Source organism: Erinaceus europaeus, chromosome 3 (genome assembly GCF_950295315.1).
Source record: "Erinaceus europaeus chromosome 3, mEriEur2.1, whole genome shotgun sequence".
Taxonomy (NCBI): Eukaryota; Metazoa; Chordata; class Mammalia; order Eulipotyphla; family Erinaceidae; genus Erinaceus; species Erinaceus europaeus.
The window spans coordinates 81,343,689-81,603,084 of record NC_080164.1 but is presented as its reverse complement, the minus strand read 5'-3'; the positions used below and the strand labels follow the sequence as shown (position 1 = coordinate 81,603,084).

General features: G+C 42.0%; 2 protein-coding genes and 2 non-coding genes across 15 annotated transcripts in view; 2 read left to right on the top strand and 2 right to left on the bottom strand.

Annotated features, from left to right (window-relative positions):
- Window positions 1–23,870: 23,870 nt before the first annotated feature.
- LIMS1 (LIM zinc finger domain containing 1) lies at window positions 23,871–189,322 on the top strand. Of its 7 annotated transcripts, XM_060187601.1 has the most exons (11): window positions 23,871–24,065; window positions 31,403–31,470; window positions 145,888–146,047; window positions 166,427–166,493; window positions 167,633–167,753; window positions 169,627–169,776; window positions 173,628–173,778; window positions 174,686–174,778; window positions 175,548–175,596; window positions 180,522–180,597; window positions 186,609–189,322. In XM_060187601.1, exons 3-11 carry the CDS (start codon window positions 145,892–145,894, stop codon window positions 186,721–186,723), a joined length of 978 nt encoding a protein of 325 aa, XP_060043584.1. In that variant the 5' UTR covers window positions 23,871–24,065; window positions 31,403–31,470; window positions 145,888–145,891; the 3' UTR covers window positions 186,724–189,322. The 7 variants fall into 7 exon arrangements, with proteins under 7 accessions (XP_060043584.1, XP_060043581.1, XP_060043583.1 ...); XM_060187598.1 differs by lacking the exon at window positions 31,403–31,470 and having other exon boundaries at window positions 23,899–24,065; XM_060187599.1 differs by lacking the exons at window positions 23,871–24,065; window positions 31,403–31,470 and adding an exon at window positions 81,922–82,118.
- A 5,225-nt stretch (window positions 189,323–194,547) lies between these two features.
- The window catches only part of LOC103126234 (ranBP2-like and GRIP domain-containing protein 3), an 81,829-nt gene continuing 16,980 nt past the window's right edge, over window positions 194,548–259,396 (top strand). Inside the window, exons 1-24 of one of the 6 annotated variants that reach the window (XM_060187597.1) lie at window positions 194,549–194,741; window positions 209,667–209,734; window positions 212,179–212,290; window positions 212,798–212,950; window positions 216,286–216,516; window positions 216,964–217,109; window positions 223,693–223,885; window positions 225,488–225,575; window positions 228,815–229,024; window positions 231,730–231,911; window positions 232,001–232,176; window positions 234,171–234,294; window positions 236,023–236,184; window positions 236,540–236,677; window positions 236,756–236,902; window positions 239,082–239,258; window positions 239,346–239,429; window positions 242,110–242,245; window positions 246,767–246,861; window positions 247,706–252,470; window positions 253,039–253,116; window positions 255,420–255,590; window positions 256,981–257,073; window positions 257,581–257,759. In XM_060187597.1, the coding sequence (XP_060043580.1) occupies window positions 194,670–194,741; window positions 209,667–209,734; window positions 212,179–212,290; window positions 212,798–212,950; window positions 216,286–216,516; window positions 216,964–217,109; window positions 223,693–223,885; window positions 225,488–225,575; window positions 228,815–229,024; window positions 231,730–231,911; window positions 232,001–232,176; window positions 234,171–234,294; window positions 236,023–236,184; window positions 236,540–236,677; window positions 236,756–236,902; window positions 239,082–239,258; window positions 239,346–239,429; window positions 242,110–242,245; window positions 246,767–246,861; window positions 247,706–252,470; window positions 253,039–253,116; window positions 255,420–255,590; window positions 256,981–257,073; window positions 257,581–257,759 (7,980 nt within the window). In that variant the 5' untranslated portion in view covers window positions 194,549–194,669. Of the gene's footprint in view, window positions 194,742–209,666; window positions 209,735–212,178; window positions 212,291–212,797; window positions 212,951–216,285; window positions 216,517–216,963; window positions 217,110–223,692; window positions 223,886–225,487; window positions 225,576–228,814; window positions 229,025–231,729; window positions 231,912–232,000; window positions 232,177–234,170; window positions 234,295–236,022; window positions 236,185–236,539; window positions 236,678–236,755; window positions 236,903–239,081; window positions 239,259–239,345; window positions 239,430–242,109; window positions 242,246–246,766; window positions 246,862–247,705; window positions 252,471–253,038; window positions 253,117–255,419; window positions 255,591–256,980; window positions 257,074–257,580; window positions 257,760–259,396 lie in introns of those variants that run through there. The other 5 variants (XM_016194307.2, XM_007537116.3, XM_060187595.1 and 2 more) reach the window with 5 other exon arrangements.
- Window positions 209,414–209,518, bottom strand: LOC132537863 (U6 spliceosomal RNA). The gene has a single exon (XR_009549286.1). It is a non-coding gene; the product is annotated as a U6 spliceosomal RNA (small nuclear RNA).
- On the bottom strand, window positions 211,041–211,188 carry LOC132537928 (small nucleolar RNA SNORA57). Its single transcript, XR_009549334.1, has one exon. It is a non-coding gene; the product is annotated as a small nucleolar RNA SNORA57 (small nucleolar RNA).

Here is a 259,396-nt window from a genome sequence, read left to right as displayed (position 1 = left end):
TGCACTATAATGTGTACACTTAACCAGGAGCACCACCGCCTGACCCCATAAATAAAAATTTAAAAACTTAACAGATACAGGAGCCAGGTTCAAGCCCCCACTCTCCACCTACAGGAACAAAGTATCAGGAGCAATGAAACAGTGTTGCTGATGTCTCTCTATACCCCTTCTCTAAATTTCTCTCCTATCTAATTAAAAGTGTGAAAATGACCTCCAAGAGCAGTGGATTCTTAGTACTGGCACTACTCAGTGATAACCATAGAGGTAGGAGAATATATATATGCTGAGCAATCTCTGATAAAATTAAAAAATAAAATATTTTAATTTTTTTAAATATTTATTGGATAGAGACAGTCAGAAATTGAGAGAAAGGGAAAAAAAAAAAAAGGAGAGAAACACCTGCAGATCTGCTTCACCACTTGCAAAGCTTTCCACTGCAGGTGGGGACCATGGGCCTAAACCCAGGTCCTTGTGCATTATAGCATGTGCACTCAATCAGGTGTGCTACCACCAGGCCCCAAGAAATATGAAGAGTTGATTTGGGGTTAGGGAAATAGTATAATCAATACGCAAAAAAGACTTTAATGCTTGAGGCACCAATATTCAGTCCCCAGCACTAACATAAACCAGAACTGAGCAGTGCTGTGGTCAAAAAGGAAAAAAAAAGTTGCTTCAACTCCTAAATTTCAATTCAATTTCAAAAAGTGGATACATCAGAAGGAGGGGAGAAAACTACTTAAAAACTACTTTCAGGGGAAATCATACATTCACTAGTTAGGTCTAGTGCAGCAGGTTAAGCACACATGGCTTGAAGCACAAGGACCTGGGTTTGAGCCCCTGGCTCCCCACCTGCAGGGGGGGTCACTTCACAAGCAGTAAAGCAGATCTGCAGATGTCTATCTTTCTCTCCCCCTGTCTTCCATTCCTCTCGATTTCTCTGTCTTATCTCTGTCTTATCCATCAATGACAGTAATAACAATAATAATAACAATAACAAGGGCAACAAAAGGGGGAAAATAGCCTCCAGGACCAGTGGATTCGTAGTGCAGGCACCAAGCCCCAGCAATAACCCTGGAGGCAAAAAAATATATATATATCCCTACTTTTAAAGGGGGGTTAAATGAAACCATTCTACACTGCAGAAATATAAGCTGATTCAACCTCTGTAGAAAAGTCTAGAGATTCCTCAGAACAGTAGAAATAGACCTATCTGGCAATTCCTCTCCTAGGGATATATTCAAAGAGACTTCTGTACACCTATATTCATAGCAGTACTGTTGGTGGCAATGATGGATGACTGGCCAAGAAAGCTGTGGTACTTGTACAGAATGGAATACTATTCAGCTGGAAAAATTCATGAAGTCTCCTTTGCCTCATCTTGTATGGGACTTGACGGAATCGTAAGAGACAAGCGAGAAAGATAAATACTGGATGATCTTACTCATTGGTGGGAGTTTAAAAAAAGCGGGGTGGGGGGAGTCGGGCGGTAGCGCAGCGGGTTAAGCACACGCGAAGCTCAAGGACCAGCATAAGGATCCCATTTCAAGCCCCCGGCTCCCCACCTGCAGGGGAGTCACTTCACAGGTGGTGAAGCAGGTCTGCAGGTGTCTTTCTCTCCCCCTCTCTGTCTTCCCCTCCTCTCTCCATTTCTCTCTGTCCCAACAATAACAACAACAACAAAAAAGGGCAACAAAAGGGGAAATAAATACAAAAAATTTAAATTAAAAAAAGGAAGGAAAGGGCAAAACACAATGTGAAACTTGGATTGGCTGTGATGTATTGCACCTAAGCAAAAGACGGGAAGGAGAAGATGGGCTGAGAGTCCCATCCACAGTGTGGAGAAGGACTTCTTTTGGTATGCAGACACCTATCACAAAGAGATGAGAAATCATCCTTGTGTCAACTGAACAGTACATCATTTCCCTAATAAAATGAGCTGGGAAATAAAAAAAAAAAGTGGTGGGTGGAGGGTTATGCAAAATATTTGCACACCTGAGCCATCATGGATCCCAGTCTTAAGCCCCAACAGTACCATAAGCCAGAGTTTAGCAATGTTCTGGTAAAAAGTGACTAAATAGATGTTTAAAAAGAAGGAAGAATTAGTTACTGAGTAGGAGCTGCCGCTCACATTTTTTTTTTTAAATATATAAAAGGAAACAACATAAGACAAAAAAAAGGGGTCCAACAGGGTTAGACGGGGCACATGCTGCCAAGCGCAAGGACCGGATAAGGATCCGGGTTCGAGCCCCCGGCTCCCCACCTGCAGGGGAGTCGCTTCACAGTCAGTTAAGCAGGTCTGCAAGTGTCTATCTTTCTCTCCCCCTCTGTCTTCCCCTCCTCTCTCCATTTCTCTCTGTCCTATCCAACAACGACATCAATAACAACAACAATAACTACAACAAGAGCAATAAAAGGGAAAATAAAATTTAAAAAAGGGGAGGGCACAACTCCACACAATTCCCACCACTAGAACTCCATATTCCATCCCCTCCCCTGATAGCTTCCTTATTCTTTATCCTTCTGGGAGTATGGACCCAGTGTCATTATGGGGTGCAGAAGGTGGGAGGTCTGGCTTCTGTAATTGCTTCCCCGCTGAATATGGGCGTTGACAGATGGATCCATACTCCCAGCCTATCTCTTTCCCAAGTGGGGCACCACACTTTCTTTTTCCTCCACCTACTCTGCTCTATCCCCAGAGCCTCACAATTAGGCCCATTACCCTGACCAGAAGAAACCTCCATCTGTCTGTCTATATCTCTCTTTTGTTTTCCTTATTATTATTATTATTATTTACATTTTTCAGATGTCTTTATTGGGAAAAATCCAACTTTCTTTTTAGTTGGGGGGATTAATGGTTTATAGTAAGCAATAAATACAAGTGTTCATACATTTGTAAAATTCCTCAGTTCTCTGCAAAACACCTTAACCCCCAGCTTAGGTAGGTCCTCCACCATTGTGTGCCAGGACCTGAAAGCCCCCACCATCCAATCCCAGACCCTTTACTTGGCTGCAATACACCAACCTCTTACTTTTTTGAAATGCAGCTGTCTTGAATAGTCTAATGTCTTCATTCTTTTTATTTCAGCTAGGAAGTAGAGAAACCGGGGTCGGGCAGTAGCACGGCGGGCTAAGCACACATGGTGCGAAGCGCAAGGACTGGTGCAAGGATCTCAGTTCGAGCCCCCAGTTCCCCACCACAGGGATTCGTTTCACAAGTGGTGAAGTAGGTCTGCCGGTTTCTCTCCCCATCTCTGTCTTCCCCTCCCCTCTCAGTTTCTCTCTATCCGATTCAAAAAAATGAAAAAATAGCCACAGGAGTAGTGGATTGGTAGTGTAGGCACTGAGCCACAGCGATAACCCTGGAGGCAAAAAAAAAAAGTAGAAACCATAGCACTGCACCACTATCCATGACTTCCCACCCCACCCCATGCTGTCCATGGTGCTCACTGTGGTGCCTGGGCTCAAACCCAAGTTCTCATTCATGATTGATAGCATGTGTGTTCAACCAGGTGAGCTATCTCCTAGCTCCCCAAAGATAATTTTCTTGACGATTTTGACAATGCCAGATGAAATACTAATGGACACTGAACTACAGAAATTCCCTGTTACAAACACCTGTTTAATGCTATCATCCAAAAATAAGTAACCTGTCCACCAACAAAAAACTGAAATGTCTCTTTAAGTCCTGATTCTTTTTTTAAAGATGTTATTCAATTTTTGAGAGAAATTGGGGAGAGAGTGAGAGAGACAGAGAGAGTCAAGCAGTAGTGCACCAGGTTAAGCGCACATAGTACTAAACACAAGGACCTGCGCAAGGATCCGGGTTTGAGCCTCCACTCCCCACCTGCAGGGGGGTAGCTTCACAAGTGGCAAGACAGGTCTACAGGTGTTTCTCTGTCTCCCTCTCTATCTCCACCTTCTTCCTCTTTTTTTTAATTTTTTTAAATATTTATTTATTCTCTTTTGTTGCCCTTGTTATTTTTTTATTGTTGTAGTTGTTATTGATGTTATTGATGTCCTTGTTGGATAGGACAGAGAGAAATGGAGAGGGGAGGGGAAGACAGAGAGGGGGAAAGACACCTGCAAATCTGCTTCACTGCCTGTGAAATGACTCCCCTGCAAGTGAGGAGCTAGGGGCTCGAACTGGGATTCTCACACCGGTCCTTGCACTTTGTGCCACTGTGGTTAACCCACTGCGCTACTGCCCGACTCCCTCCATCTCCTTTCTCAACTTCTTTCTGTCCTATCCAATAAAATGAGAAAAAATGGCCACCAGGATCAGTGGATTTATAGTGCCATCACCAAGCCCCAACAATAACTCTGGAGGCAAAAAAAAAAAAAGTAAAATAGAAAGAGAGAGCACCAGACTGTATTCTGGTACATACACTGCTTAGTCTTGACCTAGCGATCCTGTGCTTTAGAGAACCACCTCCTAGATCACCAATTATCTGATACTTAAATAAGAAACAGCTTAGGATAATCAAATACCTGAAGTAAATGCTAAAAGAAAAGAAGATCCAAGAATATGTTCCCCAACTCCAAAAGTAAACTTTAATAGTTCCAGAGACTGGGGAAATAGCTCAATTGGTAGAGTGTTGGGCCTCCATGTCTGAGGTTCCTGGCTTCCTGGTTTGATCCCTGGTAGAGTACAGGTAGAATATAGGCCTCAAGTCCCTAGCTGCTGGGGTGAACAGGGCAGGGAGGGAGAAGCATCTGGGGAGCAATGTTGCTAGACCTCTCCTTCTCCTTTTTCTTCTATTTCTTTCTCTCTTTCCCCCTCTTTATCTCACCATCTATCAATAAAGGGGGGAAAAGAAAAAAAAAGAGGGAGGGAGAAAAGGAAAGAAGGAAAACAAGAGGGAGGAATCACACTCACAAAGAGCAATTTTAGCTAATTTACATTATTTGTTTTAGTACAGTTTAGGATTACACTAAGGAAGAATTTCCAAAGAATGAAATACTGGGAGTCGAGCGGTAGTGCAGCGGGTTAAGCGCACATGGCGTGAAGCACAAGAACCAGCGTAAGGATCCTGGTTCGAGCCCCCGGGTCCCCACCTGCAGGGGAGTCACTTCACAGGCAGTGAAGCAGGTCTGCAGGTGTCAATCATTCTCTCCCCCTCTCAGTCTTCCCCTCCTGTCTCTATTTGTCTCTGTTCTAACAAAAGATGACATCAATAACAACAATAATAACTACAACACCAATAAAAAAAAAGAATAAAATACTTTTTTTGGGTAAATATTGCATGGGTCTGTGGTTATCTAAATAGAACCATGTGTCCTGGGGGATGGGCAGTAGTGCAGTGGGTTAAGCACACGTGGCGTGAAGCATAAGAACCAGCGTAAGGATCCTGGTTCGAGCCCCCTGCTCCCCACCTTCAGGGGGGTCGCTTCACAAGCAGTGAAGCAGGTCTGCAGGTGTCTATCTTTCTCTTCCTGCTGGGAAATTGTGCAGACGCAGTCACATCTGCCATGTTGTCCCCTCAGGCTATTGTTAGTTCCCAGCATTCTCGGAGCACCTGTTCCATCATGTTGTGCCCTCAGGGGACTGTCTATTTCCCCGCCATAGTTGAAGTGCTTTGGTTACTCCTCCCCCTTCCCATTCTCACGAGAGTTATTATCCTATCCTGGAGTACTATGGTTACTCCTCCCCCTTCCCATTGTCACAAAAGCTACTCCTATAAAAGCCCTTCTCCTCCCCAATAAAGAAATAAAAAAAAATAATAATAATTTAAAAAAGCCCTTCTCCTTCCGCACCTCTCTCTTGCCAGGCGCTTCACTTCGGTGTTTAGACACAGGAAAGGTTACTGTATGAGGCGGCCATTTTCGCTACTTCCACGTGGCCCAACCTGCTTCTCTCGCACCCAACTCTGAGGTGCCAGCGCAAATAAAAATTTGTGTTTCCTCTTCGCTCCGGATCTGATCTCCTCTCTCTCTTCTCCGAGGTGCAGCCCGACATCTCCCCACCTCTGTCTTCCCCTCCTTTCTCCATTTCTCTCTGTCCCATCTGGCAACAACAACATCAATAAAAACAACAATAATAATAAACACAACAATGATAAAAACAACAAGGGCAACAATAAAGGAAAATAAATAAATAAAATATTTTTTAAAAAGAGAACTATATGTCCATCTTCCTCATACACTATGAATAGCAAATCTCTATATTCTGTGGTAAGATGTGTTCCTAGTATAAACCAGACACCCATAGTGTGGGCTGGACACTGGCCAACATTAAATGATATGATTCATTCTGTGTTTCTCACTGAGATTATCTGGTTGGCCTTGTGCTTGTCTCCTGGGGCTTGTAAAATATGCAGTTAACTTAATTTCATGACTGCATTCGTTCTGCTTCCTTTCCTGGAAAAGAAGAAATCATTTATAAAGCTCAGCTTTCAAGCCTCTTGACAGAAAAGAACTCCTTTGTTCCAGAACCGCTCTGTCCACTATGGAAGCCACTAAGGCACATGTAGATACTGAAAGGTTGAAATGTAGTTATTGCTAATTGCTATAGATGTAAGTATAAACGCAAGCCAGATTTCAAAGTCATATGAAAAAAAGAACATTATGTTCAACAATTTGTTTGGCTTTGTATGTTAACTCTCTTTTCAGCCACCAGGTTCCAGATGCCATCAGGATGCCGGCCAGGCTTCCCTGGACAGATGACCCCACCAATGTGTTCTGGAGCTCTGCTTCCCCAGAGACCCACCCTACTAGAGAAAAAGAGAGGCAGGCTAAGAGTATGGATCAACCAGTCAATGCCCTTGTTCAGCGTGGAAGAAATTTTAGAAGCCAGGCCTTCCACCTTCTGCATCCCACAATGACCTTGGGTCCATACTCCCAGAGGGATAAAGAATAGGAAAGCTATCAGGGGAGGGGTTGGGATACGGAGATCTGGTGGTGGGAATTGTGTGGAGTTGTACCCCTCTTATCCTACGGTTTTGTTAATGTCTCCTTTTTTAAATTAATTAATTAATTAAAAAGAAAAAGAAAAAAAGAACATTAAAATGCTTATGGTGAGATGCTAAGATTTTAACAATCCAAACATACAGGTTTAAATAAAATATATTGCTGATACAATATTTTTTAAATATTTAGTTATTTTCCCTTTTGTTGCCCTTGTTGTTTTTCACTGTTGTTGTAGTTATTATTGTTGTTATTGATGTTGTCATTGTTAGAGAGGACAGAGAAAAATGGAGAGAGGAGGAGAAGACAGAGAGGGGGAGAAAAAGAGACACCTGCAGACCTGCTTCACTGCCTGTGAAGCGACTCCCATGCAGGTGGGGAGCCGGGGGCTACAACCAGGGCCCTTACTCTGGTCCTTGCGCTTGGCACCATGTGCACGTAACCCACTGTGCTACTGCCCGACTCCCAATATATATATTTTTAACTACAGCACTGTTCAGCTCTGGATTATGGTTGTGTGGGGGACTGAACCTGAGACTTTGGAGCTTCAGACATGACAGCTTCTGCATCACCATTATCCTCTTTACCCCCACCCAATAAAAAATATTCCTAAAATTAATCCACTTATAGTGTTGGGAGATAGTGCAGTGGTTACAGTGCTGGACTAGCAAACATGAGATCCTGAGTTCAGCTCTCAGCATTGCATGTGCCAGAGTGATGCTCTGGTCCTCTCCCTTCTCCATCTTTCTCCCTTATTGATAAACATTAAAACAAAGTAATAAATATTCAATAAAATAAAAAGTTTATTAAAATTTATTTTATCACTATTATTAAATTTTTTTTAAGCAAAGTACTGCTCAGCTCTGGCTTTATGGTGGTTCAGAGAAAGAGAAAAGGGAAAATGGCCTCCAAGATCCCAGACACTGAGTCCCAGCAATAACCCTTCTGAGAGGAAAAGAAAAAAAACAGTGGAAGCAAATGCCTGCAGAAAGACAGATGCAAACAGATGCCAATCATCAAAGAGGACAGCAGGAAGATGAAGCAGAAGGAGACATTCCCCCAGAAAAAAGAAACAGCAAAAAGAAAGCAAATGAAGATAACATAATAAGAGTTATGGGATAACATCAGAAAGAACATTTGCAATATGTGGGCAAAGGAAGAAGAGAGAGAAAAAGGACAGAATAAATATTTGAAGGTATTTTAGCTGAGGGCCCCCTCCCCCCAAATTAAGTCCTCCAGAACCAGGAATCTCAAATACCTGCACAAAAATATTATTGCAAAGCTAAGTCCACCAGGGTGCACAGTAGTCAAAATGACAAAGAGAGGATTCTGGAGGTTTCTAGAGGAAAGCCAAGAGTTACCCATAAAGGAAATCCCATAAAACTATTAGCTGATTTCGCTACAGAAACTCTAAAGATGGGAGGAGAGCAGTGGTGCACCAGGTTAAGCAGACATAGTATGAAGCACAAGGATCCGCACAAGTATGCAGGTTTGAGCCCCTGGCTCCCCACCTGCAGGGAGTCGCTTCACAATCGGTGAAACAGGTCTACAGGTGTCTATCTTTCTCTACTCCTCTCTGTCTTCTCTTCCTCTCTCCATTTCTTTCTGTTCTATCCAAGAAAAAAAAAAATGGCCACTAGGAGCAGTGGATTTGTAGTGTTGGCACTGAGCCCCAGCAACAACCCTGGAGGCAAAAAAAGAAAGAAAGAAAGGAAGGAAGGAAGGAAGGAAGGAAGGAAGGAAGGAAGGAAAGAAGGAAGAAAGAAAAAAAGAAAGAAAGAAAGAAAGAAAGAAAGAAAGAAAGGAAAAAGAGAAAGAAAGATACTCTAAGGGGCCAGACAGTGGCACACCTGGTTGAATGCAAAGCCCCTGGTCCCCACCTGCAAGGGGAAAGCTTCACGAGTGGTGGAGCAGGGCTGCAGGTGTCTCTCTGTCTCTCCCTCTTTCCATCTCCACCTCCCCTCTCAATTTCTGGCTGTCTCTATCCAATAAATAAATAAAGATAAAAAGTTTAAAAATCAAATGCAAAAAAAAAAGAAAGAAAGAAACTCTAGAGGACTTCCGGAGGCGGAGCTACGAGCAGCAGATCACTTTCTCTCCTCTCCTCTCCCGGATCAACTAGGAATACCAAAGGAGACCACCCGGACCGAAACAAGACAGGACTAGAATGACCACAGAAACCCAGTAAATCACCCGTGAGTACAAACACGCGTGGCTGGTGACAGAGAGGAGAGAGGGGCCTAAGGAGAGATTAAGTGACTGCTAACAGTTCGACAGTTTGTCAGTGGAGACACCACCTCCAGTCTGCTCCACCAACAAGGGGACAGCTGAAGGGAGGAAAGGACTCCCCAGAGACTCACCAAGTACAACTCTGAGTCTCCATTGCTACTACCCTCAGAATCTGGAGCAGCAACAGGGAGGGACACCAGGGCACAGAGATCTAACCGGGAAACTCAGGAGAAGACCTATACCTCGGTGGCATAGCTGAGGGCTGTGAAAGTCTCTTTGCATAACCACTGGATTATCTCTGCCACACCCTGCTTTATCTCTTGGTCAGGAGTCATTGATTAAGCCAAAAAGCCTATTGATAGTTTAAAAGCCCTCAGGCTACCATAGCCTACAGGGGAAAAAAAAAAGGCTTTTACACCACTGAACTCCAACTCAGGGATTGAAAAAACTGTTAACTTATATGAAATGGTTAAAACAACAAGAAAAAATAATGGAGACTCGAACCAGGACAAGAGTCCAGCTAAAAGTCCTCCAGAGGGCGAAGCACAAAACAACGAATTCAACATCCAAACATTAGCTAAGGAAATAATAACAGGAGTGAGTAAAGAATTTGAAAAAATTGTAATCAGAACTGCAGGAACAACAAATGAGAATATGGAAGAAAATTCTAATAATCGCATGGTTATTAGAGAGCTGAAAGCTGAAATTGCTGAGCTAAGAAGGCAACTAGCTGAACAAGCTAAAACAGTATCAGAGCAGGGCAACAAAATAGATGAACTCCAGAAAGCAGTAGAGGGCAGAGAGAATAGAATCAATGAGGCTGAAGACAGAATTAGCAAGATTGAGGATGAATTAGAGACAACTAAAAAAGAAGTAAGAGATCTCAAAAAGAGATTAAGAGATGCTGAAAACAACAACAGAGTCCTATGGGATGACTTCAAAAGAAACAATATATGCATTATTGGTTTACCAGAGGAAGAAAGAGAAGGGGAGGAAGAAAGCGTTCTCCAGGCCATAATAGCTGAAAATTTCTCTAGTCTAGACAACACCAAAGACATAAAGATTCAAGAAGCCCAGAGGGTCCCAAACAGAATTAACCCAGACCTAAAGACACCAAGACATGTCATACTTAGATTGGAAAGGAATAAGGATAAAGAAAGGATCCTCAAGGCTGCAAGAGAAAAACAAAGAGTCACCTACAAAGGAAAACCCATAAGATTAGCAGCGGACTTCTCCATACAAACACTACAGGCCAGAAGAGAATGGCAAGATATCTATCGAGTGCTCAATGAGAAAGGCTTTCAGCCAAGAATACTATATCCTGCTAGATTGTCATTCAGACTAGATGGAAGCATCAAAACCTTCTCAGACAAGCAACAGTTGAAGGAAGCAACCATCACCAAGCCTGCCTTGAAAGAAGTTCTGAAAGGTTTCCTATAAACAACCAGACCACCACAAATAGAACATATATCAAAACACTCTAAAACTCTACAAGAATGGCGTTAAAATATCTTCAATCTTTGATATCAATAAATGTGAATGGCCTGAATTCACCTATTAAAAGACACAGAGTAGGAAGATGGATCAGAAAACACAACCCAACAATATGTTGTCTACAGGAAACTCACCTAACTCAACAAGACAAACACAGACTTAAAGTGAAAGGATGGAAAACTATCATTCAAGCCAATGGCCCACAAAAAAGGGCAGGAACAGCTATTCTCATATCTGACATGATAGACTTTAAAATAGATAAGATTAAAAAAGATAGGAATGGACACTACTTAATGCTCAGAGGATCAGTCAATCAAGAGGACTTAACAATTATTAATATCTATGCACCCAATGAGAAACCATCTAAATATATCAAACTTCTACTGAAAGAGCTACAGCAATATATTAACAGTAACACAATCATAGTAGGGGACTTCAACACCCCACTATCTCAACTTGACAGATCATCCAGGCAGAAAATCAGTAAAGACATAAGGGAGCTAAATGAAGAGATAGATAAACTAGAACTATTGGATATTTTCAGAGTCATTCATCCCAAGAAACTGGAATACACATTTTACTCAAATCCACATGGATCATTCTCAAGGATAGACCATATGTTAGGCCACAAAGACAGCATCAGCCTATTCAAGAGCACTGAAATCATCCCAAGCATCTTCTCAGACCACAGTGGAATTAAACTAACACTTAACAATCAACAAAAGATTAGTAACAGTGCCAAAATGTGGAAGCTCAACAGTACACTTCTTAACAACTTCTGGGTCAAAGAGGAAATCAAGGAAGAAATCAAAATGTTTCGAGAGTTCAATGAAAATGAAGACACAAGCTATCAAAATATTTGGGACACAGCTAAAGCAGTCCTAAGAGGGAAGTTCATAGCTATACAAGCACACATTAGGAAACAAGAAAAGGCACAAATAAACAGCCTGATTGCACATCTTAAAGACCTAGAAGAAGAACAACAAAGGAACCCTAAAGCAACCAGAAGGACAGAAATTACTAAAGTTAGGGCAGAAATAAATAACATTGAGAATAGGAAAACCATACAAAAGATCAATGAAAGTAAATGTTGGTTCTTCGAAAGAGTAAACAAAATCGACAAACCTTTAGCCAGACTCACAAAACAAAAAAGGGAGAAGACCCAAATAAATCGGATAGTAAATGAAAGAGGAGATATCACAACAGACACCACAGAAATTCAACATATCATGCGAGGCTTCTATGAACAACTATATGCCACCAAGTTAGAGAACCTGGAAGAAATGAATGATTTCCTAGATACCTACCAACTTCCAAAACTAAGTAAAGAGGAAGTGGATAACATGAACAGGCCCATCACAGCTAATGAAATTGAAACAGTTATCAAAAATCTTCCCAAAAATAAAAGTCCTGGACCAGATGGTTTTACAAATGAATTCTACAAAACTTTCAAAGAAGAACTAATACCTCTACTTTTAAAAGTCTTCCAGAAGATTGAAGACACTGGAATACTCCCTGCCAGCTTCTATGAAGCCAACATCACCCTGATACCAAAAGCAGACAGGGACACAACCAAAAAAGAAAACTACAGACCAATATCTCTGATGAACATAGATGCGAAAATATTGAACAAAATTCTAGCCAACCGGATACAGCAGTATATCAAAAAGATTGTTCATCATGACCAAGTGGGGTTTATCCCAGGTATGCAAGGTTGGTTTAATATACGTAAATCAATCAATGTGATCCACCACATCAACAAAAGCAAGACCAAAAACCACATGGTCATATCAATAGATGCAGAGAAAGCCTTTGACAAAATACAACATCCCTTTATGATCAAAACACTACAAAAAATGGGAATAGATGGAAAATTCCTGAAGATAGTGGAGTCTATATATAGCAAACCTACAGCCAACATCATACTCAATGGTGAAAAACTGGAAGCATTTCCCCTCAGATCAGGTACTAGACAGGGATGCCCACTATCACCATTACTATTCAACGTAGTGTTGGAAGTTCTTGCCATAGCAATCACGCAGGAGCAAGGAATTAAAGGAATACAGATTGGAAGAGAAGAAGTCAAACTCTCCTTATTTGCAGATGACATGATAGTATACATGGAAAAACCTAAGGAATCTAGCAAGAAGCTTTTGGAAATCATCAGGCAATACAGTAATGTATCAGGTTATAAAATTAACATTCAAAAGTCAGTGGCATTCCTCTATGCAAACACTAAGTTAGAAGAAATTGAAATCCAGAAATCAGTTCCTTTTTCTATAGCAACAAAAACAATAAAATATCTAGGAATAAACCTAACCAAAGAAATGAAAGACTTGTATACTGAAAATTATGAGTCACTACTCAAAGAAATTGAAAAAGACACAAAGAAGTGGAAAGATATTCCATGCTCATGGGTTGGAAGAATTAACATCATCAAAATGAATATATTACCCAGAGCCATCTACAAATTTAATGCTATCCCCATCAAGATCCCAAGCACATTTTTTAGGAGAATAGAACAAATGCTACAAATGTTTATCTGGAACCAGAAAAGACCTAGAATTGCCAAAACAATCTTGAGAAAAAAGAACAGAACTGGAGGCATCACACTGCCAGATCTCAAACTATATTATAGGGCCACTGTCATCAAAACTGCTTGGTACTGGAACATGAACAGACACACTGACCAGTGGAATAGAATTGAGAGCCCAGAAATGAGGCCCCACACCTATGGACATCTAATCTTTGACAAAGGGGCCCAGACTATTACATGGGGAAAGCAGAGTCTCTTCAACAAATGGTGTTGGAAACAATGGGTTGAAACATGCAGAAGAATGAAGCTGAATCACTGTATTTCACCAAATACAAAAGTAAATTCCAAGTGGATCAAGGACTTGGATGTTAGACCAGAAACTATCAGATACTTAGAGGAAAATATTGAAAGAACTTTTTTCCGCATAAATTTTAAAGACATTTTCAATGAAACGAATCCAATTACAAGGAAGATTGCCACACCTGTCTGGCCAGATAGGCAGGCCACGACCACGGTGTGACAAAACAGTGCGGGTGACCTGGTTAGGGAACCGGACAGGGGCCTTACAAGCTCCTGTACGGAAGACCGTACCCAAGATAGGTGGTGGACAGAAGCCTGGATATTTGTGTGGACGGATCCCTGGGTCTCCCGGTTGGCGGAAAGGCCTTGGAGGGCTAGGTGGACTTGGTTTCGCTTCTGAAAGCTTACTGTTGTTGTTTATCATGCTTTATGCAGGCCACCCAGGGAATGTCCAGGAGACTCCGGAGACGCTTACAGTGCAACCCCCCAAGTCTAGTCTGGACATTCCAGATGGGACCCCACTGGATGAAAAGCCCCTTACAACAGTAAATCCCAGCACTTCAAGCCCCAATGACTTGGCTATCCAGGTTGAGCAAGGACTGAGCACTATTCTCAGAAATACTACATTCAATCATACAGACAATGGTCCTTTAGCTTTCCCAGGAAACATGTTACATAGCAACCCTGAAATGCACCTGCATATTGTCTTAGGTAGATTACAGGAAAGTGAGCTTGGCATAAGGATCAGAACAAGGCGCCGTGTTCCCACTAGTGCCCCCCCTATTCTGGGTATTAAGGTCCGGTGCTTGGAAGGAGAAAGAATAGCCTTTTGGATAAATGAGAGCAGTGAAAGCATTTAGTTCTTACTGATAAATTGACTTTTGTCTGAAACCAAAGGGATGTGGTTAATAACCCATGAAAGAACAGTATGGCTGTGCTTTCGTTTTGATGGTAGTTGTATGCCTTCAGTTCCTCCTGTCTGTGTTACTTATAAAAAATGTACCCTGCGTACTTTGTGGTCAACTGACTTGGCCAGCTTTTGATTTATGCTTCTTTGTTATGCTATTATAAAAAGAATCTCTATATCAGTAAAAGATTGCAGCAGCATTGAAACTCATGTGTCTCAGTGTTGTCTGTCGCGCCGAATCCACCTCCCACCTATAAGTCTCATTCTCCCTGGATCGGCCTGCTGAGCCCCCAGTTGGGTGGTCGGCGGCAGAAGATGAAGGCAAGTATAAACCTATGGGACTACATCAAATTAAAAAGCTTCTTCACAGCAAAAGAAACCACTACCCAAATCAAGAGACCCCTCACAGAATGGGAGAAGATCTTTACATGCCATACATCAGATAAGAGTTTAATAACCAACATATATAAAGAGCTTACCAGACTCAACAACAAGACAACAAATAACCCCATGCAAAAATGGGGGGAGGAATTGGACAGAATATTCACCACAGAAGAGATCCAAAAGGCCGAGAAACACATGAAAAAATGCTCCAAGTCTGATTGTCAGAGAAATGCAAATCAAGACAACAATGAGATATCACTTCACTCCTGTGAAAATGTCACACATCAGAAAAGGGAACAGCAGCAAATGCTGGAGAGGGTGTGGGGTCAAAGGAACCCTCTTGCACTGCTGGTGGGAATGTCAATTGGTCCAACCTCTGTGGAGAACAGTCTGGAGAACTCTCAAAAGGCTAGAAATGGGCCTACCCTATGACCCTGCAATTCCCCTCCTGGGGATATATCCTAAGGAGCCCAACACATCCATCCAAAAAGATCTGTGTACACATATGTTCTTGGCAGCACAATTTGTAATAGCCAAAACCTGGAAGCAACCCAGGTGTCCAACAACAGATGAGTGGCTGAGCAAGTTGTGGTATATATACACAATGGAATACTACTCAGCTGTAAAAAATGGTGACTTCACCGTTTTCAGCCGATCTTGGATGGACCTTGAAAAAATCATGTTGAGTGAAATAAGTCAGAAACAGAAGGATGAATATGGGATGATCTCACTCTCAGGCTGAAGTTGAAAAACAAAATTAGAAAAGAAAACACAAGTTGAACCTGAAATGGAATTGGAGTATTACACCAAAGTAAAAGACTCTGGGGTGGGTGGGTGGGTGGGGAGAATACAGGTCCATGAAAAATGATGAATGAAATTGTGGGGGTTGTATTGCTAAATGGGAATCTGGGGAATGTTATGCATGTAAAAAAAAAAAAAAAGAAGTAGAAACGCAAAGCAGAAATTGACTGAGTTTGGAGTATGGCACCAAAGTAAGAAAGCAGAAGTATACTAGAGTTTGCAGTGAGTACCTCCCTAATACTTCCTCTCCACTTTTCCAAGCTTTGGGTCCATGATTGCTCAACAATTTGTTTGGCTTTGTATGTTAACTCTCTTTTTAGTCACCAGGTTCCAGGTGTCATCAGGATGCCGGCCAGACTTCCCTGGATTGAAGACACCACCAATGTGTCCTGGAGCTCAGCTTCCCCAGAGACCCATCCTACTAGGGAAAGAGACAGGCAGACTGGGAGTATGGACCGACCAGTCAACGCCCATGTTCAGCGAGGAAGCAATTACAGAAGCCAGACCTTCTACCTTCTGCAACCCTCAATGACCCTGGGTCCATGCTCCCAGAGGGATAGAGAATGGGAAAGCTATCAGGGGAGGGGGTGGGATATGGAGATTGGGTGGTGGGAATTGTGTGGAGTTGTACCCCTCCTACCCTATGGTTTTGTTAATTAATCCTTTCTTAAATAAAAAATAAATAAATAAAAAAAAAAAGAAAGAAAGAAACTCTAAAGATTAGGACGAATTGGCAGAATATATCCAAAGTTCTGAGTGGAAAAAACCTCCACCCAAGAATGCTTTATCCTGCTAGGTTATGAATAAGATCTGAAAGAGTAGCAAAGAGGTTTTTTTAAAAATACTTATTTATTTATTCTCTTTTGTTGCCCTTTTTTTTTTTTTAACTTTTGTAGCTATTGATGTCGTCTGTAGGTATTGATGTCGTTTATTTGACGATGTAGCTATTTGATGTTGCAGCTTAGCTACTGATGTTGTAGCTATCGATGTTGTTAGATAGGACAGAAAGACATGGAGAAAGGAGGGGAATACAGAGAGGGGGAGAGAAAGAGAGACACCTGCAGACCTGCTTCACTGCTTATGACTTCCCTGCAGGTTGGGAGTCAAGGACTCAAACCAGTATCTTACACTTTTCCTTGCATTTTGCGCCACATGCACTTAACCTGATGTGCTACTGCCCGACTCCCCAGCAAAGAGTTTTCAAGTAAGCAGTAGTTAAGGGGATTTGCTCTATTTAAACCAGTCGTAGAAGTAGTCAAGGAATATAAATAATAAATCTATATAATGACTGCACATGTGGATGGGGAAGTAAACAAAAGAAGGAAAACAAGCAAAATCCAATGAGAACTATGGACTCATAATGTGTAATTGAGGTTAACAAAAGGAACTGGAAGGGGGCTCTTCAAAAGGGGTGGTGATCCACTGGATGTAGGTGGAGTGATATTAGTGCATCTTGAAGAGATGAGAAACTGTATTTCTTTCTGTATGTCTTTTTTAAAATATTTATTTATTCTCTTTTGTTGTCCTGTATGTCTTATATTTTTATTAGTGATTTAATATTGATTTACAAAATTGTGAGATAATAGTGGTATAATTCCATATAGTTAGCACCCCCAGAGTTCTGTGTCCCATCCCCTCCATTGGAAACTTCCTTATTCTTTTGTTTTTGTTTGTTTATTGGCTAGAGACAGCCAGAAAGCAAGAGGGAAGGGATGATAGGGAGGGAGAGAGACAGAAGACACCTATAGCCCTGATTCACCATTCACAAAACTTTCCCCCTGCAGGGGAAAAGGCTCGAACCCAGGTCCTTGTGTGTTGTAACATGTGCATTCAACCAGGTGCACTACCACCTGGCCCTCAAAACTTCTCTATTCTTTATCCCTCTGGGAGTATGAACCAAAGTTCTTTTTGGGTGCATTTATAGTAGCTGGAGAAATGACCTAACCAGTAGAGTTTTGAGATGAACTTTGCCTGAAGTTGCTAGTTCCACCCCTAACACTGAATGTGCAAGAGTGATGCTCTAGTTTCTCTCGCTCTCTCTCCCCTCCTCTCTCCAATATATATATATATATATATATATATATGTTGGGTAGTATGCCAGCTCCCCCCGGCTTCTGTATGGGATTGGTTTGATCCCACTGGAAGCTGCGGCCTATTTACATAAATCACTAACTATGCACCACCCTCCCTCCAGGGCATTGGTGGTTCAGTGGTAGAATTCTCACCTGCTCTGCCCCCTCTCCTTGTCACACCCTGATTTTCACCAGTCACTTTTCTCTCCACCCTCTCTACGTCACATCCTGTTCACACCCTACTTGGAAAGTATATATAAGGATAGGATTGTTTGTTTTAGGTTAGTTTTAGTTTTAGCTTAGCTTGGCTTAGATTGCCCTGCGTCCTGCATGAGTAAAGAGATACTGCGTACAACCCAGCCATGTAAAAAATGGCGACTGTAAAAAATGGTGACTAATTCCTAGCACTGCAAAAACGGTATCATCTGTTTTCCATCTACACCATGCCTCGGCCTCACGTGAGCTTAATGTGCAGCTTGGCGATACGAGAATCCGGCATGAAGCCCATCCAGTCTATCTTGGCGTTACTCTCGATCGCACTCTGTCATTTCACGAACATCTCATAAAAACTGCAGCAAAGGTGGGCGCGAGGAATAACATCATTGCAAGACTGGCCAGCTCTTCATGGGGCGTGAGCGCTTCCACACTACGATCATCATCTCTGGCATTATGCTATTCCACTGCAGAATACTGTGCCCCAGTATGGTTCCGTAGCCCCCATGTCCACTTGGTCGATTCCAAATTATATTCCTCCATGAGGATAATTTCTGGAACCATCCGTTCCACCCCGGTTCCATGGCTGCCAGTTCTTAGCAACATCGCCCCGCCAGATATTCGTCGGGATGCGGCATCATCTAAGTTCATTTCCCATGTCTACGCTAGACCGGACCTGCCAATATACGCGGATATCTTCGCCCACCCTGTTCAACGCTTGATGTCTCGTCACCCAATCTGGTCCCCTACGCCTACACTGAACTTCTCTGTTCCAGTCTCTTGGAAACAGAGCTGGCAGTCAGCTGAGGTAAAGAACAAACACCTCATCACAGACCCCTGCAAGCGTCAACCCGGCTTTGACCTAGCACGTTATGATTGGGCCCTCCTCAATCGCTATCGAACAGGCCATGGCCAGTGCTCCGCTATGTTCCATCGCTGGGGAGCCAGAGACGACCCGAACTGCCCCTGCGGCTACAGACAGACTATGACCCACATAGTCAACCACTGCCACCTCTCCAGATTCAAAGGAGGTCTCGAAAATTTACATCAGGCTCAACCTGATGCTGTTGACTGGCTACGGAAGAAGGGCAAACGCTACAAGAAGAGGAACCCAGCCATGAGTCCCTGGTCGTCTGTCTCCGCCCGCGAAGCCAGCCCGACATAATGGCGCCTGAACAGGGACTGACATATATGTAAAAAAATAAATGTTAAAAATTAAATCATTTAGGGATGGCTCTTGGATAGTGTACTGCTTTGCCATGTGTGACACAGGTTCAAGGCTGGCCCCTTGCCAGTCCCTGTTCAGGCGCTAGATGCAGGTGGCAGGTGTCTATCTTTCTCTCTTCCTCTGTCTTCCCCTCCCTTCTCAATTTCTCCCTATCTTAACCAAAAAAAATTGAAAAAGTGACCACAGGAGCAGTGGATTAGGAGCACAGGCACTGATAACCCGGGGGGGGGGGGGAGAAATTTTTAAAAAAGAAGTAGGTTGTCAAATTTTTGTTGAAGGATAAACCTCATTTAATATTGTTATTTTTAAAATATATATATATATATATATCTTATTTGTTTTATTTGAATGAGAGAGAGAGAGAATGACAGAGAGTGGCTAGAGCACTACTCAGCTATGGCTTATGGGGTGTGTGTGAAAGCTGGGACTTTGGAGCTCTTAGGTATGAAAGTCTTTGTGCATAATTACTATGCTATCTCCCTGACCCAAATTTCTTGAAGGTGTTGTTATAACATTTACTTGACAGAGGAGGAAGATGAGGTAGAGAGGTTTACATCACTTCAAAGATAACTGAGAGGGCTTGAACCCAGGTGTGCTTGACTCCAGAGATTTCACTATTTTTTTTTTCTACCAGGGTTATTGCTGGGGCTCAGTGCCAGCACTACAAATCCACTGCTCCTGGAGGCTATTTTTCCCATTTTGTTGCCCTTATTGTGGTTGTTATTGTTCTTATAACTGTTGTTGTTGGACAGGACAGAGAGAAATCAAGAGAGGAGGGGAAGACAGAGAGGAAAAGAGAAAGGACCTTCAGATCTATGGCTCTAAGAGTCTGGGCTCAATCCCTGGCCCCACCATATGCCAGAGCTGACTAGTGCTCTGAAAAAAATAATAATAACAATATAAAATAGCGTGTGAGACCTTTGTTTTCAACCTGAGAAAACCCATAGAAACATAAGAAATAAGAAATTCAAATTTTAGGAGGTTGGGCAGTAGTGAAATGGGCTAAGCGCATGCGGCGCAAAGCGCAAGGGCCGGCGTTAAGGATACCAGTTTGAGGCCCCAGCTCCTCACCTGCATGGAAGTCGCTTCACAGGCTGTGAAGCAGGTCTGCAGATGTCTATCTTTCTTTCCCCCTCTGTCTTCCCCTCCTCTCTCCATTTCTCTGTGTTCTATCCAACAACGAATGACATCAACAACAACAATAATAACCACAACAAGGCTACAACAACAAGGGCAACAAAAGGGGGAAAAATGGCCTCCAGGAGCAGTGGATTGGTGCAGGCACTGAGCCCCAGCAATAACCCTAGAGGCAAAAAAAAAAAATTGAAATTTTAAAAGTCAAGACCAATAGACAGGTATCTTTTCCTCACAATTTTTGCATAGACATTGGTCAACTATAAAAGCAGGCTCTCCCAAATATCACATTCCAAAGATGAGTTAACTGTGACAACAATGCACTTCTACTTCAAAGTGAACAATCATAAACTAAGAAGTAGCCATAGTCTTCTAGTCACCTGTCCAGAAATAACAAGATAAACTGTTCACAGACTTAAGCATGTCAGAAACAAATTGCTGTAGAAGGGGGGGGGGAAGTAACCTGCTAAATAAAACAAAACACAAAACCCTGGACAGTCAAGAAAGCTCATTTGGATATTGTGCTGCTTTGTCACATGCTCGACCCATGTTTGATCCTGACTCCCACCACACTAAGGGAAGTTTTGGTGCTGTGGTATCTTTCTGACTCTCTTAAGTCTAATTTCAGTCATATTATTTTTTTTCCAGAGCACTGCTCAGCTCTGTCAGTCATATTCTTTAGATTACAAATAATTCTTTTGTTATCTTTAAATATTGACATGCTTTTTATGTACACATATCTGTAAGATAAATTCCAAAGATTGATCTGCTGGGTCAAAGAGGAAGAGAATCTAACATTAGGTTTGATAATACCCACTTCTTCTTCTAGCGTTTGCCCTTCTTCCGTAGCCAGTCAACAGCATCAGGTTGAGCCTGATGTAAATTTTCGAGACCTCCTTTGAATCTGGAGAGGTGGCAGTCGTTGACTATGTGGGTCATAGTCTGTCTGTAGCCGCAGGGGCAGTTTGGGTCATCTCTGGCTCCCCATCGATGGAACATAGCAGCGCACCGGCCATGGCCTGTTCGATAGCGATTGAGGAGAGCCCAATCATAACGTGCTAGGTCAAAGCCGGGTTGACGCTTGCAGGGGTCTGTGATGAGGTGTTTGTTCTTTACCTCAGCTGACTGCCAGCTCTGTTTCCAAGAGACTGGAACAGAGAAGTTCAGTGTAGGTGTAGGGGACCAGATTGGGTGACGAGACATCAAGCGTTGAACAGGGTGGGCGAAGATATCCGCGTATATTGGCAGGTCCGGTCTAGCGTAGACGTGGGAAGTGAATTTAGATGATGCCGCATCCCGACGAATATCTGGCGGGGCGATGTTGCTAAGAACTGGCAGCCATGGAACCGGGGTGGAACGGATGGTTCCAGAAATTATCCTCATGGAGGAATATAATTTGGAATCGACCAAGTGGACATGGGGGCTACGGAACCATACTGGGGCACAGTATTCTGCAGTGGAATAGCATAATGCCAGAGATGATGATCGTAGTGTGGAAACGCTCGCGCCCCATGAGGAGCTGGCCAGTCTTGCAATGATGTTATTCCTCGCGCCCACCTTTGCTGCAGTTTTTATGAGATTTTCATGAAATGACAGAGTGCGATTGAGAGTAACGCCAAGATAGACTGGCTGGGCTTCATGCCGGATTCTCGTATCGCCAAGCTGCACATTAAGCTCACGTGAGGCCGAGGCATGGTGTAGATGGAAAACAGATGATACCGTTTTTGCAGTGCTAGGAATTAGTTGCCATTTTTTACAGTAATCAGACATGTCTTTCGTGAGTGTTTCCTCGAGGATGTCGAACTTTGATGCCTGAGTTGCACAGCAGATGTCATCGGCGTAGATGAACTTCCTTGAAGAAGTTTCTGGGAGGTCATTGATGTAAATATTAAATAGCAAAAATCCAAAAATCTCTCCCTTTACACTGTCTGAACTGGAAGACGCTTTGAAGAGGGTTAAACCGGGAACAGCTGCTGGCTATGATAACATCACCCCAGAACTCATTCTTAACCTGGGCCCTGCGGCAAAGAAGTGGCTCACTTCATTCCTGTCCCACATCTTGGAATCTGAGTCTATGCCCAAAGTTTGGCGTCGTGCGAAGATTATAGCGGTTTTGAAACCAAAGAAAGACCCAACACTGGCCGCCAGCTATAGACCAATTTCTCTCCTCTCCATGTGTTACAAACTCCTTGAGAGGCTGCTTCTGTCACGTATTTCTCATCTTACAGAGAAATTCCTATCACCCGCCCAAGCTGGTTTCCGCCCAGGAAGATCTACCTGCGAACAAGCCCTGGCCCTCTCAACTTACATTGAAAATGGATTCCAGAAGAATTTAAAGACGGGTGCTGTCTTTGTTGATCTCACAGCAGCCTATGACACGGTCTGGCACTGTGGTCTCCTGGTCAAGATCTCAAGATGCCTGCCTCCATGGGTGGCCAACACTATATGGTTTCTTCTCCAAAACAGAAGATTCCGGGTACATCTGGGTGACAAGTCTAGCAGATGGAGACTTGTCTCAAGTGGCCTCCCCCAGGGCTCTGTTCTGGCTCCTACGCTATTTAATAATATCCACTTAACCCTACAGAATCCTGTGGCCTTATTCTGTTACCAACAGTGTATCAAAGTAACACTTTCCTTGTGTCTTCATCAAACAAAATATTGGCACACTTTCATTTTTTTTTTCTTAACTGTTCATTTCTGGTTTATAGTGGTGCATTGGGGGTGGGCAGTGATGCACATGGTACAGTGTGCAAGGATCCCGGTTCAAGTCCCTGCTGCCCACCTGCAAGGGGGACGCTTCAGGAGTGGTGGAGCAGGCTTGCACGTATCTCTCTGTATCTCCCTCTTATACCCCTGTTCTCTCTCAGTGTCTCTATCTTCTCAAAATACATAAATACAAAGAAAATCAGGCACACTGGAAGAACTCACTTATGTCTAGGCTTCCTCTCCAGTATTACTAGATGAGTTTTGGCAGAGGGAACAGGTTAAGAGAACTGAAAGGAAACGAAAATGTTAGGCAGGTAAATGTTCCTGATTCACAGTTCCCTAGCACAATGGCCCTGCCATCATGCACCTTTAGGTGAACAAGCCTTGCAGTGGCCAATGTACAGGATGCTTTTCAGCAGACCTGGGCTCGCGGTCCCCAAGTGCAGGGTCTCAGAGGCGTTTCAACAGGAGAACCCGCGGGCTCCCGCTGTTTGTGGCACCAAACTCTGACCTCCAGGCGGGACAGCCCAGACAGTCTAAGGAGAGAGGCCAGGAACCAAAACCCAGAGGACCTGGATGGGCCAGGGCCCAGGGAGGGTCTTGGAGGCGGGGTCAAGGGGGTTGAGGTCCAAGGATAGAAGCCGTGGGCGGTGCCCAGGAAGTAGACTGGGGGCGTGGCATAGACTTGCCCGCGGACGTGGTACTTCTGAGTTAAGGGAGTGGGCGTGGCCAAGACGGAGGCTGGGGGAGTGGCCATAGACTGAGAGCGAACCTGGTTCATCGGAGTTAAGAAAGTGGGCGGGGCCATAATGGAGGCGGGGGGCGTGACCTCTAGACCGCGGACGTGGACCATAGAGTTAAAGTTGTGGGCGGGGTCAGTACCGCGACTTGGAGGCGGGGCCATAGACTGAGAACGGACGTGGTTCGTCTGGCTTAGGGAAGTGGGCGGGGCCAGGACGGAGGCTGGGGGCGCAGAGCGCGCCCCCGTGCGGCCCGCCCGGGCCTCCCCGCCCCCGCTTGGCCTCCCCGCCCCGGCCCGCCTCCTCTTCCTGCTCGCGGGCCTCTAGCAGCGGTGGGGCCGGAGCTGCACGCGTGGGGAGCGGAGAAGAGCCAACGCACGGCGGAGATGCTGGGCGTGGCGGCAGGGATGACCAACAGGTAGGCCAGCCCGTTCCCGGCCCCCACCTCGGCGGCGGGCCGCCCCCCGCGTCTCACCCGGGCCCGGCCTTCCTCCCCGCACCGGCCGGCCGCCGATCTGGGCGGCGGCGCTTCGGCCCTGCAGCCGCCGGGCGCCCTGGGGCTCCCGATCGGATCCCTGCCGGGGCTCCTAGGCCCGCGCCCCAGGCCTCCGGCTCACACTGCCCCGCCACCCTCCGGCGGCCGGCCGTGGCTGCGGGTCCGAGCTGCGCTGCCGTGTCCGCGAGCGGCGGGCGGCCCGGGGCACCCATGGGCGCAGCTCCCCGGCCCCAGTCCTGGGAGTCACCCAGCGGCACACGCGCCCCGCGCTCACCCAGCTGGGCCTCTGCACCCACTTGCAGAGAGAAGAACTTTTGTTACATGGTGATGCCCGTGCTGCCGGCCGCACAGCGAGAGTGAAGCCTCCTGTGAAATAGCTGTGAACTTACAAAAAAGAGAAAGCCACAGTGTGTTAATGTCCACGAAGCCACAAATCACGTCCTTTTACCTGTTGGGTATCTGACCTTGGACGAGGAGGAGGGTTTCCTTGTTTTGCTTCTAGTTTATTGCGATTGATTTTGTTTGGGATACATGAAGCAAACAAAAAGAGCTGGAATCTGGCTGAGTAGTTTAATCAATTTTGCACTGCCCAGGAACTAGGAAAGTGCTTCTTTCTTGGGGGGGGGGGTTTGGATGTGGAATCTTCAATCTTAATGAGTCTTACACTCAAGCTGGACTAGACCCGCTGTTTGAACGGGCTTAGTACCCGTTGTTAGCCTCGCATTTGCCGTTTGGAAAATATTGGTTGACTAAGTTGAGCAGATCTGCCAAATGTCGCCACATTCTCATTTTACCGTATTGCTAAATCCCATTGACTGATGTCACCGTTGATTTCACTGGAAAAGTCTTTTAAGTTCTGAGAGGCTGTCTAGATCAAGGTGTCTTGGGTATTGGGTTTCCCAGGATTCTAATTCTCAGTGGAAAGCTTGATTTTTAGTATCATCAGAAGGCTCCTGTTCATTATTTCCATCAAAGTAACAGATTTACTTTGTTCGGTTTCAGTAAGTGCCAAATAGCAAGCTTAAAAACCATACTGCGTCAGTTATTCTTTAAAGTTAAAAAAATATTAATTTAGTTGTTTTTGCCACCGGGCTTCGGGGCTTTGACAACTCCACTGCTCCAAAGGAACTCCCCCCCTTCTACCTAGAGGGAGAGAGATAGAAGGAGAGAAACTGAAGCACCACTTACCATTTGTGAAGCTTCCTCAGTGCAGGCACTCCTATGTGATGACCAGGGAACTCTGGTCCTCATTATGGTAACTATACACTCTACCAGGTGAGCCACCTGCTATTCTCCTAATTCAGCTGTTCCCCCAGGCACACATGTGCTCCTCCTCCAGATGGCCATCTTACTGTGGAATGCAGTAGAAATGCATTATGCATGCCTCCCATTCCATCACAAGAGACAAAAAAGTTCAAGGGGCAAGGCTTAGTAACACTGATATTTCGTTCTCCAAGGACACTTTTTTTTTTTTTAATTGTGGAGTGGGGACCAGGAGATAACTCACCTGGCAGAGTGTATATGCAAGGACTTGTGGCAGCACTGTGATGGCACCAGGGGAAACAATGTTGGAGTGGGGCTGTGCTGTCTCTCTTCCTGTCTCTGTCTCTCTCTACCTGACAAAAAGAAATAAAAAAGTTAACGTGTGTGTGTGTGTGTGTGTGTGTGTGTGTGTCGGGTAGAAAGCATAATGGTTATGCAAAGAGACTCTCAAGACTAAGGCTCTGAAGTCTTAGGTTCAGTCCCCCCACACTACCGTAAACCAAAGCTGATAAGTGCTTTGGATGGGAAAAAAGTTAGTGTGTGTGTGTGTGTGTGTGAGGGATAGGGTAGGTTGGGGGAGGGGGGCAACAGATAAGGCCCAGATGCCATATATATATACACACACGTGTATATATATACATAGATACATGTATATACACATACGTATATGTATATGTATGTGTGTATACATAGAAATAAATAGATTTTATTAATGCAGTAGTAACTTATATAGAGTTATATAGTAAGTTATAATAGAGGGGAGAAATTTATATAAAAATAAGAAGAGGGAGAGAAAGAGATTAAGCAAGAGCATCACTCTAGCATATGACATGATGGGAATCGAACTCTGCTTCCAAGTCCAGTACCTTCACCTCCTGGGACCATATATATATATATATGTATATATGTATATATTGTGTGTGTGTGTTAGATCACCCAGTAGAATGAGTGCCTTACTTACAGAGATCCTATTTTTGAGCCAGGGCATCATATCAGGACACCATGGTTGGCACCAGAGGAGCTCCAGGAATGGGGGCGTGATGGCATAGTATTGCTTTTCTCTCTCTTTTTTCTCTCTCTCTATCTCTCCCCTTTCTCCATTTATGTGTTTATTTAAGGTGTATTTATTAATGAGAAAAAGAGAGGGGGCCAGGTGGTGGCACATGTGGTTGAGCATACATGTTACAGTGTGCAAGGACTCAGGTTCAAGCCCCTGGTCCCCACCTGCAGGAGCAAAGCTTTGCGAGTGGTAAAGTAGGTCTGCAGGTGTCTCTCTGTCTCTCCTCCTCTCTATTTCTCCTATCCTCAATTTTTGGCTGTCTTTATCCAATAGATAGATAGATAGATAGATAGATACTAAAGAGAGATAGAGAGAACAAGAACTAAAGTATCATTCTGGCAGGTGTGGTGCCAGTGGTCTAACTTGGGACCTCATGCTTGAGAGTCCAGTGCTTTATCCACTGTACCACCCCCCAGACCACTAAAAGACTGATAGCTCATATCTAATGGTGAAGTCTCATGAGTGATGGAGCAGAGCTGTGGTGTCTCTTATCTTACTGTCTCTCACCCACTCTATCCCTAGCCCTTTCTTTCTAGAAAGGAAGAGAGAAAGGAAGAAAGGAAGGGAATGCAGGGAGATAGCATAGTGGTCATACAAAATACTTGTTTCTAAGGCTCTGAGATTCCAGGTTCAATCGTAGCACCACCATAGTCAGAATTGAGTAGTGCTCTGGTAAGGAAGGAAAGAAGGAAGGAAGGAAGGAAGTTTGGCTGCTGGAGAGGCTGCTGAGTGGTGTTTCTATGCCAGAGATTGAACTAAGGACCTCAGTGGTTCTCCACTGAGCCACCCTCTATCTATAACATTTTCCTCTGAAGACTCCTGATCTAGTGTCTGTCTTGTGTCCCCGTGGCTCCCCTTCTATCAACATTCCCTTTCTTTTTAAGTGTCAGGAATAAGTAGGTTCATGTTGTATAAGCATGTTCACCATCCATCCATCAATAGAGAAAGGAAGCACCTCCTCTACCCTCCCTATTAAGCAGCTTCCAGCTCCTGTACTACCCTCAGCCCCTGGTGACTTCGGTTTTTTGCCTCAGATTTTCCCGGTGCAGGTACCTCATGCACTGAGGTAACAGGAGTGTTTTTTTGCATGTGTATTACAACTGACTCATTTCACCTAGCATAATAATATCATCAAGGTTCATCTAATATTGTAGCATGTTAGAGTAGCCTTCCTTTTTAAGATTAAATAATATTCCATTGTCTTTGTAAGCTGTTCTCTAACTAAATTGGGAGTTGGGAGATGACCCACTTGGTAGAGTGTACAGTTTACCAGGTGCAAGTCCCTACCTGGATTTGAGTCCCTGGCAACACACAGAAGAGGACTGTGAAAAAAAGGAAGTTTCAGTAGCTGTGGACTGGTGCTCTGGTGTCTCTCCTCTCTCTCTCCGTTCACCTTCTCTGATAGTCAAAGAGGAAAAAGTCTGCTGGGAGCAGTGGAAGCATGCAGGTATCAAAAGCCCCTGTAGCAAAAAGCTGTAGTTTTTTTTTTCCTAATGTAGTTTATTTCTGGGAGAGAGAGGGAAAGACCAGAGGGCTGCTCAGCTCTGGCCTGTGCACTAATGGAGAATGAACCTGGCTATCTTCCCAGCCCACTCTTCTTCTTTTTATAATTATTTATTTGTTATTGGATAGAGAGAGAAAGTGAGAGAGAGAGAGAGACAGAGAAAATTTGAGAGAGGAGGAAGATAAGAGAGACAGAATCACAACTATAGCCCTCTTCACTGCTTTTCCCCCTGCAGGTGGGGACCAGGGGTTTTAACCTGAGGCCCTGCTCACGGTAATATGTATGCTTAATCAGATGCGCCACCACATGCCCCCCCCCCCATTTTTTATTAAGATTTATTTTGTTATACAAGTGAGGAAGAAAGGCCAAACACAATACTCTGACTATTTGGTGTTGGGGAAGCAAGCTTGAGACCTCATGCTTCTAAGTCTGGAAGTCTATCCTTCCACCAGGCCACTCATTTGTTTTAATTATCCATTTATTCTTTGCTAGACATTTGGGTTGCTTCATGTTTTAGCTGCTGTAAATAATACTGCTATGAATATAGGCACACATTTCTGTTTTAAATATTTATTTATGATTGAGAAAACTAGAGCATCACTGTAGCACATGCACTACTGGGGAATGAACTCAGGACCTCATGCTTGAGAGTCCAATGTTTTGTCCACTGTGTCAGCTCCTGGGCCACCAGGAGCATGTATTTTTAACTGAAAAATTTTTTTTTTCCTGTTATTGGGGGATTAATGTTTTACATTTGACAGTGAATACAATAGTTTGCACATGCATAACATTTCTCAGTTTTCCACATAACAGTGCAATCCCCACTAGGTCCTCTATTATCCTTTTCCAGGACCTGTACTCTTCCCCCCACCCCCACCCCAAACTCTTTTACTTTGATGCAATACACCAAATCCAGTTCAGGTTCTACTTGTGTTTTCTCTTCTGATCTTGTTTTTCAACTTCTGCCTGTGAGATCATCCCATATTCATCCTCTGTTTCTGACTTATTTCACTTAACATGATTTCTTCAAACCTCATCCAAGATGGGCTGAAAATGGTGAAATCACAATTTTTAATAGCTGAGTAGTATTCCATTGAGTATATATACCATAACTTGCTCAGCCACTCATCTGTTGTTGGACATCTGGGTTTCTTCCAGGTTTTGGCTATTACAAATTGTGCTATTTGAACATAGGTGTATACAAATCTTTTGGATGGGTATAACTGAAATTTTTATTGAAGTAATTTAGATTCACATGCAGTTGTAAAAAAAATAAAAATAAAAAAGAAGAGGTGGCCAGGCAGTGGCACACCTAGTTGAGCACACAAGTTACCATGATCAAGGACCCAAGTTCAAAATACCATTCCCCAGGTGCTGGGAGAAAGCTCCATAAGCAGTGAAGTAGTGCTGCAGGCATATCTTTCCCTGCCTTCCCTTACCATCTTGATTTCTGTCTCTATCCAATAAAATAATAAAAATTCTGGAGCTCTGCTTCCCCAGAACCCCACCCAACTAGGGAAAGAGAGAGACAGGCTAGGAGTATGGATTGACCTTTCAACACCCATGTTCAGCAGGGAAGCAATTATAGAAGCCAGACCTTTCAACTTCTGCACCCCATAATGATCCTGGGTCCATGCTCTCAGAGGGGTAAAGAATAGGAAAGCTATCAGGGAAGGGGATGGGATAAGGAGTTCTGGTGGTGGGAATTGTGTGGAGTTGTACCCCTCTTATCCTATGGTTTTTGTCCATGTTTCCTTTTTATAAATAAAAATTAAAAAAAAGGAAAATAAACACGTCACCATGTCACTTATAATCCCTAAACCAAGAAGCAAGGTTTTTTTCAAAATGTTTCTTTGTGTTTTTAAGAGCTGTCTTTAAGACACTTACAATATGCTTGTCTTTCAATTAATAAATATGAATAGTTTTCCAATGTCAATATTATTTTCATCATTATTTTAAGTAAATAAATGTGAAAAATAATGAAATTAAAAATAATGATATAGGGTGGTCTATTGTATCTCTTCTCCGGTTCACCCACACTTGTACACTGCGGTTACGATTTTAGCTGTCATTCTGTTTGCACATGCACTTAAATGCTGTGTGTAGTTTCATGTGTCTACCACCACAGTCAAGACAGCCCACCTGAATGTGTCCTTGCTTTGTCATGGGCACAACCCATGACCTAGGTTTGAGCCGGGCCTCTACTTCATTGAAGGAAACTTTGTTGATATGGTCCCCCTCTCTCTGTCTTAATGTTTAAAAAAAGTCAACATAGAGTGGTAAGCCCTAGTGAAGATACAAATAAATAACCAACACTTGAAGAATGGGTGTGGAAAAAATAATGTACTGCACATCAGAGCACCGCTGACTCCAGAGCAGTGCTGAGATGAAGAAGGAAAATATTGTGGCAGTAATTGTCTTCTTCCACCTTCAGCTCTCTGCCTCTTTGCATGACAATGCATACCAAGCACTTCACTGTTGAGAAAGCTAGTGACAATTCGGCAGTAGAGAAAGTAGTTCAGTTCTGACTGCTCTGTGTATTCTAGACCTAGAGAAGACTATAAGACTTGGTTGTCTTGGGGCCGGGTGGTGGCGCACCTGGTTGAGTGCACATGTTACAGTGAACAAGGACCCAGGTTTGAGCACCCAGTCCCCACCTACAGGGGGAAAGCTTTACAAGTTGTGAAGCAGGGCCACAGGTGTCTGTGTCTCTCCGTCTTTCTCCCTCTCTGTCTCCCCTTCTCAATTTCTGGCTGTTTCTATCCAAAAAAATAAAGATTAAAACAATTTTTTTTTTTAAAAAGACTTGCTTGTTTTGTTGTTTTGCTTTAACTTTTAGTTTAATTTTAACCAGGGCACTGCTCAATTCTGGCTTATGGTGGTGTTGGGTATTGAACTAGAGACTTCAGAGCTTCAGGCATGAAAGTCTTCTTTGTATAACCATTACACTATTACTCTGGCCTTGTTTTGATTTATTTTATTTTATTTATTTATTCTCTTTTGTTGTCCTTGTTTTTTTTATTGTTGTAGTTATTATTGTTGTTATTATTGATGTCCTCATTGTTGAATAGGACAGAGAGAAATGGAGAGAGGAGAGGAAGACAGAGGGGGAGAGAAAGACAGATACCTGCAAACCTGCTTCACCGCCTGTGAAGCGACTCCCCTGCAGGTGGGGAGCCGGGGGACTTTTTTTTTTTTTTAATTTATTAAGGAGAGAGAGGAAGAAGGGAGAGGAGAGAACTAGAACAGCACTCTGGCACATGCACCTCATGCCTGATCGTCCCAATGCTTTATTCAATGCACCTACTTTTTCCTACGCCCTATCTTAATGTTTCTCATCACCCCCATCTCTTTCCTTTGGGGTGGACCCTGGATTCCTCTCCTTTACAGCCGACTGTTTGTACAGTTGATGAGCTTTCTTTCTTCCTACAGAGGCCTTCTTGCTTCTCCACTGGATCAGAGACATTCGACAGTGACAGTGAGGAGAGCAGAGCTTTACTGTGAGTCTCTGTTTTCAATAATGTGCTTGTTCTGCAGTTAGTCATTTAAACAGACCTCATCCCAGATCATGTTCTTAGCTAGGGTTGCACTTAAATAAGAGGAATAACAACATCTCTGACCATCCATCAATTTAATATTCTTTGTAATTAGGCTTTGACTCTGGTTTCCCACCCACAGGAATACCGTCCACATTACACACTGGGCTGTTGCTACATTGTCTTCCAGATACTTTAGTAGCAAGAATGGCTGCCACATAGCATGCTTTCTCCCATCCAGTAGTGGGGTTTTAGCTCTCCTGACAGCTGTCATGTCACGTCACCTCTAGTTTTTGGATTATAGCAGGCATTTCCAAGATGAAACTCATTGGGGGAGAGTGAGTGGGCATTTTCCTTCACCTTTTTTTTTTTTAAAGACTTATTTATATGTTAATGGGTAGGGGAGGGAAGGAGAGTGGGCATGTGCACACCAGTGCATCACTCTGGCGCATGTAGTGCTGGGGATTGAATTTAGGACAACGTTCTTGAGAGCCTAACACTCTAGCTACGGCATGACCTCCTGGACCACTCCTGTATCTCTAACCCCCCCCCCACCCTCCCCCGTTTAGAATTTATTTTAGAGCTGGATGGTTCCATTATGACATTAAGTAAAGGGTTAAAAAAAAAACTATAGATTGGGACTGGTCCCCACCTCCTGGGAGGAAGCTTCATGAGCAGTAAAACAGTGCTGTAGGTGTCTCTCTGTGTCTATCTTCCCCTTCCCTTTTGATTTCTCCATATATATATATATATATATATATATATATATATATATATATATATATATACACACACACATATATATACACTGGGAGCCGTGGATTCATTATATAGGCACCAAGGCCCAGGGATAACCCTGGTGGCAATTGAAAACAAAGCAACTATAGATTAGTAGTGTTTTCTCCTTGAGGTGGGAAGGAAGTTGCTAAGAGTTGGATTTGAATGCTGACAGAAGGGCTTGTGGATGAGAGATGCCAGGCTTGGAGATGACACATCTGGGTATGGGGTTTTAACTACCATGTCTGAAGTCTGGGTAAGTGTGGTGAAAAATGTTTCTGTACCATATTTTCTTTGTGCAAACTGTAATCACAGTCATATTGTCTGCAGTTACTTTTTTTTTTTTTAATTTTTCTTAGGACAGAGAAATTGAAAGAGGACTGGGAGATGGGGGGGGGAGATAGACACCTGCAGCCTTGTTTCACCACTTGTGAAGTGGACCCCCTGCAGGTGGGGAGTGGGGGCTTGGACCCAGGTCCTTGTGGTTGGTAATATGTGTACTTAGCCAGGTGTGCCACTGCCTGACTTTTTTTTTTTAAAGAAGGTTGGCTAATGGGGGTCGGGCAGTAGTGCAGTGGGTTAAGCACATGTGGTGCAAAGCGCAAGGACTGGAGTAAGGATCCTGGTTCAAGCCCCGGCTTTCCACCTGCAGGGGAGTCAATTCACAGGTGGTGAAACAGGTCTGCAGGTGTCTATCTTTCTCTCCCCTTCTCTGTCTTCCCCTCCTCTCTCCATTTCTCTCTGTCCTATCCAACAACAACGGCATCAGTAACAATGATAATAATAACCACAACAATGGTAAAAACAACCAGGGTAACAAAAGGGAAAAAATGGCCTCCAGGAGCAGTGGATTCGTGGTGCAGGCACTGAGCCCCAGTAATAACCCTGGAGGCAAAAAAAGGAGAAGAAGGTTGGCTTATGAAGGAGGAGGAAGACTAAAGAGCGAGTGAGAACCAGAGCCTCACTGTAGCACATGCAATGCCAGAACGTAGAACCTTATGCTTGAGAGGCCATGCTTTATCCACTGCAGTACTCTCGGGCTGCTGCAATTACTTTATTATTATTATTTTTTTAATTTTTAAAAATTGTGGTAACAGGAAGGAAAGGAAATCAGGTATACTGGTTTGATCTATAATGAATAGGACTAGAGTTTTAGTGGTGAATTTAACATAATAGCTATACTTGTACCACTCTGGGCCAACTTTTTCAGACGGGCAGGGGGAGAGAAAGAGATAGCAATATTAGGCTACTTCAGTGCAATGTGGTTGAGCCCATACCCAGGTCACTATGCTTGGTAAAGCAGATGCACTACCTGGGTGAACTATGCTTGTTGACTTTTAAAATGTGCACACCTGAAATTTATGTAATATTATAATTTACTGCTCTTTTAATTAAAAAAAAATGTGGCACACATATATGGGTGGTTAATGTATGACAGAGGAGCCCAGTCCATACAGGGGAGCAAGGAAAGTCTCTTCCAAATGGTTTCGGGACAACTGGACAGTCCACATGCAAAAGATCGAACCAGAACTCTCTCAAACCAAACACAGTAAAGAAGTAAAAATGCCCTGGGAGTCGGGTGGTACCGCAGCGGGTTAAGCGCATGTGGCACGTAGTACAAGGACTGCAGTAAGGGTCTAGGTTCGAGCCCCAGCTTCCCACCTGCAAGCAGGTCTTTCTCTCCCCCTCTCTGTCTTCCCCTCCTCTCTCCATTTCTCTCTGTCCTACCCAACGACAACATCAATAATAACAACAACGACAATAAAAACAAGGGTAACAAAAGGGAAAATAAATAAATATTGAAAAAAATTTTTTTAAAAAGTTAAAAAAAAAAAAAAGAAGCAAAAATGCCCTGAAGACTTGTATGTAAGATCTGAAACCATAACATATTTAAGGGAGGCAGGTTACACACTTTGAGGCCTTGACCATACAGGTATCTACTGGGATTTGCTTCCATTGGCAAGAGAAAAACAGAAACACATAAACAAGCAACTGGGACTACAGAAAACTGAAAAACTTTTGTAAACTGAAAGGAATGATAAGTAAAATGAAGTATCATCCTACTGACTGGGAGAAAATACACAATGTACATGTGACCAGAGATTGATACCCAAAATACATAGAGAACACGTACAGCTCAACAACCAAGAAATCAGTGCCATTTTATAAAAGGGGGGGGGGTGCTGGTGCTAGCGCAGTGGTTTAAGCACACATGATGCAAAGCGCACCGACTGGTGTAAGGATCTCGTGGTTACAGCCTCTGGCTTCCAACCTGCAGGGGGTTCACTTCACAGGTGGTGAAAGCAGGTCTGCAGGTGTCTATTCTCTCCCCTTTTCTGTCTTCCCCTCCTCTCTTGATTTCTCTCTGTCCTATCCAACAATAGCATAATAACAACTATAAAACAAGGGCAATAAAAGGGAAAAAAATAGCCTCCAGGAGCAGTGGATTTGTAGTGCAGGCACCGAGCCACAGTGATTAAAAAAAAAAAAAAAAAGGTGGGTGGTGGCTCCAGGAGTTGGCTCCAGGAATAAGACATTGAGTGCTTAAACATGAGGTCCTGACTTCAATCCCTGACATCACATGTAATTCTCTGACTCTTTTTTTCTCCTCCTCTCCTCTCCCCTCCCCTCCCCTCCCCTCCCCTCTCCTCCCCTCCCCTCTCCCCTTCTCTTCAATAAACATTAAAATAAATCCCTTTTAAAAAATGGGCAGAAGATCTGAATAGACACTTCTTCACAGACAACACACTGATGAACAGCATAACCTCAGAAAAAAGAAAGTACAGTATCATTTATGAGTGAAAGGTAAATCAAAATGACAGTGAGAGTTATCAGGGTAATGGAATAAGTACCCTTAGAGACTTACCTCCAGACTGGCTGATCACCTCAAAACTCAGGACAGGTCCCAAGGCCCGACCACCTGAGAGAGCCATAAACTGCCACATGCCAGCAGATGTTCATCTGTGTTGATTGCTGACACGTTTTCTGATAGATTTGAGACACCACCCCCCCCACCCCCCCACCCCCGCCAACTGTGCTGGAGATTTCTGAATGAGTCATTGAATTTCACACCTGAGTTGTTCTGGACATCATTCTCTTTCAGTGGGAGTCTGTGCAATGTGTCTGTCCTTGGGGATGTGGTATTCCTAGGCTGTGTGCTAGTGATTGTAATTCTTCCTCTCCAGGGACATGGGCTTTCTTTCTTTACATTATTTTATTATTATTATTTTTAAAGATTTTATTTATTTATGAATGGGAAAGAAAGGAGGAGAGAAAGAACCAGACATCACTTTGGTACATGTGCTGCCAGTGATTGAACTTGAGCTCTCATGCTTGAGAGTCCAGTGCCTTATCCACTGCACCACCTCCCAGGCCACACTGGACAAGGGCTTTCCACTCACGCATGTCCACCCTCTTCACATGACACAGTCAGAATCTTTTCTGTGAACTTACCTTTCTAGTGATGCATCTATTAAGTGATAGCACTCACTGTTTCAGCAGACTGCAAGGTATTTCTTCATCTGGAATGTCATAATTGTTCTGTTTTTGTATATTTCTTATAGAAACCCCATGGTACTAAGATAGGGGGAGAGGGAGCATGGACACTGGCTGGACAATGACCACCTGTGTCACAGTTGGTCATTCTTTCTTCCTCTTCAATGCAGTAGAATGAACAGATCTTTTTAATATGCAGATCACAGGGCAGGTGCCCCTGAGATTTCAAAAGGTGAATGAAACATGATCCCTGCTATTTATTTTTTTAAATTATTTTTTAAAATTTATTTGTAAAATGGAAATATTGACAAGACCATAGGATAAGAGGGGTACAAGTCTACATGATTCCCACTACCAGAACTCTGCATCACATCCCCTCCTTGGAAAACTTTGCTATTCCTTATTCCTCTGGGAGTATGGACCCAGGATCATTATGGGGTGCAGAAGGTGGAAGGTCTTCTCCTGGTATTTATTCTTTGAGATTTATCTACTTATTGTATGTGAGAGAGAGCAAGACACGTACTACTTTTCCCACTAAACCACCTCCCTAAGCTTATGTCCCCGTGTGTATTTATTTATTTATTTATTTGAGAAGTGGAGAGAAAGAACCAGAACATCCTATTGGCACATAAGATACCAGGGATTGAAATCATGATTTCATGCTTGAGAGTTCAACTCTTTATCCACTGTGCCACCTCCTGGGCCTCCCGTGTCCCCGTTCTTAAGAACCTTTCAATTTAACTGTTCTGTCATTGCTGTGGGCTCCAGATTTTCCAGAAACATTATTTTGGTCATACTACCAGTCTTTTCAGAATAGTAAGATTCGTACTTCTTTTTTTTTTTTTTTTAAGATAAATTTTCTCTTAAAAAAAAATATTGGATAGAGACAGAAATTGAAAGGGAAGGAGGAGATAGAGGTGGACAGAGACAGAGAGATACCCACAGTACTGCTTCACTGCTCATGAAGCTTTCTCCCCTATAGGTGGGGGCTGGGAGCTTGAACCGAGTCGCTGGGCATGATAATGTTTGCATTTAACCAGGTGTGCCACTGCCAGCCCCTAGTAAGAAAACTTCTTATTGCTTGTCAGACAAGGCCCAAACTCCAGACCCCAGAAGTTAAGGCTGTTTGTGATCTGACTGGGTCACACACTGTCTTCTTAATCTTCGTTTTCCTAAACTAACCCATTTACCACTTTCTGAAAATACATGGTGCTTTCCCACCATTGTGCCTTTGCCCTTTGGCTAGAAAATCTTTTTTTTTTTCTTCTTCTTCTTCAAGCAGTTTAGGGGAAATTGCCTCTGCTCCATGAAATAATGAATTCCTAGAATATAAATTAAGCCCTTTTGTGTGCGAGGGATTTAGGGATTCAGCGCTGGTATCTGTTTTCCCAGAGCATTTTGACTTTTTTGTTGGTAATTTATAAACTTTTATTTTGCCTTAGTTTTTTTTTTTTTTCATATCTGTTTAATCTTTTTGCCAGTCTATTGGGCTGAAGGATGTCTTAATCAGACTTTTCTGAAGAAAAGCCAGCTGGACTTGAATACTCTATTTCTTCTTTTCAGCCTTCACTGGTTAGTGAATTGGAAAGTTCAGAGCTGGTTCTGCTTATTGCCTGTGCCATTGTTTGAATAAACTGAGAGGAAGACAAAATAGCCTTCACATTTGGTTTAGCTCAACTGCTATGTATTACTCACCAGTAGCAAGACCCAGTGTCCACAAAAAATTTGGAAGAAATTCAAGTAGTGTTTAGTCATCTCTGTTCACTGCACTCTTGAAAATTTTCTTAGTAACAAACATCTGATGTTTTATAACTGTCTTTAATTGCATACACTGACACAAGTGCTTTATTTTTCTAGCTGTGGGGCCTTGGGCATGTGTGATTTCACCATTACCAGATTGCATTTTCATTGGAGAAACAGACAGAGAGGGAAAGACAACACAACACTGGAGCTTCCTTCATCCAGTGCATTAGCACCTCCTTAAAAAAAAAAAAAAAAAAACAAAGGGAGTCGGGCAGTAGCGCAGCAGGTTAAGCACACGTGGCACAAAGCTCAAGGACTGGCGTTAGGATCCCTGTTCGAGCTCCTGGCTCCCCACCTACAGGGGAGTTGCTTCACAGGCGGTGAAGCAGGTCTGCAGGTGTCTGTCTTTCTCTCCCCCTCTCTGTCTTCCCCATCTCTTTACATTACTCTCTGTCCTAATATCGGCGACATCAATAACAACACCAATAATAGCTACACAAAATAAAAAACAAGGGCAACAAAAAGGAAAATAAATAACTATTAAAAATTTAAAAACAAAAATCAGCTCAGCTCAGCTCTGGCTGATGGCAGTGCAGGGAATTGAACCTGGCTGGTACCTTGGAGTCTCAGGCATGAGTCTCTGCAGAACCATTATGTTATCTCCCCTGCCCCATAACACCTCTCTTGAACTAAGGCTGTGTACATGGCTGAGCTATTTCTCCAGCCGAGCACAAGGTGCTCAACAGCTGCAGAACACATTTTGCCTTCATTTTAAGAGGCCAGACGCTTTCCTCCCATTTTTACCTGTTATGCCACTCCACAAAATAGGATTTTCATGCCTGTTTTGTAGACAAGGAATCTGAACTTCAGAGATGAAGAACTCACTGTGTGTCAGTCGGTAACAAAGCTGGGGTGCCTCCTGGCATACCCTGCATAACCCCCTCAGTTCATGCCATTATTTAGGAAAAAGCGGGAGAAGCTGCCCAGTTCTTTTGCTACCTTTCAAAACTCTCTACATACCCAGCCGACTTAGCCAGTCTGATTGCTCACCTTGTTAATTTTCTTTATGTATTTGTTCATTTCTTAGATGGAGACAGAGAGGCAGAGAGAACAAGTTGAAAGAGACCACAACAAGGAAGCTTCCTTCAGTGCAGTGGGGGCCAGGCTTGAATCCAAAGCAGCGCACTATCCAGGGGAGCCCTCCTCACTCACTGTGTGAATACTGCCCTTTCTGAACTTGGTTTTTTCTTTTGAGGGGTAGAGTGTCCCAAGTCTTACTCTTTTTTTTTTTTTTTTTAAATGTTACTATATTCTTTATTTATTGGATAGACAGCCAGAAATAGAGAGGGGAGGGAGAGGTAGAGAGGGAAAGAAACAAGAGAGAAATCTGCAGCCCTGTTTCACCACTAATGAAGCTTTCCCCCTGCAGATGGGGACTAGGGGGGCTGAACCCAGGGCCCTGCACACTGTAACATGTGAATAAATTCTTCTAAAATAAGGCTAGCACAATAGCTCACTTAGGTAGTGTGGTGCCTTGCTATGTGTGTGACCCAGGTTCATGTCCAGCCCCACCACAGTGAAGGAAGCTTTGGTCCTGTGTCTTTCCCTCTCTGTCCCTGTCGCTTTCTTTTTATCTGACTGTGTCTGATAGTCATCCTGCAGCAGTGAAACCCTGGTGACAACCACACACAGACATACACACACACCCAACGACATGTTAAACATAAAACAGTTTCTTCAACCAAAAAAAAAAAAACCAACCACAGAATTTTATGGGAAAAGTTGGAAGGGATATCTGTATGTTAAAAGAATGAAACTAAGACTTATCAAACTATGAAACTAAGACTTATCAAACTATGAAATATGTGAGCTTTATTTGGATCTCAATACAAGGGGAAAAATCATAAAATGAGTGAGACAAATAAGAAACTGAAACTGACTAGGTAGTTGTTATCAAGGAATTGTTGGTGATCTTGTTCAAAGGTGATATTATGTTGTCATGTTGTAAAGGTTTCTTCAAAAGAGTCGTTACCATTTAGGGGTACTTATTAAGGTCTCTGTGATAAGACAGAGGGAAGACAGGAGTGAAAGAAGATTGGCTCTCACCCAGTGGCCTGTGGTGGAGGACAATGACAAGTAGATGGAGGAGAGTGTGGTGTGCTGGCATCTATCTTATGGAAATAAGAAACTGTATCTGTTAATAGCAATAGTGTCATAAATCATCATGTCCCCAATAAATTTACACTGGAAAAAAAAAATGCCCTGGTCAAAAATTTGCCAGCAATGTGTTTGTGTGTGTGTGTGTGTGTGTATACACATTTAAAAAAATATTTATTCCCTTTTGTTGCCCTTGTTCTATTATTGTAGTTATTGTTGTTGTTGGATAGGACAGAGAGAAATGGAGAGAGGAGGGGAAGACAGAGAGGGGGAGAGAAAGACACCTGCAGACCTGCTTTACTGCCTGTGAAGCGACTCCCCTGCAGGTGGGGAGCAAGGGGCTCGAACCAGGATCCATATGCCGGTCCTTGCGCTTTGCGCCACCTGCGCTTAGTGCGCTGTGCTACCGCCTGACACCCCCACTTTTTATATTTAACCAAAGCACTGCTCAGCTCTGGCTTACGGTGGTGCTGGGGATTTGTGGCTCCAAAGTCTCAGGTATGATGAGTGTCTCATTGCATAATCATTATGCTATCTGCTAAATAGTTACAGCACATGGTGATAAACTGTTCTTGTAATGTGTTCTCCATAATCCTCTATTATAGTACCTGGAGTACTTCTCTGCAATAAAAAATATATATTTTGTCTTTTGGAACAAACGAATGGAACTGGGGTTATATGATTAGTGAAACAAGAGGTGAAAGAAAAAAAAAAAAGAAAAAAAAAGAGGTGAAAGAAAACTACCAGATGGTTTCACTTATTACCTAGAGACCTGAAACACATGAACTTGCAGAAGAAGGAGGACGAGGAGGAAGAGGAGGAGGCTTAAACTGTCTCTAAGATGTGAGAATAATGGTGGTTATCATTGGGAAGGTGAGGGCATGGAACTTTGGTGGTACGTGCAGTGTAGAACCCAGTAATCCTACAATCTTGTAAGTCACGATTAGTCACAAATAAAAATTGCCTAAAATAAATAAATAATTTCCTCCATGGTATGGCTAGCAAAATAGCTCACTTGGATAGCGTGCTGCTCTGCCATGTGGATGGTCCAGGTGCAAGCCAGGCTCCTACCACATTGAAGGAAACTTCAGTGCTGTGGTGTCTTTCACTCCCTTTCTCTCTGCCCCTGTCTTTAACATGATGATCATGATAATGACCATTCTCCATTATAAAGAAATTTTTTAAAAATATTAATTTTATTTATTTATTCCCTTTTGTTGCCCTTGTTGTTTTATTGTTGTAGTTATTATTGTTGTTGTCGTTGTTGGATAGGACAGAGAGAAATGGAGAGAGGAGGGGAAGACAGAGAGGAGGAGAGAAAGATAGACACCTGCAGACCTGCTTCACCGCCTGTGAAGCAACTCCCCTGCAGGTGGGGAGCCGGGGTTTGAACGGGGATCCTTATGCCGGTCCTTGTGCTTTGCGCCACCTGCGCTTAACCCGCTGCACTACAGCCCGACTCCCCATTATAAAGAATTTTAAGTACAGACTTTGTGACATTGTTCCTGACCCCAGAATACAGCATGAAGCTAAATATGGAACGAGACTAAACACCCTGCACTTTTAGCTGGAACTTTATTACCCTTCAATGGTCTAAAGCCCAGATAGCACCTGGGCTGAACCACCCCTCCAACATCCTGTTAACAAGACCTCTGATTAGCAAGGTCATGACCACGACAGCTTGACTTCCTAAGAGCTTAATAGGCTGACTGGTTTTCACATCTTAAATAAGTGACAATAGAGCTATAGGATCATTTACTTGCACAAATAATTACAGTGCAGTGTGTGGTCTCTCTTTAATTATAACAACATGTTTTCAGTCTATACTCATGGTCTAAGGCATTAGACAGTATGTACAACAAATGTATTTGGAATTGGAAAACATGTCCCCAAATGCAGTCTTCTTGTTTGTTTACTATTTATGAAAACAGCGAGAGATGCAGAGTATCACTTTGGCACATTTGATGCTGGGGCTCAAACTCCAGATTTCATGCTTGAGAGCCCAACTCTTTTTAAAAATTTTAAAATATTTATTCCCTTTTGTTGCCTTTGTTTTTTTTTATTGTTGTAGTTATTGTTGTTGTTATTGATGTCGTTGTTGGACAGGACAGAGAGAAATGGAGAGGGGAGGGGAAGACAGAGGGGGAGAGAAAGAGAGACACCTGCAGACCTGCTTCACCGCTTGTGAAGTGACTCCCCTGCAGGTGGGGAGCCAGGGGCTCGAACCTGCGCTTAACCCGCTGCGCTACTGCCAGACTCCCTCTTTTTAAATTTTTAAATATATTTATTTCTTATTGCATAGAGACGGAGAGAAATTGAGAGGGGAGGGGGGGAAATAGGGAGATAGACACCTGAAGCCCTACTTCACTTGTGAAGCTTCCCCTCTGCAGGTGGGGACCTGGGACTTGAACCTGGGTCCTTGTGTACTATAATGTGAGCACTTAACCAGGTTCGCCACCTGACCCCGAGAGAGCCCAACTCTTTACCCACTAGGCCACCTCCCGCTTTATAGCAATTTTATATATGCAAGCACAGCTAAGAGTTCAAAATGAAAACAGAAGATAGTGTTACACACAGGTACACACACATTGAACTGAAGTAAATTTAATATGATCTGACATGTCCTCTAACTCAAGAAGAAAACAATCTGGTTAAGCCATCTTCAAGACACAAATCAGATAAAAAGAAAGCGACAGGGACAGAGAGGGAAAGACACAGCACCAAAGCTTCCTTCACTGTGGTGGGGCTGGACATGAACCTGGGCCACACACATGGCAAAGTAGCACACTACCCAGGTGAGCTGTTCTGCAGACAGAAGTTGGGTTATTTAAAGAATTAACTGCAGTCTGGGTTTTGAACATTGCTTCACAGTCAAGTTTAGCATCTTCTCTTGTTCTTGTTGCCTATACGTGTGTCTTAGGACCACTTGACACTCAAAATGGCTGAAGACCCTGAAGAATTTGTTGATGTTTGATACGTGTTGAGTTTAAAAAAAAAAAGTTTGGATGTTAACATAAATAACATTTTATAATTATTCATTCCCCAGAACGAGAAGAGTGGCTTAAAACTTTTTTTTTTTCAGCTTTTTCTCTCTTTTTTGTCATCTTCAGGGATTTATTGCTTTGGGGTGACTTTTTTAGACAGAAAGAGTGAGACAAAGAGAAGGAAAATCACCACAGCACCAGTTTCCTTCAGTGTAGTGGGAGCTGGACTCAGTGTAGCACTCGTTAGTGTCCTCCTTGAAGAAAGAAATATGGAATACTATTAAGAACATCAGGCCAGAGACCAGCAAAATAACTCACTTGGATAATGTGCTGCTTTGCCTTATGTTTTACCCAGGTTTGAGCCAGCTTACCACAGTGAAGGAAGCTTCAGTGCTGTGGTCAATTTCACTCTGTCTCTCTACTCTCTGTTTATATAATAAATAAGTAAATAAACAAGTGGAAAGAAGAAAGAATCTCATATGAAATAAATAAGTAGTATCAGGACTTAGTGGTGGTGCACCTGGTAGAGTGCATGTTACTGTGCATTTAGGACCTGAGTTTACTCTCCCAACCCTCCCCCTCATCTCTTTCTGTCTTTCACCTCTACCGAAAGAAAGAAAGAAAGAAAGAAAGAAAGAAAGAAAGAAAGAAAGAAAGAGCGAGCTACTGGCTGCCTAGAACAGTGGACTTGTGGTACAGGCACTGAATCCCAGTGATAACCCTGGCGATAAAAAATTGTCAATCTAAAGAATAGGAAAGTGGGGCCAGGTGGTGGTGCACCTGGTTGGGCACACATGTTACAGTGTGCAAGGACCCAGGTTCGAGCCCCTGGTTCCCACCTGCAGGGGGAAAACTTCATGAGTGGTGAAGCAGGGCTGCAGGTGTCTCTCTCCTCTGTCTCCCCCTTCTCTCTCAATTTCTGGCTGCCTCTATCCAATAATAATAATAAAAAAAAATAGGAAAGCTTTCAAGGGATGGGATGGGATATGGAGTTCTGGTGGTGGGAATTATGTGACATTATACCCCTCTTATCCTATGGTCTTGTCAATATTTCCATTTTATAAATAAAAAAAATTACCAACCATCTGACAGTGATTTTAAAGCAGTTATAAGAGTTCTTCAGGGAATAGTTGTGACCATGCTTAAAAAACTCAAGAAATAGAAAAGCCACAGCAAATGCAAATTCTGCAGCTGGAAAAAAAAACCCCAAAAACAAAGTCACCAAATTTAGTTTAGGAATGAGCTCAATATCAGGTAGGTTCAACCGGAGGGAACTAAGGAAGAAATCAGTGAAACATGACAAGAAATAATAGAAATGATTGAATGTAGACAACAGAAAGAAAATAAAATGGAGCAAAAAAAAAAAACCCAAAAAACAAAAAACCAGCAACAGCCAGGCCATGGCACACCTGGTTAAGCACACACATTACAGTGCACAAGGACCCAGGTTCAAGCCCCTGGCTCCACCTGCAGGAGGAAAGCTTCACGAGTGGTGAAGCAGGGATGCAGGTATCTCTCTGTCTCTCCGCCTCTATATCTCCCCCCCCCAATTTCTCTCTGTCTCTATCCAGTTAAAAAAAAAAACACGCCCCCCAGGGACCTGTTGAACTTTATCAAAGAATCTTTGTGTCATCATTTTCTCAGACAGTGTTTTTATCCAATTTCATGCTAGCTATCTAACTCAAACAAAGATTACCATAATTGTGGGCCCCTAGAAACATGCCTAAAATGAATTTCCTAGCTTTCTTCCACCCAAAGATCCCTTATCTTATCTACTCTGTTCCTACTTTTTGGTTCCTGTTCATTAACTATTTTGTCTCACTTTATGTCCTGCCACCTTCCAGACACCAAGTTGCAAATGCTACCATGATTTCGCCCTGACTTCTCTGGGCAGATGACCTCACCAATGTGTCTTGGAACCTCAACTCTTTAGAGCCCTACCCCATTAGGGAAAGATAGAAATAGGCTAGGGCTATGGATCAATCTACCAACATTCATGTCCAGCAGAGAAGCAATTACAGAATTCAGGCCTTTCACCTTCTGCACCCCCAAAACAACTTTGATCCATACTCTCGGTGGGGGAGAAGTGATAGGAGAAAGAGGATAAGAGGGCTCCGAATTCCAACTCTATTAGGACCTGCAGAGAGAGGAGAAAGGGAGAGACATTTGGATGTAGTAATAGGGTTATGTGTGGCTTGGAGGGGAAGAGAGGACTGAACCTGGAAGGAAAATGGGCAGTTATATACAAATATAGACAGATAGTTGTAGAGATGACAGTTAACCCATGTCTGCAGCCTTGGGAGAACTGAGGTGGATTGCAATGGAAGGACTTGGGACTCAGAACTCTGGTGGCAGGGATGGTGTGTTATTATACCCCAGTTGACATGTAATTTTGTAAATCAATATTAAATCTCTAATTAAAAAAAAAGAATCATTGGAACCCCAGAAAGAGAGGAGAGAGAGTGGAGTACAAATGTCCTAGAGAATGTGTATGACTTTAATATCTCACAATTGGTAAGAACCACAAACCTGCAGATTCAGGAAGTTTTCCAAACCCTAAACAGGATAAACCCAAAGAAATCTATTCTTGAAAAGTAACACCTACGTATATGGGCACAAGTTAAACTACCACAGACTTTTCATCAGAAACTATGGAGGCAGTAACTAGAGTCCAGAGAGAAAAAAGTGTCAGTGTAAAATACAAATGCTTTGAAAGTTTCAGGAAGTGAGGGGACTTAGTACACTGAGATGAAGAAAAGCAAGGACATTTGTCACTATAGGATTGACCACCTTTGACAGTTGATAACTGTCATAACATTATGTATTGTTTTGTCTAGTACTGGGCTTGAGATGTGTATACAGAAATATACATGATTTCAGCTCTGTGTGCCTAAGGACCACTCCTAATCCCATGTGAATGGAGTCCCCACATTCCGTGACATAGACTGTTGTTTTTTTCTTTATTAGTGATTTCTTACTGGTTTATAGAATTACACGATAACAGGGGTACAATTTTACATCATTCCCACCACTAGCGTGGTTCTCCCAAGGTCACAGATATGGGTTGACTATTATTTCTATGTCTGCCTGCCTGCCTGCCTGTCTGTCTGTCTGTCTGTCTGTCTATCTATCTATCTATCTATCTATCTATCTATCTTTTTGCCCATTTTTTCTATGGCCCTGCCTTCTCTTCCTTTCTTTTTTTTTTTTTTTTTAAATTTCTTTATTGGGGGATTAATGTTTACATCCGACAGTAAATACAATAGTTTGTACATGCATAACATTTCTCTGTTTTCCACAAAACAATACAACCCCTACTAGGTTCTTTCTCTTCCTTTCTAAGTTACATCTACACCTATTACTACTTCCAAATGTCTTTCCTTTTTTTCTCTTCTCTGTCTGTGGACCACTGCTTCTTTTATTAGGCTGTGTTCCTATTCAGCTCTTGTCTTATGAGCCCACCTAGTTAGGGAGATGTTTACTGCTTCCAGGAAGTACAGTGGAGTGTGCTTAGCATCTTGTCTGAATATAATTCCACAGCTTTCCCACTACCAGAGTTCTGTGTCCCCATTGTCTCCACTGGAAACTGCAGTAGCTCTCCCAATATCATAAGTGTGTGTTGGCTATTATATATATACTTTCTTTCACATATACATTATTTTATTTTATTTTATTTTATTTTATTTTATTTTATTTTATTTTATTTTATTTTATTTACCAGAGCACTGCTCAGCTGTGGTTTATGGTAGTACAGGGGATTGAACCTGGGACTTCGGAGCAAGAGAGTCTCTTTACATAATCATTATGCTATCTACCCCCGCCCCTATACCCATTTTAATTTCTATAGTTCTGCCTTCTTTTCCAAGTCACATCTACACCTATTACTACTCTTTCCCTTTTTTTTTTCTCTTCTGTCTCAGGGTCTAGATGGAATTCAGAGCCCTCTGGTCATCTTCCCCTAACATTTCTCCCCCTCTGGAAGTATGGACCAAAGATCTTTATGGGGTGCAGGAGGTGGGAGTTCTGCCTTCTGTAATTGCTTTGCCACTGGACATGGGCATTGGCAGGTGGATCCATACCCCCAGCCTGTTTCTGTCTTTCCCTAGTAGGGTAGGGCTCTAGAAAGATGAGATTCCAGGACACATCGGTGAGGTTGTCTGCCCAGGCAAGTTAGGTTGGCATTATGGTAGCATCTGCAACTTGGTGTCTGAAAGGTAGTAAGATATAAAGCTGAGCAGCATCTTTTTTGCCAGTGGTATATAAGTAGGACCTTGTTAAATATTATGTAGCTTGATTTTTTTTTCAATGAAAGATATTTTAGAAACCTGTTAATGGGAGCTCAGCAAAATACTCATCCAGATTTGAGCCCAACCCCTACCATAGGGAGGAAGCTTCAGTGCTGTGGTTTTTCTCTCTCTGCCTCTCGCTTGCTTGCTCTTTCCATTTGTAAAAGACCTAAGAATGCCTTAAAAACAAACAAACAACAACCTCTTGAACTCATACTATGCTGCTTGTGGGAGTGCAAGTTGGTAAAATTATTTTGGAGAATAGTAAGGAGAATCCTTAAACAAATACAAATGGAAATTACCTTATGATCCTGCAATTCCATTCCTAGGCATTTACCCAAAAGATAGAATAACACTGATTCGAAGGGATATATGTACCCCCCCCCCCATGTTCATAGCAGCTTTATTCACAACAGCAAAAACCTGGAAACAACCAAAATGCCCTGAGACAAGTGACTGGATAAACAAGTTATGGGACATATATTCAATGGAGAATTACTCAGCAATAAGATGATAGTGTGTTCTTTGAGATAAAGTGGATGGAGTTGGAGAAGATTATGTTTAGTGAAGCAAGTAAAGAAGCAAAGGTCAACTACAGAATGGTTTCACTCACATGGAGAATATAGAGAATTGAACATCAGAATGTGGGGGAAAAAGTCAACCTCTAAGACTCTGGGAAAATTATAATGGTTATCTTCAGGGGTGGGGGTGAGGACACATAATTTTGGTGATGGGAGTGGTGAGGGGAAAAAAAAGGAGATATAGTGCTATTATCCACAATATTCTTCAGTATTGTATTTTAGCAGGGATTTTTTGAAACATAAAAACTGTAAGTAAAAGATACATTTGAAATAATACAAAAAATAAAAAACCTTCTTAATGGGAAAAATAAGCTGTTCATGAAGTCTTGGAAAGCATCTTCAAATCACATGTGTGTTAATGTTGTCTGACTTTCTAATTGAAAACAAAATATCCTTCAGTGTGTTGCATTTAAATTACAGCTTCCTCATTTTTAGTAGTTGCCGCGCTTGTCTGTAGTCATGTCTGTGTGACTTAGGTAATTCTGGTTTCATTCAGTGGTAAGAAAGGATGATGAACCTCACTGGGTAAACTTGTGTTTTGAAATTAAATATAACAGGGGCTGGGTGGTGGTGCACCTGGTTGAGAACACATGTAGCAGTGTGCAAGGACCTGGGTTCAAGCCCCTGGTCCCTGCCTGCAAGGGGGAAAGCTTTGTGAATGGTGTAGCAGGGCTGCAGGTGTCTCTCTGTCTCTCTCCCTCTCTATCACCCCCTTCCCTCTTGATTTCTGGCTGTCTCTATCAAATAAATAAAGACAATAAAAAGTTTTAAAAAAGAAATAAAATGTAACATGGATTTGAAAGTCAAGGGTTTTTCTCCACCTTTGGATTACAAAGTAGCAGGGAGACTGACTTTGGCACAGACCAGCCTTCTGCCACATTTCCTCTCAGTGCTTGCTGAGAAGTTGGACAAGGTATGTGGGAGGTTAGTGGGCAGCCAGGTGGGGCTTCATTGGAAACTACCCGTGTTCTACCCCTTAGCACCAAAGGCAAGTATTGTGAGAGGTAGAATTGAATGTTGGAGATGCCTGACTTTTTTTTTCCAGTTCTTCGGTGACTCATTGTGAATAGATTGCCTGCTTTGTAAATTTAAGGTGCTGGGTTTGATCCTGGTTCTGTCCCCAGCACTGCATATGCTCATTCTCTGTATCTTCCTCTCTCTCTCATTAAATCGATAATCTTTGAATTAAAGTTACATTTAAAAAATATATATTTATTTATTCCCTTTTTTTTGTTGTTGCCCTTGTTGGTTTTTTATTGTTGTCATTGTTGGATAGGACAGAGAGAAATGGAAAGAGGAGAAGAGGAAAACAGAGAGGGGGAGAAAAAGATAGACAACTGCAGACCTGCTTCACCTCCTGTGAAGCGACTCTTCTGCTGGTGGGGAGGCGGGGGCTAGAACCGGGATTCTTAAGCCAGTCCTTGCGCTTCGTGCCACCTGCGCTTAACCTGCTGCACTACCACCCGACTCCCTAAAGTTACATTTTTTACTTTCTTTTTATTTATTCCTTTTTTATTGCCCTTGTTTTCCCACTGTTGTAGTTATTATTGTTGTTGATGTCGTCATTGTTGGATAGGACAGAGAGAAATGGAGATAGGAGGGGAAAACAGAGGGGGGAGAGAAAGACACCTGCAGACCTGCTTCACCACCTGTGAAGTGATTCCCCTGCAGGTGGGGAGTTGGGGGCTCGAACTGGGATTCTTAACGCATAGTGTGAAACGCAAGGACCACGTAAGGATCCTAGTTCTAACCCCAGCTCTCCACCTGCAGGGGGGTCATTTTGCAAGCCATGAAGCAGATAAAGCCCTCGGCTCCCCACCTACAGGGGAGTCGCTTCACAGGTGATGCGGTGAAGCAGGTCTGCAGGTGTCTATCTTTCTCTCCCACTCTCTATCTTTCCCTCTCCTCTCAGTTTCTCTCTTTCTTATCCAACAACAGCAGCAATAACAACAATGGAAAAGATGGCCGACAAGAGCAGTGGATTCGTAGTGCTGGCACTGTGCTCCAATGTTAACCCTGGAGACAATAAACACAACTTTGGAGACGCTGCTTCTTGATGCAAATTTAAAACAAGGTTTATTACATGACTGTACAGTAGTACAGAATGATAAATTTTAGGTACAGCAAAATAAGCATTTATTGCCAGGGTTAAGACTAAGCCAGGCCCATGAATCCAAAAGTTAATTACCAGACTTCAGCCAAATGTGTACACGTCCTGGGAGGAGCAGCCATGGTGGACCCTGGGGGAGCCGAGCAGACATGGAGAGCACAGGAAGAGAAGGAGCCTTGGGAAAAGGGAGACTTTGGCAGGCTGGAAGTTAAGTTGGTTTAGGTAAGTCCATCAGCCTGACCCTGACGTTAGCCATGTGCTAATTATGTTCTCACAGTCAGCCTCAGCTGTGTGCTAATCAAGTCTCAAAATCCTATTCACGAGCTGTGCCACAACAGTAAAGCAGCACACTATCCAAGTGAGCTGTTTTTTAAAAATTTAATTTAATTTGCCAGCCCGAAAGTCTTGGTTTTGTTAAGAATATGGTGGGGGCCAGGCAGTGGCACACCTGGCTAAACACACACAATACAGTGTGCAAGGATCCGGGTTCAAGCTCCTGGTCCCCACCTGTGGGGGGAAAAGCTTCACAAGTGGTGAGGCAGGTCTGCAGGTGTCTCTGTCACCCTGTCTCCTCCTTCCCTCTCAATTTCTCTGTCTCTATCCAATAATAAATAAATAAATAAATAAATAAATAATAAAAAAATGTAGGGGGTTGGGTGGTAGGGGAGTGGGTTAAGCGCACGTGGTGCAAAGTGCAAGGACTGGAGGAAAGATCCCAGTTCGAGCCCCCAGCTCCCCACCTACAGGGGAGTCCGTTCACAGGCGGTGAAGCAGGTCTGCAGGTGTCTGTCTTTCTCTCCCCCTCTCTGTCTTCCCCTCCTCTCTCTATTTTCTCTGTTCTATCCAACAACGAACGACATCAACAGTAACAATAATGACCACAACAAGGCTACAACAACAAGGGCAACAAAAGGGGGAAAAGAATAAAAAGGGGGGGGATGGCCTCCAGGAACAGTGGATTCATGGTGCAGGCACTGAGCCCCAGCAATAACCCTGGAGGCAAAAAAAAAAAATGAGGAAATTTCAGCATAGCTTAGCTTGCTGACTGCTGGCTCCATGTGGCTGCATCCCCCTGGAGAGGTAGTTCTATTAGTGCTGGGGTCTCTCAGGGGCAGATGTAGAAAGATACAACAAATAAAGGCACCTTTGACATTTTGGTTTATACCTTCTTTCTAGCTGAGGTTTATACTTCACATGTTCTAGATGCTAAACCATAAGAGCACAGCTTAAAATCAAGCCTGATATATCTTCATATGAGTTGAATGCCTCTTTCAGCTATTAGAATGGAAAGATTTTTTTAGATTATTTATTTATTTATTTGAGACAGAAAAGTTGTGAGTGAAGGGAGTTGGCGTTACTCTCGATCGCACTCTGTCATTTCACAAACATCTCATAAAAACTGCAGCAAAGGTGGGCGCGAGGAATAACATCATTGCAAGACTGGCCAGCTCCTCATGGGGCGCGAGCGCTTCCACACTACGATCATCATCTCTGGCATTATTCTATTCCACTGCAGAATACTGTGCCCCAGTATGGTTCCGTAGCCCCCATGTCCACTTGGTCGATTCCAAATTACATTCCTCCATGAGGATAATTTCTGGAACCATCCGTTCCACCCCGGTTCCATGGCTGCCAGTCCTTAGCAACATCGCCCCGCCAGATATTCCTCGGGATGTGGCATCATCTAAGTTCATTTCCCACGTCTACGCTAGACCGGACCTGCCAATATACACGGATATCTTCGCCCACCCTGTCCAACGCTTGACGTTTCGTCACCCAATCTGGTCCCCTACACCTACACTGAACTTCTCTGTTCCAGTCTCTTGGAAACAGAGCTGGCAGTCAGCGGAGGTAAAGAACAAACTCCTCATCACAGACCCCTGCAAGTGTCAACCCGGCTTTGACCTAGCACGTTATGATTGGGCCCTCCTCAATCGCTATCGAACAGGCCATGGCTGGTGCGCCGCTATGTTCCATCGCTGGGGAGCCAGAGACGACCCGAATTGCCCCTGCAGCTACAGACAGACTATGACCCACATAGTCAACGACTGCCACCTCTCCAGATTCAAAGGAGGTCTCGAAACTTTACATCAGGCTCAACCTGATGCTGTTGACTGGCTATGGAAGAAGGGCAAACGCTAGAAGAAGAAGAAGCGAAGGGAGAGATAGAGATGCCTGCAGCACTGCCTCACTACTCCTGAAGCTTTCCTCCTGCAGGTGGGGACCAGGAACTCCATCCTGGGTCCTAGAGCATTGTAGCATTTAAGTTTTACCAGATGCACCACCGATCTGGACCCTAGAATGTAACATTTTTTAACAAAGCAACTCATTCACTGTTCTTGATTTTTCTTATTTATAGAATGCCTGTGAAAACGTTAGCCAAATTAGCATGTTTTAAGGTCACTGCCCACATTAGAATACACTGAGTGCCTCGGAATTCAGTGGATTGCTATCAGAATAGTCCTTTCTTTGGAAAACAATGTAGATCTTGTAAAACTGAAGCATGATTTAGGGAATATAAAGTAGTGCTCAGTAGAGTCTTAAGATGGAACAATCAGTCCAGCAAAAGAGCAATCCATCTTTTGTTTCAAGGAGTGTGGGTCGTGATATTTTTTTAAATATCCACGCATCCTTTGTAAACATGGCTGGAGGTGAGTTTCCTCTTTTTTACAATAAGTTCAAGAAAATGAGAGCTTTAAGCCCAACCCCGTGATATCTGGAAAGTTATAAAGGCTTTTAGTCCATTTTAGGTGATGGGATATATTTACCTGACTGAAGATAACGATGAGAGAAATGTGCCAAAGTTTTAGCAAGATGTATGTAAAGGACACTGGACTGTCTGTTTTATAAGATACTCCAGGGCTAATAACCTTGACGAAGGTAAAAGACTATTATTATTACTATTACTATTTTGCCTCCAAGGCTATACCCCAGCACCGTGCCTGCACTATGAATCCACTGCTACTGGAAGCCATTTTTCCACTATTGTTGTTAATGTTGTTGTTGTTGGATAGGACAGAGAGAAATTGGGAGAGGAGGGGAAGACAGAGGGGAGGAGAGAAAGAAAGACACCTGCAGACCTGCTTCAAGCTTGTGAAATGATTGCCTTCAGGTAGGGAGCCCAGTTGGGATCTAGTTGGGATCCTTGCGCTGGTTCTTGTGCTTTACACCATGTGCTCTTTACCTGGTGCACTACTGCCTGGCCCCCGACTAATAAAGATTTATTTATTCATTAATGAGAGTGAGATGGGGGGATAGGGGGTTGGCATTCAGGGAGAGAGCACCAGAGCATCGCTCTGGCACAGCAGTGCTGGAAACTGAACTCCAGACGTTGTACTTGAGAGTACAACACTTTATCCACTACACTACCTCCCAGACTGAAGGAAGACTAGTCTCTGATACTTAATGGTGTTACTGGACTTAATGCTTTTTAAAAATCTAATATTAAAACTAATATCAGGAAATGAGAGCATCTTTTGCCTTTGGGGCTTTTGCCAGATTTGTACAAAGCATAACACATCTGTAAGTATTTATAATTGGTTGTCGGAAAAATCATCATACATTTTTGCATAGAAAGACAGCTGTACATGTCATTACTTTTCCAACAACCCCTTAGGATGTTTAGCCAGGAGTGCTTGTATATCGCATAGTTATACGAAAAGTACTTCATTTTTTCTTTGTTTTAAGACCTGGGTTTTCCATTACTTGTCAGGTATTTTCCCTTAGGGAGTGTTGCTGATGATTGCAGAGGACACTGGTGAAGTGTTTAGGACCATGCTGAATTTTAATGCATAGCTCTCTATGGAATTTGACAAGAGGGAAATGTCCCTGTGACCCTTCAAAATTTCAGAGGTTTACTTTTTCCCACAGGGGTCAACTTGGGGACCGTGTGAACAGACTTTAGAAGAGTTTTTCTGAGCTGGAGCCCTTTTGATTTCTGAAATAAAGAGACACCCACATCTCCTTCTGATAGTGTTTGGTCATTTAGAATATTTATTTCTCTGAAGGAAGTGGTGGTGGTAGGCTCTGGAATGTGAAGGCTGCAGTGAGCAAGGGTGGTCAGGAGGGCAGTGGGGATTCCCAGGGCTTGGGAACTGTTTGGAAGCACTTCCTTTTTGCTCAGCCAGGGCTAGTCTTCCTTTCCAGAGGAAGCATTTGTGCTTTGTGCCTGGCCAGTGATATCTGGAAAGTTATGTGAGTTCTTAGAGTGTTACAGGAGTCTGAGTATATTTACTGAGGAGAGGAGTGAAAAATGTGTTAAAATTGTCGAAAGACAATTGTAGGAAAGATGGGCTGCATATGTGACAAAGCAGAGCACAGTCTGAGTAAGCTACTTCACCAGCCCAGGTGATGTGTTTTACAGGATGGTCCAGGGCTATCATAAAATAACGTGGAAATAGGTGAAAGACTAATGTATTTTTACTTATTTTTATTTTGTTTTGTTTTTTTGTTTACCAGATCAGCTTTGGCTTATCATGAATTGGACCTGGGACTTCAGAGCCTCAGGAATGAGAGTCTCTCTGCATAACCATTATGCTGTCTACCCCCACAAGACTAATGTATTTTTTTTTCTTTTTGTCTCAGGGTTATTACTGGGGCTCAGTGAATCCACTGCTCCTGGAGTCTATTTTTTCCCTTTTGCTGCCCTTGTTGTTTGTCATTGTTGTTGTTATTGCTGTTACTTTTGTTGGATAGGACAGAGAAAAATGGAGAGAGGAGGAGAAGACAGAGACGGGGAGAGAGAGACAGCTGCAGGCCTGTTTCACTACTTGTAAAGCAACCCCCCCTGCAGGTGGGGAGCAGGGGGCTCGAAGTAGAGAACTCAACATCAGACTGGTGATACTAGGGGTCACATGGAATGATTGCTAGGCATTTAAAATGAAAATCATAAGGTTGGAGTTTTTAGCTTCCTTTTGATATAGAGGTTAAGTTCTCTTTATTTTATTTTTTTATATTTTATTTATTTTTATTGTTATTAACGCCATTGTTGTTGGATAGGACAGAGAGAAATGGAGAGAGGAAGGTTCTCTTTATTTTATTTATTCATTTATTGGATAGAAATAGAGAAAAATTGGGGCCAGGCAGTGGTGCACTGGGTTAAGCGCACATAGTACGAAGGGTAAGGACCTGCACAAGGATCCCAGTTCAAGCCCCCGGCTCCCCACTTGCAGGGGGGCTGCTTCACTGTATGTAATTGTAATAATACCATACAAGTATAGTATTTCAGGCCAGGAAGATAGCTCACTTGGATAGTGTGCAGCTTTGCCATGTGTGTAGTTCAGGTTTGAGACCTGCCCCCACTGCACTGGAAGAAGTTTTGGTTCTGCGGTGTCTCGCCCTGCCTCCCCCTTCTCTTTCCCTGCCTTACTATCTCTAAAAGACTGTTTTAGGTCCAGGAGGTGGCATAGTGAATAAAGCATTAGACTCTCAAGCATGAGGTCCTGAGTTTATTCCCTGGCAGCACATGTACCAGAGTGATAGCTGGTTCTTTCTCTCCTCCTATCTTTCTCATTAATAAATAAATAAATGAATATTTTTAAAAGACTGTGTTTAAGTATAGTATTTCTTTTCTAAGTAATTAGCACAGGAAGAGTTATTTGACAGGGGAGGAAGAAATCTTTTATTTTTATTTTTTTACTTTTATATTCATTTATTTATTTTCCCTTTTTGTCGCTCTTTTTTTATTGTTGTTGTCATTGATGTCGTCATTGTTGGATAGGACAGAGAGAAATGGAGAGAGGAGGGGAAGACAGAGAGGAGGAGAGAAAGATAGACACCTGCAGACCTGCTTCACCGCCTGTGAGGCGACTCCCCTGCAGGTAGGGAGCCAGGGGCTCAAACCAGGATCCTTACACCAGTCCTTGTGCTTTGTGCCACGTGCGCTTAACCTGCTGCGCTACCATCCGACTCCCTGGAAGAAATCTTTTAAATCAGACATTACACTTGGGGCAGGGGGTGAAGGATTTCAGTTTTCCTTACGACCATCTAATTGCAATGCTATTCTCGAAATTCTAGGTTAGAGTGCATTGGGTAAAGTTGACAGAGTGATCCTGAAGTTTCTTTGGAGGAAGAGTCAAGAATAACAAAAAACTAGCTCTTGAAAGGAAGTATGATAGTCAAAGAAGACAGTAGTCTTGCCAACTATTTCAACATGTAGGTAAAAGTAATACATGTAACCTGGGGTAGGATTCATTGTGTCAGTATAGCAGAACAGCTAGCCAAAGAGAGAATTTGTGGTAGGAGCTATATGAATGACATGGTTTCACAGTGGGGCAGAGGAACATTATTCCATTAACGTTCCACAAATTACGCAATCTTCTGTTAGAGGAAAAAGCAATCTGCAGCTTTATATTTCATCAGGAAAAATTACAGAAGGGTGTAATAATAGTTTGCAAAGCCAAATCAGAAAAACACCCTTAGAATACAATGAAAATGTGTTTTTAATGAAACTTTTAGAAAGAGAAATTTTTTTTTTCTCCTCCAGGGTTATCGCTGGGGTTTGGTGCCTGCACTACAAATCCACTGCTCCTGGAGGCCATTTTTGTTGCCCTTGTTGTTATTATTATTGTTATTGTTGTCATTGCTGTTGTTGTTGTATAGAGAAATCAAGAGAGATGGGGAAGACAGAAAGGGAGAGAGAAAGATAAACACCTGCAGACCTGCTTAACCACTTGTGAAGCAACCCCCCTGAAGGTGGGGAGCCTGGGGCTCAAATCAGGATCCTTACACAGGTCCTTGAACTTTGCGCCATTTGTGTCATCTGCACGTAACCCTCTGCATTACCACCAGGCCCCCTGAGATATGTTTTGTTTTTTTTTAAGTTTATGAGCTGTAAGAACACACTCCAAAAGGAAAATATAGTAGAATACAAAGAAATTAAATTAGATTCAAAACACAAGGCAGCTTGGAAAAAAATAATTGGATTTGCAGTCATGCTACAGAGTGTTAAAGTGAGCTGATCAGAATATAGAAATTCTGGTACATGTGCAGGGGGTGGAGGGATATGAATTGAGAAAATAAAGTAAGCGAGAGAGGAGGGAGAGGGGTGGGAAGGGAGGGAGAAGAGCGTGGGATGTGGCTAGAGCATTGAATTTGGAAGCATGAATCTGAAGTTTGATCCCCAGCACTACATACGCCATAGTGATGCTCTGGTTCTTTCTTCCTATCCTCTCTCATGTTATTAAAAAATTACATTAAAAGGGGGGTTAGATGTTAGTGCACCCGGTTGAGTGGACACATTACAATGTGCAAGTACCCAGGTTTCAGCTCTCAGCTTCCACCTACAGGAGGAAGCTTCATGAGAAGCAAAGCAGTGCTGCAGGTGTCTCTTTGTCCTTCTCTGTCTTCCCCTTCTTTCTCAATTTCTCTTTGTCTAAATAAATATATATATATGTATTTATATATATATGAATAAATATCCTAAATAAATAAACATAAAAATGTTTAAAAAATGAGAAAACAGAATTAATGTACAAAATTATAAAAACATAATTAAGGACCCAGAGGTTAGTGATTCAGGAATGTACGTAAAATGGATGTCATCAGTTGTATACAATATTGGCAGACCTTGTTAGAAATCTGGTTATCATATATTGTTGGTATGGAGATACATTGATAAAGTTTGATGGTAAATTAATTTGGCAGTACGCCTCAACTCAGTAATTAACAGTTTTCACTTCTGTAAATCAAACCCAAGAAGGCAGTTCTAAATGTGAAGAGAGGTTCATGTGAAAAGGTCTTGGCATCACTATTTATACTAGTGGAAAGTTCAAAACTATATAAATAAACAATAATAGAGGACCAATTAAAATAGTTGAAATTACAGTAGGTATTTAAGATGATTGATATTAAAGTTTTATAACATCGAGATCACGATTTCTAGCTAATTTTTAAAAATCATGGGCTTCTGGAGATGGTTCAGCTGGTAGAGCACACATTTCACCAAGGTGTGAGGACCTGAGTTGAATTCACCCAGCACCATATGGGAGCACCCTGCAGAGGGGAACCTTCATGAGCACTGAAATGATGGTGTTGTCACATTCTCTCTCTCTCTCCCTCCCTCCCCTCTCTCTCCTTTTCTGTTTCTCTCTGTCTCTGAGAAAGAAAGAGTCTGTGAGAGCTGCTGGGGAATTTACAGGTGTGAAGCCCCAACAAAGCCCTGATGGAGAAAACAGTTGCAATCTGTGAAACTGAAATGTGGTTTGGTTACAGCTTTCTACTTTCCAAACACAGAATGATTAGGAAAATAAAAAGTACTTAAAAACTTAATTGAGATATAATTTACATCCCATAAAACTCATCCACTGTAGGGGCCAGGAGATGGTGCACCTGGCTAAGCGCACTCATTACAGTGTGCAAAGGACCCAGGTTTGAGCCCCCGGTTCCCAAGTGGTGAAGCAAGTAGTGAAGCAGTGTTGCAGGTGTCTCTCTGTCTCTGTCCCTCTCTGTCACCCTCTTTTCTCTTGATTTCTGGCTGTCTCTAGCCAATAAATAAATAAAAAAAAAAAAAGCCAACCTCATCCACTGTAAGTATGCAAGGTTTGCTTATATTTATAGTGTTCAGGCATCACTACATTCCTTTTGAGAACATTTCTATCAACCCCAAAGATCTTTCACTCGTGCTCTCACCCCACCCCATCCAAAAAATTGTCTTTTTTCCCCTTAAGATTTGTTTATTTATTTTTAAGAAAGGGACACACACCAGGATACTGCTTAGCTTTGGCATATAGTAGGATTGAACCTAGGCCTTAGTTTATTTTTTATTTGTTTTTGAAAATATATTATTATTTTATTTTTTAAAAAAATATTTATTTATTGCCTTTTGTTGCCCTTGTTTTATTGTTATAACTATTGATGTCATTGTTGTTGGTTAGGACAGAGAGAACTGGAGAGAGGAGGGGAAGACAGAGATGGGGAGAGAAAGATAGACACCTGCAGACCTGCTTCACCACCTGTGAAGTGACTCCCCTGCAGGTGGGGAGCTGGGGGCTCAAACCGGGATCCTTACTCCGGTCCTTGCGCTTTGCACCACATGGGTTTAACCTGCTGCGCTACCACCCAATTCGCTAAAAATATATTTATTAAGGAGAGAGAGAAGAGAACACACCAGAGTGCTAGCCCCATTCAGTGTGTCACCTCCAGAGCTACTGATTGCTTCTCTGTATAAATCTGCCTTTTTTGGACTTTTAACACTCACGGAATTTGGATGATGTAACCTCTAACCTTTGTCTTCTTTGAACATAGCATGCTTGTGAAATTGAGGAGGGAAAGCTCATTCTCCCTCCAGTACTCTCTCCTCACTCAACATTCCTGCCTCTGGCAGTCTGTCCTGCCCTTTAGCTCATTTGAGACACTGTCTTGCTGAAGGTAGTGTCAGTTCTCCCAGGCTAAGGATTCAACCTCCATCAGATGCAAATCACCAGCAGTGGCCACTCAGATGACCTGTACTTCTGTCTGACTTCTGTCCCTCTTCTTTTCTTTCTTTTTGATAGAGGGAGGAAAGGAGAGAGGACTACTACTCCACTACTGAAGCTTCCCCCCAGCAGGGAAGGCTTGAATCTGGATCCTTGTACTTGCATGTGTTCTACTGCATGAACCACCATCCAGCTCACCACCTCTCTCAGAGTTAATTCTTTGACAGCATAACCTACAGAGGCAAGGAAAATTATAGTTTGCCAGTTTACTGTATGATAACAGTTATGGTAAGGAATACAGGTGAAGTGCCCTGTGGAGCAAAGTCTGGGGAGACCCCATGCTCAAGAGCAGGAGCTTCTGTTCTGGTGGAGTCGGGGTTGTGTCTCTTCCCTGGTGTGGATGTGTTCTACAGCCTGGAAGGTCTCCAGACTTTGGGGATTTTTTTTTTTTTTTGAGGCTCCATGTACGCATTTTCATTCCCTCTTTCTAGAAATATGGACTGGGGCTCAAAACCTCAGCTTTCTAATGGTGATTTGGTCTTCCTAGTCACAGCTCCTACCCAGAAAATTCCAAGGGATTTAGGGAGCTCAAGAACCTTTGTCTCAGGAGCTAGGGTCAAAACCAAATATACACACATGCATATGTATATGTTTTTTTTTCTTTTGGAGAGAGGGAGGGAAGGAGGAAGAGACACCAAAGCACTGCCCCACCATTCATGGGGTTCCCATGATGCTGTCCTTGGTGAGCCCATGTTGTGCTTGGTATCAGACCCAGGGCCTGAGGCGTGAAAAGACACGCTTTGCAGTCACTGAGCCATACCCAGGCCTGTCACTGGCTTCTTGATTACAGCTATTTTAGTTGATGTGAAATTCTAACCTATACCTGTTTCCAGTGTTTCCCTGTTTTGTTTCGTTTTTTAATTTTGGCATGTCACACAGGAAATTTATTATTTTAACCATGTTTAAGTGCACAGTTCCGTGGCGTTAAATCCATTCATAATGTCTTGCAACCATTACCATCATCTATCCCCAGAACTCTTATCATCTTGTGAAATGGAAACTCTTGCAACCACTAGACACTAACTCCTCATCCTCTTCTCCCCCCCACCGATGTCTGCATTCTCTGTAACTATAGACACTCCAACTACTTCTCATACTGACATCACACTGTATTTGTGTTTTTTTGTGGTTGGCTGATTTCCCTTATCAAGAGTTTACCAAAGCTGCAGCATATGCCAGAGTTACGGTCCTTTTAAGACTGAATGAGTCGGGCGGTAGCGCAGCAGGTTAAGCGCATGTGGTGCAAAGCGCAAGGACTGGCTTAAGGATGCCAGTTCTAGCCCCCGGATCCCCCACCTGTAGGGGAGTCGCTTCACAGGCGGTGAAGCAGGTCTGCAGGTGTCTATCTTTCTCTCCCTGTCTCTGTCTTCCCCTCCTGTCTCCAGTTCTCTCTGTCCTATCTAACAGCAACGACATCAATAATAACTACAATAATAAAACAAGGGTAACAAAAGGGAATAAATAAATAAATATAAAAAAATTTAAAAAACAAAAAAAGACTGAATGATGTTCTATTATGTGCATATATTTTACATAGGACATTTTGCTTATTTGTTCATCTGCTGTTGAGTACTTGGATTTCTCTACAATTTAGCTATTGTCAATAGTGCTGCTATGAACATAGGTGTGCAAATACCTCTTTCACTGTGGTTTCAATTTGCACTGAATGACTAAAGATGTTGAGTATACATAGTGCTTGTAAAAATTCCTGTATCAGTGTTTTCTTTTAAATTGTCAACCTGATATATATATATTTCTCATAGTAGCAGAACAGAAGAGTGGTTTGAGAAATCTTAGCAAATAGGCGGGGCAAGTCATGGGCTCTGGATGCTGACGTGAAGGTTAAGTAGGTGCTAAAATAAATATATGTACCATAAATAAACATGACATTTCAGGAGTTGTTGGTTTCCAGTTTCCTCTTTTTATTTTATTCACGAGCCCTTTTATGCAAAGAAATCAAGTGATGGCTTGAACCTTATACAGAAATAGATCATAGGTTCAACAAGGTACTGAGTTATCTAGTTATGCTAGACTTGCTAGCATGTCATGACTTTATGCCGTACAGTCTGGTGGGTTGTTTTAATAGGCATGTTAGGACTGCTGAAATAGCCCATTTAGGTAGTGCACAGCTTTACCATGTGGTAACTTAGGTTCAAACCTGACCCCAACAGCATTGAAGGAAGTTTCAGTGCTGTCATTTCTCTCTCTCTCTCTCTCTCTCTCTCTCTCTCTCGGCTGGGCACCTAATGAGCATACATATTATGATGCACAAGGACCTGGGTTCAAGCTGTAGGAAGGAAGCTTCAAGAAGAGTGCAGCAGTGCTGCAGGTCTCTACCCCTCCCCCCCCAGGGTTATTACTGGAGCTTGGTGCTGGTACTAAGAATCCACTCCTCTGGGGGTCCGGCGGTAGCAGCAGGTTAAATGCGCATGGCGCAAAGCAAGGACTGGCGTAAGGATCCCGGTTCGAGCACCCGGCTCCCCACCTGCAGGGGAGTCGCTTTACAGGCGGTGAAGCAGGTCCGCAGGTGTCTGTCTTTCTCTCCCCCTCTCTGTCTTCCCCTTCTCTTTCCATTTCTCTCTGTCCTATCCAACAACTACCGACATCATCAACAACAATAATAACCACAACAAGGACAACAAAAGAGGGAAAAAAATGGCCTTCAGCTAGCATTGGATTCATGGTGCAGGCATGAGCCCCAGCAATAATCCTGGAGGCAAAAAAAAAAAAAAAAAAATCCACTGCTCCTTGCATTTTATTCAGTAGGGCAGAGAGAAATTGAGAGGGAAGGGAGAGAGAAAGACACCTACAAACATGCTTTGCCTCTTGTGAAGCGATATCCCTGCAGGTAGGGAGGTGGGGGTTCGCACCTGTATACTGGTATGGATCCTTGCTCTTAGTACTATATGCACTTAACCAGGTGCATCATTGCCCAGTCCCTCTCCCTCTCTATTATTTCCCCTTTCTCTCTCGATTTCTGTCTCTATCTAATAAATAAATAAAATAAAATGAGAGTTAAAAATAAATAGGCAAGCATATTGGTACTGTGGATCTTCTTACCTGCTTGTACAATAAACATTGTTAGTATTATTTTGTTGTGTTAACTAAGACATGTATTGTTATTTTGCTTAGAAGCAACTCAAAAGAAAAAAAGATCAGGAGTCAGGCAGTAGCGCAGCAGGTTAAGCACAGATGGTGCAAAGCGCAAGGACTGGCATAAGGATCCCGGTTCGAGTCCCAGCTCCCCACCTGCAGGGGAGTCACTTCACAAGCGGTGAAGCAGGTCTGCAGTGTCTCTCTTTCTCTCCCTGTCTCTGTCTTCCCCTTCTCTCTCCATTTCTCTCTGTCCTATCCAACAATGACAATGACAAAAAAAAAAAAGCAAGGGCAACAAAAAGGGAATAAATAAATATTTAAAATAAAAAGGTACTTTTTAAATCAGAACTGTTTCTTTTTTAAATATTTTTTATTTTCCCTTTTGTTGCCCTTTTTTATTGTTGTTATAGTTATTATTGTTTTTGTTATTGATGTCATTGTTGGATAGGACAGAGAGAAATGAAGAGAGGAGGAAAGATAGACACCTGCAGACCTGCTTCACCACCTGTGAAGCAACTCCCCTGCTGGTGGGGAGTCGGGGCCTCGAACTGGGATCCTTAATGCTGGTCTTTGCACTTTGCACCGCCTGCACTTAACCCGCTGCATTACCACCCGACTCCCTGCCAAAAAAGATCTTCTAGCTGGTTATTGTTTTCTTCTTAGCCGACATTTGTGTTCTGATTCATCACCACTGTACAAAAGTGTTGAGTTATTGAGATGGTGTTAAGAACTGTAATTATATAGGTGCTCAGGAAGTGGTTTAGCACAGTATTGGACTCTCAAGCATGAAATCCTGAGTTCAGTCCCCAGCATGGTATGTTCCAGAGTGATGTGCTGGTTCTCTCTCCCTCTCTCTTTCTCCTTAATAAGTAAATCTTAGGCAGGGGCAGCAACACCCAGGTATGTGGAGAGCCAGGGGATTGAACTGGGATCCTTGCTCAGGTCCTTACACTTAGTACTATGTGCTCTTAACCCAGTGTGCCACCACCAGTCCCCCATTTGTTATTTCTCTATGTGGAGAAGGGGGAAAAATTCCCTCCAGCAGTGTAAAATGAGGAAGTAGGTGTTTTTCCCCACATTCTCTTTCTTGTGGAGCCCTCCTATTTCTGCTATGGACCCAGGCCTTCCAGCTCCTAAGTAGCTGTCTCTCTTTTCCCTCCCTACCAGCTTGACCTTAGTACTGAACTTCTTCCTGTCTCAGATTTTTCCTTCTATTTCACACAACTTCAAGTGAATGGTTCTCATTTTTCTCCTATTTATTTATTTGCCTCCATGGTTATTGCTGGGGCTTGGTGCCTGCACTACGAATCCACTACTCCTGGAGGCCATGTTTTTCCTTTTGTTGCCCTTGTTGTTTATCGTTGTTGTTACTATTACTATTGTTATTGCTGTTGCTGTTGTTGGATAGGACAGAGAGAAATGGAGCGAGGAGGGGAAGACAGAGAGAGGGAGAGAAAGACACCTGCAGACCTGCTTCACCGGCCGTGAAGCAATCCCCCTGCAGTTGGTGGGGAGCTGGGAGCTCTAACCAGGATCCTTATCTGGTCCTTGTGCTTTGTGCCATGTGCACTTAACCCGCTGCGCTACTGCCCGGCCCCCTCTCCTTTTTATTTATATTAATTTTTTCATCTTTTTAAATTGCCACCAGGGTTATTACCAGGGCTCAGTGCTGGCACTATGAATCCACTGTTCCCACTGTTTTTTTCTTTCCTATTTTATTGGATAGGACAAAGAGAAACTGAGGGAGGAGGGAGGAGTAGAGAAGGAAAGAGAAAGAGAGACATCTGCAAACTTGCTGCTGTTGCTGAGTGGGGGCTCCAACCCGGGTCCTTATGCATAGTACTATGTGCCAGTAACTGGTGCACCACCACCCAGCCCTCTCCTTTCTTTAAAAAAAATACTTATTTATAGATTGGTTACATAGTAGAGTGGATATGGAGGGAGAATTTCATGGCTGAGACACCAGAGTTTACCAGTTCAAAACCCAATTCCACCAGAAGCCAGAGGCTGGTGTGGCTGCTGTTGTGATTTAAATATATATTACTGAGAGAGTGAACCAGAGTATTTCTCTGTGTTGCTGGACACCTGTGTGATACCAGAAATCAAATTCAGGACTGCAGGCTTGAGAGTTTCCTGCACCACCTCCCAGACCACCTTTCTTTCCACAAAAGAAAGGTTACCTCCTATGAGGTAACCTCTCAAACCATTACCAACCTTTTTCTACTCAAGTCTCTATTAGATGTTGGTGCTTAACTTCTTTATGAATCTCACATGACTGATTGCTCTTGCCTTTCTTTTCTGTCTCTTTTTTTTAAAAAAATATTTTTTATTTTATTATATTAATGAGAGAGAGACAGAGAAAGAGCAGAGCACTGTTTATAGTGGTGCTGGGGATTGAACCTAGGACCTTGGTGCCTCAAGAATGAATCTTTTGCAAACCATTATGCTATCTCCCTAGGCTGCTCTTGTTTCTCCTAAAGTCTTACTTTGACTTTTCTGTTACTCTCTTTTGATGATTCTCCTGCTAATGCATCTACCATTCTCCCTACAATATTGGATTGTTGTCTTTTTCTTTTAAATCATATATGTGGCTTGCTTCTTGAACTTCAGTTGTGCTAAATCAGTTCCTAAAAAGTCAAGCCTAGGGGACAGGCGGTGGCACAGTGGTTAAGCACACACGTTACAGTGCAGAAGGATCCAGGTTCAAGCCCCTGGTCTCCACCTGCAGGGGGAAACTTCACTAGTGGTGGAGCAGGGCTGCAGGTGTCTCACTGTCTCTTTCCCTCTGTTTCCCCTTGCTCTCAATTTCTCTCTGTCCCTATCCAATAATAAAAATAAATAAATAAATAAATAAATTTTAAAAAAGTAAAGCCTGGGGAGTCGGGCAGTAGCGCAACGGGTTAAGCGCAAGGACCTGCGTAAGGATCCCAATTGGAGCCCCTGGCTCCCCACCTGCGGGGGAGTTGCCTCACAGGCGGTGAAGCAGGTCTGCAGGTGTCTGCCTTTCTCTCCCCCTCTCTGTCTTCTCCTCCTCTCTCCATTTCTCTCTGTCCTAGCCAACAATGACATCAATGATAACTACAACAATAAAACAACAAGGACCACAAAGGGAATAAATAAATATAAAAATAAATAAATATAAAAAATGAAAAAATATAAAAATAAATAAATATAAAAAATGAAAAAAAAATCTTTAAAAAAAAGTAAAGCCTGATGATTCTCTAGAGTTGGCAAATCAGAGCTCTGTTTCACCAAACTGTACTCTGTCTGTTCTTTCTTCTCACATTTACACACATTGTTCTACCTGAAACTGACTCACCACCTATATATTAATTATATTATATTATATTATATTATATTATATTATATTATATTATATTATATTATGTTAATATTATTTTTACCAGAGCACTGCTTGGCTCTGGCTAATAGTGGTGCGGGGCATTTGAACTGGAGATCTTGGAGCCTCAGACATGAAACCTTTTGCATAACCATTATGCCATCTCCCCATCCCAATTCACTTTCTAATGCCTGTGTAAGTAACCCACTGATTATATTATCATGGACTTTAAGACCCTCAATAATTGCACTCTGTATCATGAGTTCTTTAGGCCAGTCTGATCATCACATATGTCAGAGTGATGCTCATTCTATCTCTCTCTCACTCTCCCCCTCTTTCTCATTAATAAATAAGTGACACAAAAATACCCTCAACAGTCTATTCCCAACCTGTTTTCCTGTTAATTGAATATGGATCTCAGTACCCTCTTTTTCTGCCCCTACTGCTTCTCTACCTTAAAGAACACTTCACATTCCCATCCTCCCCCCACCCAAATATCTCAGCTTACTGGTCTACACTTAACTTCCTTTATCCTTATAAGTTCCTAAATATATTTAAGACCTAAGTCAGAAGCCCTGAGTTCCCTTTCCCCAGTACAAAACCAACTCTTCCCAGTGTTTGTAGTCTAGTGGCCCTTCATTTACAGTATTGGTAGAGTACCCATCCCATGGCATTTGATTTGGTTTATTCTCATTTGTCCCTGTCGAGGTTGTGAACCACTAGAGATACTGTCTTTTTCATGTCTAAATTCCTAGCATAGCCTCTTGACACTCAGAAATGTTGAGTGGAGTAGGTCAGAGTCAGTAGTCTCAGTTGAGCACAAGTGTCTTTTTCTGAAGTTCACTTTTGTCCCCTTCTTCTTTTCCTCTGCACAGCTGAGGACGTTGCACATTAACTCACATGGCAAAGTCTTGCATTTTTGGTTTCCAGGAGTGTCAACTCTGTGTGGGTTATGCTATAGCACTGTAGACTCTTCCAGTGTGCTTTTAGTGACATGCATGGGGTTCCATTCTCTGGAAGCACTGTTCTTTTTTTAAAATTTTTTATTATCTTTATTTATTTATTGGGTAGAGACAGCCAGAAGTCGAGAGGGAAGAGGGGACAGAGAGGAAGAGAGACAGAGAGACACCTGCAGCACTGCAGGTGGGGACCGGGGACTCGAACCTGGGTCCTTGCACATTGTAACATGTGCACGCAACCGGGTGCACCACCACCTGGCCCCTTGGAGGCACTATTCTTTAGATGTCTAAAGCACCACCTTTGCCCATAAAGTACTCAAGGAACATCTCCAGAAGAGCCAAATCTTGCTCCTAGATTTAGTCAACTCAGCAAAATGTTGGAAGATGGCAGGTTGGACTGAAAGACCTCTTTGGAGACTTTTGTGAGGATTTCGTCAGTGCCATTCAGCTGTGAGGCCAACAAACTGGACTCCTAGACTCCTCTCTAATTAGAATAATGTCAGTGGGACAGCAAAATAGCTCACTTGGATAATGTACTGCTCTGCCATGTATGTGAGACCCAGGTTCAAGCCCAGCCTTCATTGCATTGAAGGAAGCTTGAGTGCTGTGGTGTCTTTCACTCTCTCTGCCTCTATTTAGAAAAGAAAGAGAGAATGTCTGTTATTTCTGCTTCGAGCAGTTCTCCAGTTTTGCGGCTTTTGCTCTGCTCAGGAGAAAGAGCCCTTCATTTTGTAAACTGCCCTGATGAGTGTCATAAACTGCTAAGGAACAGGAAATTCCAAGCTGCAGACTAGCACAAGGCTAACCAGCCCCCCTGTAGTCTCTGGGGACCTGGCTTCCGGTCAGGCACCACTGGACCCTGTGCTTTCTCTACAGTGGACAGTAATTGTGCATGGAGGGCTCAGGACTGAAGGAGGCTTCAGGGCTGTTGACAATTACAGAGCTCCCTGGACTCTGAGGGCACCCAAGATTGCTTACCCAGGCAGTGACCTTTGAATGAGATGAACAAACATTTGTCTGTGTTTTACAATATTAAAATTTTTATTTATTTATAAGAGACAACCAGAACATCACTCTGGACACATGCAATTCCAGAACCTAGGACCTCATGCTTGAGAGCTCAGTACTTTATCTACTGTGTTACTCATGATTTGCAAGGCACTTTTTTTCGTATGCCGTTTTGTTGTTGCATCTTCACAGTGTTGGAGACATTTGTGATTATCATCATCTGCTTTTTTTTCAGATGAGCAACAGAGATTCAGAAGCTTATTCTGGTCATACAGCTGTGTTGTGAAACAACAGCACTGAAGTTTGACTTGGATCCTAGATTTTAAACCCCATAGGTTTGCCCCTGAACAGCCCATTCAGTAGCCAGGAACACCAACTTTGACCTGTTTATTCTGCATTAAAAAATAAGTATATATTATATATACATATATATATATATATAGTTGATGCTTTACAGTGCAGTCATTGATATATGAGTATAACTTTATTATGCATACTGACCCCACAGATATTCAGTATTTTTATATATATTTATTTATTTTCCCTTTTGTTGCCCTTGTTATTTTTCATTGTTGTTGTTGTTGTTGATGTTGTCGTTGTTAGATAGGACAGAGAGAAATGGAGAGAGGAGAGGAAGACAGAGAGGGGGAGAAAAACATAGACACCTCCAGACCTGCTTCACCACTTGTGAAGCGACTCCCCTGCAGGTGGGGACCCAGGGGACCCGAACCGGGATCCTTATGCTGGGGGCTCGAACTGGGATCCTTATGCTGGTCCTTGCGCTTTGCGCTTAACCTGCTGTGCTACTGCCCAACTCCCTATATTCAGTATTTTAAATAAGATTTATTTACTTACAAGAGAGTTGAGAGAGATAAAATATGTGATGCCAGGGATTGAACTCAGATCTACAGGCTTGAGTATCCAACACTTCATCCCCTGGGCACTAAGGAGAGGCAAGGAAAGGTAGGGGCAGGAGAGGCAACTCCCAGTGGGTGTCATCTCGTTATGGAAATCTTCTAGAAAGTCTAAGAGATATTGCTGCTAGCACATGCCACACTGTCCTTTTGCTCTTCTTTTTCTGTTCCCCGTCCTCTTCCTCCTCTTCTTTCTTGGTGGGGAGGAGAGAAAGGGGGTAAGGGAGGCAGTGTAAGAAAGAAAGAGAAAATGAAAGAGGCTTCAGCAACAAAGCTTCCATCACCATGGTGGAGATCGGGTTTGAACCTGAGTTATGCATATTACAAAGCAGTGCACTATCCAAGTCAGTGATTTTGCCAGCCCTCTTTGTCTCTTCTTTGGGATAACTCAGACCACCTTCCAGCTCTGTTCTGTGTTGCCAGAGGCTGCACCCAGATCCCAAGGATTTGTACCCACTGTTCTAGATTTTAGCCCACATCTTGATCAGTGTGGCTGCAGGGCAGCCTGTCTCTGCACAGCTGTGTATGCCTTGACTCCTGAAGCAGGAATTATACAGAAGGGTGAGAAGTGTAGGTGGCTAATAATGGTGTGTCTTCTGAGCTTCAGCTCATGGCTTATTCATCACCATTGATTATTTGCACCAAGTGCATTGTGTGAAAAGCATCTCTGTGCTGGATGCCTAGGAATAATTTGCCACCTCCGGTACTGAACTTCAGTTGCTGACTGGTAAAACCTGGAGCCCAGCAGCTGGGGGAAATAGCTCAGCTGGTGGACCATGTCTGAGGTCCTGTGTCTGAACTCTCACCACATGAACCAGAGTGCTCTGGCTTCTGTGTCTCTCTCATGTGCAGATCTTTCATATGCAGTCAATAAAAACAATATGAAAAAATCTTTTTTAAAAAAAAAAAAAAGTCTGGAGCCCACTCAGCAAGCAGCCTGACCAGATGGAGCATATGCCAGTTTCAGGAGACTGCCAGACACTCAGAACTTGAGGGACTTGAGTTTCTAAGTTAAAGATACACACACCAAATCAAAGCTCCTCCAGTAGAGTGCACATGTCGCCATGCACGAGGACCCAGGTTCAAGCCTTCAGTCCACACCTTCACAGGGGAAGCTTCATGAACAGTGAGGCAGTACTGCTGGTGTTTTTCCTTCTTTCTCTCCCTCTCTGTGTCTTATGCCCTCTGTCAAAAGCAAGAATTAAAAACCGGCCACCAGGAATGAGGGAGTTGTGCAGGCACTAAGCCCCAGTGAATACCCTGGTAGCAAAAAAAAAAAAAAAAAAGAAAATTCTCTGTGGTACAGGGAATGAACTGAGGGCCTCATGCATGTGTGGTGCCACTGAATGGCTCACATGTCCCAGGAGGCCCAGTTTAAAAAATCCTATATCTCTGGAGAGGGAAATGGAGAAAGAGAAGAGAGGAAGTGGTATCAGAGCTCTGCTTCGCCATCCATGGAGTTCCCTTGGCGCTGCCTCATGCTGCCTGAGGTTGAATCCCAGGGCCTCATGCCTCATAATGTGTGCCCTCGACTTACTGACCTTTCTCCTGACCCAAAAGTCTTTATGTATGGGTAATTAATGTAGCCACCATACCTAGAAGACGACCACTTAGTGTGCTTAATCTGTCAAATTAATAAAACAAAACAAAAAGCGAACAAACTTTTTTTTTTTTTTTTTGCCTTCAAGGTTATCACTGGGTCCTATACTATGAATCCACGCTGTGGCCATTTTTCAATTTTTTTTTTTTTGGATAGGACAGAAGTTGAGAGTAGAGAGGGAGAAAGACACCTGCAGATCTGCTTCACTGCCTGTGAAGTGACCCCCTACAGGTGGGGAACAGGGAGCTCAAACCAGGATCCTTGAGCAGGTCCTTGTGCTTTATATTATGTGCACTTAATCCGCTGTGCTACCGCCCGGTCCTCCGAACAAACTTCAGTGTTTTTACCTGAACTATGCTTAAAGTAGGGCCAGAGTGACACTTTCTGTGTGTCTGTCTCTGTATGTGTGTGCTCTGATCAGTGACCACTGGTTTTGCTAACCTTCTGACTCAAGCCTGATTCTGTGGAAGATGGTCTGGACATTCCCTCAGAATATTAGAAATGGGCCTACCTACCAAATTTGGTAAGTCCTCTCCTAAGATCTACCTAAATTAGAACACAAAAATGCCTGTTGTAAGAAATGTCCATATCTTTTTTTTTTTTTTTTTTTATATAGCAGCACCATTTGTAATAGCTCAAACTTAGAAACAACCCAGATGCCCTAGCACAGGCAGTTGCTTAAGAAAATTGTGATAACAAGATCAGAAGTGAAAATACAAGTAGAACCGGAACTGGAATTGGCGTATTGCACCAAAGTAAAAGACTCTGGGGTGGGGGAGGGGGGAGAGAGACTACAGGTCCAAAAAGGATGACAGAGGACCTAGTGGGAAATGTTATGCATATACAAACTGTAGTATTTACTGTCGAATGTAAAACATTAATTCTCCAATAAAGAAATAAAAAAAAAAGCTTAAAAAAAGTTGTGATAAATGGACACAATGGAATACTAACTCAGCTCTAAGAAATTCTGGAATTTTCTCCTGTGCCTTATCTTGGTTAGATCGTGAAGGCATTATGGTGAGTGAGATCAGTCAGAGTGGAAGGATGAATACCAGATGATCTCACCTTTATAGGTGGACCTTAAGAAACAAGGAGAGTAATGGGAAACACAGGGTGAAACGTGGAAGTGGGGGTGGTGTATTGCAACAAAGCCAAGGACCCTGGAGGAGGGGACTCAGAGGCTTAGAGAGGACACAGGTCTAGTGGACAGTGTTGCAGATGGGAATGACACCATTAAATATACAGACACCATTAAATATACTCAGGTGTCAACCACTCTACCACTATTTCTCCAGTAAAATAATTTGCAAAAAAACTTATTTTGAAAAACAACCGAATATTAAAACAAGTGTGTGTGTGTGGGGGGGGGGTAGGGCGATAGCACAGCGGGTTAAGCATACATGCACAAAGGGCAAAGAAAGACCTGAGAAAGGATCCTGATTCGAGCCCCCAGCTCCCCACCAGCAGGGGGGTCACTTTACAAGTGGTGAAGCAGGTCTGCAGGTGTCTGTCTTTCTTTACCCATCTCTGTCTTCCCCTCCTCTCTACATTTCTCTCTGTCCTGTCCAACAACAACATCAATGACAACAATAATAATAACCAACGACAATAATAATATCCAACAACAATTAAAAAAAAAAGCAAGGGCAACAAAAGGAAAAAAAAAAAGCCTCCAGGAGCAGTGGATTCATGGTGCACTGAGCCGCAGCAATAACCATGGAGGGGGTAAAAAAAAAGATGTGGTGGGAGAAAATTTCATTTTTAAAGACATTGAGATTAAAAGATCATATAAACCAGTCTTTGGACATATGAAGTCATTCTCTTAATCCGATGTAATTATTTAATTGAGCTTTAGGACAGTGACCTTATGGTCTGCTTTATATGTTTTGTGTCATCCCCGCCTCCCAACACCTTTTATTCATTTGTTTGTGGCACCCAGGCCATGGCCTTGAGTATGTGCAATTCTACTACTCTTTTTCATTCTGTTTTCTATAGAAAAAGAGAGTGAGAAAGACAGAATGGGGGGGGGGCTTCCTTCCACACCCCCCATCCCTCAATGCTCCATGTGGTGCCAGGACTTGAACCCAAACTTCATGATTGTTGGTAAGGCACACACTCTACCTGGATAGCTATCTCCAAGTCTCTGCCTGTTGTTTTTCTGATGTCAGATTATAATTTTTTTTTCTGCACTGCTAACTGTCTCATGTCTATTTAAAGTAACATTAGGTGAGTCGGGTAGCGGGTTAAGCGCGGGTGGCACAAAGCACAAGGACCAGCGTGAGGATCCCGGTTTGAGCCCCTGGCTCCCAACCTGCAGGGGAGTCGCTTCACAGGCGGTGAAGCAGGTCTGCAGGTGTCTGTCTTTCTCTCCCCCTCTCTGTCTTCCCCTCCTCTCTCCATTTCTCTTTGTCCTATCCAACAATAATAATAACTACAACAATAAAACAAGGGCAACAAAAGGGAATAAATAAATATTAAAAAATTAAAAATCCTTAAAGAAATAAAGTAACATTGGTGGAGTTTGGTTCAATGAGACCACTTCTCTGTTTCACTCTTCTCAGCAAAGTGGGCATTAGAATCCTATCTGCTCCCTTCCTGTGGGGTGAGCTTCTCCCCAACCCTCTTGCCACAAACAGAGCTCACTCTGTTTATCCTTTAATTGAGGTTTTACTGTTTTGATGGTGCTGTAGCCATGCTGTCCCAGGGGTTGGGGTGAAGGAATCCAGCCCTGAGTTCTGCATGTGAAGTTCTCAGCAGCTTTTTAAGATCAATTATTCATATCTTCATTTATATATAGATTAGGAAACTGACTCTCAGAAGTTAACTCGCCCAAGGCTTTACCAGAAGAGGCAAAGATAGCTGCTGTTTAGATGTGAGTCTATAAGACTCAAACCTGTTTTTTTCCCCCCAAATATGGCATTTTTGAAAATCATTTTATGGGGGGGAAAATAATGGTTTACAGTGCAGTTGTTGACACATGGGTATGGTTTCTCATCTCCTCAAGTTAGGTGACTGCAGAACACTCTCCCCACCAATCAGCTTATGTCCTTTTCCACCATAAGGCTCTCCCCACCCCCTTTTTTCTGCTAGCATATTTTTAAAATGGCAGCAATCTGTGTGTGTGCATATGCGTGTGTGCGCACATGTGCACGCGGTGTGTGTATTTGTGTGTGTGTGTGTGTGTGTGTGTGTGTGTGTGTGTGTGTGTGTGTGATGAAAGCTTCATCATTTTTAAGTATAAGGTTTGGTGTTAAGTATATTGACATTGTTGTCAATATACTTAAGCTCTAGAACTTTTTATTTTCTTTTTGTTTTTTAGAAGAGTTTATTTATTTATTCATGAGAAAGATAGGAGGAGAGAAGGAACCAGGCAGCACTCTGGTACATGTGCTGCCGGGGATCGAGCTCAGGACCTTATGGTTGAGAATCCAATGCTTTATCCACTACGCCACTTCCTGAGCCACTCTAGAACTTTTTCATCTTGCAGAACTGAACTCTCAGTAAGCAACCCCCCTTTTCCTCTTGTTCCAGCCCCCAATGGCTATCATTCTCTATTTTTCTTTATCTAGCAACTTCACTGCTTCAGTTCCTCAAGTTAGTAGAAGCATTCTGTACATGTTCTTTTGTAAATGAATAACTTAGATCACGTAGTGTAGTGTCCTCTTAGTCCATCCATTTTACAGCATGTGACAGAATGACCTGCTTCATTTGAGCTGCATCAAACACACACACGTTATGTATCATTATCTATTAGAGGGTGAGAGACAGAGTAGTAGGGGGGAGAGGGGACAGACACCTGCAGCACTGCTCTGTGAAACTTTCCCCTGCAGACAGAGACTAGAGCTTGAACCCTAGTCTTTGTGTATGGTAATGTGTGCTCTCTAGCAGGTGAGACCAAGACCTGACCCCAAGACTGTGGAGTATTTCATCTTCAGTGTATATCACATTTTTGTTTATCTACTCCTCTATTGATGATATTTGGGTTGCTTTCACCTTTGGTTGTTGTATATGAGTTACTGTGGATGGAGTGTGCAGATAGCTCTTTGGGACCCTGCTTTCAGTTCTCTTGGTTGTATGCCCAGATGTGGGATTGCTGGATTGCATGGTAGCTGTTTTGAAATTTTTTGAAGTATGTCATACTATTTTCCAGAGCAGTTGCACCATTTTCCAAACCAGCCAGCAGTGCACAAGGGTCCCAACTTCTCTCCACCCACCAATACGTGATACTCTCTATTTTATTGTTGTTGTTTACAATAATCATCCAAGTGGTATCTCATTGTGGTTTTGATTTGCTCTTCCATGATGGTCAGGAATGTTGAGCATTTAAAAAATTCGCTTGTAGGCCTTTTGTATATCATCTTTGGAAAAGTCTTTTGCCTCGTGTTTTAGTCTGGTCATTTGATTTTTGAGGCTCAGTTGTAGTTCTTTCTTTATTTTTAATATTTTTGTAAGAGGACCAGAGCATTACTCTGGCACATGAAGTGATAGGGATCGAACTCAGGACCTCTTGTTTGAGAGTCCAGTGCTTTAACTACTGTGCCACCTTCTAGGTTGCTATATATTTTGAGTAGCAGACCCTTAGCACATAAATGCTTTGAAAGTATTTTCTTTCCATAATTGACCTTTTTTAATCTTTACCCTGCCTTTGTATCCTTTGATATTTTTTATGTTTGTCATAGTCCCATTTGACTACTACTTTTTTTTTCTTTTTGGTTTCTTTAATGAGAGAGAGATCAGAGCACTGCTTTGGCATAGGTGATGCTAGGGATCAAACTTGGGCCCTCAGGCATGCAAACCTGGCCTCTACCAGCTGAGCTATTTCTAGGGTGACTGATAGTCTGTTTCTTGTTCTGTTGACTGAGCTTTGGTATTCCATCCAGAAAATCCCTGCCCAGTCTAGTGTCATCCAATTTTCCCCGTGTTGTCCTCAAAGAGTTGTAGAGTCCTGAGTCTTAACATTTAGGTCTGCAGTGTGTCTTATTAATACATGTATATAGTTGGAGGTAAGGATACAAGCTTATTCTTTCGCATATGGATACGTGATTTTTCTCAGCTTTGTGTGTTGGATAGACTCATTTCTCATCAGACTTTTTGTGTTTGTTTATAGAGCCTTACTTAATTTTATGTGAGAGACAGAAACAGAGACCAGAGCATCAGTCTGGCAGATACTATTCTCAGGGCTGGAACCTAGTACCTCATGCATGGAAGTCCTGGGAGCCACCGCCCAGCTGCACCACCAGAGCATTTATTATTAAAAATATCTATTTATTTTTATTTATTTGAGAGAAAGAACCAGAGCATTACTCCAATACTTGTGATGCTGAAGATTGAACTCAGGACTTTATGCTTGAAAGTCCAATGCTTTATCCACTGCACCATCTCCCAGCTGTTTTTTTGTTTGTTTGTTTTGTTTTTGCTACCAGGGTTATTGCTGGGGTCCCAGTGCCAGCACTATGAATACACTGTTCCCCGCGGCCACTTTTCTTGCTATTTTATTGGGTAGGATAGAGAGAAATTGAGAGGGAAGGTGGAGATAGAAAGCAAGAGAGAAGGGTCAAGAAGGGTCATCTGGTGGAGCGCACATGTTGCAATGCAAAAGGACTTAGGGTTGAGCCCCCAGTCCCCACTTGCAGGGGGTAAGCTTTGCAAGTGGTGAAGCAGGGCTGCAGGTGTCTCTCTGTCTCTCTCCCTATCACCCCCTTCCTTCTTGACTTCTAGCTGTCTCTATCCAATAAGTGAAGATAATAAAAAATTAATAATAAAATTAAAAAAAAAAAGAAGCATTGCCCCTGCAGATGGGGAGCTGGGGCTCCAATTTTGGTTTTCGTGCATGGTGATGTGCTTAACTGGGTGCACCACCTACCTGCCCCCCCCCCCCCAAGACTGTTTGAGAAAAGAGAGTGACAAGAGAAGGTTGAGAGGGAGGTGTCTGGGGAAGAAGACAGTGCTGAAATGCTTTTTGTCTTGTTTATTGCTGCACACACGGGGAAAGGTCTACAGAAGTCTTTGCTCGTAGGATGTGTTTACAAGAATCATGGAGGGTTTGTTTTCTTGAGCTGGCCAGGTTTAAACCATTTATATTTGTTTGTGTGGAGAAAAATGAATCAAGACATTACAGTAATACAATCTTCTGTCTGGCTCTGGGAGACCAGCTTTCCAGAAACTCAGTATCTGCTGAATCCAGAAGCCACTGGCAAGCTGGGGGGTGCGGGTTGGGGGGGAGGACCATTTTAATGGCAAACTAATGAGCTCCCAGAAGCAAACGGATGCAGAGGAGGAGCAGAGCCAAGGGAGAGAGCTTTCAGTCTGTGTCCCTTTGATTCACTGTGGGAGCTGCGCTTTCTCTGATGACTGTGGACCCCCAGGAGGCAGAGGATCAGGGCAGAAAAGACTCGTGTGTGTGCAGGTGGGGAGCGGGCACAGTGCAGACTTCCACGAAGGGGGACTGAACTGAAAGGTACCAGGTCCGTGGAAGAGAGCAGGAGGGGCTGTCTGCTCCAGCACCAGAAGCATCAGCCCTCTGCTAGCAAAATGGAAGCGACAGGAAATCTCAGCCTAGAGGAAACGTGAGTAGCTATGAAAATCAGGGAGAGGGCCAGCAAGATAGCTCACCTGGACAGCGTGCCTACATCATCACAGGCATTCTCCAGGTTCAGGCCCAGCCCCCACTACATTGAAGGAAACTTTGCTGTTCTAGTGTCTTTCTGTCTATCTCTGTATCTGTCCTCTGGGGGGCGGGGGGGGGGGAAGTTAACCTGAATCAATAAAGCTTCTGTGACAAGAAAATTAATAAATAAAAATAGAGTGTGTCTATTTATGTATCTTACATATACACTAGTGTATCTTTTATATTAACTTTTTTTTAAATGTGAGAGCACTTCTCCAAGTTGCTGAAAACATTTCAGATGGGCATGTAGGAACTATTGTATTTACTGTCAAATGTAAAACATTAATTTCCCTATAAAGAAATTAATAAAAAAAATGTTTTGGAGGTTAGAGAGATAGCTCACTGGGTGGGGGAGGGGTGGGCCTTATCAGTATGTTCCCTGTTTGGAATTACAGCACCTTGTGTGAAGAAGGGCTGTGGCACCAGAAGGTTTGTTCTCTTTCTCTCTCTCTTTCTCTGTCATCCTTTTTTCTTTCTGGATGAAAAAATGGCCTAAGATAGTGAAATTGCATCGGTGTGTGGTCCAACTCCAATATATATTTTCAAAATTTCAAAATTTGCTTAGTTAGTCCCTCATTTTGGGAGAGAGGTAGAGGGAGAGGGAAAGGGAGAGGCAGTGCGCACGCCAGGTTGGGGACTCAGAAAAAAAAAATTCAGATTGTTGACTTTCTTGTTTAAATCTCTGGGTTGTCAGTAGGCTTATAGAAAGCTTTCTCACTGAATTCTTGCCTTTTTTGCAGTATTATTTGTCTTTGTGTATGTGTTTTCTGTGAAGGATGCTTGTGTTACGCTTTCTTCCCCCAAGGGTGCAGTAGAGAAGACAGAATTCTTATAAACAATGTTAACAGTGAAATAGACAAAAATTATCTTTTTATTTTTGTTTATTTTAAAAAGGTATTTATTAATTATAGGGAGAGTGTGTATGGGAGGAAGAGAGAAAGCCAGTATATTGCTCTGACACAAGCCAGGGATTGAACTCCAGACCTCATGCTCAAGAATCCAGCACTATATACTGCACCAGCTCCCCAAGCCCCAAGAAGCTGTTTTTTTTTTTAGACTGTCATTTGAGGTCATCTAAAAGAAGATATATATATACACATATATTTTTTTGCCTCCAGGGTTATCTCTGGGGCTTGGTGCCTACACTATGAATCCACTGTTCCTGGAGGCCTTTTTTTTTTTCCTTTCCATTTTTGTTGTCCTTGTTGTTGTTAACGTTATTGTTGCCATTGCTGTTGTTGGGTAGGACAGAGTGGAGGGGAAGACTGCTTCACCACCCGTGAAGTGACCCCCCCTGCAGGTGGGGAGCTGGGGAGCTGGGAGCTGGAACCAAGATCCTTATGGTGATCCTTGCGCTTCTCACTATGTGCGCTTAACCTGCTGTGCTACCGCCTGGCCCCCCATGAAGAGAATATTCTGTATAAGATATTTAACCCCACTATATAAGACATTTAACTCCACTCTCTTTATGTCTGTGTGAGAGTTGTGGTGGAAAGAAGCCTGGCAGTGGATTGGTGAAAAAGGTTGTTTTGGGAGCTGGGGGTTGGTTCCTGGTTGAGTGCACATGTTATTATCATGCATGAAGGATCTGGTTCAAACCTATCACAGTGGGGAGCTTCATAAGTAGTGGAGCCATGCTGCAGCCATGCTTCTCTCTCTCCCGCTCTATAAAGAAAGAAAGAAAAAAAGACTGCCAGGAGTGGTGGAGCTATGCAGGGACTAACACTAGTGATGACCCTGGTGGGGGAAAAAGGAAAGGTGGGAAGGAGGGAAAATGGTTGACTTGCCAGTCTGAAAGGTTGTGCAGTATCAGAGCATAGGATTTGCAAACCCACGGTCCCATGTCTGAACCCTGGCCCTGCACGTGTCCTGTGTCCTGCCTCTCTCTCCTTCTTGTTAATGAATAAATCAAGGAAGAAGAAGGCAGGGGTGGAGGATGTGGGGAGACCTGCCCTCTTCCTGTGAATTCAGTAACTTAAGATGATGGAGTGCCATCTGCTGGAGGGAAGCAGACCTATTCCTTCACAGTGTGTGAATGAAAGTGAATGTCTCTGTCATAGAGTGAAGTCCTTTCTGTCTGCCAGGTGATGCATCCTTAGGCTCTCGGACACGGATGTTCAAGAGAAAGCTCCAGCAGCCAGGTGAAGGAAAACAATGTTATGAACAGGGAGGAGGGCATGGCGGGAAGGCCCATGTGGGTGAGGGGCAGGGAATGCCTTTGATGGTCTGGAAACTAAAGAAATTGAGGTGAAAATTTCCAGGGGAGCAATGTTCAGAAATGCCAGATGTAAGCTAAGGGTTGAAAATTAATTTCCATATTTGTTTTTTAAAAGATGATTATGGGGGCTAGGTGGTGGTGGTGACCTACCTGGTTGAGGGCATATGTTATAATGCACAAGGACACTTGCAGGGAGAAGCTTTGCAAGTGTTGAAGCAGTGTTGCAGGTGTCTCTCTGTCTCTTTCCCTCTCTACCTCCCCCCACCTCTCAATTTCTGGCTGTCTCTATTCAATAAATAAATAAAGATAGGTGGCGCAAAGTGCAAGGACCGGCATAAGGATCCCGGTTCGAACCCCGGCTCCCCACCTGCAGGAGAGTCGCTTCACAGGCGGTGAAGCAGGTCTGCAGGTGTCTGTCTTTCTCTCCTCCTCTCTGTCTTCCCCTCCTCTCTCCATTTCTCTCTGTCCTATCCAACAACGACAACAACAATAATAACTACAACAATAAAACAACAAGGGCAACAAAAAGGAATAAATAAATAAATAAATAAATAAAATATTAAAAAAAAACAAAAAAACAAAAATAAATAAAGATAATAAAAATATTTAAGATGATTATGGGGGTCAGGTGGTGGTAAATGTGTGAAGACCTGGGTTCAGACCCCTGAACCCCATCTAACTGCAGTGTGGGTAGTTTCATGAGTGGTTGGAGCAGTGCTGAGTGTCTCCTTTTTAAATTTTTTTTTTAATATTTATTTATTTATTCCTTTTTGTTGCCCTTGCTGTTTTATTGTTGTTGTTTTCACAGATGCCATTGTTGTTGGATAGGACAGAGAGAAATGGAGAGAGGAGGGGAAAATAGAGGGGGAGAGAAAGACACCTGCAGACCTGCTTCACCATTTGTGAAGCCACCCCCCCTGCAGGTGGGGAGCCAGGGGCTTGAACTGGGATCCTTTGGCTGGTCCTTGCACTTTGCACCACCTGTGCTACCGACTCCCAAGTATCTCTTCTTTTTTCTGTCTCTTTGTCCTGTAAATATTTATTTATTTATTTATTCAATTGTTACTAGTTACTATTGGGGTTTGGTGCCAAAATGATGAATTCACCGCTCCCAGTGAGTTTTCTTCCTTTCTTCCTCCTCTCTTTCTCTCTCTCTCTCTCTCTCTCTGGGGAGGGGAAGATAGAGAGGGATAGAAAAAGAGAAACACCTACAGACCTGCCTCACCACTTCGGAAGCTTCCCTCTTGCAGGTGGGTAGTGGGAGCTTGAAACCAGGTCCTCACACATGGTAACACACATACATTCAACCAGGTGTGTTGCTGCCTAGCCCTCTGTCTCTCTCTGTCTCTTAATCTTTCTAAGAGATAGAGAAAGACAGACAGAGAAAGATGATTGTGCCCTAACAAGAGGTTTTTCTAGATTGCTGTGAATGGAGAGTAAATAGAAGTGAGGCTGGTCAGATCTATCTGGCTGAAGAGCCGAGGTGGGTGGTGAAAAAATGCTAAGGAAGAACTGAGGCTAGACTGGACCACCCTCCTGAAGTATGTGCGTCCCCTGTGTTTATTATAGTGCCTGTTTACTTCTGTAACAGTGTGTGGCGACTCACAAGGAATTGGGACTCCGAAATGTCTGGTATTTTCACCTGAATATTAACTACAGTAACCTGGGTTACTCCCCCGTCCCCTCCACAACCAATCTCTGTCAGCTCTTCAAGTTTCCTCTTTTTTCTTTTTTCTTTTTTTTTTTAGTTTTTTAAAGATTTATTTATCCATTTATGATGAGAGAGAGAGAAATGAGGGGAGGGAGATGGAGAAGTGATGCTGGGAATTAAACTCAAAATCTCATGCTTCTAAGTCCAGTGCTTTAGCCACTATATCACCACTTCCTAGGTCTCAGCTTTCTTGTTTTTTAAAGGTTAGCCTCAGATGTTGCTGTCATCCCTAAAACAGCTGGTCAATAAGGAAAGTGGCTGAAGAGCTTTCTTGTATTTTCAGTGAAACAGGACAACTGAACTTCCATTCATAAAGAGGAAGGCTGAATTAACTGTGCAAGTTCTTTCTCTATTTCTGCCAAAGATCCCTTTATTCTCTAGTGGAAACTTGGCACTGAGGAATCCTGGGAGCTGGCTCAGTCTGTGTGAAGCTTCATCTGCAGTGGCCTTGCTCCCTTGTTAGGGGTCTTGGGCAGCCAGGCTCAGTCTGTGTGAAGCTTCATCTGCAGTGGCCTTGCTCCCTTGTTAGGGGTCTTGGGCAGAAGGAGCTATTTTACTCTCAGTCAGATAGTGTGGCCTGCCTATCTCTAAACTGGACCACACTGCCTGGAAGACAAAATGCAGAGAAGAATACCCCTGAGGGAGCTGGGAGGTAGCGCAGCGGGCTAAGCACACATGGCGCAAAGCCCAAGGACCAGCATAAGGATACCGGTTCGAACCCCCAGCTCCCCACCTGCAGGGGGGTCGCTTCACAGGCGGTGAAACAGGTCTGCAGGTGTCTATCTTTCTCTCCCTCTCTCTGTCTTCCCCTCTTCTCTCCATTTCTCTCTGTCCTATCCAACAATGACAATAACAATAACAATAGCTACAACAATAAAACAAGGGCAACTAAAGGAAATAAATAAATAAATAAAATATTTAAAATATCTTTAAAAAAAAAAGAATACCCCTGAAGTGATAGAGCATTCAGAGAAGCTCCACTAACTCAACCATGTAGTTATTACCACAATCCAGAAGGGTTGCCACTTTTTTTTTTATGAATGGTCACCTCTTTCTCTGCTGGTGGGTTCTTTTTCATCTTGCAGTAATTTTTTCCCACGTACTACACATACCTTCAATTCATTTGTGGATTCTTAGTAATATACATGATCCAGTTCAACAGGATATGCATTTTGACATTTAGGGGTGTTGTCTAATTGCTTCAGAATTGTGGTGTCATGGTGTAACATGCTATGCCACATGATTTGACTGAATAAAGGGGGAAACAAACCCTCAACTTGTTCTCATTGGTTCAAATATTGTGCAAGGCCACAGATGTGAAGTGAGATGTGGAAGTGCTTTTACAGCCTAGGAAACAAGCTTCTAAAGATAATTCACTGCAACATGAAGCTGGCTCTTAGTGCCCTGGTAAATGAGTGAGAATAAAAGACGTGCCCGGAAGGAGATTCTTCTTCATTTTGGAGTTAAGAAAAGTGAACGTGGAGACATACCAGGTAAAGGGCTTGATTTATTGACCTGCTGTTGCAGAGGTGGGACAATATGCAGAGTGGTTAAGAGAGAGGAGTGGACATTTGAGAGAAGCCGAGAGAAGGCAGACATGGACCTGATGGCCTAGACAAACCAAACAAGGGACACTGTTCTCTTTCTAGGTTAGTTTTCCTTATGACCCAGCTTTCTTAGTTACCTGAAAGATACACTGGCCTAAACGTCCATATATAGTTACAGGAAGGGTCTTTGGTAAGTTGTGGTATTAGCCACACTGATTTAAAAAAAAACAAAAAACTTTTCTCTGCTTACACCCTGTAGGCTTGTGTTTAATTGTTGAAAATATGTAAAAGCGACTATATTTTCTTGGTTTTGAAGAACGAAGCTGTGACTACACTCCTGGGTTTGCAAAGAAAACTTAAATTAACAGCCGTGGTCGTCTAGTGCATCGACGTTATGAACCTGCAGGTGTTTAGACTGTAAAAGACCTTACTGATTTTATTACCTTTAATGCACTCAATATTTAACCCAAATCCTGTCTAGAGTCTTCAGACAAACACACATGTATTGCTTAGCAGTGAAAGTTTAACAACTTTCATCTTGCCATAGAAGGAAGAAGCAGCTATGGCTAGTTGAAGGGTTACTCTTATTAATTAACCGATGTAATACTTCTTTTACTTATTAACCCATGCAACTGTTTGAAAATTGGCAGGGCATTTTTAAAGATATATGTGTGTGTGTGTGTGTGTGTGTGTGTGTGTATATATATATATTTTTTTTTTTTGGTGCCACCACAATTATCACTGGTGTTTAGTGCCTGTGTGATGAATCCATCAGTCCTGGGAGCCATTTTTTTTTTCCTTTTTATGATAGAGACAGAGAGAAACAGTAAGGGAAAAGAGAGAGGAGGAAACACCTACCTACCACTTGTAAAACTTCCTTCCATAGGTGGAAACCAGGGCTTAAACCAGGGTCCTCATTCATTTGGTATTATATGCACTCCACCAGATGAATCACCATCCAGCCCTTTTTAAGGGAATATTAATGCACCAAATCTACATTTGTAGAAACTTTTATTTATTTTATTTAAGAATTTATGTATTTATTCATGAGAATGATAGGAGGAGAGAGAGAAAGAGCCAGACATCACTCTGGTACATGTACTGCTGGGGATTGAACTTGGGACCTCATGGTTGAGAATCCAGTGCTTTATCCACTGCGCCACCTCCTGGACCATGAAGCTTTTATTAATAGGTGATTATTCACTTCCAGAGAATGTACTGCCTTACCTATGCTTTACCTGCGCTTAACTCGCTGCGCTACCGCCCGACTCCTGGTAAATTACTTTTTAATATATATATTTTTTGCCTCCAGGGTTGTCACTGGGACTCGGTGCCTGCACTATGAATCTGCTCTCAGAGGACATTTTTTCCCTTTTGTTGCCCTTGTTGTTGTTATTGCTGTCGTTGTTGTTTGATAAGACATAGAGAAATCGAGAGAGGAGGGGAAGTTAGAGGGGGAGAGAAAGATAGACACCTGCAGACAGGCTTTACCACCTGGGGGCTTGAACCGGGATCCTTACGCTTGGTCCCTGAGCTTTGTGCCATTTGCGCTTAACCCGCTGCACCACCGCCCAGTCCCCTTACATTTTAAATTTTATGCCTATGTATCCTTGTCTGATGTGTTTGAATTTCTTTCTGCCCCCACCCACCAAGTACCACCATATATTTGTAGCAGTGTTTGGTGTGCAAATGCTTAACTTAATCACTTACTCTGTAAGATACCCACAAACCCATTTTATTCTCATCACGTCACTGGATAGGGGGACTGCTCCTATAGACATCCTCATTTTGAAAATTAACTATCTGAATTGAAAGGCCAAGATAAAATGGTCATCCTCTTTTGACTTCTTTTTTTTAAATCCCTACAAAACAGTAAATTTTATCATCTTGATATTTATGACCATTCCACATCTCACGATGATGTGTGTATACTACATATGAATCTATAAAACTTATAAGACTTCCTGTGCTGCAGACCACAAGTGTAGGCCTTGGAGATTAATTTTAAAGTGAAGTTTTTATAAAGATATTTAAATCTTGAAGGAAAGTTACTGTGTAAGGTAACATCAGGGGGCCAGATGGTGGCACACCTGGCTAAGCGCACATAGTATTAAGCACAAGGACCTGTGTAAGGATCTGAGTTCCAGCCCCCAGCTCCCCATCTGCAGGAGGGACACTTCACAAGCAGTGAAGCTGGTCTGCAGGTGTCTGTCTCTCTCCCTCTCTAGCTCCCACTCTTTTCTCAATTTCTCTCTGTCCTATCCAATAAATTTTTTAAATGGCTGCCAGCAGCAGTGGATTTGTAGTGCCGGCACTACTTCTTCTTCTAGCGTTTGCCCTTCTTCCGTAGTCAGTCAACAGCGTCAGGTTGAGCCTGATGTCTGCTTGTTGCTGGCTTTGAAAGTGACTGGGATCCATGTGGATTTAGTCGGCTAGGAAGGATCGTCAGTTTCCCCAATAAATGGGTACTCACGGGATGCACCACGAGAAGGTCGATCCAATGCATCCCAGTGCCGGCACTGAGCCCCAGTGATAACTCTGGAGGCAAGAAAAAAACAAAAAAGAGGAAGTAAAACATCATCCCAAATGGGAGACTGTCATCAGGGCTGCCAGCTGAGCACTGCTAGCATAGCTGGGAGGAAGTCGTAATAAAATTTCCACTGACAAACCAGCCAGAGTAAATTCCAGACGGTCAAGTGATATGACAATGAAGTTGATTTTTGTTCCCTGTAGTTCTGACTGGCCAGTAGTATAAAGTCACCATTCACTTTTCTTTCCTTAAAGAAAATGACACCTTCTTCTCCTCCTTCACCTCTTCTTCCTCCCCCTCCTCTCACTCTTCCCCTTGGTCCCCCTCCTCCTCCTCCTCCTCCTCTTCTTGATAGAGACAAAGAGAAATTGAGAGGTGGAGATAGGGAAAGAGAGAAAGGCACCTGCTGCACTGCTTCACCACTGCTGAGGCTTCCCTGGAACTCTAGACGGTACCTGAAGGCTTTAACTGGGGGCCCTTGAGCATTCAATATGCTCTCTGCCAGATGCACCACTGCCCAGCCCTGGTTTCTTTTTTCCTTCTCCTTCTTCATATTTTGCCTTTATTTATTTTTTTTTGTTTAGTTTTGCCTTTATTTTAAAAAATATTTTATTTATTTACTGGATAGAGACAGAAATCAAGTGGGAAGTGGAAAATAAAAGAGGGAGAGAGGACCTGCAACACTTCTTCACCACTTGCAAAGCACTACCCCTGCAGGTACTTCAACCTCAGTTCTTGCACATTATAACTAACATGTGTGCTCAAATGGGTACACCACAGCCTAGTCATTAGTTAATTAATTAATTTCTTCTTATTCTCCTTCTCCTCCTCTACCTCCTCTTCCTCCTTCTTCATCTTCTTCCCTCCCCCAGACCACTGGTCAGCTTTGGTTTATAGTGGTAAGGGGTATTGTATCTCAAGCCTGGAGCCTTGAGCGTGAGAGTATGTTTGCATAACCATTATGCTGTCTACGTCACCCAGTCTCATTTATTTCTAAGACCATGAAAAGGTCTTTATCCATTTGTATCTGATGAGATGGTAGTGGAAGAAGAAGGTTGTAGCCATGCACCTTGAGAGAATGAATTGAGCACCCACCAAATAGCTGAGGTTATTGCAAAGCTGCATGTGATTTCCGCAGTAGCAGTGAACTCCTGACAACGATCCTACGGAGAAAAGGAGTGGAAGTCTGAATTTCATTTCTATCATGTATTAGTACCTGAACAGATGACAAGAAGTGAGAAGAAAGAAGACAAATGGTGGGAATAGTTCATGCAACTGTGGGAAGAAGGTTAGATTTTGCCCCCTGTCACGATGAACTTCATGGAAATAATTAGGGTGGTGAGGAAGAAGAAAAAAGAACATTGGAACTTTCCATGACTAATCCCAAAATGACTCAGTCAGCCACTAAATATGTCTACACCATTTCCAGAACCTTAAAAGAAACAGAAGTAACATTTACCAAAGACAGACTTTGTCTTGCTAAATGGTTAGATACTTTGCACCTGTTTTTTTCTTCTTCTTTTTCTTTTTTCCTGAAACAGCCCATGAGGCAGTTTTATTATGCCAGTGTCCAGTGTCATAAATGGAGGTTCTAACCAGTCCAGACTTTCCATGACTAATCCCAAGATGACTCAGTTAGCTACTAAACATGTCTATACCATTTCCAGAACCTTAAAAGAAATAGAAGTAACATTTACCAAAGACACTTTGTCTTGCTAAATGGTAAGGTACTTTGCACCTGGTGTTTTTTTTTTTTTTCCTTTTCCTGCAATGGCCCATGAGGCAGTTTTATTATGTCAGTGTCCAATGTCATAAATGGAGGCTCTAACCAGCCGATGAAGAATTCTCCCCTGTCTATTAAGAGAGATAATCAGGGTTCCAGTCCAGGCGGCCATTTACCCTTGCTGTGTAATTACAAATGAAAGAATACAAGATTCCTCTTCTAAGTTTGGACAGGATGTGCCTGAGTTTTCAGTGCCTCCTCTGCCAATGCTTTCTGGCCTCCACCCAGAAACAGTAAAAGAGATTTATATATTACCTCCATGGTGCTATCTAATAAGACTGCAGTGGGAGCCACATCACCTCAAGCATAGTTCATTTTAAAAAGATTTGTTTATTCATGTACTATTGGTGGGGTTGGAACAGAACATCACTGGCACATACAGTGCTGGGAATCAAACTCAGGATCTCCTGGTTGAGAGTCGTGCAGTATCTACCAGGCTGCTTGAATGTACTTTAACTTTTCCTGGTAGCCATGTACAAAAAAGAAACCCCTGGTTAAATTTTACTGATATATTTTGCCTAATTAAGTAGGCTAAACTGTATATGTGTATTGTGCAGTCATACTAAAAATTACTGAGTTTTTTTTTTTTTTTTCCTCCATGATTATTGTTAGGGCTGGTGCCTGCACTACAAATCTACTGCTCCTGGAGACATTTTTTTTTCTTTTTGTTGCCCTTGTTGTTGTTTGTTGTCGCTATTGCTGTCGTTGTTGTTAGTTAGGACAGAGAGAAATGGAGAGAGTTGGGGAAGACAGAGATGGGGAGAGAAAGATAGACACCTGCAGACCCGCTTCACTGCTTGTGAAGCGACCCTCCTGCAGGTGGAGAGCTGGGGGCTTGAACCAGGATCCTTACAACAGTCCTTTGTGCTTTGCACCATGTGCGCGTAACCCGCTGTGCTACTGCCCGACCCCCCACTGAGATCCCACCTGCATTTTACTATTAAAGCACATCTCATTGCGCATTTCACACATTCCCATGACTACTTGTGGCTGCTAAATTAGGCAGCAAAGATGGCAGCACCAGGCATCTGCTGTGAAGCGGGTAGAGTAGGAGAACAGCTTCACTGAAAGATGAGATACTCTGAAGAAGAGCACCACAGGCAAAAGACCCAAGGCAGGGCTTGGGTCTTTTAAAAGAAAGTGAAGACATTAGCCACATCATATAAGGACAGTACTGACTAAAAGGCCTTTTCTGGAAAGCAGTAAAGCCCCACTGACTTTATCACCACACCCAGTAATGGCCACAGAAGGGCTGTGTGGTGCTGACTGCCAGGTGCTGAGTCATAGTTGGGCAGAGTGATGATGGTAAGTCTATAAAGTGTCAAGAATGGAAACCACAGCGGTTAATGTATATATGGATACATATCATTGCCAAGTTATCTTTTCCTCCCAAGTGTCTGCTGCCTTTTTTTTTTCTTTCAGGCAGAGAGCTGGAATGTCTGCCTGTAGAAATCATCATAAAATAAATTCAGCAAGATAAGTCACATTTTTCAGACCTCCAGCAAAACAGATTATTTTAAGATGTTCTTTGGAATTTTCCTTTCATTATCCTCCTTCTCTGGTTCAGCTTACTCTTGTCTTGGTCCCACTGTCTTTTCCTGTTGTAATTAATCAAAAAAAAAAAAGTTGTAGGGTTGGTGAAATAGCTCACTTGAATAGTGTGTTGCTTTGCCTTGTGCATTACCAGGCTCTAGTCTGGCCCTACCACACTAAAGGAAGCTTTGATGCTGTAGTCTCATCTGTCTGTCTGTCTGTCTGTCTATCTATCTGTCTGTTAATCTGTAAGGTATGCACTAGAGTTCAGAGTACCTTAGCCTAGCTCTTGACTCTCTTGACTTCAGTGGGACTTTATTTCTGCTTCTTAATTTGAAAGAGGGGAGCATTAGAATTAAAACTCTTTGTAATCTTGTAGGACCCTCAGTCTATATCTTAGATGCTTATGTTTAACACAGTCATGGTGAGATGAAAATGACATAAAGTTTGCCATCTTTATTTTAGATAGTATAACTCAGGGGCATTAAGTACATTCACATTATTGTACTTTTGTCTCTAGAAGTCATCTTGCAAAACCAAAACTCATCTCCCCATAGCTCTTACTTCACAACCCCCTCTGCCAACTTCTAGAAATCACTATTAAGTAGATTTATGTATGTATATAAGTGTATGCATGTATGTTGAGTGTGTCTGATGTATTGGATTTAGCAGGACTTCCTTAAAGTTCTTCTTCTTCCTTTTTTTTTTTTTTTTTTTTTTTTTGCCTCCAGGGTTATTGCTGGGGCTTGGTGCCTGTATTGTCCCTGGAGGCCATTTTTTCCCCTTTTGTCGCCCTTTTTTGTTTTATTGTTGTTATTGCTGTTATTGTTGTTGCATAGGACAGAGAGAAATCAAGAGAGATGGGGAAGATAGACACCTGGAGACCTGCTTCACTGCTTGTGAAGCAACCTCCTGCAGGTGGGGAACTGGGGGCTTGAACCAGGATCCTTACACCGGTCCTTGCGCTTTGTGCCATGTGCACTTAACCTGCTGCGCTACCCCCCTTACAGTTCTTTTATGTTATAACATGTATCAGAAATTTCGTTTTAAAGACTAACTAATGTTTCGTACTATACATGTGTTAGGGTGGAGGTAGATAGCATAATGGTTATGCAAAGAGACTCTCCTGCCTGAGACTCTAGTCCTAGGTTCAATCCCCCACACCACCATAAGCCAAACTTGAGCAGTGCTCTACTAAAAAAGATGAATAATAAATAAAAATAAAACCATAGTCCTTATACATGTGTCAGTTTTATCTGTTCATTTATCGATGTACATTGTACAACCTTCCAGTTTTCTAGAATAATGTTGCTATGACAGCAGCTATACAAGCATCTCTGGAGTGCTGGTTTTTAATTCATGTACGTGTGTGTGTGTGTGTGTGATTTCTAGTTATATGGTAACTCATTGAGCACTGCCAGACTATTATCCATAGAAAATGAACCATTTTACACCCCCAGCAGCTCTCTCCACATTCACAACACAGTTATTTGCTTGCTTTTTATTTTTATTTATTTATTTTTTTGTCTCTAGGGTTATCGCTGGGGCTCAGTGTCTGTACTACAAATCCACTACTCCTGGAGGCCAATTTTCCCATTTTGTTGTTGTTACTGTATTGTTATTGCTGTTGTTGTTGTTGTTGGATAAAACAGATAAATGGAGAGAGGAGGGGAAGACAGAGAGAGGGAAAGAAAGATAGACACCTGCAGACCTGCTTCATTGCTTGTGAGGCTACTCCCCTGCATGTGGGGAGCAGGGGGGGTGTTGGGACCATGTGTAAGCCTGATAGAGCTTAGGGAGAACCACCCCCGTCCCTGGATGGAGGTCTCAGAAGATAACCTCTTGCTAAGTCTCTCTCAACCGAGGTGAGCATAAGGGGGGAAACTCAGACTTGGTTCTTTCCTTCTTGACTCTCAGGTCCACAGAAACCCCAGTACTTCCCTCCATTAAACGCAGGCCACATGGCTGCAGATTCACTTATTCAAAGTCACCTTCTGATCACAGAAGAACACACTTTATCACACACTTCATCACACACCTCAGACCCCAGACAAGAGAAATTCCAAACTATATGGGTTTTTGATATCCATCTTCTCTCTGTCTCACCCTATGGGTTTAACCCCTATGCTTCTCTCAAATACCTTTGGATAATTGAGTTGCTTGTGTCATGGAGAATAACTGTCTTGTATCTCATCAATTCCTGTCATACCAGCCACCTACCTTAGGGGCATGCCGACCGTTAAGAAGCCTGTAATTTCTGACATAATTCAGTAATATTCCCTTCGTTTGCTTTTCTATTTAACTCATGTCCACTCTGCAAATAAACGGATTCTACGGATTCTAGGATTCTAGGCACGCTAAGAGTCCCCTGGTGTCTTTTACTTTGTGTCACCCCTGTCGTGAGTGAGAAAGAACCAGTCTGTTACCTTTCCCCTGGAGACCACCCCACCAGAGAGAGAGAGAGATACTGAAAGGGGGGCTCGAACCAGGATCCTTGGGCCAGTCTTTCAGCTTTGTGCTATGTGTGCTTAACCAGTTATTTGCTTTTTAATAGGAGCTGTCCTGATGAAGATATATCAGGTTTATAAAGTGCTATCTCATTATTATTTTTATTTCTCTAATCACTATCAATACTGAGTATTCTTTTGTGTACTTATTCACTATTTGCACATCTTCTTTTCTGTTTTTATTATTGATGGTGCTTTATTACCCCAGGCCAACTTTTTCAGGTAGAAAGAGAGACACAGGGTGAAGGAGATAGCATAATGATTATTTAAGGTTCAGTCCCCTGCACCACCATAAGCCAGAGCTGAGCAGTGCTCTTTTAACACACACACACACACACACACACACGGGTGGGGGGAGACACCACAGTACTGAAGCTTCCTCTAGTGCTGTGGGAGATGGGTTCAAACCTGGCTCATTTGTATGACAAAGATAGCCCCCTCTCAGTTGAGCTATCTTACTGGTCTAATCTTCCTTTTTTATTTGTTTTTATAACTTCCCAATGAGGTATTATTATATTACTTAAGATCTGTTTATGTAGTAATGAGCAAGAGAACCAAAGCATTACTCTGGCACGTTTGATGTCTAGATCAAACTTTGGACTGAATGCCTGAGAGTCCATCACCTAATCTAATACACAGAGCCACCTCTCCTTGCAATGCATTCAATCTCCTCCTCTGCCTCCTCTTTTTTTTTTTTCCTTTTTTTTTTTTTTCATGAGAAACCTGAACATTTCTCAGCTCTGCCATATAGTTGTGCTGGGGTTTGCACCTAAGCCTTGGGCTTTTGTTGCCCTTGTTTTATTGTTGTTGTTGTTGTTATTGATGTCGTTGTTGTTGGATAGGACAGAGAGAAATGGAGAGAGGAGGGGAAGACAGGGGGGAGAGAAAGAGAGACACCTGCAGACCTACTTCACCACCTGTGAAGCGACTCCCCTGCAGGTGGGGAACTGGGGCCTCAAACCGGGTTCCTTCCGCTTTGAGTTTTCTTTTGTATGTAGATATGGTTTGGTCCTTGTGGAGATAAGTCTTAGAAAGGTAGGAAAGAGGGCAAGAGTGAGATGGCTAAGTACAAGCATGTACAAGATGTTATCAGAGCCAAGAAGTGGGCGGTTGCAGGTTTTCTTTATTATCAATGGAGCTAAGGTTACTAGGAACCTTCCCCCAGCATGGCTAAAGGGCCTGGGTGAGTGATTGAGTCACTGGATGAAGCCAGAGGTCCGTGTTTGAATCCCATTAAGTGGAGTGCCATTATGTTCTAGTACTTGAACCCTCTACTCCCACTCCAAACTCTTTTACTTTGGTGCAATACACCAAACACAGTCCAAGTTTTGCTTTGTGTTTTCTTATTTACAATATATTTTTTTCAACATTGCCCTTTCTCACATCTACATATGAAGAAGTTGGTGGGGGGGTGATGAAATTCTGCTTGCATAGGGCCCCAATAATGCCAAAAATAAATGTTTTAGGGGTATACAGTCTCTATTTTAGGTGTGACTGGTGGACTTCTAGAAGTATTTCAATAAACCAGGGAACCCAGGATAAGTATGGCCCAAAACTAACCAGTTCTTCTCCCCCCCCCCCCCCGGCCCCCTCCAGGGATTCGACCATAGGCCTCTAGCTTCACATCCAGCAACTTTACCTCTCAACCACAGCCGTCAGCCATGCTGGGGGAAAGTTTGTAGTAATCTTAGCTTCTATCCATCATCAGGAAAACCTGCAATGACCCACTTCTTTCTTCCAATCACACCTTTCAGCTGTTTTCTGTTCTCCAGCTCACTCTGGCCCTCAAACTACCCCTACGTACTCATCATTTCACCTCTTTTTCCTTATTTATACTTTTGCTATATTTGCTTTTTTTTTTTTAAGTTCCGCATAAATTCTTGAATAAGCTCTTCACTTTCCTCCAATTATCTCATGGATTTAATAGGAATTCTACTGAATTTACAGACTGCAGACTGCTGCTGAGAAGTCACAGGGATCAGAGACTTCAAAACATAGGGAGGGACTCGTAGGGAGAAGAACTGGTTAGTTTTGGTCCATACTTATCCTGGGTTCCTTGGTTTATTGAAATACTTCTAGAAGTCCACCAGTCCTAAAATAGAGACTGTATACCCTTAAAACATTGTGCCCTCTGGCCCTGAGATGTGCCTGAGAATGCCTGAGAATACTCTGTGCTTGCAATGCCCTCTGGAGACTCAAGAGGGCATTAAGATAATGTGTACTTAAATACACACTCCAAGAGAATATGTTCTCTTACAATACAAAGCTGTAGAATTTCATAGAGCCTCCAAATACCTGTCACCTACATGAAGAATACTGTTCAGCTCTTTTGTCACAGACCCACAGTATTTCTTTTAGATTTCATGCAGTGAATATTACTGGTGTTACTAGGAAGGTTAGTGCTAAGGTTAGTTTGAACTGGTCGTTTTTTTTCCAGATGTGATCTAGGAAGTTCAGGTCTACGCAGTTTTAGTGCCTACTTGGGCTTCAGTTGCTTTTCAAGAGCTGTCAGAATAATTCACCTCTTTGCTGTGTACCCCACCCAGGTGCAGTCCCAGCCCCCAGTGCATGAAGCTTCAGAGCTGTGATTTTTTTACCTTCCCTGCCTCTCTCTCAGTCTTTCTACTTGGAAAAGTGACCAAGAAATGCTTTTAATTTTTGAACTGAGAGATGATGTGTAATAGGGTTCACTATGGCAATGGAACCTAAGACAGGGGTGGGGCAGAAATTTTGGCTTGACTTCTTGGGACACACCTCCCACATTCCAGTGCGGAGAGAAGAGTGAGGTCAGTTCTTCTGGGTTCACAGAAGGTCAGGTGTGCTGGCTTATGACTCTTGGAATGTGAAAATAACTTTCTTTTTACATACACGTACTTCAACTGTTGGATTTTCTGAAATCATGCCTTGGTTTAGAAATATGCTTAGCAGATATAGATGAGTGCTAATGTAAAAAAGGTAGATGAAAATATTTGTTAAAAATAATATCTGTTGTAATGTTATGTAGAAAGTGCTATCAAAACATGTGTCTTGGGCCAAATTGTGTTGACATCTCTATTCACAGAAAAAACAAATTGTTAAAAGGATTAAAAAAAATTTTTTTTGAACCAGGACACTGTTCAGTTTTGAGCAGTACCTGAGATTGAACCTGGGACTTCAGAACTTGAGGCATGACAGTTTGTCATAATCATTACACTGTCTCCTTTCCCTCACAGAGAAACTTTTGTGAAAAGACTGCCATCAGACTCTCTTTTAAAAACAAGTTCCTTTAGAGAATCAAAACTGTTTACAAAAATTTGACTCCAAGTATGGTTTAAAAAAAACTTGTTTACTGGAGCCAGGTGGTGGCACATCTGGTTGAGCACACATGTTACAATACACAAGGACCTGGGTTCAAGCCCCCAGACCCCATCTGCAGGGGGGAAAATTTATGAGTGGTGGAACAATGCTGCAAGTGTCTCTCTCTCTCTCTCATACACACTGTCTCTGTGTGTCTGTTTCTTCCCTTACCCTCGTGATTTCTGGCTGTCTTTATCTAATAAATAGAGATAATAAATTTAAAAAAACTTGTTTACTATATCAAAACACAGTATGTTGTGTATATTCTAATTTACCCTTAAGGCAGAACTGTACAGTCCTCCTGGGAACTTTTCATCCTTCCTTCCTTCCTTCCTTCCTTCCTTCCACTTCAGTGCTCTGTCGAGGAAATCTCTGTCGCATGTGTGTTTTGAGTTGGAATAACCAATATCGTGTGTGTGTGTGTGTGTGTGTGTGTGTGTGTGTGTGTGTGTGTGTGTGTGTGTTTACCTCTAGGGTTATTGCTGGGGCTCCGTGCCAACACTACGAATCCACTGCTCCTGGAGCCTCTTTTTCCCTTTTTGTTGCCCTTGTTTCCCCTGTAGTTGTTATAGTTGTTGGATAGAACAGAGAGAAATGGATAGAGAAGGGGAAGACAGAGAGGGGGAGAGAAAGATAGACAGCTGCAGACCTGCTTCACCACTTGCGAATCGACCCCTTTGCAGGTGGGGAGCTGGGAGCTCCAACCGGGATCCTTACGCTGGCCCTTGCGCTTTGCGCCATATGCTCTTAACCCGCAGTGCTACCGCCCAGCCCCCTGTGTGTGTGTTTTAAATATTTATGACAGGTAGAGGAGGACAGAGATCAAAGCAGGGCATCATTCTGGCACATGCAGTGCCTGGGATTGAACTCAGAACCTCACACTTGAAGAGTCCAGTGCAGTATCAATTGTGCCTAGTCCCAGGCCAAACGTGTACTTATTTCTATGAGGGGGGGGAGGGGTCGCATAGCTATCTGAGGAGAGTCAAAGGAAAAAGGAGAGCAATCAGAGCACTACTTCCTCACAGTCAGTGCCAGGAACTGGACCCAGGGTCTGGGGTGAAGGTGCTCTTCTCACTGAACTACTTTCTGAGGTGCTGTGTTTCTGCTTAGAGTGACAAGCAGGTTCTGACAAGTTTTTCTTAAGAGTTCAGCCTGTTCACTTGTGTGTGCTGGGGTTACAGAAAGCAGAAAGGCTGATTGACAAAAAAAAAAAAAAGGACATGGGCTTAGAATAGACAGTTGTAATATCAGCCACTTGGAAACAGAGCCGTGTTTTCAGTGACCTTTTTTTTAAACTGAGATTTTTTTTTTTTCTGAACAGTGGATTCTGCCTTATACTGGTTTTTTAGTTAATCTGAACTTGAACCTACTCACAATGGCATATTATAGTTCAAACCCTTTTGTAGCAAATCTGTTTACATTATAGAGTTCTCTCTTTACAGTGTATAGGGTTTTCTCTTTACAGTAGCATCCCAGAACTCTCTGGAAAGACTTGATCTAGGAAGATGGCATGACTAGGAGATGAGTATGTAATAGGGAGGAAAGATGCTCACACTGTGTTAGGGAAAGTTTGCTTTCTACTGTATATCATTATTTGTGAATTTTTGGGTTTTTTGCCTCCAGGGTTATTGCTGGGGCTCAGTGCCTGCACTATGAATCCACTGCTCCTGGAAACTGTTTCTTCCTTTTTGTTGCCCTTGTTGTTTATCATTGTTGTTGTGATTGCTGTCGTTGTTGGATAGGACAGAGAGAAATGGAGAGAGGAGGGGAAGACAGAGAGGGGGAGAGAAAGATAGACACCTGCAGACCTGCTTCACTGCCTGTGAATCGACCCTCCTGCAGGTGGGGAGTTGGGGGCTGGAACTGGGATCCTTAAGCTGGTGGTGCGCTTCACGCCCTGTGCACTTAGCCCACTGTGCTACCGCCCAGCCCCCTTATTCATGATTTTTAAAAAAATATTTATTTAATTTCCCTTTTGTTGCCCTTTTTATTGTTGTTGTAATTATTGTTGTTGTTATTGATGTTGTTGTCATTGGAGAGAAATGGAGAGAGGAGGGGAAGACAAGAGAGAGGGAGAGAAAGATAGACACTTGCACCTGCTTCACGGCCTGTGAAGCGATTCCCCTGCAGTTGGGGAGCTGGGTGCTCGAACCGGGATTCTTACACTGGTCCTTGTGCTTTGAGCCATATGCTCTTAACCCTCTGCCCGACCCCCTAATGAAATATTTTTAAAGGATTTATATACTGGAGTCAAGTGCTGGCTCAGTGGTTGAGCATACACATCGCCATGCACGAAGACCCAGGTTCAAGCCCCTGGTTCCTGCCTGCAAGGAGGAAACTTCACAAATGGTAGAACAGTGATGCAGGTGTCTCTCTCCTCTCCTTCTCCCTCTCCCTATTTCTGTCTCTATCAGTAAAACGAAAGAGAAACTAATAAATATGTTCAGTAAGTAACTTTATTTTAGTTAGTTTGTTGGTTGGTTTAGTGAGGGCAAGGTGGAGAGAGACCAGAGCTCCACGCTGTCATATGCAGTTCTAGGTATCAAACCCAAAGCCCCAAAGCCTTGTTCATTCAAGTCCAGCACTCTTCCCACAGGCTCATTTCCCTGTCTGCCTTGAGATGAAACTCAAACTAAAAAGGACCCACTTTCATTAAGTTCAATGTTAGTTGCAAAGCAAAAAAAAAAAAAAAGTTGGACTGTCAAGCATAAGGTCCTTAGTTCAATCTCTGGCATTGCATGTACCATTGTGATACTCTGGGCTTCTCCTCCTCCCCCTCCTCCTCTCTCTCTCTCTCTCTCTCTCTAATAAATAAATGATCTTTTAAAAAGATAGCCTAGTATTGGGCAAGAGGAAAGCTTCATGAGTGGTGAAGCAGTGCTACAGCTATCTCTCTGTCACTTTCTCTCCCCTCCCCTTTCAATTTTTCTGTCTCTATCCAATAATAAGTAAACAAATAAGTATATATTTTTTAAAAAAGATACCCTGGTATTAAATTCTTCTCCCAAAAGGAAAGTATGACTGGCAGAAGGTACTCTTCAACTCTACAAATATGACAAGCTTCTTGGTTTTTATAGCTCACTAAGAAAGTGAATTCTTCCAAAACTACAGAATCCGTGCCTTAAAACAAATTAACCAACAAGCCTTTTAGGTGGTGTTTAATGTTAAATGTAGAAAAGGTAGAAGTGGTGGTGACTGGGGGTGGGGAGGTTGCAATACTTAGTGTCTTAATCTCAAATGTACCATTGGCAAGCTCTCAAAACCAATTGCGTGGACAGCTAAGACAAAGCATGTGTTTGTTTAACAACTGCTGGTGTCTACTGCCTACCTAAGGTAGCCTTGAAGACACAGTGATAAATGAGATACATTGCTCTCCTCACACAATTGTTATTCTTTTTAAAATTTTATTTATAAAATGGAAATATTGACAAGACCATAGGATAAGGGGGTGCAATTCCACAAAACTCCTACCACCAGAACTCTGTATCCCACCCCCTCCCTTGAAAGCTTTTATTCTTGATCCCTCTGGGAGTATGGACCCAGGGTCATTATGGGGTGTAGAAGGTGGAAGGTCTGGCATCTGTAATTGCTTCTCCACTGAACATGGGCGCTGGCAGGTCAATCCATATTCCCAGCCTGTCTCACCAATGTGTCCTGGAGCCCCGCCTCCCCAGAGCCCTGCCCCACTAGGGAAAGAGAGAGACACTTGTTTTTCTAAGAGGAGAGGTGACCAAAGAAATAGCCCACTGGGTGAGGGAGATATCTAAGGCTTCAAGGTCCCAGGCTCAGTTCCTACCACCACCACAATAAGTCAGAGGTCAACAATGGGGGGGGGGGCATTCAATTGGATGCCTAGGGTATGGCAGCCCTACCGGAGATCCTGCTGGAGTATTCCAGAGCTGTATGTGGGAAGACAGCAAGTGAATGGAAAGGAGATAAACTCAGCTGCAGAGCGCAGGATTCTCATACCTTTGTCTCCTGCTTTAATCCAAATGGTGCTCTGGCTTCTCTCTTTCTCTGTCTTACCTGTGACTCTCTCATATGCAATAAATAAAAATAAACCTTAAAAAAAAAAGATGGGGCAGGCGGTGGCACAGCGGGTTAAGCGCACATGGTGCAAAGTGCAAGGACCAGTGTAAGGATCCCGGTTCCTGCCCCTGGCACCCCACCTGCAGGGGGTTCGCTTCACAAGTGGTGAAACAGATCTGTAGGCGTCTATCTTTCTCTCCCTGCTCTGTCTTCCTCCTCTCTCGATTTCTCTCTGTCCTATCCAATAACAACAGCAATAATAATAACAACAACGATAAACAACAATGGCAACAAAAAGGAAAAAAATAGCCTCCAGGAGCAGTGGATTCATAGTGCAGGCACTGAGCCCCAGCAATAACACTGGAGGCAAAAAAAAAAAAAAAAATACAGGCTGGGAGTATGGATCGACCTGTCAATGCCCATGTTCAGCGGGGAAGCAACTACAGAAGCCAGACCTTCCACCTTCTGTATCCCACAATGACCTTGTGTCCATACTCCCAGAGGGCTAAAGAATAGGAAAGCTATCAGGGGAGAGGAGAGGATACAGAGTTCTGGTGGTGGGAATTGTGTGGAGTCATACCCTTCCTATCCTATAGTTTTGTTAATGTCTCCTTTTTTAAATAAATTAATTAATTAAAAAAAAAAAAGACAGGAGGTGAGAGGAAGTTCCAGGCACCCTCCAGAATTATGTACAGTGAGGGTGAGGGAACAGGACACAGAACTTTTCAGAAGGTCTTTATGTGATTGATTCACTTCTCGTTTTCTTTTCTACCAGACCCCTGCTCAGCTCTGGCTGATGGTAGTGCTAGGTGTTGGACCTGGGACCTCACAGCCTCAGGAAGGAAGATCTGTTGCATAGACAGTTTGTTTTTTCCCCAGTTCACATTTTAAAAGAGCTCTTGAAAATATGGAGAATGGATTAGAAGAGGATAAGATCAGTGAGAGGAGTTGGCCCACCTGGTAGGGTGCATATATTATAACCATGTGCAAGGACCTGGATTCAAGTCCCCAGTCCATACCTGTGAGGGAAGGGGGTGTTTCACTAATGGGAGAACATTGTTGCAGGTCTCTCTCCTCTCCCACTTTATCCACCGCCCCCCACCACTTCTGTCTCTATCAAAAAAAAAAAAAAAAGATGAGAGGAGAAAGGGAAAAAAAAAAAAGATCAGTGACAGATTAGGAAGCTGAAAAGAAGTCTGGAGTCCTGCTGAAGTCAAGTCCAGCCCAGTGTGGGCTCATGTGTAGGAAAGGAGCCATTGAACTTACAAGCCTGGCACCATGGCGTCAGAGGCTCCCAGATAAAAGCTAAGGTAAAGTCCACCTGTTAGGTTCTGTGCCCACGTGTGTTCTCGGAGGGTTATTAGCTTTAGTCACACCTGAGAAAGGTCTGTGACCCTCCAGGGTGGAAAACTACTGCCAGATATTTGCCCGGCAGAACAAGGCCATGTGATATGCCATAAAGCTTTGTCTTAAGTCACTTCCATCATGAGCTTGAAACTACAAAGAACTTAACAGCTGTGCTGATAGCATCGACCTGGATCTGATTTTGTCGACATGAGACAAGTACAGTGGCAGGGGAGTGGCTTGATGGGTATAGCACATTTCTTGTGTCTAAGAAGCCCAGGCTTCTACCCCCAGCATATGCTGGGGTGGTACTCTCACTCCTTCTCTCCCTTTTTTCATAAAAATAAATATAATAAATAGTTTAAATAGATATACTTATTAGCATGAGAGAGAGTGTGTGTCAGAGGGGTGCTGGGTAGTGGTGCTTCTGGGAAACTAAACATGCTACAATGCTTGAAGACCCAGATTCAAACCCCCAGGAAGGGAAGCTTCATGAGTGGTGAAGTAGTGCCACAGGTGTCTCTCTCTCTCTGTCTTCCCCTCTCTATATTCACCTCTCCTCCCAGTTTTTCTGTCTCTATCAAAAGTAAATTAAATAAATATTGGGCAGAGAGAAGAAAGAAAAGAAAAAAAAAGAGCATCACTCTGGCACATATGATGCCAGGGATTAACTCACGACCTCATGGTTGAGGGTCCAGTGCTTTTTTTTTTTTTTTTTAATTATTTATTTCCTTTTGTTGCCCTTGTTGTTTTATTGTTGTAGTTATTATTGTTATTGATGTCATCATTGTTGGATAGGACAGATAGAAATGGAGAGAGATGGGGAAGACAGGGGGGAGAGAAAGATAGACACCTGCACACCTGACACCTGCACACCTGCTTCACTGCTTATGAAGTGACTCCCCTGCAGGTGGGGAGCCGGGGGCTCGAACACAGATTCTTACACCTGTCCCTGCACTTTGTGCCACCTGCGCGTAACCTGCTGTGCTACCACCGACTCCCTGGTCCAGTGCTTTATTCATTGTACCACCTCCTAGACCACCAGATAAATCTATAAAATTTTAATAAGCAAAGTGGAGCCTGGGAAGTGGTGTTGTGGAAAAAGCATTATACATTCAAACAAGAGGTCCTTAACTCAACCTTTCACATCACATGTACCAGAGCAGGGCTCTTATTCTCTCTCTCTCTCTCATTAACAAAATAAATCTTTAAAAAAAATAATAAAAAGCGCCGATTTAAAGAGATTGCACAGGAGGGACTAAAGACCTACACCTAGGTTCACAAGCCCACTGTACTATTATAAAAGTAAGCTTGAGAGGGCTGGGTGGTATCGCAGCAGGTTACGTACACATGGCACAAAGCGCAAGGACCGGCATAAGGATCCCAGGTTGAGCCCCTGGCTCCACCTGCAGGGGTGGTTGCTTCACAAACAGTGAAGCAGGTCTGCAGGTATCTATCTTTCTCTCCCCCTCTTTGTCTTCCCCTCCTCTCTCCATTTCTCTCTGTCCTATCCAACAACGATGACAGCAATAACAACAACAACAATAATATCAACAACAATGATAAACAACAAGGACAACAAAAGGGAAAAAATAGCCTCCAGGAGCAGTGGATTCATAGTGCAGGCATGGAGCCCCAGCAATAACCCTGGAGGCAAAAAAAAAAAAAGTAACCTTGCTCCTTGTGGTCCAGGAGGTGGTGCATGGATAAAGCACTGGACTCTCAAGCATGAGGCCCCAAATGTCAGTTCCTGGCAGCACATGTACCAGATTGATGTCTGGCTCTCTCTCTCTCTCTCCTCCTATCTTTCACATTAATAGATACATAAAATTAAAAAAAAAAAAAAAAGAAAGACAAAGAAACACATGCTTGCTCCTGATGCCTAACCATGGAGAGAGGGAGAGAGGGAGAGAAGGAGAGAGAGAGAGAGAGAGAGAGAGAGAGAGAGAGAGAGACTGGTGTAAACCTCAGGAGTTTTAGGAGATACTAAGTGACATACCAGTAGAGGCCTCAGGAGAAAAGAATCCCAAGTCATGACAATAGTAAGAATGATAGGTAAGAATTCTGCCTTGCATGAGAACCCACGCTGACCTCCAGAGACTGGCAGGAGGCTCACCAGAGAGAGTGGGTACAGTGTACATGCTCAAAGATCCAAGTTCAATCCAGGCTACTACTTCATGGCAGGCCCCACAAGAAGGAAGCTTCTTATGCAGTGGAGCAATACTGTGATTCCCTCCATCTCTCCTGGTCTCTTTCTTCCTCCTTATCTCTCGAATGACCCCTGCCCCCAAAAAAATCTGCTACAGAAACCAATAAACTTCAAAACCCAGACCACCCTCTGTTCTGTCAAAAGCTTGCTAAGATAGTTGGAAATTGGGAATCTCCTTGGCAGTCTACTTGCTCTGAGAGCAAGGCACTGGGTTTGACTCCTTTGTAGTCTCCTGTGCTCTCCTGGAAGGTGTTCCCCTTCCCTTATGCTGACTGATGGGACAGGAAGAAGGCTTTGTGGTGAGGGGTGGAACACTGGTGAATTTCCCTGGCTGTGTAGGCTTCCCTCGCTTGACCTCAAGCACAGGAAAATCACAATGCACAGCTCAATCTCTACAAGGGGAATAGACAAAGTCTCTCTCCTCTGTGTTTTTGGTCAAAAGGTTAAAAGAGCTTTGCCTTGGACTGTCAAAATAGCTCACCCAGATAATGTGCTGCTTTACCATGTGTGTGACCCAGGTTCAAGCCCAGCCCTCACTGCTTTGGAGGAAGCTCTGGTGCTGTGGTCACCACACACCTCCCTCCTTCTCCGCTGCGCCTCTTTCTCTCTCTCTCTCTTTATTTCTTTTTATGAAATTATAAGCTAATTGGGGTATAATTCCACATCTTTCCCACCACCAGAGTTCTATGCCTTCCCCACCCCCTCCAGTAGAAACTGCCATCTGCCTATCCTTTTTGCTTATTTTTATTCACTTCTACAGCCCTGCGTTCACTTCCTTCCTTTTTAATGTATTTTATTAGTAATTTATTATTGATTTATAAAATTGTACGTTAACAAAAGTATGTATAATTCCATTTGGTTCCCACCAACAGAGTTCTGTGTCCCATCCCCTCCATCCTCCCAAGGTCACCATTATGGGCTGATTCTATAATAATTATCTATCTATAACTTGTATATATATGTATACAAGTTTTTTATATATATAGTCTCTAGGGTTCTCACTTAAGCTTGGTGCCTGCACTATGAATCCACTGCTCCTAGAGGCCGTTTTTTCCATTATTGTTGTTGCTGTTATTATTGTTGTTGTTGCTACTTCTGTTGTTGGATAGGACAGAGAGGAATTGAGAGAGCAGGGGAAGACAGAGAAAGATAGACACCTGCAGACCTGCTTCACCATTTGTGAAGTGACGACCCCCCCCCCACAGGTGGGGGAGCCAGGGGCTTAAACCAGGATCCTTGAGAGGATTCTTGTGCTTCATACAGAATTACATTGTGTGCACTTCTTTCAGTTTTTTGAGAATGGAAACATTAATTTGCCACAATCCCATTTACCTATAGTTGTGAGGGTAAGAGTTGTTTCAGTTTTTTTTTTTTTTTTTGTTGTTGTTGTTGTTGTTATCCTTATTTATTGGATAAAGACAGCCAGAACAAGAGGGTGACAGAGAGGGAGACAGAGACACCTGCAGCACTACTTCACCATTCGCAAAGCTTTCCTCCTGCAGGTGGGCACTGGGGGCTCGAACCTGGGTCCTTACGCATTGTAATACATGTGCTAAACCAGGTGCACTACCACCCGGCCCCTCAGTTTGTCTGTTACATGACTTGGGAACCTTTTTTTTTCTATTCACATCCTTTTACCCGTAGACTCATCAAAAACAGGATTCATTCTCCACAGCTAGGTGTTTCCTATCTTTCTAGTCTGTAGTACTCATCAAGTTCTTTTGTCACTCTTTCTACTTTTCTTTAAAATAAAAGTCAGGCTATATTGTTTACATCTTCCTGTTGAAACAGTTCATATTTAATCATGAGGTTTTTGTGTTTTCCATGAAAGAAAGTATAATTAGTTTTCTTTTTATTCACCTGACATTCTATTTTGATACCTAGAATGGAAAAAAAGTGTGATTTTTCTCTCTTTATTTGTTCCCCACCAACAATTAAAAAAAAAAAAAGGAAAATGCTTTAGATATCCTGATTTTATTTACTTCTGTTACTGTAAACTTTCACACTTGTCTATATTTAGGCCTCACTGGACTCTTGGGACATTATACAAAAAACATATAAGTCTAAACAGTTTCTTTTTCTTTTTGAAAAGGTAGAATATTTAACATTCGGAAGGCACAGAGCATGTGTGACAAGAAAGCTTTTTCTTTCTGCTACTGTCCTTAAGTCCTCCAGAAACCTCCAGTATTTCCAGTTTTTTTTATGTCCGCTTCCAGAAAGAGATACAAAGTCCACCTGTTTTTTTTTTAATTTATTTCACTTAGTGAAATGAAATGTAGTAACAAAATTAATCATCATTCTCTGTATCTTTAAAAACACAGATGCTTGAGTGGCCCTGGCAGGTGGTGCAGTGCACACAGCATTGTGGGCCCTCAACCATGAGGTTCCAAGTTTAACCCACTGCATCTCATGTCAGAGTAATTCTTTGGTTCTCTCTCTACTTCTCTCTCCCATAAATAAATATATATACACAGTGTATTTAATGTTGGCAGTCAAATGTTGTTTGCTTCCCATTGGGACTGTGGAATAAGTATGTTGAAAGGGTAACCTAAGGGGAGGCTGTCCTGAGTGAAGTAGAAAGGATATAGACTCCCCTTGTGGCACCGCTTGATCTTCGTGGCTATGACACAAAGCAGAATGACTACGTTAGCTCTAACCCTTGGTGTAAAAAAAGTTGCAGACTTTATTTCTCTGTGTTCTTATTTGGGGGGATTCTAGCAAAGAAAGAATCAGGTAAAAGTCACTTAGAGAGGCTAAGGGTGTCACTCAGCCCCACATGTAAGAGGCACTGAGTTTGACCCCCTTTGTGAAAAACTAAGCCAGATTGCCCAAAGAGGAACTCCTGGAACCCTAAAGTCAAACCACTGCTAACAACTTCCCACCCTGCTAGCCCATGTTTGTGATGTGGTAATTGTATTGACGTTGGAAGGTCATGTGATATGTACTAGCGTTATTAAGAGCTGAGTGATGGATTTGCCCCATGCTCTCTGGCCCTCTGTTGCCTGTCCCCACCCCCTGCCTCCTACACACACTGGTCTGCGCCTGCACACACAAACCACCTTCTTAACCGTGTCACCACGTGGCATCACATTGGAAGAGCCAAGGTGAGGGGCACATTGTATGGAGGAAATGACCCAAATTGGGTGACTAGAGTCAGAACATCATTGAATGGAGGTTGCCATAGGATGCCACTTTTCTTTCAGTTATGAAGTTTTGAGTAATATTTAATGGTGCAACAGGGGAAGCACTTCCTTCTAAAGAGGATTGAGATCAGAGTGGTGAGAGGGAGAAATTGAACTGCTTCCCTTTACAACACAGCTTTTATTTTATTTTATTTTAAAAGGAATTTATCCCAAAGAGCTCCTGATCTCTAAACTGGCAGCAGCCTGTGAAAAGTTAATGGGTGTTCTGGCCAATAAAACTGGTCAGGACTCTCCTGTAGTTATCAGAGTGGAGCTTCTTTGCCCCTTTAACACAGGCAGATGCTGGAAAGAGACTCATAAAGGCATCAGTGTGATTACTCATAACAGTTATGTCTTGCTTATTAGTCAACATATGAGCAGCCCAGGTCGGGGAGGCCTCCCCTGCTTCCACCCTCCCTAGGTACAGCTCTTAACGATAAGCCAGCCTGAGGAGGGTGTGTGCTAGAGAAACAGGAAGTCAAACCTCAGTGCTGGCAGCCTGAGGTTCCAGCTCTCCGCAGGTGTGCAGAGGCCCCAGGGCAAGGGACACTGGCTTCTAGAGCCTGGACAGTCACACTGCTTCTGAGTGTCAGGAATTGATTAACGGAGAAAACATGACCGCATTACAGCTTAAAGAGCTCTCGCATTCAGGCCTCTATAGGAGGAGGCGGGATCGCCCAGACAACCTGAGACCCAGTGGGCTACCAGAGGAAGAAATGCTTAGGTGAGTGCAAAATCACCACCAGGGAAAGGTCAAGGTTCTCAGGGACTATAGGACAGTCCCTCCTAAGTGGATGTGGTAACGAGGTACCACTGGGAACCTGCTGTCTGTGATTAGAGGCTGTGATTCATGGGAGCTGTGAGGAGCTAGCACACTCTTTCTGCCATTCATTCACTAACTGCCCCCTCCATGCTTCCCCTTGTGCCTTTAAAATGATAGAATCACCAGAGTCCCATTGAAAACTGGAAATAAGGATCTTCCGACCCCCACCCCCACCCCCCAGACACACACACACACTTTAATTTGAACACAATCTACTTTGAGGAAGAGTATAAAGGTGAGAAATACCTTTGTGATTTGTGGTGGGGAGGGCAGTGTGTATGGTTAGGGCTGCTCACAGAGGATTCCTTGTTATTGAAAAGGACTTTGCAGAGGAATGCAGTGACACTGCTCTCTGCAACCCCAGGGCAAAGGAAGGACACAAACAGCCTGGACACTATCTTAACCTAAAAGTTTAGGGTTTTTTTTTTCTTTTTCTCTTTCTTTGTTTTTCTAAGTAAATGTGCCTAGAATGACACATCTTTCATTTTTCTGTTGAACTACTGAAATTTTGTGTGAATTTAGGTTCTGAAGAGGTTCTGCAGCATTCAGCTATATGTTAATGCTCTCAACTGTGAACGGTGCAGGTTTTCTGCTGCTGTTTTAGTATAGACAGGAGGCTGCAGTAAAAGGAAACTTATTTTTATTATATTTCCCTAGTACCTTTTTTTCCCCCCATCTCTAGGGCTTCACTGCTCTGGGCTGACTTTTGCAGAGAGAGAGAGAGAGAGAGAGAGAGAGAGAGAGAGAGCTCCCATGTGGTGGGCACATGACACAGCAGTGCACTACCCCGAGTCAGCTAGTTGGCTTGCCCTTGCTACACAAGCACTGTGATTTGTTTCTGGCTCTGGCTTAAGTGTCTGAATAGTCCAATTGGGTGATGGGAGAACTGTTTGCATTTTGTGTACTACTGACCTTTTTTTCCTATAAACTCGTTTTTAGAGTTGCTTTTTGATTCTCTGTCTAAATTTGACCTGAAAGTGGCTCATTGCCACACATGTGTAAGACCCTCCCTCCCCAGCACTATATGTAACCAGGACAAAAACAAGCCAAAACGATCCCCCTCTGCCCATCCCACCCCATTAAATTATTAAATAGAGAGCTAGGTAAATAATACAGGATACCCAGGTTTAATCCTAGCTTCCTACCTTGATGGGAGCTTCACTGCTGTGGTCTCTTTTCCTCCTTCTCTGTCTCATTCTTTCTATATGTATGTCGGGGGTGGGGAGTGGGGGACGACAACAATGATGACAACAACAAAATAAAACAACAAGACTCAAAGCAGTGAAGCTCCAGAGGTGACCAAACCACATAGATAAAATTGAGAAGGAAAAATGGCAAAGAGGTTTGTGATTGTGGGGGGGGGGGGGTGTAAGTGTGTGGGCGTTCAGGACCTCACACCTGCAGTTTCACCTCTCCCCAGATGAAATTTGTTTAAATTAATTTTTCACATATAGAGAGGGAGAGACATCACAGTTTACTTGATAATTATTGGTTCTTCGGGAGTTGGGCGGTGGTGCAGCTGGTTAAGCACATGTGGCACAAAGCCCAAGAACTGACGTAAGGATCCCGATTCGAGCCCCTGGCTCCCCACCTGCAGGGGAGTCACTTCACAAGTGGTGAAGCAGGTCTGTAGGTGTCTCCCTTTCTCTCTCCCTCTCTGTCTTCCCCATCTCTCTCCATTTCTCTCTGTCCTATCCAACAACAACGACATCAATAACCACAACAATGTTAAACAACAAGGGCAACAAAAGGGAAAAAAAATTACTGGCTCTTAGACTACTGTTTGCAGAGAAAGGGGGCATTAAAGGACAGTTACTGATTATAACATCAGCAGAGTACGTTCCCTGCTATGTCAGGAGTTTCCTAGCAACATTCAAAGTATTGACTTTGAATCGGTTGTATTAAACAGAATTTAAAGGGGCCAGGTGGTGGCGTACCTGGTTGAGTACACGTTACAATGTGCAAGGACCTGGGTCCCAGCCCCCAGCTCCCACCTGCAGGGGGAAAGCTTTGCAAGTAGTGAAGCAGTGTTATAGGTCTCTGTCTCTCCCTCTCTGTCACTCCCTTCCCTCTTGATTTCTGACTGTCTCTATCCAATAAATAAATAAAGTTTTAAAAATTTTAATTAAAACGTCAGAATTTGAAGAGTTTAGACTTTCACTTGTTATATGTTTGAAGTGTGAGATTTGGTGAAACATTGAGCTTTCTCTTGCTAATCAGATAAGCTTCTAGAAGTTGACTGAAATTGAAGCAGGGCAAACAAGATGGGGGCCCAAGACCATCATTTCCTCACCTTCTGGATTCCAATGGCTGAGCAATGCTCTGATCAGTGTTGCTCTCTTTCCTTCCTTCCCTCCCTTCTCTCCTTCACTCTTTCTCAATTAGAAAAAAAATAAAAGTAAAATAAAAAGCTTTAAAACTTCATTATTGAACATCAATTATTTCATAAAATTATCACCACAAATTTCATGAGGAAGGAGTATTGTTGTTGACAGTTGATGTAGGAGCAATTATTTTCATGCACTGAATTATTTTCCTTCTCCTCCTTTCTTCCATCCTCTGTCTTCTACTAGGACACTGCTCAGCTGTGACTTGTCATGTTGGGGATTGAACCTGGAACCTTTGGGCCTCAGGCATGAACATGTTTTGCAGAACTACTTTGTCTGGGCCCCATTCAACTTGTTTGCATTGTGTGTCTGCTCAGCTACTTGAAGTTACAGCAGTGAGCCAGATACAGTGTCTTCCCTCAGAGAATACCTCAGTTCTGGCCTTTTGAACATCACCACACACACACACATGACTACCAGAGATCTCTTTTTCTAGTATTTTATTTATTTATTTATTTATTTAGCCTCCAGTGTTATTGCTGGGGCTCAGTGCCTGCACCATGAATTCACTGCTTCTGGAGGCCATCTTTTTTTCATTACTATTATTGTTGTTGTTGCTATTGTTGTTGTTGGATAGGACAGAGAAATGGAGAGAGGAGGGGGAGAGAAAGATAGACACCTGCAGACCTGCTTTGCTGCTTGTGATGCGGCCCCTCTGCAGGTGGGGAGCCAGGAGCTCTAATTGGGATTCTTGCGCTATCCTTGTGCTTTGCACTATATGTGCTTAACCTGGTATGCTACCTACTGCCCAACCGCCATCTTTATTTATTTATTTATTGGTTAGAGACAGCCAGAAATCAAGAGGGAAGGGAGTGATAGAGAGAGAGAAACACCTGCAACATTGCTTCACCACTCAGGATGTCTTCCCACTGCAAGTGGGGACCAAGGACTTGAACCCAGGTCTTTGTGCACTGTAACATGTGTGCTCAACCAGGTGCACCTCTATACCTGGCCCCCAGAGATCTTTCTATCTCACATTCCTGCACTTACTCCTCTGTACTCATACTTCTCTGAGTGTCTGTGGACTCCAGCAGAAAACCTTCAGAGACTAGAGAGAACTGTGCTTACTGCCAGGAAACACTTTTTGTTTAGTTTAAATAAATGGCTTTGCTCCAAAACAGTGTACTAGTCCATAGAAGACTATAATAGACATGGAATTAGCTCTGACTTGAGACTTGAAACTGTTTTGAACAGAAGCATGTAAGAAGTAGCATGGAAAATCACTATCGATTCTTAGTGTAAGTTATTAAAAACAGTTGGAAACTTAACTATGATTCTTGCATATTTACTGTGTTTAAGAATTATGTTATAGCAAATTATCTTATTGAGATAGTAACTGCCATATCTCATACAAAGTGTCCACTGAGGTTTTACCCTGAGCTCTAGAACATGTGCTTAGAAGGACCCGGGTCCCCGGGTTCAAGCCCCTGGTCCCCATTTGTAGGGGGAAACTTCATGAGTGGTGAAGCAGGGATCCATGTGTCTCTCTGTCTCTTTCCTTCTCTGTTCCCCTTCCCCTCTCAATTTTTCTCTGTCTCTAGTAATAAGTAAATAAAAAGGTTTTAAAAAGTCGTTAACCCATGTCTGCAAACTGCGATGGCTTGCAATGGAGGTGTTGGGGATTCAGAACTCTGGTGATGGGAATGGTGTGGAATTATACCCCTGTTGACATGTAATTTTGTAAACTAATATTAAATCACTAATAAAATTTTTTAAAATCTTTAAAAAAAATGTGCTTAGTTGTGGCCAGAATGGGATATGCCTGAGAAATAACTGAAGGGGCAGAGTGGTGGCACAGCTGGTAAACTTACAAGTTACCATACACGAGGACCTAGGTTCAAGTCCACAGTCCCTACCTGCGGGAGAAGAAGCTTCATGAGAGGTGAAGCAGCGTTATAGGTGTCTCTCTTTCCCTCCCTCCATCCCCCCCACTTCTGTCTCTAGCATAATTTAAAAAATAAAAACTAATTAAAAATAAAGAAAACCTTAAAAAAGAAATAACTGGAAATTGTTTCCTCATGAGACTGATTGTTACAGATTTAGGTCAAGCATGGGTATTCATTTAAGTGCAAGCTTCTCCACATACACTGTATATATGCAGATTATCTGTATGTTCACGTCCTTAGGACTGGGGTGAGTTTTAGACCTTGCAAGCTTGTCTGGAGGCCCTAGGAGGGGAGCAATCTGGGGTGACAGATGTTGCAGCCAGGTCACCCTCACATCCTAAGGTGCCTTTCAGATTTAAGCAGTGAACTCAGAACAATATCTGAAAATAATCCTGGTATCTGTGATGTATGGTAGTGCAATCTAAGGTGGACATGGGGCATATATATATATGTGTGTCTTTATACCAACTCCTTAGCTGTTTATTGGTTATTTATTATGTCTCTGAAATTTAAGTTGTGCTAAAGTACAGTGTTTTTAGAGGGGAAAAAAATTTTAGAAAGAATTTAGGGTAGAGACGTTGGATCAGAACATCACTCTGGTACATGTGGTGCCAGGGGCTTAACTCAGGACCTTGTACCTGAGAATCTGACACTTTACCCACTTTGCCACTTCCCAAGTCACACACATTGTTTTTTTGAAAAGACCAGAACAAAACACACCAATTCCCACTTCCCTTCCTCTCCTTTAAACTCTCAAGGTTACTTTTGTTCAGCCTCTTTAAATAGCTGATTGGACAGACACTATCAGATTCGAAATTCAAATCTTTGCTGACTACATACAAAGCATAATTTAGTTTGGGTTTTGAAAACTGGCAATTAGGCCAAATCTAGCCCACTGTTGGCTTTTGGACAGCCCACAAATTTAGGATAGTTTATGTTTTTCAACGCATGAGCAAGAATCACAAATATTTCATGACATGTACAAATTACATTAAATCCACACTGCAGTGTTGATAATGCTTTCTTGGCACACAGTCATGCTCCTACAGTCATGTCTTGTTTCTGTGGGAGTTGCGACATAGACTCACGTGCCTGCCAAAATAGTGACTCTGACCCTTTGGACCAAGTTCCTGGTCTAGTGCTAAATGAACCCTTAGGTCCCTTCAGCCCTGCATCTGCCCTCCTCACCAGCTGTGACCCAGCTCACAGGTAGACTGATTGTGCCTGAATAACATCAGGGCTGCATCAGTCTTGTGAATGGAGTGTGAGTCAGGAAAATGCACTTGGAGATGTGGGTTCCTTCATGGTGTCTTTCCCTGGCAGATGTGTAGCTGTGGCAAGCAGAAAATACTGAGAAAAGTGACCTTTAGAACCTATTCATTAAAAAATTAAAAAAAAATAAGCCAACCTGAGGTTGTATCTGTCTTGATATTGCTCATAATCTTTTTCAAATAGTAGGAATGCCCTTGACTTGGTTTAAAAATAGAACCCTCGGATTACGTGTTCCTGCATAACACATTCCCATAGACTGAGCCCTCCTTAGGGATCAAGCACTGTTTTAAGAACTTTGCTGGCTTGTTTATTTTTATTTGTCTTATTTTTAACTCAACAACCCTTTAAACCAGGGAGAACATCCTTGGGCTGTAAGGGACCATCATCATTGTATAAGCAGTTGCTGTGCTCAGTTTTTTTTTGTTGTTGTTAATTTGTTCGCTTGTTTGTTTGTTTTTTACCAGAGGACTGCTCAGCTCTGGCTGATGGTGCTACAGGGGATTGAACCTAGGACTTCAGAACCTGAGACATGAGAATCTATTTGCATAGCCTTTATGCTATCCACCTCCCTCCCCCGCCTACTATCACTGACTGAAATGAGTCAGTGCTCAGGATTCTGTGGAGTTTGGAGTGGGCTGCCCTGCATGAGCATTTCCTTTCACTTTGATCATCATTTAGTGACTTATCTTTCGATTGAAAAATCAGCATTTGTGGTTCAGTTTTAGAATTGGGCAGGTGGGGGGGGGGTCTTCAGCTATGCAAATTTTTCCCCCAGTTCTTGTCATTTGATAGTTAAAGGAGAGCACTTTACCTACTTATTTATTTATTTTTTAGGTAAAGGCAGAGAGAGAGAGAGTGAAAGAGACCACAGCACTGAAACTTCCTTCAGTGCAGTGGGGACAAGGCCGGGCTTTAACCTGGGTGCCCATGTGGCAAAGCAGTGCACTATTCAAGTGAACTACTTCACTGGCCTGCGAGCACATTGATCTGTCTAACGATGACAACATCACACAATTAACAGCAAAGATTTTTTAATATCTTATTTTTTTAAACATTTTATTTATTTATTAATGAGAAACATAGGAGGAGAGAGAAAGAACCAGGCATCACCCTGGCACATGTGCTGCCTGGGATTGAAATCAGGACTTCATGCTCAAGAATTTGATGCCCTATCAACTGCACCACCTCCCGAACCACAAAGATTTTTTTTCTCTTTGTGATAGAGAGCCGTTAGTTTCTCGGTGTCGCTTTTTAAGGCAATAGTGCTTGTTTTTATTCTTCTTTTTCCTTTTCCTACCTTCCTTCCATCCTTCCTTCTTCCTTTTCTTTCTTCTTTCCTTCTCTACTGGGTCTTTGTGCCTGCATGATTCCACCACTCTTGCAGAAGATTTTTATTTTATTATTATTTGTTTATTTTCTGGTAGAGGATGATAAGCAGAAAGGTAAAGACAGAAAAGAGACTTGACAGCACTGCTTGGCAGCTTGTGAAGCTTCCCCTTTGCTTGGTGCTCCCATGTGGTGACTAGGGGCTTGAACTCGGATCCCTGCACATGGTATAGTGTGTGCTTTTCCAGGTGAGACGTCTCCAAACTCAGCAATAGTGTTTTCTGAAGTTATGTGTTCAAGGATATAATTAATATATACTGGGGCCAGGAGGTGACACACCTGGTAGAGTGTACTCATTACATTGCACAAGGAGCTGCAGGGACAAAGCTTCAGGAGGAGTGAGACAGTGCTGTAAGTGTCTTTCTCCCTCTTATCTCTCCCCCTTCTCCTTTCTTTTTCAGTTTCACCAGAGAGAAAAAGACCAGTACTATATGATGTCATTTATATGTGGAATCTGCCAACAGCCTGAAGTAGTACAAGTGCTAGTGGTGGTTACCAGAGGCTGAGGGGAGTTAGGAGGGCATGTCTTGGGGAGATGTTTTATGGACAAAAAATTTTAAATTGTAGATAGGTCAGTTCTAGCGACTAATATATAGTAGAGTTGTTACAGTCTACCATGCTGGATTAAAAACTTTAGATTGAGCAAGAAGTTAAATCTTGGTTGCTTTCTACATAAAAACAAAGTGTAATCATGCAACATGATAGTGATGTGTTACCTGATAACAGCTGTAGCTGTCCTCTTGCAGTATAAAATGTATCAAGCCAACTTTTGTATACCTTAGACTTACATAATATTATATATCCATTTTCCCTTTCTTTAAAATTTTTTATTGGGGGATTAATGATTTATAGTCAACAGTAAAATGCAATAGTTATATGTCCATTTTCTCTCTCTCTCTCTTTTTTTTTTGTCCTGGTAGAGACAAAGAAATAGAAAGGGAGATAAAGAGACATATGGAGCAGGGGTAGATAGCATAATGGTTATGCAAAGAGACTGTCATGCCTGAGGCTCCAAAGTCCCAGGTTCAACCCTCCACCACCACCATAAGCCAGATCTGAGCAATGCTCTGCTAAAAAAAAAGAAAGAATGAAAGAAAGAGAAAAAAGAAAACTAAGGTGTCACCCTTGCGTATATGATGCTGGACATTGAACTTGGGCTTTCCAGCTCGAGAGCCCAATGCTTCATCCACTCCACCACCTGCAAGGCCACTGCCCATTACTATCTTGATTAAAAGATTCTTGGAGTGTAATGCACAGGTATTCAAACTGTAATGACCCTTCCTTCCATTCTCATCCTGATTAATAAAGAGGATTATTCAAAACCAGTGGCCTCACCTTACTTCTTTTGTGCCTCTCAAGCAAGGGCCCTATTGCTGCTCAGTTTTTACTATCTATTTCTGTTTGCATGAATAAAGGAGTGTGAAAATAAAGTGGCTTAGAGGTATTGCTTTTATTCTAGATAGAACTATTTTGACACTTTTTTTAGTCTTAATTATTGACTGATAATCTCTGTTCACTATCACTCAGAGAGAGAAGCATAGTCCAAACCTGGAAGCAACCCAGGTGTCCAACAACAGATGAGTGGCTGAGTAAGCTGTGAGTGAGATATACACACACACACACACTGGAATACCACTCAGCTGTTAAACTTGGTGAATTCACCTTCTTCACTCCACCCTGGATGGAACTTGAAGGAATCATGTGAAGTGAGATAAGTTGGGAACAAAAGGATAAATATGGGATGATCAGACCCATAGGTAGAAGTTGAAAAACAAGATCAGAGAGGAAAAAATAAGCAGAACTTGAACAGTTGGACTGGAGTTGTTGTATTGCACCAAGTAAAGGACTCTGGGGTAGAGGGGGGAAGGGTTCAGGTCCTGGAACAAAATGGCAGAGGAGGACCTAGTGGGGGTTGAATTGTTATGTGGAAAACTGGGAAATGTTATGCATGTAGAAACTATTGTATTTTACTATCAACTGTAAACCATTAATCCCCCAATAAAGAGATTTTAAAAAAACAATGAGTTTGGGCTGTCAGGGTTGAGACTGACTTCAATACCCAGCATCACATGTGCCAAAGTGATGCTCTGGTTTTTGCTCTCTCCTCTCTGTCATTAAAAAGAAATATATATATATATATTATATATATATAATTTTTTATTTATAAAAAGGTAACGTTGACTAAACCATAAGATAAGAGGGTACAACTTCACACAATTCCCACCAACAGAACTCTGAATCCCACCCCATCCCCTGATAGCTTTCCTATTCTTTTTTTTTTTATTATTTATTCCTTTTTGTTGCCCTTGTTGTTTTATTGTTATAGTTATTATTGGTGTTATTGTTGTTGGATAGGACAGAAAGAAATGGAGAGAGGAGGGGGAAGACAGAGAGAGGGAGAGAAAGATAGACACCTGCAGACCTGCTTCACCGCTTGTGAAGGGACTCCCCTGCAGGTGGGGAGCCGGGGCTCGAACCGGGATCCTATGCCAGTCCTTGCGCTTTGCGCCACCTGCGCTTAACCCGCTGCACTACAGCCCGACTCCCAGCTTTCCTATTCTTTAACCCTCTGGGAGTATGGACCCAGGGTCATTGTGGGATGCAGAAGGTTGAAAGGCTAGCTTCTGTAATTGCTTCCCCGCTGAACATGGGCGTTGACTGGTCAATCCATACTATCCATACTTCCAGCCTGTCTCTCTCTTTCCCTAGTGGGGAAGGGCTCTGAGGAAGCAGAGCTCTAGGACACATTGGTGGGGCTGTCTGTCCAGGGAAGTCTGATCGGCATCATGCTGGCATCTGGAACCTGGTGGTTGAAAAGAGAGTTAACATACAAAGCCAAACAAATTGTTGACCAACCGTGGACCTAAAGGCTGGAATAATGCAGGTGAAGAGTTGGGGAAAGGGGTCTCTGTTTTGTAGATAGCTAGTAGGCATATTTTAGTTATATTCCAAAGGACCTGTGGCTATACTAGTTATACTAGTGTTTTTTGGTTTTTTTTTGCCTGAGCCTGAAATCTGATATGCAGGTGAATCATAATTATTGTCTGGGGAGATGATGTCATGGCTGGAAAAAGGACCAGAAAGCTGGATCAGGGAAGAGAGTAGCTCCCTAATATGGGAAAGGTGTATAAATGTTGTTGATTGTAAACCCCATCGATTTGAGATTTGATGTGATCTATGGGGCCCATACTCAGCTTAGGAACCTATGTGACCTCTGCATCCCTATAGATCTGAGTTCACATTCTGTGGTCATAAGTAGGAATGTTCCAAGCTGCCGCAGGAACAACACAATAGACCCCTTTGTGGGCCCCCATAGGACCTTGCCCTCAACTTGGATCAACAATGGTAGAGAATGTTCTATCCTCTGAAGGGAGGCTGGACAGTATACTCTACGCTACACCTGAGGAAGATGGATCCTGATATTGGTACAGCTTGGAACATTCCTACATATATATAATTTTTAATGGTATTATATTGCAGTCAGAGAGATAAATCCACACTGGTATGCAGGACTTGCAGACTTGAAGCCCTAGATTTGACCCCTAACACTACATAAAAACAAGAGGGACATCATATTAGGAGGTGGCACAGTGGATAAAATATTGGACTCTCAAGCATGATGCTTTGGTTCTCTCCCTCTGCACCTCCCTCGCTCTTGTTAATACATTAAAAGATATATTTTTGGGAGTCGGGCTGTAGCGCAGCGGGTTAAGCGCAGGTGGCACAAAGCACAAGGACCGGCATAAGGATCCCGGTTCAAACCCCGGCTCCCCCCCTGCAGGGGAGTCGCTTCGCAGGCAGTGAAGCAGGTCTGCAGGTGTCTATCTTTCTCTCCTCCTCTCTGTCTTCCCCTCCTCTCTCCATTTCTCTCTGTCCTATCCAACAACGACGACAACAACAATAATAACTACAACAATAAAACAAGGGCAACAAAAGGGAATAAATTTAAAAAAAAGATATATTTTTTAATCTTTTTAAAAATATTTATTTTCCCTTTTGTTGGCCTTGTTTTATTGTTGTAGTTATTGATGGATAGGACAGAGAGAAATATCCTTGTTGGATAGGACAGAGAGAAATGGAGAGAGGAGGGGAAGACAGAGAGGGAGAGAGAAGGACACCTGCAGACCAGTTTCACTGCCTGTGAAGTGATTCCCCTACAGGTAGGGAGCCGGGCCTAAACTGGGATCCTTACTCCGGTCCTTGCGCTTTGTGCTACCTGCGCTTAACCCGCTGTGCTGCCGCCCAACTGCCTAAAAAATATTTTTTAAGAAGACAGAAACCTTTAAGAGAACAGTATTTCTCAATCATCAGAGAAATTAGACAAACTTGAGAGGGAAATATAACAAGGGAGCTTTTAAAAATTTCTGTTAAATTTGTTGTACACTACCGAAACTATACTTGGGGAGGAAAATGTTTATTTGATAATTTCTGACTCTTTGATGACTGCAGAGGGTTGTGGCATTAAAGAGATGACACTTAGGCTAATGTTAGTGGAGTGGATTCCCTGTTGTTTCAGGGGGCTCCTAGCAACATTCAGAGTATTAACTTTACATTGGCTGGTTTAAACAGAATTGAAAGGCTTTACAGTTTGATCTGTATTTAAGGGTGAAATCCAGTAAAAACATTGAACTTCCAAGGTCTCTCAGGCTACAATGATTATGAAAAAGACATTCGTGCCTAAGGCTCTCAGGCCCCTAGTTCAATGCCTAGCAGCACCATAAGCTAAAGCTGGATAGTGCTCTGATTAAAATCGACTCTTGCTAACCAGATAGGCTGCTGCTAGAAGTGACTCTGAAATTGAATCTGGTGTTACACCAAGCCAAACACTGTCCTGCCAGCTTTTTTAATAAGAGAAAGGCTTTGTTGCTGTTGAGCTAAGCAGTGGAGTCTCTTAGCCTCTGTGAAATCTGTGGTGGTTATCAGAGGGATGGGTGCACAGGTGGTTGGGTGCACAGGTGGTTGGTCGGTGAGCAGAGTTGGACAGACACACGTCTGTCTATATGAAACTATACCCTTGGAATCTTATAATTTGTAAATAGATGTTAATATTAACTTAAAAATTGCAAAGACCTTTTTCAGCCTCCCTTGTCTCAAGGAACATTTTTGCAGTAAAATGGGAAGGGGTGGTGGTGACCGAGTTGTTTGGCAGATGTGAATCTAGTGTTTGGAGATGTTGGCTAAACTATTTCGAAAGAGGTTATGCCATTTTTTATTCCCACCAACAGTGCTCAACAGTTCTATTTTCTCCATACCCTCACCAACATCTGGGATAGTGGTTTTTCTTTCAATTTTAGCCATTTTATGGGTGAATTTTGGTAGTATCTTGTTAGAGTTTTTTTATGATTTATTTTTATGAGAAGATTAGATAAGGGAAAGATTATAAGTAAACATAGTAATAAGTCTTTAAAATTAAACATACTAAAAATCTGCCTAAAATATTTGTCCTCCTGTCTCCCTCAGTGAAGGTAGCCAAACTGACCTAGGTGATTCTGAGTCACTAGATCTGTTTATGTGTGACAGTTCCTACCACCATCTTTAATATTTGTGGCATAATAGAATGTGTTGGACAAAACAAATTTTGTAGTGTTGCTTTGTTTTCATACTAGATTTCAAGATCTTTGAAAACTCATTTTTATTTATTTATTTTTATATATTTTTTATTTTATTTATTTATTCCCTTTTGTTGCCCTTGTTTGAAAACTCATTTTTTCAGCTTTGTCATTTTACATGGTACCAAGTTCGTTTTGATAACAGCTCCCTTATTTATGCCATGAAAGTGACAGTTGTGTCTCATGCTTCATTCTGTTTGGTTAAAGGTTTGGATTAAAGGGCTGCAAAGTCACAGAGCCAAATATCTAAGTATGTTTTCTGTTCTCACCTGAAGCCCTGGCGTCAGCTCTGTTTACAGAAGGATTAGAGCAGGGTGCTTTTTGATTGTGCAGTCAGGAAGGTGACAAGTATGTGTGGCTCTATTGTAAAGTATGTGAAACAACAGCCCCTAGGAGCTAGTGCAATGGAAAAGGCATTGGACTCTGGGTCATGAGGTCCTGAGTTCAAACTCCAGCATGGTGTGTGCCTGACTGATGCTCTGGGTTTGTCTGTCTGTTTGTTTCTTTATTTTCCCCATGAAGGATCATTGGTGTCTGGGACTTGGTGTCTTTACAAGGACCCCACCTTTTCCAGCAGCTAGTCTGTCTGCCTTTCTTCTTTCTTTCCTTACTTCTTCTTATAGAGACAGAGATAAAGGTGGGGGTAAGAGGGAGAGAGAAAGACACCTGCAGGAGGAGACTAAGGGCTTAAACCCAGGTCTTTGCAAATGATAACATGTGCACTCTACGAGTTGAACTAGTCTGTCTCTCTCACTAATAAATGAATAGTTGTTTTTTTTTTTTTTTTGCCTCCAGGGTTATCTTATAGTTGGGGCTGGGTGCCTGTACTACTAACCCACTGCTCCTGGCAGCCATCTTTTTTTTTTTTTTCCCATTGTTGTTGGATAGGACAGAGAGAAATGGAGAGGGGAGAGGAGACAGAAAGGGGGAGAGAAAGACAGACATCTGCAGACCAGACCTGCTTGACTGCTTATGAAGCTACTTCCCTGCAGGTGGGGAGCCGGGCGCTCGAACCGGGATCCTTGCTCAAGTCCTTGTACTTCGCGCCACGTGCACTTAACCCGCTGCGCTACCGCCTGCCCCCCATGAATAGATCTTTTAAAGAAGTAACAGGAACAGTTTCCTGGTGCTTCCTGTTATTGCTTTACTCTCCAACTCCTTTTCATTTTTCTCTAGTGCGGGCCATTCTTCAATAATTTTATTTCTGGAAGGTTCGCTGTGAGGTGGGCAGATTGGTAACTGGCCTCCTTGTAGCAGAATAGCAGCAAAGCCCCAGGAGGAAGGGGGATATTCTTGGGATTTTTTTGGGGGGCCCTCCAGGGTTTATTGCTGGGGTTAGGTGCCTGCACCACAAATCCACTGCTCATGGAGGCTATTTTTTCCCCTTTTGTTGCCCTTGTTTTATCATTGTTGTGGTTATTATTATTGTTGTTGTTGTTGGTGTTGTTGTTAGATAGGACAGAGAGAAATTTAGAGAGGAGGGGAAGACAAAGAGGGAGAGAGAAAGACAGACACCTGCAGACCTGCTTCACCACCTGTGAAGCGACTTCCCTGCAGGTGGGGAGCGAGGGGTTTGAACCAGGATCCTTTCACCATTCCTTGCACTTTGCACCAGGTGTGCTTAACCCCATCGTGCTACCACCTGACCCCTGGGAATGTTCTTTAAGGATTGCTGCTTGATAAAGAGGGAGGGGTCCATCTGCACAGGTCAACTCCTGTGAAGACCCCATCACTGGTGTTTAGTCACAGACATGTTTTTTTTATTTCTTTATTGGAGGATTAATAGTTTATAATTGACAATAAAATACAATAGTTTGTACGTGCATAATATTTCCCTGCTTTCCACATAACAGTACAACCCCAACTAGGTCCTCCTCTGTCGTCATGTTCCAGGATCTGAACCCTCCCCACCCTACACCCCAGAGTCTTTAACCAAGACTGCGGTACACCAACGCCAGTCCAAGTTCTGTTTAGTGTTTTCCCTTCTGATTTTGTTTTTCAACTTCTGATAGATCTACTTCTATAAGGTCTTGTAGGGAAGGTAACTGTAGGGCCGTCATCATGGCACTCAGCCATCAGTGACTCCATCCCAAATATAATTTTCCTGTGTTACAGATATTAAGAGAGAGGGAGATGAGGTTGCTTAGAGAAGAAAGCTCATTTTGGGACCTGGGAGATAGCATGGTGGTTATGCAAAAGACTCCTATGTCTGAGATTCCAAGGCCCCAGGTTCAATTCCCAATACCACCATAAGCAAGAGCTGAGCAGTGCCCTGGTTTAAAAAAAAAAAAAAAAAGGAAGAAGTTCAATTGGTGAAAGCTTGTTAGAACTATGTGTACATTTGTAACTGGCAGGGAGCAGGAGGCACTGAGTTTAAAAGGACAGCATAGCAGCCCAGGTGGGCCCAAGTTGGGACCGAGAGTGTTTTACAGACACTTGTCAATGGGAAATGAGAATTTGTACCCATGTTTCAACAACTGTACTACAAACCACTAAGCCCCTAACAAAACAATAAAATGAATATTACTGTCTAACACTTTAGAGTTTACATGACACCCCCTGAAAATATGGCTGCTCTCAAAACTAGGGAAAGTGCTGAGGCCTTCAAGACTCTCGGGCCCTGACCCCCAGGTGACCTCTTTCCTGGAGAGGTACATTCGTGATAGGTACTCCACTCAGTTCTTGTCCCCACACCTTTGGTGAGATGATGGTCAGTTACACAGCAGGCTGCTACGACCTTCTCAGTAGCAAAGATGAGGGGAGAGGCAGGCAAGTCTTTTGTTTTATAAATAAGTAAATAAATAAAGCTTATTAGCATGATACACAGAGAGAGAACTAGAACATCACTCTGGCATATGTGATGCCAGGGATGGAACTCTGGACCAGGGATGGAACTCTGTGCTTGAAAGTTTTATCCACTGTGCCATCACCTGGGCTGCTATGCTGTCCTTTTAAACTCAGTGCCTCCTGCTCCCTGCCAGTTACAAATGTAGACATAGTTGCTGTAAACTGCTGGTGGAAAATGAGCTTCATATCAGATAATGGTCCTGAGAATAGTCAGTTAAAAAGCCCGCAACTTTGGCATCTTATAGGGGTCTTGGTTTAATCAAGATTCAATTAGGGATGAAAAGCCATGTGGTGATTTGAACAAGGAAGCCTAAATGTAAATACAGGAAGCTGGACTAAGGAACTCAATGTGTGCAGCACAAGACTGAAGCCAAAGAAAACCTGCACTTAGGAGCTGACCAAGCGAGAGTCAGGGAGCAAAGCCCTTTCCTCCTACAGGTCTGTCTCTGCTGAAAAGCCTGGATCCCTGCAGGCAAAGGAGAAAGACCTCTGGCTCTCACAGAGCAGACAGCAACTCCACTGCAGCACCTAAAAGAGACTCTAGTAGTACTCTGCCAAAGAAATAAGTGGGCCTGTGGGGCCAGAAGGTTGCTTACCTGGTAGAGCGCATATATTCTCAGGCACAAGAACCTGGCCTTAAGTCCCCAACCACCACATGGGAACATCATGCATAAAGGAAACTTCATGAATGATGAACCAGTGCTGTGGTATCTCTCCTCTCTCACTGTCTCTCTCTCCCTCTTTGCCTCTCCCCCCCTCTCTGGAAAAGAGAAAAAAGAAGGAAAAAGAAGATCAAAATGGATCAAAGACCTGGATATTAGACAAGAAACTCTAAAATCCCAAACTTTGCCTCACTTAGGATGGGACTCGGAGGAGGGGGTCCTATGTCAGGGGTGAGAATGTTTTGCAGGCACTCATCACATGGAGCTAGGTATTAATAGCTATGCTATAAGCCATTAATACTACCCCCCCCCCCCACTTAAAATGGAAAAAGAAAGGAAGGAAGGAGGTGGGGGAAAGGGAAAGAAAGAGTTCAGAGTTCTGTGACCTTCCTAACTCTGACTGTGATCTCTACATCTACTGATCACACTTTAAGTCACTGGAGCTAAACCAAGTTCTTGTTTTTCTGTTTTCTTCTCACAAAACATTTTACAGCATCAAGAAGAGAACTGAGGGCCTAACATACCCATATTCCAGCCCCCCTTTTTTCTTTTTTTATTTTTCTGCAGGTGGCTATCTTTTTCTCCCCCATCTGTCTTCCCCTCCTCTCTCCATTTCTCTCTGTCCTATCCAACAATGAACAACATCAACAATGGCAATAATAATAACCACAACGAGGCTACAATAACAAGGGCAACAAAAGGGGGAAAAAATGGCCTTCAGGAGCGGTGGATTCATGGTGCAGGCACCGAGCCCAGCAATAACCCTGGAGGGAAAAAAAAAAAAACTTTATCAGTGATTTGATATTGATATAAAAACTTATATTAGGGGTATAATACCTTACCTTTACTACCATCAGAGTTCTGTGTCCCCATTTCCTTCACTGGAAACTGCAGTAGTTCTCCCAAGATTACAGATATAAGCTGACTATTATTTCTATAACTATCTGTCTATATTTATATATATTTGCCTACTTTTTCTGTGGTTATGCCTTCTCATCTTTTCTAAATCATACCTACAGCTCTTACTACTACCAAGAATGTCCTTTTTTCTTCATCTCTCTCTGAGTCCTGATGGTTTTTTTAGACCGATAGTCATCTTTCCCTAACATTTCTCCCCTTCAGGGAGTATGGACCAAAATTCTTTATGGGGTACAAAAGTGGGAGCTCTGGGTTCTATAATTGCTTCTTTGTTGGGCATGGACATTGGCAGGTCAATCAATACCCCCCAGCCTGTTTCTATCTTTCCCTAGTGGGGTAGGGCTCTGGAGAGGTGAGATTCTGAGATCATCTGTCCAGGGAAGTCACGATAGAATCATAGTAGCATCAGCAATTGGGTGGCTGAAAGGCAGTAAGATTTAAAACAAAACAAAATGTTTTATGAACAGGAACCATAAAGTAGGAATAGAGCAGATGGGCATAGGGAATTTAAGGTGGATAAAAGCTAAGAAGTCTATTTTAGGTATGTTCCTAGGGCTCCATGACTGATGATTTTTGCTGGAGCTTGACAGCCAACCTGCACGTGGATTAAAAATGTTGTCTGGGGATATGGTCTCAGAATTGAGAACAGGAACTAGAAGGCTGGATTAGGGCACAGAGTAGCTCTCAAACCTGAAGAAAATAAATAAATACAATTAATTATTTACCATGTTGATCTGACCCAGGGCCCATGTCTATTCATATCCAGCACAGGAGCCTGTGTAACCTCTGAGTCCCTGTCAGTCTGAGCTCACAGTCTATGGTCACATCTGGGAACATTCTAGGCTGCACTCATTTCAGGACCAGTCTTCCTCGAGTGGCAGAGTAGGCTGACCCAGCCTCCCTTTGGAGAATAGGGCAGTCCCTACCATTACTGCACTACAGTGAGGGCAAGGTCCTGGAGAGGCCCACAAGAGGGCTTATGATGATGTTCCTGATGGAGATAACCAGTGATGGTGGTGGAGAGGGAGGAATTTATTAGAAGTCTAGGCCCATTAAACCTGGCTCAATTTTTAAAAAATTCTGTATATTTAGGAAGGCGGGGGAGGGAGGAACACTAAAGCCCTACTCTACCTTTCGTGGAGTTGTTTTTGATGCTGTGCATGGTGCTCCCAAGTGATCCTAAGTGTCCAACTCAGGACCTCACACATAATGGCATGCATTTTACCCACTGAGGGATCTCCTGACCCCTACTTTATTAAAAAACAAACAAAACCCTCTTAAATTAATGAAAGAGAGGGGCTTTTTCATTTAGCAAAAATACCCCCCCCATTCCTTGTCCTTGTAAAATGTTTTCTAGCATTATTTAGTGCATGTTTTATATAAAAGGATAACTGGTAATGAAAGATCTATCAATTTAAAATTTAAAGGTTTACATCTCACTTGAGGAAAAAGAATTGCTTTCTGGCCTTTCATACTCTGTCTCTCTGTCTCTCTCTCTCTTTCTCTCTCTCTCCTCCTCCATCCCTCCCTCCCTCAGGAAAATAGAACACATGTTATACTTAGTCACAAAATAAAAAACTCCCACTGACTTCCTTTACTGATATAGCCCTGAAGGTCAGTGTCCAGCAATATATCCCTGACTGAGTCATAACTAAAATAAGACTGCAAGTTAGAGCCAGAAAGTTTGGTGTTGATGGCTACCACAGCCATATAAGGAGCTCATGAGCACATGATATAGACCTCTCTGTTAAACTGGGTTTTCTCTTAATGCAGTCAGCTAAAAATACTACTATTCTGAACCTCTATTGCAGGACTTTCTCAAATATATTTTGGTCAGAACAGTGTGTGTATTTTGTTATGTACAGTATATATTGTTATATGTATCATGTATGCATGTGTTATACATATTATATGTATATAGCAATTAAATGCATATATTTACAAGTGTGCTGGGGAATGAGCTTTGTTCATGTGTAATGCCACTAACTGGTTCCCCCAGCCAGCTTTTATTCTATGTTGTTTTCAGAGAGGGGGAAAGACAGAACAAGAGGGAGAAGCTGGGGAGTGGCACAGCCAGTTGAACGCACAGGTTTACCATACTTAAAATTCTGGGTCCCAGGGGCCTGGTTGTGGTGCACCTGGTTGAGTGCACATTGTTACAACGTGCAAGAACGTGGCTTCAAGCCCCCAGTCCGCACCTGCAGGGTCAAAATTTCACAAGTGGTGAAGCAGTGCTGAAGGTGTCTCTCTGTCTCTCTCTATCTCTCCCTTTCAGTTTCTGGCTGTCTAGCCAATAATTAAATAAAGATAAAAAAATTTTAAATAGGGACTTCCAGAGGCAGGACCATGGAGCAGCTGTGTTTTTCTCCTCTCCTCTCCTGGGTTAACTAGGAATACCAAAGGAGATCATCTGGGACCTCAACAAAGCAGGACTAGAACGACTTGAGGAATCCACCAAATCACCAGTGTGCGGAATTAAGCTAAGAAGCCCTCAGGCTCCCATAGCCTACAGGAAAGAAAAAGAACAAAAGAGGCTTTTAAGCCACTGTGCTTCAACTCAGGAATTAAAATAATATCGAAACAACTGTCAATTTCCACAACTGTGAACCCTTTAAGTACCGTAGACAAAAGTCAGTCCAGGCAAGAGTGATCAGTAATTTGAAAAGTACTGAGAGAGGGACCTCATAGCATACTATATAGAATGGGTAAACCAACAAGAAGAAATATTGGAGAAATGAACCAGGACAAGAGTCCAGCTAAAAGGCCCCCCCGACCAAAGGTTGAAGTACAAAATAATGAGGTCAACATCCAAACACTAGTTAAGGAAATATTCATGAGAGTGAGTAAAGAGTTTGAAAGAATTGTCATCGGAAATGCAGAAACTACAAATGAGACTCTGGAAGAAAACACTAATTATCTCAAGGTTATTAGAGAGCTGAAAACTGAAATAGCTGAGCTAAGAACACAACTAGCTGAACAAGAGAAAACAGTATCAGAACAGGGTAACAAAATAGATGAACACCAGAATGAACAGTAGAGGGGAGAGAGAATAGAATAAGGCGAAAGACAGAATTAGCAAGATTGAGGATGAATTAGAGACAACTAAAAAAGAAGTAAGAGATCTCAAACACAGACTCAAAGTGAAAGGATGGAAAACTATCATACAAGCCAATGGCCCACAAAAAAGGGTAGGAAGAGCTATTCTCATGCCTGTCAATGCCCATGTTCAGCAGGGAAGCAATTACAGAAGCCAGACCTTCAAACTTCTTCATCCCACAATGACCTGGGTCCATACTCCTAGAGGGTTAAGGAATGGAAAGGCTATCGGGAGGGGATGGGATGCAGAGTTCTGTTGCTGGGAATTGTGTGAAGTTGTACCCCTCTTATTCTATGGTTTAGTCAATGTTTCCTTTTTATAAGTAAAAAATTAAAGAAAAATGTAAAAAAAAAAAAAGAAGAAGAAACTATGTGTGTGGGTCACAATGCAAATAATAGTAAGAAATTAAATAGTGAGGGAATTGGTACAAAGACATTTTTCCAATGAAGAAGTTAAAAATTCTGAGAAGAGGGTCAAGCAGTGGCGCACCTGGTTAAGCACACATATTATAGTGCAAAAAGACCTGGGTTCAAGCCCCTGGTCCCCACCTGCAGGAGAAAAGCCTCACAACTGGAGAAGCAGGGCTGCAGTTTTCTCTCTTTCCCTATCTCTCCCTCCCTTCTCATTTTTCTCTCTGTCTCTATCAAATAATAAGTAAAATTCAGAGGAAATTTGCCTAAGAATTTTAGTTTCTTTTTTTCTTCTTTTTTTCCGTTGACTAGCTTCTCTGCTTATTTGAGCAAATAAGGGGATACAGTGAGAGGGAATCTGAAAACATGCTTGTGAATTTCAAGCTGAAATGACATTTCTGTTATGTGCTTTCACTGAGGATGTCTGAGAATCTTGCTGTAATACACCTGTTAGTCTCTCTGTTTCTGAGAAAGATTTTGCCTAGTCTTGCTGTCCAGTGAGCTTTCAAAATGGGACAGTTAGATAATTGCATACTGGGAGGGTGTTTGATATAATGATTCCCTTGATTTATTTCTTAATTAATTAACTTTCCCACCAGGATTATCACTGGGGCTCACTATTAATCCACTCTAGGTGGCCACTTGTCCCCCCCACCCCATTTTATTTGATAGGATAGAGAAATTGAGAGAGGAAAGGGAGAGAAAGAGAGACACCAGACTTGCTTCACCATTTGTGAAGTTTCCCCTCTGCAGGTGGGGTCTGGGGGCTCAAACCTGTGTCTTTGTGTGCATTCAACTGGGTGCACTACCACCTGGCTTCAGATTTATTTATTTATTTATTTATTTTAGATGGAGTGAGGGGAAAAAATCATTATAAGTGACCCACATGTGTAAATCTATGGAGTGAGGTAAAAATATTTAGTAGCACTGCCTTTTTGGGTCCCATGTTTTGGAATCACTCGATCAAAATGTCCATTTTGGTTTTTAAAAACTGTGGGTAAAATCGGTCATGATGCACATGATTCGATCAATGGAATTTGAGATTCTAGCCTCTAATTACAATTACATGAAAAAACTGCTCTTTTACTTTACTGACCTTGTTCCTGATTATATCCAGGCTGAGTGTCTGTGAGCTCCTGGAAATAGCTACAATGTTTTGCATATCTCTAAATAGTTTGTTTATCTTTGGCTATGTAGTATATGAGGGGTGGAATTTGTTTTGGCAGAATCTGTGAAATTAGCTGGACTGATGGTCTGATGTCCTGCACAGTTCTTTGGGGGATGTGAGAGGGTCAGCTTAGCATCAGACTAGCTGTTCCTTATACTTTTCTAGAGTTCCAGGTCCTCCCTACTACTGTCTCGTGTTCGTGACCTCATAAAGACACTCGAAATGCTAACTACAGGGGGCAGGGGTCATTGGGAGGTACTTAGGGATTTAGTGACAAAGTCTAAATTTGGTGATTTGCAGGGAAATCCCTCACCCCTCCAGCACACAGTGAGAGGTTGCTGGCTCAGAACTAGAAAGAGGATAAGGAAGTCTTTATCACTACCCAAAAGGTGGTATAGTGGAGAAAGCATTGAGCTCTGAAGCATGAGGACGTGAGTTCGTTCCCTGGTGCCACGTGTCTCAGAGTGATGCTCTGTTTCCCTTTTTCCCTTGTTGGAAAGTAAATAGCACATACTAGCACTTTTGTCTGAGTTTCCAGTCTCTAGGATCATGAGAAATAAATTTCTGTTATTTATAAGTCACCCAGATATGCTGATTCCTCTTCAGATTACATAAATCTTTCATATTTCACCCTCTTTTTTTGGTGTGTGTTTGTCATCTTCTAGACTGAATTGTTTAGATAGAGGTGGAGGGGAGATACCATAGCACCGAAGCTTCTTTCAGTATTGGGAGCTGGACTTCAACCTGAGCCACATGCATGACAAAGCAGAATCTTTCACCTTCCATAAGTAACTGAGTCTGTGTTATTTTGTGACAGCAGCCCTTACAGACTCAGACACTGCACAGTAGACCAGTAAGTGGCAGGACTAGGTACACAGTGGATGATCAAAGAATGTTGACTTCATGAAATATACATTTCTTTGTATTCTTTTTTTATTTCTTTTTATTTTTATTTACTTATTTTTGCCTCCAGGGTTATTGCTGGAGCTTGATGCCTACACTACGATTCCTACACTGCTCCTGGAGACCACTTTTTAATTTATTTTTGTTGCCATTATTGTCATTGCTGTTATTATTGTTGCTGCCACTGTTGTTGTTGTTATTGGATAAGACAGATAAATTGAGAGAGGAGGGGAAGACAGAGAGGGAAAGAGAAATATAGACACCTACAGACCTGCTTCATCGCTTGTGAAGAGACTCCCCTACAGGTGGGGAGCTGGGGACTTGAGCTAGAGTCCATATGATGATGGTCCTTAGACTTCACACCATGTGTGCTTAACCCACTGTGTTACCACCCAGCCCCCTCCCTGGATTCTTTTAAGGGATGAAGGAGGGTCAGACCTATTCTGTGAAAACTTTCAGAGACCCACCTGAGCCACCATGATGAAGAAAGCCATGAGGTACTCATGGGCCAAATTATCAGCAAAATCACCCAGCCAAGCAAAACTAGCTTCAAAAAACATGTCTCCTACCCTACTTTAAGGCCTGTTCTGATGCCACTGTCATTGCAGTAGCAATTTCAGTCAAGGAGGTTCATGTAGATATTTCTCATATGGCTACAGTCACTGTCTAAAAAGACTGTCTGCATTTCTCAGGAATGACTTATGAAGTACCAGAAATAGGTCAAGAGGAGCAAAATGGCTGGATATAAATATTGAGCAGTGCTGTTTATTTGGCCTCGGTTTAACCTCTTGTCTCTTGAAAAAAATTAAAAAAAACATCTACACACATTTCTTAAGTTCTGCTCTGTGGATGGTATTGGGACCTAAGAAGTGAGTGGTTGGCCAGCTGACTTGCCCATACATAGTGATCTTTTTGGGCAAGTAATGCCACCTGTGCTTTCAGTGAACACTTGGTTTCTGGTCCTTACTTAGCATTGACTACTGAAGTAGAAATCTGTTTCATTCATTCATTCATTCATTCATTCATTCATTCATTCATTCATTCATTCATTCATTCTTGCATTACTGTGTACTCCAATGATGGAAGAAACTGTGTATCCTCATATGCTGCTACCCAGCTACCCCATGTATCTATAAGAATTGAAGCTGTCCTGAGAGTTGGGCGGTAGCGCAGCGGGTTAAGCACATGTGACACAAAGCATAAGGACCTGCATAAGGATCTCGGTTCAGGCCCCCGGCTCCCACCTACAGGGGAGTCGCTTCACAGACGGTGAAGCAGGTCTGCAGGTGTCTGTCTTTCTCTCCCCCTCTCTGTCTTCTCCTCCTCTCTCTTTCTCTCTATCCTATCCAACAATAACAATCAATAACAACAATAATAGTAACTACAACAATAAAACAACAAGGGCAACAAAAGGGAATAAATATATATTTAAAAAGAATGGGAGCTGTCATGCCTTTTTTGTTTGATATCTGCTTTAAAAAATATTATTTATTTATTTATTTATTTATTTATTTGCTAGAGAAAGCCAGAAATCGAGAAGGAAGGCAGTGATAGAGAGACAGAGAAACATCTGCAGCCCTGCTAGAATGATATGAGCAGTTACCTTGTGCAAGAGGACCCAGGTTCAGTTCCCAGACCACTACATGGGAGCACCTGCAGGGAGGAAGCTTCACAAGCAGTGGAGCAGTGCTGTCTCTCTCCCTCTCTCTCTCCCTCTCTAATTCTCCCTGTCTTTTACCCTCTATCAAAGAAAAAAAAAAGAATAGAAAAAAATGACTACTGGGAACAGTGGCATCATACAGGTATTAAGCCCCAACAATAACCCTGGTGGAGGAAAAGGAGGAGAAAAAGAAGCTATAGCCCTTTAATAGGAAAGTTGCTGCAGGAAGAGCAGCCCGTGAGATGGCACTAGCTTCTAAGATACTTACACTCACAGCTACAGTGGGAGGTCTGGCCAAGCTTCCCTGGCTCACTTAGGACCATGATTTTATTAGTTCCTCTATAGTTTCAGTAGAAGTAGCACTTGTAAGAGAGTGTCTGTTAGAATCCATTGTTGGGGGTCTTTTGTTCCTAGAGACAACCTGATGAAAAAGGTAGCTGTGTGATAGGAGATGATCTGACTTCATGCCTCAGTTTTCCCCTCCTTCCCACCATTCCTTCCTCCCACCCTGCCTTCCTCCCTCCCTTCCTTCCTCTCTTTCTCTTTTGTTTGTTTTTCTTTTGCCTCCTGGGTTTTTGCTGGAGCTCCCTACCCGCATAATTCCACCACCACTCCTGGCAGATGTACATAGAGGGTGAACGAGAGAAAGAGTAAAGAAGAGACAGCACAGCACTGCTTCACCACTTGTGAAGCATCTGCTGTACAGGTGCTCCTGTGTGGTGGCCAGGGGCTTAAACCCAGATCCTAGCGCATAGGAAAGTGTGTTTCACTAGGTGAGCTATCTCCATATTTTCTTCATTAGAACCTCAGCTTCCCTTATCCCCCCAGTTCAGTACCTAGTTAGGGTACTCCTTAGTGCTGAAAAAGAAAGCTAAGGAAGAAAGAATAATGGGAAAATTATAAACAAAAAGAGCCATATCTGCCTTTGCATTCATATGAATGATGTAACATTAACTTAAAATTTAAACATATTTTCATGATATATGGTCACTTGTTTCTAAGACCTACTTATACCCATATGACATGTTAAGGATAAATTAATGGGGCCAGGTGGTGGTGCACCTGGTTAAGTGCACATGTTACAGTGTGCAGGGACCCAGATTCGAGCCCCTGGTCCCCACTTGCAGGGAGGAAGCTTTGCGAGTGGTGAAGCAGGGCTGCAGGTGACTCAGTCTCTCTCCCTATTATCCACTTGCCTCTCAATTTCTGGCTATTTCTATCCAATAAATAAAGACAATAAAAATTTTAAAAGATTAGTTAATGGGAGAGGGAGCATGAGAGAACTAAAAGAATCATTCTGGCACTCAAAATGCTAGAAATCAAAATTCAGGACTCCATGGGCAGCACATTGAGTGCCGGACAAGGCGGTGGTGGAGCAGAACAAGATGATCCATCGTAATTTGTGGGAGGACAGGGAGAAAACCACCAAAGAAGTAAAGCTGCTGCTCCTCGGTGTGGGAGAATCTGCTAAAGGCATCATTATGAAACAGATGACAGTCATGAGGCTGGCTTTTCAGAGGAAGAGTGTAAGCAGCAGAAAGTGGTTGTTGGGGGCAGGGTGGTAGCACAGAGGGCTAAATGCACATGGCGTGAAGTACAAGGACCGCCGTAAGGATCCCGATTCAAGCCCCCCGGCTCCCCACCTGCAGGGGGGGTCACTTCACAAGTGGTGAAGCAGGTCTGCAGGTGTTTATCTTTCCTCCTCTCTGTCTTCCTCTCCTCTCTCCATTTCTCTCTGTCCTATCCAACAACAATGACATTAATAACAGTAATAATAATAATCACAACAACGATAAAACAACAAGGGCAACAAAAGGGGGAAAAATAGCCTCCAGGAACAGTGTGGATTCATAGTGCAGGCACCAAGCCCCAGCAATAACCCGGAGGCAAAAAAAAAAAAGTGGTTGTCTACAGAAGTTCTGTCCATCATTGCAATCCTACGAGCCAGGGGATGACCGAAAATTGAATGTGGGGAAGCTGAAACCATTGCATCTGGGGAATTTTTAAAATTTATTTCCCCTTTTGTTGCCCCTGTTGTTTTTCATTGTTGTTGTAGTTGTTGTTGTTGTTACTGATGTCGTTGTTGTTGGATAGGACAGAGAGAAATGGAGAGAGGAGGAGAAGACAGAGAGGGGAAGAGAAAGATAGACACCTGCAGACCTGCTTCACCGCTTGTGAAGCGACTCGCTCCCCCGCAGGTAGGGAGCCAGGGGCTGGAACCGGGATCCTTATGCCAGTCCTTGTGCTTTGTGCCACTTGCGCTTAACCCACTGTGCTATTGCCTGACTCCCGGAATTTTTTTTTTCTTCACTTTGTTGTGTGTACAGATTTTAATCTGTTACAGTTGACAGCAGTATTAAAAATGGTGATTGGAGAGTCCCAAATTTGCTCCTATTTGTAACTAGTCCTTTCTGGAAAAAGTTCCTTCTGTTCCCTTTTTGCCCCACTGAGTATACTCTGGACTTTGTCTGAGAATGGGTTCAGGGAGAAGAATGTCCTGAAAGTCTAATCCTTTGGTGTAATAGTAATTGTCAAAACGTGGCCTGATTGAGGTCTTTTGTCATCTCTGTGTAAGTGATATGCAGTTACAACCTATTTTCCAGATTTATATTTGGGGGCACTACTTTCGTTGTAAGGAGAGCTTTATTTACCTCAGCCTTCAGGCCCTTCTGTATCTTGTACAGTAAATGTCATTAAATACAGCAGTCCATTGGGAGAAAGCAAATAAAGAGAATATGCATTTTGAGCTTTCCTAATCAGTGTTTGAGCAGTGCCTTTTGGGGTCCAGTCCTCTTGGATTAGATTCTGTTTCATCTTTAAATGTGTATGACCTTTCAATACTTAAAATCAAACAAACAAAAAAGTCATCAAAAATGGTTAAGAAAGAAGGCCAAGGAGTTCAGTGCCTTTATTGGTAGTTTCTTTTTACCTTATTCTTACTAGAAAAGTATCTGTAGTTGTATAACTGTATTATATAACTTTTTTTTTTTAGGTTTGAAAAAACTTGATCTAGAAAGAAAGGAAATTAGGGGGGGCAGGCAGTAGTACACCAGGTTAAGTGCACATAGTATGAAGGACAAGGACCCATTCAGGGATCCCGGTTCAAGCCTCTGGCTCCCCTACCTGCAGGAGGTTCGCTTCACAAGTGGTGAAGCAGGTCTGCGGGTATCTGTCTGTCTCTCTCCTTCTGGATTTGCCCCATCTCTCTCAATTTCTCTCTGCCCTCTCCAATAAAGTGAAAGGAAAAAAAGTAAATTACTTTCTCCAGTTGGTGATTGACTGTGTCCACAATGTGACTACAATTGATAGCTCTTACTCAGATTGAATGTCTTTTCCTTGCATTCTGTTGTAATTTAGGACCATGTGGTCATGAATGAGCAAGAATGAGAACAGGTAGAATGTTTTACCTTTAGATTTTCTCTAGTCTGGGCTAATGGGATTGAATTAATGATAAATAACAAATAATCCAGTTTTGTTTTTTTTTTACTTTTCTGTACTTTTACTTGAATATGTTTACCTGATATTTTCACTGTTTTTAGCTTTCTGTTCATGAAAAATAGTAATTCTCAACTTTTTTGCCTCTACACCATTTACATTTGTTCTATTAGTTATTTGAAAATTAACCCAACCCCCTGCTCCACTCCCCATGTAAATAACTTATCTTAAGAAGACAGACACAGTTTAAGTCATTGGTTTGTAAATATGCCATAAGCTATACTCACCCAGGTGCATTTTAGAAATTAACTTTTTGCAGGTAGATTAGAATGCTGTAATTTTTTTAAAGAAATATCTATTCCCTTTTGTTGCCTTGTTTTATTGTTGTAGTTACTATTGTCATCGTTGTTGGATATGACAGGGAGAAATAGAGAGTGGAGGGGAAGACAGAGCAAGGGAGAGAAAGATAGACTCTTGCAGACCTGCCTCACCACCTGTGAAGCAACTCCCCTGCATGTGGGGAGCCAGGGGCTAGAACCGGGATCCTTACGCTGGTCCTTGCGCTTTGTGCCGCGTGCGTTTAACCCACTGTGCTACCGCCCGACTCCCAGAATGCTATAATTTTAGAAAGGTGTTTTTGACCAGATTTGTAAATCACTAATTTGTATTTTGAAATAAAACATTTTTTCTTATTAAAAAAAAAAAGAATAGTTTCTATGGAGTAAATAAGATAATTGGTTCTATTTTTAGATCTCCTGCTGACTCAGAGTACTTGGCAGGCTAATAGCTGATTACTCTTTCATTATTTTCATGGTCTATTAGACCTAGTAGCTGGGATACTAACTAACCCGAGTTCATCCATTCAACATGTAATTGCTGCCCACCTGCTGAGTGATGCATGCCAGTCAGAAGACTAGGTATGGTTGTGAGCAAGGCAGTGCTCCTTTTTGGCCTTTGAAATGAAGCTAAAAGAAGTATGGAGTATATTGGGTTGTTGGAAAAGTCTTGTGAAGCAAACCCCTTGCAGGCGGGGAGCCAGGGACTCGAACTAGGATCCTTGCGTGGTTCCTTGTGCTTTGTACTACGTGCACTTAACCCGGTGTGCCACCACCTAGACCCCATGATGTAGTCTTCTATGCAAAAATGTGTCATAACTTTTTTGACAATCCAATATACTTACTCTATGAAGTACTACACTACAATCAACAAAGATGATGTTGTGTCCTCTGGGACAAAATGGATGGAATTAGAGGAGATTTTGCTTAGTAAAATAAAATGGACTGCTTACCTAGTACAGTGCAGCAGAGGTTCAGGTTCAAACTCCAGTTCTACCAGAAGCCAGAGGTACGTCCCTCTGGTGGAACCAAAAAAAAAATACTTTGGGGGCCTGGCAGTAGTGCACCCGGCTAAATGCACATAGTACTAAGAGCAAGGATCCTGATTTGAACCATTCCCCACCTGCACAGGGGGCATTTCACAAGCTTTAATCTGGTCTACAAGTCCCTCTCCTTCTCCCTCTCCCTCTCCCTCTCCCTCTCCCTCTCCATCTCCCCATCTCTCTAAATTTCTTTCTGTCCTACCCAATAAAATGGTGGTGGGGGGGAAGCTGCCAGGAGCAGTGGATTCAACAGTACTGGCACTGAGCCCCAGTGATAAACCTGGAGACCAAAAAAAAAAAAAAAAACACCTCTCACATTGTATTAAGCTTAGTAAAATAAGTAAGGAGGTGAAAGACAACTAGCAGGGGTCCAGGAGGTAGTGCAGCGGGTTAAGTGCACATGGTGCGAAGCGCAAAATCGGGCCTGATGACCACGGTTCAAGTCCCCGGCTCCCCACCTGCAGGGGGGTCACTTCACAAGCAGTGAAACAGGTCTGAGGTATCTATCTTTCTCTCTACCTCTCTGTCTTCCCCCTCCTCTCTAGATTTCTCTCTGTCCTATCCAACAACAACAGCAATGGCAACAATAACAATAACAACAACAACAAGGGTAGCAACAAGGGCAACAAAAAGTGGGAAAAATGGCCTCCAGTAGCAGTGGATTCAAAGTGCAGGCACTGAGCCACAGCAATAACCCTGGAAGCAAAATAAATAAAATAAAATAAATTAAAATAAAGCAAGACAACTACCAAATGTTTTCATTCATAGAAGACTAAAACATATGTGCTTGCAAAAATAAAAGCAAACAAAGAATCTAGAAGTAAACAAACTCTAAAATTTATTTTGTGAGAACTATGGTAGTTATCTTGGGGCCCAGGGCACAGAACTTTGGTGGTCTTTGCCATATAGAACTATACCCCATAGCCTTGTAAACCACTTTTAATCACAATTGGGAAAAGTGGACTAGGGAAAGAAACATGTTTTTTTTTTTGTTAAGAAAAAAAAAACACCTTTTGTTTCAGGTAGGCAGGTTTTGGAGAGATCCATCCCTTGAGTTCCTGGCTGGCACAGTGAGAAATTTAGGGTTCAAAGTAGGAAGACTAGACCTCATTTCCTACTTCTAAATCCTTTTGTACTTAAGCATTTGCTCACCAAGCACCTAACAGTCTAGGTTCTAAGATCAGACTGCCTAGGTTTTCCTGTTTGTTTGTTCATTTATTTCTCAGACAACTTCAGTTTAAATCTTGAATATATCACCCAGTCCTTAGTTACTCAACTATTCTGTGCCTCAGTTCTCACTTCTGTAAACACTATGCTGAGGTGTCGTTATTTCTAGTTATTATTTGGGAGTCTCATACATTTTGTCTATTGGTCAGTGATTTAGTGGCGTTCCTACCTCTCACATGGCCTATTCTTTTCTGCTTATTCTCTAAATTTCCTTTTTCAAATGACCTTTGGTGATTTCCATTCTTAAGTAACTTTTGTATCTTGAGGGCTGAGGATTTTGAAAGATGCTAATTATTTTGTTGTTTATGGTACTACATACTCATTTTCTTTCAGTGATGACACTATTTAAGAATGGTAGTGGTATGGATTGAGTCTAACAAGAGTGCCAGTTATGTGCCAATAGTGCTTAATTATGATAAAGACCAAGAGCAGCCTAAGAAGCGGTGCAGTGGTTAGAGCATTGGACATAAAAGCATGAGGTCCTGAGTTTGATCCCTGGCATCATGTGGTTCTCTCTATATGTTCTCCTCTCATGTTAAAGAACAAATAAGGATCTTTAAACGATATAAAAGGAACAAAAATCACTGCCTCTTCTATGTTGCAGGATTAGCAAGGAGATAGAAAGAATTCAAGGGGGAGTCAGGCTGAAGCGCAGCGGGTTAAGCGCAGGTGGCGCTAAGCACAAGGACCCGCATAAGGATCCTGGTTCAAGCCCTGGCTCCCTACCTGCAGGGGTGTCGCTTCACAAGCGGTGAAACAGGTCTGCAGGTGTCTATCTTTCTCTCCCTCTCTCTGTCTTCCCCCTCTCCTCTCCATTTCTCTCTGTCCTATCCAACAACAATGACAACAATAATAACTACAACAATAAAACAACAAGGGCAACAAAAGGGAATAAATAAATATAAATAAATATAAAAAATATTAAAAAAAGAAAGAAAGAATTCAAGGGCTGGGTGGTGGCACACCTGGTTGTGCACACCTGTTACAAGGTTGAGCAAGGACCCAGGTTCAAACCCCCAGCCACCACCTGCAAGGGGAAAACTTTGCAAGTGATGAAGCAGTGCTGCAGGTATCTCTCTGTCTCTGTGTCTCTCAATCACCCACTTCCCTCTTGATTTCTGGCTGTCTCAAGCTGCTAAATAAAAAAAGAATAAAAAATATATAAAAAGAATTCTCATGTTTTCTCTGGGGCCCATCTTCTGAACATATAATTAAACTCTTAGTATGTGCTAAGTGCTAGGACATGAAAGTCAACACTGAACTTGAGAAACACAAACTCCTGTAGGAGGAAGGCATAGGATGAGTGGGTTGACACACCTCAGCATTTAGATGTTTCTCAGGGGCAGGATGTTGATTCATTTGGTAGATGAACATGCTGTCATGCTTAAGGATCTGGGTTCAAACCACCAGTCCTCATTTGCAGAGGGGAAGCTTCACTAGTGGTAGAGCAGTGCTGAAAGTGTCTTTCTCTCCCCCCCCTTTTTTCCTTGCACATTGTAACATGTGCACTCAACCAGGTACGCCACCACCTGGCCCCATAAATATTTTTAAATTTATTTTATTATATTTATTTTACTTATTGGATAGAGACAGCCAGAAATCTTGAGGGAAGGGGGTGACAGAGAGGGAGAGATAGAGAGACACCTGCAACACTGCTTCACCACTCGCAAAGCTTTCCCCCTGAAGGTGGACTGGGGGCTCGAACCCAGGTCCTTGCACACTATAATCTTTTATTTCTCTTTTTTAACTTACTTCATTTGTTTGTTCATTTAATGGATAGAGACAGAAATTGAGAGAGAAGGGGGAAGATAGTGAAATAGAGGTGGGGACTGGGTGCTTGAACATGGATCCTTGCACACTAACTTGTACTCAACCAAGTATACCACCACCTACCTGGCCCCTGTGCAGTGCCTCTCCATCTCTCTGTCTCTCCCTTTCTCTGTCTCTCATCCTCTCTAAATGGGGGTGGTGCTGAAAGTGGTGTAAATTGCTCAGGCACTGAGCCCTAGGGATAACTCTGGTAGCAAAAAGTAAAATAAGGCGCTTCTCAGCGTGTGCCAGCAATATGTCAGAACACAATTCCTGGGGTGTCTCCCATAAGCTTTCCGAGAGATGCAGTGTCAGCCAGAGCTAGGAGTGCAGCATTAGAAAGCCCAGGGCACATGGACATGTCTGTCTGGAAGGGAGACCTACCTACCACACAGCCTTGTATAGACTCAGTGCACTGGGAGGTCTGTAGTGGCCAAGACTGGATGGGTTACTATTTCCGAAAAGGTTTTCTAGAGCTCCCACAAGGCCACAGTCAATCAGCACTGCTGCTGCCTGAGCTCTTAATGTGAAGGGGCAGGAGCGACCCTGGCAGGCTTGGGGACAGTGGGAGTGCCCCAGGCGGGGGAAGCGGGGGAGGAGTAGATATTGTTTCTCCCTCTTCTCCCTGCCAGTCGCTCTTCTCTGACTCAGAGCACACAACAGCCCCCCCCCCCCAATGGCGTTCCCTAGCGGGGTGCATCCCTGGGTTATCCCAGAGAATGAAGAACTCTCCCAGTCACCCCTTAACGGGGTCTACCCTGAGAATGGCAGTGAAGACGAGAGGGCGGTGTCCAAGCTGCAGCGCAGGCACAGTGACGTCAAAGTCTACAAGGAGTTCTGTGACTTCTATGCGAAATTGTAAGTGCCTCTGCTCCTTAAAGTTCCTCTCATCCAGAGCTGGCCTGTGGGGCTGTCAGCTCACAAGCCTCTAGGGAGCTTCTTTCCTTAACTGGAGTTCTCCAGGGCCATGGGGCTCTAAAGGCTGCTTTTGATGAAGCCTTGTTCTCAAGGACAGTTAAGCAGATTGTCCCCACACATAACAGTTGTCCTCCGGAGGAAAAAACGCAGAAGTGAGGGAAATGCTGCTTTTAAATTAAGAGCAGTACCACCTTTGTCATCAGGAGATTCCTAACGACAGTGCGTTTTCATTGCGTTGTCCAACAGGGAAGCTTGGGGTTTTCCTTATCAAGATTCATAACAGAAAAATGTTCTGTTGCACCAAAGCAGAGGAATCTTGGAAAGAGGGGGTGGGGGAGTGTAGAGAGGATCTTTGGGGTCCACAGCTTTGCATGATGATGGGAAAGGACCTAAGTTGGAGATGAGAGTGTTTGCAGAGTGGGGTTGGGGTGAGAAATTGTACCCATGTGTCAGCAACTGTACTAGAAACCATTACGACCCACTAAATGATTTGAAAAAAGAAAAATATATATTGCCCTCTTTCCCCATTACAATTATTGGTAGTCACTTTTTTGTTTTTGGATTGGACAGAGAGAAATGGAGAGAGGAAGGGAAGACAGAGGGGGAGAGAAAAATAGACTCCAGAAGACCTGCTTCACCGCTTGTGAAGCGACTCCCCTGCAGGTGGGGATCCGGGGACTTGAACCGGGATCCTTTCGCCGGTCCTTGTGCTTTGCACCATATGCGCTTAACCCGCTGAGCTACCGCCCGACCCCCGGTAATCACATTTTTTAATTATAATGATTCTTCTCTTTAAGGATACTCCCCTTTCTCCCCACAAATGAGGTATCCTTTAAAACAAACAACAACAATTTCTGCTATTAAACATCATACAGGTGAAGGATAGGTTGGGGGAAGCAGTGAAAACTTTATTAATAAATTACTGATATATTTAACTTTGCCACTGATTCTAAAAACTTAGTTGTTCGGAAAATAGTGTAAAGATTTACTCGGATAAGATCGTTGACCTCATTCAAATTTGTAAGCTTGGAATTATTGCATAACCTCAACTTGTTAAGTAAGAGTGAAGATTTTAACTGACCTAATACTTTATTCCCACTAATCCATTCTGTGAGGTATTATAACAGAAGTCATTATTTTCACAGCTCACCAAAAGTTGTTTCAGTAATCAGAGCACACCTCAAAGCTACATATTGTAAATCATTGTTGCCGCAGTTAAAAAAAAAAACTTCTTATAAAAATTGATTCTTGTTATATATACTGATCTGGATGAATGCTTAATATGCTTTCTGAATTTACACTTTTTAAAAATTTTGTTATTAGTGATTTAATAATGATTTATAAGATTGTGGTATAAGAGGGGTACAAATCCCACTACCAGAGTTCCATATCTCCTCCCCTCTGTTGGAAGTTTCCCTATTCTTTATCCCTCTGGGAGTATGGACCAAAGATCTTTATGGGGTGCAGAAGGTGGGAGGTCTGAGTGTTGACATACTTTGGTAAATGAGGAATTTGAATAAAAGAAAATTCAGGTTATCTGTGTGAAGTTGATTCATGGAAATAGATTAGTTAAATCAGTAGTGACTGAGCTGTAACAAAGTTTTTAAAATTATTTATTTATTTCAAATTTTTTATTTATAAAAAGGAAACATTGACTAAACCATAGGATAAGAAGGATACAGCTCTACACAGTTCCCACCACCAGAACTCTGTATTCCATCCCCTCCCCTGATAGCTTTCTTATTCTTTAGCCCTCTGGTAATATGGACACAAGGTCATTGTGGGATGCAGAAGGTTGACGGTCTGGCTTCTGTAATTGCTTTCCCGCTGAATGGACAGGTCAATCCATACTTCCAGCCTGTCTCTCTCTTTCCCTGGTTGGGGAGGGCTCTGGGGAAGCAGAGCTCCAGGACACATTGGTGGGGCTGTCTGTCCAGGGAAGTCTGGTGGGCATCATGCTAACATCTGGAACCTGGTGGTTGAAAAAGAAAGTTAGGGAGTCAGGCTGTAGCGCAGCGGGTTAAGCGCAGGTGGCGCAAAGCACAAGGACCGGCATAAGGATCCCGGTTCGAACCCCGGCTCCCCACCTGCAGGGGAGTCGCTTCACAGGCGGTGAAGCAGGTCTACAGGTGTCTTATCTTTCTCTCCTCCTCTCTGTCTTCCCCATCTCTCTCCATTTCTCTCTGTCCTATCCAACAACAACAACAACAATAATAACTACAATAATAAAACAACAAGGGCAACAAAAGGGAATAAATAAATAAAATAAATATTAAAAAAAAAAGTTAACATACAGAGCCAAACAAATTGTTGACCAATCATGGATCTAAAGGCTGGAATAGTGCAGATGAAGAGTTAGGGGGTTCTCCATTTTGTAGATAGCTAGTAAGCATATTTTAGTTATATTCCAAAGGGCCTGTGGCTATACTAGTTTGTTGTGGTGTTTTTTTTTCTTTTTCTTTTCCCCAAGCCTGAAATCTGAAATGCAGGTGGATCCAAGTTATTGTCTGGGGAGATGATGTCATGGCTGGAAAAAGGACCAGAAAGCTGGATCAGGGAAGAGAATAGCTCCCAAATATTGGAAAGGTGTATAAATATTGTTGACTGAAAACCCATCGATTTTATGTGATCTGGGGCCCATATTCAGCTTAGCAGCCTATGTGACCTCTGCATCCCTGTACAACTGAGCTTGCATTCTGTGGTCACAAATAGGAACATTCCATGCTGCCCCAATATCGACCCATCTTCCTCAGGTGTAGCCTAGAGTATGTTGTCCATCCTCCCTTTGGAGGATGGACAAGGTTCTCTACCATTGTTGATCCAAGTTGAAGGTAGGGTCCTATGGGGGCCCACAAGGGTGTCTATTGTGTTGTTCCTGATATAAATGACCGGTAACAATGGAGAGAGTGATTTATTTGAGGTCTAGGCCCATCATGTCTGTTTGGGAATCTCAGGACTCCCCGACTAGGGCCCCAACAAAGATTTTTATATCAGGGGTTGGGCGGTAATGCATTGGGTTAAGTGCATGTGGTGCAAAGCACAAGGACCGGTGGAAGGATCCCAGTTCAAGCCCCTGGCTCCCCACCTGCAGGGGAATCGCTAAGCAGTGAAGCAGCTTTCTTTGTCTTTCTCTCCCCTCTCTGTCTTCCCCTCCTCTCTCGATTTCTCTCTGTCCTATCTAACAACAATGATAGCAATAACAACAATAATAATAACAACAACGATAAGCAACAAGGGCAACAAAAGAGAAAAAAAAAAGCCTCCAGGAGCAGTGGATTCATGGCAGGCACCGAGCCCAGCAATAACCCTGGATGTGAAAAAAAAAAAAAGAGGAATTTATATCTATCATCTTCTCTAATATAAATATTTTTGTCATCAGCAAATTAATGAAAATTCTTTTTCTTTTTTAAAAATATTTATTCCCTTTTGTTGCCTTTGTTGTTTCATTGTTGTAGTTATTATTGTTGTTGTTATTGATGTCATCGTTGTTGGATAGGACAGAGAGAAATGGAGAGAGGAGGGGAAGACAGAGAAGGGGAGAGAAAGATAGACACCTGCAGACCTGCTTCACCGCCTGTGAAGCGACTCCCCTGCAGGTGGGGAGCCGGGGTTCGAACCGGGATCCTTATGCCGGTCCTTGTGCTTTGCGCCACCTGCGCTTAACCTGCTGCGCTACAGCCCAACTCCCTGAAAATTATTTTTCTAAAAAGTTAGCCAACAGAGGGGGTAGATAGCATCGTGGTGATGCGAAGAGACTCTCCTGCCTGAGGCTCTAGAGTCCCAGAATCAGTACCCCACACCATCATAAGCCTGAGCTGAGCAGTACTCTGGTAAAAAAAAAAAATAAATAAATAGGCCTCATGACTGTTAAGAGGTAGCTTCCATCCTAGTAGTACTGAGTAGAAACAGCCACTATGAAAAGAATATTTGGGTCACTGTAGGCTCTGTCCCACCAGATCCCACTCTGGTGAGCTTATAATAATGGGGTCTGAGGGGGTTGTATGTGTGTGGGACGGGGTAGGTGGTGACTGTGCATGTCTGCTCAGTTCCACTCTAACAAATAGTCTGTGGGGGAAAAAAAAAAAAAAAAAACCCATAGCTCCAAAAAGTCAGGAGAGGAAAGGGAAATGTGAACAGTTCAGTATATTAGTGAGATTTTTTTTTTGAAGGTTTCCTCTAATGTTCTGTCTCCTCTCTGCTTCTGCATATTATTAGGAGTGATATGTCTTCAAAAATGCTTGTTACATTATCTCTGGTTTATTTTTTTTGGGGGGAGTGTATGCTTGCCTTTATGATTTATCTACCTATTTTCTAACTTTTTCAGTGTTTGAATTTAAATATAAACAATCTAATGTAATGAATACAAAACTATACAAAAGTAGAATGTCCTTATTTAGTAATGTTTGCATAGGTTATTGGGGGGTCTTAGAATACTAATTTTTTCCGTACAGTAGATGAATGATACTGGCATTCCTAGATGCAAAAAAATAACCCACCAAATCCCTGATTAATAGGAAAGAGTCTACTTCTGGATAGACGGGAAATCTATATAAATAGGTCAGTGGTAAATGTTTTGATCTTAGGAACCATTTATACTCTTAAAAATTATCAAGGTGCACAAAGAGAATTTGCTCATTACTGTTTACTCTAGTTGAAAATAAAACAAAGCAACCTGGGATGTGGTGTAGGAAGTTGAGGGCAGGACTTACCTGCATGTGGCCCCAAGTTGGATCCATGGTACCACATATGCTAGAGTACTGCTTGGTTCACTCTGCATGTATCTTGCTAATATGTAGTTATTTTCATTAAATAGTTTTTAAAAGAAAAAATTGAGACAAATTAAATTTTTTTATTTAAAAAGAAAGTCAATACACACTGGTAGTAAATCTCCATCAGAGTAGCAGCTTCTAGAATAGTGACAGCCTGACAAAAGAGTGGCATTTAAAAAGAAAATCTTATTAAAATATCTGTCTGTTGCACCAAACTAAAAGACTCTGGGATGGGTCAGGGGAAGGTACAGGTCCTGGAAAAAGATGACAGAGGACCTAATGGGTATTGTATTGTTATGTGGAAAACTGAGAAATGTTAAGCATGTACGAACTATTGTATTTAATGTTGGCTGTAAAACATTAATCCCCTAATAAAGGGGAAAAAAATCTGTCTTAGTAAAAGGACAGTCTTCGAGCTCTGTTTCTTATAGCAAGTTGTGTTATTTATTGTATGTGAAGACAATACGACCTCCCACAGAAAAATAGAAGGAAAAAAAGAGTATTGGAACACATGACAGTGTACAGTGACATTTTGAAAACCACTGAACTAGGGGGACAAGAGATGGTGTACCCAGGAGAGTTCACAAGTTACCATACTCAAGGACCAAGGTTCAAGCCCTGAGCCCGACTTGCAGGTTAGAAGCTCCACAAGTGTCAGAAGTGTGTTGCAGGTGTATCTACTTCTCTCTGTCTCTCTCTGTCTTTCTCTGTCACTCACCTTTTATTAAAGTAAATAAATTAAAAAAAAAAAAAAGCCACCCAGAACAGTGGAGTCTTGCAGGCAGGCAACAGCCATAACCCTGTTTTACTAAGGAGGCAGTAAAACTAAAACTGATGTGGGACAAGTCAGTAGTTTGTAGAAAGGAGCCTCTTAACCCTCCTATATCACATGGTTATTCAGATGTTCAGGAGTAGTAACTTTATAAAGACGATTGACTTCAGATAGTTCATGTCTGCTACCATGGGACCAGATACACCACAGAGCACGTGCTCTCAATGGGCCTCTGAAAATAAATGTGCGAGAGACTACAGGGACCATTTGGCCACTGACCATTTGGCCCCAGGGAATCATCTTAATTTGAATGGCTTCAGACAAAATAGCCCTTTAGGCTGGGTGTCACATAAAGGCATTAAGAATGAAACGATTATCTGATTATATGCTTGTTTATGTTCCTTTTCTCCTTCCAGACTCCATAAATGGAATGATAAAGTTTAGTTTTGGGGGGGCCCAGGTGGTGGCACACCTGGTTGAGTGCACATGTTACAATGCACAAGGGACCAGGGGCTCAAACCTGGGTCCCCACCTGCAGGGGGGAAAACTTCACAAGTGGTGAAACAGGGCTGCAGGTATCTCTCTGTCTCCCTCTCTATCTCTCCCTTCCTTCTCAATTTCTGGCTGTCTATCCAGTAAACAAATAAAGATTCAAAAAAAATTAGCAAAAGAAAAGAAAAAGTATGGTTTTGTGATAATTTTGTGAATGCCTCCTGTGTGCTTCAAAGTCTTAGTAGAAGTACTAGGAAGGGCCACCTAGGAAGTGGCCCAATGGATAAAGAACTGGACTGTCAAGCATGAAGTCTCAAATTCAATCCCTGGCATCGTGTGTGCCACAGTGACACTCTGGTTTGTGTTTCCTTTCTTTCCCCTCCCCCGCCCCTCTCTCTCTCTGTCTCTGTCTCTGTCTCTTTCTCTGTTTCTTTCAATACTAAGTGCAAGGACCATCACAAGGATCCTGGTTTGAACCCCCAGCTCCCCTCCTGTAGGGGGTACAGTTCACAAGCTGTGAAGCAGGTCTGCAGGTGTCTCTTTTTCTGTCTGGTACTCCCTTCTCAATTTCTCCCTGCCCAGTCAAATAGAAACTAAAAATAAAAAAAAGGAAAAAATGGCCACTGGGAACCATAGATTTGTAGTACTGGCACTAAGCTCCAGCAATACCCCCCCCACACACACACACATACATACACACATACAAAAAAAAACTTGCTGGCAAGGGAGTTACCAAGTCTCTAGGCTTGTTAGTATTTCCTCAGCTGCCTGGTTGTACTTCTCTAATCTGTAAAATGAGGTGGTATCTCCATCAACGTTCTGTCAGGTGTCCGAAATTGATACTGTCATTAAAATAAAGATTGTGACTTTCTAAGTGTGGGCCCTGGGTTCAGACGCTGTATCTTCCATGAACTTTGTGACATGGCACTCTACCTCTCTGAGTCTCTGTGCTGTTGTATATAGAATGGCTTTTGTAAAGTTTCTGTGATTTTAGGGTATGTTTTTTCGATATTACTATTGAGACTCTGTCTTACCAATTAGACTATACAGCTGAGGAATTTTTGCTTGGTATTAAGAGTTGCATAAACAGTTACATTCAAAAGGATCTAACCAGCAGCCCAGGAGGTGGCACAGTGGATTAAGTGTTGGACTCTCAAGTATGAGATCCCAAGTTTGATCCCTGACATCACATGTGTCAAAGTGATAGCCTAGCTTCCTCTTCATTGTTTTTTTCCTCCTCATCCTTATCCTCCTCTACCTTCTCTCCCTCCCTAGTCCTCACTCTCATAAGTAAATCTCAAAAGAGAACATACAAGCAGGAACCCAGGCTTTCTCAATGGAATATGACTTTGGTCACATAGAATTCACTCCTCAGCTGCCTGTGTTGTTTGACCTTAGATCAGCCTGTGACCTGCTGTCTTCTATGTGTTACAGCAATATGGCCAATGCCCTGGCCAACGCCACCTGTGAGCGCTGCAAGGGAGGCTTCGCTCCTGCTGAGAAGATCGTCAACAGCAATGGAGAACTGTACCATGAGCAGTGTTTTGTGTGTGCACAGTGCTTCCAGCAGTTCCCAGAAGGCCTCTTCTATGAGGTGAGTCAGCCTGGACGTTTGCACAGACGCAGTGTTCCTGACCTGACCCTCCCAGCCCACGCCCTTCTTGTGTTGAGGCTTCCTTCTTCACCTAAAGCAGATTTGTCAGTGACCCAGAAGGGGGCTCAGTGAATGTAGTGAAGGACTCTCAAGCATGAGGTCTTGAGTTCAATCCTTAGTATCACATGACCAGAGTGATGGCCTGGTTCTCTCTCTCTTTCTCTCCCCACTCTCCTTCCTCTCTCCCTCCCTCTCCCCCCATAAATATCTGCAGCATTGTATGTACCAGAGTGATACTCTTAATTCTTTCTCTTTCTTTCCCATTAATAAATCAATCTCTAAAAATCTATTTTAAAGATTTATTTGTTCATGGAGAACCAGAGAGAGAACCAAAGCATCATGCTGCATATTTGGTTTCAGGAATCAAACTCGGAGTCTAAGGCTTTCCAACCTTGTACTCTACTGCTGCACCATCTGCTGAAAGAGGTTTTTGTTTTGTTTTGTTTTGTTTTGTTTGTTTGTGTGTGTGTGTGTTTTATGTGTCTTTGTTCTTGTTTAAGAATAAGACACCAGAACACTCCTGTCATATGCAGTACTGAAGCTAAAGCTCAGGGCCTCACACATGCAAGACTCTACAACTAAGACACCTCCTGGTCCTTCTCTTTAAATTTCAGTATCAAGGGTAAGATTGAAATGCCAGATACATATATTGACCTGAGGGGTTAATGACGGCTTGTGTAGAATGACCCCACCATTTGTACTGTTAATATGTTCATAGTTACTTCTTCTATGTGTTTCATTTTCATCTTCAAATACTTGCTTTTCTGGTGTAAACATGTTGTCCGTGCTCCGTTTATATTTATACTGACTGTGGCTCAACCACCTTTTTACAGTAAATGTTTGCATTGGGGATTTTTTTTTTTTTGCCTCCAGGGTTATTGCTGGGGCTCAATGCCTGCACCATGAATCCACTGCTCCTTGAGGCCATTATTTTCCTCTTTTGTTGCCCTTGTTGTTGTAGCCTTGTTGTGGTTATTATTGTTGTTGTTGATGTTGTTCATTGTTGGCTAGGACAGAGAGAAATGGAGAGAGGAGGGGAAGACAGAGAGGAGGAGAGAAAGATAGACATCTGCAGACCTGCTTCACCACCTGTGAAGTGACTCCCCTGCAGGTGGGGGGCTCAACCGGAATCCTTGCGCTGGTCCTTCCTTGTGCTTTGCACCATGTGCGCTTAACCCGCTGTGCTACCACCCGACCCCTAGGGAATTTTTTTATTATTATTATTTCTTTATTGGGGGGATTAATGGTTTACAGTCGACAGTGAAGTACAATTGTTTGTACCTGTGTAACATTTCCACATAACAATTCAACCCCCACTAGGTCCTCCTCTGCCATCATGTTCCAGGACCTGAACCCTCTCCCCCACTCCAAAGTCTTTTACTTTGGTGCAGTATACCAATTTATTGGGGGATTTGTCTAGGGAGACTGAAGCCATGCTGTTAAGATCAAAGTGCTGTCTGTGAAAGAGAAGGACTTGAGGGAGTTGAGCGATAGCGCAGCGGGTTAAGTGCACATGGCAGGAAGTGCAAGGGCTGGCTTAAGGATCCCTGTTTGAGCCCCTGGCTCCCCACCTGCAGGGGAGTCGCTTCACAGGCAGTGAAGCAGGTCTGCAGGTGTCTGTCTTTCTCTCCCTCTCTCTGTCTTTCTCACCTCTCTCCATTACTCTCTGTCATATCTAACAACGATGACATCAACAATAATAACTACACAACAATAAAAAAACAAAGGGAAACAAAAAGGGAAATAAATAACTGTAAGCAAAAAGAGAAAGCCTTGAGTTACTCCTTACCCATCTGTGTAAACTGTTATATGTATGTCTTTATATGATAGTATATGTACATGAAATTATGCTACAATCAAATTTGACTGCTCTTGGGTTTCTTCTTTTGCCTAGAATTTCTTTTAATTTATTTTTAAAATAATTTTTATGAGAAAGAGCAGAGGGAGAGAACTGCTGAGCTTTGGTAGCAAGTGGTACTGGGAGTTGAAGCTGGGACATCAGGGGCATATACACGCTGTCCTCTAACAGGTTAAGTTGTCTCCCCAGCCCTGCACAACACATTTACTAATGTAGGGACATTCACAAGCCATTCCTGAGGAAGGAAATGTAGTCTGAAAGTGCTTTAGTGAGTCAATTGTTTGCTGTTCACACACCATTTTCCCATAGAAACAGTGCCTCTGAGAGCAAAGTTCCCAGGCCAGGCTCCAGAAATTCTATGCAGGCTATGAACTGCCATGTGTATCACAACATCACCCTGGGACTCAGCCTCAAGAGTGATGAGGAGGGACACTACTTTAAGCTCCTCCCATGTCTATACGGGCAGTTTTTAAGCTTCTCCTGTGTTCTAGAAGCATATATTCCCTACAACATAAAGTCTAGCCATCAAAACAGAAATTCTTCTTTTTTATCCTAGTCTAATTTTTTCCTAGCTCCTTCCCTGGAGAATGGGAATTGTTTTTTCCTGTCGAGGGAGCCGGTGTCTGAGTAGGAATGGGAACAGGGGCAGGAAAGACATAATAGCCAACAGCAGGGAGGGAAAAAGGATGGTGGGGAGAGGGCTGGAGTGTGACCTTGGCACCAGTGTCACAAGTCCTGTGAGCCATGCTGCCACTGGTAATGAGGAAGGTGGCAGCTAGATTTATGAGGAGAGAAAGGGAAACCCTAGAGGTTGAAGCAGCAGGAAAAGGAAGTGGTGTTGTTTTATGGAGACACCCAGGTTGGTAAATAGACCTGGGGGCCTGCTTCTGTGGTCCTGACAAGACTCTCCATCTCCCTCTCAGTTCAGTGGAGATGTGCCCTGCGGGAGATGATGCTCTTCAAAATACATCTAGGGGTTACAGGCACCAGAAGAAGTCTCAGTCTTCCCCTTTAGTTAGTTAGTTAGTTTGTTTGTTTTTTTCTTTTTTCTAACCAGGGTTATTGCTGGAGCATTAGAGAAGTCAAAGAAAAAGGCTGACTGTTTTCCTTGATGTCTTTCACTTCTACCTGGCCTGCTATTCTTGGGTTAGCTGGCCTGGGGCCACAGCCCTCCAGCCTGTTCTTTTCCCCCATCCCCCCTAATCCCCCTGTGCCTGTCTCCCTGGGAGACTGTTCGTGCCTCTGAAGTACCTGGTTCTGCCTGTGGGCACTGTCAGCTGGCACACCACTCGTCTGGTGCTTAGTCAGAGGGAACACTGCTCAATGAGCCACCCTGGGCCGGGTAGACTCAAGCATGACTCATTCTGGTCCCACCCACCCTCACTGCACCTGACTGCTACACTATAAATACCCCCTCAGATCTGCCTGGTATTCTTCCCAGAAGATGTTGTGAACATCCAGAATCCGTCTGTCGGTCTGCTGCCCAGCAGATGATCTTTGGAATCCTGAAGAGAATTTCTGTCTCAACCATACTTAGCACTGAATGCAGGACCGGGGATTTAAAGTGGTGAAGCAGTTCTGTAGGTGTGTTCGTTCTCTCCCTCTCTCTTTCTCTCAACACTCCAGTCTTGATTTGTCTCTACCCCAAATATATAAATAAATACAATCAAAAAGAAAAAAAATTTAAGAAAAGCCTGTGTGTGAAGAGCCCCAACCCCTTTGGATGGATGTGATTAGAGTAGAGCCTACCCACAGTGTCCAGGATTCTCTACCCTTCAGTTAGGCTCAGCAATAAATTCTTTTCTAGAAAAGGGGAGCCTACTTTGCTCTCCTTTTGAGAGACGAGGGTCCTTTAGACTTGGCGATAATAGCTAAAGGGTCTCTTCCACACTACAGCTTTGAGGTTGCTTTTGTCTTATTAAACAGTACCTTGTACTCTGCCCACTCACGCCCCCCCCCCCTTTTCAGAGAGAGGCAGAGAGAGTGAAAGAGACCACAGCACTGAAACTTCCTTCATGTGCTAGGGGCCAGGCTTGAACCTGGGTCATGCACATAGCAAAGTGAGCTTTTTTGCTGGCCACCCCACTTTTTGTTTCATTTATTTATTTAGGCAGCCAAGGTATTGTTGGATCAGTCCCTACCTGACTCCACTGCTGCTGGATACCATTAAATATTTACTTTAAACAAATCTTTATTAGGGGCGGGTGGAGGCGCACCTGCTCAAGCGCACACATTATAGTGCACAAGGACCTGAGTTCGAGCCCCCAGTCCCCACCTGCAGGGGGAAAGCTTTGCAAGTGGTAAAGCAGGGTTGCAGGTGTCTCTCTGTATCTCTCCCTCTCTGTCACCCCCTTCCCTCTCAATTTCTGGCTGTCTCTATCCAATAAATAAGTAAAGATTACAAAAAAAAATTTTTTTTTAAAATTTTATTAGTGGTTTACAAAATTACAAAATAACGGGTATAATTCTACACCATTCTCACCACCATAGCTCTGTGTCCTCATCCCTCCACTGGAAACTGCAGTAGCTCTCCCAAGATCACAGATATGGGCTGACTATTACTTCTGTAACTATGCGCTCCCGCGTGCGTGCATGTGCACGCACACGCACACACACCTTTTTTTCTATGGCCTTGCCTTCTTTTCCATTTTAAGTTATACCTATACCTATTACCACTTCTGAATGTCTATCCTTTTTTCCTCTTCTCTCTCTGGGTCCTGATGGAATTGAAGTTCAGAGCATTCTGGTAATCTTCCCCTAACATTACATTTATCCCCCTCTGAGAGTATGGACCAAAATCTTTTTTGGGGTGCAGAAGGTGGAAGGTCTGGCTTCTGTAATTGTTCTCTTCTGGACATGGGCACTGGCAGATTGATCCATACCCCCTGCCTGTTTCTGTCTTTCCCTAATGAAAAACTACTTATTTATGGAAGGGAGAGAAAGGGATAAAGAAAGAGAGAGAAAATCAGAGCATCATTCTGGCATATGCAATGCCAGGGCCTCATACTTGGAAATGTAATGCTTTATTCACTGTGCCACCTCCTGGTGGCCAGCCATTATTTTATTTTATTTTATTTTATTTTACTTTTATTTTTATTTATAAAAAGGAAACATTGGGGAGTCGGGCTGTAGCGCAGCGGGCTAAGCGCAGGTGGCGCAAAGCACAAGGACCGGCATAAGGATCCCGGTTCGAACCCCAGCTCCCCACCTGCTGGGGAGTTGCTTCACAGGCGGTGAAGAAGGTCTGCAGGTGTCTATCTTTCTCTCCTCCTCTCTGTCTTCCCCTCCTCTCTCCATTTCTCTCTGTCCTATCCAACAACGACAACAACAATAATAACTATAACAATAAAACAACAAGGGCAACAAAAGGGAATAAATAAATAAATAAATAAATATTTTTAAAAAAAAAAAGGAAACATTGACAAAACCATAGCATAAGAGGGGTGCAACTTCGCACAATTCCCACCACCAGAACTCTGTATCCCATCCCCTCCCCTGATAGATTTCCTGTTCGTTAACCCTCTGGGAGTATGGACCCAAGGTCATTGTGGGATGCAGAAGGTGGAAGGTCTGGCTTCTGTAATTACTTCCCTGCTGAACATGGTCACTGACAGGTCGATCCATACTATCCATACTACAGCCTGTCTCTCTCTTTCCCTAGTGGGGAAGGGCTCTGGGGAAGCGGAGCTCCAGGACACATTGGTGGGGTTGTCTGTCCAGGGAAGTCTGGTCGGCATCATGCTAGCATCTGGAACCTGGTGGTTGAAAAGAGAGTTAACATACAAAGCCAATCAAATTGTTGACCAATCATGGACCTAAGGGCTGGAATAGTGGTGCAGATGAAGAGTTGGGGAGTCCTCCATTTTGTAGATAGCTAGTAGGCGTATTTTAGTAAGTATCTTTCTCTCTCCCTCTCTATTACCTCCTTTCCCTCTCAGTTTCTGGCTGTCTCTATCCAATAAATAAATAAAGATAATTCTAAAAAAAAATCAAAACAAACAAACAAACAAAGAATTTTGGGTCTTACTCTCAGAGGTGGAGAAATGTTAGGGGAGGAAGGCCAGAGGGCTCTGAACTCCAATTCCATCAGGACCCAGAGAGAAAAGAGGAAAAAAGGAAGGACATCTGTGATAGTAGTAGGTATAGAGGGGCCGGGTGGTGGCGCACCTGGTTGAGTGCACATGTTACAATCCATAAGGACCCGGGTTCGAGTCCTGGTCCCCACCTGCAGGGGGAAAGCTTCACAAGTGATGAAGCAGGGCTGTAGGTGTCTCCGTGTTTCTTGGGGCCAAGTGGTGGCACACCTGGTTGAGTGCATATGTTACAATCCATAAGGACCTGGGTTCAAGTCCTGGTCCCCACCTGCAGGGGGAAAGCTTCACAAGTGATGAAGCAGGGCTGTAGGTGTCTCTCTGTCTCAGTCTCTATCTCCCCATCCTTCTCGATTTCTGGCTGTCTCTGTCCAATAAATAAAGATTAAAAAAAAAAAAAAAAGAAGAAGTAAGTATGTAAAATGTGATTGAGGCAGCCAGGAGGTAGTTCAGTGGAAACAGTGCTCTATACAGGCATGAGGCCCTGAGTTTTGTCCCCACATGTGCCAGAGTGATGTTCTGGTTCTCTCTCCTCTTCCCCCCTCCCCACTCTCTCTCTCTTTCTCTCTCTCTCTCCCCCTCAATAATGAATGAATATTCCTTTAGAAAAATGTAGTTCAATACTGAAGCCAAACTTGGGCAGGCAGGCAGTAACACAGAAAGCCAAATTCTGTCACATCAGCTTTTAGGGGAAGAGAAAGACTCATTATTGCCCTGTGTGCATATGAGAGGGGCAGGAAGCCCTGCTCACATCTTCCTGTGTCCTTTGTTTCAGAGGATACTTATACAGGTAGAAAGGGAGGCCTGGAAAGCTAGAAGACAGCTCAGGGCCTGAGGCCTCCTGGATCATGATGCATTTTCTTTGAATTTCCTCCTGAACAAAGACTAACTCTCCCCTTGACACTGATGACCCAGGCTAGCAAGAATAGGCTGGAGGATGTGAGTCTCTGATCTCTGGCCTTTTCCCTTTTGACTTCCATTTTCACATGTGGACTGTGCTTTGCAGAAACATTTTCTTAGTCTTAGGGCACTTGGGTCATCTATAGCAATGCCAGGCCACCCTGCCCCTTTGGGGTTCCAGTTTCACTATTACTGTGCAACTTAATTACTGTCAGGTCAGATAGGCGAGGCATGCTTGCCCTTGACTGCCGAAGCAAGTTAGACTATTGCTTCCTCCTGCTCAGTAGGATGTCTGTGTATTTGTAGATAAAGTGACTGCAGTTGGCTCTGCAAAGTAATTTAGAAGCAGCCAGGATGATTAGCCACATTGACTGCTTACTCAAGGTGAACCTGGGCCTCACCAGATTAACAGTGAGACCAAGTGATAGCTCACCCACTAGAGCACGTACATTACCATGTGTAAAGACTCAGGTTCAAGCCTCTAGTCCCCACCTGCAGAGGAAAGCTTCATAAGTAGTGGAGCAGCGCTGCATGTGCAGTGGTTGATAATTGGAAAACCGTAAAGCAGCCAGGCAGTAGTAGCATGTCTGGTTGAACGCACATGTTACAATGCACAGGGACCCAGGTTTGAGCCCTCAGTCCACACCTGCAGGAGGAAAGCTTTGCAAGTAGTAAAGCAAGGCTGCAGATGTCTTTCTGTCTCTCTCCCTCTCTATCTCCCCTTACCCTCACCATTTCTGACAACCTCACAAAGTCTCTACCAATAAATAAAGATAATAAAAATAAGAAGGCCAGGTGATAGTGCACCTGGTTGAGTGCATGTGTTACAATGCGCAAGGATCCAGGTTCAAGCCCCTGGTCCCCACCTGCATGGGGAAAGCTTCACAAGTGGTAAATCAGTGCTGCAGGTTTCTCCCTGTCTCTATCTCCCCTTTCCTCTCAATTTCTGTCTGTCTCTAGCCAATAAATAAGTAAAGATAATTAAAAATTAAAAAAGAGGGAGTCGGGAGGTGGCACAGCAGGTTAAGCACAAGCAGCGCAAAGTGCAAGGACTGGCGTAAGGATCCCAGTTTGAACCCCTGGCTCCCCACCTGCAGGGGAGTAGCTTCACAGGCAGTGAAGCAGGTCTGCAGGTGTCTGTCTTTCTCTCCCTTTCTCTGTCTTCCCCTCCTCTCTCCATTTCTCTCTGTCCTATCCAACAACAATGACATCAAGATCAACAATAATAACTACAACAATAAAACAACAAGGGTAACAAAAGGGAAAATAAATAAATATTTTAAAAAAGAAAGAAAAGGGAGTCGGGCGGTAGCGCAGTGGGTTAAGTGCATGTGTTGCAAAGCGCAAGGATCGGCATAAGGATCCCGGTTCGAGCCCCTGGCTCCCCACCTGCAGGGGAGTCACTTCACAATCGGTGAAACAGGTCTGCAGGTGTCTATCTGTCTCTCCCCCCTCTCTGTCTTCCCCTCCTCTCTCCATTTCTCTCTGTCCTATCCAACAACAATGACATCAAGAACAACAATAATAACTACAACAATGAAACAGCAAGGGCAACAAAAGGGAATAAATAAGTAAATATTAAAAAAAGAAAGAAAAAGAAAACTGTAAATGTACCTGAGAATAAGTCCTTACCCCACCCTGATCCACTGTGAACTGAGATAGAAGATGTATTAAGTGGTTTAGCTCAGGGCCTGACACTTGGTGATCTCTGACAGAGTTCACTTTACTGGTACATGCTCAAAAGGGAACCCAGTAATACAAGTCTGTTATATCATTGTTTCCCATCCAGGAGGATTAATTCTTTAAATTAATAGTTCTGAAATCAAAGTCACATTGTATATTGGCAAAGAGGCAAGGGCTATCTGTCAGCTGAGACTTTGAGGTCTGGTAGAAACCCACAAGGTACTATAGGGCTCCCAGTTCATGTTCACTCTTGCTCTGCCCGGGGGTGCTGGTACCACAAGCCCAGAGGGACACACATAGATTTGGGGTCCAGCAGCGTTGGATTTGAGAATCAGCTCCATTGTCTACGAGTCAGATTATTTCATCTCTCTGCATTTCTGCTTTCTCTGTCAAAGGAATAATTATAAGTGTCTTCGGTGATGACAAGTTTCAACCCGGGATTATATAGAATTCAGTGAGTCACTGGCCAGTTCCTCCCTTCCACTTCTCATTGGGTGCTACTTCCCCTTCTCTGCTCACTCTGTTAATGTTTTGAGCTGTGTAATGCTTTGCTGTGATTGTCCTGAGTAGGGTAATAGCACCTCTATCCTCTATCACTAGATCCTGAAAAAAGTAGATCCTAAGGCACTTTCCTATTTGTCTGAGCAATAACACACGCGTGCGTGCGCGCGTGCGCACACACACACACACACACACACACACACACACACACACACACACACCTTTGCCCTGTCTCTGCTAATTTGACTATGATCAGTGGGTTTTTTATTTTGTTTTCTTGACACCAAAGTTATAGATAAGAAGGCTCAGTGCTCCTTCCTTCCTTCCTTTTTTCTTTTTGCCACAAGGGTTATTGCTGGGGCTCGGTGCCTGGTGCCTGGACTACGAATCCACTGCTCCTGGAGGGTAGTTTTTCCCTTTTTTTTTTTTAATTTTACTTATTTATTTTCCCATTTGTTGCCCTTGTTGTCTTATTATTGTTGTTGTTATTGATGTCGTTGTTGTTGGATAGGATAGAGAGACATGGAGAGAAGAGGAGGAGAGAAAGATAGACACCTGCAGACCTGCTTCACGACTTGTGAATTGACTCCCCTGCAGGTGGGAAGTCGGGGGCTCCAACCAGGATCCTTACACTAGTCCTTGCACTTTGCGCCACATGTGCTTAACCCACTGCACTACCGCCCGACTCCCTAGTTTTTCACTTTTGTTGCCCTTGTTGTTTTAGTGTTTTTGTGGTTATTATTGTAGTTGTTATTGCTATTGTTGTTGTTAGATAGGACAGAGAGAAATGGAGAGAGGAGGGGAAGACAGAGAGTGTGAGAGAAAGATAGACACCTGCAGACCTGCTTCACCACCTTTAAAGCGACCCCCTGCAAGTAGGGAGCCAGAGGCTGAAACAGATCCTTACACTGGTCTTTGTGCTTTGCGCCATGTGCACTTAACCTGCTGCACTACTGCCCAACTCCCGTGTTATTATTTTTTTAATAGTATTAAAAGTTATTTAGATATTCTCACTTGCTCACACCTCTGGGGTTAAGTGAGCCACTGGCCACAGAAAAGAAGAGTGGGCCCACAGTACTCTCCTTCTGCAGGATGTCTACTCTGTGCCAGTGACAGGCTTCCATGAGGCTGATGACCACTCTATGACAATGGGATGCCCACTGCAACAGAGGAGACACAAAGCCAGTAAATCAGAGTAATCTAAGTAGAGTGCACATGTTACCATGTGTGAAGTCCCAGGTTGCCATCTGCAGGTAAAAGTTTCATGAGTGGTGAAACAGAGGTGCAAGTTGTGTCTCACTCTTTTTGTTTTTTAACCAGGCCCTCATCTGACATAAAGTAGAGTGTTGGTGATAGGTAAGAATGTACTTATAGCTCTGTATATAATATTACGATGAGAAACCATTTCATTTTGAGTAAGCCTGGGCATCAGAGTGCAAGAGAACATAGCTTGTAGTGACAAGTTGGCATAAAAGAAAAACTTGGGGGTCGGGCAGTAGCACAGCAGGTTAAGCGCACGTGGCACAAAGTGCAAGGACCAGCGTTAAGGGTCCCAGTTCGAGCCCCCGGCTCTCCACCTGCAGGGGAGTCACTTCACAGGCGGTGAAGCAGGTCTGTAGGTGTCTGTTTCTCTCCCCTTCTCTGTCTTCCCCTCCTTCTCCATTTCTCTCTGTCCTATCCAACAATGAACAACATCAACAACAACAACAATAATAACCACAACAAGGCTACAACAACAAGGGCAACAAAAGGGAAAAAAAATGGCCTCCAGGAGCAGTGGATTCATGGTGCTGGCACTGAGCCCCAGCAATAACCCTGGAGGCAAAAAAAAAAAAAAGGGAAAGAAAGAAAGAAAAACTTGACTTAACCTAGAATAAATCCTTAAAGCCAGGAGGTAACCCCAGCCAGGCTAGGCTTCTGAGACTCAACCTGGTCATGGGTAAATGGGCAATCGCGATGCTTAGCTTGCTGGTCTCATATGCGAACCAAAGAAAAGAACAAGTACAGTGATTTATAAAATACATAGATAGCACAGGGTCAGCAAAACAACTCACCTGGCTAATGTACACAAGACCCAGGTCTGAGCCTCACCCCCACTGCACCAGGGGAAGCTTCGGTGTGTGGTCTTCTCCTTACACCCCCTTGAAAACAGGAGTATTCAGGAGTGAATACAGTTATTTTTGTTTGTTTTTGTTTTTAATGTTTTGGGTACAACGTAGCAACAACTTTCTTTTTTTGTTGTTATTTGTTTTGCCATCAAGGTTAGTGCTGGGAATCAGTGCCTACATAAGGAATCCACCACTCCTGGTGGCCATTCTCCCCGCCCCTTATTTGATATGACAGAGAAATTTAGAGGGGAAAGGAAGATGTGCACCTGGTTGAATGCACATATTACCATGAGCTTGAGCCCTCAGTTCCCACCTGCAAGGGGGAAGCTTCATGAATGATGGATCAGGGCTATAAGTGTCTTTCTCCCACCTTCCCCTCTCTATTTATTCTTGTTTCCATAAGAAAAGAAAGGAAGGAAGGAAGGAAGGAAGGAAGGGAGGGAGGGAGGGAGGGAGGGAGGGGGGAAGGAAGAGGAAAAATGGCCACTGGGAGTGGTAGAGTCATTATGCAGATACTGAGCCCCAGTGATTACCTCGGTGGCAAAATAAATAAATGAATAGCCAAGGAGGTTGTTTAAGGCCCTAACAGTCACTGTATCCAGCCATTTTAGCCACTCTTAAATCTGAGTCTGTAATATCTTAGTTTAACTCCAGTAAAATTATAATCTTTTTTTTTTTTCCTAAGAAAACACTTTTGAAAGTAGAGCCAGCTGTCACAAAGTGATAAAATTCCAGAAATACTTCAAATCATGTTGGGCTGAATCAAGCCGGGCCCAGAGACTTGGAATGGAGCCTTTTCAGCTTGGCATTGTGCTCATGTAGGGATGGGCTCCTTGTTGACACTTTTCTCTCATTCCTTTTTCATTTGAATTTCCCAAATGTGTTCCCCTCCTCCCCTTATGACAGAATTCATAACAGGAAAGGGTAGTTTATGATGAGTGATGTGGTGGAAAGATATTTTACAAAGGGATTTTTACCCCCACTCATTTCCTCTAAAGTACAGTCCTGATTACTCAGGAAGGCTGAAATCTGAGAAGGGAAGAGCAGTTGGAAGGAAACTAGGAAACTAATTAAGTTTTTCAGGTAGGGAGAGACATAAAGGGTAGGGTGCAGGAGTACGGGGGTGTAAGGGTAAGACCACACACCGAAGCTTCCCCTGGTGCAGTGGGGGTCAGGCTCAGACTTGGGTCTTATGTACAGGGAAGAAGATACATTAGCCAGATGAGCTGTTTTGCAGACCCTGTGCTATGTATTTTAATTAGTGAATTGATGTCTGTGTTGTTACATTTGTTATAGTTTGGTTTTTTTAATATTTTTATTTATTATTGGATAAAGACAGAGAGAAATTGAGAGGGGAGGGGGAGGTCAGATAGAGGGAGAGAGACACCACTTGTGAAGCTTTCCATCTGCAGAAGGGGACCAGAGACTTGAACCTGGGTTCTTGTGCACTGTAATGTGTACACCTAACCATTGCCTGATCCCTGAAGCATCAAATTTCTATACTCATACATAATATACACTCTTCAATATAGAAACATTTACTTTAAAAATAACTTTTGGCTACACAGTTGCAGTGCATTATGATTAAGAAAGTATATTCCTCCATGAGGAAGTATATTCCTCCATGAGGAAGTATATTCCTCGATGAGGATAATTTCTGGAACCATCCATTCCACCCCGGTTCCATGGCTGCCAGTTCTTAGCAACATCGCCCCGCCAGATATTCGTCGGGATGCGGCATCATCTAAGTTCATTTCCCACGTCTACGCTCGACCGGACCTGCCAATATACGCGGATATCTTCACCCACCCTGTTCAATGCTTGACGTCTCGTCACCCAATCTGGTCCCCTACGCCTACACTGAACTTCTCTGTTCCAGTCTCTTGGAAACAGAGCTGGCAGTCAGCTGAGGTAAAGAACAAACACCTCATCACAGACCCCTGCAAGCGTCAACCCGGCTTTGACCTAGCACGTTATGATTGGGCTCTCCTCAATCGCTATCGAACAGGCCATGGCCAATGCACCGCTATGTTCCATTGCTGGGGAGCCAGAGACGACCCGAACTGCCCCTGCGGCTACAGACAGACTATGACCCACATAGTCAACGACTGCCACCTCTCCAGATTCAAAGGAGGTCTCAAAACTTTACATCAGGCTCAACCTGATGCTGTTGACTGGCTACGGAAGAAGGGCAAACGCTAGAAGAAGAAAAAAAGTATTCACTTGGGGCTGGGTGGTGGCACACCTGGTGGAGTGCACATGTTACAGTGCGCAAGGATTCAAGTCCCCGGTCCCCACCCACAGGAGGAAAGCTTCATGAGTGGTGAAGCAGTATTGCAGGTATCTCTGTCTCTGTCTCTCTCTCTCTATCTCCCACTTCCCTCTTGATTTCTGGCTGTCTCTATCCAACAAAGATAATAAAAAATAGGGGGTCTGGCGGTAGTGCAGTGGGTTAAGTGTACATGGCGCAAAGTGCAAGGACTGGCGTGAGGACTCAGGTTCGAGTCCCAGGCTCCCACTTGCAGGAGGATCGCTTCACAAGCAGTGAAGCAGGTCTACAGGTGTCTATCTTTCTGTCCCCTTCTCTGTCTTCCCCTCCTCTCTCCATTTCTCTCTGTCCTGTCCAACAACGACTACATCAATAACAACCATAATAATAACCATAACAACAAGGGCAACAAAAGGAAAAAAATAGCCTCCAGGAGCAGTGAATTAGTGTTGCAGGCACTGCACCCCAGCGGTAACCCTGGAGGCAAAATAATAATAATAAAATTAAAAAATATTTTTTGTTATATATATATATATATATACATACATACATACATATATACACACATACACACACACACACACACACACACATATATATATATATATGTGCCAGTGGCTGGGGAGATGGCTCAGTGGTAGATTATGCATCAGTGAGGCTCTCTCTGTGTCTCCTCATGGTACCACATGAAAACAGCAAGGATAAATCCATGGATGACAGAGCAGTGATTTTGCCTCATGTGTTTGTAAGTGGCTCCTTCTCTCTTTCTCTCTCTACACCTCTGTGTCATTTTAGATGTGGAAACAATTAGGCCAGGAAGACCACTCAGCCTGTGTGAGGCCTGCACTTGAGCAGGGCACAGTGCCCCGCACTGCACTGAATACTCCATACTTGGTCATTACAAAGATGACATTGGATTGATTGGTACAGAATGCTGAAGCTGAAGGTAACGGTGCTATCTAAAATAAGAGGTGAAAGACAACTACCAGGTGGTTTCACTCACATCAGAATAGAGATGACTAAGACAAATAAACTTTCAGAAAAAAAGAAACAGTAACTAAACTGTCTCTTGTACTTTTGAAGAATTATGGTGGTTATTTAGAGGTCTGAGGGAGGGCACAGAACTTTGGTGGAGGGGAACAGTGACTCATACACCATATGTGGGTGTGCAATTATACCCCTCACATCTTAGAATTGTGTAATATGCTGTTAAATCACTAATAAAAGAATAATTTTATGAAATGTATTAAGCTTGGAGCTGGGTGGTGGTGTACCCACTTCAACACACGTTACTGTGCTCAAGAACCTGGATTCAGGCCCTCTCCCCACCCCCCATCTCCACCCACGAGTGGTGAAGCAGTGCTGCCGTTTTCTCTCTTTTTCTCTCCCTCTGTCTCACTACCCCCTAAAACTTCCCTCAGTCCTATCAAATTTAAAGGGGGAAAAAAAAAAGGAAAAAGTGGCCACTGGTAGAAATGGGTTTATCACACAGGTCCCCAACTCCAGCAATAACCCTGGTGGCAAAAAGAAAGTACTAAGCTTATTAAGCTCGTTATTTTTTTTTAACATTTTTAAATATATATTTATTTATTCCCTTTTGTTGCCCTTGTTGTTTTATTGTTGTAGTTATTATTGTTGATGTTGTCGTTGTTGGATAGAACAAAGAGAAGTGGAGGAAGAAAGAAGGGAGGGAGAAAGATAGACACCTGCAGACATGCTTCACCACCTGTGAAGGTGGGGAGCCGAAAGCTCGAACTGGGATCCTTATGCCAATCCTTGTGCTTTGCGCCACGTGCACTTAACCCGCTGCACTACCGCCCTACTCGCAAGCTTGTTATTTTTGAATTTCAAAATGAAGTAAGACTTTGCCTGGCATAAATAACTCCACTTTGGTTAGTCTGCTAGCTGTGATGTGTGTGTGTGTGTGTGTGTGTGTGTGTGTGTGTGTGTGTGTGTGTGTGTGTGTGTATTTTATTTTCCCTTTTGTTGGTCTTGTTTACTGTTGTTATTATCGTTGTTGTTGCCATTGCTGTTGTCATTGTTGGATAGGACAGAGAGAAATGGAGAGAGGAGAGAAAGACAGAGAGGGGAAGAGAAAGATAAGACACCTGCACACCTGCTTCACCACCTGTGAAGCGACTCCTCTGCAGGTGGGGAGCCGGGGGCTCTAACCGGCATCCTTACACCGGCCCTTGCACTTTGTACCACATCCGCTTAACCTGCTGCGCTACCACCCGACTCCCAAAAAGGGATTTTTAAGGGGACCGGGTGGTAGCGCACAGGTTAAGCGCACATGGCACAAAGTTCAAGGACCGGGTAAGAATCCCTGTTCAAGCCCAAGGCTCCCCACCTGCAGGGGGTCGCTTCTCCCCTTTCTGTCTTCTCCTCCTCTCTCCATTTCTCTCTGTCCTATCCAACAACAACAGCAATGGCAACAACAAGGGCAACAAAATGGAGAAAATGGCCTCCAGGAGCAGTGGATTCTTAGTGCAGGCACTGAGCCCCAGCAATAACCTTAGAGGCAAAAAAAAAAAAAAAAAAAAAAAAAAAAGGATTTTAAGGGTGGGGGAGATACTATAAGTGGTTATACAAACAGACTCTAATGCCTGAGGCTCCGGGATCCCAGGTTCAAATCTCCCACCCACCACCATAAGTCAGAGCTGAGCATTGCTCTGGTAATAAATAAATTCTCTATAAAAATGGATTTTAATCATCAAGCTGAATGCTATTTTGATATATACCTTGTACAAAGCACAGAGATTTTAAAGTAGTCATCACTATATAATTCTTTAACCTTTCATGCTACAAAGGGTAAAACTAAAGTTCAAAGTAAAAATTAAACCTAAATTAATATTGAGCTCTGACTATCCTAATAATAAGTCATATTTATCCATGGATAAATGAAATAAATGTGATAGGAAACAGCAACCCAGTTCATCTCATTAAGATATGCCTTGTGAAACTGGGCAGTGACACAGCTTGTAGAGTACACACTTTGCCAAGTGCAAGGACCTGGGTTCAAGCCAGACTGAACTTTCATGTTCAGTCCCTGCACCACCATAAGCCAACTGAGTAGTGCTGTGGAAAGAAAGAAGGAGGGATGGAAGGAAAGGAAAGGAAAGGAAAGGAAAGGAAAAGAGAGAAAGGAAGGAAGGAAGTAAAAGGGTTGTAGAAGTAAGAAAGATTAATACGTATAAAGTTTTTTTTAAAGATATACCTTGTATGTATATCATTAAATAGTAATATATATATATATATAGACATTTCTGCTTTGATCGTTTGTGCTAGTAATCATAACTTTTTTGTACTACCCTTTAAAATATTTTTTTTCTTTCTACCCTTTTAAATAATTTTTTTTCTTTAGATAGAGACAGTGAGGCAAAGAAAAAGTGAAACCAAAGCTTCCTTCAGTGAGCTAGGGGTTTAACATGTCTCCTACTTCCATACAAGATGATGCAATGATAGCTGAGTAGTATTCTATTGTGTATATGTATCACAGGTTGTTTTTTTTTTTAGCTACTCATCTGTTGTTGGGCATTGGGTTGCTTCCAAGTTTTGACAATTACAAATTGTGCTACTCTGAACATAGGTATACACAGATCTGATAGGTGTTTTTGTTCCCTTTGTATAAATCCTTAGGAGAGGAACTGCTGGGTCATAGGGTAGATCTCTTTCTAGTGTTCTGAGAAGTCTCCAGACTGCTTTCCATAAGAGTTAGATCAGTTATGTTCCTAGAAGAAGTACCGGAGAGTCCCTTTTCCCCACATTCTCACAGGTGTAAAGTGGTTACCTTATTGGACGACCACATACCACCTTGCACAAAAATCAGCTCCATCAAAGACAGGGACATTAAGCCAGAAACTATCAAATAGATAGAAATTGGCAAAACACTTTTTGACCTGTACTTCAAAAAACTCTTCAGCAATTCAAATCCAACAGCAAAGAGAACAAAAAATAAAGCAACTGAAACTACATCAAACTGAAAAGCTTTTGCACAGCCAAAGATACCACCACTCTAAAAGAAAGACACCCTACAGTGTGGGAAAAGATCTTTATATAACAGACTTCAGATAAAGGATTAATAAACAAAATTCATAAAGATCTCACTAAACTTAACACCAAAAAAAATCAAACAACCCCATCAGAAAATAGGGTGAGGACATGGACAGAAACTTTACAGAGAAAGAGAGCCAGAGGGTCAACAGACACATGATAAAGTGCTCAAAGTCATTGATTATCAGAGAAATGCAAATAAAACATTTTAATTTTATAGAAAAGTATAGTGGGCTGCTCAGTTAAAGACTTGAGTAGAAATATTATAGTAGAATAAAACTTAGAACAGAATGACATAGAGACAGTTCAAAAAGAGAAATGAATGATACAAATTTTCCAACTCTTAAAAAAAAAAAGAGTATATTTGTTTGTTTTAGGAGGAGAGAGAGAACCAGAGCATCACTTTCATACATGCAACACAGTGCAATGCTAGAGATATAACTCAGCCTGACCCAGGGCTTTAATCACTGCCCCATCTCCTGGGCCACAAGTTTTATTTATTTTATTTATTCAGTTTGCCACCAGCATTATCTATCACTAAGACTTAGTGTCTGCAGGGTGCCACTATGCCCAGAGGCCATTTTTTCCTCACAGAGAATGAAAGATAGAGATGGTAAGAGAGAGGAGCCAGGTGGTGGCACACCTCATTGAGTGCACAAGGACCGGGGTTTGAACCCCTGATCCACACCTGCAGGGGGAAAGCTTTGTGAGTGGTGAAACAGTGTTGCAGGTGTCTCTCTGTCTCTCTCTGTCTCCTCCTACCCTCTCAATTTCTAGCTGTCTCTATCTAGTAAATAAAGATAATAAAAAATTAAAAAAAGAAAAGAGAGAGAGAGAAGGCTGAAGAGAGAGACACTGAAGCACTGCTCCATCTTTCAAGATTTCTCCCTGTCAAGTGATCCCATATGGCGGCCCAGGAGCCAAAACCAAATATTTATTCATGGTAATGTGCATTCTACTGTGTGAGCTATCTGCTGCGTGTGTGTGTGTGTGTGTGTGTGCGTGTGCGTGTGCGTGTGTGTGTGTGTCTGTTTGATTATGGGGTTAGTTCCCATTTAAAATGTTTAAACTTAAAATATGCATGCATATTTATCCTCTGTAAAAATGTTTTTACAGTGAAATGTAGAATTTGTATGTATGTGTATCTTTCTGTTGTTTGTTTTGCTAGAGCGCTGATTGGGGGGATTGAATCTGGGATTTCAGAGCCTCAGATAAGAGAATCTCTTTGCATGATCATTATGCTATCTAGCCTACCCTTATGTGCATATTTCTGAATATGTAACTTTCAGCAGAGTCCTAAAGGTGCTGTTTAATTCAAGCTGATTAAGTGTAGTTACAGATGAAAACACCATGTCTGAGATATAATATTAGGTATAGTCCCAGCTTGCTTAGTGTTTCTTTCTTGCCCCTCATGTAAGCAGTATTGAGAGGCACACGTTTATGTACTTTTCAAAACATTTTAAAATATTATTTATTTATTTATTAGAAAAGTAGGAGACAGAGAGAGAACCAGACATCACTCTGTTACAGGTGCTGCCAGGGATCGAACTTAGGACCTCATGCATGAGAGTCATATTCTTTATCCACTGCACCACCTACCAGACCATTTATGTATTTTTAAAAATCAAAACTGAGGGCTGAGGAGAAAGCCTAATGATTATACAAAATACTTTCATGTCTGAGTCTCCCAATTCCTGGCACCACCGTAAGCCAGAGCTGAGAAGTGCCCCCTCTTACCCACCTTCTATCAAAAAAAGGGGTGGGGGAAGAAAGAAAGAAAGAAAGAAAGAAAGAAAGAAAGAAAGAAAGAAAGAAAGAAAGAGGAAAAGAAAAAGAAAAGAAAGGAAAAGAAAAAAGAAAGAAAAAGAAGAAGGAAGGAAGGAAGGAAGGGAGGAAGGGGTAAAGAAAATATTGAAATATTGGTCCGGGAAGTGGTCCAGTAGATAAAGCTTCGATCTCAAGCATGAGATCATTGGCACTGCATGTTCAAGAGTGATGCTGTGGTTCTCTCAAATAAATAAATGAACAGAACAAGACAAAAGTGAAGAAATGTCCTTTAGGAATGGTGCTACCGTGCAGGTACCAGGACCCAGTGATAGTCCCGGTGGCAAAAATAAATACATCACAATAGAATTCAAAATTATTTAATTTTATTTATTTATTTATTTTTGCCTCCAGGGTTATCACTGGGGCTTGGTGCCAGCACCATGAATCGACTTCTCCTTGTGGCCATTTCCCCCCTTCTCCCCCCGTTTTGTTGCCCTTGTTGTTTTCTATTGTTGTTGTAGTTATTGTTGTTATTGATGTCGTCGTTGGATAGGACAGAGAGAAATGGAGAGAGGAGGGGAAAACAGAGGGGGAGGGAGAAAGATAAGACACCTGCAGACTTGCTTTACCACCTGTGAAGTGACTCCCCTGCAGGTGGGGAGCCGGGGGCTCGAAGTGGGACCCTAACACTAGTCCTTTCGCTTCATGCCACGTCTGCTTAACCTGCTGCGCTACCGCCCTACCCCCCCATTTTTCCCTTTTTTTATTGGGTAGGATAGAGAGAAATTGAGAGAGGAGGGAGGGATTTAGAGATGGAGAGACAAAGATAGACACCTTCACCACTTGTGAAGCAACCCCACTGCAGGAGCCAGGGACTTGAACCGGGATCCTTGTACAGGTCTTCGTGATTTGTACTATGTGTGCTTAACCCAGTGCACCACTGCCCAGTCCCCAGAATCCAAAATTCTTAAAGCAGAGCTCTTAGATCAAAAACACAGGATACCTTTCCTATACTCTCCTCCATAGAATGATCATATTTTATCTTGTGGTTGTTTCATGTTTCCAAGTTACTGTTCCCTTCTTTTTCAGTTTGAAGGAAGGAAGTACTGTGAACATGATTTTCAGATGCTTTTTGCTCCTTGCTGTCATCAGTGTGGTAAGTTCTGGTGCTGAATGCAAAAACGACAAGTAAGTTTCAGAATTGTCATGGGGGGCCCAATAGATGACTCCCCAGGTAGGGAGTCATTGCTCTGCCTTTCTTAGTCTCTGTTCTATCTGAATGAGAAGTAGCTACAAACACATACACTGCCTTATTTAACAATAATAAAATATCAGTGGTTGAAAAAAGTGATTTCTTGCTCATTGTAATCACAAGTGGTGAAGCAGGTCTGCAGGTGTCTTATCTTTCTCTCCCCTTCTGTCTTCCTCTCCTCTCTCCATTTCTCTCTGTCCTATCCAGCAATAACAATAATAACAACAACAAGGGCAATGAAATGGAAAAAATGGCCTCCAGAATCAGTGGGTTCATAGTGCAAGCAAGAAGTCCCAGCAATAACCCTGGAGGCAAATAATAATTAATTAACTAATTAATTAATTAAAACAAAAAGTAAGTAACTCTCCTGGAAAATCTCTAAAGATGGGTGAAATGAAGTGAAATATCCTAAAGTCTGCGGTCTGGGAGGTGGCACAGTGATAAAGCTTTGGACTCTCAAGCATGAGGTCCTGAGTTCGATCCTCAGCAGCACATGTTCCACAGTGATGTCTGGTTCTTTCTCCTCTATATTTCTCAATAATAAATAAATAAAATCTTTTTTAAAAAAATATCCTAAAGTCTTAATCAAAGATGAAATTAAATGCATGCTGGTGATTGAATTTGAAACCTCATACTTGAGAGTCTAACACCTTATCCACTGTGCTACCTCCTGGGCCTTAACCTGAAGGCCAAGCAGTAGATGCCCTGTTGAGCTTTATTACCATTCGAAAGAACCTGTGTTCTAAGCCCCAGCCCCCACCTGCAGGGGCAAAGCTTCATGATCAGTGAGCAGTGATACAGGTGTGTGAGCAGTGATACAGGTGTTCCTCATCTCTTCCTTCCTCTCTCCCATCTCCCTCTCTGTTCTGTCTAATGGGGAGAAAAACAAAAACAAAAAAGGCCACCAGGAGGAATGGATTCATCATGCAGGCATCAAGCCTCAGTGATAAATAATCCTGGTAGCAATAAAAATATAAAATATATCCCTAGCCTCCTTGGTTTTCTCCCTACTTTAACATGCTTTGTGTGTTTCTTTCCCACAGGTGAATTCATCATCGGCCGAGTGATCAAGGCCATGAACAACAGCTGGCATCCTGAGTGCTTCCGCTGTGACCTCTGCCAGGAGGTGCTGGCTGACATTGGATTTGTCAAGAACGCTGGGAGGTAGGAGCTTTCCTTCCCTGATAGGTGCCGTAATGTGTACTGGGAACACTGAACTTTGTGGGATCGGATGGTAACACAGCAGGTTAAGTGCAGGTGGCACAAAGCGCAAGGACAGGCATAAGGATCCTGGTTCGAGCCCCCCAACTCCCTACCTGCAGGGGGGTCACTTCACAAGCAGAGAAGCAAGTCTGTAGGTGTCTGTCTTTCTCTCCCCCTCTCTGTCTCCCATCCTCTCTTGATTTCTCTCTGTCCTATCCAGCAACAACTTCAATGGCAAAAATAACAATAAGGACAACAACAGCCGGGGGTTTGAACTGGGATCTTTGTGCCAGTCCTTGCACTTCATGCCATGTGTGCTTAACCTGGTGCACTACTGCCCAGCCTGAAACTTAACTTTAAAACTGAAGTTTCGTGGTCCGGGAGGTGGCACAGCGATAAAGCTTTGGACTCTCAAGCATAAGGTCCTGAGTTCGATCCCCGGCAGCACACATGCCAGAGTAATGTCTGGTTCTCTCTCTCTCTCTCTCTCTCTCTCTCTCTCTCCTGTCTTTCTCATAAATAAATTTTAAAAAAAAATTTTAAAAAACTGAAGTTTCTTCCTAATAATTAAAAAGAAATGTACTGGGAGCCAGGCTGTAGCGCACCAGGTTAAGCGCAGGTGGTGCCAAGCACAAGGGCCGGCATAAGGATCCTGGTTCGAGCCTCCAGCTCCCCACCTGCAGGGGAGTCGCTTCACAGGCGGTGAAGCAGGTCTGCAGGTGTCTGTCTTTCTCTCCCCCTTTGTCTTCCCCTCTTCTCTCCATTTCTCTCTGTCCTATCCAACAACGATGACATCAGTAACAACAATAACTACAACAATAAAAAACAACAAGGGCAACAAAAGGGAAAATAAATAAATATAAAAAATATTTTTTAAAAAAATGTACTTTTCTACCTTTTCCTCTGTTCCTTCCCCCACCTGGGTCTCTCACATGGCAAAGCAGCAAGATATCAAAGTAAGGTAGGTGTGTATACTTCCTCCCCCACCCCATTTTATTGACAGAGAGACCCAGGCTCAAGCCCAGCCTCCTCCACACTGAAGTAAGCTTTATTTATTTATTTTCCCTTGTGTTGCCCTTGTTGTTTTTTTATTGTTGTTGTAGTTATTATCCCTTCCCTCACTCTTTGTGTGTGTGTGTGGGGGGATCTTCTCTGAGCTCACTTTCACAAATAGATGCAGAAAGAGAGAATCAAAGAGAACACACACTGAAGCTTTTAAAAAAATTTTTTTTAAATATTTATTTGTAAAAGTGAGCTCAGGGTGGTAAAGCCTCACCCCACACCAAGAAAGAAGGTGTTTGGGGAGGTGGGAAGTGCAGTGGAGCCATCAGGTAACCAGAAAGCCCCAGTGATACCCCTGGAGCAATAAAGGAAAAAGAATATACCACCTGCATGAGGGAAGCTTCATGAGCAGTGAAGCAGGTCTGCAAGTGCCTGTCTTTCTCTTTCCCTCTCTGTCTTCCCCTCCTCTCTCCATTTCTCTCTGTCCTATCCAACAACAACGACAGCAATAACAACAACAAGGGCAACAAAAGGGAAAAAATGGCCTCCAGGAGCAAATGGATTCATAGTGCAGGCACTGAGCCCCCCAGCAATAATCCTGGAGACAAAAAATAAAGTTAAATTAAATTTTTTAAAAAATAGAAGTTTCTGGGGTGGCAAAATAACTCACTTGGGTAGTGCACTGCTTTGCCGTGTACACAGTCCAGTTTCAAACCAGGCCCTACTGCATTAGAGGGTGATTTGGTGTTATGGTCTCTTTGACTTTCTCTGCCTCTGTCTAAAAACAAAGTGAAATTGAGTTTCTAAACATCTTTCGGTTGGTTCTGTGCAGGCATCTGTGTCGCCCCTGTCATAACCGTGAGAAAGCCAGAGGCCTTGGGAAGTACATCTGCCAGAAATGCCATGCCATCATTGATGAGCAGCCGCTGATATTCAAGAATGACCCTTACCACCCGGACCACTTCAACTGTGCCAACTGCGGGTACCACAGTGGCCTCTTTATCACATCAGCAGCAGAAACACAAGATCACATCTGTTTCTCTTACTTTCTTCTGAACCGGAATCAGACGCCTTATCCATTAGGCCACTTGGCCCCTGTTTCTCTTACTTTGACAACCCAAACTGCTTCTTTCCAATTTTTAAGATCAAAAATTGTAAACCTATAGACAAGTCCAAAGAGGGGCCAGGTGAGCAGACAGCTCACCCAGTACAGCACATACTGTGCTTCAAAAGCCTGGCTTGAACCCTGGACCACCACATGGTGGAACCCACCTGAAGGAGGAAACGTTACAAACAATGCAGCAATGATGTGTGCAAGAACCCTTTTTGTCTCTGCCTCAGTCTCTCTTTCCCTCCTCCTCTCTTTCACCCTCTTGTCTGGAGGAAAAATATGACTCCCAGGAGCAGTGTAGTCATACAGGCACTGAGCCACACTGAAGGTCCTGACTTTTGTTGACCAAAACAGAGAGAGAAACTAACATAAAAGAATATTTACAAGGGGGCTGGATGATGGTATACCTGGTTGAGCTCACATGTTGAAATGTGCAAGGATCTCAGTTCAAGTCCCTGATCCTCACCTGCATGAAGAAAGCTTTGCAAGTGGTGAAGCAGTACTGCAGGTGTCTCTCTTTCTCTCTCCTTCTCTATGACGCCTTCCCTCTTGATTTTTCTCTGTCTCTATTCAATAAATAAATAAAGATAGTAAAAAAAAAATTAAAGAAAAAAAGAATATTTACAAGGACCTAGATGGGGGATTAGAGTGTTATGCAGAAAACTGAGAAATATTACACATGTACCAACTACTGTAATTTACTGTCAACTGTAAACCATTATTTTAGGGGCTCAGCCATGGAACACACCTGGCTGAGTGCACATATAACCATGCGCAAGCCCCCAGTCCTCAACTGCATGGGGAAAGCTTTGCAGGGAGATATATATATATATATCTTTCTCCCTCTCTACCTCCCTCTTCCCACTTGATATCTGTCTCTTCTCTCTTTTTTTTTTAAATCTTTATTTACTGGGAGTCAGGCAGTAGCACAGTGGGTTAAGCACAGGTGGCACAAAGCACAAGGACCCACGTTAAGGATCCCGGTTCGAGCCCCCGGCTCCCCACCTGTAGGGGAGTCACTTCACAGACGGTGAAGCAGATGTGCAAGTGTCTATCTCTCCCCCTCTCTGTCTTCCCCTCCTCTCTCCATTTCTCTCTGTCCTATCCAACAACAGTGATATCAGTAACTACAACAATAAAATGACATCAATAACTACAACAATAAAACAAGGGCAACAAAAGGGAATAAATAAAATAAAATAAATTTTTATTTACTTATTTTTGGGTAGAGAAAGAAAATGAGGGGGGTAGATTAAGAGGGAGGAGAGACAGAGACAGCTACAGCCCTGTTTTGCATTTGTGAAGCTTCCCCCCATAGATGGGGACTGGGAGCTTGAACCCAGGTCTTTGTGCACTGTAGTGTATATGCTCAACCAGGTGTGCTACCAACCGGCCTCTTGATTCCTATCTCTATCTAACAAATAATGACCAAAAAAAAAAAATCTTAAAAATGAAGAAAGAATATTTACACACCTTTCATTTAGTTTCATTAACACTTAGCACACTGGATTGTGTGTCTAGCACATTCTCCCCTCCATGTGTGTTGTGTGTGTGTGTAGATCACGTGTACCTTTTAATATTCAGCCCAATTTTTCAGCTCTCTTTTCCCAATACAGGATACTTCTCCCCAAAAAACTTTTAAGTCTTATCTTTCTATGTAAATAGTCATTTCAGTTGCAGTAATTTATCTTTAAAAATTCTTTAAGTTATTTTGGGGGCTGGGCAGTGGCATCCCCCAGTTAAGCAAACATATCACTGTGCACAGATACCCAGGTTCAAGCCCCCACTCCCCACACACGGAGGTAATCTTCATGAGTGGTAAAGCAGGTCTGCAAGTGTCTGTCTTTTTCTCTCCTCTACCTTCCCTCCCCTTTCATTTTTCTCTGTCCTGTTAAATAAAATAGGAAAAAATAACCACTGAGAGTGATGGATTCATACTGCCAGCACTGAGCCCCTTCCTACAGCAACCCTAGTTGCAGTTAAATAAACTTTTTATTTAATTTGGTGACTTTACGTCTAAAAAGATGTTTTCTTCCATACTTCATAATATATAATATATTATACTATGATGTTTGAAATTACTCTCTAATATAAACATTTAATGGAAGGGGCCAGGTGGTAGCGCAGTGGGTTAAGCACACATGGCGCAAAGTGCAAGGACCAGCGTAAGGATTGTAGTTTGAGCCCCAGGCTCCTCACCTGTGTATGTAGAGGGGTTGCTTCACAAGTGGTGAAGCAGATCTGCAGGTGTCTATCTTTCTTTCTCCCTTTCTGTCTCCCCTCCTCTCTCGATTTCTCTCTATCCTATCTGGCAACAATAATAGCAATAACAACAATAACAAGGGCAACAAAATGGAAAAATGGCCTCTAAGAGCAGTGGATTCATAGTGCAGGCACCAAGCCCCAGCAATAACCCTGGAGGCAAAAAAGAAGCAACAACAACAAAAATTCAATGGAAAAAGATACTTTGTTATAGTCAGTATGAACTCATATGCTTAATTATATATAGAGAGAAGAGATATGATGGTTAAAGATTAAGAAAGCTGCCTCATGCCTTAGGCTCTAAAGTCCTACATTCAACCCCAAGCAACACCTTGAACCAGAGCAGTATTCTGGTTAAAAAAATATAGAGAGCTAGTGAGAAAGAGAGAGAGGTCAAGAAAATAGCTTCATGGTGAATATATAGCCAATTCATCTTTTTTGTGATTATTATTTCTATCTCACCTCATGTTCTTACTTTTTCTCCCTTAGGTGGGATTTTCTGTTCATTTTGCATCAGTACTTCTAAAGAATCATTTGGCTTAGGTGGTGACTTGACTTGACTTGACTTGGTAGAGTACACATGTTAACACATGAAAGAACCCAGGTTCAAGTCTCTATTCCCACCTATAAGGGGAAAACTTCATGAATAGTAGAGTAGTGCTGTATATGTCTCTTCTCTCTGTCTGTCTATCTCTTTCTGACTCTCAGCCTCTATCTGAAGAAAACAAAAGCTTCTGGGAACAGTGAAGTCATGCAGGCACCAAGCCCCAGTGATAGCCTTGCTGCCCCCACCCCCCAATAATTATTTGAAACAGATGAAAGTCAGACAAGTCCATTTGACCAGTTGAAGCCATCTGTGGCTCAATATTTATTGCCTCAAGAGACTGAAAATCATAGCCCTTAGGACTTGGAAGAAAATTCTGGTCGTTTTATGTGTTTCTTTTCTATCCCGAATCTGTAACTATTCTTACCAGCTTGTGATAGCTTAAATAATATTAGTAAATGGAACTTATCTCCAAACTCAATTATCCTGGTAATGTCTGCACTCAACCAGAGGTGCCACTGCCCTGCCCCCACAAGCTCAGTGATTTTGGAATGATAGTTCTCTGGACCCATCCTTAACACTGCAGTTATTCCCTTCTAACTTTTTAAGGAAAACAAATGAATGAGATAATAAGACAAGGGCACAGTAAACATCACAGCTGGATGGACTATAACCCGACCTAATCATCCACCTTAACATCCCTATATGATTTTGACATTTGGTCAGGAGTCTGAAAGCTGTTCCAGCCTATCAGTTCAGTTTTATCAGATTACTGATAAAAGTGGGAGTGCATGGAAGTTACAGGAATTATTGTAGAGGCATCTTTAAAAAAAAAAAAAAAATTCTGGTCCACTGTAGCTGCCTTTTTCTCTGCAGGTAGAATTGCTCATTTGCTGTCTGTCGTTCTTGTGCGCAGGAAGGAGCTTACCGCTGATGCCCGAGAGCTGAAAGGGGAGCTGTACTGCTTGCCTTGCCACGACAAGATGGGGGTCCCCATCTGTGGGGCTTGCCGCCGGCCCATTGAAGGGCGCGTGGTCAATGCCATGGGCAAACAGTGGCATGTGGAGGTGTGTTCTGAATTGGGGGACAGGCTGTGCTTCTGCATTTCCATGATCCAAATGTGCTGGCAAAATTGAGAGTCTTTGTTTTTAACAGCTGAATAATATTCTATTATGTGTATAACCATTCATATGTTGTTAGATATCTGGGTTTCCACCATGTTTGGGCTATTACAAATAATGCTAAGGGGACCAGATTGTGGTACACCCAGTTAAAGCACACACATTACCATGTGCAATGACCAGGGTTTGAGCCTCCGTCTCCCATTTGCAGGGGGATGCTTCACTAGTGGTTAAGCAGGTCTGCAGGTGTCTCTCTCTTTTCCTATCTCCCTCCCCCCTTCAATTTCTATCTGTTCTGTCCAATAAAAATAGGGGGAAACAATGACCACTGGTAGCAGTGGATTCATAGTACAGGCATCAGGCCCGAGTGGTAACCCTGGTGGGGGGGTGTGTGTGCTAAAACAATTTTTTAAAAGAATAAGACAGTCTAAATATTAAATGTGGACAAGGCAGTTTCTTAATGCAATTTTGAATGATTGAGCCCAGGTTCTCACCAAACAAGATACGTGCTGAACCACTCAACTACTTCCCTGACCATTTAATTTTATTTGAGACAGACCAAAACAGCACCCCTCTCCAGGAAGCTCCAGCCAGTCCTGCAGTGCAGATACTCAGAGGCTTTTACCTCTTGTTTTGTCTTTCTTGAATAGACTGTCTTGAAGGTGGTCATCAGAGACTGGGGTATGTGCATTGCCATGGAAATTGTGTAAGGTCACATCCAGCCCAGTGAAGGGACAGCTTCAAATTTCCATATATGTTGCCCAAGGATCATTTTAACTTTAGACTTTGACTTCAGCAAATTAATTTAATATGACATATCAACAATGACCTGTATCACTTTTTTTTCCTCTAGCATTTTGTCTGTGCCAAGTGTGAAAAGCCATTTCTTGGGCATCGCCACTATGAGAGGAAGGGCCTGGCATACTGTGAAACCCACTATAACCAGGTACTAACCATGCTCACTGGAGACTAGACAGTCTTTCAGGAAGTTGAGCTTATCGGTGTTTTGGCTACAAAGGAATCTTTTGAACAACATAAATAGGTCTTCAATGTATGTTTCTCACTTTTTATTTGGGAAATAATTTTAGACTGATGGAAAGGTTGTAAAAAGTACAAAGAATATATATCTCCTAGCTCCTGGAACTTTCTTTTATAGCGCAGTTATCAGTGCTGCTATAGTGACTTGTGTCCTGCAGTTTTGGCACTTGACCCGGTAGAATCCTGAGGGCATTTTTCCCACACTACTGCTTAACTTGGTCTAGTGCTATCCTGTTCCTTCATCCACCTTTATCCTGAGCCATTTATTTGGGTTTTGATAGTGATGAAAAATAGATTCTGTTCATTGTAGGGAATAATTTGGTTTTTTATTTTATTTGGGTTTTGATAGTGATAAAAAATAGATTTTATTTGGGTTTTGATAGTGATGAAAAATAGATTATTTTCATTGTAGGGAATAATTCGGGTTTTTATTTTATTTGGGTTTTGATAGTAATAAAAATAGATTTTATTTGGGTTTTGATAGTGATGAAAAATAGATTCTTTTCATTGATAAGCAATGAACTTTTACTAGTTTTCTCTAGTAATGGCAAAGTCTGGATCTAGGGAGCCAACTATTTTTAAGTGATATTTATAATTTAGAGATTATACTAAACACCTGGTGTTTCTAAAGTTCTATCATGTCTTGAATTTTTACCTTTTTTTCCCCCCATTTTCAGCTATTTGGTGATGTTTGCTTCCACTGCAACCGAGTTATAGAAGGTGATGGTAAGTATCTGATGGGACAACCCCCTTTGGACACAAAACACTTAAGTTATGTGACTGTTGAAAGAAATTCATGATGGGAGGCGGCATGTAGTGGCACACCTGGATAAGCACACGCATAACAGTAGGCAGGGACCCAGGTTCAAGCCCATGATCCTCACTGTAGGAGGAAAGCTTCACAAGTGGTGAAGCAGTGCTGCAGATGACTCTCTTTCCCTCTCTCCCTCCTCCCTCAATTTCTGTCTCTATCGTGTGTGTGTGTGTGTGTGTGTGTGTGTGTGTGTGTGTGTGTGTGTGTGTTTTAAGAAGTTGATGGGCCAGTAGGTGGCTCAACTGGTAGAGCACATACATTATCACGGGCAAGGACCTGGGTTTGAGTTCCTGAGCCACCACATGGGAGGGGAACCTTCCAGGGAAAGCTTCATGAGTGGTGGAGCAATGCTATAGTGTCTCTCCTCTCTCCCTCTCTATTCTTTCTTTCTTTTCTTTTCTTTCTTTCTTTTTCTTTCTTTCTTCCCTTCTTTCTTTCTTTCCTTCTTTCTTTATTTCTTTATTATTGGATAGAGACAGAGAAATTGAGAAGAGAGAAGGAGATAGAGAGGGAGGGAAACAGAGAGACACCTATAGTCCTGCTTCACCACTCGTGAAGCTTTCCCCTGCAGGTGGGAACCAGGGGCTTGAACCTGGGTCCTTGCACACTGTAGCGTGTGTGCTTAACCAGGCGTGCCACTACCTGGCCCCTCCCTCTCTATTCTCTGTGTCTCTTACCCTCTATCTAGAGGAAAGAGAAAAAATGTCCACTGAGATTAGTGGAATCGTGCAGGCATTGAGTCCCAGTGATATCCCTGGTTACAGGCAAAGAAAGAGAGAGAGAGGGGGAGAGAGAGAGAGAGAGAGAGAGAGAGAGAGAAAGAAAGAAAAGAAGAAAGAAAGAAAGAAAGAAAGAAAGAAAGAAAGAAAGAAAGAAAGAAAGGAGAGAATGTGATCAATATCAGTTACTCAGTTACTTCTTTTACTTGGGCTTATTTCACAAGTCATCTGTAGCAGCAAGGCAATGGTCTAAGAGTTTGACTTGATACTTTGTTGATGGTAGCCCGACAGGCCAGTTTCATAGGACTGTCACCATAGGAACTGAGGGAACTAACTGTTCCTGCCTAGCCCTCTGATCTGTTTCTGTTTGTGTTTCCTGGAATTATACATCTTGGAACATATAGAGCAATGTTTATGAGACTAAGGTTTATTCTGCTATGGTAGTTAGGCAGAGGTGCTTTAGTTTCACAGATGCTAAACCCTGGCTCTTATCAACAGCTGTTTCTGCAACTTAACACCCTTAGTGTGGTGATTAGGCAGTGCAGATTGACTGGAGCAAAAAGGAAACAGCTGTCTTTGCTAATCGTAGCTCACACAACTCAGCTAGAAGCTTCCTGGCGGGGTTTGAAATATTCCTATTTCCAGCAGCCTTCATGATTCTGGCAGAGATGCTAAGTCAGGAAATACTTTCTGAAACACTGCCCACATATTCCGAGATAGGAATAGTTTAGGGCTGGAAAGATAGCTCACTGGGGAAGGCATATACCCTGGTACATGTGGCCCAAGTTTGATGGCTGGCACCAGCTAAGAGTACCATGGCCCTGGGTAGAAGCCAGTGCTGGGGGTGCCTCTCCCTGTTACTCTCTGCATGAAAAAGCAGCCCAGGAGCAGTGAAATTGCACATATGCTAGGCCCAGGCTCCAGAACAAAAAGAATTTGTTTGAGAAAGCAACCTTTAGTGCCACTGGAAATAAAACTCTCATATGAAGCGGTTGACAGGCAAAAGAAGCTGTCAAAGGAAGTCTATTTGTTTGTTGTCACCTTTTTTTAAGAAAGAGTCCTATAGGAGAAGTAAGTCGAGTTTTAATTTTTTAACCTTTTGCCATTAGGGTTATCACTGGGACTTGGTATCTTAATGGCCCCATTATTCCCTGTGGACATTGTTTTTTTCTCTTAGAGAGGAGAAGCCATTATGCTACCACTTACCCCTGTAGGGGGTTCCATGTGGCAGCCCAGGTCTCAAACCCAGGTCTTTGTACGTGGTAACATGTAATACCAGGTAAGCCAGATGCTGGCACCCGGTATTGGGATTTCTTTAAATAGCTTAGCTAGCTTACCTAGGGAGGACACCTGCTTTGCCATCTGTATAACCCAGGTTTGAGTCCCCTGTATAGCACATGGGAGTACTAAGACACATTGGAGGAAGCTTGGGTGCTATTGTACCTCCCCTTCTATATATTAGTTTCTCTTTCTATCTGAAGAACCAGGAAGATAGCATACTAAGCAAAAAGACATTCTTGCCTGAATGTCCAAAGTCTCAGGTTTAGTCACTAGCACCACCAGAAACCAGAGTTGATCTTCCTGTCTGGGAAAAGAAAAAAAGTTCTGAGCAGTGAAGCAACAGAAACAATGGGGTGGTGGGGGGAAGGAAGGAAATTGCCTGGTCCATGTTGCACTGTTGCACCATAGCAGAAAGGTAGGCAAGCGCTGTGCTTCCCAAAGAGTGTGATGTCTGAGTGGCATATACATATGTTTCTGACATACAGATGTTAGGTATATACAGAGACATTCATGGAGTGAGAGAACATAAGATTTGGTGTGAAGACATGGCAATACTATATATGGTTCACTGGATACTCACAAGGAAGAATAAAGAATATAAGAAGAAGCCTACAGTCATGTGATTGGTTTATATTTATTTTTTTATTTTTAAAAAATATTTATTCCCTTTTGTTGCCCTTGTTGTTTTATTGTTGTTGTTACTGATGTCATCTTTGTTGGATAGGACAGAGAGAAATGGAGAGAGGAGGGGAAGATAGAGAGAGGGAGATAGATAGAAGATAGAGAGAGGAAAGATAGATACCTGCAGACCTGCATCACCACCTGTGAAGTGACTCCCCTGCAGGTGGGGAGCCAAGGGATTGAACTGGGATCCTTATGCCTGTCCTTGCGCTTTGCATCATGTGCACTTAACCCATTGCGCTACCGCCTGACTCCCTATATTTATTTTTTTTAACAGTATGTCAAAGTAGCTTTAAATGATTAATTAAGTTGTGACTCTGGGAGATAGCACACTGGGTAAAGTTAGGACCCTCAAGCATAAGGTCCTGGGTTTAATCTCTGCCGGGATAGCCTGAGGGTACTTCTTCCCGAGCTAGTGCTCTCTGGGTTGGAGAGAACTCAGCTGGAGCCGATCTAGGCTGCTGCGTGGGAGAGGGATCAGGAACTCGTGCCGCACTAACTTCGTAGGAGATACACTCTGGAACTCTCGGAGCCGGAAAGCAATTTCCAAGTGTCTTTAATCAGAAGAGCAGCTGTTTTTATACTCTCCAAGTAGGATGGAAACAGGATGTGATATAGAGAGGGTGGAGCGAAAAGTGACTGGTGAAAATCAGAGTGTGACAAGGAGAGGATCAGGGTATGACAAGGAGAGGGGGTGGAGCAGGTGAGAATTCTACCACTAAACCACCAATGACCTGGAGGGAGTGTAGTGCTTTATGTAAATGTAAAAGTGATTTATGTAAATAGACCAAAGCTTTGAATGGGATTAAATCTATCCCTATATAGGCATATGGTTAAGCAGAAGCCAGGGGGAGCTGGCATACTATCCAACAAATCTCCAGCAGCTCAAGTGCCAGAGTGGTCATCTGGTTTTCTCTCCCTCTTTCTCATTAATAAATAAATCTTTAGGGGAGTCAGGCGGTAGCACAGTGGGTTAAGCACATGTGGCATGAAGCACAAGGACCAGTATAAGGATCCCAGTTTAAGCCCCTGGCTCCCCACCTGCAGGGGAGTCACTTCATAGGCTGCAAAGCAGGTCTGCAGGTGTCTATCTTTCTCTACCCCTCTCTGTCTTCCCCTCCCCTCTCCATTTCTCTCTGTCCTATCTAACAAGATGACATCAGTAACAACAACAACAATAATAACTACAACAAGCATAAAAAATAAGAGCAATACAACAAGGGAAACAAAAGGGAATAAATAAATAAATAATGAAAAAAGTAAAGAAAATAAGGGCAATAAAAGGGAAAATAAGTAATAAATGATTCTTTAAAATATATTAATAAATGTAATTGATTGTAATTAATTGTAATTGTCCAAGAGGTGGCTTAAGCATTGGACTCTCAAGCATGAGGTCTTGAGTTCTTTTTTTTAGTATTTTTTTTATTATATTTATTTATTTCCCCCTTTGTTGCCCCCGTCACCCTTTTTTTTCTATTGTTGTAGTCATTATTGTCGCTGCCACTGATTTTGTCGTTGCTAGATAGCACAGAGAGAAATGGAGAGAGGAGGTGAAGACAGAGGGGGAGAGAAAGACACCTGCAGACCTGGTTCACCACTTGTGAAGTGACCTCCCTGCAGGTGGGGAGCCGGGGGCTCAAACCAGGATCCTTACACCAGTCCTTGTGCTTTGTGCCACATGCAATTAACTTGCTGCTCTACCGTCCAACTCCCAAGGTCTTGAGTTCTATCCCCAGCAGTACATGTTCCAGATTGATGCCTGGTTCTTTCTCTCTCCTCCTGTCTTTCTCATCAATAAATAAATAAATATAATTGATTCAACAAACATTAATGGCACTGAGATTCTTAGCTATGTGATTCTTTTGAAAGTGAATCTCTTGATTTCTTCCAAACATCCTAGAAATAACTTTGGTTCTTATTTATTTGTCTGTCTGAAAGAGGAGAGGGGAGGGAGAAGTGACGATGAGGCCCAGAGCACCACTCTGGCACATCCAGTGCAAGGGATCAGACTCAGCATTTCACACTTGAAAGTCCAGTGCTTCACCCACTGTACCAACTCCCAGGCCACTGTTTCTGCTTTGGAGGTGAGCAATGTCAGCTCTCAACTTCTCATACCTCCACGGTTGTGTGACCAGTTGCCTTCCTTCTTTTTCTAGTGGTCTCTGCTCTCAATAAGGCCTGGTGCGTCAACTGCTTTGCCTGTTCTACCTGCAACACTAAGTTAACCCTCAAGTAAGTCTACAGTTAGTCTAATGTTAAAAGCGGGGTGATTTTTGTGTTAATGTTGGTAAAGTTTTTAAAAAGTATTCCTTATTCTTTCTGTTCAGGCTTTCTACAAGTAAAAGTTCTTTAACTGTTCCTTGTTCTTTCTTCTATTCTTCCTTTGTCCTGCTGAAAGGGATAAGTTTGTTGAAATTGATCTAAAGCCAGTCTGCAAACACTGTTATGAGAAAATGCCAGAAGAATTTAAGAGGCGACTTGCCAAACGGGAGAGAGAAGCAAAGGATAAGGACAAGCAGAAAAAGAAAAAGCCAGTCTGTTTGTAAACTTTTCTATCCTTTCTGTCATTTTCACTACTTTCTTCTTTGGTTAGTCCTTTAGAATATGTTTTTGTTCTGTTTTCACTTTTTGCACTTTTCTGTTGCTGTTAATTTCTTTTGTATGTGTATTTGTAGCCATCAGAGATTGAAATTCAAGTACTCATTACAGAATTGAACCATTTCCATATTATTAAAATCACAAACTTTAATGAATAAGGTTCATACTCACTATTGCTTATACTTGTTTCTCGTACTCTATAGATTTTCTCTCACCTTTTCCTTTAAAAAAATGTGTGTGTATATATATGCATATTTGTATATATATGTGTATATATATATATTGGATTTCAGTCTCTTAATAGACGTTGGAGAATGTTTTAAAGTATTTTTTTGTCTGACAATTGCAACTTTGAAAGTCCTGGGTTATGATATCTTTACCAAAAATAATTAATCAAGTGTCATATTAACATTATTCCATCAACTCTTTGAGCATGTTTTGTATGCAAGTAAAAAAATCGCTCAGTCTACCTCATAAAATGCCTGTGTCTTTGGTGTGTTCATGCTTTCATAGAATACCCATATACTATTGTTAAATAATTTTTTTATATATTTTCAAGTTTTTTGTTTTCTGTTGTTTTTTTTTTATGGGAAATAGTCTTTTTTGAAATTCTGTTGAATTACTAGCATGATTGTCTCATTTTCCTTTCATGATTATCAGTGTGTCCTGAACTCTAAGAGTTTTTTACTGGGTTAAAGTTTCCTTTTATAGACAGGAATTAGAATCCATATATAAAATTAGACCAGTGTGTATCTGGGAAGGTGATTCAGCAGGTAGAGTGCAGGCCTTGCATGGGTGAAGCCCGCGGCTCCACCCCCAGCATCATATGTACCATTATGGTGCTTTGCCACCTCTCTCTCATGAAGTATGTACTTTTTAATTTAAAAACTTAGAACAGTGATTAAACAGTCATTGTTTGTAGCATACTTAAAAGCAGTTATAATTAAATTTTTCATTAAAAGTAGCAGTCTTTGCATCAAGCTGTGGGTTCAAGTACCCCATGACTATGTAAAAACAATAAAGACTGTTTTGAGCACACTTAATGACTATAGCAGAGGGTGGTGCCTGGTGACTTTCATGGTCTCTCACCTTTTCTTTTTCAAATGAAAAAAGGTAAATAAAGTAAATTTTAAATGACAGTTCTAATAGATTTCACTCTAAGATGACTTTGGGAAAATTTTTAATTCATTAATACTATTTAAATAAAACTGCCATTTGAAATAAAAGATCACAGGGTGGGCTGGGGTAGATAACATAATGGCTATGCAAAGAGACTTTCCTGTCTGAGGTTCCAAAATCCCAGGTTCAATACCCTGCACCAGTGTAAGCCAGAGCTGATCAGTGCTCTAGTAAAAAATTAAATTAAATCACAGGGCCAGGTGGTGGTGTACCCGGTTGAGTACATGCTACAGTGCTCAAGGACCCAGGTTCCAGCCTCCCAGTACCCACCTGCAGGGGGGAAACTTTGCAAGTGGTGAAGCAGTGCTGCAGGTGTCTCTCTGTCTCTCTTCCTCTCTATTTCCCTCTTCCCTCTTGATTTCTGACTATCTCTATCCAATAAATAAAGATAATTTAAAAATATTTTAAAAAGAAAGAAAGATCACCTGAGGCTCTGTGAAGACAGCACCGTGACTGTGCACTAGACTTGCACACCTGAGGCCCCAGGGTCCCAGGCTCAATCTTTGACGCCACCAGAATCCAGAGATGAGTGGTTTTCTGGTCTCTGTCTCGCCTCTCTCTTTCTCTTTCCTGCCCCTACCTTTCTCACTGTCTTTCTCCCTCTCCCTCCCTCCTTCCCTCCCTCCCTTTCTCTCCATAATGTTTTAAAAATAAAATAAATTGGTTAGCAGCTGGGGAAACTTAAATGGTAGAATAATGAAGTTTCATATCTGAAGTCCTACTTCTCATGTACCAGACTGGAGCTCTGGCCTGTCTCTCTCTTTCTCACTGTCTCATGTGAAATTCTCTCTCTCATGTGTATACCTTAAAAATAAATATTTAGGTGGTCCAGGAGGTGGCGCAGTGGATAAAGCATTGGACTGTCAAGCATAAGGTCCTGAGTTCGATCCCTGGCAGCACATGCACCAGAGTGATGTCTGGTTCTTTCTCTCCATCTTTCAAATAAATAAATAAATAAATAAATAAATAAATAAACCTTTTAAAAATTAAAATAAATAATTAGGAGCCAGCACCATATACACAACTGAGGTTCAAACCTGGCCCCTACAACTTGGAAATTTCTGCTTCTCTGCCTTGCTGTCTTTATGTAAATAAATAAATGCATCAGTTAAATCAGCAAGTTTAATCATTATATCACTAGCTGTATTTTACAAATACATCCTAAATATTGTTTCACAGAAAATGAAGGAAATAGTAAAGTTGGACATTTATTCAATTCTTAATTAAAGACACTAGATCTTAGCACTGGTAAGTGGTTGTGATTACCCTGTGGGAACAATGGTAATCAGGAGGCCATCTGTAAGGCTGCCTTCTCCAGAACTGTTTTATAAAATGATCACATGTGTGACTCTTGACTTTTAGAAAGAAGAATTGAACAGTCAGGGCAGAGTAAAGGATTCATATGAGTGAAGCTCCAAGTTTAATTCCTGGTACTACATATGCCAGATTGATGCTTTGATCCCTGTCTCACCAGTCAGTGAATAAATCTTTGAAAAGCAGAACAAATAACTTCTCCATAAAGTTAGCCTTCACAAAGTGTAACCACAGGCTTCTGGTTTGTTTGTGTTTGAACAAGAGAAAACTGTAATGCTGGCAATAGAAGTCAAGGCCTCATACTTATCAGTCCTGCAGTTCATAGTTGCTAGCTCCAGGGCCCTCGCTTCTTTCTTGAAGAATGATTATTAAGAGGGTCAACTAAATAGCTCACTTGGATAGTGTGCTACTTGAACCCATAAATCAAATTCAAGCCCAGCTACCACCACACTTATGGAAGCTTCATTGCTGTGTTGTCTCTCTCTGTCTCTGTCTCTCTGCTTGTCTCTATCTATGGAAAAAAAAGAGTGGTTATGATTTCTCCTCTCAGAAGCAAACACAGAAGCCAGAACTCCCACCTTCTGCACCCCCAAAAGAATTCTAGTCCATACTCCAGAAGGGGAGAAATGTTTGGGAAAGATGACCAGAGAGCTTTGAACTTTATTCCATCAGGACTTGGAAAGAGAAGAGGAATAAAGGAAGAACATTTGGAAATATAAACAGGTGTAGGTGTGAGTTAGAAAGGAAGAGAGGGTAGGACCATAGAAAAAATGGACAAATATATGTAAATACAGACAGATAGTTATAGAAATAATAGTCAACCCATATCTGTGACCTTAGGAGAACCACTGCAGTTCCAGTGGAGGGAATAGAGACACAGAACTCTGGTGGTGGGAACAGTTTGGAATTATACCCCTGTTATCTCATAATTTTGTGAACCAATACTAAGTCAATAATTTAAAAAATTCTTAGAGGCCAGGTGGTAGCGCACGGGGCTAAACACACATAGTATGAAGCACAAGGACTGGTGCAAGGATCCCTTTTTGATCCACCTGCAGGAGGATCACTTCACAGGCAGTGAAGCAGTTCTGCAGGTGTCTTATCTTTCTCCATCTCTGTCTTCCCCTCCTCTCTCAATTTCTCTCAGTGGATTTGTAGTGTAGATGCTGAGCTCCAGCAATAACCCTGGAGGCAAAAAAAATTCTTAAAAATAAAAAGATTTTGGGGGCTGGATGGTGACACGCCTGGTTGCGTGCACATGTTACAGTGCACAAAGATGCACCTGCAGGGGGAAAGCTTTGTGAGTGGTGAAGCAGGTCTGTAGGTGTCTCTCTGTCTCTCTCTCCCTCTCTATTTCTCCTCCTCTAAATTTCTGGATGTCTCTATCTAATAAATAAATGAAGATAATAAAAAATAGAATTTTTAAAAAATATTTCTTTTCTCAACCATTTTTTTTGTCAGACAACCAACCAAAATATGAGCTGACAAAATATTAATGAACCAGACTTGCCATGCACACTATACAGATTCAAGCCCAGCCTCCACTACATTGGAAGGAGTTTTGGTGTTGTGCTGTCTGTCTGTCTTTCAGAAGAAAGTCAGGACAGTGAAGCCAAAATAACAACAGATAATAGAAACAATCCTTTATGTTTTGTTGTCATTGTTAGGGTTGAGGCAAAAAATATGTATATATGTATTTTTTGGGGGGGGAAGTTGGGCGGTAGCGCAGCGGGTTAAGCACACCTGGCGCAAAACAAAAGGACCGGCGTAAGGATCCCAGTTTGAGCCCCCGGCTCCCCACCTGCATGGAAGTCGCTTCACAAGCAGTGAAACAGGTCTGCAGGTGTCTGTCTTTCTCTGCCCCTCTCTGTCTTCCCCTCCTCTCTCCATTTCTCTCTGTCCTATCCAACAACAATGACAGCAATAATAACTACAACAATAAAACAATAAGGGCAATAAAAGGGAATAAATAACTATTTTTTAAAAAGATAAAATACATATGTATATATATATATATATATATATTTTTTTTTTTTTTAATGTATGTACGAGCGAGAACCAGAGCATCACTCTGGCACTTAGGATGATATGATGCCAGAGCTCCAGTTTGGGACCTCATGCTTTTGCGTCCAGCACTTCTTGCACTGCATCACCTTCAGAGCCATGAGAGATAGGATATTTTATTCCAGAAAAGATAAAAATTTGTAGCTTACCTGATATAAAATACTAAATAAGATTAAAGGCCAGATGGTAGTACACCAGATTGAATGCACAAATTGCCATGCGCAAGGACCTGGGTTCAGGCCCCTGGCCCCCACCTGCAGGGGGAAACTTCATGAGTATGGAGCAGTGCAGCAGGTGTCTGTCTACCCTGTATCCCCCTTCTCTCTCCATTTCTCTCTTAACAAAGATAAGAAGGGAGGACAGGGAAAGAAAAAAAGAGATCATGGCCACAAGGAGCAGTGGATTCATTGTGCAGAGGTGTCTGCCTCTCCTCCTCCAACTCCCCCTTCCCTCTTGATTTCTGACTGTGTATCCAGTAAATAAATAAATATAATTAAAGAAAATTAAAGAAAAAAAGAAAGGGAGAGACCAGAGCACCGCTCTGACATATATAGGTGCTGGGATCAATCCCAGGGCCTCAGAATGCAAGTTTTGTGCTCTACCCCTGAGCACCTCCCTCCCCAGTCACTGTTTAACATGTTCTTATAATATTCTAACATATGATTAATTGACTTCTCTTACCTGAATTATGTTTAGATTATGTTTTCTGCATCCATAGCATTGGCTAAAATGTACCACACAATCTGTATTATGCAGATTTATAGAATTGATTTCCAAAGATGATTTTTCCCCATAGCACTGCTCAGCTCTGGCTTTTGGTGGTGCTATAGACTGAACTTGGGACCTTTGCTACCTCAGGCATAGAAGGCTCTTTGCTTAACCATTATGCCTTCTCCTCCAGCCCAGGAAGACTTTTTCAGTTGGTATTTTGAATTCTTTATGTCTACCATGACAAGAACTGAAATTAGGGTTACAATTAACTATAGATGTCATCATGTAGTGTCTTCATTTAATTCAGTGAAAATAATACTTCCTATTATGTGCCTGTTGAATACATATCCACTAATTTCTTGTTATGTGTTGTTTAGGAATAAATTTGTGGAGTTTGACATGAAACCCGTCTGTAAGAAGTGCTATGAAAAATTTCCTTTGGAGCTGAAGAAAAGACTGAAGAAACTAGCTGAGACCTTGGGAAGGAAATAATTGCCTTTCTCATATTTTTTCCCTCTTCTATGCAATAAGAGATTACCAACATTACTTGACTTGATCTGCCCTCATTTAGAGCTGTTACCACAAAATAACTGAGAGTGAAGGGGACCATACAGATGGTTTCTCTAGCTCTTATTTCTCAGTAAGAATAGAAAATTTGTATAAATCTGTTTAAAACAGTTAAAACCACCATTTGCCTTTGTTAGTAACCCCTGTCAGATTGTTGGCATGGTGAGCTGTGGCTAGTAGCAAAAAGCATCTGGTTAAATGTTAAACTTTGCCTGAGGTCCAAAAAATTAAATCTAACTTTTAGAACAAAGTAAAGAGGCTGGAAGAATAGTCACAGTAGCACAGAGGACTTGCATGTGAAAGGCCCCAGGCTTAGTCCTCAGTATCACCAATAGCCAAGTGGTGATATGGCCAAAAGAGAATATTTAAGAAGCTTTTACATGCCATGATTTATATATATATATATATATATATATATATATATATATATATATATATGCATTATTTTAGCTTTTACTCAACATAAAGTTCCACCTGCTATATGGGATGATACAGGGGAGTAAATAACAAAACCAAATCTCAAAGAATCTTTATATCCTTATCAAAGTAGTATAGTTATATAGTGCATTTACACATTATTAAAACAAAGTGCGTGTTCAGAACTACTTGAGGGGGTTGTGTTGATGCAATAATATGCTTGCTTTTATATTTTGTGAACTGTTTTCTTTGGACAGTTATTTACACAGTAGTTATTGCTAGCCAGTAGTATGCTTTTTAAATTTTTGTGCAGAAAGTTTACCTTACTTATTTGAGGATAGAGTGTGCTTCACGATATTGGAATAATGATGTCTTTAACGCGTAACAGTAATTATGCTTCTTAGCTTTGAGGTCAAGGCGTCATCTTAGATAAGGAAATGAAATTAAACTTTATATAGCTTGGAATTTATCGAATGTATCTCAATTTTTCTCTCATAAAAAATTGAATGTATGTGTACTGATCCTATCCTATTGCCTCTATAATCATGCTAATATCTATGCTTTATGCAGAAACATGTCTTGCCTTAGAAAAACATGTACTTTAATCAGATATTCTAACTATTTTCTATTATCCCAAATGAAGATTAAGTGAATTCATTCACACAGTTTGATATCCCTCTTGTTTTGGGGAAACATACTGAAATTTATTTTCACCTTGGACCATTCTTTTTTGAGAAACTTGTATGCAAAGCAGATGCTGAGAACAGCTTTAAATATTGCTGTTGCTTCATTGTCAGTAAAAGAAAATTGCCAAAATTGACTTCTAAGGGAGAATATTATTGGTTTTAAAAGAAAAAAAAAGTTGAAACAACAATGAGAAAAAGATGACCGCCACGAGCAGTGGATTTGTAGTGCAGGCTCTAGGCACCAATGATAACCATGGAGGCAAAAAAAAAAAATTAAAAAAAACCCTCAGATGCTACCACTCTGCCATTAACATATGTATATGCATACAGACTTTTTTTTTTTTTTAAGTTTTTGCCTATACTTTATAAGAGTAAATTCTGAAATTCAGTTTTCAGGTAACTTGTATTCACTTATATTTAGTGTTCTATTAGAGTGTAAAGAATTACTATAAATGATTGAAAAGTAATCACTATATATAATTTAAGACAGTATGTGCTCCAAGTTTCCAACAATCTTTATATTTGATAGGAAAAATAAAAATTCCTTCAGTATGCCTTTGTCGGCTAATAGATGACCACCAGTGAGAACCTTGAAAGTATTTATTAAACATTGTGCTATGAATGCCAGCAAAAAGATTGCAAGGATTTGCAGCATATGGTCTTGATGCTAAATTCTCAAAAGTCACTGCATCAGCAATATGAACAGGATAGCCGCCACTCATCCACATTCTTAGGACTTCAGTGATCATGGACTCCTCTCAGCTGCCCTGCTCACATAGCAGACATAGTGCGGACTCTTCCGTAACTACAAGTCCTGCTGCTATCTTAGCTCACTCCTGTATTTAGCTATGAATTAGCATTACCTGAAAGGTCAATTCTACTTCAAGCTATTTTTACCTAGGCACACTTTTTTGCTTAGTGGTACCATTGAAGCCTCTACACGTGGGAAAGAAGGGAAAAATTGGGAAAGTTTTAAGGAGAACAGGAAACAGACTTGGTTTAACTCATAGTGTTTATTCATGGGGCTTTCCTCTGGTGTAGAAAGTCTAGTTAGTATGCATCTCATTGACTGCAAGGTGATTTGAAGTGGCTAATAGTTCTTACTGCATCTGTAGGTGCTCCAGTTTCTTACCAAGCCTAAAGTAATTAGGAAAAATATCTGGGTACAAGTAAAGCATACTGTAGATCATGGTTGATGCCTTATTACTGGTATAACTGAAACAATAGGTCATTTGCTTCACAGTTTGCCAAAATCGTTATTTTCAAGTTAAGGGAAATTTGAGGTGGGCTTACAACATTCGTGTATTTCACTGTAGATTGTAAGCTCAAGGGCAGAGACACTATATTGATAATTATGTTTTTATGTAGCAACCATTGCAGTATATTCTTGGTGCTTAATAAATGTTCATAATTATTAACAATCTTACTGTACATTGTTTAATTTGAATGGCTTTGAGACATAGAACTCAGAGAAGGTAGAAGGTAGAAAGCTTTTTTTAAATTTTTCTTCGTTAGAGGAATTAATGATTTATAGTGAAACACAACAGTAAAATATAGTAGTTTGTACATGTGTAACATCTCTCAGTTTTCCACATAACAATTCAGCCCCCATTAGGTCCTCCACTGCCATCCTGTTCCAGGACCTGCACCCTCCCCCCACCCCAGAGTTTTATTTTGGTGCAATACACCAATAAGAAAGCTTTTTTAACCTTTATTAATGTTGTGGTTTTGAGGGGACACATTTCAGTAGTACTATGTCTAAATCCATATGAAAATTCCACAAGTGCTAATTTATAAGACATGTACATCTTGGTAATTCAGCTGGCCAAAATATATTTTTATTTTTATTTATTTATTTAGCCTCCAGTATAATCGCCCGGGCTTGGTACCAGCATGGTGAATCCATGTTCCTGGTGTCCATTTTTTTCTTTTTATTTTTTTCTTCATTTTATTGGATAGGACATAGAAAAATGGAGAGGGGAAAGGAAGACAGAGAGGGAGAGAGAAAGATAGACTCCTGCAGACCTGCTTCACCATTTGTGAAGTGACCTCCCTGCAGGTGGGGAGCCGGGGGCTCGAACCGGGATCCTTGCATAGGTCCTTGCACTTAGAACCATGTGCACTTAACTGGGTGCACCACCACCTGACCCCTGCCCCATACCCCCAAGATTTCTTTCATATATTTCATCTTGATCTACTCACAGCTCAAAAATATGGAATTTGGGAGTCCGGCGATAGCGCAGCGGATTAAATGCACGTGGCACAAAGCCAAGGACCAGCATAAGGATCCCGGTTTGAGCCTCCAGCTCCCCACCTGCAGGAGAGTCGCTTCACAAGCAGTGAAACAGGTCTGCAGGTGTCTATCTTTCTCTCCCCCCCTCTGTCTTCCCCTTCTCTCTCCATTTCTCTCTGTCCTCTCCAACAATGACGACATCAATAACAACAACAATAATAACTACAACAATAAAACAACAAGGGCGACAAAAGGGAAAATAAATTTTTTTTAAAAAATGTGGAATTTGAAGTGGAGGTTAGGTCAGTTTCCAGTGACAATTTACTCAGTGTCATCTATGGAATGAAGTCTGTATAAAAAGGAAAGAAGTAGGGGCTGGGCAGTAGCACATGGCGCTACTTACATAGTCTTTGTAATGTAATTGGCGACCTGATAAGTAATGGATTTGCTGAATTCTGTGAGACACTCTAGCAAATTATTAGGATCTGAAGAGGAGATCTTAGGACCTTCTGGTTAGAAATACAGTTTACTGCTGCCACCTGAAGCCTAGGAGAAGAGGAGGCCTTTAGAAGCACAGGTGGCAGCTGTGGTTTGGCAGCTGTGGTTTGGCAGCTGTGGTTTCTACTCAGAAAATAGAGGACTTTTGGGAGCCCACGCCTTTAACCCAGGGAACCTGGTATTCTCCTCAGGACTAGTGTTAGAATTGAGCTTCTCCAGACTAGGAGTTGGCACAATCAAGAAGTGTGGGCCCTCAAGCATGAGGTCCTGAGTTTGATCCTCAGTATTGCAGACGCCAGAGTCATGGCCTTGTTCTCTCAAATTAAAAAAAATAAAAATGCTCTGGTGTGGGGAAGGCCATCTACAACCCTGTTGGAAATTTGACTACACACAAGCACATGCTGGGAATTGATTCAAAGAATTCTAAGTACCATGTTATTTAATCTCTGCACTAAAATGTCTTCCCACTAGCAGCAGAAGAGTAACATAGTGGTATTAGTAAGTAGGTCTTACAAGGTTGCATGGTGTAAAAGACGTATACCCCCTATTTTTATTTTCTTTGTTTTTTGCCAGAGGGGTTATGGCAGGGGCTTAGTGCTTACACTACAAATCCATTGCTCTCAGTGGACTTTTTTTCTTTCTATTTTTTATTTGACAAGACAGAAAGAAACGGAGGGGAGGGGAAATAGAGAGGGGGAGAGAAAAGAGACACCTGCAGACCTGTTTCACTGCTCATGAAGTGTTCCCCCTGCAAGTGGGGCCTCAAACCTGAGTCCTTGCACATGGTGCTATGTGCGCTTAGCCAAATGCACCACAGCACCTGTTGTTAAAATTCGGCGGCTCCAGCTGGCTGGGCTAGCTTCATGGGCGGGTAACAGAGACGACCAGAGACATACGGCTGGGCAGGGAAGCTGTATTTCTTTATTCAGGAACAACGATTCATAAACTAAACCAAACTAATCACCAAACAGAACTCTGCTGTCTCTTTGCGGCGGCGCAAGCACTCTCTCTTACTCTCCAACTCTGGAACTCTGGCACTTCTCTCTAACTCTGCCACTCTGGAACTCTGTTGGGGTTCCTAGGGGCGGGGCCAAGCAGGCCCGAAACTAACAGGACTGATCCAATTCTCTTGGCGGGGGAGAGCTAGAACAAACCAATGTAAAGCATACAACAAGCACCTAAGCTTCCTTCAGTGTGGTAGAGGCCAAGCACAAAGCAGCACACTATCCAAGGGAGCTATTTCATTGGCTCTAGTGTGTGTGTGTGTGTGTGTGTATACAAATTTGGAGATAGAACCTTTGAACTGTAGATATTTGACACACACACAGAGAAAAACAGAGCATCACTTTGGCACATAGGATGCTGGGGTTCAAACTCAGGACCTCATGCTTGAGAATTCAACACTTTACGCACTGTGCCACCCCTCAGACCTCTCATGTACATTTTGTTAATTTGAGTCCAAATGATTAATTTCTGTGATTCAAAAATTAGAAGTATTCCTACTCATACTGGTGTGTGTGTGTTTGAGTGTGTGTGTTGGGTGGTGGTGATGGTGGGGGGAGAGAGAGAGATGCATATATTCTGGGACAGAGAATAGAACCTGGGCCAGGCAGGGGCACACCTCATAAAGCACACATGCTACAATCCAGAAAGACCCAGTTTTTTTTCAATTGTATTTTATTGGGGGGGTCAGTGGTTTAAAGTATATCTTGGGAGTCAGGCGGTAGCACAGCGGGTTAAGCGCAGGTGGCACAAAGCACAAGGATTGGCGTAATGATCCCGGTTTGAGCCCCGGCTCCCCACCTGCAGGGGAGTCGCTTCACAGGCAGTGAAGCAGGTCTGCAGGTGTCTATCTTTCTCTCCCCCTCTCTCTCTCCATTTCTCTCTGTCCTTTCTAATAATGACAACATCAATAACAACAGCAATAAAAACTACAGCAACAATACAAAACAAGGGCAACAAAAGGGAAAATAAATAAATATTAAAAAAAGAAAAAAAGAAAGTATATCTTTGGGAGTCGGACCTTAGCGCAGCGGATTAAGTGCACATGGCGCAAAGCATAAGGACTGGCGGAAGGATCCTGGTTCAAGCCCCCAGCTCCCCACCTGCTGGGGGGGGGTCGCTTCATGGGTGGTGAAGCAGGTCTTCAGGTGTCTTTCTCTCCTTCTCTCTGTCTCCCCTCCTCTCTCGATTTCTCTTTGTCCTATCTAACAACAACAGCAATGACAACAACAATAATAACGACAACAACAAGGGCAACAAGGGGGGGGGGAATGGCCTCCAGGAGCAGTTGGCTCTTAGTGCTGGCACTGAGCCCCAACAATAACCCTGGAGGCAAAAAAAAAAGTATAATCTTTTAAAAAATTTTATTAGTGATTTAATAATTATTGGCAAGACTATGGTATAAAAGGGGTACAATTCCCACCACCAGAGTTCTGTATCCCATCCCCTCAATTGGAAGCTTCCCTATTCTTTATTCCTTTGGGAGCATAGACCCAAGATCTTTATGGGGGTGCACCAGTGGAAGGTCTGACTTCTGTAATTACTTCTCCACTGGACATGGGTGATAGCAGGTGGATCCATACCCCCAGCCTGTTTCTGTCTTTCCCTAGTGGGGCAGGGATCTGGGGAGATGAGGTTCCAGGATACATTGGTGAAGTCATCTGTCCAAGGAAGTTAGGATGGCGTCTGGTAGCATCTGCAACTTGGTGACTGAAAAGCATTAAGATAGAAAACAGAACTGCTCCCTCCTTTCACCCCCTCTTTCTCCCTCATGTCTCTATCTTAAAAATAAAAACTTAAGGGGCCAGGTGATGGCTGGCTAAGCGCTCACATTACAGTGCACAAGGACCCAGGTTCAAGCTCCTTTACCAGTGGTGAAGCGGTGCTGCAGGTGCCTCTTTTTTCCTATCTCCCCCGCCCTCTCAATTTCTGTCTCTATCCAACAGTAAAAAAATAAAAAAATAAAATTCACCCTAGCAGTGGGACAACCCTGATACCCTTCTAATTAAAAAAAAAAAAACTTAAAATCTTCATCGGACTTTTCAAACACAGGACTCACCAGCTGGATATCTCTAATCGCTATTTTCCACTTCTCCCTCATCTCATTAAAAAAAAAAAAATTCCTTTTTTCCCCGAGTACAGCTCAGCTTTGGTTTATGGTGGTGCATGGGACTGAACATGGGAGCTTAAAAAAGGATGTTTTTTAAAGTAAAATTCTTTGGAGTTTTGTAAAATACAGGTAGATAACTTAATATCTGGGAAGATCACTTTAATATCTTGACATACCCTGTCCTGCTTTTGAAATGTATTGGAATTTGGAGGCACTCTTCACACCTTTATAGTTACAGTCTTGCAAGAGCTGCAGCACCAGCAGCCAGGTCCCCAGGGTTGGGCTCACTCAGCCAGCGCCTTCAAGAGGTCGTCGACAAGGCCCCGGGATAGTTGATTTTCCATTTTTAAATTTTTATTTTATTAAAATTATCTTTATTTACTGGATAGAGACAGCGAGAAATCGAGAGGGAAGGGGGTTGATAAGGAGAGAGACACCTGCAGCTGGGCTTCACCACTCGCAAAGTTTTCCCCCTGCAGGTGAGGACTGCAGGCTGGAGCCCAGGTCCTTGCACACTGTAACATGTGAGCTCAACCAGGTGCGCCACCACCTGGCCCCGCTGCATACAGTTTCGGACACCATTTTCTGTCTAGAGAGTAGTCCTCGTCGCCCGCGTGGTGTCTGGTATCCTCTTCTGTGACTGGGGCAGACTCCGCCTCCGGGAAAGGCATCCGAGGCCCTGAAAGGCTGCCCTCCCGGTGCGCGCGGCCCCGGCCCCGCCCATTGGCCCCACCCCTTGAGGTCCCGCCCCTCTCTAGCCTCTGCCCTCGCGGCGCATATTGCTGACGTCAGACGCACGCGCTGGGCCGCTCCTCAGCGGGCGACGGCGCTGCGTCACGGGCTTGCGGCGTTTGGCTCCGGGAGAAGGCCACGGTGGTGGGCCTAGCCTCGGGCCTTCAGCGGCGCAGGAGCCGGGGACGGCGAGATGCGGCGCAGCAAGGCCGACGTGGAGCGGTATATCGCTTCGGTCCAGGGCTCCGCCCCGTCGCCGCGAGAGGTAAGCGGGCCTAGGGAGGCGGCGGGCGCCGGCTGGCCCCGCGCGGCGTCATGGCTCCCGGCGTCTGGGCGGAGGCGGCGGCCGGTGGCGCGGTTGGCGGGCGGGCGGCTCTGCTCCCGCCGACTCTGGGCGGCCCGGACCCGGGATGGAGCCCTCGTGCTTCCTGCGCGGACACTGTAGGGCCGGGCGGGCGGCGGCTCTGCATTTCGCTCGATCCACTTTTTAAAAAAATTTTTGGGAGGTGGGACCCAGCATCTTAAACACTCTGAATTTCTTTTTTTCTTTCTCCTCACTTTTCTTTCTTGCTGGGGCTCGGTGCCAGCACAGTGCTGCTGTGGCCTTTTTTTTCTAATATATTTTTTAAATTGGATAGGACAGAGAAATAGAGGAGGGGAAGACGGAGAGAAAGACAGACGCCAGCAGACCTGCTTCACCGCCTGTGAAGCGACCCCCCTGCAGGTGGGGAGCCGGGGGCTCGAACCAGGATCCTTAGGCCGGTCCTTGCGGTTCGTACTGGTGCTTAACCGGCTGCACTGCCCCCGGGGCCTCCGGCACTCTGCGTTTTTTACTCGTCGTTTGTTTTAAGCTGGCTTGAGATGGTGGAACTTTTTTCGGGGCAGCTCGCCGCCGGCTACCAGTTCCCGTAGGTCAGCACAGGTGTCAGCTGTACTTCGGGACCCTAGTGCTGGGCAGCGACAGCTCGACGCGCTGCAGAGTGAGAACTAGTCTTATGAAGGAGAAGAAAAACCAACACACATGCACCCACCCGAAAAAAAAAAAAATAGTAAAGAGACAAGAAGAAAAGAAAAACTCAAGCTAAACGGTTGCTCTTGGGGAGGCAGCATAATGGTTCTGCCAAAAGACTTTTTTCTGTCTGAGGCTCCGAGGGAGGGTCCCAGGCTCTTTCTCTTGCATCACCGTAAACCGGACCTGAGCAGCGCTGTGTGTAGACAGAAGGAAGTTGTGTGTCCTGTTTGCAGGTGAACTCTGAACTCTGCACATTGGAATCTCAGCTAAGCCACCTCCCAGACCCAAGTTTTATTCTCTATTTTGTGGGATGGGGAGGTGGAGAGATCGGATGAAGTACCAAAGCTTTGCTCCAGAGATTCACACAGTTCCCTCAGTGCTGTCCAGGCAGCCTGTGTACAGGGAGCTGGTGCCAGACCACAGCAGGAGCGAGGGGCGACCCGCTTCCCCAGCCTGAATGTGCTGTAAGCATCAACGTTTAGTGCACGGGATTGGATATTGCCGTGTATGTTGACCGTGAATCATCCCAGATACTTTTGTTAATACTGTGACTCTTGGTCCTGGAGGTGGCGAAGAGGATAAAACATTGTATTCTCAAGCAGGAGGTCCCAAGTTTTAACCCTGGTAGCACATGTACTAGAGTGATAGCCTGGTTCTTTCTCTCCCCTCTTATTTTTCTCTAATAAATAATAATAATAAAAAGAACAGAAAACTAAACACAACCCTTTGATGTTTATAAGCAACCAACTGAATTAATCCCAGGTGAAGTAAGCCAGTATGTGGAGCAAGCTTACCCTATCTATTAATTTTGACTTCTTCCAAACTGTTAAGAAGAGATTAACATGGAGGAGCAGAGAGAGGAGATAGAGTGGACCAGAGCATCTCTCAATCGCAGGGTTTGTATTTGGGACCTTGTGCTTGCCACTCTGGCACTATGCTACCTCTGGTTTAGTTTTTTTTTTTTTAATTTTTTAAAAATTTTATTTTTATTTTTGTTGCCCTTGTTGTCTTTTTATTGTTGTTGTAGTTACTTTTATTTTATTTTTTAACCAGAACACTGTTCAGCTCTGGCTTATGATGGTGCGGAGGATTGAACCTGGGACTTTGGAGCCTCAGGGGCGAGAGTTTGCATAACCATTATGCTATCTACCCTCCGCAGTTGTGTAGTTATTATTGTTGTGGCTATATTGTCGTTGGATAGGACAGAGAGAAATGGAGAGAGGAGGGGAAGACTGGGGGGGGAGAGAAAGATAGACACCTGCAGACCTGCTTCACTGCCTGAGGCAACTCCCTTGCAGGTCAGGAGCTGGGGGTTTGAACCTGGATCCTTAGGCCTGTCCTTGTGCTCTGCGACACCTGCACTTAACCCGCTGCGCGACCGCCCGACTCTCCTCTGGTTTAGTTTTTAAAGAAACAGTGGAGTAGGTAGCAGTGTATTCTGTTATGAGAGGTCAGTATTTCTCTAGAAAGGTAGTTTTAAAGTGCTGGTATTGCCATAAATCTAAGTCATAGTCTAAAACAGAACCACCTTAAGAGTTTCCATACGGTGGTCCGGGAGGTGGCGCAGTGGCTAAGGCATTAGACTCTCAAGCATGAGGTCCTGAGTTCAATTCCCAGCAGCACATGTACCAGAGTGATGTCTGGTTCTTTCTCTCTCTCCTGTCTTTCTCATTAATAAATAAATAAAATCTTAAAAAAAAGATATTATTTAAAAAAAAAAAAAAAGAGTTTCCATACGCCTCAGATTGCCATAACTGTTTATACAAGTGAATTGAAAGCTTTGGTGAAATTTCTAGTGGGAATTCTGGCTCCCAGAAGATTCAGAACCACTGATTTAGACTAGTTAGCAGATTTTTTTTCTCAGTTTTCTCATCAAGTAAGTAGGAGTGGGGGCAATTATGCCAGCCTCTCTTTTTACGTTTAGAAAATATCCTTTTAATCAGGGTTTTTCTTCAGACTAGGAGGAATTAATTTTAGAACTTTAGGGTTTCAAAGGAATGTTCATTAGCAAGGGAATGAAAGTGTTCTGTAAATTTACACCTAAGTGAAACAGACTGGTGCTTTGAATGAAGCTTGGAAAGGGCTATGGTATAGAAGGGTAGTACAGCTGCTTCGAAGAGTAATAGACTGTCTGCTTGGTTCTCAGTTTGGCAGAGACTGGTCATGTATGAAGTGATGAGTTTTATTATTATTTTGCCTTCAACTCCAGGGTTATTGCTGGGACCTGCAGTACTGATTCCACTGCTCCTGGAAGCTATCTTTTTTTTTTTTTTCCCTCATTGTTGCATAGGACAGAAATTGAGAGAGGAGGGGAAGACAGGGAGGAGGGAAAGATAGACACCTGCAGACCTGCTTCACTGTTTGCGAAGCACTCCCCCCACACACACAGGTTGGAAGCCAGGGGCTCTAGACTGGATCCTTGTGTTGGTCCTTGGGCTTTGCACTATGTGTGCTTAACCCGCTGCACTACTGCCTGGCCCCCAAAGTGAGTTTTTCAGGATGTCATGTTGGGAAGTTAGGTAGTGGCTTCATAGTCTTATACCCAGGCTTCCATTGTGCTTTCATTAGCCTTGCTTGTCTGTCTTCTCTCTTTCTGCCATTTTTCTGTTTTCCTGCTTTTCTTCTTGGAAATACCTTGCATTTCTTATAGTTTATTCCAATTTCATTTCCCTAGATTCCTGTCTAGTTGACCTTTTCTGATTGACTTCTTTAAGTTGGTAATGTGTTTTTAAGTTATTTTTCTGGCTTCTTATTGCTTGGTAGATCATTTCTTTTTTTAGTGCTGAATAAAGTGCTGCTTAATCTATTTAGGGACGTCTTGGTTGCTTTTAAGCTTCACTTGAAAAAGTCTGCAAGGTTTTTTTTGTCTGTGTGTGTGTACAAGTTTCTAGCTTTTATGTGTAAACACTAAAGAACATTTTCTTAAGTTTATGTTCAGACTTGAAAGAAGCGTCTTGTTTTCCAGTGTATATAACATTTGGCTTTGCCACCAGCATTGTGTGAGTTTCTATAGCACCATGTCAGCTTTTTGTATTGTACAGTTCTCAAGTTTGGTTGTTCTAATAGATAATGTAAGGTTGTCTTACTATTCTTAATTTGTAGTTAAATTAACAGTTAAATCAACTTCCTGGATGAAAAATACCTCTTATTAAAAGTCCTCCATATAGATAGAACTCATTATAAAAGTTCAAGACTGAAGACCACCTGAGCATCACTACATTTCAGATACAGCTATTACACAGAAGGCAATAGATACTTGCATCATGGATACAGCACACATTTTCCAGAAACAAGTTAACAAAGTCAGGGAGATAGTCTGCTTATTAGTAGAGCACATGACTTTGCTTGTGTGAGGTCCTGTGTTCAGTCTCCAACACCTCTCATCAAATAAATCAGTAGATAAAATAATAAACATTATTAAATAATACATGATTAAATAATACAACAGTATGAAAAATGGATACAAGAAATGTAACATTCCAGTAATGAAGAGAATAGGCATAACTAGAGGCTGTCTTTTAATTTTTTTAGTAAATATGGTATGCTGAGTTTTCTTTATAACTTAAAATTTCAAAATTTTGTTGGGGAGGGGGGATAATGCCTTACAGTTGTTGGTATATGTGAAAAATTTCTGTTTTCTGCAAAACACTCTTACCCTTCAGCCTGGGTCCTCCTCTACTATCATATACCAGGACCTGAAACTCTCTCTATACTGTACTGAGTTTTCATCTCAAGCATTTTCACATGTGGATTTGTAGGCATCTTACAGCCCAGCCATAGTTTCCTACTTGGTATTCAGACGCCGAGGTAGTTGTGATCCATGTGTGCATTAAAATGTTGATGTGGGCAGGGGACCTAGTGGGGGTTGTGTTGTTATGTGGAAAACCGATAAATGTTAGGCATGCACAAACTTGTATTTACTGTCAAATGTAAAACATTAGTCCCCCAATAAAGAAGTTAAAAGGGAGTTGTGCAGTAGCACAGTGGGTTAAGCGCATGTGGCATGAAGCACAAGGACCAGCATAAGGATCCTAGTTCAAGGCCCTGGCTCCCCACCTGCAGGGGAGTTGCTTCACAGGCAGTGAAGCAGGTCTGCAGGTGTCTATCTTTCTTTCCCCCCTCTGTCTTCCCCTCCTCTCTCCATTTGTCTCTGTCCTATCTAACAACAATGACAGCAATAATAACTACAAAAGTAAAACAAGGGCAACAAAAGGGAATAAGTAAATAAAAAAGAAATTAAAAAAAGAAAGATAAGACAAAAAATAAAATGTTGGTGTGGAGGCGGGAGGAATGGGTGGTGGTATACCTGGTCGAGTGCACACATCAGTGTGCAAGGACCTGGGTTCAAGAACTCCTGGCTCATGAGTGGTGAAACAGTGCTATTGATGTGGTCTCTCTTCTTCCTCTCTTATTTCTCCCTTCCCTCTGAATTTCTTTGTCTAAGCCCAAAAGAAATGAATAGAACAGGAAAAAGGCTGAGGAGATAGCATAGTGGTTATGCAAAAAGACTTTCATACATGAGGCATCAGTGATCTCAGATTCAATCCCCAGCACCACCATAAACCAGAGCTGAACAGTGCTTTGGTAAAACAGTCAAACAACTACAAAAATATTGACACAGGAGCAATTTTTGTTACATTTGGGAACACAGATGTTTTCTGTGCAATGTGTAGTGGCTTTTTCTAGCCATTTTTGTTACATGACAGATTCAAATAGTAGCACAGGTGGCATCCCGAGGCAGAGATTCAGCACATAGATGCCCTAGACAAACATCAGTTCCATCCAACTTGGAAAGCTGGAAAGCAGAATTTTAGAATTCAAAAGCAACTATCTAATGTATCTCTGTCCTACTCTGCCCTTCCTGTGAACCTGTTGGTGAAAACTAATTAAAATAATTGATGGTTTAGGGAGTCAGGCTGTAGCGCAGTGGGCTAAGCGCATGTGGTGCAAAGCGCAAGGACCGGCATAAGGATCCCGGTTCAAGCCCTGGCTCCCCACCTGCAGGGGGGCTGCTTCACAGGTGGTGAAGCAGGTTTGCAGGTATCTTATCTTTCTTTACCCCTCTCTGTCTCCCCCCATCTCTTTCCATTTCTCTCTGTCCTATCCAACAATGACGAAAACAACAATAATAACTACAACAATATAAAAACTAACAAGGGCAACAAAAGGGAATAAATAAATAAATAAATAAAAATTAAAAAAAATTAATGGTCTAGATGCTCATCCTGGGAGAGCCGTCTCCTCCATCATGCTATGTGCAGGGCTAGTGGACAGGTCCAGTCCTTGCCCATCCATCACTTCCATCTCCCACTTTTCCTAGACTGTTTTCTGCAAAACATTCTTACCCCCCCCCAGCTTAGGGTCTCTACTGTCACGCACAGGACCTGGAACCCCCTATACTGAATTTTCATCTGAAGCTTTTTCACACATGGATCTGTAGGCATTTTACAGCCCAGCCATAGTTTCCTACATGGTGTTCAGATGCAAGTAGGCAACTAAGCACATGTAATATGACCGTACTTGTGTGTTTGTAAACACAAGCCATATTGACTTTATTGACTGTTGACTTAGAAGGCAGTTACGAAAGGACCCTGGTGCAAACCAGACAGTATAGCTTAACACCTCTAATAGGATGAAGGACCTTTTGTGTTAGAAGGAGTGGAGAGAAGTCCACACTGCTTCACAAAGTACTGTCCTTTGTATGGCAAAGTACCAGTAAAGTCCCAATTTCTGGTGGATGTCACAGCTCCTAGATGTTAAGAGGAGGGCCTCTTTTTATTATTATTTTTTAAAATATTTATTTATTCATTCACTCACTTTTGTGGCCCTTGTTTTATTGTTGTAGTTATTATTGTTGTAGTTGTTGGATAGAACAGAGAGAAATGGAGAGAGAAGGGGAAGACGGGGGGGGGGGGAAGAGAAAGATAGACACCTGCAGACTTGCTTCACTGCCTGTGAAGCGACTCCCTGCAGGTGGGGAGCCGGGGGCTCGAACCAGGGTCCTTACGCTGGTCCTTGCACTTTGCGCCACGTGCGCTTAACCCGCTGCGCTATCGCCGGACTCCCAGAGGAGGGCCTCTTTTAATTATGCTTTTTTTTAAAAAAAAAAAAAAAAAAAAACAATACTCACCTACTGTTCAGTTCTTTTTTTCTTTTTCTTTTTTATTCCCTTCTGTTGCTCTTGTTGTTTTATTGTTGTAGTTACTATTGATGTCGTTGTTGTTGGATAGGAAGAGACAAATGGAGAGAGGAGAGGAAGACGGGGCGGGGGAGAAAGATAGACATCTGCAGACATGCTTCACCACCTGTGAAGTGACCACCCCCCAACCCCCTCAGGTGGGGAGCCGGGGCCTTGAACTGGGATCCTTAAGCTGGTCCTTGCACTTTGCACCACCTGTGCTTAACCCACTGCACTGCCTCCCAGCTCCCCTTCTTTTTTTTTTTTTTTTTTTTTAAATAAGAGCATTGCTCTCTCTGGCTTTGGTGGTGTAAAGCTTTCACTGTTCTGGACCAACTTTCATGGGGGGGGACACTCGCACAAAGAAACAAACCGACAGACACATACACAGATATAGATGCACCACAGCACTGAAGCTTCCTCCCAATCTGGGCTGCACACATGACAGGGTGAGTGCACGATCAAGGTGGCCTATCTTGTCTGGCCAACATTCTTTTTCTTGTAAACTAGGTGTGATGTGGTATCTCAGTGGCTTTGGTTTGAAACATTTTTTTTTTTCCTGTGTCCGTGGACATCTTCCAATATATGTCTTTGGAGAAGTGTCTGTGGAGATCTTTTGCCCAACTTTTTTGACATGTTGCTTGTTTTTTGTTCTTGGACTATGTTTTATTTGTCATTGCTTATGTTAAACCAGCCTGACTGACTTTTTCAGATAGAGACAGAGATAACACACACACACACACACACACACACACATACATACACATACACACACACAAGACACAGCCACCATTGTGGTGGGGGTGAGGCTTGAACTTGGATCGTGCTCATGGCAAAGCAGGCACATCCATTTGAACTCTTTTCCTAGCCTGAGCTGTATATATTTTAATATTTATCCTTTGTTAGATATGTGATGTGCAGATATCTACTCCCAGTTGTTGGGTTGCCTTTTTATCTTTCCCACTCTTTTCCTGACTGCATTATTTTTTTAAAAAAATATTTATTCCCTTTTTGTTGCCCTTGTTTTATTGTTGTAGTTATTGTTGTTATTGATGTTGTCGTTGTTGGAGAGGACAGAGAGAAATGGAGAGAGGAGGGGAAGACAGAGGGGGAAGAGAAAGACACCTGCAGCTCTGCTTCACCATTTGTGAAGTGATTCCCCTTGCAGGTGGGGATCCGGGGGCTCAAACCGGGATCCTTAGGCCAGTCTTTGCGCTTTGTGCCATGTGTGCTTAACCCACTGTGTTACCGCCCGACTCCCAATTTTTAATATATTGAATGTAACTGTTATCTTAGCTCTGGTGTGAGATTTTTTTTCTTTCTTTCTTCCTCTAGGTTCTATCAGAATTTTCTTTGTCTTTTAGAAAGTTTGGACATGATAGACCTACATGTACTTTCTGGGGCACTTACCTTGCTTGATCTGTGGCTTTGTGTATAACACTTAATTGAGAAAGGTTTAGTACTCATTGTTTCAAGTATTTGTTTTGTTCCATCCTTCTTGTCCCATTATGTTACTTCTTCTGTTGCTGACCCACAGTGTTACATATATATATATATATATATATATATATATATATATGTAATTTTTTTTCTTTGCTTTTTGGTTTTGTAGAATCTCATTGAACTGTACTTTCAGACTTACTTGCCTCACATGCCTACTACTACTTGGGGTAGTACTAGGCAAAGTGAACAGTTGGTTTTAGTAGTATGGTGAAGTTTTTACCTTTCATGTTTGTCCTCTCAACGATCTGTCAGTTACCGTATAGTTTTTCTGCCCTGGTGTTCTTTTTTTTTTTTTTTTTTTTAAAGATTTTATTTATTAATGAGAAACGTAGGAGGAGAGAGACAAAGAGCCAGATATCACTCTGCTACATGTGCTGCCGGGGATAGAACTCAGGACCTCATGCTTGAGAGTCCGATGCTTTATCCACTGCTCCATCGCCCTGGTATTCTGTTCCTGAGGTTTTTACTATGGTACGGTTTGAGTCCATATACTTGCCTGTCTCTCAGTTTAGGGGACATTTTCTTACAGACCTAAAAAGTTACTGATTTTTTTTAAACAGCTTTTTTTTTTTTTTTAAGATTTTATTTATTTATTAATGAGAAATATAGTAGAGAGAAAGAACCAGACATCACTCTGGTACATGTGCTGCCGGGGATTGAACTCAGGACCTCATGCTTGAGAGTCTGATGCTTTTTCCACTGCGCCACCTCCTGGACCACTTAAACAGCTTTTTGTATGACCTTAGATACAATGGCTGTTTCTGAGTTTTTTTTTTTTTTCCCCTCCTCCAGGCTTATTGCTGGGCTTGGTGCCTGCACCATGAATCCACCACTCCTCGAGGCCTTTTTTTTTTTTTTTCCCCTTTTGTTGCCCTTGTTGTAGCTTCGTTGTGGTTATTATTGTTGCCCTTGTTGACACAATTCGTTGTTGGATAGGACAGAGAGAAATGGAGAGAGGAGGGGAAGACAGAGAAGGGGAGAGAAGGATAGACACCACAGACCTGCTTCACCGCCTGTGAAGCAACTCCCCTGCAGGTGGGGAGCCGGGGGCTCGAACCGGGATCCTTACGCCAGTCCCTGCGCTTTGCGCCACATGCGCTTAACCCACTGCGCCACCGCCCGACCCCCTTTCTGAGTTTCTTACATACTGTGCTGGAAGCAGATATCTAGAGTTATTTTCAAAGTTTTTATAAAAACTAACTTATAATTTGACTATAAACAATTTACCTTTCTCCAAACTCAGAACCTTGTGAATAGGTGCAGTTGGCTTGAATATTCTGTGTATCCTGTCTCTTCCTATTAAAAACTAATACAGGAGTTCTCTGATCCCACTGAGGGACAGCCTGTGCCATGAAGATCTAAACTCAGCTTTTGTAGTGTGAGGATCAGCCAGCTCTATTAGTAATTTGCTTGGTGAATGAATTCTTCACAGGAGTAGGGAGAAGTGACATCCTGAATCAAGAAAAGAGACATTTGGGTGTTTGGTTGCCAAAAGCCAGCATGACAACATTTCCAGCATTTGCTTAAAGCCAATGCTTTAAGGACCAGAAGGATTGGGAGTCCTTACATTCCCCTTCTGCTTCACTGAAGTTTTCTCTTTGTCATCTTGATTTAACATACTTTGTAAGATAGATCCCATAATTGCCTATCTCTTTATTGTGGCAGACTGGAGTCTTGCAGGGCCTTTGCTAGCTGATTTTTCTTTCTAGACCCGCCTCCCCCCAGCTATTATTTTAGTAGGTTAGTAAGAATTTTAGCTCAGGTATCCAATAATATGATGAGGTGTTTGTCTCTTTTAGAGGATGATAATTATTCTGTCACTTCCTACTCTTCACAGAATTTCTTCACTGGGACATTAAAAGCATTATAAGTCACATCACATCCGTACCTGCCATTGAGATTTGCTTTAAGTAGATTGCTCAGAAACCTCGTACCGCCTGGAGAAATGCATCATGTTTTTAGTCACTGATTAAACTATAGTGTGTGAGAATCAGATGAAATTAAGTTGGAGTTAAATAGTAGCAGTGTCATTGCTAGTCTTTGGTCAGAAATGATGAAAGAATTTTAGATTTATTTTATTTTACCAGAGAGCTGCTCAGCTCTGGCTTACCTTCCTGGCCCAAGATGGTTTGTCTAATGTTTTGGGGTGGGAAGACAACTTAATGGTTATGTAAACAACATTCATGCCTTAGTCCCTGAGCTCCCAAGTTCAATTCCAGCTCCACAGTAAGCCAAAGCTGAGCAGTGCTCTGGGGGGGGGGGGAGTTACTCCTTTGGCAAATGAGTTAGATGACAGAAAAGTATATAGATGGGAGCAGGTAAGAATCTTCATGTGCCCTAGAGAGTGATCACTGCAGGCTTGGACTTGGGAAACTGGCAGATCTTACTGAGATTTTCTACATACATTTTAACTCTCACAAGAGATGAGAACCAAAAATAAACATTGGAGCACTATACTATTAATAGTCATAGATTAGATTTCCTGAGAGAAAGAGGGGTTAGGACCAACTAACTCCTAGGTAGTCTGGAAGATTATGAAGGAGTTGGAGAAGGGTTGGCCATAGGGGCCAGACAGTGGTGCACCTGGTTAAGCACAACACACTACAGTGCACTAGGACATGGGTTCAAGCCCATGGTCCCCACCTGCAGGGGGAAAGCTGAAACATTACTTAGTAGATGATTGGGACTAGTTACAGTAATATGAGTGCTTAACCAGGTTCAGCACCACCTGGCCCCTTCTGATATTTTTTATTACAATAGGTATTTAATGGAACAAACTTCACAAAACTGGAAAATTGAGTTCAAACATCCACGTTGCATGTCCCAGAGTAGTGCTCTGGTTCTCTTTCCCTATCCTCCCATTAAAAAAAAAAAAAATTGTAAAAAAAAGGGGGGGGGTTGGAAACAACTCATTGGAAAACTTGATGGCAAGCTTGGAAGAAGTGGGGGTCTGATTTTATCCTGAGTAATTAGGGTGGTGAAATAATGTGTACATTGTATAGTAGTTTTCTGGAGAAAATCATACATATTTTGAGGGAAGGTGCATGCTTAGAGAAGCTGACAGTGATTGCAGTTTGTGTATAGCAACCTGTCATCGGGCTGGAGAGGGCTCTTTCATAACTTTCATTAACCAGCCTTTCTGACCCAAGGCCTGGTGTTCTTATCAACAAGATTCTGTTTTGGTCCAGTCAAAGCCAAGAGAATGTAACAGTGGGCCATGGAGCTAGCACTGTGGTCAAAGGCCCTTTAGGTCCCAGGTTCAGTCCCCAGTGCCACCAAGAGCCAGAATTGAGTTCTGGTGTCTCCATCTCACTGGGTAAAATAAATAAAACAAATCTTTTCCAAAAAAATTAATACGACTTTTAAATTTTTAATTAAGGATTATAAATATACTGCTCTTCAGGATGAGTTATACTCTCCAAACCACAAACATCAGGTCACTTTTTGTTTTTGTATGTAAATCCCAGAGTCTGATAGTTTCATTCATGAAAAAAGAGGCACATAGTTATGGAAGTTTGATAAAGGGTAATTACTTTATTTTCATTTAAGCCAGTAATTAGAGATCAAAGTATTTTATTCACACCAAACCCTGCTTTCTTAGGGAGCCAGCTCTTCTCTAATTATGAGTCCTTGATGCTCCTCTTTTGTTTCCATGAGTGATTTTAGCATATTAACTGGTTTTTGCTGGAGTTCCTATAGGCAGCTCATGTCACTTCCTATTCCCCCTCAGAGCCAGATCAGAGAGCTTGTCCTTTTGGGAGCAAGGCATGGTGTCATCCTGAAAAAGAAAGGCAGACTGACTTCTAAAACCTATCTTAGGTAGTGGGGCTTGGGGTAAGGAGTTGGGAGCCTGGGTTTAGGGAGAGGTAGGTTGTGGGCAGAAGTTAGGACAGATTCCATTGTGATCTGATGGGTGCTGTTGGGTTTGTTAGGAGGCCAGTCTGTCATTCTAGGAAGCCTATCTATACATTCTTGTTGACACCCTTAGACCAGCGACAGCTGCAGTAAGAGCTGCTATGCTCTGTTCCTCATTACCTCAGGGTAGGTCTGTGGTCTGCTTACCTGGTTAAGTTTCCTCAAGGCCTGCAAGTTAAACACAATTTATTAACAGTTATAAGTTACATTACTGATTAAATATGACGTCAAATAAGAAGACCCACTGCCCTATGCCAATAGAAAGCCCAAATTTGTCACATTCTTATGGGTGGGGGTCCCCCCCAGAATTGTCTATCCAATAGCATAGCTAGGACTCTTAAGAGCTGTGAAAACAACTGTCATGATACGGAGACACAAGGAAGAGCAGATGCTGGTGGGAGTAGGGGGTGGCCCACCCTTTTTCCTGGCGACTTGCCTCAGGTTTTTTTTTTTTTTTCCCCTTAGGTTTTTATGGGCCAGCATACTGGGCTTGGTGGACTTTTGACTTGAGTTGTTTGTTGAAGACGGCTGGCTCCTGAAGCAATCTTGGGGACAGTGTAGCCTTCACTTCTCCTAGTAGTGACTTTTCAGTTGACAGACCTATATGTGCAGTTAACTCTGTGTGCCCATAGAGTGGGACAGAGTTCTGTTACACAAATAGGAGTCTTTACTGTCTGAGTGGCACTGTAATTCATTCATTCATTCCTTCCTTCCTTCCTCCCTCCCTTCCTCCCTCTCTCCCTCCCTCTTTCCTTCCTTCCTTCCTTCCTTCCTTCCTTCCTTCCTTCCTTCCTTCCTTCCCTTTTGTTGCCCTAGTTTGATTGTTGTAGTCATTAGATAGGACAAAGACAAATGGAGAAAGGAGGGGAAGAGAAAGACACCTGCAAACCTGCTTCACTGACTGAAGCAACTCCCCTGCAGGTGGGGAGCCGGGGACTTGAACCAGGATCCTTATACTGGTCCCTGCGCTTTGTGCCACATGTGCTTAACCTGCTGCGCTACTGCCCAACTCCTGGCACTGTAATTTCTAAGGTTTCTTGCTGCTACAAATAAAATCTTATGGGGGGGGGCTGGATAGTGGTGCACCCTGGTTAAGCACAAGGACCTGGTTCTAGCCCAGGCTTCTCACCGGTAGGGGGTATGCTTCATGAGTGGTGAAGCAGGTCTGCATCTGCAGATCTGTCTCCTCTCAAGGTCTCTCTGTCTTATCAAGTAAAATAGAAAGAAAAAATGGCCACCAAGTGCAGTGGATTCGTAGTGCTGGCACCTAGCCCCAGCAATAACCCTGTTGGCAATTGAAAACAAACAAACAAAAACCATGGTGTTGTTTTTAAATATGTATCTTGTTTTACGAATATAACTGAAGTATGGATTATAAAATATAGAACCATGACTTCTAGAATATGCATCTTTTTTCCCTTGTTCCCCCCCCCCCACTTTATTCAACAGGACAGAGAGAAATTAAGAGGGCGTGGGGGAAGTAGAAAGATAGACTGCTTGTGAAGCTTCCTCCCTGCAGATCGGGAGCTGGGAGTTTGAACCTGGATCCTTGCACAGGTTTTAGTATATGGTTATGTGCATTTAACCAGGTGCATCACTGCCCCCTTCTTTTCTTCCTTCTTTCCTTACTTTCTTTTATTTATTTATTTATTTATTTATTTATTGTCTCCAGGGTTATCACTGGGGCTTGGTGCCTGCACCATGAATCCACTACTCCTGGAGGCTATTTTTTTCCTTTTGTTGCCCTTGTTATTATTGCTGTTGTTGTTGTTGGATAGGACAGAGAGAAATCGAGAGAGGAGGGGAAGAGAAAGATAGAACCTGCAGATCTGCTTCACCGCCTGTGAAGTGACCCCCCTGCAGGTGGGGAGCTGGGGGCTCAAACCGGGATCCTTATGCAGATCCTTGCACTTTGTGCCATGTGCGCTTAACACTCTGCGCTACTGCCCAGACCACCTTTTTTTCCCCCCTCCAGGGTTATTGCTGGGCTCGGTGCCTGCACCATGAATCCACCACTCCTGGAGGCCATTTTCCCCCCTTTTGTTGCCCTTGTTGTTGTAGCCTCGCTGTGGTTATTATTATTGCCATTTTTGATGTTGTTCGCTGTTGGACAGGACAGAGAGAAATGGAGAGAGGAGGGGAAGACAGGGGGAGAGAAAGATAGACACCTGCAGACCTGCTTCACTGCCTGTGAAGTGACTCCCCTGCAGGTGGGGAGCCAGGGGCTCGAACAGCGATCCCCACGCCAGTCCCTGCGCTTTGCGCCACATGCACTTAACCCACTGCGCCACCGCCCGACCCCCTGCCTTTTTTTAAAAAATGAATTATTAAAAATGTGGAATGCTTCATGAATTTGTGTGTTATCCTTGTGCAGGGGCAATGCGAATTTTCTCTGTATCCTTCAGTTTTTGTATATGTAGTGCTGGAATAAGACTAGTATATGCTAAATTCTACAGGCAGAATTTAGGTTTAAAAACCAAATACATTATTAGCTTTTTTGGGATAAATATTTAGGCCATATGTGAAAGTTGTATGATTCTAACTATGAAAAGTAAAATAATCTTTGTTCCTTTTTCTTTAAGAAATCAATGAAAGGATTCTATTTTGCAAAACTATACTATGAAGCTAAAGAATATGATCTTGCTAAAAAGTAAGTACTCCAAAATGCCTTGAATGCTACCTCATGTTCTTTGAAATGAACAGTTTATGTGTTGTTTATTTTGTAAAAGGAAAAAAGATTAGTTAGAGAGAGAGAGGGAGAGGAAGCACCAAAGCATCACTCTGGCGCTTGAGGCCTAAGACTGAACTCAGGACTTCATGCCTGAGAGCAAGTGCTCTATCCTCTGGGCTCCATGAGTAACTTAAGTGGTTCTTAAAAATATGTCCTAGGAATCAAGAACTCCTCAGTGTTGTTTAGATCAGCTTAGATTTCATTGAAATTGAACCTGGAATGAATACTTCAGCATGCCTGGTGCTTGTTAAGTCTCTGCCAAGAAATTGGCTTAAAAAAGACTGGAGGGGAGGGGCGCTGGGTGGTGCCACCCCTAGTTGAGCTTCTTGTTACATGCTTAAGAACCTAGGTTCAAGCCATTTCAGGTAGGTTACTTCAGGAGTGGCAAAGCAGGTTTGCAGTTGTCTTTGTCTCTTCTTCTTTGTCCTCCCAATATTTCTCTGGCCTACCAAACAAAATAGGAAAGAAAAAAAAAGGTAGAAATGACTGCTAGGAATGGTGGATTCACAGTGCCAACACCAAGCTCCAGGGATAACCTTTGTGGCAAAAAAAAGAAAAAAAGTCCTGGATTGGAGTTAAGAATTATGCTTACATTTTTTCATTTCATTTTGGTTAAATAGTTCCTAATAGATCAACTAGAAGATAGTGATAATTATCAAAGGTAAATGCTCATCCCTGGGGAGAAGACTAGCTTGTTTCTAAAAGACCTTTAATTGTCTCCCAGGATTTCCATTACCCAGTAGGTCTAGAAGATCTTACAATGAGGAGGGAGGCTGACTATTAGAGGTATGATCGGACATGGACATGTTGAGGAAAGTATAGCATCTGGTTTTTTGTTTTTTTTTTTTGGATAGGACAGAGAGAAATCGAGGGGAGGGGGAGATTGGGAGAGAGACAGAGACACCTGCAGACCTGCTGCACCACTTCTGAAGTGACCCCCTGCAGGTGGGGAGCTGGGGCTTGAACCGGGATCCTAACACAGGTCCTTGTGCTTACTTAACCTGGTATGCTACTGCCCAGCTCCTGAAAGTGTAGCGTTGTTTTTTTTTTTTTTTTTTTTTTTTTAAGTAGCAATGACCTTTGTTAGTTACAATAAGACAAAAAGGAGAGAAGGGCACATGGCTGCGGAGGCATCTCCCAAAGACCTGAAAATGCAAAGAGAAGGCGTGAGCACCCCAGGATAAGGTGTTCAGTGACCCCGCTGCCTCCCCAGTCCCCAGAATTGTCGTGTCTCGGCGCTTGAGGATAGAACCGGTGGATCGGAAGTGGCTGGCACCGAAGACATGACGCTAAGAGGAAAGTGTAGCATCTTTATTTAACTATTAGCACTGGTCTGTGAACTCTGTGTCCTCATTTAATACATTAAAAAAAAAATTTATTATTTATTCCCTTTTGTTGCCCTTGTTTTATTTTTGTAGTTATTGTTGTCCTCGTTGGATAGGACAGAGAGATGGAGAGAGGAGGGGAACACGGGGAAAGAAAGATAGACACCTGCAGACCTGCTTCACCACTTGTGAAGCGGCCCCCCTGTAGGTGGGGAGCCGGGGGCTCGAACCAGGATCCTTATGCCATTCCTTGTGCTTTGCACCACGTGTGCTTAACCTGCTGCGCTACCGCCCAACACCGCATTTAATACATTTTAAAAATTTTACCTGCATAGCCGAATATTTTATTGTTTAAAAGGTAAGTGCATTCTCTTAGATATGTTTGAGAAATTGTTGCTATAACTCAAACCCAACTCTTGACATGACAAGTTACAGAAACTACTGTTATCTCTGGGTATGGGCACATGGGAGCACATAATGTATGTGATTAAAGCGATACAAAATCAAGTCATAGAGTTAATCTGGAAATTAACTTAAAAGTATTAGATGGAGACAGTCACCATAATCACATCTTCTCTGTCTTGCTTGCTCCAATGTGAATGCCTCCACTTTTATAATAATTCACTAAGGCTTCATATCCAGATAACATGTAGGTAGAGTAGTTAGGATTCCCTTAATGTAGGAATTCAGGTAAATAATGGTCAGATATTATTTTATCAAAATGATTATTAATAAAACAAAATAAAACCTCAGCGCACAGTACTTACATGGGAGGAAAATTTATATGTTCATTTCTCATCTGTATAATGCTGGTAAGTGAGGTACTTAATACTATCAGTTCTTTGTGTGCTTTTAGATATTTTTCATTTCTGTGATGTTTAGTTATGCATATATGTTTAAGTAAATAATGCTCTCTTAGTATAACAATATAGACAAGTTTAATTATTGCTTTGGTTCAAGATGCAGCCTCTAGTTGGCATTTAAATAACAGTACCAGATGTAACAATTTGAAGATTGTTTGTCATTACTTTTGAACAGATACATAGCTACTTATATTAATGTACAAGAACGGGACCCTAAAGCTCATAGATTTCTTGGCCTTCTTTATGAAGTAGAAGAAAACATAGATAAAGCTGTGGAATGTTATAAGGTAAGTTAAGATTAAAATTTAGTGTTTGCACTATCACATGTACCTGATGCCAGATACATTTTATAGATATCTTAATAAAGCTGATGTTATAGTATCACTAAGCTCAGAGCAGATTTTATTTGTCCCAGATGTATTGCAATTTATCATTAAGAAGTTGTCACTTGTTACATAAACCATGTGTAGGTGTGAAATTATACTTCTAAAATCCTATGATTTTTGTAAAACACTGTTAAAACCATAAGTAAATAAGATAAAAGTTAGCACTTTAACACCTTAAAGTTTTAAGTCTAATGTGGTTATAAGTACTGTTTGTCTCTGTGTTTTTTCCATTTACCTAATGAAAGCACAATACTTATTTGATCCATTAAAAAACCAAAACCAGCAACTTAAAAATAACATGTTTCATATGAATATTATCTTCAACAAGGACAAAGATACATTTTTAACTTTCTAAGTGATTGTATACACTTTAGGAATTACACCTTTTTCCCCCCCCTCTGGTGGCAGCGTTCTGTGGAGTTAAACCCAACACAGAAGGATCTTGTATTGAAGATTGCAGAATTGCTTTGTAAAAATGATGTCACTGATGGAAGAGCAAAATACTGGGTTGAAAGAGCAGCCAAGCTTTTCCCAGGAAGTCCTACAGTTTATAAACTAAAGGTAAAAAAGGGGGAAAAAAGCAAGACACAATAAAAACGGTAGGAGAAAACTTCAAACACAAATTTAATACTTATTTATTTTTAAGATTTATGTATTACTATGAGGAGGAGAGAGTAAGAACCTGAGTATCACTTGGACACATGATACCAAGGACCTGGGACTTCATGCTTTAGAGTTTAACACTTTGTTCACTCTGCTATTTCTTGGCTGAATCCCACCCTTCCCCTCTTCCCACCCCCATCTCCCCTTCCCGTCTCTCTTATTTTAAGATGTGATGCTGGGGGATCACATGGAATCAAACACTGGACCTCATGCTTGTAAGTCCACAGATCCACCACTGCTACCTCAGACCACAGAACCACTGTTTCTAATTCTTGGGAAGTTAAACAAGTTTTTGGTAGTAAATCTTAAACTGGTGATACCACTTGTCCATGTTTTAAGGTGAAGGTAGTTAAAAGATAGACTGCTGATTCTAATAATTTCGGGGCCAGGTAGTGGCTCACCCATTAAGCACACAGTACCATGCTCAAGGATCTGTGTTTGAGCCCCCTACTCCCTACCTGCAGAGGGGATGCTTCATAAGTGGTGAAGCAGGTCTGCAGATCTCTATCTTTCTCTCCCTCTCTGTCTTCCTCTCCCTTTCAGTTTCTCTCTGTCTTAACCAAATAAAATAGAAAAAAAAAAAAAAAAGGAGAAAATGCCTCCAGGAGCAGTGGATTCATTGTGCTGGTACTGAGCTCCAGCAACAACTCTGGAAGAGGCAAAATAATTAATAATAATAATGTTTTGAGGGGGTAATGTAAAGCATGTTAACATAGCATTGCATATCTGAAAGTTGATAAGGGAGCAGATCTTGTAAGTCTTTATTATTTTATTTCAATATAATCATTTCAAAATATAAACATCATGAGTTACTTATTTTTACCAGAGTACTGCTCAGCTCTGGCTTATGGTGGTGCTAGGGATTGAATTTGGGGCCTTTGGTGCCTGGGGGCATGAAAATCTTTTTTGCATGACCATTATGCTGTCTCCCCAGCCCTGTTATGTTTATTTCAATATTATAATCTAATACACTGTTACGTTGTAGTTACATGTATTAAAAAGCAATGTCATCTTTTCTATAAAATCATTTCTTCTTGTTAAGCAAATTATTAGGCTTTACAAGTGGTGTCTCATTTACATTTTAATATTTTAAACATTTTGCAGTTTTTTGCTCTTTTTTTTTTTTTTTTTTATAATCTCCAGGGTTGTTTCTGGTGCTCAGTACCTGCAATACGAATTCACTGCTCCTGGAGGCCCTCCCCCCCCCCCCCCGTTGCCCTTGTTGTTTTTCATTATTGTTGGATAGAACAGAGAGAAATTGAGAGAGATGGGGAAGAGAGGGAGAGAAAGACAGACACTTGCAGACCTGCTTTACCACTTGTGTAGTGACTCCGCTGCAAGTGTGGAGCCGGGGGCTTGAACCGGGATCCTTATGCTGGTCCTTGTGCTTTGTACCATGTGCACTTAACCTGTTGCACTACCGCTGAACCCCCACATTTTGCAGTTTTATCGCTAGGTGGTGGGGCTGTTTACTTGTTGTCACCTGGGCTTCACATCTCCAGTCTGACTCAGATATACAGAGGGAAAGACATTACAGTATTGAAGCTTTCTCTAGTGTGCTAGTGGCTGGCTCAAACCTCGGTCACGTGCATGGTACACTATCCAGGTGCACTATTTTGCCTGCCACTATTATTTATAATCTCTTTTATATCTTACTTATTGGATAGAGACAGAAAGACCAAGAGAGAAGGGAAGATAGAGAAGGAGAGAAAGAGACACCTGTAGAACTGCTTCACCACTTGTAAAGCTTTCCTCCTGCAGGTAGGGACTTCAGGCTTGAATCTGGGTCCTTGCACATTTTAACAATTGGACTCAACCAGCTGTCACCAGCCAGTTTATTTAGATAGCTCACCAGGTAGAGCGCACTTTTTCCTTTGTACAGTGACCCAGGTTTGAGTCCCTGGCTATCATGTGGGAGCACCATTGCAAAGGGGAATAGTTTTTGTTGGTACTTGGGATTGAACTTGTGATCTGTGTAATGCCTCAGGCATGAAAGTCTAGTGCAACATCGTATGGTCTCCCTGGCCCTAGCTTTAGCTTTCTTAGTGAGCGGTGGATTATAGTCACAAGGTGAAAGTTAGGCTTGAAGGAAAGTATGGGACATTTGAAGATAGAAGATTATGAGGTGATAACTTAAAGGAATGGAGAAAATTAAAGAAGAATATGAAGTGATGACTTAAAGGAATGGAGAAAATTAAAAATGTCTGTTAATTGTTATTTGCTATTAGTGTTGTAGTGTGTGGGCATAGAAAAAGTAGATGGTAAGATTCATCTAATGAAAAGTGGAACAAATTTAGTTGATACGTAACTAGGCAGTAACTATGGGTATGGTGAATGTTACAATTTTTGCTTGATAGAGGAGGAAAGTATGTATATTTTCTGAAAAATTGAAACTTGTATTGAGAAGCATTTCATGTAGCCAACAAATATATGTAATACTTAAGACAATGTGATTCCCGAGTGGTGTGATTAAAACAGATTCTCAAAAACCTTGTGTGTATGAGACTGAAGTATAACAGCAATGAAGATGAAATGATTCAGAACTTAGTAGCAGTAGCTGGGCTTTTGCTTACCTTGTACATCTTCCAGTTGCAGAGATGAGTAACAGTTGGCAGAGAAACAAGAAGACAAATACTCTATTTCAGTTGCTGGTGAGGAATGTGTGGAGTTGTTAAATGACATGCGTGTTTTAGGAAGCAGCGTTATTAACAGCTGTACATGGGGAGAGGATTTGGAGGTGACCTTGGGAGTTGGTGACATACCCTAACTTCCTGTCCTTCACTAGGCTAGTATAGAGAAAAAGCTATCAGCCTGATGGCCATTCTTTCAAGGTGACATTCCACCCAGTGAAGACCATAAGGTAGACTGGAGGAGTAAGTGCCCTAGAAGGGGTATGGGAAGTATGGAGGATTGAGTTATACCTAGGAAGATCAGAGCAGCTTAATTGACTGGGGTAGTGACTGTGTAGAGGATGCTAGGTAGTGGTCCCGACAATCTCTTAGGTAAGTTTGGGCAGTTAATAACCTACCTAATTCTAGATGTACACTGGGCTTAGCAGTGTACACAGCCACTAACCTCCAAGTAAGATTCTTAAGGTTTAGTCTTTGAAGGGGGCACTGGTGAGGTATGTAGGAGAATGCATCTGGTAATCAGTTATAGGGACCATAATGCAGTTAATAAAATATTTAAATGTACAAATGCTTCTCTAAGTTAATGATGCCTTTAAAAAACAGGAGCAACTTTTAGACTGTAAAGGTGAAGATGGATGGAATAAGCTCTTTGACTTGATCCAGTCTGAACTTTATGCAAGACCTGATGATGTCCATGTGAACATACGACTAGTAGAGCTGTATCGCTCAAATAAAAGACTGAAGGATGCTGTGGCCCACTGCCATGAGGCAGAGAGAAGTGTGGCTTTGCGTTCAAGTTTAGAATGGAATTCATGTGTTGTACAGACCCTGAAGGTAGGTAAAAGCTCTTGGTTGGATTTTGTATCTCTTACAGATAATTGCCATACAAGCCTTTACATTTAAACAGTGATCTCTAAAGACTTTCATTTATTGTTGCAACTAAAGTGAAGATTGATTGATTTTTACCAGAACACTGCTCAGCTGTGGCTTATGGCGGTGCTGGGGATTTGAGCCTGGGGCCTTTGTTGCCTCAGGCATGAAAATCCTTTGTATACCCTTTATGCTGTTTCCTCAGGCCGCAGTTTTTACTTTGATGATTGTGATTTATAATGGGTAGATTAGAGAGACATGTGACATACTCTTTTGCATTTTTAACAGGCTAATTTATAAAATAACTGGTTTTACAAGTACAGACATGCAGAGGAATTTGTAGGCATAAGTGATAACTTTGTAACACTTTCTAAAAATTTGTAACTTACTGTTTTTTCTCTCCAAAAAAAGGAATATCTGGAATCTTCACAGTGTTTAGAGTCTGATAAAAGTAACTGGCGATCAACCAATAAAGACTTACTGCTGGCTTATGCTAACCTTATGCTCCTTACACTCACTACTAGAGATGTACAAGAAAATAGAGAATTATTGGAAAGGTATGTGGACTTAAAACGAGCACTTTAGTGTAAACTATAGATCTTTTTGTAATAATTCAGTTTGCTGCAGCATTCATTTAGATGATTTTGATTTATAATGGGTAGATTAGAGAGACGTGACCATTTTTTTGCATTCTCAATAGACTGATTTATAAAATACCTGGTTTTACAAGTACAGACGTGCAAAGGAATTTATTTATCCAATATTTATTGGGTAGAGACAACCAGAAATGGAGAGGGAAGGGGAAGATAAGTAGAGAGAAGAGCGACACCTGCATCCCTGCTTCACTCGCAAAGCTTTCTCCTGTAGGTGGGGATTGGGGGCTGCAGTAATTTTGTGATAATGTACAAAGGCTAGATGATGAATTAGATGGTAGGAATCGCTCATGGAGGTATTTATGCATGACTTTCACATTTGAAAGTTGGGCCTGATAATTCTTTTTTTAAAAGTATTTGTTGGAAGTCAGGTGGTAGTGCAGCAGTTAAGCACACATGGCAGAAAGCACAAGGACCAGTTTAAGCCCCCTGGCTCTCCACATGAAGCTGGTCTGCAGGTATCTTTCTCTTCCCCTTCTCTCTCAATTTCTCTGTCCTATCTAACAACAAGGACAGCAGTAATAATAACAACAACAACAATAAACAAGGGCAGCAAAAGGAAAAAAAAAATAGTCTCCAGGTGCAGTGGATTCCTAGTGCAGGCACCGAGCCCCAGAATAACCCTGAAGGAAAAAGAAAAAAGTATTTGTCATATATGGTAGAGAAAATGTCATGAGACAGGAAGAGACAAGCCAGAGCACCACTCTGATAGATGTGCTGCTGGGAATTAAACTGGAAGTGTCAGGCATGCTTGGAGAGTCAGGCCTGAAAATGAATGCCCTGGCATTTTATTTTTTGGGATTGTATAAAATGATAAACAGATAATATTGAGTAAGACGAGAAACTAAACATCTGTCAGATGTTTGAGTATAAGCACTTAGCTTTGCTTATATGTCAGGAAACGCTTTTAACTGACAAACCAGTTAAAACGTGCTTCTGTTTTTCTAGATTTTTATTTTGAGGACCGATACCTGCCTATCAGTATTTAAGCCCCCCGTCATTATTATTTTTTTTTCTTGAATAAAAGCATTAGTTGGACCTGCATAAGAATCTTAGTTTAGGGGCTGGGCGCTGGCACACCATGCACAAGGACTCAGGTTTGAGTCCCCAGTCCCCACCTTCAGGTGGGATGCTGCACAAGTGGTAAAGTCTGTCTATCTCTCTCTCTTTTAATTATCTATATTTACTGTATAGAGAGAGCCAGAAATCAAGAGGGAAATGAGTGATCAAGAGGGAGAGAGACAGGGACACGTGCAACACTGCTTTACTACTTGTAAAGCTTTCCCCCTGCGGGTGGGGACTGGGGACTCAAACCCGGGTCTTTGCACACTGTAATGTGCTCATTTAATCAGGTATGCCACCACCTGGCCCCCCTCCCTGTCTCTTTGTCTCCCCTTCCCTCTCTTTGTACTGTCAAATAAAGAGGAAAAAATGGTCCTGGTGGATTCATAATGCTAGCATCTAGCCCCAGTGATAACCCTGGTGACAAAAAAAATAAATAAGGGCGGTAGCACAGCAGGTTAAGCGCGGGCAGGGCCGGCATAAGGATCCCGTTTCCAGCCCCTGGCTCCCCACCTGTTAGGAGAGTCGCTTCACAGGCGGTGAAACAGGTCTCCCTCTCTGCCTTCCCCTCCTCTCTCCATTTCTCTCTGCCCTATCTAACAACGAAATCAACAATAATAACTACAACAATTAAAAAAACAAGGGTAACAAAAGGGAAAATAAAATTATAAAAAAATATATTTAAAAAAATAAAAAGACTGGCTTGCACCAGGATTTCACTAGAACTTGTGGTTCAGTTATGACTTACTGCCTGATTTTGTAAAGCTCCTGCTTAGATAGTCCAATTCTAGTAGATTGAGAGACTATGTACTTGCAAATAGAGATTAATATGTGACCCTTGATAGACAAACTTTACCAGTTTGTTTGAAAAGTGATTCTGTGCCTGGGTTTGAATATCGCCAGCCTTTGGCCCAACTGGGGGGGAGGGATGTGAAATCTGGATGAGTCTGGGGGGTGCTGGGTTTGTGGAGGATCCCCGATGGGGAGGGGGGAGGCTAGGCACGCTGTCCGAACCCCCAAGGGCAGGCAGGGTCTGTGCTCAGACCTGGACCTGCTCCCGGTGGCGTGGTAGGGGTTGGTGGCGCTCCTTGTAGTGGGGCCCTGCAGTATTGTGTGTGTCCCCTCCCCCAGAAATAAGGCAGTGGGGGAGGGGCGAGTCCTTGTGAAACGAGCACGGGCCCAGCTTCCGGAGTTTATTGGCCTAGACTCCCCCTTAATGGAGACAAGAGGAGAGACTTGCACTGCGGCAGCATCCATGCAGCTCTCCGATGTGGGGCCTGGGGGGAGGGCACCAGGCGGGTCTGAGCCCCTGGGCCTTGGTGGGCAGGCGGGGCCAGAGTGAGTGGACTAGAATCCTCACCCCCACTTCCAGCCCCCGCCTTCAGGTGGTCGGGGAGGGTCCCTGTCAGCACAGTGGTTCTGCCTGAGGCTCTCAAGTCCCAGGTTCAGTCCCCAACACCACCATCAGCCCGAACTGAGCAGGGCTCTGATCTCTTTTTATATCTTCCTGTATCTCACTTTAATTTAAATAAATATTAAAATAATAAGAAAAAAAGAGTGATTCTGTTACTCAGATTGGTCAAATGAGAAGTTTTTTACCTAAGTATTAGTTTAGGTATTTTCTTGAAGTTGGTGTTTTAAGATATAGAAGGTAAGAGTAATGTATGAAAAACTAAATTGAATTTTAGATTAAAATTACTTTTAGAAGATATTTATATTTCCTTATCATTTTATATATGGTGATGTCCTTTTTGCTTTCATTTTTTTTTACATAATCATTATACTGTCTTTCCTTGACTCTTTGCTTTTTTTTTTTTAATATATGAGAAATGGTTAAAAAGACAATTTATTAGTATTACTGTGAAAATCTTTTACTTTGATATACATACACAGAAACTATTTTATTAGCTAAGACAGAAATTGTGACGGGTAGGGCAGATAGAAAGGGAGAGAGAAATAGACGTGCAGACCTGCCTCACCACTTGTGAAGCGTTCCTCCTGCAAGTAGGGAGTGGGGGCTTGAGCTTGCATGGGTCCTAGCGCATAGTTACCAAATGCACTTAACTGGATGTGCCACTGCCCGGTCTCTTCAGATATATATATATATATATATATATATATATTTGGTGTATTGATGGTTTATAGTAAGTATGGTTGTTGATACATGTATAAATTTTCAGTTTTGTGGATGGGGTAGATTCCATAATGGTCATGCAAACAGACTCATGCCTGAGGCTCCAAAGTCCCAGGTTCAGTTCCATGCACTACCATAAATCAGAGCTGAGCAGTGCTCTGGTTTAAAAAAAAAAAAACAAAGAAAAAGAAAAAAGAAATCTCAGTTTTCTATAAAATACTATCATCCCAGCCCAAGTCTTCCTCTACCGTCATGCACTAGGATCTAGAAGCTATGTCCTTGCCCTCCCCCTCCACAGTCCTTTACTTAGGTGCAATACATGGGAAAATTTTAACCTTAGTGGTTCCCTCAAAGTATTTTTCAGAACTCTAGGAATCCTTCAGTCTTATTGCTAGAAGAAATAGCAATGCTCAGATTTTTTATATTAACTTGCTTTAAAAATTCTGTTTCACATTTCTATTGTTTGCTTTTCTTATAAAACAAAAATCCTCAGAGATCTTGGGAGTTGTGAAGTACTAATCATAATTAGTACATTCATTAACATAATGGAAATACTATCAGAGCTCACCTGGCAGAGCACAAGGACCTGGGTTTGAGTGTCCAGCATCACATGGGAGCATTATATACAGCACCAGGGGGAGATTTATGAACAGTGCTACAGTTCTGCCTATCTTTCTCTCACCCTCTCTGATACTAAGAGGAGAAAAAGACGAGGAAAATGATTCAGTGGATATAAATGCTTGAGGCCTCAGTGGTCCCAGGTTCAATCTTTTGCTATACTGTATGCTATAGTTGAGCAGCACTCTGGTGTCTGTCTTACAAAAAAAAAAGTAAATAAATCTAAATTTAAAGGAAGAAATATAAGAATGGAGTCTATTGGAGTCGTGAGATTGTGCAGATAGAAAAGCCTTGGGTCGGGAGTCGGGCTGTAGCGCAGCGGGTTAAGTGCAGGTGGCGCAAAGCACAAGGACCAGCATAAGGATCCCGGTTCAAACCCCGACTCCCCACCTGCAGGGGAGTCACTTCACAGGCGGTGAAGCAGGTCTGCAGGTGTCTATCTTTCTCTCCCTTTCTCTGTCTTCCCCTCCTCTCTCCGTTTCTCTCTGTCCTATCCAACAACGACGACAACAACAATAATAACTACAACAATAAAACAAGGGCAACAAAAAGGAATAAATAAATAAAAATAAAAAAAAAAAGGCCTTGGCTCTAAAACAAAAAACCCTGTAATTTTTTAAGAAGAACAGTTGAATTGATAATTCAAATATCAGTTATTTGGTTCTAATTTATCTGTTAAAGCACTTTAATATTTTAAGAAATATTTGTTCATTCATTTATGGATAGAGACAGACATTGAGAGGGAAAAGGGAAAAAGAAAGGGAGAAAAACATGCCCAGCACTGCTTCTTTGCTTGTAAAGCTTCTTCCCTGCAGGTGGGGACTTGAACCCAGGTCCTTGTGCTTTAACATGTGTACTCTTAACAGGTGTGCTACTCCATGGCCCTTTTGGTTTTAATTTCAAAATGGAATGTCTAATATGAAAATGTGTAATTAACTGTGTGATTACAAAGAAACTAGAAAATATTTTAGCATTTATTTCTGACTTGCTATAATGTAGTTACTATAACCAGTAATCTTGTTATTTGACATATGTTCTATAATTAGCAGGGTTGAAAGTACTGTTTAGAAAAAGACATCTTTATAGAGTTTAAGCTTGCTATGTAGGAAGTATATAGGGTAAAAATAAACACCAATTATTTGCTTTTTGTTCTTTTGACATGAGGGTTATTTAAAAAAATATTTATTCCCTTTTGTTGGCCTTGTTTTATTTTTGTAGTTATTATTGTTATTGATATCATTGTTGTTGGATAGGACAGAGAGAAATGGAGAGAGGAGGGGAAGACATACACCTGCAGACCTGCTTCACTGCGTGTGAAGAGACTCCCCTGCAGGTGGAGAGCCGAGGGTTTGAACCGGGTTCCTTATGCCAGTCCTTGCACTTTGCACCACCTCCGCTTAACCCACTGTGCTACTGCCTGACTCCCTGACATGAGTGTTATTGCCTTGACTTGGCCCTATTGCTTCCTGTGACACTTCCCATCCCCCCCCTTTTTGATAGAGGGTTAAAGATAGGTAAGAGGAAAGAGGGGCAGAGAAGAGCAGGAGAGGTACTCTTCTCTATTACACAGGAAGCTCCCCCCCCCCCCCATGCAGGTGGTCCCCAGGGGCTTGAATACTCATCCTTAAGTGTGGTAATGTGTGCTCTATTGGCCCCTAATTCTTTTTTGCCTCCAGGGTTATTGCTGGGGCTCAGTGCCTGTACTATGAATCCACTGCTCCTGGAGGCCATTTTTTCCATTTTTGTTGCCCTTGTTATTATTGTAATTGCTGTTATTGTCAGATGGGACAGAGAAATTGAGAGAAGGGTAAGATAGGAGGAGAGAAAAGATAGACCTGCATACCTGCTTCACTTCTTGTGAAGCAACCCCCACCCCCAAATGTGGGGAGCCAGGGACTCAAGCCGGCATCCTTATACCACTTCTTGTGCTTCTCACCATGTGAGCTTATCCCACTGTGCTACCGCCTGACCACTAATAATTCTTAAAGAATTATTAATTCAGAGCACCAGCCAGTGTCCCACTTGGTTATGCACACACATTACAGAGCACAAGGACACAGGCCCCCACCTGCAGGGGGAAAGCTTCATGATTGATGAAGCAGAACTTCAGGTGTCTCTCTCTGCCCCTTTCCCTATTCCCCCTTCCCCTCTAAATTTCTGTCTCTAATAAATAAATAAGTGAATAGTAAAAATAAATAATTTTTATTTATTTATTTATATATTTATTTCCTCGGGTTATCACTGAGGCTCGGTGCCAGCACTACAGATCCACTGCTCCTGGAGGCTTTTTTCCCATTTTGTTGCCCTTGTTGTTGTTATTGTTGTTATTATAGCTGTTGTTGTTGGATAGGACAGAGAGAAACCGAGAGAGAAAGGAAAGACAGACACCTCCAGACCCGCTTCACCATTTGTGAAGCAACCCCCCTGCAGATGGGGAGCTGAGGGTTTGAACTGGGATCCTTATCCTGGTCCTTGCGCTTTGCCATGTGTGCTTAACTTGCTGCACTACTGCCCAGCCCCACAATAAAAATAAATAGTTTTTAAAAATAATTGTTAATTCATATGGTGAAGATAAAGCCATAAACTGCTGTTAATTTTGTTTTGCCATATCAATGAAACCATAATGACTTACACTAGGTTTAATGAATATTACACTTGACTTTTTTCTTATAGTTTTGATAGTGCTCTGCAGTCTGTGAAATCTTGTGCTAGTGGAAATGATGAACTCTCAGCTACTTTCTTAGAAGTAAAAGGCCATTTCTACCTACATGCTGGCTCTCTGCTTTTGAAGATGGGTCAGCACAGTGATGTGCAGTGGAGAGCTCTGTCAGAGCTGGCTGCATTGTGCTATCTCATAGCATTTCAGGTAAGCTATTACTGATTTGGGTGCACTTGACATTTCACTGAGTTTTTACCGTATTTTATGTGGTAATATGTCCTGGTTGTTGCCAGAAGATGAATTAAAAAAAAAATCAAAAAGCATTCTGTACACTCTATTTAGCTTGCTTTATTTCCATAAAGTATATCTTGATGACATGACTTTCTTACCAGTATTGAAAGTATTATCCTGATGGTTACACATTATTCCATCCTCTGACTCTGTCTTGACTTAAGGTGTACTAAGCTAGTGGTCTAAAACTAAGACATTCAGACCCTCTTGCACTTTTGCTGTGCTACTTTGAATAATTCTGCAGCCGGTAACTTAAGTCAAGATATGTCAAGAGTTACAGGTAGAATAAAAGAAAAAAAAAATTGAGTCATAGTGTATCAATTTATAATTTTTTTAACTACTGCCCAATTTCTATAACAGGATTATAGCCAAATTTAATATGCACTGATGTACTAGATTATCCTCCTACTGCTTATTTAGAAAGTTGTTAGAGGAGGTTGGGTAGTGGTGCATTTGCTAGAGTTCACACGTTACATGTGCTTGGACTTTACTTGAAGCCCCTGGTCTTTAACTGCAGGGGGCAAAACTTTACTAGTGGTGGGGTAGCGCTGTTTCCTGTCTTTCTCTTTCTGTCTCTCATCCCCTTTTTATAAAAAAAAAATGTCACTGGAGATTTAACAGCAGTTATTTCATAGTATCCCATGAGTGTTTCATTGTGTGAAGTAAAAATATAACTGAGGTGTTTTTTTGTTTTTTTTTTCCCTTTTGGTTTTGAAAATCTCATTCTGGGGGCCAGGCCTAGGTCTATCTTCTGCTGCTGTAGTTCTGTTTATACAAGGCAGACAATTTCTCTTACTAAATGGTCCTTTTCCCTAAATGTAGTTTAAATGTCTTTCAGTACAATAGAAAATAATTTCTCAGAAGTACTTTGTAGACATTTTTAAAAAATACCCAAATTCATGGTTCCTAATTCCCTGCTCCTCCCCAACTCAGTGTAGCCATTGGCGAACTGTTTACTCATTGTCAAAAAGCACAGTGTAATAGCAAGGAAATAATTATAAGAAATATAGATGTCACTTGGTTAAGCTTATGTCTTACCACATTCAAGGTCCTGGGTTTAAGCCTCCGATCCCTACCTGCAAGGGAGAATTCAGGAGTGATGAATTAGATCTGCAGCTGTCTCTTTCTCTCCCTCTTTTTTAAAAAAAACAATATTTATTTATTCCCTTTTGTTGCCCTTAATTGTTTTATTGTTGTAGTTATTGGTGTCATTGTTGGATAGGCCAGAGAGAATGGAGAGAGGAGGGGGAGAGAAAGACAGACACCTGCAGACCTGCTTCACCGCCTGTGAAGCGACTACCCTGCAGTTGGGGAGCCAGTGGCTCTAACTGGGATCCTTATGCCGGTCCTTGCCCTTTGTGCCACATGCACTTAGCCTGCTGTGCTACCGCCTGACCTCCTCTCTCTCTCTGTCTCTGTCTCTGTCTCCTCCACTCCTCTGTTTCTCTCTGTTCTATCAAAGTTTGAAAAAAAATAAATATGAATGTCACCGAATATTTCTATTATAAAATTTATCAGGTTCCAAGACCGAAGATTAAATTAATAAAAGGAGAAGCTGGACAGAATCTGCTGGAAATGATGGCCTTTGATCGTCTGAGCCAATCAGGTAACGAGCGATTCAGTTTAGAAAGGAAAGTGTAGGGGGCCGGGTGTGGTGCACCTGGCTAAGTATTCATACATACTATTTTGTGGAAGGACCTGGGTTTGAGGCTCTACTCCCTACTTGCAGGGGGGAAACTTCAAGACTGTGAAGCAGATTACAAAACAAAACAAAACAAACAAAAAAAACATACCTGGAGTGGTAGATTCGTAGTGCTGGCATCAAGCCCTAGGGAAGCAAAAGAAAAAGAAGTGTCTCTATTAATGTTTAATGATACTGTTCTTTTTCCTTCTTCTTCTCCTTCTCCTTCTCCTTCTCCTTCTCCTTCTCCTTCTCCTTCTCCTTCTCCTTCTCCTCCTCCTCCTGTCTATTAGTATGTTTAATGATACTTTTCTTCTTCCTCCTCCTTCTTCTACTTCTCCTTTTTCTTCTTCTTCTTCCTCCTCCTTCTTCCTTCTTCTTTTTTTTTTTTTTTAGAAAGAGAACCATACATTACTGTCACTTTCTGTGCTGAGAGTCTTCTCAAGCTTCGTTGTCTACAGAACCTTTGCTCCTACACTCATCACCTCCCAGGCTGTTTATAATATAATGGTTTATATGCTTGTCTTAAACATTTGTTTTCTTTGCCATATTAGATTAGGGTAATAGATACTGATTTTGGGGAGAGGAGAGTATTTCTTATTAAAGGAGTGTTTGGTATGCTTGCTCCTAGGTAGAGAAACTCCTTAAGTCCTTTGACCTTTATTTTGAAAAAATTTATATACATGTATGTATATTTTTCCTTTTTAAATTATTTTGAGAAAGAGACCAGAGTAAAACTTAGCTCTAGCATTTACAGTGTTGGGGATTGGGACTAGGACCTCATACATGCATGCATGTCTTATGTTCTACCACTAAAGCACCCCCTCCCTGTGTCCCCTAGTCTTGATTTTATATATATAGTCTCAGTATTTCTAAGCACTGTCTGAATGGAGAAAATGACTTTTGCTAGCCATCAGTTACTTCTATGGGGAATTCAGAGAATAGTAATCTTATGGGCAATAGAAAATGAATACTTGCATACTTGAAATTTGTAGATTTGTTCCAATTTTTATTTATTTCCCATTTTGGGGAGAAGGCTTCTAGGAGTTATTGTATAGTTGTGGGATTTTCTTTTCTTTTTTTTTTTTTTTTTTTTAGTTGTGGGATTTTCTAAGAGGCAGAACTTTCAAAGATAAATTGGGTAGTGAATGAAAGAAACAGTATTTTCTTCTTATTTTTATTCAGTAATGATTCAAGACTGCAGCATAAGGGGTAAAATTGTATACAATTCTACCACCAAAATTCCACATCCCATTCCATCTACTGGAAGTTTTCCTACATTTTATCCCTCTGGGAACATGGACCAAAATTCTGTATAGGATGCAGAAGGTGGAAGGTCTAACTTCTGTAATTGCTTCTCCACTGGACACACAGGTGTTGGCAGGTTGATCCATACTCCCAGCCTGAGAAATAGTATTTTCTATAGGAAACAGTTTTGGTATGATTTGAGTAAACATCGTAAAGAGCAAGCCATATTTATTAGTTATTAAATCAGAAGTGGTTTGAGCTTTGTTCTGTAGTTTGGTTATCTGTTAAAGAAATTTTTTTATACTAATTAATTTTGTCTTCACGGGGGCTTTCCTGCCCCCGATTTTTTCAGATAGAGTCAAAGACACCAACACCTGAAATTTTTGCCAGGTTGGTGGGGGCTAGTCTTGTGCCTGAGTAATGAACACAATAAAAGCAAGTCCACTGTCTAAGTGAGTTATCTTGCCTGCCACAGTAAATAGTCATATATCCTCTTACTTAATTTTAACATTTTTTTAGTTATATTCTCTTTCCTCATTACTGGGGCTTCACTACTCTGGAGTTATGATAGAGATGGAGAGGGGAGGGGAATAATTACATTACTGCTTAACATAGTGCATGGGGGCTTGGGCTCTATCTAGCCCGGGCAATTTAAATCCTAAAACAGATGCTCTTCTACCTGAAATATCTCACCTGCTTTATTTTTTAATTTATTTATTTAAAAATGTTATCTTTATTTATTGGATAGAGACAGCCAGAAATTAAGAAAAGGAGATAGATAGAGACTGAGAGGCATCTGCAGTACTGCTTCATCACTTGCAAAGCTTTTCCTCTGCAGGTGGGGACTAGGGGCTTGAACCTGGGTCCTTGTGCATTGTAACATATGCACGCAACCAGTTAGGCCATCACCCAGCCTCCTGTATTTATTTTTTTAATCAAAGAAGTGTATAAAGGATAAAATAACAGGCAGTATAAGGACATGACAAAATAAGAAACCATAAAATAAGTCAAATACAGAGATAATTGTTAACAAATGTCACATTTTTAATTAGCAGTAGTTATTTAAATGTTTCCGAGAAAAGTGATTAGCAGTTTGAAAATAAAAAGTTAACTTTTTTTGAGGGGGGGGGAGATAGAGAGGTATAGAGAAAGATGGATACTTGCTTTAGTGCCTGTGCTATAATTCTATTGCTCCTCGCAGCCATTTTTCCCTGGATCCCCCCCCCCCCTTTTATTTGCTAGGACAGAGAATAATTTAGAGAGGTGGGGAAGATAGAGAGGGAGAAAGACACTTGTAGCCCTGCTTCACTGCTTATGATGTTTCCTCCCTGCAAGTGGGGACCAGACGCTTGAGTCTAGGTCCTTATACATGCCAATGTGTATGCTTAATTGAGTACACCACTGCCTAGTACCCCAAGTAAGTATTTCTTAAAAGCTTTATAAAGGATAGTTCTCATCAGCCAGGTCTACAAATAAGTTTATCAGACCAGAGAATTTGAGTTGCCCCTACTGTCCTGTTGGCACTAAATCACATACTTTTCTGTCTGAAATGCAAATAGTTTTAATGTTTTATACACACATTTCTGTGTTTTTATATTCTTTTACTCTAGCATATGGACATGGATGTTATTAAACTTGTAATCTGCTTTTCCCCATAGTATACTTTCTATTGTGATTAGGTTTGAGGGTTAAGTAATAACCGTGTTATTCCTACTTTGCGTATATGAATAAGATTTTGAGAGATATGAGTAAAAACATTTTTATTTTCCTAAAACCAGCATACTGTTCAGCTCTGGTTTATCTTAGTGGTGCCAAGGATTGAACTTGGGACCTCTGAGCCTCAGGTATGAAACTACTGCTGTGATAACTCTGGCCCAAAGCAGTATTTTTAATGACAGAAATACTTTGCTTTTCAGGGCACATGCTGCTCAACTTATCTTGTGACAAGGAAGATTTTTTAAAAGAAGTTGTAGAATCTTTTGCCAATGAAAGTGGGCAGTCTGCTTTATATGATGCTCTGTTTTCTAGTCATCTGCCTAAGGAAAGATCTTTTCTTGGTAGTGATGTTATTGGAAATGTTGATGTACAAGCACCAGAACCTGATGATTTGGCTAGATATGATGTTGGTAAGTATATTATATCTTTGAAGATAAATAGTCTACATATTCTCTTATAATGGGAAAATGTATGTAGACTCCCTCTAATGTCTGACATTTTCTAGTATTCCTTTCCAAGTACTTGGTGTGTGAAGGGTTTGTGGGACAATCGTAACTTTTATAAATTAGTCACATTTGTGTGCCCCTTTTACTCTTAAACATTCAAGTTTACAGTTTCTATCATTTAAAAATAATACTGCAATGAAATATTTGATGCAAATTGTTTTTATTTCAAATCTCCATTTGTAGTTTTTAAAAACAGGATATCCAAGTAATAGGTGTGAATTATAAAGGAGGAGAAGGCAGGGCCATAGAAAAAAAGGACAAATATATATAAATAGTTATAGAAATGATAATCAGCCTGTATCTGAGATCTTGGGAGAACTACTGCAGTTTTCAGTGGAGGAATGGGGACACAAAACTCTAGTGGTGGGAACAGTGTGGAATCGTACTGTTATTTTATAATTTTGTAAATATTAAATCCCTAATAAAAGGTGTGTGGGGGGGAACACTCAGAAGTAGTAGGTGTGACTTAAAAGGGAAGAGAAGGCAGGGCCATAGGAAAAAAATGGGCAAATATATACAAATTTAGATAGATAGTTATAGAAATAATAATTAACCCATATTTGTGATCTTGGGAGAACTGTAGTTTCCAGTAGAGGGAATGGGAAGACAGAACTCTGGTGGTGGGAGCGGTGTGGAATTTTACTCTTACCTTATAATTTTATAATTTTGTATATCTTTCCTCCCTGTTTTCTTCCCTCCCTCCTTCCTTCTCTCTCTCTCTCTCCCCTCCCCCCCTTTCTTCCTGTCTCTTTCGCCCTTTCTCTCTTCATCTCCTCCTCTCTCTTTACCAGAGAACTGTTCAGCTCTGACTTTTGGTAGTGTAGGGGATTGAACCTGGGCCTTTGGAGCCTCAGGCATGACAGTCTTTTTGCATAATCATTATGCTATCTATCCCTGATGTCTTATAATTTTGTAAACCTCTATTAAGTCACTAGGAAAAAAATATTAAATATATTAAAAAAAAAAAACCAGGATATCGGGGAGTTGGGAGGTAGCTGAGCAGGTTGAGTGCACGTGGCATGAAACACAAGGACCAGTATAAGGATCCTGGTTTGAGCCCCCGGCTCCCCACCTGCAGGGGAGTCGCTTCACAGGTGGTGAAGCAGGCCTGCAGGTATCTTATCTTTCTCTCCTCCTCTCTATGTCTTCTCCTCCTCTCTCCATTTCTCTCTGTCCTAACTAACAACGATGACATCAATAGCAACAAAAGTTACGACAATAAAAAAAAAACAAGGGCAACAAAAGGGAAAATAAATATTAAAAAAAAAAAACCCAGGATATCAGACAAAGGAGATGAACATGTTTATTCTCTTGGCAGAAAGCTTTGTTTCTTGAAGCCTGTAGCTTTTTTTAAAACTAGTTAATTTTTTTATGTGATGGAGAGAAGTCGAGAGGGGAAGCGGGGTTGAGAAATAAAGACATCTGCAGCATTGCTCTCACTCTTTGTGAAGCTTCCCCTTTATAGGTATGGATCAGGGGCCTGAACCCTTTTCTCACGGTAATATGTGTACCCAACCAGATATGCCATCGCCTAACCCTGCCTGTAGCATTTTGGTACTGAATGTCTTATAGCAGGACACATCCATTTTCCTAATGGGTTAGTGTAGTGTTCTCCATTGTTTTAAGGACTCATTTGAAAGGAAGATTCACTTTCTCAGGGGTCTTAAGGAATAGTCACCATTTATTTGGTGCTCTCAGTAGATTTTTGTTTATGTTTTAGATAGAGATTAGGAGACGGAATGAAAGAAACTACAGCACCAAAATTTCCTTTAGTGAGCTGGGGTCTGGCAAGACAGCACACTATTCAAATGAGCTGTTGGATTGTTGAAGTTGTGACATTTTTTTTTAATGTTTTTTTTATTATTATTATCTTTATTTAAACTGAGAGGGTAGGCTGAGACAAATGAAGAGAGAAAGAGATAACCACTGCTTCACCACTTGGCACAGCTTTCTCTCTGTAAGTAGGGACCTGGGGTTTAAACTCAGTCCTTGCACATTGAAAGATCTGCACATTGGGGGAGGTTGAGAGGCAGTAGTGCAGCAGATTAAGTGCACATGGTGCAAACCATAAGGACCGGGCCAAGTTTGAGTCACTGGCTCCCCCCCGCAGGAGGTTTTGTTTCACAAGTGGCGAAGTGTGTCTGCAGGTGTCTGTCTTTCTCTCCCCCTTGATTTTTGCCATATAAACTTCTAATGAATTTTCTAGTTTTTCTTAGTTGAACGTGAAAAATACATTGTGGTCCGGGAGGTGGCGCAGTGGGTAAGGCTTTGGACTCTAGAGCATGAGGTCCCGAGTTCAGTCCCTGGCATGTACCAGAGTACCACATGTACCAGAGTGATGTCTGGTTCTTTCTCTCTCTCCTCTTATCATTTCTCATGAATAAATAAATAAATTCTTTAAAAAAAATACATGGTAACTAATCTTATTAAAATTCTTAGATGCTTAGTTTGAATACTGAGACTTCGCAAGTCAAAGAATGTTCCCCAACTCTGATACAGAAATGCAGTTATAAAATTAAAAAACATTACGTATGGACTAGTTATGTTGGCAAAATTAAGGATGCAAAAATATTTTACTAACCTCAGCCAAATTTTTTATTTTATTTCAGGTGCAGTCCGAGCACATAATGGCAGTCTTCAGCACCTTACTTGGCTTGGCTTACAGTGGAATTCATTACCTTCTTTACCAGCAGTTCGCAAATGGCTAAAACAGCTTTTTCATCATTTGCCCCAGGAAACCTCAAGACTTGAAACAAATGTACCTGAATCAATATGTATTTTAGATCTTGAAGTAAGCAAAGATTTTAAACAAATTAAGTGTTTCTATTTGAATTTAATAGTTTTGTAACTTAAATTGAATTTTCTTAATTATTAAAACAGGTATTTTTACTTGGAGTAATATATACCAGCCACTTACAGTTGAAAGAGAAATGCAGTTCTCATTGCAACTTCTATCAGCCACTGTGCTTACCACTTCCTGTGTGTAAACAGCTCTGTACAGAAAGACAAAAATCTTGGTGGGATGCAGTTTGTAATTTAATTCACAGAAAAGCAATGTAAGTAGTACAATATTCTCGTCTACCTTATTGCCTATACATTTCAACGTAATTTCCATGCGAAGATTTCTTTGTTTTTTTAAAATTATTATTATTTTATTGGTGTTTTAATAATGATCGACAAGAAGGATAAGAAGGGTACCATACAGTTCCCACCACCAGAGTTCCACATCCCATCCCCTCATTAGAAACTTCCCTATTCTTTGTCCCTCTGGGAGTATGGGACAAAATTGTTTTTGGGGTGCAGAAGGTGGCTTCTGTAATTGCTTCTCCACTGGGTATGGGTATGGACAAGTTGATCTTCACCCCCAGCCTGTCTGTCTTTTTCCAATGGGGCAGGGCTCTGGAGAGGTGAGTCCAGGACTCATTGGTGAGGTTGTCTACCCAGGAAAGTCAGTTTGGTGTCATGGCAGCTTCTGCAACTTGGTAGCTGAAAAGCATTAAGATATAAAGGAGAACAAATAGTTTAATAACCAGGAACCTACAGGTAAAAGTATAGCAGATGAGATTTAGGGTCTTCATGTTCGAAGAAGCTAGGAAGTCTATTTTAGAGGCCCATTACTTTACTAATTTTTGCCTGAATCTGACAGCTAACATGCAGGTGGGCTAAAAGTATTGTCTGGGGAGATGGTGTCAGAATTGGGAGTAGAACTAGAAAGCTGGATAAGGTCAAAGAGTAGCTCCCAAATATGGAAAAGGTATATAAATACCATTAATTGTAAATTCCATCGATCTGACCTTGGGCACATATCTATTTGTATTCAGCACAGGGGCCTGTGTAACCTCTGCATCCCTGTGGGTCTGAGTTTGCATTCTGTGGTCATAGGAACATTCTAGCCTGCACTCATTGAAGGACCAGTCTTCCTTGAGGGCCAGAGTATGTTGACCCAGGTTCCCCTCAGAGAGTGGGGCAGGTTCTGCCACTATTGTGTTCTACATTGAGGGTGAGGCCCTCATGAGGGTTTATGATGTTGTTTCTTATGGAAATGACCAGTGATGTTGGAGAGAGGGATTGTTAGAGGTCTAGGCCCATCATGTCTATGTGGGAATCTCAGGATTCCCTGACTAGGGTCCCAGTTGATAGGATGGCCTGATCGTGACCGAAAGGGCCATCATTAAAGTGTGTCTGTCTCTTTCCCTTATCCAGTGTTTGTAGTCCTTACTTTTATCTGACAGGGTTATACTTAAAGTGATTGAGGGGAGTGAAGTAGGAAGTACATGAGGAGGGAGATTTGTTTATTCTTAGAGAGGTCAGAGTATTGCTTGGTATATATGATATGATCATGCTATGTTTGGATCTGGAACCTCAAGTCATGCAAATCCTGTTATTTGACCCTGAGGTGTGTCCTTTTGATCCTTATCTGAAAATTTAATTGAATTATCATACGAGTTAGCATGCTGTATTCTGTGTATCTCCCTCCCCCCCACCCCCGCCGCCTTTTCATTGGAGCCTGGACCTTGTGCTTCATGGTTTCTGTGATACTTTTTCATTCATTCAGAGAGGAGAAGGCAGTATAGCATTGGAGCTTTGCCCAGTGCTGGGGCTCAAGCCTGATTTGTAGCCCACAGTAGGGTGTATACCCTACCCAGTAGGCTATGTCTGCTGCCCCAAATCCATATTTTTTATTTGCTTTGCTTTGTTTTCAGTTACTATAATCAACTATAATTTGAAAGCAGTTTGAACCAAAATATATTTTGAGAGACCAAATAAATGTGTCACTGAACATTATTTTTCTTGTAATCTTTTACTATGCTGCATGTACATTAAACTTTATTGTAATCATGACTATATAGGGGAAATAAACTGTAGTATTCAGAACTACAGTTTTAGGATTCATCTGAAAGTCTTGCAACATATTACCTGTGAATAGTGGGTTTACTACAGTACATGTAAATACAGGATGGTGTGAACAGTGGGGCACTAAAGTACATGTTAATATGGAAAGGTGTGCTTATCATTATCAGTAAGTTTTCTTAAATGAAACTTTTTTCAGACCTGGAACCTCAGCAAAATTGCGACTTCTTGTTCAGCGTGACATAAATACTCTTCGAGGCCAGGAAAAGCATGACCTTCAACCATCACTTCTTATACATTGGGCAAAATGCCTTGAGTTAACAGTAAGTTAATTAAAGTATTTTAAAGGAATATTACTATGGTTTTGTTGTTGTTGTTTTTAATAAAATTGTTTTGTTGTGATACCAGTGTCTTGTTCATACATGATTACACTGCTCCCAGGCCGATATTTTTTCATTCCTTTTCTTTCCAATATTGAGAGACAGATGCAGGGAGAGGTACCGGGGCATTTCCCCACTGTCTTCGGAGCTTTCACTAGTTCCAAAATACTCTCAAATGGCATTGCAGTTTAAACCCTGGCCTTTACATTTGGTAAGGTGTCAGCTGTTCAAAAACCTGTATGCCAGAGGTCAGGCGGTAGGTAGTGCAGCGGGTTGGTAGGTAGTGCAGCGGGTTAAGCACACATGGTGCAAAGCCCAAGGATCCTGGTTTGAGCCCCTGGCTCCCCACCTGCAGGGGGGTCGCTTCATAAGCAGAGAAGCAGGTCTGCAGGTGTCTGTCTTTCTTCCCCCCTCTGTCTTTCCCTCCTTTCTCTATTTCTCTCTGTCCTATCTGGCAACAACAAAATCAGTAGCAACAACAATAATATGACCACAATGATAAAAACAGCAAGGGCAACGAAAAGGTAAATAAATAAATAAACAAATAAATAAAATATAAAAAATCTGTGTGCTAGTGAAATATATTTTTAATAATCTTACCAAAATTTTTTTGATATGTAAACTGTTAGAACAATGCCTGCTATATTATGTTATATAGGTATTCACTACTATTATTATTGCTAATAAGTAATAATAAACAGTTAGTACATGACTTTGGGGGATATAGTTTTTATAGGTCTTTAAAAGTACTTGAGGTCTTTTCTGTTGCAAATGTTTTTCAGTCTTTTCACCAAACTTTGATAAGAGTGATAGACTTCAGCTATCTAAAAATGACAACTTTAAAAAATAAATTGAACTGCCTCATTAAGCACTTAATAAAAAAACAAAAAACCCAAGAGGACTACTTGGTTATGGCTTATGGTTATGCAGGGGATTCAACCTGGGACATTGGAGACTCAGGGATGAAAATTTTTATGCATAATCAGGCTACTTCCCTCTTTCTAACTGACTTTAAAAAGTTGGGTGTAACGTAATCACTTGGTATTGGCTACTCATTAACTTTTTTTTCCTTAAATGTTTATTTATTAATGAGAAATACAGTAGTAGGAGAGAGAGAATCAGACATCACTCTGGTACTTTTGCTGCTGGGGCTTGACATCAGACCTCATGCTTGAGAGTGTGCCACCTCCCAGACAACATCATTTACGTTTTTACTGGTGGTGCCAGCTAGTGCCTGATGAATATGTGCTAACATTAAGTGTCTTTCCAGGCACAGCATTTTCATTTTTTCCTTTATATTTAGTGGGAGGAGAGGAGATGCCACGCAGCTATCTCATTTGTGGACCTCTATGGTACTGTCCATGTGCTCACATAGAGTGCAGGGTTCAAACCCAAAACTGCACATGATAAAGTGCATGCTTTGCTAGGTGAGTCATCTCCTGAAACCTAGTTTGCTGTTGTTATATTAGGAATGTTGATCATAGAGCTTTTGAGGGTTTTTTGTTGTTGTTTTGTTTTGGCCTTTGAAGTGTTGGCTAGTTCTGATCCTTTTAAAGTAGATGGTTACATCTGATCTGATGTCATCAGGGGTCAAGTGCGGGCTCAAGATAGATCTGATTTGATCATTTGTGTTCCTTGGATTATATATATAGTCTAACCTTTCTATTTTAGGGTAGCAGTCTTAATTCTTTTTACGATCAACGAGAATACATAGGACGAAGTGTTCATTATTGGAAGAAGGTTTTGCCATTATTGAAGATAATAAAGAAGAAGAACAGTATTCCTGAACCTATTGACCCTCTGTTTAAACATTTTCATAGTGCAGACATCCAGGTACTAGAAAATTACTTTGTGAGTTAACTGGAGATGTGGGTCTCAAATTTATAAACAAAGAAATGAAGATATAGACTACATAAATTAGCTGCCTATTTAACAGCAGTCTTGCTTTCTAAATTTAATACTTGTTACAAATAAAGGGGCTTTGGGGTATATGGAAATGGTACCTTCATGGCAACTACAGTCCTATAAACTGATATTCCTCAACGAAATTATGGTGAAGTTGGAAGGGAAAAAGATATGACAGGACAGAGTACGAAGATGTTAGTCTCCTTAGGCTATATGGAATCTTTGGGGAAAATCTGGGTTTGGTGATTTGGGGGTAGAAGCTAAAAGGTATTAATGTGTTCAGGCATCTGAAGTTGGCGAATACGAAGAAGATGCACAAATAACATTTGCTATTTTGGATGCAGTTAATGGAAATGTAGAAGATGCTATGACTGCTTTTGAATCTATAAAAAATGTTGTTTCTTACTGGCACCTGGCACTGGTAAGTAGACCTAGTATTTGAATGGCAAGTTTCTTGTATTCTGAACTTAATTATTTCATTTAAGCACTCTTTGTATAGATTTTTCACAGAAGAGCAGAAGACATTGAGAATGATGCCCTTTCTCCTGAAGAACAAGAAGAATGTAAAAATTACTTGAGAAAGACCAGGGACTACCTAATAAAGATTTTAGATGACAGTGATTCAAATCTTCAAGTGGTGAAGAAAGTAAGTTGCTAGTTGTTTGAACTATTATTGTTTGTAATTAGTTTATAGGTATTATGTCCTACGTTTTATAATTGGGTAATTTCAAAATATTTAGTGATGCTAGTACACCAAAGGACTGTGTGTACAAGTAGCTATTGTTGGTCTAGTAAGTCTTTTCTCAAATTGGGGAACCCATGTTTATACTCTTAGAAAAGTATTTGGGGTCTGGGGAGCTAGCACAATGTTTATGCAAAAGACCATCATGTCTGAGGTTCCAGGTTTAATCCCTAGCACCACCATCAGCCAGAGCTGAGCAGTGCTCTAGCCTGCGCTACCCCCCTTTCCTGTACCACTACCTGCATAACTCTTTCTACACATAAATGAGGGCTGGTTAACTGCATAAGTTATGCACAAGGACACAGGTTCAAGCACTCTCCCCTTAAGCCCCCTCACCCCCACATGCGGGGATTGGGGGTGGGAAGGAGGAAGGGGGAGCTGTGAATCAAATGCTGTAGTTACTTGTTTCTCTCCCTCTATCTCCTCTCTAAATTTGTCTGTCAAATAAACACAAGAGGAAGAAGAAGAAAAAAGAATGGCCTCAGTTATCAGTGGATAGTCTCTTGCGGGCATTGAGCCCCAGCGATAATACATAAATAAAATCTTTAAAAAAGAGTGGATTAAGTGTACATGGTGAGAAGCACAAAGGCCAGCGTAAGGATCCTGGTTCGAGCCTCCCACCCCCCACTGCATGGGGGGTCACTTGACAAGCAGGTGTCTATCTTTCCTCCTCTACATTTCTTTCTGTCCTATCCAACAATGATGACATCAGTAACAATAACAATAATAACCGCAGCAACGATAAAACAACAAGGGCAACAAAAGGGGAAAAGAAAAAATGAAAAAAAGCCTCCAGGAGCAGTGAATTCATGGTATAGGCACCGAGCCCCAGCAATAACCCTGGAGGCAAAAAAAAAATAAAAAGGAAGATCAAAAAGATACTTGTTTGGAAGTTAGAAAAAAGGATATTATGGTTGGACATTTATTTTTTTATTTTGACAATGTCACCAAAGATTTCAACTTAAGGATAAATTCACAATGAATTTGGCAATTGAAATCATATTGCAAGCAAATGTAGTTGCTAATAACTTCAGAATATTTCATTTCATTATCTAATGTGGACTATTATTTTTTGCCTTCAGGGTTGTAGCTGGGGCTCTCACTGCTGGCATTACATATCCACTGCTCCTCGTGGCCAATTTTTTTTTTTAATTGGACAGAGAAATTGAGAGGGAAGGGGGGAAATAGAGACACCTGCAGACCTGCTTCACTGCCTGTGAAGTGTCCTGGCTTGCAGGTGGGGTGCGGCATCTTGAACCCGGGTCCTCACATGGGTCTTTGCTTAATTGGGTGTGCAACTGCCTGGCCTCCTGGACTATCTCTTTTTTAAAGACAGCACTTTGATATAGCTATGATAGTGCTAACTTTAATTAAGTTAAAATTTCCAAGTATTTCATTAATTTGTGTTGTTTCTCTTTAATTACAATTGTCTAGTGCCTTCTAGCATCTATATTCCTCTTTTTCACTGTCACTTGGAAAAAATTTCTCAAGCTAACATTCCTATACCATTAGTACTGCTAGCTGTAGGGCTGGGTAACAGCACACTCCGTTAGCACATATGTGACCATGCACAAAGATCTGGTTCAAGCTCCAGGCCCCCATCTGCAGGGAAAAAAGCTTCATAAACTATTGAGCAGTGCTGCAGATCTTCTATCTCTCCCTCTCAATTTTTCTGTCTATCCGATACACACACACACACACACACACACACACACACACACACACACACGTATTTTTTTTTTTTTTAAAGAGGCCTGGAGAACTTGAACCAACTAGGATTTTTGATTACACAGCAATTTCATAGTTTTACTAAGTCAGGGACAAGAAAAGCTTTGTATTAGGCCAGCAAAATAGTTTACTTGGATAAAATAGTTTATTTGAGCCCTTCCTCACCACGCTGAAGAAAGCTTTGATGCTGTGGTTGGTGTCTGGCTGTGTGTTGTCATCCGCCCCCCCCCCCCCCCAATTCTGCTTGTCTCTGCTTAAAATAGGAAGAAAAAAATTAAAAGAAAAAATTTGTATTCAGAGTTCTTTGGTGTTATGTGAAATACAAAAATCATTGATCATATTTTTTTGTCTTTAGTTGCCTGTACCTCTGGACTCTGTAAAGGAGATGCTTAATTCAGTCATGCAAGAACTTGAAGATTATAGTGAGGGAGGTCATTATAAAAATGGTTCTTTGCGAAATACAGATTCAGAAATAAAGCATTCTACACCATCCCCTACCAAATATTCTCTGTCACCAAATAAAAGTTATAAGGTAACAATAAAATTGATCATTTTGGTGTAAAGTACTTCTATGCTAAATGTTTTAAACACTGTTACTAATCTAATTAATCTTTTGTAGTATTCTCCCAAAACACCACCTCGATGGGCAGAAGATCAGAATTCTTTACTAAAAATGATCTGTCAACAAGTAGAAGCCATTAAGGTAAATAATTACCTAATTTGTAGCTCTTATTTCAAGATTATTTCCATTGCCCATCCTCTCACTTTTTTCTGTAGCTGTTAAAAATGTCCCTTTGCCATATTACTATAGTCATAATATTTATATAATTTCCAGCTGGACGCATAAAACTATTGTATTTCTTTGCCCTCAACCAGATGTGAGTTCTTCAAAGGTAGAGGCTTGTTTATCCATTCACTGTTTTTCCCAGGTGATTTGAACTGGTGATATATCACAGGTTGGTCCAAATTCATTTCTTGGACTGACTGTATATTACCAGATTTATAGCCAGAAATTGACAAGTTGCCTAAGCTACAAAAATTCTTTTAATGATTTCACATGCCTGCAACTTAATTATATAAGGAAATGGTTGTTACACAATCTTAGTTTAATTCCATGTAGGAGATATTATTTAGTAGGCTATTTCATTCTCACTGGACAGGCAGTAGGTCACTCATGCAAAGTTATATTAAGGAAATTTTGATGTGTAATTATTATAGTGCTCTCTGCAATGTGGAGACTTGAAAAAAGATGTCTGAAGGGGAATCAACTTGAATATGCAGGTTTTTTATGTTAATTTTTGTAATCACTATCTTTTTATAACATGCATCTTGACTTACTACACAGGTTTCACACACATTGTATTGAGTAGAAGTCTACTAGAATACTACTACTTTATGTGCCTGAGAAATGAAGTTTTAGTAATAACTCTGCTTACATTCATGTTCAAAACTATGATCCAGAGATAGTGACCAGTGAATTGTTTCCCAGCTAATTCTAGCCAGTTTCTTATTTTTGGATATGTAACATCTGACCTAGGCACTGATTGAAAATTTAAGATGCATTTGGACTTATGTAGTTAAGCATTCGGTGAAGCTTCTGTGTGAAGACAGATACCTGGGCCCATATAGATAATGTTATCAAAAATAATCTCTTTGACTGGGGAGATCGCATTAAGGGTAGATCATGCCTGGGGCACCATAGGTCCCAGCTTCAATCCCCTTAGTACTACCACAAGCCAGCTGAAAAGTCGTCTCCTAGAGATGAAAACAAGCAGAAAACCAAAAGTAACTTGTTTGATATCACTAGTTTCTTTGGGGGAAAATGTTTCTTGATAAGCACTTAAGTTTTTTGCTTCTATTTTCCTTATATTTGCTAGGACAGAGAGGGGAGGGAGGCAAAGATGGAGAAAAATAGAGTGACTCTTGGAGCACTGCTTCACTGTTCCTGAAGCTTGCCCCCTGCAGGTGGGAACCAGGGCTTGAACTCAGATATTTGCACATGGTAACATGTGTACTCAACCATGAACGCCACCACCTGGTTCCACTAGTGCCTATTACATATGACACATTTGATTCTCTGGCTGGGGAACATTTGGCATTTGTCTATAGAGTGGTAGATCAAATTGCCAGATAAATTCTATTAGATGTCATTTTGTCCAGACAGCAGGGTGATACTAAGAAATTTTTTTGTGTGTTAAGTTCTGGCTTGAATTCATTTTCTGAATCATTTTTATTATCATCTTACCTTGAGTTAATATTGCTGATTTGATTGTAAGTATTAAGAACTTATGTAGAATGCCTGCAATATACTGTTAGAATTCTAATACATTTGGGTAGCTAGTTGTTTTCCCATTTCCTCTTCTCTTTTTCCTCTTTTTGGAGCTCTGTGCAGGCACTACAAATCCACTACTCTTGGTGGCTATTTTTTTTTCTTCACTTCTTTATTGGATAGGACAGAGAAAAATTGAGAGAAGAGGGGGATATACAGATATACAGAGAGAGAGAGAGAGACCTGCAGACCTCCCTTGCAGCTTGTGAAACATCCTCTCTGCAGATGGGGAGTGGGGGCTGGAACCTGGGTCCTTGTGGGGGGTCCTTGTGCTTCATACTGTATGCACTCAACTGTGTGTGCCGCCACCCGACCCCTTCTCATTTCTAGTAGAGTATTTGAGCATCACTTTAAAGAATTAGTATTTTGTTACATTAAAGGTAGAGAAGTAGACAGTATTGGGAGATAATTTGTGATATCAGGTAGTCCAGATGGTATGATGATTTTAAAAAGTGTGGGATGAGATGCTGGAAAAATGCTTGGAGTAATACTACTGAGGACTGTAACTGTCAGAGAAAGCTGTGTTTCCAGATTTTTATTTTTAATAGGGAAGTATCTTGACAAAGTTGACCTTTAGGCATGCGAAAAATAGAGATCGAGATAAGGCCATTTAGGAGGTTGTCCCAAGAAATGAATGAATGGGAATATGTAACATTTTATTTTTCCCACTAGGACTTCACTTGAGTGTTGTGCCTATATTATTCCTTCACTCCCAGTTCTCCCCATTCCCCAGTGTGAAAGAGCGGAAGAAAGATAGGAGGTGAGACACCACAGCATTGCTTCACTGCTCATGATGTTTCCCCTCTGAGTGTTCTATGCAGTGGTTGGGGCCTCAAATCTGGTTCCTCAAGCATGGAAAAGTGTGTGTGCCATGTTCCAGCCATGTTCCAGCCCTTGAAAATAGCATTTTAACAATCTGAGGTCATGTTCTTAAATCACCTGGTACTTGACCTGTTGGACTATAGAGGTTTTGTTTTCTCCATTATTAGGTATTTAAAGTATTGAATTTTGCTCTGCAAACCAGGTGTTTAAAATTTATTAATTTCTCCAACAGAAAGAAATGCAGGAGTTAAAACTGAATAGCAGTAACTCAGGGTCCCCTCACCGATGGCCTGGAGCCAATTATGGACCAGATTCAATGCCTGATGGATATCAGGGATCACAGACTTTTCATGGGGCTCCTCTGACAGGTTAGTTGATTGTTAAATAATTACAGAAAACCTCTATACTTCCTCCTCTAAATAGTCATCTCTGAAATCACCTTGTCTCTATACCTGTCTCCATACACCTGCTTAAATGTGACTGAAGCTGAGTAACTAGGCCAAAACCAAATAAGCTTTCTTAGATCCTGTATGTTTCAGAAGAGCAGAAACTGAAGTGTGGAGTTCTTCCATATGATTAAAATGTGTTAACTCATACTGCTATTCCTGAAGAGATGATCGATTAATTAAGAACTTAAACTTCTGAGCAATTGTTTTGATATACTGAGAGCTGTGACGTTCTAAGGAAGTCTTGTTTACCTTGAAGTATCATGATCATAATACAGAGGGAGTGAGTTTAGGCCTCAGTTAGGTTTTGACATTGTGCTCTTTCACTTAGTGTTCTGAGCCGTTTTTCCTACTTAAAATGAGGTAACATTTCTCAGTTGTAACCAGCTTTTGATTGCATGGGTGAACATTGTATTTACTTTCTTGATACAGTGAGTGTGGAAAATGTATTACATTTAGTGAACCAGAGAGCTGCTAATAGTGATCTCTGTGCTTGCAGTGTATATGTGTCATAATCACAGGCCTGCAGAATGATAAACACCATCATTACTCCTAGCCTCACAGATGAGAAAATAGCTTTAGACAGGTTAGCTGGCATATATGTATGTATGATAATCATAGGAGTTCAGTCATAAAAACCATCTTTACTCTCATAGACGAGAAAATAGCTTTAAGACAGGTTAGTGGCGTACATCATACTCTTGTGGTGACCTGAGAAAGGACTTTCCAGTCTGATACTTTGTCCTCTGGCAAAAACAAATTATAATTAAAAACATTTACCTTTTATAAAATAACACATGCCGGAAATAATTTTTTTTTTAAGTTGGTTTTAACCCAGAAAAATGTTTAAAAGGGCATATTCTAATTTAATAATTTTGTGATGGTAGGAAGTTCCACTCTCCTCTTCAGACACTTGTCTTTAAATTCAAGCAAAATGTTAGAAACTGTTTGTAAAGTGAAATTTAAAAATGCCTTGTTATAAGTAAATGTGTTAGATGTCAAGATTTCAAATATTTCTCACTAAGGGTGGGGAGGTGACATTGGTGGAGCACTGCCTTGCATGAGACACCAGACTCTAGCGTCAGCTCTGATAGGATGAAGTTGTGATCTGGTCTCATTTAAAAAAAAAAAAAGTTAAAATAAACTGCTGCTCATTTACAGAGCATTGTGTAGAAATAATTAGTATACTGGCTAGTCTTTTCTAGGGCTTTTTGAAAGCTCTGTAGAATCAATTATTTGGAACCTCTTGGGTCAATTCCCATTATCTACTGTGTACAAGCAAACATAAGCATGACATGCACATTGACTCTTTTTCTTCCAATTACTCTATAAACCAAGTTTTACAGTTAAGAATAATTGAGAGCTGGGAGTCGGACTGTAGCACAGCGTGTTAAGCGCAGGTGGCGCAAAACACAAGGACCGGCGTAAGGACCCCGGTTCGAACCCCGGCTCCCCACCTGCAGGGGAGTCGCTTCACAGGTGGTGAAGCAGGTCTGCAGGTGTCTATCTTTCTCTCCTCCTCTCTGTCTTCCCCTCCTCTCTCCATTTCTCTGTCCTATCCATCAACGACAACAACAATAATAACTACAACAATAAAACAACAAGGGCAACAAAAAGGGAATAAATAAAATAAATATAAAAAAGAATTAAAAAAAAAGAATAATTGAGAGCCCTAACAGTACATTGATAGGTCATAAGGCTACTTTGTATCTCTAAGAAGAGTAGAATTCAGGCCTCCTAATTCCCATTCTAATAAAAGTAAAGATATGCCAGTATGGTTCTAATCTTTTTAAATTAACATGACCAGAAAACAAAAGATTAACAATAATAAGCTCATAGGAAATAATCAAAGTACTGAACAGTATAAAGAGAACTCACTAAAAATGAAACATATCACAAAGTTCTGGCAGTACTTTGACACATTTTATTCTGATATGTATTTTTTTTGTATAACTAACATTTTAAGAGTTTTGCCATGTTATAATTGTATGCAGATGAGTTAATTTGTTTAAGTGATAAACTTAGGAGCCCAGTGGTGGTGCACCTGGTTGAGTGCACAGGTTACAATGTGCAAGAACTTGGGTTTGATCCCCCTGGTCCCTACATACAGGGGGAAAGCTTTGAGAGTGGTGAATCAGGGCTGCAGCTGTCTCTGTCTTTCTCCCTATCTCCCCCCTCCCTTTTGATTTTTGGCTGTCTCTATCTAATAAATAGAGATAATTAAATATATCTTAAGCTTTTTAAAAAAAATTATTGCAATAAAGACAAATAGAGAGGGAATGGGGAGATGGAGAGTCAACAGTAGCACTACTTTACTGTTCTCAAAGCTTTCCCCCTGTAGGTAGGGACCAGGGGCTTGAACCCAGGTCCTTGTGCATTGTAATATGTTCATATCCACTGGATATGACATTGTCCAGCCCTTGAATGTTTTTTAAAATAAAATATTTCTGAAGATAGAATGTATGCAAGTTATTTTATCATGTGAGATTTTGCAAATTTCACCCCTACCCACCCTGGCTCCAGTCTTTGGCAGGCGTGGGGATTGTTCCTGGGGACTTTTGGTAGGAAAAAGTGCCCAGGAACTTTGGTGCCTTAGGTAGGAAAGTCTTTTTGAATAGCCACTGTGCTATCTCTCCAGTGCCTCCCCCTCTTTTTTTCTTAGTGATTTAATATTAATTTACAAAATTACATGTCAACAGCGCTATAATTCCACAGTATTCCCACTACCAGAGTTCTGAATCTCCAGTCTCTATTGTAAGCCACAGCAGTTCTCCTAAAGTTGCAGACATGGGTTAACTATCATCTCTACAACAGCCTACATTTGTACATAATTGCTCCCTTTTTCTTCCAGGTCCAGTACCCTCTTCCCCTTTTTCCTCAGCTTTCTGCGTTTTGTTTGTTTGTTTGTTTTGTTTGTTTTGTTTTTGTTTTTTAAACATAGACAAAGGTGGGAGGGGAGACAGAGAGACACACCATAGCACCAAAGTTTCCTTCAGTGTGGTGGGGGCTGGTCTTAAACCTGGGTGACTTACATGGCAAAGCAGTACACTATCCAAGTGAACTATTTTACTGGTCATCTCTTAGTCTTGTTATTTTCATTTTCTCCTGCTACAGATACTGCTGTGGACACATAACTAGGATTTTCTAGCGTTAAAGAAATGATTCTATGTTGGAAAATAGCTTTCTAAAAAAGCTAGTCTAGTTTACACTATATGAGTGTAACCTCTTAGTACATGTACATTTTTGCTAGCCACTTAACACTTTATAAAAACCTTTGCCATTTTTAAGAACAAAAGCAGTATCTGGACCCTGGGAGGCATTACACTGGATTTCCTTGCTTGATGTCCCAGGTTTGATCTCTGGTACCATTCATAGCACTTATTAAAAAATAAGTGTTTGTGTATTCTTAAAATTTTACTTTTTTATATCTAACTAAGCTCAAACACATAATAATCTGTTAGATTGACAGAGTTAATTCACTCATTTGGTGCTTTTTTTCCTTTCTGTTGGATCATTTTTAGTAGATTTTATCAACCTTCTTTTCTTCTTCCATTAAGAGTCACAAGTCAGCCATAAGTTGAATTCCAGACTTAAGACATAAATTCATCATCTTGTTCTATGTGCTGTACTTGCTTTTTTCTTCCAATAGTTCGAAAATAGTCATCTTTATCAAGCAGTGGTATTTGTCTTCCAGTTTTGACTTCTTTAGAAATTTCTTCTGTTCTAGCAATTAGAGAAAGAATAGACTGACTTGCCTTTCCTAGGGCTTTTTCATTGCTTTCAAAATCAGTTGTTTGAACTCTCTTGAGTCACATTTTCAATTTTTTTCTTCCATGTGAAAGGCACAAGTTATCTTTAAGTTGTTTTGCGTTCTGGTAGCACTTTGCTAAAACAGGACAGGTTAATGGCTGGTGATAGTTTTGCCACCAACAGGACTGTCTTTTAATAGTTTTTATCTGCTGAAAGTCACACAGAACAGGTGGGGCAAGTAGATTGTACATTAACATGGGAATCATTCATGATGTCTACCCTGTGTAATTAATTTTTGTCTCCTGCAACTACTTTAATTCCCAGTATTTCTGATGTTGAACACTTGTACTTTAGCATCATATCAGTCTTTCTTAGCAAATTATTCTTCCATAGAAAATGGATTGACCACTTTCTTCTTGCCTTCTTATTTGATGCTATTGTGAGGCACTTGCTTTTGTTTCCACTATAGTTCTATTCTGACCCCTCATGTCATATTTAGCAATTTTTCCTAGTTTGTCATTTGATTATATTATGGTGTATTTTGATGTATAGAGATTTAAGAAATCTACATAGTTAAATATTTTTCTTTGATTTCTCTTGCTTTTGTATTTATAGTTCTTGTCTAGGTAGTAGTATAGACTTTTTTTTTTAACAGTGTTTTCTTTTCTTTTCTTTTCCTTTTTTTTTTTTTAGTTGCAACTACTGGCCATACAGTATATTATAGTCAGTCACCAGCATATAATTCCCAGTATCTTCTAAGACCAGCAGCTAATGTTACTCCCACAAAGGTAACAAAGGAATAATTTATACATTTATAAATATCTCCTTTTTAATTGTTCAGACTTCTTTCAAAGAAATTAGTCAGCTTTAAGATTTTTATCTCCCACAAGAAATAGACATTTAAATTTTCTTTCCAGATACAGAATAAATGCTTAAGTCGTCTTATTTTTATGTTGTAATTTTATGTTGTAACTTTTAAGTGTGAACATTTAGAATTCTTTCACTTGGGGATGTTGGTGATAGCTTGTTTTGACAGAAATAGGACCAGGATGTAAACACTTCTTGGTATAAAGTGGATAATCACTTGTCCACTGTGATTCAGTATTAAAATAGTAGTAAATGGGAAACTTTGAAGAAGAGAAACAGGATACCTTTAGGCCTTGATTTTGTTATTCAGTGTGACCTTTTGACAATGTTTATAACCTTTTTATAAATTAGCCACCTCATACTGTAAAATGGCGATAACTGCCTTAATTCATGGGGTCCTTGAGGATATTAAAATGAGTTAATTTTTGTAACATGCTTAGAACAGTACATTGGCAGCACGTTAGCAAATACACAGTAACTAAATGCTAGTCATCATTGTTAAAGTTAATGGAGAAGATAATGGAGTCTATGAATCATAGCAGAATTAAAATTTTAAGATGTTCTTATTAGTTAAGGCAATCCTATGCAAATAAAGACTGTAACTGTAAGTACCTTAATAGTTATGCTGTCTTCTCAATGTCTTCACTTTATGATATCTTTACTATAGAATATGCATATGTAAGGTTTGAGAATTGTTTTCTGTGTAGTTATCTGTAGTTTTGCAAGATGACCCACAACATGTTTTTGAACTTGCTTTTCTTTCAGGGTCCTGTTTACGGCATGAATAGGCTCCCACCTCAGCAGCATATTTATGCATACCCACAACAGATGCACACACCACCAGTACAAAGCTCATCTGCTTGCATGTTCTCTCAAGAGATGTATTGTCCTCAGCTGCGTTTCGAGTCTCCTGCAACAGGAATTCTGTCACCTAGGGGTGATGATTACTTTAATTATAATGTTCAGCAGACCAGCACAAACCCACCTTTGCCAGAACCAGGTTACTTCACAAAACCTGCAGTTGCTCCTCATGCTTCAAGATCTGCAGAATCTAAAGCTGTAGAATTTGGAAAGACTAATTTTGTTCAGCCTGTTCCAGGTGAAGCAGCAAGGCCATCTCTAACAGCACCCACACATGCAACACAGCCAATTCCCTTTAAGTTTAACTCGAATTTTAAATCCAATGATGGTGACTTCACATTTTCCTCACCACAAGTTGTGACACAGCCCCCTTCTTCAACTTATAGTAATAGTGAAAGCCTCTTAGGTCTCCTGACTTCAGATAAGCCTGTGCAGGGAGATGGCTCTAGTGGGCCAAAAGTTAGCCAAACTATTGGACCTCGAAATACATTCAGTTTTGGAAACAAAAATGTGCTTGGAGTTCCATTTGCTGAAAACATGAGCTCAGATCAGCAAAAGAGCTCAGGTTTTCGTCGAGGTGATGAGATGTTTACTTTCCACGGTCCAGGGAAATCAGTATTTGGAACACCAACTTCAGACCTAGCCAATAAGAGTCATGAAACAGATGGAGGAAGTGCCCATGGTGATGATGATGATGATGGCCCACACTTTGAGCCTGTCGTACCTCTTCCTGACAAGATAGAAGTAAAAACTGGAGAGGAAGACGAAGAAGAATTCTTTTGTAATCGTGCAAAATTGTTCCGATTTGATGCAGAATCCAAAGAATGGAAGGAGCGTGGTATTGGCAATGTAAAAATCCTAAGACATAAAACATCTGGCAAAATTCGTCTCCTAATGAGACGAGAGCAAGTATTGAAGATTTGTGCAAATCATTATATCAGTTCAGATATGAGACTGACACCAAATGCTGGGTCAGACAGATCCTTTGTGTGGCATGCTCTTGATTATGCTGATGAGTTGCCCAAACCAGAACAACTTGCTATCAAATTCAAAACTCCTGAGGAAGCAGCACTTTTTAAATGCAAGTTTGAAGAGGCCCAGAATATCTTAAAAGCATCAGGAGTAAATATGGCCACAACAACAGATCAGGCAATGAGAATTGTAAAGGAACCCACAAGTCAGGATAACAAGGATAATTGTCAATCTGATGCAGGTAACATGAATTTTGATTTTAAAGCTGCAAAGAAAGATGGGTCTTACTGGCATTGCAATAGCTGCTCACTGAAGAATTCTGCATCTGCTAAGAAATGTGTATCATGCCACAACATAAATCCAAACAGTAAAGACTTCTTTGATCCACCATCAGGTGAGACTGTTTCTCCTCTTAAAACTGGTCCAGAAAATACTTCAGATAGATTTAGATTAATGTTTTCAAAGAAAGAAGGTCAGTGGGACTGTAGTATTTGTTTAGTACGAAATGAACCCACTGCATCTAGATGCATCGCATGCAATAATCCAAAGTCTTCAAACAAGAGTGGATCTTCATTTGTTCAACAAGCTTCCTCTAAGTTTGGCCAGGGCGATCTACATAAGTCTGGTAGCAGTGACTTCAAGTCATGGGATTGTAGTGAATGTTTTGTACCAAATGAAGCAAATGCTGTAAAATGTGTTTCTTGTGGTAATCAGAGAAAACAGAATTTGCCAACTTGTACTTCTACACCTGCTACTTTTAAGTTTGGTACATCAGAGACCATTAAAATTCCAAAGAGTGGATTTGAGGGCATGTTTGCTAAGAAGGATGGACAGTGGGATTGCAGTGATTGTTTGGTACGAAATGAAGCAAGTGCTACAAAATGTGTTGCTTGTCAGAATCCAGGGAAATCCAATCTCTCTACTTCTGCTGTTCTGTCACCTGCCTCTTTTAAATTTGGTACATCTGAGACAAGCAAGGCTCCAAAAGGTGGATTTGAAGGAGTTTTCACTAAGAAAGAAGGACTGTGGGATCGCAATGAATGTTTGGTACCAAATGAAGCCAGTGCTACCAAGTGTGATGCTTCTGAAAATCCAAATAAACAAAATCAGCCTCTGTCTACTGTTTCACCACCTGCTTCAGATACCAGCAAGACTCCAAAGAGTGGATTTGAAGGAATGTTCATGAAGAAAGAAGGACAGTGGGATTGTAATGTTTGCCTTGTACGAAATGAAAGTTCTTCTTTGAAGTGTGTAGCTTGTGACACCTCTAAACCAGCTCAAAAACCGGTAATAGAATCTCCTTCAGCTTTCACAGCAGGCTCAAGCACCAAGCTAAAGGACTTTTCTGGAAGTCAGGTGGGAACAGGCTTTAAAAGTAACTTTTCTGAAAAATCTTTTAAATTTGGCAATGCAGAACAAGGATTTAAATTTGGGCATATGGATCAAGAAAATATACCTTCATTTACATTTCAGGGTTCCAATACAGATTCTAAGTCAGCAAAAGAAGGATTTAGCTTTGCTATCCCTATGCCTGCTGACGGACTTAAATTTGGTATTCAGGAGCTGGGCAATCAAGAGAAAAAAGGTGAAAAGCTCCCTGAAGATGACACTGGTTTACAGGCTCAGGATGTTAGTCGGAAGAATGATAGTGGCGTATTGTTTGGTCAAACTGGCAATACTTTTACCTTTGCAGATCTTGCTAAGTCAACCTCTGGAGAAGGATTTCAGTTTGGCAAAAAAGACCCAAATTTCAAGGGATTTTCAGGTGCTGGGGCAAAATTATTCTCCTCACAACCTGGTAACATGGCGGATAAAGCTGATACTTCTGGTGACCTTGAGAAGGATGATGAGACCTATAAGACTGAGGACAATGATGACATCCATTTTGAACCAGTTGTTCAAATGCCTGAAAAAGTAGAACTTGTAACGGGAGAAGAAGACGAGAAAGTACTTTATTCACAACGTGTAAAATTGTTTAGATTTGATGCTGAGATAAGTCAGTGGAAAGAAAGGGGTTTAGGGAACTTAAAAATTCTCAAAAATGAAGTCAACGGTAAACTAAGAATGCTGATGCGGAGAGAACAAGTACTCAAAGTTTGTGCTAATCATTGGATAACCACTACAATGAATCTGAAGCCACTTTCTGGATCAGATAGAGCGTGGATGTGGCTGGCTAGTGATTTTTCTGATGGTGATGCCAAACTAGAGCAGCTGGCAGCAAAATTTAAAACACCAGAGTTGGCCGAAGAATTCAAGCAGAAATTTGAGGAATGTCAGCGACTACTATTAGATATACCACTTCAAACTCCCCACAAACTGGTAGATACTGGTAGAGCTGCCAAATTAATCCAGAGAGCTGAAGAGATGAAGAGTGGTTTAAAAGACTTCAAGACATTCTTGACAAATGATCAAACAAAAGTCACTGATGAGGAAAATATTAAGAGTTCAGATGTAGATATAGGTACTGGTGGTACTTTAGATATCTCCACCAAGCCAAATCCTGAAAACACAGGGCCCACGTTGGAGTGGGATAACTATGATCTAAGGGAAGATGCTTTGGATGACAGTAGTAGCTCAGTACATGCTTCTCCTTTGGCAAGTAGCCCTGTGAGAAAAAATCTCTTCAGATTTGGTGAGTCCACAACAGGGTTTAACTTCAGTTTTAAATCTGCTTTGAGTCCATCTAAGTCTCCTGCCAAGTTGAACCAGAGTGGGACCTCAATTGGCACTGATGAAGAGTCTGATATTAATCAAGAAGAAGAGAGAGATGGGCAATATTTTGAACCTGTTGTACCTTTACCAGATTTAATTGAAGTTTCCAGTGGTGAGGAAAATGAACAAGTTATTTTTAGTCACAGAGCAAAACTGTATAGATATGATAAAGATGTTGGTCAGTGGAAGGAAAGGGGCATTGGTGATATAAAGATTTTACAGAATTACGATAGTAAGCAAGTTCGCATAGTGATGAGAAGGGATCAGGTGTTAAAACTTTGTGCCAATCACAGAATAACTCCAGACATGACTTTGCAAAATATGAAAGGGACAGAAAGAGTGTGGGTGTGGACTGCTTGTGATTTTGCAGACGGCGAAAGAAAAGTAGAGCATTTAGCTGTCCGTTTTAAACTGCAGGATGTTGCGGACTCATTTAAGAAGATATTTGATGAAGCAAAACTAGCCCAAGAAAAAGATTCATTGATAACACCTCATGTTTCTCGTCCAATTACCCCCAGAGAGTCGCCATGTGGCAAAATTGCTGTAGCTGTATTAGAAGAAACCACAAGAGAGAGGACAGATTTAACACAGGGTAACGATGTAGCAGATGTAACTCCGGAAGCTGGAGAAGCACCTAGCACATCTGAAACACCAACAAAAGCAGTGGTTTCTCCTCCGAAGTTTGTATTTGGTTCAGAATCTGTGAAAAGCATTTTTAGTAGTGAAAAATCAAAACCATTTGCCTTTGGCAACAGTTCAGCTACTGGATCTTTATTTGGGTTCAGTTTTAATGCACCTTTGAAAAATGATAGTGAAGCCGGTTCAGTAGTCCCGAGTGGATCTGCAAGAAAACTGGAACCAAATTTTTGTGAACAGTCGAAGAACTGTGAAAGTGAGCAGTCTTCAGATGGCAAAATCAGAAATCTCCTTGCTTTTCCTAAGGATGAAACCTCAGCTAATTACACATTTAAAACACCAGAAAAAGGTAAGCACTTAGTTTTGAAATTAAATACTGTTTCTTTTAATGTGTGTATGTTGATAGAGACTCTTTAGGATATGTAGTAGATATTTTTCATAAAACTTCTGTTGGCTCATAAGCAAGTTTTGTGAACAGCCAAACAGTATTTGCACAGATCCCCCCTCCCCAGTCATTTTATCTGTAAACAACAGATTATTACATACAATACATTGCATATGTATAAATATTTTATTTATTTTTTGGAGATTTCAGTGAGGGGGAGGTATGTTACAGACAGCACAAGAATCCAGTACAGTTCTGCAGTTTATTGACTAGTACTTGAATCATGAGCACTCTCTTGAATCTGGCCTTTTTTGAATGTTCATTCTTCTGCTTATTACTTAAAAAAAATCATGCACTGAGATGCTAACATTTTTTGGTTAAAGTTGTCTTGCTACTACAAATAAACCACTATGAAGGCCGCAGAATTGATGAAGACATCAGAGTGTCAAAAATTGAGGGGCTCTGGCTTTTGATATTTTAAAACCATACTTACGTTTTACTTCTCGAACATAAAATCCTCTTTATTTTCTAGGATTTAATTTTAGCCTTTTTAAATCTAATCCAATGGCTTTTTGGACCACCACCCCTTCCTCACTGCGTGAAAACAAAGGTATAGAGCTAGCATTCACAGTATGAGATGACATTCTTATTAGCAGCTGGTAGTCCTTAGTCAAGTAACTTTGGCTGTATGAAATTAAGTACTTAACACTCCAGTGTGCATGTTAAAGAATGCCAGTTTAAATAAGTGCCCTTTGACTGGTGGTATAACAAAAACACCATTTAATGTAGCTTTTCATGTACTTGAATGTCATGTTTTTTCATTACTGCACAGCATTCTTTTGAGACAGATCCATAAGATCTTTACCTTTTGTTGCTTTATATTCTCACTTTTGTTATGTTCACCTCTGATTAGTGAAGACCTATATATTATCTAACTTAGCTTGAACTACTAATTTCTGTTAGTATCCCAACAGGCGATAGCGATTTGAAACAGTGGTCCTTTAAGGATTATCCTTTGGGACATGGTTTAGAAAAATTGCACATTTTAAAGCAAACCAACCTTTTGTGCTTAGGGAGATAGTTCAATGGTAGAGCCAAGGATATCCATGCAAGAGTTTCTCCTTATCACCACATTTGCCATAGCAGTTCATTGATCTATTTGATGAAATAAGTCCCTCCTTAAATGTTTTCTTCTTTTAGTTTAATAGAGGCAGAGAATTTGGGTGGGAATGGGAAGATAGGGAGAGGAAAAGACACCTATAGTACTGTCTTACCACTTGTGAAGCTTGCAGATGAACATCAGGGACTTGAACTTAGGTTCCTGTGCACAGTAACATGTATACTAAGTTGGGTATACCATGGCCTAGCCCTGCTTTCTCAATCTCCCCCCCACCCCCTTCTGTTTTTAGGAAACCTTTTCTTGGGTGGTTGTCTGGCCACATGTATATGGGATTCTACTGCCACTGAACTATTTTTCATCCTTTTTATTTTACATAGGGAGAGGAGAGACAGTGAGAGATTAAACATTATAGCATAGCACCATTGTCTGAAACTTTCCCTTTGTGCTATCCATAGTGTTCCCATGTAGTGGTGGGGCTTGAACCCCACTCCTTGTACACAGTAAAGCATGTTTTCTACTTCTACTAAGTGAGCTATCTCTTGACCTTAATAAAGACCCATTTTTAACACTTCAGGTCCAAGAAGGTTATAGTCCCAAAGGTCAGGACTTCAGATGTGAGGAATTAAGACCTGCTATACTCTCTGTTTTGACCAAATTATCTTTACCAACTAGTAGCAGAACAGGAATAACCATAAATATTATTGTGTCCTTTTACTGCTTCTGACTATGAGTTGATAGTAAGTTTAAAAGGCAAATTGAACATGGTAATTGGGCTCTGAAAAATATTGGGAATTAGTTTAAGAAATTTAAATTTTGTGGTCCTGGAGATGGTGCAGTGAACAAAGCATTGGATTTTCAAGCATGAGGTCCCGAGTTTAATCCCCAGCAGCACATGTACCAGAGTGATGTCTGGTTCTGTCTCTCTCTCTTATCTTTCTCATGAATAATAAAATTAAAAAAAATATATTTAAAAAAATTTGAAATTCAGTTTTAATCCATTATATCTCAAACAGTGCTTTTAAATGTAGTGTAAAAAGTTAGTAGTTAGTTAGTTTACATTCTTGAATGGGGAGGTGGCTGTCAAATGTTCAGTATGCTTAAAAGATTTGGAGCGCATATCAGATTAGCTACGGTTCAGGTGCTTAATAGTCACTAGGCTGCCATCCTGGACAGCATGAGCTGCTACATAGCATGTCTCATGATTGGCTTTCTTTATGAGATCCCAGTCCAAAATTCTCGATATACAACAGTTAATGAAATATTTCTTTTTTCTTTTTGGTGGTGGTGTCACTGTTTTATCAGTTGTAAAAATTGTGTTAGATTCATATGATACTACTTGTCAATACAATAGCAGTTCCTACATAATTTTACTATGCTTGTAAATAGGAAAAACTGAATAATACTAATTAATGTTGGCTTTACATTAGTTTCATATATTTACTAATTTGCTTATAATTTTAGTGTTTCTCACTTGTTGCAAATGCATGGATATTTTCCTAAATTATTGTCTAGTATGCCAAGTGTGGTGATGGCAGCAGTTGAAGACATTGTAGCCATTCATAGTCATTTATTTCAACAGTAAGTAAAAGCAGAATGTTTTGGGTTTTAAAAATTATATTTACTAAGTGGTTTTGACCAAACTTAAAGTTGAGGCTGTTGATATGTCTACATAATGTACATGTTATTTTTTAAATCAGTATGTTTTTGTAATCTGGAAATAAATTTCCTGTATTTTTTTTCTAGCTAAAACATTGTTGATACTCATTTAACAACTTTTGTGTCTTGTATTTCAGCAGATGAGAAGAAGAAATCTGAAGCGTCTCTCTCAGATGACGATGTTCTCATTGTGTATGAGCTAAGCCCAACTCCTGAGCAAAGAGCTCTTGCAAGCAGACTGAAACTTCCTCCAACTTTCTTTTGTTATAAGAATAAACCAGATTATGTTAGTGAAGAGGAGGAGGATGGTAAGTATTTTGGTATTTTAAAAGTATTATGAAATCATCATTGCTAGGGCTGGGAGAGAGGCAGTTGATTAAGCACACATCTTAGTGAAGCTCTGGACTTGAGCCATGACACCATATGTGCTGCAAACAGTGGATAGCACTCAGCGAGCCCCATGGATGCTGCATGTTTGTCTCCCACTTCCTGCCCCCTAGGCCCAAATAATGGAAAAATTAAGTAGGTAGTCCATTCATTGGTGATACTGAGCTTATTTTCTTGGAGCCTCAATTAAAAAAAAAGGAACTGATGTTTCTATTCTTGCCATTAGACTGATATGTGCACATAGTCACTGAGTATATTAATAAAGAAGAATTGGACCAGGTGGTAGCATACCTTGATGAATGCACATACTACCTGTGCTGGGACCCAGGTTTGAATTTCCTCTCACCTTTAAGGGGGGTGCTTCATGAGTGATGAAGCAGGTCTCAAAGTGTCTTTCCCTTCCACTCTATTTCTCTCTGTCTTATCAAGTGAAAAAAAAAAAAAAGAAGAAGAAGAAAGAAAGAATTGCTAGGATTGTGGGGAAGACAGGCAGTGGTAGTACACAGGCCTTGGATTCTTGAGGGCCTAGGTTCTGCATAAGATTTTTTTTCTTATGCAAAAAGAAAACAGGGCAGCTACTTTGGGACTTTTGAAAGCAAACATAATTTCTTTATAGTCTTCAGTGGAACAGGCAGATAGAGGTCTCACTATTAAAAACTTTGTGTACCATATCAGTTTTTTTTTTTTTTTTTTTAAACCAGCGCACTGTTCAGCTCTGGCTTATGGTGGTGCGGGGGATTGAACCTAGGACTTTGGAGCCTCAGGCATGAGAGTCTGTTTGCATAACCATTATGCTATCTACCCTCCACCCACAATCTTTTTTTTTTTTTAAATATTTTATTTATTTATGAGAAAGGTAGGAAGAGAGAGAAAGAACCAGACATCACTCTGGCACACGTGCTGCCAGGAATCGAACTCAGGACCTCATGCTTGAGAGTCCAAAGCTTTACTACTGCGCCACCTCCCGGACCACACCATCTCGGTTTTTAAGCAAGCCTTGTTCATGCTGAAAAAACTTGAACAACACCGAGTGGTATAGAGGATTGGGTTATAGGACATGGTGATAGGAAGTGGAACAAAAAATAAGACAGTGGAGAGTCTCAGACAATGAGAGACCCTGAATGTAAGTTTTCATAGTAGAAGAAGCAGTATGATATTTAATTGGCAAATCTGGATGCTGTTTGGAGATTGGGGTGGTAGAGCTTACTAGGAAGTATAAAGTTGGGATTACTTTCTATATTTCTAGTAGGAAAGCTTCTGAAGCTTCCAGATTTTTTCTTTAATATATAATCTAGCCAATTATGTTTTCAGATGAAGATTTTGAGGCAGCTGTGAGGAAACTTAATGGAAAATTATATCTCGATGACTCAGAACAGTGTAAACCCTTAAAAGAAAATCATGAAGGTATGCTAAGTTTATACCATAAACTATAATTTTTATTGTTATAATCTGTTTAAAATGAATCTTCAAATCTGATAACTTCTGATACAGAAGTTTTACTTCTGTAATTTTCCAATGGTGATTTAAAATAAAAAGTAAAGATATTTTTGGTGGTTAGGTGGTAGCACACCTTGTTAAGTACACATTACTAAGCACAAGGACCCAGGTTCAAGTCCTTGGTCCCCACTTGCAGGGAGGAAGCTTCATAAGTGGTGAAGCAGTGCTGTAGGTGTCTGTCTCCCTCCAACTCTATCCTGCTTCCCTCTGAATGTCTTTCTGTCCTATCAAGTAAAAAATAATAAAAATTTTAAAATAGAAATATTAAAACAATTTTTAGTCTTGTCCTTGTTTCTGTCAACATTCATAGGTCTTCTTATTTGGGTCTGCAATCTATAGATTACATTGAAGATGGAGTGACTCAGTCCACTTGTATTTTAATTTTCTTTTGCTTGTGTTATGTGGAATTTTCAGATAGTGATAAAGAATGCGTAATTGTTTGGGAAAAGAAACCAACTGTACAAGAGAAGGCAAAAGCTGATACATTAAAGCTCCCACCTACATTTTTTTGTGGTGTCTGCAGTGATACTGATGAGGACAACGGAAGTGGGGAAGACTTTCAATCAGAGCTTCAGAAAGTTCAGGAAGCTCAAGTAAGAAATCTGTTGTTTTCCTTCTAATTTAGTTACTTTAGATGATGCAATGAACTAGATTGTTCTTAGACAGTGGTAATAATGAGTTGTTGCTAGTGAGTGTTGTCCTATATAGAGGACTACACAGATAGATGTATGTACATTTTAGGAGGTGAGAGTGGCATGCATTGTACAGATAGTATTGGTATGAAGTAGTTAGGAAGTAGCGATATTTGAAATCTTGTTCCCTTTGTATACTCTGTACAGTCTCCAATTTCATGATTTGGTTCGTTCTTTCCCTTCCCTCCCTTCCATTTCCTTCCTTCCTTCTTCTTCCTTCTTCTTCCTTCCATCCATCCATCCCTTCTTTCCTTCCTTCCTTCCTTCCTGCCTTCCGTCTTTCTGTCTTTCCCAGAGCACTGCTCAGCTCTGGTTTGTGGTGGTGTGAGAGATTGAACCAGACTTCAGAGCCTCAGGCATATGTGTCTCTTTGCAAAACCATTATGCTATCTAACCCTACTAGGCCATTTGGTTACTTTCTTTAGCTCATATTTAGTGACAATTTTCTTAGCTATGAAACTTTGATGCCTTGTGTCCCTAGCCCTTTGATACACATTTATTATTATTATTGCTAAGTTCTAGTTTCATTTAGCTAAAGCTGTATTAATGGGCATGGAAGATAGCTTATCCAGTAGAGTACACTGAGTGTTGTGTGTGAAGCCTTGGGTTCAAGCCACTACCACACCTGGAAGCACCAGGTATGGTACTAGGCGGAACTCTGTGGATGGTAGAGAATGCAGTGGTGTGTCTCTTCTGTGTTTGCACCGCACACTTCCCCCCCTCACCCCACTCCACCCCTCCAGAAAGAAAAGAAAAAAAGGAAAGATTTTACTGGGGAGACCTCTTGTTGGCATCCGTACATGCTGCATGCTCTGGAGTTCATTCTCCAGTGCCACAATTTAAAAAAAAGTTGAATTTGTCTTGAGATTTTTGTAACAGGTGTATTATAAAGAATGGTATTGGGACATAGGAGGTGGCTCAATGAGTTGCATGTGAGTTTACATGTGTGTGACCATTCTGGGTTTGATCATTTGCACCACAGGAGAGCACCAAAGACAATAGTGGAAGCTCCAGGAATGACAGACAGGGTGTGACTGTTTGGGTCATAAACTTCCTTTTTTTCCTTTTTTTAATTTTATTATCTTTTAATAATTTATTTATTTATTGGATAGAGACAGCCAGAAAGTTGAGAGGAAGGGGTAGACAGAGGGAAAGAGATAGAAAGACACCGCAGCCCTGCTTCACCACTTGCAAAGATTTCCCCTTGCAGGTGGGGATCGGGCTCAAACCCAGGTCCTTGAGCATTGCAACATGTACAACATTAAACCAGGTGCGCCACCACCTGCCCTGGGTCATAAACTTTCTTCCTCCTCCCTTTTCTCTCTTTAACTCAAGACAAAGTCTGGAGAGATTGCTCACCAGGTAGGATTTACACATGACCCAGGTTAGTGTCCATGCACCATATCAGAATACCATAGCATTAGGTAAGGATTCTACTCCTTTTTGTTTCTCTATCTGAATGAAAATGTCAGCCTCAGGAGAGTGGTAAAATCACATGTATGAGGCCCTAAGTTCATAAACGAACATAAAATCAGACT

What these genes read in the sequence shown, in the direction of transcription:
- LIMS1 (XM_060187602.1), top strand. Translation starts at nt 138,179, where the DNA reads ATGGCGTTCCCTAGCGGGGTGCATCCCTGGGTTATCCCAGAGAATGAA. An exon ending in TTCAACTGTGCCAACTGCGG is followed by an intron (nt 169,777 to 173,627) that starts GTACCACAGTGG and finishes TCTTGTGCGCAG; the next exon opens with GAAGGAGCTTACCGCTGATG. An exon ending in GCAAACAGTGGCATGTGGAG is followed by an intron (nt 173,779 to 174,685) that starts GTGTGTTCTGAA and finishes TTTTTCCTCTAG; the next exon opens with CATTTTGTCTGTGCCAAGTG.